Source organism: Salmo salar, chromosome 01 (genome assembly GCF_965601325.2).
Source record: "Salmo salar chromosome 01, fSalSal1, whole genome shotgun sequence".
Lineage (NCBI taxonomy): Eukaryota > Metazoa > Chordata > Actinopteri > Salmoniformes > Salmonidae > Salmo > Salmo salar.
Genome location: NC_138291.1, coordinates 37,871,448 through 38,159,805, shown reverse-complemented (window position 1 = coordinate 38,159,805; position 288,358 = coordinate 37,871,448). Strand labels below are relative to the sequence as shown.

Below are 288,358 nucleotides of genomic sequence, written 5' to 3'. Positions count from 1 at the left end.
CACTTCATTTTGTAATTCTTCCCCTCTAATCAGGGATTGATTTAGACCTGGGACACCAGGTGTGTGCTATTAATGATCAGGTAGAACACAAAACCAGCAGGCTCTGGACCTTGTAGGGTAAGAGTTGAATACCCCTGCTATATGTTATAGTCCTAACGACATGCAGTAGACTTTTTTACTCACACTGTACCTTCACCACTGACCTTAGTCACGATTCATATTAACAGTAAGGAAGGAAGAGGGAAAATGGAAAAGGGAGAGTATTTGTTTCGTTTTATATAAGATGGTAATTGCTCTGTCGTTAATACTTGGTTACAATGCACTGCTGGCATGAGAGGTGACTTTTTCCATTGTTACCAAGAAGGAAAACCTGAACATGCATTAGCTATCTGTACAGACTTTGAGGATTTGTAAAATGTGTGTATCCATTTTGTGCTGCAAAATCTGTTCAATTGTTGTTGATGTTGATCTGTCGTCTATGAACTTGTCGAAGTGTCACTGTCTATTTGTGTCCTTTCTGTTGTCTTGTTTTTATTTATTTTAATGCACTCACTGTAGCATATTGAGATTAAATGTTTCAATGAAAAGCACCTTACAAATCAAATGTGGACCGTCGAAGGAGGTTCCGGACTGTGGACCGTCGCAGGAGGCTCCGGACTGTGGACCGTCGCAGGAGGTTCCGGACTGGGAACCGTGGCCGGAAGCTCTGGACTGGGAACCGTCGCTGGAAGCTCTGGACTGGGAACCGTCGCCGGAAGCTCTGGACTGGGAATGCGCACTGGAGGCCTAGTGCGTGGAGCCGGTACAGGTGGCACCGGACTGGTGACACGCTCTTCAGGGCGAGGGCTGGGAGCAGGCACAGGACGTACTGGACTGGGGAGGCGCACTGGAGGCCTGATGCGTGGGGCCGGCACAGGTTGCACCAGACTGGTGACACGCTCTTCAGGGCGAGGGCTGGGAGCAGGCACAGGACGTACCGGACTGGGGAGGCTCACTGGAGGCCAGATGCGTGGAGCCAGCCCAGGTTTCACCGGATTGATGACACGCTCCTCCAAAAGCCTGCGTTGCCGCATACTCCTAGCCAACTCCATTCTCCGGTATCCCTCCTCACACTGTTCTATCGACTCCCAGGCGGGCTCTGGTACTCTCCTTGAGTCGACCGACCACTTCTCTATCTCCTCCCAGGTGGTCTCTGGCTCTTCCCTCTGCCCAGACGCCAGCTCCATGTGCCCCCCCCAAAAAATAATTATTGGGGTTTCTGTGGCCGCGGTCCCCGGCGTCGTCACTGTCCTTCCTGCGTCCTCTGCGACTCCTGCCAAGGAAGGGTCTCGTGTCCTCCCATGATCTCCTCCCAGGTCCAACTTATTTTTCCCATCGTTGCACGCTGCTTGGTCCTTGTTTGGTGGGATATTCTGTCACGGTCGTGTGGAGAGACGGACCAAGGCCCAGCGTGATTGGAGTTCCACATCTTTATTTTAGTGAAACTTAAAACAAACCACGACACAAACAACGACCGTTGCAGTACTGGTGCTACATGCACTCACTCAAAAACAATATCCCACAAAGCAGGTGGGAAAGGGAATCTTTAAGTATGATCCCCAATTAGAGACAACGATAATCAGCTGCCTCTAATTGGGAACCATACTCAATCCCAAAACATAGAAACAAAATGACTAGAACACCCCCCTAGTCACGCTCTGACCTAAACATCATGGAGAACCAAAGGCTCTCCATGGTCAGGTCGTGACATTTACTGGGAGCTAGTTAGCTTATTTCCTGAAGGACTGACTTTCTGAGTGTAGAAAAACCTTGGAGAGGTACCATGATGGAATCTAACATTTAATTAGACTTTACAGTTCTCATACTCATACTCAATATATATGTACATGTTTTTTCTTTCAGTACAACAAAACAAGCAAAATTCCTACAAAGCATGACAATCTGTCTACAGCTACAGTGCCTTTGGGGGCAGGGGGAAGAAATGATTCATAAGGTCTGCCATCTTGTCTTCTTTATCCCCTTGGACAATGGCTGTTGCACCTTTCAGGGGTGATTCTAGACAGATCTTGTTACACCCAGATCTCTCTCTCTCTCCCACCCAGCCATTTGTAATGGTGAAGATCATTAGCATCTTGGGTTACTTTCCCCTCCGCTACTTTTCCGAGATATCATACTCACTTACTGACTGGCCACTTTGCAGTCTCTAAACAAATTAATAAATGTCCTCAATGTGATGACATTCCACACCATCTGCAGTGTTTATTTTCCTTAAATAGTGGGGTTAGTCAGAGGCCTGGGCCAGGCTGGGGCTCAAACACTCACGGGTGGTATTGGATTATCTTAATCGTCTAGCTAGTCTAAGTAATGACCTCTCAAAGTTTCACCTCAATAGGAAAATGAATCATTTAAAGGGTTTTGCAGGAAACCGTTGTTTATATGAAAAGGGTAACGCTTCTCGCGAGAGGGACAGAGTTGAAGATCAATTTATAACTCCCAAAGCGCGTTGCTTCTCTGTAAAACCATTAGGCAACAGCTAACTGGGAACTGATGGCTATTTTAATGTTTCTGACAAATCATATGAATGGGCATACAAGTCTCCAAGTACTTTCCCTCACTGTAGAGCAGAAATGAATGCTCTATCTCTATCTGTGCAGACATACTGTCTTCGCTTTAGTTTCAACAAAATAAATATAAACTGTCTCACAACATGTGTCAATAGAAAATAACCATATGCAGGTATTGAAGCCCTCCTTTAATAAATCCCTGTATGGTCTGAGGTCAAACGGGTGTTATGGAGACTGCTGCCAACACAGGTGCTGAAGATTAGTGTCGCCAATGTCTCTGTACCTTGAAGAGCACATACTTTAATGGCAAACAGAACAGAATTAAGACTCAGAAAGCACAAACACCTGAAAACAGTCAAATAATCTGATGGCACCAATGCTAAAGTTTCTGATACCACTTGTCCGTCACCCACACAGATGACGTTAGGGAGATTTTATGGCCGTAGGAAAACAGTGCTCAATTTGACCTAGAGTCAAGGTGCAGCCGAGATATGTTTTATGGCTTAGGATACGAGATACTGATGTCCTTTAGAGGATAGGAGTCTAATATAGAGTCTATAACTAACAGCCATTGACAGGTATCCTAATTAGGGTTGCAAAGGGAGGGTATATTATTAGAAACTTTCTAAGTTTACCAGTAAACTACCAGAATTTTGGTAACTTTTAAGGAATATATGGAATTTTATCAGATGACATCTAGTGGCCTTTTTGGGTACTTCAGAAAACCCCAGGTGTCTGTAATTATCTCTGGCCCTCTGTGTGGCCTTATCACATGTAAAATATATATTTTTAAATCAAATACGATTATAAAAAATATATATTAGAGTGACGCATCTGTAAAACATTATCCTAATTATAAACCATCAATTTAGTGAATACCATTGGTGTTTAGTATGAGGGTTTCAGCATTAAATATCCTTTATATTTTTTTACACACTTTTATTTATTTTACTATGTCAATATGTCTTTGTTGTAAATGTTTTGTGCCCAAACTGGTGGCAGTGTGAACAAAAGACAATGGTTGGAAGAGCTCTCTTGGGGTTCCCGAGTGGCGCGGCAGTCTAAGGCTGTATCACAACCGGCCGTGATTGGGAGTCCCATAGGGCGGTGCACAGTTGGCCCAGGTTTGGCCGTTGTAGGCCATCATGTAAGAGAATTTGTTCTTAACTGACTTGCCTAGTTAAATTAATTGTTTTCTTTAATTAAATTATCTTGAACCATATGGTCTATCCACTAGAAACTCATGGACAATATGGACACATATAAAATTGTATACTATATATGAATAAAGATATTTTTTTATTATTCAATTCTAAATTGCCTGTAGCTTTGCAACCCCAATCCTAATAGACACCTCTTCTAGCACAGTGATGGGTAATTAATGGCAGTTAGTGGTTGTCAGGAATATGTAGCTAGCTGCCTGCCCACCCACCTAACCCACTACCTGTACCACCTATAGCTCACAACCCCATCTCTATCTCAGTATCTCTTATACCCGCCAGTGTACACAGACGGACAGACAGGCTAGCCATCCCTCTCCATGGCTAAAACCCTCAGAAAGCAGCAGGCTACATATCAGCTGACACCCGAGGTTGCATGGTGTGTCCTTGTAGAACTTAAAGGCTGTGATTAGCTGTGATGTAGCCTGATGGAAACCATTTTGTTCCACAGATTGTGACATAGGCTCAGCGTTGTGTTTGATCAAAGTCATGGCTAAGGCTCATAAAAGTGTCTTCTAAAACCCCACACTGTACCTGAGGGAGACAGTCTGCTTGACATGAGAAATGTAGTGTCAACTTACAATAAATCCTATGACCGATTCTAGGAAACTGAACTCAATATTTAGACAATACAGGTGGGATGCATAGTAATGTAAATTCTGGTAATGGAATGCTTTAGAGAACAGACTGTTAAGGATTCTTTTCTAAGCTAATACACATCCAACAAGAGAATATTGGATTTACTCTAGGCAGTAGGCATCTATCCAAAACCACCAATATAGAACATATAACATGGAAAAGTGTAGGTGTGTTGTGAATAATAAGTAATACGTTGAGATGTCAAATACCATGAATTCAATTAGCGAAGATCTAACTGTGCACTACCTACACATTAATGTATCTAACATCACTTTGCATGACACATATTATACACACTTTTCAAAGTTGGAAAGACAGACAAGTTTTTATGTGAATTGTGGGTTTGGGTTCAGTTAGGGATGGATCGAAATTTACAGAATGGATACCTGGAGGAAAATGGGGGAGGGTCATGCTTTTTCAGTTTCAGTCAAGGGGAGGGTTTAGTATTTTTGAATCTCGTCTTGGGGATGGTCATGTAATTTCTAGCTGATGAAATGTCAACATTTCTCTATGTTTTATAATTAGTTGCTTATTAGGCTATATATCGATTTGTGCCCGATGCCACCCCTCATCTCTGATTCTCTGCTGGGTGAGCAATATCAAGTGCACCTACAGTATAGGCTACTTAGTGTGGTCTCAATCAAATGATCTACAAAGTGCATGGTCAGAGAAGTGCAGAACAGTGTTTTATTTCTAAGATCGCTGCTGGGATGGTGTAAATATATCTAGGCTGCATTACACACTGCAATGGATATTCCAACCCTGAGCCCCGGCCTGCTCTGATTTTGCTGATCCATAATGTTGTGCTGCTTAACCAATGGCTGTGCTGTGCAGGCCTACTGTGGCAGTTCAGGACGCGAGTCAAAGGCTTCTTCGTAAAATTATTTTTGATTAGGGCCTAGTTAAAATAAATCCCTATCTTGGACGGATTAGCCTATAGCCTGTGTTCGGATCAGTTTCAGGAGAGCGCGAAGATGAGTAGGACAGTTCATGGTGCTAAAAGCACACAAATTCAAGTAGGCATAATTTATTTAAACCATCTTCATTTTAATTAGACTTTACTAACAACAAGAGGGCTTTGTGTTGGGTCCTAATTCTTCCTATTTAAGAAATAAGAGGTTGGCCTACCGGTTTGAAAGACGAAATTAGGCTATAAACTGCTTTATCCATAGATTTTGTCAGTCAATTCCTCCACCCACCATGCACTATTTAAATAGCCTACCTCCATGTCAGTGAAGGGCTGTTAAGTTAAAACCAAGACTTGAATTGAGGGGGTATGAGAGGGTATGCCATAGGCCTAGCTTTCATTAAAGAAAATGGCAAAAAAAACACAGGCCTACCCATTGTTAATTTAAGATTTTGGTCCACGATGCTTTACGCTAGAAACAAGTGTTAAAATAGTGACTCCGATGCATATGGGGATATCATTGTTTTGAAAGGTAGGTGGAAAGGTAGGCCTATCTTTTAAAACTACCATGTTCAGATTCTTAATGATGTCTCAGATTTAATTATTTGCAAACAGGGACAGTTTCATCGCAAACAAGACACACTGATGTGGCATTGGAGAAATATGAATAGATGAACACATAGGCCTCTCTCTCTGTCCATTCTTAGCCTGGAAGTTTGGTCATTTGTGTGGTATTGTCACGTGTGCTCCTGATCCAGCCTCTAGGTCACCAGGCTGCTCGTTGTGGTGCACACCTGTCACCATCGTTACGCGCACCTGCGCATCCTCAGACTCACCTGGACTCCATCACCTCCCTGATTACCTTCCCTATATATGTCACTCCCTTCGGTTCCTTCCCCAGGCGTTATTGTTTCTGTTCCTGTGTCATGTCTGTGCGTTCGTGGTTTCTTGTTTTGTATTATGTTGTGTTTGTTTATTAAAACACTCACTCCCTGAACTTGCTTCCCGACTCTCATCGCACATCGTTACAGGTATTAAAAAATATTCTGCTAATATGTAAAATGATGTAGAATTACATTAAATGTTTATGAAAGTCCATTTTTTTTCTTGGATCTGCAAATATGATGATAGATTCATGCAATTATTTAACTGTAAAGGAGATCTTTCCACCCCTACTCTTGTCCACAGTGGTCTGTGAACCCACAACCTTCTGGTCCGCAGCCCTGTGCGCAATCAAAATCCCTGCATTGCTATGTAATGCTTACAGGATGAAGAACATTTACGAAAACTGCTTATTTAAGGCTCTGTACTGTCAAAGAAGTGAGGGCAAACGGTAGACATGTTCTCTGCTATCCAGTTTTTTTATATTACTATTTTGGATATAGAGGAGCGTCATTTGTTTTTTGTCTTTTTCAAGCGTTCAGTGAGGATTTAGGTCAAATATATTTTGCTGAAGGGAGGGCCATTCATTTTCATTTTAGAGGTTCCATTTTCTCCATGTAATCCTTATTATAAATAACGTTCACTCCCTTATGGATATAATTAGCCTTGATAGAAATGTGTCATTTCACCGGTCACCCACAACTGTTCTCCATATCAAAACAGCTACGCATCTACTGACCAACACATTTAAACATTTCTTGTAAACTGTAAAACAAGGTCTATACCTCTCCCTCTCTGTCTATTTCTCTCTTCTTTCTCTCACTCACTTTTTCCCCTCTTTTTAATCCCCTTCTCTTTCTCTCTTTTCCATTGAGACCAGCTCCCTCTATGTAGGAAGAGAGAGGGAGACGTGAGTGGGGACTTACATGTTTCTGCTAATGAGTGAGAGCAGGGAGAAATAAAAGAAAGGCATCTCAGATCGGGCTGTTGCCCTCGGGCCGTTTCACTCAGACCCTGGAGGAAGTGTGCTTTCATTTGAATGCATCCATCCTCAGATCACACTATCCTTTCACCTTCCCGGGTTGAGGAGGGTGGAAAGGCTGAGGCTATGGATGCTCTGTGCCCCAAACGGCTAGAGTCCCCTCTCCCCTCTCCTTCCCCCCCAAACAAAGCAGACAAAGCTCCCGGCTGCACTTCCCACCCCTCTCTGACCCAGACAATGCAGGTAGATGAAACGTCACGCATTCACAGTCCCAACCTTTACCACTTGAAGGTCAAGCCCTCCTAAGCCATTCATTCCCTGAAGTTAACAGCAATTACCTAGTAATGAACAGATTTACCAACAAAACCAATTAATCGCATAGGAAATGCCCTAACAGAGCATGAAAGGCCAGCAGTTAGGCTCACACAATCAACAGCCATTGCTGGCTTTGCACTCCGACAGAGAAAGGAATACTGGAGTCGTGGAAGAGTGTAAATTAGCTCTCTTCTTCTTTCCCCTGCTTTTCTCAAAAAGCCGATGGAACACCTTTCTAGTTTACACTACAGATAATGAGCTAGTCTATACAAGGCTCTCAAACGTAGAATAAATAGGTTTGTTTTTTAATGCCGTATGACTCGTAAAAACAACATAGAACCTTTAAATGTCAAATATATGGGTGAGTTCCCTCAAACGATAGAAAATAGGGAATGCATAAACAATTCCCTTTTACACTGAACAAAAATTGAAACACAACATGTAACGTGTTGGTCCCATGTTTCATGAGCTGACATAAAAGATCCAAGAAATGTTCCATTCGCACAAAAAGCGTATTATCTCATATTTTGTGCACAAATTTGTTTACATCCCTGTTAGAGACCATTTCTTCTTTGCCAAGATAATCCATCCACCTGGCAGGTGTAGGCCACTCTAAAATGTACAGTTTTGTCACATAACACAATGCCACAGATGTCTCATGTTTTGAGGGGGCGTGAAATTGAAATGCTGACTGCAGGTATGTCCACCAGAACTGTTGCCAGAGAATTTAATGTTAATTTCTCTACCATAAGCCGCCTCCGTTGTTTTAGAGAATTTGGCAGTACGTCCAACCGGCCTCACAACCGCAGACCATGTATATAGCGTTGTGTGTGTGAGTGGTTTGCTATTGTCAACGTTGTGAACAGAGATCCCTACAGTATGGTGGCGGTGGGGTTATGGTATAGGCAGGCATAAGCTACGGACAACGAGCACAATTGCATTTTATCCATGGCATTTTCAATGCACAGAGATACTGTGACGAGATCCTGAGGTCCATTGTCGTGCTATTCATCCGCCTGCAAACAACTCATGTTTCAGCATGATAATGCACGGCCCCATGTCGCAAGGATCTGTACACAATTCCTGGAAGCTGAAAATGTCCCAGTTCTTCCATTGCCTTTATACTCACCAGACATGCCACCACCCATTGAGCATCTTTGGGATGCTCTGGATTGACGTGTACGACAACATGTTCCAGTTCCTGCCAATATCCAGGAACTTCGCACAGCCATTGAAGAGGAGTGGGACAACATTCTACAGGCCAAAAGCCTGATGTAAAGGAGATGTGTCACGCTGCGTGAGACAAATGGTGGTCACACTAGATACTGACTGGATTTCTGATCCACACCCCTACCTTTTTTTAAAGCTATCTATGAGTAACAGATGCATATCTGTATTCCCAGTCATGTGAAATCTATAGATTAGGGCCTAATAAATGTGTTTCAATTGAATGATTTCCTTATATGAACTGTAACTCAGTAAAATCTTTGAAATTGTTGCATGTTGCGTTCATATTTTTGTTCAGTGTATGTTTCCGAGACAAAAAGGAACAGGAGAAGTTTGCAATGTCTGATCAACAGTTTGATTTGTGTTTTATATATTATGTTTCACCTTTATTTAGTCAGGGGAGTCCCATTGAGACCAAGGTATCTTTTGAGGGAGTCCTGCATTACAAGACCAAACAATTGCACAATCAAGGCAGGAGCCTAGGAAATACACAAAGAAAGATATGCAAATATATATATATATACAGTATCTCACAAAAGTGAGTACACCCCTCACATTTTTGTAAATATTTGAGTATATCTTTTCATGTGACAACACTGAAGAAATGACACTTTGCTACAATGTAAAGTAATGAGTGTACAGCTTGTATAACAAGGTAAATTTGCTGTCCCCTCAAAATAACACAACACACAGCCATTAATGTCTAAACTGCTGGCAACAAAAGTGAGTACACCCCTAAGTGAAAATATCCAAATTGGGCCCAAAGTGTCAATATTTTGTGTGGCCACCATCATTTTCCAGCACTGCCTTAACCCTCTTGGGCATGGAGTTCACCAGAGCTTCACAGGTTGCCACTGGAGTCCTCTTCCACTCCTCCATGACGACATCACAGAGCTGGTGGATGTTAGAGACCTTGCACTCCTCCACCTTCCGTTTGAGGATGCCCCACAGATGCTCAATAGGGTTTAGGTCTGGAGACATGCTTGGCCAGTCCATCACCTTTACCCTCAGCTTCTTTAGCAAGGCAGTGGTCGTCTTGGAGGTGTGTTTGGGGTCGTTATCATGTTGGAATACTGCCCTGCGGCCCAGTCTCCGAAGGGAGGGGATCATGCTCTGCTTCAGTACGTCACAGTACTACATGTTAGCATTCATGGTTCCCTCAATGAACTGTAGCTCCCCAGTGCCGGCAGCACTCATGCAGCCCCAGACCATGACACTCCCACCACCATGCTAGACTGTAGGCAAGACACACTTGTCTTTGTACTCCTCACCTGGTTGCCGCCACACACGCTTGACACCATCTGAACCAAATAAGTTTATCTTGGTCTCATCAGACCGCTGGACATGGTTCCAGTAATCCATGTCCTTAGTCTGCTTGTCTTCAGCAAACTGTTTGCGGGCTTTCTTGTGCATCATCTTTAGAAGAGGCTTCCTGGGACGACAGCCATGCAGACCAATTTGATGCAGTGTGCAGCGTATGGTCTAAGCACTGACAGGCTGACCCCCACCCCTTCAACCTCTGCAGCAATGCTGGCAGCACTCATACGTCTATTTCCCAAAGACAACCTCTGGATATGACGCTGAGCACGTGCACTCAACTTCTTTGGTCGACCATGGCGAGGCCTGTTCTGAGTGGAACCTGTCCTGTTAAACCGCTGTATGGTCTTGGCCACCGTGCTGCAGCTCAGTTTCAGGGTTTTGGCAATCTTCTTATAGCCCAGGCCATCTTTATGTAGAGCAAAAATTATTTTTTTCAGATCCTCAGCGAGTTCTTTGCCATTAGGTGCCATGTTGAACTTCCAGTGGCCAGTCAGTATGAGGGAGTGTGAGAGAGATGACACCAAATTTAACACACCTGCTCCCCATTCACACCTGAGACCTTGTAACACTAACGAGTCACATGACTCCCCTGGAGGGAAAATGGCTAATTGGGCCCAATTTGGACATTTTCACTTAGGGGTGTACTCACTTTTGTTGCCAGCGGTTTAGACATGAATGGCTGTGTGTTGAGTTATTTTGAGGGGACAGCAAATGTACACTGTTATACAAGCTGTACACTCACTACTTTACATTGTAGCAAAGTGTCATTTCTTCAGTGTTGTCACATGAAAAGATATACTCAAATATTTACAAAAATGTGAGGGGTGTCCACTATCAACATTCTGAATTACCCAAAAGCACCAATGCGTCCAACTGTAGACTATTCTAAAGATTGTTCCATAGGTGAGGGGTGAAGAAACTAAAAGCTGTTTTACCTTCAACTTTAGTGAATAGAGAAGCAATTAGGACAAGAAGGAAATAGACATACCATATAATCAAAATGATTAGAAATACTTTACACAAACCATACTTTTGAACAACAACGTAGGAGTGTTGCCAACATGGTCTTAATATGCTGTCAATCATCTTCCACCTTACAGATATTTATTTTGACGATACTTCTACTAACTGTACTTGTTCTGCTAACATGTTCCTTGTTAACTGATAGAGACAATATGATAATCTAGACATACTGACAGGTCAAACAAAGGCATGTACAGTGGCAAGAAAAAGTTCTGCATAAATTGGTCATAACATTTTATCTGATCTTCATCTAGGTCACAACAGTAGACAAACACAGTCTGCTTAAACTAATAACACACAGTTATACGTTTTCTTGTCTTTATTGAACACACCGTGTAAACATTCACAGTGCAGGGTGGAAAAAGTATGTGAACCCTTGGATTTAATAACTGGTTGACCCTCTGGCAGCAATAACCTCAACCAAATGTTTTCGGTAGTTGCGGATCAGACCTGCACAACGGTCAGGAGGAATTTTGGACCATTCCTCTTTTCAAAACTGTTTCAGTTCAGCAATATTCTTGGCATGTCTGGTGTGAACTTCTCTCTTGAGGTCCTTCCACAGCATCTCAATCGGGTTGAGGTCAGGACTCTGACTGGGCCACTCCAGAAGGTGTATTTTCTTCTGTTGAAGCCATTCTGTTGATGATTTACTTTTGTGTTTTGGGTCATTGTCCTGTTGCATCACCCAACATCTGTTGAGCTTCAATTGGCGGACAGATAGCCTAACATTCTCCTGCAAAATGTCTTGATAAACTTGGGAATTCATTTTTCTGTCGATGATAGCAAGCTGTCCAGGCCCTGAGGCAGCAAAGCAGCCCTAAACCATGATGCTCCCTCCACCATACTTTACAGTAGGGATGAGGTTTTGATGTTGGTGTGCTGTGCTGTGCCTTTTTTTCTCCACACAGTGTTGTGTGTTCCTTTCAAACAACTCAACTGTAGTTTCATCTGTCCACAGAATATTTTGCCAGTAGCGCTGTGGAACATCCAGGTGTACTTTTGCAAACTTCAGACGTGCAGCGCTGTTTTTTTTGGACAGCAGTGGCTTCTTCTGTGGTGTCCTCCCATGAACACCATTCTTGTTTAGTGTTTTACGTATCGTAGACTCGTCAACAAAGATGTTAGCATGTTCCAGAGATTTCTGTAAGTCTTTAGCTGACACTCTAGGATTCTTCTTAACCTCATTGAGCATTCTGCACTGTGCTCTTGCAGTTATCTTTGCAGGATGGCCACTCCTATGGAGAGTAGCAACAGTGCTGAACTCTCCATTTATAGACAATTTCTCTTACCGTGGACTGATGAACATCAAGGCTTTTAGAGATACTTATGTATCCCTTTCGAGCATTATGCAAGTCAACAATTCTTAATTTTAGATCTTCTGAGATCTCTTTTGTTTGAGGCATGGTTCTTGTGAATAGCAAACTCAAATTTTGTGAGCTCTAACCAATATCTCCAATATCGTCTCATTGATTGAACTCCAGGTTAGATGAATCCTGACTCCAATTAGCTTTTGGAGAAGTCATCTGCCTAGGGGTTCACTTGCTTTTTATAACCTAATAATTATATTGAAACAATCCTTGCATCGATTAAGGTTCAAAATGTTATGGAACCCCTAAACTGGGTCTGTGCCCCACCTTGGCCACCCCATTCAAAATGTTCTGGACACGCCACTGCTGTTGCTCTAGGGAACACAAGTCAGAATCCATTCAACATGGTAATAAGAACCAGTGAGAACGTTATCGAAGTAAACCAATATCCCGTCAGTGACAGGCCTACACACCTCTCTCATCCAAGATACTACAAGCCCTGCTCCAGGCTTCCTCAGTGGAGTGACCGCACCCTCTCCAGTTGGGAGCTGCAGAGGGACTAGGAGGAGCTGCTCTATGAGAGGGAAGAGTTCAGTACGGCATACTCTAGGCCCTCCCTGCCTAAGTCACCACCACTGGAGCACCGGTACCGATGCTACACTCCTGATCTCCACCACTCTAGCCCCTCCCGGCCAGATTCACTGCCGTGGGAGTACCGATACCTCCACTACTCTCCTTACCATCACAGCTCTAAGCCCCCCCTCCCCGGCTATAGACATTGTCAACAGCACAGGAACGCCACCACAGTCACCACCTCCTGAGTCAGACCAGCTACTCCCCTGAGAGGCACCTCCACGGGACCGTTGGGACTTCCAGTACATCTCCTGTTCAGCTAGGCTCTGAGTTAGCTGCTCCTCTAGTTTTGCTGTCCCTGCCGCTAGCCAGTTCGCACCCCCAAGCCGGCGTCCAGTCGCCTCTCCTAGTGCCAGCCTCAAAGTCCCCTGCTCAGCCTGGTTATCAGTCTCCTGCCATACTTAGCTCTAAGTCTCCAGCCGTAGTAGTAAATCCCCTGCCCTGTTAGGTCCTGAGTTTCCTCCCGCATGACCTGGGGGATCTATCATTCCCTGATGAGAATGGCTTGTTGTCTCCAGTTCTGGGGGGTTCCCGCCTCCTGCACTGGAAGACCCTCAGGCTCTCGCACCTGGAAAACCATCTGATCTCGTCTCTGGGTCCCAGCCGGAACCTGCCTTCAGATCCCTGATGAGCCTCGTCCAGGGGTCCCCACCTGTTCCACCATGGGAGCCATTGCCTTCAGCAGTGGTGAGAGAGTCACAAACTTCAGACGCAGTCAGTGAGCTGCCAATGACAGTTGTGGCCGGCGTGCCGTATTCCTCTGCCAATAATCGGCGAGCCATCTCCTTCAGCTGTGGCCAGCCTTCGGCATAGTAACTCAGTGCCCACGGATGGGCCCAGCAGCCCCGCACCAGTTGAGTTAGAGGACCCTCCTCCACCCTTGTGGCACCCCATGGGGTGGCCAGACACTGTTCCCGCAATGTTGTGCACCTTCCTCACAAGGCGGCCCCTAAGCCCCTTACGTGCGCCAGAGCTAGCACCATGGTCCTCTAAAGAGACACTGGCTATTAGCTGCCCTTCAAGTTCAGCCAGATGCACAGTAGGACTGGACTGGACCCCACCTAGTCTGGTCCCTTCACTGCTTTGCCCCTCTGCCCTGCCAGATAGGACTAGGCCCTTTCAGGATTAAATCCCCCATTGAGGCCTTTCATAAGATATGTGGATTTCCACAAGAAATCCAAGGGAGGCTGTAAAAATGCCCCTTCCTTTCAGCCAATCAGCGGGCTTGAACTGACTCTAGCTCCACCCACTCTAGTGCAGAGTGTTTATTGTCTTCAGTCGATGAGGACGCAAATTTTGCCTGGTAACTAAGTTTATCCAGTAGCATACCACCCTGCATCCCACTGCTGGCTAAACTCTGAAGCTAAGAAGGGTTGGTCCCTGGATGGAAGACCTGGGGACATTGCCCTGTGTAGGGTGCTGTCTTTCGGATGGGACGTTAAACGAGTGTCCTGACGCTCTGGTCACTAAAGATCCCATGGCACTTATTGTAAGAGTACGTGTGTTAACCCTGGTGTCCTGGCTAAATTCACAATCTGGCCCTCATACCTTTATGGCCACCTAATCATCCCCAGCTTTCAGTTGGCTCATTTATCTCCCCTGTAACTATTCCCCAGGTTGTTGCTGTAAATGAGAATGTGTTCTCAGTCAACTTACCCGGTAAAATAAAACAAATCTGTGTTTTTCTGGAAGTGTTGTGTGTGCATCGGTAATAACCACAAAGATCACCTTTGTGATGTCTGTGTGTTCTAATGTGTGGTGGTGACCAAGAGCTAATGAAACTCTGGACATGGACACATCTGCCTGGTTCTTGCCGGACCACCAGTAGTGGATCAGACCCAAGTAAAGTCAGCTTAAGTTAGTGGTGGTTTAGGGTATCAACAGCCAACCGCTCAGATGGCTCCAGCTAGCCGTTTTTACAATGAGGAAGAAGGGGGGAACAAATAGCCTTTGACATAACACACACACTAAATGACCAGTAGTATAGCTCCCTGGTGCAGATATAGAGCTCTCCCATTCAAATCTACAAGAGCAGCTTGTAGTTTTGTATGGAACACCGTTTGAGTCTTTGCTTGTCAAAAAAGATACACATAAAATAACACTATTTGACGCTATTTGACTCGTCAAATAAGCTTGTTGACCAATCAGGACCTGAATATGACTACACGTCACATAATAATTTGACACATTCAGAAACATTTTACGCAGTTATTACACATTGATTTGTCAAGATCACAATATCAACTTTATAAATAGGAGTGGACGTATTGATGATAGATTGACAGTATGGCTGATGCCCAGTACACATCGTGACGTATTTCATTACACCGTACGTCATCTTCACGGAGTCTTTCCCCACTACTGAACGAACAAGTGTAGTGTTTGCAAAATTGCGAAATAGGACCTTTTCATTCAAGACATACTAAATATATAGTTTCAGGTGATAATAAAGCATGTTTTGTTGGGTCTCCCGAGTAGAGCAGCGGTCTAAGGCACTGCATCGCAGTATTGCGGTGTCACTACAGCCTGGGGTTTGATCCCAGGCTGTGTCATTACCGGCCGTGACCGGGAGTCCCATCGGGCTGCGCACAATTGGCCCAGAGTCATCCGGGTTAGGGGAAAGTTTGGCAGGGGGGGGGGGCTTTACTTGGCTCATTGCGCTCTAGGGACTCCTTGTGGAGGGCCGGGAGTCTGCAGGCTGACTCCAGTTGTCAGTTGAACGGTGTTTCCACCTACACGTTGGTGCAGCCGGCTTCCGGATTAATAGAGCGGGTGTTAAGAAGCGTGATTTGGCAGGTCATGTTTCGGAGGACGCATGACTCAACCTTCGCCTCTCCCGAGCCCATTTGGGAGTTGCAGCGATGCAACGTTTTGGGCGACCCAACCAAATTCACATAGAAATGTGAGTTATAGAACTGTCTTTCTCATTGAAAGCAAGTCTAAGAAGTAGCAGATCTGTTCTATGTGGGTACATTTTTTAAATGTATTTTTGGATAAGCTTTAATATTGCAGATAGATTGTGGGTTCTAGCAATGTAATTGTCTGCATCATTTCCAATCCCCATATATGTCCATTATTTTACTACAATTGGGTGAGTGGTGGTAGGGTTAGGAGGTAATAATAAAGAATACATTTTTTTTCAGAAGTAAGCATTTCATTGTATTCTGAGCATGTGACAAATCAAATTTGATTTAATTTGATATATACAGTGCCTTCGGAAAGTATTCAGACCCCTTGACTTTTTCTACATTTTGTTACATTACAGCCTTAATCTAAAATTGAATAAATAAATAAAAATCCTCAGCTATCTATACATAATAGTCCATAATGACAAAGCGAAAACAGGGTTTTTAAAATTGTAGCAAATGTATTAAAAATGATAAACTGAAATAACTTATTTACTTAAGTATTCAGACCCTTTGCCATGAGACTCGAAATTAAGTTCAAGTGCATCCTGTTTCCATTGATCATCCTTGAGATGTTTCTACATCTTGATTGGAGTCCACCTGCGGTAAATTACTTTTTTTTTTACAATTATTATTAGTATTGTTTATGTTTTCTTTATTATTTTCCTAACCCTACCACCCCTCCCTAATTGGAGTAAAATAATGTACAACAATACTTAGGCTTATACAAACTATACACATTTTACGGACGCTGTATATTTTACATTAGTTCTCTTTTTTTATTTGTTTTTATTTGTTGTTAGTCCCACCCTTCAGCTACACATCTATATCTGAAAACCATCCCGTTTTTATTTCTAATTGCCATATATTTTTCAAATGTGCTGTAATGTTTCACAAAAGTTCTGAACCTTTCTATTCTCATAGTTTCTACAGATTGATCTATGATCTATGCTTCCTGTTCTTACGTTTCGTTTTTTGCATCTTTTACTTTTGGTTTTGTACACCAGCTTCAAACAGCTGAAAATACAATATTATTGGTTATGGAAAAAATATTTCACAGCGGTTTAGATGGTACAATGATTCTCTACACAATGACTGCTTGTTTTGTCACATTAACTGAAATGAGGTAAATTATTAGAATTTTAGCAAGCTGGCAATAGCGGAGCGTTTTCTGCATATTGCACCTTTAAATCAGAGGCAACACTCATATAATACAATTTACTTGAAGGGACACTTCGTGATTTTGAGGCCCTTTATTTACTTTCCCAAAGTCAGATGAACTCATTGAAATGCCATTTTTATGTCTCTGTGTCCAGTATGAAGGAAGTTACAGGTGGACTTCTAGTCAGGATAGACTTCTAGTCAGGATACCCAATAGACTTCTAGTCAGGATACCCATAGACTTCCAGTCATTGTGCTAACGTTAGTTAGCAATTGCGCTAGCCCTAGTTAGCAAATTCCTTCAAACTGCATCCAGAGACATGAAAATGGTGTCCACGAGTTCATCTGACCTGAAGTATTCCTTTAACAGCCAATGTGTATTATTTAACATTACTATTAAAATAGTGCTCACTTATAAGATTGGTAATTGTTTTCAAGTTGCAAGCTCTATCCCATAAAACCATCACTGAAAACCAGATATTTTCATCTTCTTCTGTGGTTTGGTATCTTTCTTCGACGGAGTCTGGCTGGATGGAAGACGACGCAAAGTTTGGAAAATGTCTAAGTATACGGGGGCCATCTCGCGACACGGCCTTCAAGGGGGCGTTGCTATTCCACTCCGTTGTGGACGTCCCCATTGAAATGCATGAAATCCGGCGCACCGTAACGGAGTGATTATGGGTAATGTGAACGAGGCTTGAGGCGGCAGAGCCCACAGTGGATCAGCACATACATTTTTATTGATTGCTACACCAAGGGATGGTAATTTCATGCTAACATCATGCTTTCATTTGTATTTGGAGCTCATTCTTCATTTTTAAGTTACAATGTTAGCAAGCTAAATATCCCTTACCTTTTATTTGTACAGTGCATTCGGAAAGTATTCAGACACCTTCGCTTTTTCCAAATCTTGTTATATTACAGCTTTATTCTACAATGGAATAAAAAAAAATCTCATCAAAACCCCATAATGACAAAGCAAAAACAGGTGTTTAGAAATTGTTACAAAAAATATTATATATACCTTTTTACATAAGTATTCAGACCCTTTGCTATGATATTCGAAATTGAGCTCAGGTGCATCCTGTTTCCATTGATCATCCTTGAGATGTTTCTACAACTTCATTAGGTCTACATGTGCTAAATTCAATTGATTGGACATGATTTGGAAAGGCACAAACCTGTCTATATAAGGTCCCACAGTTGACAGTGCATGTCAGAGCAAAAACCAAGCCATGAGGTTGAAGGAATTGTCCGCAGAGCTCCGAGATAGGATTGTGTCGAGGCACAGATCTGGGGAAGAGAATGACAACCATCTCTGCAGCACTCCACCAATAAGGCCTTTATGGTAGAGTGGCCAGACAGAAGCCACTCTTCAGTAAAAGGCACATGACAGCCCGCTTGGAGTTTGCCAAAAGGCACCTAAAGGACTCTCAGAGCATGAGAAACAAGACTCTCTAGTCTGAGGAAACTAAGATTGAACTCTTTGGCCTGAATGCCAAGCGTCACGTCTGGAGGAACCTGGCACCATCCGTACGGTGAAGCATGGTGGTGGCAGCATCATGCTGTGGGATGTTTTTCAGCGGCAGGGACTGGGAGACTAGTCAGGCTTGAATGAAAGATGAACGGAGCAAAGTACAGAGAGATCCTTGATGTAAACCTGCTCCAGAGTGCTCAGAACCTCAGACTGGGGCGAAGATTCTCCTTCCAATAGGACAACGACCCTAAGCACACAGCCAAGACAACGCAGGAGTGGCTTCGAGACAAGTCTCTGAATGAGTGGTCCAGCCAGAGCCCAGACTTGAACCCGATCTAACATTTCTGGAGAGACCTGAAAATAGCTGTGCAGCAACGCTCCCCTTCCAACCTGACAGAGCTTGAGGTTTGCCAAGCTTGTAGCGTCATACCTAAGAAGACTTGAGACGTTAATCGCTGCCAAAGGTGCTTCAACAAAGTACTGAGTAAAGGGTCTGAATACTTATGTGATATTTCAGTTTGACATTTTTTTATAACTTTGCAAACATTCTAAAAAACAGTTTTTGCTTTGTCATTATGGGCTATTGTGTGTAGATTGATGAGGGGGGAAAAACAATTTAATCAATTTTAGAATAAGGCTGTAACGTCACAAAATGTGAAAAAGGTTAAGGGGTCTGAATGCTTTCCGAATGCACTGTATACCAGAAGAGGCTGGTGGTCGGAACTATAGGAGGACAGGCTCATTGTAATGGCTGGAATGGAATAAATGGAACGGTACCAAACACATCAAACATATGGAAACCACATGTTTTACTACTTTCCATTTATTCCATTCCAGTCATTACAATGAGCCCAAACTCCTATAGTTCCTCCCACCAGCCTCCTCTGTTGTGTACATATGTGCGTATATTCCCTATGATTGCAAAGAATGCTTCTTTAATCCTTTGTATTGTAACCTACAACTTTGACAACATGCACCACTGTATAAAACAAACACTGTTAATTTTTCAATCCTCACACACAAGTCAAATTGAGTTTCAAACAGTGTTTTTACTTTTGATATTTAAGTATATTTTAGCAATTCCATTTACTTTTGACTTAAGTATATTTAAAATCAAATATTTTTAGACTTTTACTCAAGTAGTATTTTTCTAGCTGACTTTCACTTTTACTTGAGTAAGTTTCTATGAGGGTATATATACTTTTACTCAAGTATGACAATTGAGGACTTTTTCCACCACTGGTTTCAAAGCTCCTGCTTGCAATATCTACTAGAGTGGTAGGTTCTTCAGTGATTCATTGTGGTCATATATTTCCCAGGAGACAGTCTCCACAATACTTTGCTAGCATCACCGATGTTGCCAAAACACCTGTCTACAGTGCAGGACGAACAAGTGAGACAAGTGACTAATTGACGTTGTGTGGTTAAGTGACCTGAAAGACAACATGTGTTTGAGTCACTGAGAGGTAGGCTCTGTCTGTGGTCTTCAATGAAATTGAGAATGTGTTGTTACGGTTCAACTCGGTCTCAATAAGCACTCCAGTATGTGTAGTTAGAGCACATACAGTACATTTTGTCTGCCTATATAGTGTGGCTAATGATAGTATCAACAAAACATCTCCAACAGAATATTATATACCTTGTTGGTTCCCAGTCATTTTGTAGGAGGATGAGGGGCACAGTGAGGGCATGACATACTGTTAATATGCAGCGTGGCTGATCCTCAGTCGTCACACAACAGAGACAGACTGAATGAAAGTGGGCAACATCACAGCAGCAGATTATTGTTTTACTAGAGAGAGACAGAGAGACAGAGAGAGAGAGAGAGAGAAAGAGAGAGAGAGAGAGAGAGAGAGAGAGAGAGAGAGAGAGAAAGTGATCGAAAAAATTAGAGTGAGAGGAGGGATAGGGAGAAGAGGGTAAAGCACAGGGGATTGTGTGCAAAGAGAAAAATGTGTGCAAATATCAAAAATGGAAAGTACCACACACTCATATCCTCAGCTCCCACGGGGGGCTCTGTTCACCAGAGTGTCAATTTATTCAGACGTTGCTTCTGTTGCCTCAATTCATAAAGGAGATTGGTGCTGCGGAAATATAGTGAGAAAAGAAGAGGATCGCATTGAGAAGATGTCCACTTTAACCCAAACACACAACCAGAAACCAGACAGGCGACAGGAAAGAATCCTTGAATGTGGTGAACGCTCCTTTGTTGTAGCTACAATGAAGTACCATAGGCATTATCAGATTGTATTCAAACAGCAAACAGTTGTCCAGTTGAGGGAACTATTTATACGTTTTTATATGTATAATCATGATTTCATTATGATTTGAAGTTCAGTTTACTGGTTGGGGTTCAAATGTGAACTAGCTGTGAAGAGAACAACGAATCCTGATATTGCCAACCACAGAAAGTTCATGTGGATCACGGCCAAGAGGTAATGATCACACAGTAAGTACATAGGCCACACATTTAAAACTCTCACACTGACGATAACCAACAGTCTGTTGTGAAATTGGTGTCAGTATGTGGTGCGGTTTGGTTAAATAAAGAGTTTTACCATAGCTCTAATTTCAGCTTGGTTAATGAGATTGATTGAAAACACTCTGATTCTGTCGATGGATTCTGGGTTAAATTTGAGGAGAAATATGAAGTGAAATGTGATATGAAATGTGTATAAATGTAAATCGTTCACTGGGGACAGAAAGAAGCCTAAGGGAAAATAACACAAAGGTTGATGAGAACAGGTGCTAAATATATACAATATATTTTATATTGTCATACACCAGTCTGATCCTAACCTGTTATGGCAGTGTTACTGTTTAAGCAGGAACGTCATGTCCTGATGAAATGTATTCGATGATCCCCATTTCGCACATTCCAATTAGATGGAATGTTTGGAATCACTAACGTTGTGTTTAGGGAAGATACGGTATGTTCAACTACTAATAGTACTTTCATATCAAGTTGATGGCTGGCTGCATACGAATTGTGTTACGAATGACGAACTTCTGACTCTTAAAACTGCAATAACAACATCAACATTTGTCTCTTCCTGGAGAACAGATCATGAAATTGACTCCTCTCCTGGTATGGTGAACTTTCCTCCTATCATTACCTAATCTCTAACATACAAATGTTTTGTATCACACTTCACCCAGTGCAAGATTCCCTCACCATGTCCCTTACGTATCCTCCTCCTGGGGATCTCTCCCATTCATCTCTTTCTTAACACACATCTCTTACCAACATTCTGTTCCCTTCTATCAACAGCCACTTGTTCAACCAATTAGAAAGCAATATGTCACTGATTGCTCAGTGCACCCTAGCCTCCCACATCTCTTTCAACCCCTGCACTGCCACACACACACACACACACACACACACACACACACACACACACACACACACACACACACACACACACACACACACACACACACACACACACACACACACACACACACACACACACACACACACACACACACACACACACACACAGAAACCCTGGCTTGACCCAAGGTGTGCGCTGTTGGCAATATTCAACTGTGTATACATGGAAAGTTCAAGTTGAGGAGTCTAAATCTGTTGGAGCTGGGGGTTCGGTTGACGTTTGTTCGCTGGTTTAAACTCTAATGCCCAGCAGTTGTCCTCATTGAAAAGCAATTGGAATTTCAGTTTACTTCCTAAATTGACTGAACTGAAATGGAATTGACGCCAACCCTGATGCTCACCAGTGTTTGAAGTCAGGAAGACAACATTTTAAGCCGCCTTGAAAGAGATCCTGGCGAGGCGCGTGACTTCTGATCTCTCAGTCAAGACATTAGACTGACCTCTTCACCTCTACCTCGACTAAGCTTCAGGATGCACCCTGACCCAATCCTCCTCAGTGGACCACGGTAGCTCACACAAAGGCCTTTATATCTACAAGGGAGGGACACCCCTGTGTTATGGTATAGCAGTCATTTTTAGGTGACTTTACCAGAGTCACTCTCTAAGCAAACACTTACAGTACACTTAAGGGTAAAGGAAGTGAGATAAAGTAGAGAGAAATGAATGAGACATACAGTCTGTAGTGTAGCTAGCTTACGTCAGTCTGAAAGGGGATATGCCTGGCTAATGAAAAGCTATGTAAAGGTGCTGTCTTTATCCACAGCCCAGCTGGGTTTTGTCTCTCCCTCTATTAGCTCCCCCCTTGACTTCCTCCACTCTCTGCACTTCACAATAAAATAATTCCCTAGCTGCGTAACTCTTCTTCGTCTTCCGTTCATCATTTAGGTTGCTAACCCTTGAAAATGCTAAAATAGTTGTCCAGTCAACACATGATCAGTTCTGCAGCTAGCTAACTTCAAGGGTCTAGTTGTGATCTGTACATGTTTAAAGAAGGGAAGGATAGGCCCTATAGCCTTCGAGTCAGAATGAACACCAGCTGGTTAACGGCAATTTCAACACTTCACAGGGAGGTTCACAAGGGGCTTGTCATATATTTACAGACTGAAACTACATATTTACAACAATTAAACCAATTTGATTCCTTTTGGGAAAGACTGTTGATAAAATATTTTCAGATGTTTTGTGTCAGGTTCAAAGCTTCATCATACACTTTCACTGACAAGTACACTATATATACAAAAGTATGTGGACACCCCTTCAAATTAGTGGATTCGGCTATTTCAGCCACGCCTGTTGCTGATAGGTGTATAAAATCAAGAACACAGCCATGCAATCTCCATAGACAAACATTAGCAGTAGAGTGGCCGTACTGAGGAGCTCAGTGACTTTCAACGTGGCACTGTCATAGGATGCCACCTTTCCAACAAGTCAGTTCTTCAAATTTCTTCCTGCTGGAGCTGCCCCGGTCAACTGTAAGTGCTGTGATTGTGAAGTGGAAACTTCGAGGAGCAACAACGACTCAGCCGCGAAGTGGCAGGCCACACAAGCTCACAGAATGGGACCACCGAGTTCTGAAGCACATAGCGCGTAAAAATTGTCTGTCCTCAGTTGCAACACTCACTACCGAGTTCCAAACTGCCTCTGGAAGCAACGTCAGCACAAGAACTGTTCGTCGGGAGCTTCATGAAATGGGTTTCCATGGCCGAGCAGCCGCACACAAACCTAAGATCACCATGCGCAATGCCAAGCGTCGGCTGGAGTGATGTAAAGCTCGCAGCCATTGGACACTGGAGCATCGTAAATGCGTTCTCTGGAGTGATGAATCACGCTTCACCATCTGGCAGTCCGACGGACAAGTATGGGTTGGAGGGATGCCAGGAGAACGCTACCTGCCTGAATGCATAGTGCCGTTTTTCATGGTTCGGGCTATACCCCTTAGTTCCAGTGAAGGGAAATCTTAACATACAATAACATTCTAGACGATTCTATACTTCCAACTTGGTGGCAACAGCTTGGGGAAGGCCCTATCCTGTTTCTGCATGACAATGCCCCTGTGCACAAAGTGAGGTCCATACAGTTTGTTGAGATCAGTGTGGAAGAACTGGCCTGCACAGAGCCTGACCTCAACCCCATTGAACACCTATGGGATGAATTGGAACACCGACTGCAAAAAAATCTTTATCGCCCAACATCAGTGTCCAGCTCACTAATGCTCTTCTGGCTGAATGGAAGCAAGTCCCCAAAGTAATGTTCCAACATCTAGTGGAAAGCCTTCGCAGAAGAACGCTGTTATAGAAGCAAAGGGGGGACCAACTCCATATTAATGCACATGATTTTGGAATGACATCTTCGACAAGCAGGTGTCCACATACTTTTGGTCATGTAGTGTATTTCCATTATGGTGAGGGCCCTCGTGATTGGTGCCTACTCTGGATGAGAGAGGGATTTGTGAGAAGAGGAGGAGTAGGAGCAGAGTCATAGGTCAATCTCCCAGCCACCAAAGCCTCTTAGTAAAGTAAAGGCTGAGCCGCTGTAGCCGGTACAGTAACCGGATCACTGGGAATGTGGGCAAACGTGTGAATGCAGCACGAACAAATTTACACACTACAAGATTGAAATTAAGTTCCACTTACAACTAGAATATTGTCTCGTTGCATGAATGAAATTCCACTACGAACCTGCATATTTTCTAGTTCCATAGTTCCTCAGAGGGACTATATTTGTATTTTAAACATGTCGACTCCAAAGCATTTCCATGTGCTAAAATACCCTTCAACCGGTTATAAACAATCCTAAAGTACTTCAAAGAATTAGAGGGGAAAAATCTACTCAACATCCCTTGACAAAGTCCCCAGTTGTTCCGGAATTGCTATTGTCCTAATACTTACAAGCCAATTGTAGCACCCAGTTAACAATTTCACAGGATAGATAACTCCTGAAACATGATAAAATTACAGATTTTCAACAATGGCATGTAAGACATTTCTCTGCAGCAATTTCATGACAGCTGAAAGCCTAAAATGATGTTAATGTGTGCTCTACTCTGCCCTCTTCACTCACACAGAGATGTATAAAATGGAGCGTAACAATACAAAATGTCTCTAATGGCGTTCTGAAATAGCACAACATATTTATCTTTAAAAATATATTTCATGTCAGATATACTGCTCTGTTCAATCTCCACAGATGTCAAAGCCTTCAGAACGACATCAGCATTCTCCATATGGGTTACCAACTACCAGAGTCAAGTGAATTTTCAACAAATACCTAATACCCCCCAAGTAGGTGGAATGTATTATTGTGATAAAATGACATTCTGCACCTGATCAATCATGTAGTTTGTGTAGAAGTATTGCTGTTTGTTACTCTACTAAAGAATAAACCATGAAGACAAAAAGGTTATTTGGCATATTCTTTATTCCTCATCTGTCAAGAACACTACCTGTACAAGCGACCTTTTGATAGGGGTCATACAAAGTCTACAATGCACATCATAATCATGAGGAAGGATAATGATACTGTGCATGTCCCAGACTGGTACATTGGCTCCTCACTCACTTCTCAACAATAAAACAAAGTCAAACATTGTATTGAAGAAAGGAATTTTACATAAGGTCAAACGAAAGTGAAGATCATTCCTAATCTTGGTTGCTTCACAAATAGTACCCTATTCCCTATACGGAGCACTATTTCTGACCAGGGCCTTTAGGGAAAAAGGTGCCATTTGGGACACGTCTATCTGTTGAGAACATGTGTGGTGGTCTTCTCTAACACAATGACTTTTCCATGACCTCAAAGGTGGACCCTGTTGAGTTTCCCTTTAAACACAGATTAGTCTGAAAACATACACACATGGCTGGAGCTGTATATCTAATCACATCTGGTTCAGATAAAGATCCTTCCTGTTCTGTTCCCCACTCCTCTCCTTTCCTCCTTCTAGCTGTGTGAACCACTGGGAAGCCTTACCCCCAGTCAAAAGTGATAGCTCAATGCAGCCAGGAGGTTGACATATGAGAACATTCCAGGTTGCGCTGCACTGCAAGTGAAAGGAACAGATTAAGATAGTGAGATGACTATGGTGTGACTTGCTGTGCCGCAAGAGCCTCATGTTTTGAGGGGGGAAATAATTGTACCGGGGGGAGGGGGGGGGGGGGAATTATGTATTATAGTAGCACAATACGAAACCTTTTGTGTTTTTATCTTAGATCGTGACAGATAGGGAAAGGCTGCATGGTTGTCAAATAAAATCAAGGCCTTGGTGTTGATACAGGAATTAAGTTTTGACAGAGTTGGCCTGTAGTGTAGCTGAAGAGAGACATACTTTTATCACAGTATTGTGTTACTGCACAGCATGAACACACACACACACGCGCGCGCGTGTACACACACACACGCGCGCGTGTACACACACACACACACACACACACACACACACACACACACACACACACACACACACACACACACACACACACACACACACACACACACACACACACACACACACACACACACACACACACACACACACACACACAGGCCTACTGATAGACCAAAGAAATTCATGCTCTCCCTCTCCTCGCTGTATGGGATCTGAAATCAAATCACTATGGTGTTTGTCAGGGCTATTTGTACTCCAGCCAGACCAAGACAAATCATTGGGGTACTGAGTAGCCATGCGTATTGTAGAGACCTGTTTTCCCCTCTCTCTTCCCTCTCTTTTTTTACGAGTCGTCAATCACGGAAGCAGCACAACTCTGTAAGTGTGGGGCTGCCAGCTACCACAACGGGCAAGAGCAGGTTGCCATGGCAGCCACAGTTGGAGGAAGGCTGTAGATTGGCAGGAAAAGCGTGTCAACAATTGCCCTGTTGCAGCGAGAGAGAGAGAGAGAGAGAGAGAGAGAGAGAGAGAGAGAGAGAGAGAGAGAGAGAGAGAGAGAGATGAGCCTCTTTCTAACCTAGCGCTCCATGCAGCCCCATGCTGTTTAATAATATCCATTTACTGCTCACAGATTGATCTGGAGATGTGGAGTAGAAGAAAAAAAAACATTCTCCTTTCTCTTTCTCCGAGCTTCTCACAACAAACGTAACTGCTGCAATTTATGCACAAAGGCAGTCTCGTCTCAGATATAAAGGAGACTGCGGGCACCGGCATCGACGGCACTCAAAGGGTTGGTGGGAGGCTGGAGAAATGTTGCAGTGTTGAGTTTGAAAACAAATGGAGCAGCATCAAAGTAAACATCTCAACATTATGTTGGAGGCAAGGTAGTGAGAATGAATTAGAAGTATATGAGTACTGTACAGTAATACATGGGCTTCCTATTATGGGCACCGTAGAAAATGGGCCTATGTCTAAGTCTGACGCTAATAAGCCTTTATTGTCAGCAATAAAACACTAAAACTCACGACCAGAGAGAGTAAATTAAATGGAGATTAGTATGCAAGTTTAATGAATGATTAAAAAGGAATTAACATGAATATTCTAGCAACAATGCACACTTGGTCACGGCAGATTCAATATCACCGTAATCAATATATAATCAACCCATTGTCTATCCATCACATTATCCCAGCCTTTTACTAAGACAGATGGGAGATCTATAACCATTTGCGCCTTCTTTTTTGATCGAAATTTGTTTGTCAGAATATTCAGGTAATAATAATAACAGCGGCATTGTGTGACTCTAGTCCATGGTGCACAATTACATTCAAATTGCTGGCAAGAAAAGAAAACAGATCAGTGCTGAAATGTTGGAGCTAAAAAACTGAAATGTCCCTATTGGAGAATAACAACTGAAATGTCCCTATTGGAGAATAACAACTGAAATGTTCCTATTGGAGAATAACAACTGAAATGTCCCTATTGGAGAATAACAACTGAAATGTCCCTATTGGAGAATAACAACTGAAATGTCCCTATTGGAGAATAACAACTGAAATGTTCCTATTCGCAGCAATCATTCCAAATCTTTACACCTGATAAACAAAGTGGGTGGATTTTCTTTGTATGCAGACAAGTAGAGCTTATTTGCTGTACAACTCGCCTCTGTCTGGACACTCTCGCCTGAAACTGTGAATTTGCTGTCATCAGTCTAATCAGGATGCCATTGATTTTACTCTGCAGTAGTACTGCTGTGGCTGACTAATAGCTAGCTGTCTGTGCTGCTGCCTGCTGCAATTGACCATTGTCACTGTCACGGTCAGCCTACAACCATGCTTTGCTGATGCACTCAGAGCCTCTATCTCTCCAAAACAAACAAAAAAGAAAAGAGAGAATATTTATTCACAGACTAAACAAAACAGGACTTTATTTGAGCACCATTACAAACCCCAGTTTGTGGTAAGTATATCATTAAAAACTGTGATCCTGTAAATAAATACATGCATAGATTTCCCAGGTCTTCCTTCCTTCACGATGATGACACAGAGGTGATCAATGAATGAAAAGTGGTTGGTAGTTGGTGTGGAGCCCATGCGACCGGGTGAGTGGATGAGCAGGGAGAATCGTGGCTGGCGCTGGCTCTGCTTTGTGATGAGGAATTGATCTGGTGTAAAAGCCCCGTGAGAGGCTCAGAGGTCTCCCACCAGCCAGAGACCTGCCAGCGCTCAGCAGGGCTGCTGTTTGTTTGTTCAACTCCCACTATTCCAAGTAGATAATTGGTCTGTAAAATTGGTGGCAGGGGCATCCCAGGTTCCACGTTCAGCTCAGCTGGTGGGGACTACATCCCTTTTGATTTTCACAAATTTCTGAAAACTTCACAGCGAGACCACCAACCCTAAAAAAAATGTTTTCTGTTGTTGTGTTTTCAGGTGGCAGTACCTGGCAGTACCTGGCTGTACCTGGGGAGCAAGGGAGATGGGGGAGATGGAGGGGACTCCAGAAAAGCTCATTATTGACAAGAAAGTTACATTGGGAGCTGTACTGGAGGACTGGCAGACTTGACAACAGTGACAAGGTTTAATGTGTTGCACTGGGTATTGGGGAAAACAGCAAATGTCATCCCATGTGAATTTGATCATCCTCTACACAACATGTTCACCAGTTTCACAATCAGCTATTAGTTGTTGTGAGCTGCAGCTGGGGGGTCTCACCCTTAGACTATACCACCTGGCCTCATTGTATTCTGCCTTATTGATCTGATGTTGTAGTAATGCACAATTTGCATTACAGTTAAAATAATCCACAATGGGATAAATACTGAAACAAACATTACAACATGAAAGAAACATAGCACATGTATTTAGTTCAAACACGTTTGGGAATACAAACACATAATTAAATTACACCAAAAGGTGTGTTTTGATTCACCCCACTGTAAAAAAGAAAATAAAAAGAGAATTAGGCATATTAAATGTTTATTGAATCTGTTATCAGCAAGTGAAGAAAAAAAACATTTCTGTAATTTGCAACATTTAAAATGAGACAGTCCTGGCAAGGTGTCAAAAAGCACAGAGCAAGACAGATGCACCAACTCATTTTTTACTTTTAAAATACCAAAAAGTCGAGGGGATTTTTTTACCCTAAAAAATACAGACAGATCCATCTAGAACAAAGGGCTTGAACCTGAATCCGCACAAACTTCAACTCCACAGACCCACCTTGACCTTAGGAAAAGATTGTATGCAAAATGTGAACTCAAATACCAGCAACACCGTGCATAATCAAGTGTTTGTCAATGTTTATTCCCCTTAGTCCTCTGAGCATGTTTGGAAAGGTCTCAGATAGATCAAACCACTGTTCGGGGATCCCAGGGGCTGAGAGCTTTTAAGCACACAGATGAGTCTGTTTATAGCCATAGTCTCTTTTCTGTCAGCAAACTTGAGGAAAAGTTGGGGAAACACAGCTAGTAACCCAGGAGCTCCACGCAACGTCTCAGAGGGGTTGCATCATCGTCTAAAAACAATATAGTGACATCACATATGTTTGAAGCTCCGTATGCAACATGGTATCATTAGAAAATGTACAAATTCTGATAGCTAGTCATTTTATTATTGTCACAAGCTGGTGAATTGTTATTGATGTGCAATTATTTATAGAAGCTGACGTATAATGTTAATGAATGTAAAGAATAGATAGCTTCCTGAATCAAAAATGAAACAGAATAGAGAAATCATCTGTAAGGTTAAAACTAAGTCACATGAAAGGATCATGCTTTTCATTATATATCCATATTGTTCCTTTAAATATTAATATAAATGGCACCTATGAAAATACATGTTCACACTCTCACATTTGCTGAATATTAGATCAGCTTGTCTTCGGAGGCAGGAAATTCCTTTATTCTCAAACACATCTCCACTTTGTAGAACGCTTCTTTTGTTTTCGTTTTTTTGCAGACAGCAATTTAATCAAACTGTGACTTCATGCCCCACTATTTGCAAATTATATAGCACCTCTAAAACATAAAGGCAAAACATTTCACAAACAAGTTACATGGACCTTGATTACAACAGTAAACATTCTCAGCATGGGTGAGCAACACATCATGGGGCGGATGCAGTCTACTGCTGCTCCCACTGCTAGAGAGGCTGGGAGGAAGACAATAACAAACCTAAGGAGTTGTATTGGCTCTGCACTAGACTACTGTCAAAACCATAAAACATCATTTGATTGTTTTGGAAGGGGAGAGGTAAATAGAATCACAGGATGATGATGTTGATGTTGAAGTGACTTTGAATTGCAGTGTTTTGTAAAGGGCAGTACAGTAGCACATCCAGCAGCACAATGTTGGTGGACGAATGGTAATTCAAATTGGCAAGACATTATTTGATGAATTAGTTGAACGTTTATATATTTTTTTTCAACAACAAAAAGAGATTGTCATCTTTATTTTGTGGGAATCATGGCTGGAAGGACCCAACTGATAACCTAGCTCTGTTGTTATTGTTGTCAAGGTAACATTAGTGTATGTTTAGGATACCCCCAGGAGCCTCATGTGTGTAAAGTTACCAAAACTAACAGACCTGCACATCTGTGGATTTTATGTCATTTTCCCAACAGTGCAGATCTAGTTAGCGACTAGCCTGACTGACAGGGGAGAAGGTAACATTAAAACAAAGCTCAGGGGGATGCCATTGTTAGAGCACAGGGCCACTATCTGTTCAAATAGAAGAAGAAAATACCATCCATATAAGGCATTCTAACAGTATACTGATGGCATACAAACCTACTTGTCATTTGCAGAGAATGTATTAATGTTGTTAACGGACATGCATTATGGCTAGCAGCAGGAAACATTTTTACCACTAATATTGGCAAAACATGTCTCACCAGATTGGACTGTCAGAGAGATGCAGTGGATGCCAAAATATTCTTATGCCCAAGACAACATATAAGGCAGACTACAAACCGGGCATACAGACGCTCAATAGGACAGAAGCTGTACATTTGGGGATTCAGTGTACAGTCAACTTCAAAAATATTGGCACCCTTGATAAAGATGAGCAAAAAAGACTGTATAAAATAAATAATACAAATACCAAGCTATATCGTATGCAACAACAAGACATAACAATTATATCCTTTTATACTAATACAATAGCTCAGAGAAATATATTTTATTTAACAAGTACAACAGCAACAAAAAATCTGAATTATTGTGAACTCCAAAGACTTAATAAAATCAAACAAAATTATATTAGCATTAACATTCTACTTTGTAAAATGAATCTCAACTTAGGGAACTGTCTTGTGGACTTTCATGGCTTCCTGTTTCACTGGGGTATAAAAATGAGGTAACACTCATGTAAAATCCCTTTGTCATCCATCACCATGGGGAAAGGCAAAGAACTCACAAATAAAAAGACACAAATGGTTGTTGACGTTCATAAATCAGACAATGGGTTCAAAAAAACCTACTGAAAAAATAAATATGCACTTACCACTATTCAGGCAGCAATTAAGACGTTTAAAACCACTGGAACAGTGGTATTGGACGCAAGTGTATCTAGTCCCCACGCATAGCGAGGACGGTTGTTTCAGGAGGCAAAGGAAAGTCCAAGGGCCACAGTGGGAGAATTACAGAACTTGGATGTATCTTGGGGTCATCTTGGTTGCCATAAAAAAAAAGCCTTTATTGAGAGCAACAAACAAATGTAAAAGACTGGAGTTTGCTAAACGGCATTGGCAGGTTGTATTGAAACTGGGTGCTATGGTCAGATGAGACAATAATAGAGCTATTTGGCCAGGCACACCAGCGGTGGGTTCGGCCTCGAAAGAAGGATGCATATACAGAATAGAACCTCATACCTACTATGCAATATGGTGTTGGATCATTGATGTTATGGTTCTGATTTGCTTCCACTGGCCCTGCGGCCCTTGTTAAGGTCAACGGCATCATGAACTCAACCAAGTACCAGGACATTTTAGCCAAAAACCTGGTTGCCTTTGCCAGGAGGCTGAAACTTGGCCGCAAGTGGATCATCTTTAGGGGTGCCAACAAGCACACAACAAAATCCACAAAGAAATGGTTAATTGACTACAAAATCAACATTTTGCAATGGCCATCTCAGTCTCCGGACTTGAGCCCCATTGGAAACTCGTGGTTTGAATTGAAGAGGGACCATGAGCACAGATGAAGGATATCAAGGATCTGGGAGGATTCTGTATGGAGGAATGGTCTAAGATCCCTCCCAATGTGTTCTCCAACTCATGAAACATTTTGGGAAAAGGTTAAATGCAGTAATCCTAGATAGGGGCGAGTGCTGGAGCATTGAAAACAGGGTGCCAATATTGTCGTTGTTGTATTACTTGTTAAAATAAAACAAAACAATTTTCAGTTGATGTTTTTATTTCATACAGTGTTTTTTCATCCAAAACAAAAGTCCTAATAATGTTATCAAGGACATAGATGCTGTATGAAGTGACTTGTTTTGATTATAGCCTACATCCCAAATGTACAGAAAATCATACCATATTCTTTGCATAATTGCTTGTTGATTGTTTGTATAAGTGCATGTATGACTTTTATGCTTTTAATTGAAAATGAAATCCAAAATATCTCTCTCTCTCAAGCAGGCACTCAGTCAGGCAGGGAGGGATGAGTAGTGAAAACTATTCAGAGAGTCACGGGCTCGTGCACAAACTATTAGAGCGCTAGGGGCTAAGGTCAGGAAGAGGGCACCCCAAACACCCCTGTTTCCACATAACACAACTTATGCACAGCACAACAGCCCCTTACACGCACTTACACGTACACGCACACACATACACTCACACACTATAACTCTAGTAGTGCATACTACTTTATCAAGATGCAGCCATCAGTATACTTCATGCTGTGTATTGATGAGAAGATTAATTACAGTTCAAAACCACTTACAAAATAATAATTTTGTGTGTTTGGTGGAGAGGGTTTTCCCTCATTCTACGGTTAGACTTATTACCCTCACTATTGGCACTAATAGGCTACATGTGATATCCACTTTACGGATCTATAATGCTGGCTTATAGATCACCAGAGCACGCAATGACCCAACCTGTTAAAACACAGCAGCTAAATAAGTTAGCCCGCTATTACTCCGGTGTGGGAGTGCACAATGTCAGCAGGATTTGCTAGGTCTGTATAACACAAGGGTTAATTCAATCTGTCATGCAATTACAACGTTTGTCATAAGAACGCTGAAATTAAAATAGAAATCGAGATTTTTTGACTCCCCGCATCATATGGTCGTTGGGGTGGGTCTTTGAGTCCGAGCGTAATGGTGCGTAAGAGAGTGGATATTCTCATTTCAATTTATAGACGTGATTTCTGTAATGGCTTCAGGTGGGAATGCGATCTCCCAATACATTTTATGATTTAAAAAAAAAGTATAGACTCATATTTGAGACTATTGACTCACATTTATAGTCTTGGTAGGCCTATACTACCAAGAGGCATGCAGCCTCCTCATAAAAAACGCACTATCAACAGTTTTTGATCATCTTTCAATCTCTAACGGGTTGGAAACGCAATATCCTTGCTTTGTGGAGCATCACTGACTGTTGATTATTTATTTACAAAGAAAATTCAGAACAAACATACCACCACAACCCATTACACTGTCATATTGTAATTGTTTTAAAGGGGTGGTCAATGGTGAATAAAGGGATCTGCGCGCCGCTACTGGGGCTGAATAGTCATACAAGCCCCAGAGACTAATCTTGATATGTTTAACAGGCAGCTCATGGAGAAGGGTGATAAATAATAAACGACCCTTTAGTGGATCCAATTTATGAAATATTAACTGGGGGGCCATAATGGAGTAATTAGTTGTATCTCACGTTGATTGTTATTGGACACAAGTCGGCTGAATGAAAACTTTTATGCCCGGCCTGATTCGAAATACAACGAAGAGTAATTTTCTGTTCCGGTCTATGAGTGGGTGAGGCTGGCGAGAGAAAAGACGAGAGAGAGAGAGAGAGAGAGAGAGAGAGAGAGAGAGAGAGAGAGAGAGAGAGAGAGAGAGAGAGAGAGAGAGGAGAGAGAGAGAGAGAGAGAGAGAGAGAGAGAGAGGTGGTCTTGACTTTCAACCACCGGAGCTCCACGGGAGATGGGGATGTCCAGGTACAACACGGTGTTTATGTACTCCCAAAAGTGTATCAAAGCTCAGATCCATGGAAATAAAAGAAAAGTCAAACAAAACAAGCATTAGACTGCATAAAATAAAGTATGGACAAGGAAAACAGGTGAGTCTTTGTTTAGGTGGTTGAGGTAGATCGATATCTCGACTTGCAAGCCCGGAATCTTGCCCGTTTTCCTCCAGCACTCTCCAGATCAGCTTACGGCTTGTAGACAGACTGTCGCCTACACCTCACTGACAGACAACCTACCTCACCCCCAAAAGACGGGATAAAAAAAATCTTCATTCTTTTTTCAGGGGTCAAAAGAAAAGTGGGTGAGAAGCTGAGAACTGAGTCCAATGTGTGAAAAATATTTTAGAACTTAATACAGCAGCAATCTAATTATGTTTGTTTGCGGCTTTAATCCCTGCCATTACGCGCAGACTGTTTTGTCATCGGAGAATAATCCATTCCACTATCTCTCTACACGCAACAAGGGAGGAAATTAGGCAGTGCTGAACATGTGGAAGGGATATGAATAATTGTATGCAATCTAATTTCCAACTAATTAGCACAAGCGATCTGAACAAAAAAAGTGCGAACGCTAAGGCCTATATTTGAATTCCTGTAGATTCATATGACATTGTTTAAATGTCCAACAAAATCATGGAAGTGTTTAACAAATTACATCTCTTTGAACACACATACAAGAGGTAATTCAATCGAATGTATTGATTTTGCTTAAATATCGATAATGAAGAGCAAAAATCTTTTCTCACATCCTCTCTTGATATCAATTCGAACTTTATTGTAGCTCATTGAGAATGCATCAAAGCGCCAGTCACTCGAATATAGGACATGAAGTAGCCTAGTCGTTATAATGGGCCAGTGGCAATAGATATATTGGGTTTAAAAGGCATCTTGTATATATATATAACGCTGTCCTATATATATGTCAGATATATCAAACATTTTTACTTTAAAGTGCAAAGAATTGAAACACTTCAAACTTTAATGGTTTTAGTTAGCCTGTTCAGCAGTAGAGACCGACACCCGCTACCCCATTAAAGATGCCGTCAGTAGGCTATGATTTTCACACAATACCTATGTATCTAATGGTTCAAAATACCGTAATAAAAAAACGATAAATATGTTTATAAAACTATTTTACGGTATGAAATAAAATATTTGTTCAAAGTAGGCCTATAAAGCCTGCTGCAGACCTAGCCTTCAGATGCATTTTCACCAATTGGACCTCTTGTTCTCGGAAGGTGAGGAGGTTAGATCAGTAGTAGTTGTATTGTGTAAAGGTGTGGTTGTACTGAGCTCATTCCGGCATTTATAACAATGCATATATAGACAGAAATGTCAGTAAGTTGTAGGCATATCAACTATCCGGTGGTTGGGGTAGTATATGAACCGGTTTAGTTGCTTTTCGTTTCCAAATATCATCTTACAGCGCACGAGGAACCGAAACCAGACAAAACGTGCGAGTGCTTCAGTCACAACTGCTGTCAAGATACTACTACTGTATACTATTACACTACTACTGTATACTATTACACGTATAGGGCTAGTCTACTACCAGTACCACTAGGAATAGGCATACTATTACACTACTACTAGGCCTACTAAATTGTTAGTAATTTAGCAGACGCTTTTATCCAATGAATAATACTACTACTACTAGCCTACTACTAGGCCTAATAATAATAATCATCATAAACATTTTATATTATTAGATTTTTTTAAATATTAATTTAAAAAGTCTACAGAGTATAAACATGGCAAGGCAAATCATTCTCTCTCGCGGAAGGTGACAAAACGAAAATATAAAATATACATTGAACTAAAGCTAAGATATTGAAATTAAAACTACAAATTGAATTAGAAAGTGAATATATTTCATACTATCGCTATTACTCTGCCTCTAATAAATCGTCGATATCTTTTATGTTTTTTTTCTGTAGCCTACATTCTTGGAAACATCCATGTTAACCACAACGCTTTGTGGCTCTGTATAGATGGAGTTTGATACATGAAACCATCAGAGGTGTGAATCCAAGCCATCGCTTGAATATGCTACACTTCTGATGGTTAGGCTATATACCCAGGTGTCTTCAAAGGAAATGTATGTGTGACCGCGTAGCCTATTGCACGGGTTAAACCAAAATAATAGTTACATTTAGCGCGAAGAGAAATGGCCTACTATCAACATTAGTATTATATTTAGTAGTGAAGTAATAATAATACAATACTGCAAAATACAATTAAACAATAGCCTAATAGCCTAATAACAAATGTTTGATTATTTAAAAAAATATTCTGTCATTATCATTGATCATTCCAAAAGCTATATTACAATGGTGATTATTATTATTATACACAATCATCACCTGGTTGCCATCACCCAGGTGGTGCCCCCTTCTGTGACCACGTTCAACAGACAAATGTTGGTTTTAACCATGCCGTCTGTGTAGAAAGAAAACTCTTTGAAATAGTCTTTGGGCCTCTATTGAATGAACACCACTCTGCGGGATTATGTCAAAGGACCTGGCCATGTATAGCCTTATACCTCAAGCCTTGTCAAGTTGTAAAAATAATAGTTGTCCAAAATAGCTCTCACGCTTCGTAGGCTTAATTGTTCTTCAAATCTGTCCATAATTTTATTCGCTGTCAGTTGGGGACTTAGACGAGCGCAGACGTTTCAGACTATGGTTATAATTTGGTCGCACTGCTACATGTTTAGGTTTAGTTTATGTATATGCCTGGGTATAGGACAGCGTCATAAACAACAGCAACAACCCTGCAACGGACGTTAGTATAGCTTAATATATAAAAAGTTGCGACGATGCACCTCCTACACCAAATGTGAGCTAAACAATCAACTTTGAGCACCAGGTCAGCAACATGCGCTTGAGTGTGACAAGTTGCCTCAGGTGAGCGCCCGGCTTGATCAATCAAAGGACATAATAATGTCTCAATATCGAAACTCACTGTCAATAAGTACGCTTCCAACAGCCTTCAACCATGAATCAACATGAAGTAAATTCGTCTAAAGACCTACACATTTGTATTCCTTTCTTATATCTTTTTTTCCTCATTTTTCCATTTAATTTTTCTGGTTATTTTGATATTGAATAGGCTACTGCATTGTTGGGAAGGGCTCGCAAGTTAAGCATTCCACTGTACTTGTGCATGTGACAAATACAACTTGAAACTTACCATAAAATCAGGAATGTTGGTACTTTGTAGGCTTTACGAATCTGTCAAGTAGACCCTAGTCTAAACGTGAAGCTTGATCGAGGATACATATCGCCTAGCCAAAACACGGACCCTCCCATTGTTCTAATTTCCACAAGGCAGAAGTGAAGCAATCATTCATTGTTTGTGGATGAATCTGCTTGTTGACAAATTCATAAAACTGTGTTGTATGCAACGGCATTATGTTCCCCAACATGTGCATACCAATACAGGCGTGTGCACAAACATATTGGTCACAGGATACTAACCTACCGGCGGTGATCTCACACACACACGAAGTTTTGCCACTTTCTGTCACTGTCACCTATCAATATCCCTAATAATTTTTCGCCTGAAGCTAAAACGTTCATATTTGCTCGAGGCAGATAATAAGAAAAACGGCTTTTAATAATTCAAATATTAGCAATTGAGATATGCTATGCCAGCATTTCACTGGTCAATTACACAAGCAGATAATTACTTTGCAAAACCACACACACACGATCCTTTATTTAGTCAACTTTATGGAATTAGTTTCAGCGCAAGTGATGTATTTTGATGTAACCCATAACTAACTTGTAGCCTGCGGGAACAAAAGGATATCACAAGTTTTTTCATTAATTACGGCCCATTATTAAGTTAATATGCAAGATGAAGAGTTCATCCCCTTATACAAAAAAGCTATACGAAAATAAGATTTACAACAAGGTGGTTTTTTTTATGCAGAGATGCACTCTCAAAGCACACACGAATAATGGTACCCTAATGAAATGCATCATAAAATCAAATCGGGCCAGTAGCCCTTTGACTAGGCCAGCTATTTGTTTCTGTATCGATAGGTTATTGAAAAAAAGTGCTCGAGCATGAATAGGCTAAAAATAACAATAAATAGAGATCACATCGGTTTCAGAAATAGTTGTTATTTCATACGACTGGAGCACCGTGTAGGATCTGTAGTTTTACGGAAAGAATACGTCAATTGAAATGACACAATCGGATTTCGTCTGGGTACGGGGGGCTGTTTGTTTAACCCGACACCTCCGTGCTCAAAGTCGCACGCTTTACACGCTCATTAAAACGATTATTCACGATCTGTCGAATGTTTTCTACTTCGTTCACACGAACCTCTAGCCAAGCAATACAGTCAGAGACTACAACAAATATTTTATTATTGCTTGTGTGGCTAGTTGACTGATAGAAGCCTGTTGCTTCTCACAAACTGGGGACAAGTTTGCCAGACTACCGCAAAATAAGTACCTTGTTGAACCAGCATTCCGCAACATTTAATCGCTGCTGGTGTGGTGTGGGCCTTGGCGTGACATGCTTGAACAAACTAACCGCGACCTGAACACCTAACCCCCCACCCCCCACAAACAATAATACTATTACAACTAATTACTTCACCAATGTGTTGTAAATATGTTACAGGCCTACATATAATGGACAGATGTTTACTTCCTATTGTGACTTTTTACATCAACGCCTCTGACCAGCACCTTACTACTTTGTTTATTACTGGGAGGGGATAAAGAATAACTGAAAATATATTTTCCTGCACTTGCTCTTCCCTATCATAACCCTAACGCTTCTCTCCACATCACAGCACGCATTGTTAGCCATGCAGGGATAAGGTGGCTATCAAAAAAGACACCCAAAGCATGATATATCATATCTGCTCTTGCCTTCGAAAAGATTCTAGCGCCCTCAATCTGCGAGTCGTAGACCTACAATGTATTCCAGACAATGGCCAATGCGAGCTTTCTTCACACACACAGGCAATGAATGAATTAAATTAAAGTAAGTATTATTATTATTAGTGGCTGTTGTTGCTCTTGTTGTTCATGTTGATGACGTTAATGTTTGTGGTCAGAGAGTTGTCTGTTGAGGCCGGTGCGCGCTGAGCCTCAGGATTGTTCCTCTACGTGTATACTGAAGCCGGTTAGGATCAAGTATGTGAACTGCACGTGCCCTGCCATACGCTGTTAGTTGCATGCAGTAAAGCAGGATTTGGTGCATGCAGCGTCTTATTGGACAACAAATACACACGATATGCCCGCTATACCCATCAGTGCGTAAACGTGCGTAAAAATGCCCTGTCAATTGTTATCAATACGTGGCTGCGTCGACATATATTCGTAAATATGTCTGTTTGTTAAGTACCTTAAGCGGCGGGTTTCTATGTCTTGAGGTCCATGTCATTCCGTGTGATATGGCGTTATTCTAAAATCAGTGGTATCATTAATTTGAAGAAAAACATGTGTGTTTGTCGCAGGCTGTTGAGTTGATTGGGCATAGGTCTATGTGGGTTACTTCAAAATGTTTATTTTGTCTAACACGGCCTAAAGGTCGAGATTTTGGTCTAGATATGTAATCGATTTTGTCACTTCCGGTGGTAATATGCTTTGTAGTAGCCCTAGGCCTCTTCAGTAGCCGGTGGCTGGGTTGAACCATAGCCTAAATGGGGAGATTACAAGGCAGGAGGATGTCCTCAAATCGCTATGCTATCACTATGAGGTACAACCACGCCCTTCCCCAATCCCTTGAAGTTCTTCACTTTAAAAATAGCTACTATTTTGCTGACAGACAGTAACCTATAGCCTATATTTCCGCCTTGATTAGCTGTTACATCATCCACACAGTATAGCATAAAGCAACCCAGTCATAAAAGACCAACGCTTGGCACGAAATCCTTCAGTTGATGCTTTGTTCTAAATATAATACATAAATATGAGTCCTCTATGGTTCAGGTATATTGATTACTAATTGTTGTGGCTGAAAGTCAGGAGGAAGACTGAAGGCAGGGGCAAGCGAAAAACTCGCACATTGATATATAAACAAATACTGTACTCTACTGACTTGCCTAGTTAAATAAAGGTTAAATAAAAAATAATAATCATAGTGATAATCATAAGTATAATAGTCATATTAAATTTAAACCTAACAAGTATTATTTGGCCAGTTGCAATTTCTTTTATTATATTCCCTGTGGGCGTAGCCTAAATTTGAAATAAGAATATTAACAGAATTCGCTGTTTTAAATTTCTTATTAACCTACGAATACATCTAAATACTATTTTAGAAATGGGTGAGAAACGACATTTTCTGCTTCGAATGTATCCTATTATTTCTAGTAGCACGTATATATTTCCGTAGTTTAAGAAGATATATTTCTTCAAGATTTAACCCTACCTCATTCAGTCTTTGTCTTTTGAGTGGTCACCCCATTTAACATCTGAACGATAACATCTAGCGAGGAGATATTGAGTTGCACTAGTCCATTGTGAAAAGCAGTAAGGTTATTGCATTACATTCAGACTCATTTAACACGATGGTCTTTAGGAAATGAACAAATTACTGACCGCACAGTATTGAAAGTTAGACGCTTCTGTTGTGTTTCATTTGTATTAGGCCTTACTATCATTTGGAATAAAAAAATTAAAAAAAACAAAGAAACCAGGAAGTGGAAATTATTCCATAGGTCGTAGTAGGCATGTCATGCATTTCCTTATTATTTATGTAGGCTACATTAAAACACAGTGCCTTTAGGAAAACATGTAGGACCTAGTCTGCATTGCAATCAATAACACTTCACCTTTAAACAATTCATGCCCCCGAAGCTAATACATCATTACTCATTAAATAGAAGATATGAGATGGAAGAAGGAGGCCAAATACAAAACCACACAAACAACAGCGGTTAAAGCGTTCAAAACGTATCCAAAACCTTAAGCAGCCTGCACGAGACCGTGATTAGTCTCGGCATTATGTAGGCCTACTACTAGATGTGTCAACTTTAACGCATCACTTTAGAACACTATTTGTAATTTGTGGTTGTAGTTTATTTAGCATGGGTATGACTGGTTTGTTTTTAACTAACAAATACTAAGTACCAAGTGGTCTAAATAAGGGAGGCAAAGGACGCTGAAACATTTCTGTGCCAGTTGGTTGTCAAAGCCAAACGCTGAACCGAGAAGGCCTATACCCGCACAATGTTGCCTGCGCAGCCATCCAATTAACAACCACATACAACACAACAACCGAAACGTACTACTATTGTAATACGAATGGAAAAAAAGACAACGTTTTCATCAGATATGGACGTAACCTATTATTTTATTTTGTTCGATAAACAGTTTTAGCGACAAACACGGGAATAAGACCACAATATCACAACCATGAAATTTAAAGACGACATAAACAATCACTCCATATTTTTATGAGGCATTTGCTCAACACGGGTTACACGTTCGCAAAGTTAACCTATAATTACAATAGGTATATTGACATTTGACTAATTACAAAATGGATGTGACCAGGTGGTGACCACATACAGTACAATATGCACAACACAAGTTAAAAGGCATTCGTTCATTTTGTCCCCTTCTGAATCTGTTCTGGTGTTGAATAAGTGAAATTCTCGAGTATTTTTTCTAAACCCATTCTTTGGTCTATAAAGTATAATAACATTGTGAAAATATTAGCCTATATATAAATGTAATGTCAGTATAATGTAGCCTACTACTTTGTTCATTATGGGAGAGGACAAAATAACAAAGAGCCATGGGTTGGTATGGTTATTCTGCATTTTAAAAACACATTTATTTGAAAAGAAACAATTAAAATTAGTGTTGAATTGCTTTGCAACAATCATATTCCACCAGCGCACTCATGATACGTGATAATACTGCAAACATGGAGACTGGTGGTTCATGTGATGGTATTAGATCACAAGATTCTTAATATTAAAATTAGGCAAATCTGCAGACACTATTTAAATACAACATTCTAAGGTAATGCCTCTCAGTCCAAAAACGACGTTTTCTCTTCGTTTTTTTTCCCGTATCACATTGCACGTTGCTGACAGTGGAATAATAAACAACTCCCCGACACATTACATTATGTACAGAGAAATAAATGCAGAATATTAATAAAAAATACCTGGGCTTCAGTTCGGGCTGCTTTCATTTTGTTTTCTCTTTGTTTAATTTCGCTTTTCTTTATATATTTTACAATGTAAATGGGTGTAAAATGTTCACTTACAGTCTTGCTCCCGTGGGATGTTTTGTTAGTGTATAAGTGGATTTGAAGTTGACCCTTGATTATGATGTGTGAAGTAATCAGAAAGTCCTCCAGAAAGTCCAGAAGAGAAACTTGGTAGAGAAGACCTTAAGGACTCACAGGGTAGAGATGAGGGCGCCTGCGGGGAGGAGGAGGAGGAGGCAGCCCGGGCCGCCATCGAAGTGCTGCTCTGGGAGGTCATTGATGGATGGGGGACATGGGGGAAAAAGTAACTTGTCTGTCCTGCAAGGAGGTTTATGGACGAACATGGGTTTAAAGAGTAAGTCCCGGAGCAGGGCACCGATAGACCACATGGCACAGAGGCCGCCAACGCTGCCGCGGTTAGGTGATGAGTGGCATAGGGAATGTCTCCATTCACAAGTCTGTCAACACTCAGGCCATTGGAAGAAGGGAAAGAATGGTTGTTCCCCAAACTGTTTTGAGTCAACATTGTACTGTAGGACATAGGATGACTAGGGTATGGCGATGATGTCCCATTGTAGCTCAACGCGCTGCTGGCCCTCGGATGGTGAAGCGAAAGAAACGGTGACATTGGCCAATATAGAGAGCCGGCTCTATCCATAAAGGTCAACCCCGTGGAAGTAAGGCGAGCGCCTCGCTTAAAAGCCAACTTTGCCCTGGATGTGGTCGATCTCCTGCGAAGTTTGCCGGTTGTCCCACCGATAAACACATCGTCACTCGAGGGGTCAAGCATCCAGTAGTTCCCCTTACCCGGGTCATCATAGTGCCGCGGGACTTTAACAAAACATTTGTTTAGGCTAAGGTTATGCCTGATGGAATTCTGCCAACCCTGCTTGTTCTCCCGGTAATAGGGGAAATTCTTCATAATGAACTCGTAAATACCGTTCAGAGTTAGTCGTTTCTCCGGACTCTGCCGAATAGCCATCATAATTAAAGCATTATAGCTAAATGGTGGTTTCTCGTACTTGCCGTTTTTCTTTTCACCATCTTTCCCACCGCTCTCCCCCTCTTTGCTATCCTTCTTCTCTTCCTGTTTTTCCTTCTCGTCAGTGCAAGTCGTTTCATTGGACGAATTTTCGATTTTGGTGCAAATGTTCTCCGACTTTGGGTCCTGCACCAGGGTAGGTAAAGGAATCTTCTCCTCTTCCTCGTGGACGGTTCTGTGGTGGTTGTCACTTTGGACGGCTTCAGGCACCAGACTGTTTATACTGAACGATGATTTAGGAATCATTTTCACTTCTTTCCGTTCTCCCATATCCAACATCACACGCAAGGTAAAATTGACAACAAGCAGCAGCACAGTTGGGTCTCAATCTCTTACGCCTGCAACTCTGCTAATAAAAAACAACTATTTCATGTTCTTTACAGCACATCGATAGGAGACAGATAGCTACAATTAATTATGGAGCCACAGACACTAAGATGTAAACAAAAAAATGGTTGAACCTTTACAGTTGAGAGCCAACCACAGCACCATAAGTATTAACGCGTCCTCCCTCCTTCCAGCCAATCACAGAGCAGTTCTTAGCTGTTGCTGAAGTGCGCAAGGATACACATCCACCAATGCAACGCAGAATGGGCTCATCCCCATCAACAAAGGTTTTCTTTCTCGGACAAAAATCATACCAAGAAAATATACCACATATGGCTAACCTTAATCCATTTCACTGCTCTTGATATTTCCAGATTGCTGATTCAACATATCTCTGCGTCTTCAAAAGTTTGTGTGCATTCCCATGGAAATAAACACAAGAGGGACACATAAATGTAGCGACCGAGGAGAGGTACTACTTTGTCTCAAGCATAAGTAGCCTACTATTAAAATGTGGATATTAGATTACACGTTAATGAATGGACATTAATTTGTGGTTTTTATATGGAGATCTCCACAGTAGCACGGTGGTCCTTATTAAATGTTCAGGTAGCATTTAAAGATGATACTTAATTCATAATTAATGATGTGTGTTTACGATCCATCTTTCTAGAGATCAAGTAAATCCAACCCTCGGCCCACCGCTACTTGGAGCCCAAGATCTCCATCGTGCGCTCGTGCGTAATGGTTTGGAGTTACGGTTTTGAGAAGTAATCCATATATTTTATCCAATAGGCTATGCGGCGTTGCAAACATCACAAACATATCATTATTAGTAGAATTGTTCGGCTTACTATAACTCGCCTAGCAGTTGTAGTAGGCTTTCCTGCTAATAGTTGTATGCCTAGTATAGTAGCCTATAGGCCTAGTATTCATATTGGTGGTAGGCTACTACATAATACCTAGGGCTATAATAAGAATAATTATCACCATAATAGTAAATCACGATGACGGGTAACAAGGTAACGAGGGATATTACAATTTAGAGAGCAAGCGTGAGCCTTTATTACCGGGATTATAAACACAAAAACGGTTTCAACTTTTGTTAACGAAGGGTTCTCAGTCATAGTGGGAATTTATCGATAGGGGAGAACTGTACTGGTTGGTATATTTAGCCTACAAATATGTGGCCCCAGTAGTCATAACGCTCCAAGAAACAAGCTTTGCACCTTCGAGTCAATGGTCATAACCCATCCTCCATTGACTTCATCTGAAATATTACATTCAAACACAAATGTATTACTTTAGTCCAGGTGCGTAACAGCCTTGCGAGAACGAGTCGCCTAAATGTTGGACATCATAGGTTTTCACATAGCTCAGCTCAGACCAGCTCCAGGTCATTATAGTATAGCTGTCTATTTGTGTTGTTGTATTTGTGTTTAGGTAAACTCATATTGATATTTGTCAGGATGGGCGACACACACGCGCGCACACACACACACACACCCACCCACCCACCCACCCAAACACACACACACACACACACACACACACACACCACACATTCACCAAGCAGAGAGCGCACAAGCGCACAGGAGAGAAATAACTGATAGGAAGGAGAGATACAAACAGAGAGCCTCGTGAATTCCCACAAGGTGACTTTTTTTTGGCTCGACCTACTGTTGATGCACACTCATGTAAATATTAGTGGCATTCGTTAAAAATGTCAAGCCAACATCATGTGTTTTAAGAAATGTTAAAACAGTGATTACATATACGCATAGATATCCAAAAATAACCCATAGTTGTATAACAGTCATAGTTCGTTTTCCTTTAACAACACAATGAAACAAAAAACAGCATGTTATTTTGCCTATTTTGGTCATTTCATTATGTTGTTATGATATCCAATATGTCGTCTTGTGGTTAGTCACGGATGATTCAAGACAGTGCTATGACGAATGGCTACCATGGATACTTTTGGCTGCTATTATTACCACAATAATAATAACCACAACAATAGCCTACGTAATAATAATAATAATAATAACAATAGTGATGCTGTTATTGTAACGCACTTCATTTTTATCACATTTCTGGAGAGACATGTAATAGTTTGTCAATGCAGAAACACTGGCCAAAAACATGGGACAAAGCAGTTTATTTGAGTAGGCCTATTCTTCCAAATATGATCGGTAAGTTCAATTTCAACTACACCCTTGGTAAGATATATATAATTGTCAAGTGCAAACGATTTATTTAGTCCTGTAATTTCTTTTCCGGTTTGCAAAAGAAAGGTAAACTGTGTAGGCCTACAAGCACTAGCAACGCTCATATCTCATCTATGCGCAATCGGATGGTTTGTCTTGCATTCTCATGGTGGTCATGAGTCCAACTATCCCAGAGACTAGCTGTTGAACAAAGAATGTGATACTCCTGAACAGCCTTATCGCATCACTTAAAAGGAATGGACTGGTTGTCAACGCTTTCTTTCAGCGAGTTAACAAACAAGGTCATGAGCGGCTGGTATTATCTCCGCAACTTATATCCTCTATTTTGTTCTTGCAAATGAGTTTGCACTCCACCAATAAATGATTTAATAAATGTAACGAATAAATGCCATTTCTATGAGTAGAAAACTACCAGTAGTAGCCTATACTTGAAATATATTTGAAATATAGGATGAAAGACAATTATAGTCATGTGCTGTGCCCGTGGTGTGCAAGCACGTGCAAGCATCCGAAAATTCTACACTTTACAAATTAGGTGCCGAATCGTTTGTTGAGTGTATGTTTGAAGGCCATTTGTTTTAATAAACACAATCATAGGGTTTAGCACAGTTGGAGATGCTGCAGCTACTGATGATGATGATGACTTTTGGGAGTGCAACTGAAAGTGAATAATACAAGTCTGAATCATAAGGTGTATAAGTATATTACATTCTAACCTAGCATACTACAATAACCCATGCACAGGCCTGATGCACAGCAAATCTCTATTGAGGATTAATAGCCAAGAGTAGGAAAGTAGCATTTCTTGCGACTAATGCATGATAAAATACTTTTATTACTCTCTGATTTACAATGGTTGCCTACACTGTAAATCCGGATACGTTCTGGCTACACAAACATTTTGAGGAAACCGATTACCTAAAACAAATGAAGTTAAGAAACTTAAATAGCTGAAGTGAGCAGTACTAGCTTCACATGAGTAATACAAATGCATTTTACTTGTAAGGGACTCTTACATTTCCCGCCCCCACTAAGCCACGCCTCCAATAATTTCCCGGTGTGCCTTGCCTTTTCGATTCAATTGTTACCACCCATGACTGTATTTATTTGTAACAGAGACATAGTTGTTGAATTCATTTTCATTCCTGTGGCCTTCACCAAGTGAGTTCCTAAGGCAAATATTATCATTATAATTGAACCATTGCATATATCATGAGGCCTTACACAGTGGCCTGAAAGTCATAGTTTACAAGCCACATCAGGCCTACAAGTAGGGTTGCACAATTTCACAAACTTTCCTAAAAAGAAATATATATATATTAATCTACCAACCAGGATCTGTAAATCACATTATGCTGGTTTGCAAAGTGATGTGTAATTCCTATTGGATTCTAGCCAGTGTTAGGTAGTTCATCTGTTGGATAGCCTAAAACTGGAACACCCATTTCAGTAACAGGCGCAAAAATGAAATGACTGGATTAGTTTAGAATTGTTTTATCTTTGTGTAGTATAACATTTAATCAATCAATCACTAAATGTACATGCAAAAATACAGATATTAAAAACAATTCCAGAAAAATCTACCTGCAGTAGAGCATGCTGTTATATCTTTAAAAAAAGAATGTTGGTGTGACTTCTCATTTAGTTTTGAGTTTGTGGTACTAACATTTTAAGTAATAATTACTTTTCATTGACTTTGAGTACAACTTACTAGAAGTATTAGAGTTAAAAATGCCTTGGGTTTACAGTAATATAGGCCTATTTTAAATAAAACGTTATTCTTATACTATAGAAACCGTATTTCCATAAGGGAACCTACATTAAACAAATGGTAGAACTATAATAATGGTTAAGAACAAGGATGGGCAACTGACAGCGAACCTTTTTATAGGCCAGTGGATCAATTTCCAAAAACGAAAATAAATAAATAAATATATATATATATATATATATATATATCACACACATATAATTTCGAAATTGAACCTTATGTATTCTACTATTTCAACTCTCAACAGTAAGTTGAGACACCAACAGAGTTCCTAATATATATAATATACTGTATGTACTGTATTAGGAACTCAATTGGGGTCTCAAATTACTTTTGAGAGTTAGAATAGTAGAATACACAAGGTACAATTTGGTTGTGCATCAGAAGTTTTTCTCTTGTTATGTCAGGTTTCCATCCAATTGGCGGCAGATTTTCATGCAAATATTCAAAAATCTGCATAAATAAAATATTTATACACCAGAGATGTTTCCATCAAATTGACTTGTTGCGGGTCAATGTCTATGCGTGAAGACATAGTACACATAAAAATAACTTTTTCTGTTCAATTCCCATGTAGCAAAAAATAAATAAATGCCGTCGGATTTTCAACTCTACTGATGGTTTTGTCACAAAAAAGGTTGCTTTCTATAGCTTTCTATAGCGAGTGTGGTATTGGCACGTGTGCTCTAGCCACTTATTTAATCTGTAGCCTAATAAACGGTATGCTTTCCCAAATGGTAATGGGAGGACTACACAACATGTCATCGTGTGACTTCAAGTTTTACTTCAATATGAGTTATTATATCAATATTTGCGCATAAAACAGTTGACACCGCCCTTTCTTGCAGAATTCCTTTTACCTACACAAAAAGATCCCACCTTGTCTAGTATATTTAGTTTTGTCGATATTTGGAAAGTTTACCAAGAACGTATAGCCCACATGAGATTATTATTGGCAAAATAGCGAGATTATTTTTATTTGTCAAAAGGCAGCCAAGCATTTCTCATATAATTAATTTTACAGACATAAAGAGATCCTACCTTGTCTAGTTTATTTAGTATCTTTTTTTACATTTGAAAAGTTTATCGGCACAAATTTTCAATTTCCATCAGGTCTGTCCTGACGTTTTTTATCCTACATGTAGTCTACTTTACAGGCATAAAAAGGTTGCATGTAAACCTGGTTACTAACAGTCACTCAATTAGCTCATGTCCGCTAAGATTTTTTTAGATTGGTAAATTAGTCTAGCGGCCAGCTATCTAAACTTGTAATCATCAACAAAATGTGGCTTAGGGCCCCCAAAAGTCTAGGGCCGGCCCTGACTGAGTGTGTGGTTTTTTGAAGCCCCCAAAGTTGCCCATCCTTGATTTAGAACACAACTACGGCCATAAAAGTAGAATTCTATCAATAATTCCAATGTTATGTTTCACGTATAAAAAAAGATGCACACCTAAAACAAAACGCTTACAATTTAATCTCAGACTGACAACCATAATTTATTGAAAGTACTAGTTTAATCTTTATAATAAATTGAGTGTAGGCATGGATTTGTTTAAATAGAATGACAGGGCTGCTCAACACATAGGCTACTGCAAAATATTTATAAACACGCCGTTGATGTAAACACATTATTATTCACTTTAGGGCACAAATAAATTGTGTTGTGTGGAAATAAGACGATAGGCAAGCAGACATACCGCAAAAGTCCGTTATAAAACTGATGGAGACCGGCGCACATCTGTGAGAGCAGAGAGCCCCCTAGCGGTAGAGGAGAGAAGGGCTTTTGGTTTAAAAAGCAGGCGTATCCCAGAGAGGGAATCTTATTGTTTATTGGAGAAAGGAATTTTGATTCAATTGATTCAATGAAAATTCAATGTTTGATCGGGACTTTAAATAAAATTCACCTCAAACTATTGTCTGCATGTGTTTTAATGTAAAATTAAAACAATTTCACCCTGCAGTTTATACGCAACTTAGAAGCGTTTGCTAATTGAGGTATGAAGATAAAGTATCTGTACAACTGTTGTCACAGAAAACCGTCTATATTTATTTATAAACTTGATAAATGATAATGAATCATTATTCGATATTATTTGATCATACATTTGATTATCAAATTGGTCTGGTTGTGGATTCATTTTATGGACCTAACCTACCGGCAGCCTTTAAAATGCTGTTTGTCGTTTAGAGGTGCTGCTGTGTTACGGTATTGTGAATCTGTATGACTATATAACAGACAAGTCTACAGAATTTTGACTGTTATGTTCTGTAGTAATGTGTGGATATTTGAACAATACTTCAAAAGGTGAATAGAGACTATTTGCTTTTCGTTTTCCCTAAATGTACAGTCGGCTATTTTATGAACGTATTGGTTAATCAAGGAGTGGGAGCCTAATTTAACCAGGCTTAAATTGGGTATGTGTGTGTGGCATATAGTTTTATCCTGCAACAAATCTTAAAGATGAGAAGTAACGGTAAATATATAGCCAATTTTAATACACAACAGGTTTTAATTTACTATCGTGTATAGGTCTATTGAATTAATTAGAAACAAAACTAAACTGAGGACAAGAGACGTGTCCCTTTTACAATCTTGTCATTTTGGGAAATAGCCGTTTATTTGGAGTTTTAAAATTAGTTTCTCAAGAATAATGTATTTCCGATTTATTTGACTGATTTTACTGGCCGAGAACAACATTGTTACATTTTTGAGCTGTGTGGTGATTCATTAAATCAGCTGCAGCTGCTTTGGGAGGCGCGTGATCCGAATAACAACTAGGGACTGGCTTCTGATCAAATAACCTATCGAATGAAGACAATTCTATTGGCTTGGGGTTACCAACATAGTTTACAATGAAATATTTTTGCAAGCAAGCCGAATGATGTGATTTTGTAGAAGAGGAAATACAGGCACATATATTCCGTTAATATTCAATAGAATTTGTAAGGCTACATCTGGTGCTTTGACAAATAAGCCATTTTCCACCCTGTTACATGGTAGAGCATGACATTTGCTTATGAATGATTTCTAAAGAATCTATGTATAAGCCTTCTTATGCCTTGAATTGTTGAAAATGTAAAATGTGTTATTATTACTATATAATTGGGCTGTTTTTTTTCGTTTTCTTTTCAATTACAATTCAAACGCAAGGCTATCGAGTTCAAAACACGATGTCCTTTAATTAGGCCTTCTGGAAAACCTCAAACTAATGTAAATGTAATAAATAAACCTACTATAAATACTAACCACCGCACAGAAATGATCCAGAAATAAATGATCTTGCCCATAACCTCTATACATTACAATCATTGTGTTTGAGGCAATAAAAGAGCCCACATATGAAATCCCTTTATGATTTTTATTCTACCCACACGTCTAGCCTAATGACACCAAATGAGTAATCAAACGCATGACCTGAAATATCATGGCACATTACCCAAATTGTTTAACAAGTTAAATGCAACAATCACAAATAGACAAAGCTCAAGATGTTAAATCGAAGGCAACATCTCGAATTAACTTTTGAACTGCAAGGAATAGCGAGGGCTGTCTTGTTGCTTTATTGTCTCTGACGCCATCAAGCGGTAGCAAATGTTGCTGATTCAAGAAGGAATATCCGGCATAGTCCGGAAGGCCTAGGATCGAAAATGCTGAATGATCATTCATTTGTGGCATGTACTTTGCTGACACTTATTGTAGGTTTGTATGTTGTAGTCCAATTCTTTACGCATTTCTCAATTCCAGCGAAATTGAACATTTCCAACAAAGACATGTATTTTTACAGAATCCGCAAAACATACATAACCGTTTAATCAGACGATCAAAAGTGAAGGTATTTTGGCTACTGGCCTACACAAAAAAGCGTAATACATGTGGAATATCGGATGACAAAAACGGTCCCCTAATTTTATCTGAATGCAGGCTTTTATTATACTAACACATTCTCAATCTGAAATATGTCATTTTGTTGATTCTTAGTTGCAGTCTAAACCGAAAATAATTAAAATACGAATGACTTTTGCAAAATGTATAACGTAAAAGTGGTAAAAGTACACCCATCCAAATCACAAGGTCATTAAATTATGGCATGAAAATGAATTGCAAAAATTATACTAACTTTGAAAAATGTCCTCTTATTTCGTTAGACTAAAATATTTAAAGATAAGAATACACTTCATATCATGTATTACCTTCTCACCCAATGTGCAGTTAAAAATATTCTCACATTTTCAAAACAAGATTGGCAGCCTATAATCCATACAATTAAATATCGGTGACATATTTACTTAAAATACACAAGTATAATTCTAATATCGGCAAATCTGTCATTGACATAATGCATAATTAACGTGAAACTTCGTTTGAGCATGGTAAGGATGATCTATTTATACGTTTTCTACAGAAGATATATTAGTTCAATTACCAAATGTGGTGATTCGAAAATGATTGTGGTTTGAAATGTGTAAAATTAAATAGGCCAACTGAATGTACTTATTTCTATTGAATAAATAAATTCGCTTTTTATATAGGCACTGGTATAAAATCTCATGAGCATGCAGCCATCTTGAGTAGATCAACACAAGGAGAAAATTAACATATAAATTGTTGCTAACATATCATAAACCAATGCTAATGGTTAACAACAGAAAGATTGTGGCATTTGATTTGACCATTGTAAAGGTAATATTAAGATATAAATTGGTAAGATGACTCTATTCTAATAACACAGGAAATATCCCAAATCACTTTCTGAAGAGCTTCTTGAAGACACTCTTGTTCTTGGGTTTGTCTTTGGTCTCAGGGTCATCGAGGCTTTGTGGAGGTAGAGGAGGTTGGGCGGTGGGGGGCTGGCTCCTCTGTAAGGAACTCTGGCTCTGAGTTATTACAGTCCCTGGAACAAGACCGCACATTATGTTATGAGGCATCAAAGTATTTCAGAGTTTTTTTTTTTATAAGGATTTATTAATAATATTACAATGTTAACATTCCCCCCCAAAAATTGTGAAGAATTTAATTTCTTTCTGTACAAAAATGGTTGTTTGTAACCATTGTGTTGGTTATGCAGTCTCACCTGGAATTTATTTCAGTTTCAAAATGGTTGTTATTGTAATATTTCAAGTTGTGGGAAACTAATGCATGTGTAGTCTCACCTTCATCTTTGGTCCCCCCTCCTGTAGGGTAGCGGTGCTTGTTGTAATAGGTATGGGGGGGCTTTGGTGGTGGCCCTATATCGCTCTCAAAACTTTCATTGGAAACCACACTTTCTCTGGAGCCAACTCTGGAACCAACACTTTCACTGGAGCCAACTCTGAGAAACCCTTTGTTCTCAGAAGCATCATTGATGTTGACCTGTTTGGAGTACTGGTGATCTACTGTGTCCTTTGAGGAGTTCCTGAAAGAAATGGGAATTGGCAAATTTTTCAAAAAGCAAGACACTATATTTACTCAATTTTATAATGAGAACATCACTCAAAAACACCAGGATTCAAATAAATTGTTCATTTGGCAAACTATTCGGTAAAGGCACTGGTAAAAGATGTGTTATTAATTTATAATAACAACGTTTTAAGAAATGGCCCTTCTGTTTGATAGTTGTCTTACCCAGAATCCTCAGAATCAGAGGAGCTTCTAGACTTGGTGCAGTTCTGAAGTTCCTCTACCCATTTGAGCTGCTGCTCTCGGCTAAAGGCAGCGAACAGGTACTGACTTCCATCATCCAGACTAAAGGACATACACAGACAGCAGAACAGACGGTCACATACATTTAGTCAGAGGAGCAGTCTTTGTATACTTTATTACAAGTCATCAAACTTCTAACATGGCATGTTTTATACAGTACTTAGAAATAGCTTGATTTTTCCACTTTAAGCATGGATTCTCTGTCAGTAATGTGAAAGGCTCACGTTAGTTTGAAGGTATGGTCCTTTCTCCTATAGTATGGGTTTTCCTTACACACTGCTCCAACCATATTGATGGGGGGCCATAGGGAAGACCTCTGTAAAAAAAAAAGCAGTGACATACTGTACGTTCAAAAGTCATTGTTCTCTCTAAAAGCACCTGTGAATTTAACTTGAACTTTTTCTGTAGACTTGATGAATAAGCAGTACCTCTGTAGCTGCGTCTCTGTCTTTGAAAAGATTGAGTGTCTCCCTCTCCAGTAATGCATAGACAGCATCCCAGTTCTCCAAACCCTGAAAACCAATACAGTTTCACAGTTTTACTGCTTTATCTAACTGTAAATCATGAATGATTTGATCATTAAAAAAAAACACTGGAGATGACCTAGCATCAACAATTGTTTTAGGTCAGAATGTTTCGGTCCTCCACATTGAGAAAATAAAACAGGGTCTTACTTTGTTTCCGCTTTGTTTCACCTTGATCTCCAACATCCCATCCATTCTGGCAGGCACTTGACCACTGACCTGCACAGATGTAAACAACACAGTTCTCAAGATGGAAAACAGTAGACGTAGTGTAAAACGTATACAAACATGTGGTATCCACTCAGACTCAGAGTGTAGTTTGTTAATTAGTTAGTTAGTGATCTGATCTCACATCAGATGTTGAGTCTGACAGCGTAGCCATCTCCTCTGGTAGGTCCTCTAGTTTCCTGTGGTGTAGCAGTAGAGGGGAAGGGGGCAGGTCTCTGGAGGAGGGAGGGACATCTCCGGAGAGGGGAGGGAGTTTAGGGGGTGTGGTGGGTTCATTATCTGGCTGCTCAGGATTTTCAGAGAGGACAGGTGCAGATTCAGGTGAGGGTAGGGGAGATGCATGTGAGGCTGGCTCAGGTGAGGTTGGGGCTGGGGCCGACACAGGTGTTTCTGGGGCCAGCTCCTCATGCCTAGCTAACTTCTCTATGAGGGAGAGCCTTGGCTTGGGGGCGATAGATGGTCTATCTGTGGGAGGCAACTCTTCTTCCTTCACTGACAATCTATGGGGTCTGTAGCAGGAGTGGCTACTGCTCTCTGTAGTGGGAGAGGATGGAGGGGATGGAGGAGGGTTGACTGGAGGGGCGAAGCGTGGGGATCTAGAGGGGGCCACAGAGGCAGGGTTCTGGGTGGTCAGGGCCCTAGGGGCGGGGCTGGGAGGGGGGCTACTGGAGATGGAGGGCGATGAATCTGGATCAGGTGTTTTGCTGGTGCTGGTTCTGCGGACCCGGTCTGTGGGTTTTAGGGGTTTAGGGCCAGTGGGTCGGGGGGTCTTCGGGTCAGACGGTTTCCTCTTCAGGGAGGTCACCCTGGAAAGCTTCTTCCTGGAATTGTCTCCATCATCACCATGGAGGCTTTGTAATCTCTGCTCTCTCTAAAAAAGATATAATAAAACTACATGTGAGAGTAATCTACTGTATCCATGCCAAAGCCATCTTTTGGGTTGTCATTGTTCAAAGAAAACCAAAAGGAGTTGTATGGTTTAATGGAGTTAGCCAAAATTCAACAGCCATAACATCAGTTGTCAGGAAAGGTGAATAGCGTCCTCTCATCTTTCACTCACCTGTGTTTTCTTCTTCTGTAAGGTGCTAAACCTGTCACTCTGGGCTTGAATCATAGCCTCCAAGTCCTCCTGTTTCTTCATCAACTCCAGAACGTCTGACACAGAGTCCTGGGAAAGGAGACATCACTGAGCATCTTAACCAGGCTTAACCAACGTTCACTTAGTGGGTCGAAAAGGAAAATACATAGCACTAAAACCAATGACCAGTATCATCAAAAATCTTGAATTGAAGATAATATTCACTATTTCATACTATTGTCAGAAAGCATGATGACTTATATAAGTGACAAGGTTCAAACCCTGGTCTCCTGTGCCACAATCCTATGTTAACACCTAGGCTTTTAAACGGGCTGTCCACCAGTTAAAAGACTCACCCCGTACTCCTCTACCCTCAGAGTAGCTTCGTAGGTACTGAGCCAGTGCTCTGCCTGCTCCAACTCCCTCTGTAGATGTAGGATCTCCAGTTCCTCCTGGTACAACACCCTCCTCTCCTCCCAGACCTCTTGCACCCGCGTCTCCAGCTCCTGCAGCTCCAGAAGACGCTCCTCCAACTGCAATTTGGCAGCAATAGATAGCTTTATTAAATGTTCCTATAACAATATTTAACATTGTGACACAAGACATATTCATAGAAACAAGGACAATAATGCTTAAAATAATGCAGAAAATTCAATAGCAAAAGAGAAACGTAACATTTCCGGATCTTGCCATTACATTGATGTTTAGGTTTCTTTGACATCATGTCTAAATTGTTAAACACTGTGCTATTACCTCTTGGCACATGAAGTTGCCTTCCTCCACGAGGTATCTGCCCTCATCTTTCACAGCCTGTGATTTGTTGAGCTGCTTGTCAATCTGAACATGGTACTCTTCGTGTCTTTTGATTAGCTGCTCCAGGTCAGCACCCTCCCCTCCTGACCCCTCCCCTCTCACCAGGGACAGGGTCTCTTTCAGCCATGCCCTGGGCAACACAGGGAAAAATAAAATAACCTCATGATTGAAAACATAATAGCACTTCCATTTACTTTAAAAATGTTCAAATTAGATCCAGTTCACACCTCAATAATTATGCGTTCATAAAGCATACATTACACATCTATAAGCACATCATAAATGTGACATTATAGAATTGGGTCTCATCTTGGGTCTTATCTTATCAAACCTAATTACATGAAATCAAAATAAGTAGACCTACATGAGTTCTGTCCACTCTGTGAGGTATCTCTGCATAGCCTCAGCCTGCCCCAGTCTCTTCCTGCGTTGGATGGCCTTGGCATGCAGACTAGCCCAGCTAGCCTCCACTTCCTGTAGTCTCTCACCCAGACTGGCCTGCACCTGGGGGTACTTCCTGGTTAAGCCCCGCCCCTCCTCTTTGGTCCGAGACACCTCTCCCTCGATGACCGCCAAGTCTCTCTGGAAACAAACAGTTATTTGATGGGTGAGTTAGTGTAACCGGCTGTTAGCCCACCGAGGTAAAGGCATTCATTTAGGGAGCTAAAGCAAGTCATCAGGTCTTGAATGGCTAATGAAATGGTGAATCTTTGGAGTCTGCCACAATGAAACTGCTCTGCTACCATCTCAGTCAAACATGTTAAATAAACTTTGGTTGTGTACTGTACCTCCAGTCCTTCATGTTGTCTGATGAGTGCCTGGATACTGAGTAGATCATGATCGTGGTCGTCAGAGTCCAACACCACCTCCTTCTCACTCATCCAACCCTTCAGCTCGTCCACGTCATGGTCAAACTGGTGCACCTCTCGGGCAGACTTCAGGTTCTGTCACACAAAATGGCTGATAAATCACCAAGGCTCAGGTCAATTACCCACAGTAATATATAAATAATACTCAGAAGGTGAGTGCTTAACGCACATCAAGCTTGGTACAGGAGCTGGGAAAAAAAATAGGGCCAGTATAGAATTATGAGCAGATGTTGCCTTTCTTCCCTACCGTTTAATGTCCCACTTAAGTAGTGACTTATATTCTATTCTATTATTCTATTATTGATAGAAGAACTGGACTTAGAATTTTACCTCCGCTCTAATCTTCACATTCTGGTTGAGGTCGTCCCATAATTTGTGCAGCGCTGCCTCTCGTCTCGGGCCTTCAGCAGACTTCACCTCCTGTCGTAGTTGTTGAACAGTGCTGAGTTTACTCTGGCCCAGCGTGTTCACCTCAGCCACAAAGTCTTCAAACTTCTTCTGCAACATCTGGAAGAAAGTCACTTCATTAAGAAAAGCGTGGCCTGCCTCTAAACTAAAATGCATTCGATATCGATCATTACTTGTCTGATTACAGTACTTTAACAACACTGTAATCTCACAAAGATTGTTTTTCGCTACAGCAATATATAAACGATGCATACACCCAACACCTGATACAAACTGTCCAGTACTTGGCTTATCCATACTGGCACTATTCCCATCCCCCAAGACATGGGTCAAAAATTGTAAACACTTGAGCTGCACCTAATTTGCTCTGTATAATGGAACCAATGGAATAGTCCACTCTGCATCTATACCTCCACGTCCTCCAGGTCTTGTCCAAAGTCTTCTGACTCAGCCAGGGTCTTGCGGGAGCACAGCCAGTTCTGCAGCTCCCGGGCCTCTCTCTCAAACACATAAAGGTTCAGCTGGTCCTCCAGAGCTGCCCGTCGCGAGCCAGAGACACGCAGCAGACTCTCATACTCATCCAGCACGTCTGGAAGACTCTTACTCACTAAATGGCTGATGTGGTATGAGAGAAATGGCATCATGTCAATGGGCTTACAACATTTGGAATGAGAGACAAACAAAGAAATAAACTAAATGGATTTAGAAATCACTAAATGGACATATTTCAAATATGTGAATGTAGTTAAATATGTGAATATAGAATATATCTGTGAGACCACATATGTTAATTCATGACAATGATAACAGATAAAGTGAATAATGTACATACTGTAAGGTTTGTATACTGTACCTGTTGGGGTGGCCACAGTGCTCCAGTTTAGCGCCAGTCTCCTGAAGAGACTCTACTTTCAGCCGCTGGTTCTCCATGTCCAGGTCTACAGAGTCCAGCTTCCTCAGGAGGACCTCGGTAGCCTCCTCACTCTTCCCAAAATCTTTGGACTCTAACATCGGTCTCTGCTCATCCATCCACAGTTCTAGTTCTGAAACCTAAAGAGAAACGGAAGCTTATAAAAGGTTCTTCATCATATCTGTGTGGCACATAAGAGTCCCACACTGTAGAAAGTTGGGTAGAAAGATGTATTGGGAGTTTTTGTGGATTGTGGAACCTGTGTTTGTGTCCAAAGAGAATGTATATAGAGAGTATAGTCAGTGGTCACAGTTATCTACCTCAGAGAGGAAGGTCTGTATCTTCAGAGCCTCCTGTAGCAGTCGGCCCTTGTTTTCTGACTCTCTCCTCAGGCTCTCAAAAATCTTCTTGAGCTCAGCCAGCTTCTCGCTGATCTCATGCGAGGCAAAGTGTCTGCCCCTCACCAGGTTCTGCCCTGCGTTCTGGACAGCCTGCACCAGAGGGGTACGGCTCGCTATCTCTTGCACCACAGCCTGCACACACACACACACACACACACACACACACACACACACACACACACACACACACACACACACACACACACACACACACACACACACACACACACACACACACACACACACACACACACACACACACACACACACACACACACACACACACACACACACACACAGGTTCAATCAATCAACCAATCAAATCTTACATGCATAACACTTTTTACAAATACATTTCTCACAAAGTTCTTGACAGAAACCCAAGCCCAACGTTGTTGTTAGTATCTTAAATGCAAACTGGAACATTGACCATCCCTGTCTCTGACCTGATGTTTTTTGACCATAGACTGAGTACTCTGTAGGGAGGTTCCCCAGTCTTTGGCGGAGGCAGAGGGCAGTTTGTCCTGGACCCAGACCAGCTCATCCTCCATGTCACGGTAGAACTGGAACAACAGCTGCCAGGATTCTAAGGTCTCCCGTCGGTTCTGCAATGGCTCAGCCAGACTGTTATATCTACAATAACGAAAGTTGGTTAAAATCCGTCTCGAAGGACCATGAAAAAAAAAGTCCCAAAACTTACTACAGTGCAAAACCCTTACAATTCCTTTCACAAGCGCAGTCTCATAGCCATGCAGTATTGGTGTGTGTGTGCTCTATTACATAGTAATAAACGTGTGTTTTGTTAACCTCTTTTAATGTCTCGTACTCTGACTAATATTTAAATGTAGTTGGGGAGAATCAAAGACAAAATATGCTTTGCCAGTATTATTTATATATCTTTGACAAAAAACAACAACTTACCTATTGACAGTTTGGCCTACTCGTTGCTGGATCTCCCGGGCCAGGAAGTTGCCCTTGGAGCTGAAGTCCTTGGCTGTATCCACCAGGCCCTGGACCCTCTCCAGATAGCCATCCACTACCTCCTCCAGGTCCTGTAGAGCCTTCAGCAGCCTGCTGACTGATGGGAGGTCAGTGCCACAGTCCTCGTTGGTTACTTCAACTTCTACGGACCCAAGCCACTCCTCGATGTCGTCCAGAGAACGTTGGAACTGTAAAGCCTGGTGGTAGAAAAGAACAAATTCATAGAAGATTTATAGCTTAACACTTTACTTAAAGACCAAGAGCAGTCAAAATGTGTTTTTTCCTGTGTTTTATATCATTTTGGCTTGCCGCGTGACATCAGCAGCCGATATAAGTTAATATAGACCAATAACAAAGAGAGTCTAACTCAGACCACTCCCAGACAGTCCTAGCTAAATTCTTGTTTGAGAAATGTTTTCGTTAAAAAGCTATTTTTGTTTCTTTTCAACCATTTTAATGGAAAACTATAAAGGTATTTAATTGTTGCCCAGAAAGGATTTGATATTGAGATAAAAACTGCTGCATTGGGCCTTTAAAGCAGAACACTTTATTACTTTATTATTTTACCTGGAGGGGATGTTGTCTCTGCAAATACACTACATGACAAAAAGTAGGTGGACACTTGCTCGTCGAACATCTCAGTCCAAAATCATGGACATTAAATGGAGTTGGTCCCCCCTTTGCTGCTATAACAAACTCCACTTTTCTGGGAAGGCTTTCCACTAAATGTTAGAACATTGCTGCAGGAACATTGCTGCAGGGACTTGCTTCCATTCAGCCACAAGAGCATTAGTGAGGTCGGGCACTGATGTTGGGCGATTAGGCCTGGCTCGCAGTTGGTAGCGTTCACCTGGCATCCGCCAAACCCAGATTCATCCGTCGGATTGCCAGACGGTGAAGCGCGATTCATCACTCCAGCGAATGTGTGTCCACTGCTCCAGAGTCCAATGGCGGCAAACTTTACACCACTCCAGCCAACGCTTGGCATTGCGCATGGTGATCTTAGGCTTGTGCGGGGCTGCTCGGCCATGGAAACCCATTTCACGAAGCTCCCGACAAACAGTTACTGTGCTGACAATGCTTGCAGAGGCAGTGTTGCAACCCGAGGACAGACGATCTTTACGCGTTACATGCTTCAGCACTCAGTGGTCTCGTTCAGCGGTCCCGTTTTGTGAGCTCTTGTAGCCTACCACAAGCTGAGGGGTTGTTGCTCCTAGACATTTCCACTTCACAATAACAGGACTTACACTTGACAGGGGCAGCTCTAGCAGCGCAGAACTTTCACGAACTGACTTGTTGGAAAGGTGGCATCCTATGACGGTGCCACGTTAAAATTCACTGAGCTCTTCAGTAAGGCCATTCTATTGCCAATGTTTCCCTATGGAGATTGCATGGCTGTGTGCTCGATTTTATACACCTGTCAGCAACGGCAGGTGTGGCCGAAATAGCCGAATCCACATACTTTTGTATGTGTAGGCGACCAATAAAATTAGATTTTTAGTTTTCATCCATAAAAGTTACATTCTCTTTTTCACAGTATCATCTACTGTATCTATCATCAAAGATGAGTACAATACATCTGTGAGGTGCAAATACCTGGTAGGCCTGCTGCAGACGAGATTTCTTCTCTTTACAGTTGTTGAGGAGCTGGTCCCAGCCATGGTTAAGGTCCTTCAGCCACGGTTTGATCTTCCCAGGAGTGGAGTGACCCGCTGCTATCATTCTCTCCCCCTCCTGTGGGTGAACATTGACTCAATAACACTTGCCTAGACCAGTCACTGCTAACTAACTGTACTGTGGATAACATCTGCCGAGACACTGGTCTCAGAACAGAGGACCTTGCAGATTCTATGAAGGTTCGAGAGCTATGTTATTCTATCTTAAGGTGTATTGAGCTGTCATAAGCCATAGGCAAGTACTGAGATACTACTCTGTGATTAATGTGCAGTGAAAGCACTTCTTCAGAATCACACATACCTTAGTAAGAGTGTCAACTCGGTTACGGTTTGCTAAGATCTCAGCCTCAAAGCTCTGGTGTTTCAGTAGTTTGGCCTGGAGGTTGATGGGGTCTCTCCAGCTTTCATCCAGGGCCACTGCATTCCTCTCATTGAGCCACGAGCACACCTGCAGGTTTCAGTTATCACACATTACTTACAGTGCCTTCAGAAAGCATTCATACCCCTTGACTTATAACCACATTTTGTGTTACAGCCTAAATTCAAAATTGATTAGATAGATTAGTTCTCACCCATCTACACACAATACCCCATAATGACAAAGTGAAAATGAAACAGAAATATCGAATTTACATAAGTATTCACACACCCTAATGCTATGAACCTCCAAATTAAGCTCAGGAAGCATCCAATTTTCTTTGATAATCCTTGAGATGTCACTACAACTTGATTGGAGTCCACCTGTGGCCAATTCAACTGTTTGGACATGATTTAGAAAAACACACACCTGTCTATATAAGGTCCCACAGTTGACAGAACATGTCAGAGCTGAAAATATACTATGAAGTCCAATGACCTGTCAGTAGATCTCCGAGATAGAATTGTGATGAGGCATATATCTGGGGAAGGGTATAAAACAATTTCTAGAGTGTTTAAAGTTTCCAAGACCACACTGGTCTTCATCATTGGGAAATGGAAAAAATATTGAACTACCCAGACTCTGCCTAGAGCTGGTCGTCCGACCAAACTGAGCAACCGGGCAAGAAAGACCTTGGTCAAGGAGATGATCAAGAACCCAATGAACACTGACAGAACTACAGAGTTCCTTGGCTGAGATGGGAGAAACTGCCAGAAAGACAACAGTCTCTACAGCACTTCACCAATCTGGACTTTATGAGAGTGGCCAGACAGAAGCCACTCCTGAGAAAAAGGCACGACAGCCCGCCTGGAGTTTGGAAAAAGACATGTGAAAGACTGAGATGATAAGGCAAAAGGTTTAGTGGTCTGACGAGACAAAAAGTTTTGGCCTGAATGCAAAGCGCTATGTCTGGAGAACCAGGCACAGCTCATCACCCATTTAACACCATCCCTACCGTAAAGCATGGTGGTGGGAACATCATGCTATTGGGATGCTTTTCAGCGGCAGGGACTGAGAGACTTGAAAGAATAGAGGGAATAATGAAAGGAGGCAAATACAGGCAAATCCTTGATGAGAACCTACTTCAGAGTGCAAACAACCTTAGACTGGGACAAAGATTAACGTTCCAACAGGACAATGACCCCAAGCTTACAGCCAAAGCAACACCGGGATGGCTTCAGAACGAGAATGTGAAAATCCTTGAGTGGCCCAGCCAAAGCCCAGACTTGAATCCCACTGAAAATCTGTGGAAAGACTTGAAGATTGCTGTTCACTGCCACTCCCCATCTAATTTAACAGAATTTGAGAAAATCTGCAGGGAAGAATGCGAGAAAATCCCCAAATCCAGAAGTGCAAAGCTGATAGAGAAATACCCAAGACGACTCAAAGCTGTAATCGGCGCCAAAGGTGCTTCTACAAAGTATTGACTCAGGGGTATACTTATGTTTTAGTCTTGCATACCAAACTCATAGACCCACACTAACATTGAGTTGGTTAAAGCGGGCTCATCAAGCAGACCCAAGTTCTCATACCTCATAGCTGCTACCCAGGAACTTCTGGAGTTGTAGAGATTCTTCCAGAGCCTTCCGGCGAACCTTACTCATTTCCAACAGTTTTCCTTTTCTGGAGAGAGGCATAGTTTTTGAGTCAGGTATAAAAAAAGGCAGAAGAAATCATTTCATACACCAAACAATATCTTTGTATATCGGCAGTCTTTGAAAACAGGGAAATATTTGGCTCATAGTTCATTGTTGGCTTCTACCTGAGCAGCACAGACTTGCTCTTGCACTTGATATTGTCAGAGTCAAAGTGTTTCTGCTGGATCAGCTGTTGGGCGAACCGCTCCACTCCTTCCACCTGCTCCATCTGAGCATCCAGAGTGTTCTCAAACAGGGCTTGCTTTCTCTGGAGGGTCTCCACATCAGATAGAGAACTCTGCAATAATCAATCAATGTCACAATTTAAACAACACATCTGATGCAGCCTTCATAAGTCCTTTAAAAGGCCTACATAAATTCTTCACACATAATTCATGAGCAAATACATTGAGTTCCTACCCCAAGGTCTTCATTGGCTAGAAAGGCCTCCTTGTTACTCAACCAGCTCTCACTCTGCTCCATGTAGCCAAAGAATATCTGAAATGAAAACAAGATATGTAACTTTTTAAAATGTATGTTACCCTTATATTATTAGGTGCGTTGACTGCCAATAAGCATTAAATAAGCTGGAAAACATGCCTAATGTTCGATGAGCTGCATTCACAACATAAATTGTACAAATGTCTCTAAGTTAGGGTTACCTGTAGGCCTAGAGCCTGATCCAGAGTCTTCTTCCTGTTCTGCCAGGTCTGGCTCAGACCCATCTTGGCCTCTTCCAGCTTGGTCAAAGACTTACTGATCTCTGATGATGAGCTGTGTCCAGACTTTACCAGACTCAGGCCAAAGTCTCTCACAGAGTCGATACGCTCCCCCCGTGCATCAATCTCAGTCTAGAACACATTAACACATTTAATCTCTTCCGGAAACATACATTTGCAATTTAAAATGGGTCTTATGGGAGGTTGACATTTTTGGGGGATTTTTTAAAACATCACAAGGTTGAAAACCTCCTTTCGTAGTGAGACCTAGAAAGATAAACAGCAAGGAGACCTAGAAAGAGAGCCAAGATAACTTGAATATCATAATCAGTCGTCACCTTCCAGTCTTGATGTTCTACTATGAATCGCTCTGCCTCGTTCTTGCTCTTGGGCAGGCCTTTCTCTCCCATCTCAGAGCTCTGCTTCAGGGTCCAGTCCAGTAGGAGGCGCTGGTTAGCCTTGAAAAGCTGCAGCTGGTGAGCCTCCTGTAGCCTCTCCTTCCTATAACATCACTTCCTGTTAGTCTCTCTGCCACTTCCCCATACCCCATAATAATACAAGAGGAAATAGATGGTGTCCTAATAGAGCACACACATCTATACTGTCATAATGACTTGAATAATGATTCCATTGTGTCATTTTTGCAAGATCAAAGTACACTATATATACACAAAAGTATGTGTAACACCCTTTCAAATTAGTGCATTTGGCTATTTCAGCCACAAACAATGCTGACAGGTATATAAAATAAGGCACACAGCCATGCAATCTCCATAGCCAAACATTGGCAGTAGAATGGCCTTATAGAAGAGCTCATTGACTTTCAACATGGTACCGTCATAGGATGCCACCGTTCCAACAAGTCAGTTCGTGAAATTTCTGCCCTGCTAGAGCTGCCATGGTCAACTGTAAGTTGATGCCAAGCGTCGACTGGAGTGGTGTAAAGCTCGCCTCCATTGGACTCTGGAGCAATGGAAACGTGTTCTCTGGAGTGATGAATCACGCTTCACCATCTGACAGTCCCACGGACGAATCTGGGTTTGGCAGATGCCAGGAGGACGCTACCTGCCCCAATGCATAGTGCCAAATGTAAAGTTTGGTTGAGGAGGAACAATTGTCTGGGGCTGTTTTTCATGGTTCAGGCTAGGTTCCAGTGAAGGAAAATCTTAATGCAACAGCATAAAATGACATTCTAGACGATTCTGAGCTTACAACTTTGTAAGATAAATGTGGAAGAACTTCATTGGCCTGCATAGAGCCCTGACCTCAACCTCATCGAAGACCTTTGGGATGAATTGGAACGCCAACTGCGAGCCAGGCCTAATCTCCCATGTCAGTGCCCGACCTCACTAATGCTCGTGGCTGAATGAAAGCAAGTCCTCACAGCAATGTTCCAACATCTAGTGGAAAGCCTTCCCAGAAGAGTGGAGGCTGTTATAGCAGCAAAAGGGAAACCAACTCCATATTAATGCCCATGATTTTGGAATGAGATGTTCGACGAGCAGGTGTCCACATACTTTTGGTCATGTAGTGTATCACATTGGGAAAGAGTACATATTTTCAGGATATTTCAGTTATTATTTGCAACACACCTGAGTTTAACGTCCTTCTCCAGCTTCACAAGGCCGGTTTTGACCTCTTTCTGCTTTTTGCTCAGTTTGTCAGCCATCACAGACTGAGCTTTCAGGCGGTCAGCGGTGTCCTTTTCCAGTGCCTGGCAAAACAACACAAGACCAGGATGCAATTAGTTGGTCTTCAAATATTCGATTCAATTCAACTATATTTTTCTGTTTCACTGTAAAACGCATTACAGTATATCAGGCCATGTTGTGGCTTCTTCTCACCTTGCCTCTTTCCTGTATGACTCCAGCCTCGCGTTCAGTCTCCTCGTGGCGTCGTATCAGATTCTCCACACTCTCCACATCCCAGCCACAGTCCTGGCCTTGCAGTAGATGCATCTACAATAGGAATCCCAGCAGATAGGAATTAAATACAATGTGATGTGGACACACTTTCAAGACAACAAGGGTGTGTCATGACGTTGCCCTGTTGGTGAGGTTTATGACCCCCATAAATACATTTCCCCCTTTCCTCTCTCTACTCTACAGATTTGACTCTTGGAAAAGCCCTTTGTTAACATAGAGAGTCTGGTAACGTCAAAAGGGTGGGGAACAGAACCATATTTCGGTAATCCAACCAGTTGAAAATATGCGTTGGTACTTAAAGAATATGATGTCAGATCAGTTGTCGTCTGAGACATTATTACTGATAATAGGATGACATAAACTGTATCTTGGAAAGTCTACACATTCTAGTTATCAGATTCACATGGAATTGTTGTACAATTTAAATGTTTAAATATGAAACTATTTGTGGAAAGATTAAATGTAACTTTAGCTTCTAAATGAGAGAATTGTTTTCCTAAGTGAACTATGCTCAACTCAGTGGCCCCGCCCATGTGAACAGACATTGGTTGTAAACTATGAAACGCGCCCTTCTCTCCACCACTACAAAAGCCCGTTGACGAAAAGTCAACCTTGTGTTCCCAATGACGTGAGGACTGCTGCAATACGTTTAAAAAGGGCTAATATCAACTACAGAACTAAGTCAACCTCAGCATGAACTATGGTTGCGAATGGTTGAACGACTACAACCTAACGAAATGAACATTGCATTCCCGGACTAATGTCCATACGTTTAAAAGGGCAAATTTCAACGTGGAGGTGACGATCGACACGCTGGAAGGATGAATTTCGACTATACCAGCCAGAATATAGCATGAGCTTATAGTATGGCAACTTGGTAGGAACTTTGAACTCTTATTCACTAAAGAAGTGATACATCCTAGACGTCGAGTTAGCAGCAGCAGCTGTAAACGTGGGCTAGGAAAGGACGGACAATCTCTTCAGAAAGACAGGGTACAACAACTTATCCGTTCTAACACCCGACGATGGTACTACAACGTGACCGTTCCACCACAAGACATATTCTTCAAAGGACAAGAGAGATCTCTGCTGGGCAACCCAGCCTTCCATCTACGACCAATCTATCGAAGCGCAGCTCAGAGTAAATATTTCTTGCATTTTCCTTTTCCAAATGGGCGGTTATTTAGAATGCATAAGATTCTGTATTTACGATAGCATAGCTTCATAAGGTCCGATAGAGACCCAATCCTTTTGTTCCTCAGTCTTCCCGCGCTTTCATTCAAACCCAACCCCCTTTCTTTGTGTAATCAGCCGTTATTTTGGTTCCGTCCGCTAGGGACGTTTTCTTGTATGACATAATTAGTAATCAATGTATGATCCATCCTGTGTATATGTAATTCTGTGTGATTATTTAGGTATTTAGTAAATAAATAATTAAACCACATTTTTATTGCTGATTCAACTTGTTAGCCAGGGTTCGATAACCAAGAATTCTACGACGTTCAGATGAGACTGAATAAGGTGACGATTAATAATTGACTGCTAGGGCCTCCCGAGTGGCGCAGTGGTCTAAGGCACTGCATCGCAGTGCTAGCTGTGCCACTAGAGATTCTGGGTTTGAGCCCAGACCGGGAGGCCCATGGGGCGGCGCACAATTGGCCCAGCGTCATCCGGGTTAGGGAGGGTTTGGCAGGCAGGGATATCCTTGTCTCATCGCGCACTAGCAACTCCTGTGGTGGGCCGGGCGCAGTGCACACTGACACGGTCGCCAGGTGTACGGCGTTTCCTCCGACACATTGGTGCGGCTGGCTTCCAGGTTGGATGGGCATTGTGTCAAGAAGCAGTGCGGCTTGGTTGGGTTGTGTTTCGGAGGATGCATGGCTCTCGACCTTCGCCTCTCCTGAGTCCGTACGGGAGTTGCAGCGATGAGACAAGACTGTAACCTCCTACCAACTGGATACCATGAAATTGGGGAGAAAAAAGGGTGAAAAAGACATTTTAAATAATAATTGGCTGCTATTGATATAAAAGATTACCAGGTCTTTAAGAGTTTATTCGGAAGACAACAGCTCTATAAACATTCTTCCGTGGTGCCCCGACTTTCTAGTTATTTACATTTACATGATTAGTTTAATCAGGTAATATTAATTACAGAGAAATTATTTTATAAAATAGCATGTCATATCACTTTATCCGGCATAGCAAAGACACGACAGGTGTATACTCAAATACTGTTCTCTGAAACTGAGATCTGTGATATCTTCTTATGACATCTGTTACAGTAAGTCATACATAAGAGACTTAATATTAAGTAGGTTTTATAGAGAAGGGTTAAGATGAAGCCATTCCAACCTTCTCATTGGCTCTCTCCCGGACTTCATCCAGTTCTCTGATGAGAGAGTGGATCACCAGCGCTGCCTCCAGCTTCTTCTTATAGCTGCTCAGGTTGCCATGGAACTTACTCCATCTGATGGAAGGTGAGGTGAAAAGAAAAGGTGTTAGAGCAGGTTCAAAAAATATATAATTATACTACAGTATGTGTACAGTACATTACAACTTTTCTGGTTGAATAAAGGCAATGGAACCTGTGAGCTGTAGAAACAGTTTTCCTCTTGAAGGACAAACATCACCACAGTCATCATCATCATCAACTAATTTTCTCAGTAGGTTGGGTGTCACCTGTCATTAAGCTGCTGTCTGCGCTGTTTCACTGTGGCCAGTTCGTCACTGTTCTGCCGCTCCAGCCGAGCAGCCAGTTTGTTGATGGCCTTGATGTGAGCATCGTCCACTGTGACTTCCTGTAATAAAACGCACTCAATTAAATTTTCCAATTCTCCTTCTTGATAAGGGTCACTAAACTCACCCAAAGTTCCAAGACCAGAAGCGTTGGAAAGCGCTAATACTGTAAATGCCGTTTGTTCAGAAACAAACTCACCCCAGAGCCTGAACCTCTAAACTCATTCAGTTTCTTCAGCAGCTGGAGCCCATGCTCATAGTCTGTGCCAACATCCCCTATGTTTATCATCACCTCCTGAGAAATAACAGAAAACATACAACAAAGCTATGTGAAAAATAATTATTTCCATGTTTGTGTTTTATATTATCAATATGCGAGACATGCTGACAACTACTGGTATGGTGGTAGCTCCTGCATTCTTCTTGGAATCCAAAGTTTTGTGGTTGCATTCTCATGTTACCATAGTGCCTACTCTTGAAAGTTCCTTCATACATTGCTCTTCTAGGTGGTGTGCTCTGACAAAAGGTTGTTGTTGACTGAAGCTTAACACATTTAACACAAACTTGCATCTGATTCAAGTGTGCAGGGACTTCTTTTCATAGCTCTTCTAGGACTCCTTCATCGATTGTTCTAGTCCATTCTTACCTTCTGTCTGATCCAGACCTCCACCTGGTCCACCTTCTGCAGGAACTCCAGGAAGTCTCTGTTGTCTTCTAGAACCTTCCCCCTGGCGGCCACCGCCAGCTTCAGCTCCTCCCAGTGTTTCTCCAGAGCTGCAACACTACGACGAACCTCCTGGGACTTAGGGTGATGCAGAGACACCAGCTCCTCACCAGCCTAGGCCAGCACATGGGTCAGTTTGAGTCAGCTCAAAAATTGATACATGAATCTCTATGACATATTATGACTTATTATAAAGGCTCATACATGCTTATAAGAAGTTTTAAAGGATTATAAGGATGAAGTGTTACTGAACTATGTACTGTAGTTATCGCTGACAAGAAACCCTCCCCAGTGTAGTTTAATAACAGCTCATACCAGCTGCACCGAGTCAATGATTCTGCTGTGGGCGAGAATCTCTGCCTCGAAGACTTGATGTTTTTGGAGCAGCTTCATCTTGGTCTGCAGGTTGCTCAGGTCCACTTTGGAGTCCTCCTGCATCTTCTGCATACGCTCCGACACCCACTCCTCAGCCTGGGCCAAAAACAGACAACATCACAACATGGCTTCATCTACCACAGGCAGACCATGGTTCAAATAGTAATTATTTTCTATAATTATTTCTCTCTAAACACTCCATCTACACTTGATTGAGCTTTTCTGGCGCAAGGGAACTAATGGACTAGTCTCGAAGTGCAAGCCCATCTGGCACTCCAGGACAGCCAGGCTCAACGGGTGAAAGTAGTTGAAAGAAAACAAATAGTATTTGAATCATTGATGAATAAAAGAACTAGACTGCTTGCAAGATGGCCGACCGTAGTTTTCAACGTAATCTACTCACATTCGCATACACCGTTTCATGGTTGTTTACATCTTTCTTACTGCGTCTGCACACTGGACAGACAGCAGTATTGCGCGAACATGCTCTGGGAACTCTGTCAGAGCGTGCTGAGCACGTGGACAGCTAAACAAGCCAACCGACACTTCCCCTGGCTAGCTGGGCTCATGACCTCAGAGCATGAATATAAAATGTTAATATCTTTAGCTGTGAGTGATGGAAAAATGATTGGCCTCAGCTACAGTATTTAAATAATTCAATGGATAGTTTGTACTCAAAGGTGATGACTAAAGTGTCTTCTTAGGAATTTTCAAATTTGACTTTTCTATGGGGTCGTCTACGGGAATTGTCTTTCTGGCCCAGACATCAATTAAACTGCAGTACCGAAGCAAAACTGTAAGTGCAGTCAAAAGCGTGCTTCTGGCCTGGAACCCTGGCCCCTGGATTTGAACCCATGTCTGACCACAGGTGATGTGTGGTACTGTACCTCGGCAGCATTGCGGTTGAAGATGCAGAGCAGCCTGGAGATAGCCAACTCCTCTCTGCGTTTGATTGACAGTCCCTTAATCCTGCTTCGCCTCTCCAGGAGGGCCTTCAGCTTGTTGTGGATGTGGCTGGCTTTCTCACGACTGAAGTCTTCCTTCTTCAGTCTCTCAGCAAGGTCCTTCAACAATGATATCTAAAGAGCAATGACAGTGCTGTGGTTGAACAGGCTGAGACACATACACAGAACACTTGACAGTGTATGTTTTATCATAGATTCTTAAATTCCCTTGTTTGTTTATTTCAAAAACAGTTTTATCCTACTGAAATTTTAGGACTTTGTCAAGCAACTAGTTACAGACAAAAAAAATGACCATGATTTCTCTTTTGTATACTAGTGGTGTGTTGCAAACCTGAAAATGTGGACTCAATAGTAAACTATGTAAACCAAATTTGGCACAGAGGTAGATGCATGTACCCTGAAAATATATAATATAAACGTAACATGAAACATGGGACCAACACTTTACATGAGCTGAAATAAAAGATCACAGAAATATACACAAAAAGCTTATTTCTCTCAAATGTTGTGCACAAATTTGTTTACATCCCTGTTACTTAACATTTCTCCTTTGTCAAGATCATCCATCCACCTGACGGGTGTAACATATCAAGAAGCTGATTAAACAGCATGATCATTACAAAGGTGCACCTTTTGCTGGGGACAATAAAAGGCCACTCTAAAATGTACAGTTTTGTCACATTACACAATGCCACTGAGGAGTATTTCTGTCTGTAATAAAGCCCTGTTGTGCAGAAAAACTCATTCTGATTGGCTGGCTTCCCAGTCGGTGGGCCTATGCCCTTCCAGGGCCACCCATGGCTGTGCCCCTGCCCAGTCACATGAAATCCATAGATTAGGGCCCAATTCATTTATTTCAATTGACTGATTTCCTTATATGAACTGTAACTCAGTAAAATCGTTGAAATTATTGCATGCTGCGTTTATAGATATGGAGCAAACCCAGATTTGGCCCCTAGGGGGCGTAGCAGCCAATATAACACAATCTACATAACCAAGTTGTGATTATGATCTTTCAGATGCAATTGGAACAGAGTTGATAGCCCATAACGTTCCAAAGTTAGAGTTAAACGTGTGATGGCACCGGCACCCATATTGCCAATATCAGTGGCCATTTTACGTCGTACAGGCATGTCAGATTAGCTCAATCACCACCTTTTTCTGCCTCCGAGTACCACAGAAACAACACTTTGAATGAATAACAGACCAATGTTGATAACAAGTGGCCATGGATGAAATTAATCAAAATATCTGTTCTAATCATGAAAAACATACAAACATGTCTACTTTGATACATCACATTTTGACTATAAATGTGTAATAAAAAAATAAAATGCTTATTTGGGGGAATTTTAACTATTTACTAAAAATAAAGTGTTACTGCTTGACAGACAGTATATCTCTCTGAAATGACTACCAATTGTATCTCTTTGAAATCAATACTAATTATCAAAAATTATCCCAGTTGGAGCTTTTAAGCTAAAATTATGTTGGCGCTTTCAGAGTTAAGGACAATGGGATAGTGCATTCATAAAGACGGACAGCGGAGGATTGAAGGAATTCAGACCTTGTCCTCCTGAGTGCTAAGGAGTTTCTCAAAGGCTTCATGGCGTTTTATGAGTCCCTCTGTCTCATCAACTGACGTCCCCAGATCACTGTTCTTCAGAAGGATCTGGAAGGAAAAACAAGAAGTTGGGGGCATTCAAAATATGAACATGTACTGCAGCATAGGAGAACATTTGTTTTGCTTCTAAATGGATGTAATTGCACCGTCAGGGGCTTGCACTGACAATGTGAGTCTTGAAACAGAGCATATATTCTTTAATTGACCAGCTTTGACCTCTGACCTCTTGTGAGTTGGTGATCTTCTCCATGCTCTCTGTGTCCCTGTAGAAGACCTGTTCCAGGTGGGTCCCCTCCAGGCCTCTCTGTTTCCTCTCCCAGTGGCCATGAAGTGAGTTCCTCTCCTCCTGTAGACCACTTAGCTTATCCTTGACCTGGTAGGAGGAAGACATGACACATTACCAGCTTATTTAGGTACCATTTATGTAAAACCAACTCTCTCATCTTGTATGTATTCAAGCCTCAGAATTCTGGGACAGTAGAAAATATTTGCACAGAAAACAAACATTGAGACATTTATCGGAATACAGAGTGTGTATATGCTCATACAGGGTGTGTAATTCTGCTGCAACTGAATTGTGTTTCTGTGACAAAGATCTATTAAATTGAATACCTCTCTTGCGTTGTGTCTGTCCTGCTCTTGCAGCTCCTGCCCCATGGCCACTGCCTGGTTGTAGGTCTCCTCCCGGGCCACGATCTCAGCCCACAGCTGCTGGTGCTGGGCCAGGTGCAGGTCACAGGTGGCCACATCTCTAATAGACTCCTCCGCTGTCATCCCACTCAGCACCTGGGCACACCACAGAGCATAGTCCTGGACCTAGAACACCAAAATAGATTGACGTTAAAACCAACATGCAATACATACATCATGTAATATCCAAATCAAATCAGTGCAACAAGAACTAGGAAACTCTTAATTCTGATTTCCTAGACTCAAATTAAGTCTACCCCTGGACTAAAAAGCACGTTCAATGTAGAATCGCCATTGACAATGCTTATTAGTCCTGGTAAAGGCTCAGAGAGAGTTTGCAAACGGAAATGGTGTTTCTAACGGTAACTATTGAGTTAGTTACCGTGTTGAGGAAGAGGTAGCGTTGGCGTGCCCGTTTGAGGTCTCCCTCCCTCTGGTCCATGTGGAGGCGCAGCTTCTCCCAGTGCTCCACCACCTCCTGCTGTTGATCCTGCAGGAGAACCCTCATCTCTGGGGAGCACAGGTCCAGGGTGGAGTCTGCCATATCCAGCAGCTCCTGGAGCTGAGAACAACCCATATGATAGGAAGATTCATAGGAGATGGACAATGAAGACATGCAGGCAACCCCCACAACTAGCCTGGATGGTAATTTGAGCGACCTGTGCGCCACAAGATTGTGTTAGCCCGCTGGGCTAAAACCTAGACAAGTCTCAGGCAAGGTTACTTATCACACAAGCGTGGCTCACAAAACCACCTCCATTACAGTAACAGGAACCACTGAGTGGAATATCCTCAAAGAAACAGCTTAGAAAGCCCTAGCTCAATCGTTAGCTAAAGAAAATGGAAGCGTATGTGACAGTTTTATACAATTTATGGTCCCGTGTGGCTCAGTTGGTAGAGCATGGTGTTTGCAACGCCAGGGTTGTGGGTTCGATTCCCATGGGCGACCAGTACGGAGAATTTTTTTTAGGAAATGTATGCATTCATGTATGAAATGTATGTAAGTCGCTCTGGATAAGAGCGTCTGCTAAATGACTAAAATGTAAAATGTATAATATAGGGCAAACATCTAAATTCTGGGTGAACGGATTATCATTGATTGTATTGTTGTTAAAGCGAGTCAATAAAAACATTTGTTCACAAAAGTTGTGGGTAAACTATTGATGTGTTGTGTTCAGTACCTGCTGCTCGTTCCCTGCAAGCACGTGGACTAGAGCCTCGTGTTTACGAAGCTGCAACAGCACCCCTCGCAGGTCCCTAGCGATGTCATCAGGAATGCTCTTGTACCTCTCCTGTGGTGGTTGGAGAGAGAGTGAGGGGGGTGGGGTGGGGTGGGGGGGTGGATGAATGGATGGAGACAGAGAGGACACAGACAGAGCATGAATCACACAAACTCAATAATAATTTATCAGCATGCATTTGCTAAGCAGTAGTGACTTTTATTTGCATTAGACATAATTCGATTTTACCCTCACACTTAATTTACATGGTGTTCTTTCAGTGAGCATTACACAGCTGACTGGTTGTATGAGTCAGATCAGTGCCTTAAATTAAGTTGATGTCCTGACACCACATTGATAAGCAGCACAGTAAACATTGTAGGTCAAGACTGATCATTTTATATGAACTCTATATGAACTCTGAGCAACGCTGAGCCTCTCTGCAAGGCACTGAGCTATTATACACTATCGTTCAAAAGTTTGGGGTCACAGAAATGTCCTTGTTTTTGAAAGAAAAGCACATTTTTTGTCCATTAAATTGATCAGAAATACAGTGTAGACATTGTTAATGTTGTAAATTACTATTGTAGCTGGAATTGGCAGTTGTTTTATAGAATATCTACATAGGCGTACAGAGGCCCATTATCAGCAACCGTCACTCCTGTGTTGCAATGGCACGTTGTGTTAGCCTTTTAAAATGATAAACTTGGATTAGCTAAGTGATCATTAGAAAACCCTTTTGCTATTATGTTAGCACAGCTGAAAACTGTTGTTCTGATTAAAGAAGCAATAAAACTGGCCTTCTTTAGACTAGTTGAGTATCTGGAGCATCAGCATTTGCGGGTTCGATTACAGGCTCAAAATGGCCAGAAACAAATAACTTTCTTCTGAAACTCGTCAGTCTATTCTTGTTCTGAGAAACGAAGGCTATTCCATGTGAGAAATTGCCAAGAAACTGAAGATATTGTACAACGCTGCGTACTACTCCCTTCACATTATTTATAACCTTGTCAATGTCTTGACTATATTTCCTATTAATTTTGCAACTCATTTCATGTATGTTTTCATGGAAAACAAGGACATTTCTAAGTGATCCTACATTTTTGAACGGTAGTGTATTTATTTGATTTAACTAGACAAGTCAGTTAAGAACAAATTCTTATTTACAATAACGACCTACACCGGCCAAACCCAGACGATGCTAGTCCCTATGGGACTACCAATCACGGCCGGTTGTGATACAGCCTGGATTCGAACCAGGGTGTCTGTAGTGATGCCTCTAGCACTGAGATGCAATGCCTTAGACTCCCGCGCCACTCGGGAGCCCTACTTTCAAGGCAATCTCTAATTCATCCAAAATATACTTATTTATGCTTAAACTGTACCTGAATATGTCCTAAGGCATCGGTGAGATCTCTGTAAAACTTGTGACACTCCTCGGCTTTGAGTAAATGGTCTTTGCGGTCTTTGGCCAAGTCCTGCAGTTCCTCCCATGACAATCTATCAAACAGGAGGGAAACAAGACAAAAACAACCGACTCAGGTCATCAGGTAACATCTCTTTAACATGACTTTCATCCCAGTAGACATAGCTGCTTGAAATGACATCATCATTGCAACAAGTTAACAAGCATGTAATGATGTCATTTCAACCAGATTTGAGTTGTATTTCGTCATTTGAATGTGGATACATGCATTGTTCATTTGTACAGTGGACTGGTAGTGTGAGCAATAAAGAATATCGATTAGGTGCCCATACCTGAGTTGATGTTGTGTGTCCCTGATGGTGGAAGCCTGAGGATGCTTATGTTGAATGAGCCTATCAGCAAGCTCTTTGCAGCTCCGCATCCTATCAAAACCCACGTCCAAATGCTTCAGGAAGGCCTCAAATTTACCATTCAGTAGCTATCATGGGAAATCAAGAACATTTGTTTAAATTTACGTTTTCAATGACAAATGCCACATTTTGGAAGAAATAGGCATGACTCACGCTCACAATCTGGATAATATTTTCCAACTGAATATTTTGGAGATCTGTGCAAATATATATAGACAGTAGTGGTAGATGGTACTTCTCACCACTACATGTTCATAGTCATTTCCGTAGTCCTCAGAGGAGGCTATCTGTCTCTGCTGTGTGATCCAGTCGTCCAGCTCTGAAGACTCCCGTCTGAACTCATGGAGGTGGAGAGCCTCCCTCAGCTTTTGGCCCCTAAGAGAAGGTAGACAACTCCTCTGTTACACACAAGACACTCACCCATAACATATATGTCTCCTCGTGGTGCCTGTTGTTTGGGGGGGCATCAAACCATGATCTCATGGCATCTTTGTATCAAATGTCATGTGTTTGATTGCTTGAGCTCACCTGACTTGGGCTTGGTGTTGCAGCTGGCTCATCTGACTGCTGATGCGGCTGTATGGTCTGTTGACCTCGTCCAGGTTCCACTCATGGACAGCTGACTCCACGCTATCCCCCAGCTCCTCCACCTGGGCCTCCAGCACCTCCATCTGCCCCTCCACCGCCTGCAGGACACACAACAGAGACAGCAGCATTACACAATCCATGCTCCTCACCGTGCAGCTGCATTAGACACCATGCTCCTCACCGTGCAGCTGCATTAGACATCATGCTCCTCACCGTGCAGCTGCATTAGACACCATGCTCCTCACCGTGCAGCTGCATTAGACACCATGCTCCTCACCGTGCAGCTGCATTAGACACCATGCTCCTCACCGTGCAGCTGCATTAGACAGTGGTCCCTAGATCTGTAGATGCTCTAACCAACTCCTCTGATTATCATGGCATACTATGGCCATTCAGCAGATGGCTTTATCCAAAACATATATATCCAAACAACAGAACTTCTGACAGTGACGTATAGTTTGAATACGGCTAGTCAAACGCAAGACAACAGGAGAATGGGGTTGCAGTACCTGATGTTGCTTGATAAGGCTCTGGGTGGCTAGATCGTTCTTGCCATACTCATCAGTGCTGACCAAAGCTAGAGTCTCAGAGAGACGGGTTTCCAGCTCCGCACAGTCAAGCAAGATCTAGGAGCAAAGGAGTACAGTGATGAGGTATAATGATTATTGTCCTTCAGAGGTACAGTCTAAAAGAAATGTGAGATAATGTCTAGATGCTTTTGATAGTGGAGATCGTGATTATAAATTGCCTGGCTGGACTGATGAGACAGTGGATTGCACAGTCAGATGGAACAGAGTAAATAGGTATTTTAACGTCATAGATTTAGCCGGTGGTAACTTGTGAAATAGACACCAGCTGGAATGCGGTTTTAACCAATCAGCATTCAGGATTAGAACCACCTGTTGTATAATCATGAATAAAACCTCTTTGGATCCATCACAATCAGGATTGTGCTTTTCCTGTTGGCCCTACCTGTTCTCTAGTGATGGCCCTGTTCAGGTGGATGGCCCTCTTGTCACAGGCTGCCTCTAGCTCCTCCCACTCTGTGGCCAGGTGTGTATTCCTCTGCTGGACTTCCTCTCCATCATATTGGCTGGACTTCTCCAAGCTCTGCCCCTTCTCCAGGACCCGGTTCAAGTGTTTACAGTGGGTGTTCACTTCTGCCTGCAGCTCCTGATCACAGAACACACATTTGATTTTTGTCAGGGACTATGCACAACACATATATTGCACCAGCTTTAACTCATTTACATCTGTCCACCCTGGGCAGGAAACAAACTAACCAAAAAGACTGGATGAGAGTCACTCTGGATAAGAGAGGCAACAAAATGACTAGATATAAAATAAAATGTAAATCAAACTTTGTCATTATTATCTTGTTACCAGACTGATACCTTATGTTTCTGCATGAGGTTGATAGCCCCTGCCAGGGACTTGTCATAGTTGGTGGAGCCAGTGGATGGGTAGTGTTCGGTTATCCAGGAGAGTTCTATGTCTACATCATGATAGAAGCCAAACAGAGCCACGGACGCCTCCAGCTGGGCCCTGCGACGATCCAGAGGCTTCTGCAGCGACTTGAACCTGCATACAGAGATGATGTCTCAAAAATATCCACACTGATTATGAACAGGGGACAGATGTTTTTTTCTGACCATGTTACCTGAACTGGAAAAACTCTGGGCCCTAGATAGAGAACTAGGTTAGCTAATTCAATGCATAAATGAATCGATCAATCAATGGATCGATCAGTGGATTGCTTTACGCTACTAATTACAGATCATATTAATCAGTCCTTACTACTTACAGCTTCATGTACGTATCTGTCTCCTGAAGGATCCTCTGGGAGTCAAAGTGGTTAGTGGCCAGGTGCTTGGCCCGGGTCACGATGGTGTTGATCTTGTCAGCCAGTTCCTGGGCCTCGGCCTCTAGCTGCTGGTGCTCCTTCAACAGCTGGCGGCTGGAGCGAAGGTCGTGCCCTTTGGCTGCGTTCTGCAACATCCTCTGGATGGCCTCGATCTTCAGCTTGGCATCCTGGGAACAATGTGATTACAATTTACCTCGTCCTCAGGTTCAATTGCTACCTCATATAGACAGAGAGAGAGAGCTGGCTGGTGGACGAGACCAAATTATGATAGGCATCATAAGCATCATCAACACATTTCAATTTATGGTAAAGAAATAACTAGGTATATACTGAAAAATTACTTTGTAAAATAATAATAACATCCTAATAATAACCTGATTGACCTATTTGTTTTATACCAGTGGAAACAGTACTGTAAAATGAAGCATGCTACCCACATTTATCTACAGCATTCTTTCCCACAAATCGATAGCCAAACTAGATCCAGGTAGGTAGTGTTTCAGTATGATATATTGGATAAAGTAATAAAGACAGACACCAATGTCTAGTTCAATAGCCTTGTTCATGCATTGTACAAATCCCTACACGCGGAGTCCGGGGAACAGTCCGGCTAGTCGATTACCTATCAACTAGACTCCGTAACATCATCCTTTTCAATAGAAAGTGCAAACATAACAGCATAACATTAAATTCTTAACAATCAAGTCATAACAATTAAGAACGCATGACATTTTCTTTTTACTTCAGTTGTCATCTTCCTTTCTTTTTAAATTTTCTTTTTTTCTTTATTTCTTTTATTTTATTTATTTTTATTTTTTAAATGTTTATTTTTATAAACAGGAGGACAAGTTAACACAGTCTCTTGCTTACAGAGTAAGCCTGTCCGGTGGCTTGCACAGCCGACCCACCCGTGAGTAAGTATTGGCTCTGACAGGGGTAGGATTAGGGCCACGAGCTGGAGAGCTTGGTGGGGTAGAAGCCTCACCTTCAGTTGGCTCATGTCTCAATTCTGCACCTCTTACCCTTAGGCCTGGACTGTGATCCATCTCATCTAGGTGAGTGTATGGCGTGTTCTGGTTTGTCCGCTCTGCTATGCGCAGATCCACCCGATTGCGACGATAGAGGGAGCCACCAACATCCACCAGGTAAGAGCGTGGTGCAACTCTCTGTAGGCACGTGCCCAGCCTCCAAAGTCCTGTGTGGTCTCCCGGCAGCGGTTTCATCCTTATCGTTTCACCCACCTCCAGTTCTGGTAGGTCTCGAGCAGTCCGGTCGTAGAAGCACTTAGCGAGCTGCTTTCTGCGACGCAGTTTGTCCGTGACGCCAACCATGACGCAGGGCTCAAGTAGCTTGTTAGCTACGGGGATGGTAGTCTTCAGACGTCTGGACAGAAGGCGTTGTGCTGGGCTGCTGTCCATGTTTTCGGTGGGTGTGTTCCTCCACTGTAAGATCGCTTTCCATGGGTCGTTGCTGTCGCGCGCGGCCCTGCTTAACAGGTTTTTTGCAATCTTGACAGCTGACTCTGCCTTGCCATTTGCTTTTGGGTGTCTTGGAGAGGAGGTTACATGGTCAAACTCCCATTCTGAGGCGAAACGCTTGAACTGTGCAGTGAATTGTGGGCCATTGTCCGTGATTACCTTGTCAGGCTGACCTTGCCTGGCAAACTGCGCCTTGCAGCGCTTTATGACCGTCTCTGCAGACAAGTCAGGGAGCAGTTCAATTTCCCAAAAGTCAGAGTAGTGATCCACAATGAGAAGATAGTCCTTTTGTCTGTGGCTGAATAAGTCCATGCTGACGATTTGCCAGGCCCTTGTGGGCAGTTCGTGTGACATCATGGTTTCCTTTTGCTGTTCATGAGCGTACTCGTTGCACGTGGTACAGTTGCTGACAAAGTCTTTAATTTCTGCTTGCATGTTTGGCCAGTATAATGTTTCACGAGCCTGGCGGTAGCATGCGTCACCTCCAACGTGACTGGAGTGTATGCGGGTAAGCATCTCTGGACGTAGTGATTTGGGAATAATGACCTTCTGACCTCTGAACAAGACGCCATTTTGCACGCTGATCTCATCTCGAAAGGTCCAGTATTCTCTCACTGTGAAAGGTGTCTCCTCTTTCAGGTATGGCCAACCTGCGAGAGCCATGGACTTCAGTGATTGTAGGTGTTCGTCCTTGTCAGTGTGTTGCCTGATCTGGGCTAGGCGGTGATCTGTGACGTTTAAGTAGTCTGCCTGATTGATCTGTTGAACATCTTGTTGTTCCTGCTGTAGCGAACAGATGGCCTGCCGCTGATAGGCAGTGCCTCTGCCTGTACATTGTGCCGTTGCCCTGCTCAGTGTGTCGCTGATGTACATCTCTGGTCCTGGCTTGTAAATGACCTTCAGGCTGTAGTTTTGCAGAGTCAGGAGCATGCTTTGAAGCCTCTTGGGCGCGTTGAGGAGAGGTTTACTGAATATGGCAATGAGTGGTTTGTGGTCAGTTTCAGCGGTGACCAGCTCTCGACCATACAAGTAGTGATGGAATCGCTGGCAAGAGAAGACGATGCTGAGGCACTCTTTCTCAATTTGTGCATAGTTCTGTTCGGTGGGGGTGAGCGCTCTCGAGGCAAACGCAACGGGTTGGCCTTCCTGCATAAGGCAGCATCCAAGTCCCCTTTGACTGGAGTCACTCTGGATTGTGACAGGCTTCGTGACGTCGTAGTAGCGCAACACTGGCATGGATGAAGCCAGAGATTTCATCTCCTGCACCGCTGCCTCGTGCTTGGGTAGCCAGTGCCATGGTGTGTCTTTGTCCAGCAACCGGCGCAGAGGCTCACAGACTGCTGATAGGTGTGGCATGAACTTTGCAAGATAGTTTGCAAAACCGATGAGACGCTGTACTCCTTTTGCATCAGATGGGTTTGGCATGTCGAGGATCGCTCGGACCTTGTCTGGGTCCGGCTTCAGGCCTTTTGCCGAAAGAATGTGGCCATGGAAGTGGACGTCTTTCACCTTGAACTGTAGCTTCTTCAGGCCAAGACGAAGCTTAACTGTTCGACAGCGCTCCATCAGTGCCAGGAGCTTCACATCGTGGTCGCGTTCTGCTTCATCGTCTGTGTCACCACAGCCTACGATCAGGACATCATCAGCGATGGGTTCAATGCCCTTGAGCCCAGCCAGTAACTCGTGCTGCTTGCGTTGGTATACCTCAGGTGCCACTGAGACACCAAACGGGAGCTTGAGCCAGCGTTTCCGACCCCAGGGGGTCCAGAAGGTAGTCATGAAGCTGCTTTCTTCGTCCAGCTTGCATTGAAGGAATGCATCTCGGGCATCCACCAAGGTGAAAATCCTGGCCTTGGGAAGCTTGTAGAGGACATCCTCTAGTGTCGGCATGATGTAGTGGGATCGTTTCAATGCTTGGTTCAGATGCTTTGGGTCGATGCAGACCCTCAGCTTCTCTGGTTTTTTCACTATGACCATATTGCTGATCCAGTCAGTTGGTTCGGTCACAGATGTCATGTGGCCATCGGCCTCATACTTGTCCAGCTGGGCCTTCACAGCCACTTTCATTGCAATGGGCACATTGCGAGGAGCACACTGGACTGGAGTGATGCTCTCATCCACTTCAAAGTGTACCTCACCAGGCACTGATTCAACGGGCATGTTGAATACATCGTCATATCTGTTGAGTAGTTGTTCTTTGGACAGGGGTCCATGCTGGACATGATCCACAATGTGCAGGTCATTTGGTACAGTGAACTGCATCAGTCCCAGGCGTTCGCATGTAGAGCCTGAGAGGAGAGGATGTTGACTGGTTTTCACAATCTCAAACTCCAGCTTGTGTTTGCGTCCCCGAATAACACATTCGGTCTCAAAGGTGCCCATAGAGCTCATTAGCTCTCCTGAGTACAGCTTTAGTCTAGTATCGCTGGGCAATAGATGCGTGTCAGGTGCCAGATTGATTTTGTCTTTGTAGCTCATTACGTTGCATGTAGCACCGGAATCCAGTTGACATTGTTGTTGCTTGTTGTGTAATCGTAGTGTCACAAACCATTTCTTCCCTCTTGAGTGTACAGCCCCAATGGATTCATGCATGTAAATGTTACTTTCACTGTTCAGCCCTGAACATTGAGTGACATCATCAACACAGTGAATCTTGCCCTCACTCACCCTTCTTTTGCTTTTGAGACACACTTTTGCAAAGTGATTATTAGTTCCACAAGCTCTGCATGGTTTTCCATAGGCAGGGCAGTGCTCTTTGCCACGTGTGTGCGTATTCCCACAGTATATACATGCTACTGGGCTCTCTGTGTTCACCGTTCGTGGTGAATTACTCTGCCTTGATTGGTTTTGCCTGAATGTCTGCCTAGCAACAGCGTGAACAGTGTCAACGTCGGAGCGTGGGGTTTCGATTTCCATTGCTCTCATTCTCATGTCAGTGACTTCAGCAGTGCGGCACATTTCGATGGCAGTTACTAATGTTAAGCCTCTCTCTCTCAGTAGACGCCGGCGTGTATCCTCATTTGCAATTCCCAGTACTATTTTGTCACGAATCAATTCATCTTTCAATCCCCCGTATTCACAAGTGGCGGATTTTTCTCTCAAACGGGTTACAAAGTTGTGTACTGACTCACCCTCTTCCTGTTTGCAGCTTCCGAAAACGAACCGCTCGTAAATTACGTTTCTGGCGGGTTTGAAGTAATTCTCCAATGCATCCAATATAGCCTTTGCATCACACTGTTGTCGCGCTGTGAGGGTGAGATTGTGCCGGTAGATATGCCTGCATTCGCTGCCCATTAAACTCCTCAGAGTTGCCGCTTGTACCTCGTTGGGTTTCTCATGTAGACCGGTCGCCAGCGCATAGTCCTCGAATTCATCCCTGAAATTGTCCCAATTAGTATTCCAGTCCCCTGTGAGAACCATGGGATTAGGTGGCGGAATGTTCGCTGCCATAGCGATGGAATAGGAGACTTCTTTGCCTTCAGTCATCGAGGTAGGTAGTGATGCTAGCTAACCAGCTAACAACTAGTTGATCAGTGTTGTGAGTAGGAATCGGCGTGTGTTCGCATATGGAACGTAACCGCGCCTATACTGTACTTAGCTACAAAAATAACAAACGTATGGTTTTCGAGCCACTTCTGATACCATGTTTCAGTATGATATATTGGATAAAGTAATAAAGACAGACACCAATGTCTAGTTCAATAGCCTTGTTCATGCATTGTACAAATCCCTACACGCGGAGTCCGGGGAACAGTCCGGCTAGTCGATTACCTATCAACTAGACTCCGTAACAGGTAGTGTAGAGGTTGTTAGTGTGTTACCTGCAGTAGCTCCATGAGCTGCTCCTGCTGTCCAGCCTGTCTCAGCTTGTCTCCTCTCTCAGTCATCTTCCCCTGGAGCCTGACCCAGCGACTGTTAACCTGGGTCGACTTCCTCCTGATATTCTGGCTCTCGTAGTGCTCCTCCGACAGCATCTCCTCTCCCAACTGATGGAACCAGACAACAGGTTAACTTACAGTACAATATAGCAGTACAGTAACAGTAGCATTTGCTCCCCAAACGAATGGAAAGCGATTAGGCTTACCATACAATATTTAACAGTACAGTACAGTAGGAGGCCTTCATCCTAAAGCTTTGGCTCTGGTAGTGCTCATCCACAAGCATCTCCTCCCCCAACTGGTTTAGTGGTCCAGTTTTACTGAATGTTTGTCAAGTTTACCATCACGTTGGTTGAAACTTTGCGTCTGTATCACCAATAGCATTATTAAGAAGTGGGAGCAACAAACAGTGAACAGACTTTTTTTTCTTCTTTATAGTGCTTTTTTGTTGTTGTAGTTTTGCCACGATTCGAACAGATGAGAGAAGGTGTCATTATGAGCCATTAGGTATAGAAAGGATAGAATGGTGAAAGCCCTGTGATACCTTTGTGAGTCTGTCTAGCCACACTTGGTTAGCTTGCATCTCTTTCTCAGCAGCTTCATGTCTCTTCAGCTTGCGGAGGATATTGGTAGGGTCCCGGTACGACTCGTCTTCAGCTATCTTGAACTTCTCCTCCATCCACAACAGCATTTCTTCAGCATCTCTCTGGAACTCCTGATGACAAACACATAAAAAATGTTCAAGCGCTTAACTGCCATTGTAAAAGGTACACAAAATGTGGGTTTCTATATCAAGTGTACCTGATACTTATGTGAATCAAGCAGGAGGGTCCGTCTTCGTTTGCAGCTCTCTCCAAGCTTCTTATTGCGCTCTTGAATATTCTGTGACCTCTCCTGTATTCTAAAAAGTCATTAAAAAAATGATTTGGTCATTTCAATGTTTTTTTGAATCATTTGAACAATACATTGTTCACTGCTACACATTTCCTATGCATTTGGGGGAAATGTCTCCAAACTGGTCATCAACATAAGCCTTACTGTTTGGCAGCAAAGTGTCGTTTGTTGACGAGTTCCTTGCTCTTGTCTTGGAAGAGGCTGATCTGTTGGTCCAGAGAATTCAGTAGGCCCTCCAGTTCCTCCTGTCTGCCCAACAGACTGTGGACATTGTCTACAGAGTCCTGAGCACAGAGAGGGAAAGACAAACACACTGGATGAGAACAGAAGTGGTCTTACCTGAACAAACACACATACACATCCATCGCCACATACCATAAGGCTTATTATTATTATCCTTTCATTAATTGTATAACAGTGTACAGTATATTGTATCTTACCCCCAGGTCTTTGACCTTCAGCCTGGCCTCATGCCCAGACAGGGCTGCCTCGATACGGTCAGCCTCCTGATTCAGCTTCTGTAGCTCCACCCCCTGTTCCAGCCTCCTGTTCCTACTGCCCCACAGTTTGTCCAGCTTGGTCCACTCCTGGCTCAGCTTTCCCAGCGTCTGCTGGATGTCCTTCACACCTCGGTTTCCCCTTGATTGTTCCTCAAGAGACTTTCCAAGTTTCTCCATGTCTTTCACCCTTTTAGTTAGAAGAATACAAGTACATTACAGAGAGATTTACATAAAAAATGTGTTGCACACACAGTACCTTAAAAAAAAGTATTCACCCTCCCAACACTTTTACCACATTTTGCTGTCTCAGATTTCTTTACAATTGATCCAAAGCCTAGAGCACCATGTCAAATCAAAAGAAAAATTCCAAAAGCTTTCAACAATGTACTAAAAATGAAAAACAGAAATGATCAGATTAAAAAGGTATTCATACCCTTTGTAATTGCAAGTCTAAATTTGCTCAGGTGTAATATATTACCACAACAAGTCACACAATTTGTTGATGGACTCCACCTGTGTAAGAAATTAGTGGATCACCTGCTTTAAATGAATCTGTGAGGATAAATACTGCTCTCTCTGTATGGTCCCAAAGTATGGTAGAGACTTTCAAAAGAAAGAGAGACTAAAGTGGACTTTTTTGGCCTGAACGCTAAGCGGTATGTGTGGCACAAGTCAAACACTGCACACCAGCCAGGTAACACCATCCCCACCGTAAAGTATGGTGGTGGAAGCGTCATGTTACTGGCATGCTTTTCAGCAGCAGGGACTGGCAATATTGTCAGGAGTGATGGGAGGATGAATGGCGCACAATACAGAGACATACTAGATAAAAACCTGCGCCCCTCTACCACAAAAATCTAACTGCAGAAGAAGTTGGTCATTCAACATGACAATGATCCAAAACACAGTGCTCCATCACTGTGTGCAAAGTTAAGAAACTTGTGTGAGTCTGATAGCAGGGGTTATAAGAGAGAGCTTTCAATTTTGTGCAGATATGGGATATACATTTTAAAATAAATTATAAATATAGTTTATGTATTTATTGTCCTATCATGAAGGAACAGTCTCCAACCCTATACCCTAGACACCGATCTGAACGACCCTCACACTAAGGAGAAGTCCTTATCTGTTTTATGGGCTAACTGTAAGTAGCTGATAGGCGACCAAAACAGAAAGATAAATGCGATCAGAGACCTACTAAAGCAGCACCGCCCCTTCAAGATTCTGAGCCTGCCTGGCAAAGCCCCCTGATGGGTGAGCATAATATACAAGGAATTTCTCAAAGCTGCTAACAAGAACCTTGATGACCTTGTACCTAGCCGGTGGGGATTCCGGGTTTGAGAAACAGACACCTCACAAGTCCTCAACTGGCAACTTCATTAAATAGTACCCGCAAAACAACAGTCTCAACGTCAACAGTGAAAAGGCAACTCCAGGATGCTGGACTTGCAGAGTTGCAAAGAAAAAGCCATATCTCAGACTTGCCAATAAAAAGAAAAGATTAAGATGGGCAAAAGAACACAGACACTGGACAGAGGAACTCCCTTTACCATCGGTCCTATTAGCCAACATACAATCAATGGAAAATAAAATAGACGAAGTACGATCGCGTATATCCTACCAACGGGACATTAAAACTGTAATATCTTATGTTTCACCGAGTCATGGCTGAATGACGACATGAATAACATACAGCTGGTGGGTTTTAAGCTTTTTCGGCAGGATAGAACAGCGGCCTCTGGTCTATGTATATTTGTAAACAACAGCCGGTACACGAAATCTAATGAAGTCTCAAGGTTATGCTCGCCTGAGGTAGAGTGATAAGTTGTAGACCACACTATTTACCAAGAGAGTTTTCATCTATATTCTTCGTAGCTGTCTATTTACCACCACAAACCGATGCTGGCACTAAGACCGCACTTAATGAGTTGTATACGGCCATAAGCAAACAGGAAAATGTTTATCCAGAGGCGGCTCTCCTAGTGGCCGGGGACTTAAATGCAGGGAAACTTAAATCAGTTTTACTTAATTTCTACCAGCATGTTAAATGTGCAACCAGAGGGAAAAAACCTCTAGACCACCTTTACTCCACACACAGAGAAGCATATAAAGCTCTCCCTCGCCTTCCATTTGGCAAATCTGACCATAATTCTATCCTCCTGATTCCTGCTTACAAGCAAAAACTAAAGCAGAAAGAACCAGTGACTCGGTCAATAAGAAAGTGGTCAGATAGATGCTAAGCTACAGGACTATTTTTCTAGACTGGAATATGTTCTGGGATTCCTCCGATGGCATTGAGGAGTACACCACATCAGTTACTGGCTTCAACAATAAGTGCATCGATGACGTCATCCCCACAGTGACCGTACGTACATACCCTAACCTGAAGCCATGGATTACAGGCAAAATCCGCACTGAGCTAAAGGGTAGAGCTGCCACTTTCAAGGAGCAGGACTCTAACCCAGAAGCTTATAAGAAATCCCGCTATGCCCTCCGACGAACCATCAAACAGGCAAAGCGTCAATACAGGACTGAGATTGAATCGCACTACACCAGCTCCAACGCTCGTCGGATGTGGCAGGGCCTGCAAACTATTACAGACTACAAAGGGAAGCACAGCCGCGAGCTGCCCAGTGACACAAGCCTACCAGATGAGCAAAATTATTTCTATGCTAGCTTCGAGGCAAGTCACACTGAAACATGCATGAGAGCATCAGCTGTTCTGGACGACTGTGTGATCACACTCTCCGTAGCCGATGTGAGTAAGACCTTTAAACAGGTCAACATCCACAAGGCCGCAGAGCCAGATGGATTACCAGGACGTGTACTCCGAGCATGCGCTGACCAACTGGCAAGTGTCTCCACTGACATTTTCAACCTGTCCCTAACTGAATCTGTAATACCAACATGCTTCAAGCATACCACCATAGTCCCTGTGCCAAAGAACACTAAGGTAACCTGCCTAAATGACTACCGACCCGTAGCACTGACGTCTGCAGCCATGAAGTGCTTTGAAAGGCTGGTCATGGCTCACATCAACACCATTATCCCAGAAACCCTAGACCCACTCCAATTTGCATACCACCCCAACAGATCCACAGATGATGCAATCTCTATTGCACTTAACTAGACAAAAAGAAAACCTATGTGAGAATGCTATTCATTGACTACAGCTCAGCGTTGAACACCATAGTGCCCTCAAAGCTCATCACTAAGCTAAGGACCCGGGGCCTAAACACCTCCCTCTGCAACTGGATCCTGGATTTCCTGACGGGCCGCCCCCAGGAGTTAAGGGTAGGTAACAACACATCCAACACGCTGATCCTCAACTCGGGGGCCCCTCAGGGGTGCGTGCTTAGTTCCCTCCTGTACTCCCTGATCACTCATGACTGCATGGTCAGGCACGACTCCAACACCATCATCAAGTTTGCCGATGACACAACAGTGGTAGGCCTGATCACTGACAACGATGAGACTATAGGGAGGTGGTCAGAGACCTGGCCGTGTAGTGCAAGGACAACAACCTCGCCCTTAACGTGATCAAGAAAAAGAAGATGATTGTGGACTACAGGAAAAGGAGGACCGAGCACACTCCCATTCTCATCGATGAGGCTGTAGTGGAGCAGGTTGAGAGCCTCAAGTTCCTTGGTGTCCACATCACCAACAAACTATCATGGTCCAAACACACTAAGACAGTCGTGAAGAGGGCACGACAAAACCTATTGCCTCAGGAGACTGAAAAGATTTGGCATGGGTCCTCAGATCCTCAAAAGGTTTTACAGCTGCACCATCAAGAGCACAAGGCACTACAGAGGGTAGTGCTACGGCTAAACTTCCTGCCATGCAGGACCTCAGTACCAGGCGGTGTCAGAGGAAGGCCCTAAAAATTGTCAAAGACTCCAGCCACCCTAGTCATAGAGTGTTCTCTCTGCTACTGCACGGCAAGCGGTACCGGAGCACCAAGTCTAGGTCCAATTGGCTTCTTAACAGCTTCTACCTGCAGCTGTTTAATTATTTGTTACCTCTTAAAGCATTGTTGTTTAAGGGCTTGTAAGTAAACATTTCACTGTAAGGTCTACACCTGTTGTATTCGGTGCATGTGACAAATACAATTTGATTTGAAAAACCATTGAGCGCTATGATGAAACTGGTTCTCATGAGGACCACTACAGGAAAGCAAGACCTAGAGTTACCTCTGCTGCAGAGGATAAGTTCATTAGAGTTAACTGCACCTCAGATGGACACCAATAATAAGAAGAGACTTGCTTGAGCCAAGTAACACGAGCAATGTACATTAGACCGGTGGAAATCATATTAGTATAAACATAAGTCAACTTTCCAGAAAGGAAAGAACCCCAAATTCTGTTTCACCTCTCCCTTTGCGCGTCGATCTCTATCCTAAGATCCTGGTTGTCATTCAAGAGGGTCTGAGCGGAGGTCACGTCCGAGGCTGTGTCGTCCTCCAGTAGGCGGTCCTGGGCGGCCCCGGCCCACAACAGCAGGTCCCTGGTCTCCTGCTGAAACAGCTGCAGCCGCTTGGCCTCCTCCAGAAGCCTCTGTCTCTCTGATGCCTGGCCCTTCACCTGCTCCAGCAGAGCCTCCAGGCCCCGCACCTCCTCCATGATGGCTGCAGCCTCTGCTGGGCTGCAGTCCTGCTTCCTGGTTCACACACATATGTAGAACGTGAATGAATGGATGGATGAATAACTACCTGGCATTACATTCAAAACCATCAACAGTTGTTGCTTTTTGTTCTATGTTGCTCTGTATGTATGCTACGTCTTGCTTGTCCTATGTTGCTCTGCGTGTGCTCACTGGTCGATGATTGTCTATATTGTAATTGTTTTTAATAACCTGCCCAGGGACTGCGGTTGAAAATTAGCCGGCTGGCTAAAACCGTCACTTTTACTGAAACGTGGACTAGTGATGGTTTACAATTGTGCCTTACATTTTAGCCACACTCTTGAGGTATGCTATCTTCCTCTCCAGGGCCTGTATGTCTCTTTGTGCCTGAGCCTGGGCCCTCTCCTCAGTGTCCAGGGCTGTGGAGGTAGTACCCACACCGTCCACAGTGTCCAGCTGGGTGAACTGCTCCATGAGCTGGGCCCGGGCCTCCTCACAGCTCTGGAGGAAGGACTGCACATCCGCCGTGCTCAGCAGCTCATGGCCCTTCTCATCTTTCAGCTTCTGCATGCGCTCCCACCTAGCAAGAACAACAATATCATCACCAACATCAGTGACAACAACAATAACAACATGAACAGCTCTCTTCAATGATTAAACATTGTGTGTGCGTCTCAGTAAAACGCAGTGCATTCTCTGTACGTAATAAACATTTCTGTGAACAACATACAATAAAGAACTATCTAATCTGAAAAACTGTGTTTATCATGTTATTCTTAGTAGATGTCAGTAGTACTATTACAAAATAGTTTTCTGCTAGTCCACCTACCTGCGTGTGACTTGTCCTTGCTTGGCCTGTATCTCTCTGTGTTTACTGTGTCTGCTCTTCACTAGCTCCTCCCCCAGTCTGGTGATGTCATCGAGCTGGCCCTTCCCGCTTGCCAGCTCTGTCAGAAAGTTCTGGAACATGGGGAGTTCATGAGAAGGGGAGTTCCAACTCTTATATCAATGAAATAATAGCACTAGAGACAAACGCTGATGTACTGCTAATTATTGAGTTAAGTATGTGTTATGAATGTGTAATGAAGTCCTTATGTAGGTGGCCTTCAAATAAATTGTTACGGAATAATCTCAGTGATGAGGCTGGATTGTTACCTCATATTTGGCCTGCACCACTCCCACGTTGTCGGAGTTAGGAGTGAAGGTGTTAAGGATGTTCTCCTTGTCCTCCATCCAGGACTCAAACTCCTCACAGGTGTTGTAGAAGCGGTGCAACCGAACCGTCTCCTCCAGAGTTTTCCTCCTGGACTGTATGGTGGAGAAATTTGACACAAATACACTATTTGGGTGCCAGTATGTGACAACTTACACGTGTGCTACAGGATGATCCCTCTGGGTCCTATTCTCTGTACAGGGCGCTGCCACTACATCATCAAAGATGTCTTCACAAAAATGTCAAAGCATAAAACAAAATGTAGTGTTATAACTTAGATGTAGTGTAATGATTTGTATTGCTGTACTGCTTATGTGATGCAATGGGAAACCATTTTTCACCCCAAAAATGTAGAGGAGAATCTGAAACCCCAGGTCTTATTTCTCACCATAGCCAGGTTGTGCAGGCTGTTGAAGTCCCGGTCTAGACTGCTCTGGGTGCTCTCTATGGTTTCTCTCTGGTAATGTGGATCAGGAATCGAAGAGGACTGGATCTCAGCGGTCCCCCGGCGCATGGAACGTCTGCGACGCGCCCGGTTCACCCTCTTAGTGGGGCTTTCAGTAACCCCATTGGTGGATGGCGGTGGTGTAGAGGGAGTGTTCTATTTAAAATGGAAAATTATGAAGTTTAAACTGTGTAGACCAGGGGTATTCAAATCTTACCCTACAAGGTCCGGAGTACTGCTGGTGTTATGTTCTAACTGATAATTAATTTCCCACACCTGGTGTCCCAGGTCTAAATCAGTCCCTGACTAGAGGAGAATAATACAGGGGGAAAAACAGTGGAACTGGCTTTGAGGTCCAGATTTGAATTTGAGGGGTGTAGATCATTGATCCCAACCTGGGATTATGCGGGCTGGTTAATGAGTTAATGTAGGCACACAATTATACTTGCGATGACTCAAATGGGCTAAGTGCCATAAAGCTCTTTACTAGGCCATAGAGACAGCTAATAGTGAACCTTACTGTAGATGATGGGAGTTCTGTGAGGTACGTCTTTGGCACCAGCTGTTCGTTGCCTTTGCTGTCCCTCACTAAAAACATATCCTCATTGTCTCTGTTGAGGATAGTCACAGTTTCCCCACGGTCCCACACCGTCACACCTGGAAAACAGAGACTATTTACCTTAGAAACTGGACTAAGCCTATTGGTGGAAAAGTAACATTGTTTCTATAAATAATCCATATTCTATTGAAGTTGAGAATCTGTACCTCTTGTGTATTTAAACCTGATCTTGGCATTAGCCTCCTGTGTATGGGTCTGGGTAGATGTCTGAGTGATCTTTGCTCCTCTGAGGGAGGTCACTCTCCCAGGTGTGGTCAATCCCACCTCGTCACCAGAGGAATCACTGTACTGGGGCATCTTGTTCTGCTGGGCCTCAGCCTGTGGAAAAATACGAAAGTCCTCAGCAACTCTTGGAAGTCAATGGGGGTGGATTTTATAGTAAGCTACTTCTTTATTATTAAAACCCAATGTGTTTGAGGATGTATTCATGATACAATGACATTTAAAGACTGTGGTGTAGTTACAGCGTCTTCAGAAAGTATTCACACCCGTTTACTTTTTCCACATTTTGTTGTTACAGAGTGGGATTAAAATGGATTTAAATGTCGTTTTTTTGTCAATGATCTTCACAAAATACTGAAAGATTTCACAAAAAAACATTGCATTTTTTTTTAAATATAAGGGACCTTACAGATACAGTATTGTATGTGTGGAGTACAGAGACTTTGCAACTTATTATGTGACTTGTCAAGCACATTTTAAGTCCTGAATTAATTTAGTTTTGCCATAACAAAGGGGTTGAATATTTATTGACTCAAGACATTTCAGCTTTTAATTTTTAATGAATTTGTAAAAATGTCAAAACATAATTCCACTTTGACATTATGGGGTATGCCAGTGAAAGAAAATCTATATTTAATCCATTTTAAGTTCAGGCTGTAACACAACACAATTAGGAAAAAGTCAAGGGTTGTGAATACTTTCTGAAGGCACAGTGACTGATGGGGAACTTACTGTGAGCGGGGCCAGCTGGGAGGCTCCCTTGGCCTGTTCTCCCAAACGTTTCACCTCCACGACGTACGCTCCCATCTCCTTTTCCAGCCGTAGGTGGCGCTGCAGCAGGGCGCTGGTGGAGGACTCATCCTTCCCATAATCCTCGCTGATCAGGAGGGGCTTCCTGTCGCTCAGCCACGAGTTGGCCTCGGTCACATCAGCAAAGTACTGAAGAGGAAAATAACAGATAATAAATAATATAATATACTGCTCAAAAAAATAAAGGGAACACTAAAATAACACATCCTAGATCTGAATGAATGAAATAATCTTATTAAATACTTTTTTCTTTACATAGTTGAATGTGCTGACAACAAAATCACACAAAAATAATCAATGAAAATCCAATTTATCAACCCATGGAGGTCTGGATTTGGAGTCACACTCAAAATTAAAGTGGAAAACCACACCACAGGCTGATCCAACTTTGATGTAATGTCCTTAAAACAAGTGAAAATGAGGCTCAGTAGTGTGTGTGGCCTCCACGTGCCTGTATGACCTCCCTACAACGCCTGGGCATGCTCCTGATGAGGTGGCGGATGGTCTCCTGAGGGATCTCCTCCCAGACCTGGACTAAAGCATCTGCCAACTCCTGGACAGTCTGTGGTGCAACGTGACGTTGGTGGATGGAGCGAGACATGATGTCCCAGATGTGCTCAATTGGATTCAGGTCTGGGGAGCGGGCGGGCCAGTCCATAGCATCAATGCCTTCCTCTTGCAGGAACTGCTGACACACTCCAGCCACATGAGGTCTAGCATTGTCTTGCATTAGGAGGAACCCAGGGCCAACCGCACCAGCACAAGGTCTCACAAGGGGTCTGAGGATCTCATCTCGGTACCTAATGGCAGTCAGGCTACCTCTGGCGAGCACATGGAGGGCTGTGCGGCCCCCCAAAGAAATGCCACCCCACACCATGACTGACCCACCGCCAAACCGGTCATGCTGGAGGATGTTGCAGGCAGCAGAACGTTCTCCACGGCGTTTCCAGACTCTGTCAAGTCTGTCACATGTGCTCAGTGTGAACCTGCTTTCATCTGTGAAGAGCACAGGGCGCCAGTGTCGAATTTGCCAATCTTAGTGTTCTCTGGCAAATGCCAAACGTCCTGCACGGTGTTGGGCTCTAAGCACAACCCCCACCTGTGGACGTCGGGCCCTCATACCACCCTCATGGAGTCTGTTTCTGACCGTTTGAGCAGACACATGCACATTTGTGGCCTGCTGGAGGTCATTTTGCAGGGCTCTGGCAGTGCTCCGCCTGCTCCTCCTTGCACAAAGGCGGAGGTAGCGGTCCTGCTGCTGGGTTGTTGCCCTCCTACGGCCTCCTCCACATCTCCTGATGTACTGGCCTGTCTCCTGGTAGCGCCTCCATGCTCTGGACACTACGCTGACAGACACAGCAAACCTTCTTGCCACAGCTCGCATTGATGTGCCATCCTGGATGAGCTGCACTACCTGAGCCACTTGTGTGGGTTGTAGACTCCGTCTCATGCTACCACTAGAGTGAAAGCACCGCCAGCATTCAAAAGTGACCAAAACATCAGCCAGGAAGCATAGGAACTGAGAAGTGGTCTGTGGTCCCCACCTGCAGAAGCACTCCTTTATTGGGGGTGTCTTGCTAATTGCCTATAATTTCCACCTGTTGTCTATTCCATTTGCACAACAGTATGTGAAATTTATTGTCAATCAGTGTTGCTTCCTAAGTGGACAGTTTGATTTCACAGAAGTGTGATTGACTTGGAGTTACATTGTGTTGTTTAAGTGTTCCCTTTATTTTTTTGAGCAGTGTACAATTTAAACAAAACTTTCCCTGACCAAGATGTCTGTCCTGTAGTTATGTTGCCAGGATGCTAATGTCTATTCTACTGTTCTATCTAATTCTGTGGAAAGGAGAATATCACATGCCAGAGTCTGGCGTAGTGGTTAGCCCCCCAGACTCCGAAACACATATACCCCTAGTGACTGTTCTATCTAATTCTGTGGAAAGGAGAATATCACATGCCAGAGTCTGGCGTAGTGGTTAGCCCCCCAGACTCCGAAACACATATACCCCTAGTGACGTGGGTACGAATCCCGTCTCAGTCTCTCTGTCTCCCCTCTACATTCCAATTATCACGGTCTATAAAATAAATAGAGAATGTCAAGAACTAGCTATGGTACCTTTCTCCAGCCTATTACGTACATGCTCCTAAATGTAATTCCTCTGTCAAACCATCTATTTCTCTGACTTTTATTTCTGCATTGTTTTAGTAGTTGTAACCTGTTTGATAACGATGGCTGCATGCAGTCTGTTTTTGCGATTGACCACTTCATCCTTCACGTGCTCCCACTGTTTCTTCAGCGTCCGGACCGACTTCTGGATGTCCTCTTCACTGGGGTGTTTCCCTCTGCACATCTCCTGACCTCTACTCACGACCCCTGAGCACAGAGACTCATGAGACTGCACCTCGGCTTCAAGAACCTGCCAAAACAGCGACGGGTCAACAAACACATAAAAGTGAGGGTTTGGTTCACATTATGACATTACGTATTTTCATTTGTTTAAATGTCAGTGTATTTAGATAAGCTTATTCCAAACTATTTATCATGCCATGGGTTTAAGTTTATATTGACTGCTATGTAAGCTTAATTAAACTTGAAATTGAATAATCACTGTTTGTGTGACTGAAGAAGGCCTGACCCAAATAGCACCCTGTTCCCTATATAGTGCACTACTTGGACGAGAGCCCTGGTCAAAAGTAGTGCACTATAGGGAATAGGGTGTCATTTGTGATGTAACCAAGGTCTGACCTTGTGTTTCTGAATTGCCAGCTGGATCTGGCTGAGATCTCTGCCCAGACTGGCAGACTGAAGGGGAAGCCACCTCTCATAGATCCACGCCTCCACCTCCTCACAGTCGTGGAAAAACTCAAACAGCTTCAACTGGCCCTCCAGCATTTTCCTCCTGTTGATTCATTAAGACAATAACCAACATAATAAACTGGGTGGTTTGAGCCTTAAATGCTGATTGGCTGACAGCCATGGTATATCAGACCGTATACCACAGGTAAGACCAAACATCTATTTGTAATGCTCTAATTATGTTGGTAACCAGTTTATAATGCCAATAAGGCACCTCGGGGGTTTGTGGTGTATGGCCAATATACGGTTAACAGGCTGACTACATCGCTCGTGTTGCATGCGCGAGCGTTGCAAAATAAATTTAAAAATCTATATTATTAAATTATTGCACCCACACTGCTCACGCGCGCCAACAAGAGTCTGCGTTGCCAAGGGCTAAAATAGAAGTCAGTTCTAATTCTGACGCAGATCGCGCTGCAAGTCCTGCCTCTCCCATCTCGACGAACGAGGCCAGTGGCAGTAATGCACCTAATTTATGAAAGTTGCCAATCGCAATATAGTCAAGAGAAGAAAAAGCCTGGGAGGAGGTGAGATGACTAGAAACGATTCGGTTGACCGTTTTATTTGTGGATTAATTGGCGGAGTAGAGGTCCTTGTGCATTTCAGGTAAAATAACAACTCAATGTTTATATCCCAGGACAAATTATCTAGCAACAACAAGCAAGCTAAATAGGACAAATTAGCTAGCAAGTGCAAACTATCTAGCTAAATTGCCATAAATGTTTAATGCTTTTCGACCTGTCCCCAAATTAATATAATTGGTTCAGAGTTGTTTTCATATTTTAACCTGCATGTGTAGATCGCGTTTGGTGTGGGGGGACAAAATACATTTATGCACGATAGAGCGGCCCTTAAGCCGTTGTATATATGCCATATACCACACCCTCTCAGGCCTTATTGCTTAATTATACAACGGGTGGGTCTAATCCTGAATGCTGATTGGTTAGAAGCGCATTCCAGCCTATTCCACAAGTTACCACTGGCTAAATCTATGAAGTTAAAATGCCTATTTACTCTGTTCCACCTGACTGCGTAATCCACTGTCTCATCAGCCCAGGCAGGGAAGTTATAAACTTGATCCCCACTATAAAAAGCATCTAGACATTATCTCACATTTCTTTTAGACTAACATTTAGTTTTCAACAGCGAAGACTTGTATAAACCTTGCTATCTGTCTCGCCGACATTCGCAACATTGTTTCAATATTCAAATTCGATCTCCAACAAGAGTGCCTCTTTAGCTCATTGTTATGCATGTATCCAAATAAATGTCACTAGAAAACAGTTTAAACAAATGCAGCTACTGTTGTTATTCTGTCTGCACTGTTTGATGTGACTGTAAGTTAGCCGTGGTTGGCTAGCTAGCAAGCAAGGGATAAGAACGTTGATTTTATCAATGGAACATTTAGAACAAACGACTAGGTCGCGTCCATAGATACAGAATAAAAAGACTGAAAGACCGAGTCGCGTCTCTGGCAACCGAACCAACGAATAGCTGGCTTGGGTAGCAACCCTAGATTTGTTTAGGGACGATCTTGTGGAAGGATTAAATAATATGAATAAATTCATCAAAATAACGTTTTAATGAAAATATGTCAATCATTATTTGAATATGTTGGTAACCCGTTGTGTAAAAATTATAATGCCCTCGAAACCAATGTTTGGCGGATATATTGACACGGTTTGCCGGTGTTGTGCCGAAAATCTCCCCGTCAGAATCAGTGGCGGTTCTAGACCATTTCAACTGGGGGGGGCCAAGCTGGGGCCAGTTGTACTGTTAGAGGGGCCAGTTACATTAGACATTATTGTTGTCATATCGTTTTCTTCACTGCATTGCAGGCATTAGCAGGCAAAAGACCATGTTCATAATCATCATCGTTGCCACTGTCTAATAACGGATGTAAAAAAAGAACGATAGCAAAAATTTGTTATGTAAAAATGATTTCATACTCCACATTTAGGGGGGCCACAAGGGGGTCCAAAATTGTTGTCACAGGGGCATTGGCCCCCCTGCCCCCAGAACCGCTCGTGGTCAGAATCCCCCCCTTCTAATTTCCTTAATTTTGTGTCAAGAGTCAAATACTTTCTGTGACACACATCAGAGTCAGATACTTTCTATAGAACAAACTTCACATCAGGATAGGCAACCGAAATTAATAATTCATGTATGTGTGTTATATTAAACATAGAGGAGGGAGTAAAATCTCAACTAACCGGTACCCTGTATATATTGTTATTTTTTACTGCTGCGCTTTAATTATGTGATACTTTTATCTCTTATTCTTATCCGTATTTTTTGAAACAGCACTGTTGGTTAGGAGCTCTTAAGGAAGCATTTCACTGTAAAGGTCTACACCTGTTGTATTTGGCGCATGTGACTAATAAAATTTGATTTGAAAAATAAATAAAAACGTTGGCAAGCAATAAACATTTCAGAACAACTATGGCTGAATTATTATTCTTACACTTTCAAAAAATACTAGTTGAATAAGACACAAATTTTGGCAAAGAGATATATTTATAGACTAATACAAAATCAGTAGCGGATTTAGGTATGTGCGACATGGGCAGCCGCCCAGGGCGTCATCTTGCCGGGGGCGGGCGCTGAAGGGGGGGGTTCGCCCAGGGCGTCATCTTGGCGGGGGCGGGCGCTGAAGGGGGGGTTCGCCCAGGGCGTCATCTTGGCGGGGGCGGGCGCTGAAGGGGGGGTTCGCCCAGGGCGTCATCTTGGCGGGGGCGGGCGCTGAAGGGGGGGGTTCGCCCAGGGCGTCATCTTGGCGGGGCGGGCGCTGAAGGGGGGGGTTCGCCCAGGGCGTCATCTTGGCGGGGGCGGGCGCTGAAGGGGGGGGTTCGCCCAGGCCGTCATCTTGGCGGGGGCGGGCGCTGAAGGGGGGGTTCGCCCAGGGCGTCATCTTGGCGGGGGCGGGCGCTGAAGGGGGGGTTCGCCCAGGGCGTCATCTTGGCGGGGGCGGGCGCTGAAGGGGGGGGTTCGCCCAGGGCGTCATCTTGGCGGGGGCGGGCGCTGAAGGGGGGGTTCGCCCAGGGCGTCATCTTGGCGGGGGCGGGCGCTGAAGGGGGGGGTTCGCCCAGGGCGTCATCTTGGCGGGGGCGGGCGCTGAAGGGGGGGTTCGCCCAGAGCGTCATCTTGCCGGGGGCGGGCGCTGAAGGGGGGGTTCGCCCAGGGCGTCATCTTGCCGGGGGCGGGCGCTGAAGGGGGGGTTCGCCCAGGGCGTCATCTTGCCGGGGGCGGGCGCTGAAGGGGGGGGTTCGCCCAGGGCGTCATCTTGCCGGGGGCGGGCGCTGAAGGGGGGGGGGTTCGCCCAGGGTGCCATACAAGCTACAACCACCACATACACTTGAAACAATTTGCCAAACCGAAAAATGCTTTCTGCTACTTAGATCAGTGAAATGTAGGCTAAATTGACAACGGAGTGAAGAGCAGAAATCTCAACTCGCAAGCAAGTCGCAGCAATGAAGAACGCGAAGAGGGTGGGGGAATTCTGGCAGGGGGGAGATTTTCAGCACAACACCGGCACTCGACGAACACCCGTGCCAATATATCCTCCAAAACACCAGCTTCTCGGGCATTATCACTTAAATAGACCCACATCAATCAACGGTTACCATTCCTGTGGATGTAGATTTTACAAGGCACTACACTACTAATAGGTCTCAATTATCAGTAAGTTCCAACTAAGAACCAATTCAATCAATTGCAGATAGTGTTTAAACCACTCTGTAACAAACACACCATGAAATCCGTTTCTCACACAAATATTGTCATTACTAAGCTACAACCACACTTATACTTAAAATAGTTGTATAAATTAACCTGGGGTTTGCCGTTATCTACAATGTATTAAATGTGGGCCTAAGTTGTCCTGTGTGTGCTCACCTGTTCTTACTAAGGGCCACCAGAGAGTTGTACTGAGCGTTGAGTGATTTGACCCTGGTCTGGATCTGCTGTGCAACTCGGTGTGTCCCCTTTAAGGCATTGTTACTGATGGCACTCAGAGTCTCTCCATGAGCAGAGATCTGGGTTTCCAGCAGGTCCTGTTTCTGAAGCAGGGCCTCCACCTCCGGGAGCTGCTTCCCAATGTCAGAGGACCCTGCTAAAACCTACATTAAGTATGAAAATTGAAGGATGAAGCATTGAGCGTAATACTGTTATACATTATACTGTGTTGTTTGCTGCCCATTAGTTGTGTACCTGTAGATCTCGGAGTTCCTGGGCAACCAGTTCGATGTCCCTGAGGACACTCAGTGTGTTCACAATGTCCCCCAGCTGCTCTCTCTTCTGCTGCAACTGAACCAGGATGTCTTTCCAGCGCTTTGTGATGCTCACCTCTCTGAAACAACGGACGGAAAACACCAGTGCAGATATGCTTCCTACATGCTCTCTGTTCCTATTCAATCATGTAGGCTTTATTTCAGTTTTGATTAATTATTTGGACCAATGGGAAACAAACATACTGATTGTTGGTGTATTTACTAAGTATTTACATTCACTGTCTTACAGCACTGAATCTTACTGTACCTCCGGATGACTTGAGTCTTGCTGTAGTCATTTAGTTCTAAGCCTTACCTCCAGGTGACTTTGATTTGATTTATTAGGATCCCCATTAGCCAACGCCAGCTGCTTGTCTACAGGTGACTTGGGCCTTACCGTGGTAATTTAGTTATAAGCCTTACCTCCGGATGACTTGGGCCTTGCTGTGGTAGTTCCCCTTCTCAATGACAGCTGCCATGTCGCTGATGGCTCTGAAGCGAGGCTCCCTAGCCAGGGTGTCTGTCCCTAGGGCCTCCAGTCTCCGGGCTGCAGCCTGGGCCTCCTCCAGGCTGTTTAACCCCCTCAGGTCCTGTCTGCTGATCAGCTGGGCTGTGTCCTCCAGATAGCCCTCCCTCAGCCCTGCCTGAATGGATGGAATTGAATTTTAGTCAGTGTCATAACCCATTATGAGTGTACTATAAGGCATTATAAAGGATGTTATAGAGCATTATATGCATGTGCTTTATAGAAAGTTTAATCAAAGACCAAGACATGCAAGCATTATTATTAAATAAAACACTTAGTTCCGAAGTGGGCCTCAATGATAAATCAAATAACACCTAATAATAAAAAATAAGTTACAAAACAAAAAACATTACCTTCCTGCCAAACTTCTGGGCCAGCTGCTCCAGTTGCTCCAGCCTTAGCAGCGCCCTCTGGAGGGCGTCCTCTCTCTCATGCTCCGCCCGCTCCAGTAAGGCCCAGTTCTTCTCGATGTCCCCCAGGGTCTTTCCTTCTGGGGGAACATAGGCCCACTGGTTGTTGGCTATGAGCTTGGTGCGCAGGCTGAAGAAGTTTTCCTCGATGGCCCCTCGCTCCTGGTACTTGGGGGGTTTCTCCACAGTGCGGTAGGTCTTGAAGGAGGCCACCAGCTGCTGCATGTCCCTCAGGGAGTTGGGAAAGGAGCGATCGTTGAGCTCCACCACTTTGGTCTTGATCCACCGCAGGAGGTCAGACACCATTCTCTCATACAGGATCTTCTGATCATCTAGCTCCTTCAGGAGACCCACGATCTGGAAGAAGAAGAAGAAGAGAGGGAGTTAAACTAACAAATCAGAAAGATACAGATGAAACATACAGTAGAACCTCCTATAGATAATGAAGACATATTGAAATAAAGTTCATATAATTTCATTCAATCTGAAGGCTAGAGGGTACTGTGCATTCTGCATAATTTAGAGTTTGTGGCTGCTTGGGAGTAATCAGTCATTCTTTATTCTCTATTCAATGATGTCAAACAATGTTTACTACATACACTGCAGTTGCAAACAGAGTTTTAAAGGGTTAAGGTTGATTGAATTTATTTGACAACAAAAAATAAAAAAAATCATACATAAGGGCGCTCGCCTGTGACGCCTCCACATACAATATAAGAAAAATCATCAAGATAACACAATAAAGCTTAAAAGCTTATTTCAATTGTGGTCCTTTTGAAGAGGGAAGGGGAAATGCAACTAAGTTAAGTGGCAACAGACAATGACAGACCAAATTGTTGTTTGATTCATAACATCAGATAATTAGTACAATTCCCTTTCCTAATAAACAACTATGGACAGGTACATCTCCCTTGTCTCACACACACCATTAATATATAAAATAATCAATCCCTAATATATTCAAGACAATCACAATATGATAAACAACAGGCACCAAAAGGCAGACCAAATGCTATCTCAGCCACATACTATAATCTTATGACACACTTTTGAGACATGCTACTATTTAATGATTCTTTTCAGTGAGAACTTGAAACTACCTATGGAGGTTATACATTTCACATTTTTCAGAAGAATATTCCAAAGAAAGGCAGCGGAGGATAAAAAAGTTTCTTTCCCCATACCACTTTCAAAGTGGGAATGGTCAAGATGCGTAACTGCTGGAAGTTTAAGAATAATCCTAATTTGTTCTGAGATGTCTGTCATTTATTTTGTATTATCTTGGGGGCACTATTGTACCAGGAAGAGCACGCATGGTCAAAGTGGCACTGAACAAGAGCCCCTGACAATGCCCCCATTGCATTCTTATCCAGATCTTTGGAGGTTCTAGCCAGGAACCTAATTTGATGGTTCACTTTGGAGATAAGGTTTTGTGCCATGCTCTCCCCTGTCAGATGGTTATCTAGCACAGATCCAAGATAATTAACAGAGTCTTTTGCTGTGACTACTATGTCACCTACTACCACCTTAAAAATCAGGGGATTTCCTCAGTTTCACTTTGGATCAGAACAAGATGGACTCTGTTTTTCCAAGGTGAAGAGACAGTTTATTGTCATATAGCCATTTACTGACATTCAGAAATTCAGCAGTGAGGGCTTTCTCAAACACATTTTTGTCTTTGTGGGAAACCGACAGTGCAGATGGCTAGATCTCTAAGCCAAACTAAGTCCAGGCATAGCTACACACCTTGCTCACTACACCAGTACATACACATTACACCGGTGGGCTACATACACACGCACTACACCTGTACATACACACTAGGCCTACATATACACTACACCAGTACACACCTTGCTCAGTTTCCCCATTTGGAGTCCAATGGTGGACCCCCTCCTGTGTTGCCATCTAAACCATTGGTTACTCAAACTGCCACCGAAGGACATGTTATGCCTGTCAGCCCCACTGCTCTTTGTAAATGATCATAGTGTCTAGTTCACACTGCCGCCTTATCCCCCACGCAACCTGCCAGTCATCATTTACTGTACTGTAATACACCTTTATGATCACACCACAGAGACTCTCGCTCTCCCCCTCAGCACTGCAGAAACACGTTGCTGTGTCTGTTTCCACGTGTTAGCATGGTGGTGGCGATGAGAGGATGATGATGTGTCACCCAGCTTGGCTCAGTCCTCAGGCTCAGTACATTCAAAACAAACAGCACTCCACTCAGTCCTGCTGCAGCTCTCCATGTGGCTCAGGTCACTCTGGCCACTGTGCTAACATAACCGACGCTAGCGTACTGTCCTTCCGACAGAGCTCCCTGTCTCTCTCTCTCTCTCTCTCTCTCTACCTCAGATCCACTACAGAGTAACTAACTGCACGGTCTCTCTCACTGACTGGGTCAGATTAAGCCCTTCCTTCCACTTTGTCAGTCCTGCTGGCTGGGCCCAATCTTGCAGGAGTTGTCAGTCAGTGAGTAGTAGGTTAAACTCAGGTTATGCCCCTAGCTTCCGGCTACAGTGCGTCTCAGTGTCTTTCTCCCCACAACGGACAGTCATTGGTCTGCATTACAGGATCGGTGTTTGTACTGATCTGATTAGCTCTAGCAGTAGCACCACCCGTCCTCCCATTGCTCCACAGCGAAATCCCCGGCCTAATCCACAGGTCAGTCAGAGGAGGCGTTGCCTTTATTTAGAAATTACAGTACATTCAAGATTAGGAGAGGTGCAGTTCAACTAATGGCCTACAGAGGGCACCTGAATCCTAGGTCTGGATATTAACATGTTAATGTGGTGTGTGTGTGCGCGTGTTGTGTGAGCGTGTTGTGTACACTGCACAGTGGCCTCGCCTATTGTTTTGTCAACATTGAAGAGAGAATGGATGTTATCTTCATCCCAACTGAGCCACCAGGCCAGGCGGGCCCATCCCTGACTAGATCTGACGTGGATATGAGACAAGGATATGCTTTCCTCACACATCTTACTATAGATAACCATAGACAGGATGGATTAGGACTATGGATGCTTCTATGTACATCACCAAGAGAAATTCCTAGTAACAACGTTTTTGGATTCTGATTCTACTGACCTTGGCCAGTCTCTTCTGGATGGTCTGTCCCTGCTTCATCTTAGAGAAGTAGTGGTAGTAGAGAGAGACGTAGGTCATGACAGACTTCTCATCTGGGTGTTTAACATCGATGTCCTCCACATCCAGCAGCTGGAGGATGCCAAACTCATTCTCGGCCAGAGAGAAGGCATGGCCCAGGTTCCTCTTAGGGTCCTCCTCACGCAGACGATTATAATCAAACAGGTCAGGTCTGCGACAAAATGTTTTTCCATTAAAAAAATATGATGGGTACAGTAAATTCATTAACAAAAACTATACATCTGTAAACTCCTAGGGGGGGGGGGTTCTCAGACCCAGATTAAGCAAATGTACTTCTGGATGATTACAAATCACTTAAAATGGAGATTCTCCATTAAAATAGGCTTAATCTGAATCTAAGAAACTGCCCCTCGGGAACTATCCTGCCATTTTCCCCTTGCTGCTCTGTACCGGTGGGCATGAATGAGGGCGTTGAATGCCAGCCCATTCCTCCAGCTTCCTGAGAAGTCCTGCACATTGACGTTGGAGTATCCTGCTGTCTTACGCTGGCACCAGATCAGAAGAGCTTCCCTGGCAGAACGACGGGCGTTGCTGGCACCACCACTTGCCTGAAACCGGTAGACCAGACATAGTATGCAGTCTGCACTTCTGGCACTTACTTTAAAGAAAACTATCTGTATTACTTCTTGTTTTTTAATCCAAGAGGTTATGCTTGACCTTTGGCACTTACTTGATGAGAACAATATACACTGTATCCAATTTGTAAGTCGCTCTGGATAAGAGCGTCTGCTAAATGACTTAAATGTAAATGTATCACATCTTGTAATTTTAATTAACATTTTCACATTTCTTTGAGCCACATGAAGTTCAGATTTAAAATATAGTATGACATATAATACAGTATACACTGAGTGTACAAAACATTAAGGACACCTTCCTAATATTGAGTTGTACTTTTGCCCCCTTTTGCCCTCTGAACAACCTCAATTCGTTGGGGCATGGACTCTACAAGGTGTCGAAAGCGTTCCACAGGGATGCTGGCCCATGTTGACTACGATGCTTCCCACAGTTGTGTCAAGTTGGCTGGATGTCCTTTGGGTGGTGGACCATTCTTGATACACACAGGAAACTGTTGAGCATGAAAAACCCAGCAGCGTTGAAGTTCTTGAAACAAACTACTGCAACTGGCACCTACTACCATACCCCGTTCAAAGAGGCACTTAAATCTTCTGTCTTGTCCATTCACCCTCTGAATGGCACATACACAATCCATGTCTCAATTGTCTCAAGGCTTAAAAAGAATTGTTTAACTTATCCCCTCCCCTTCATCTACACGGATTGAAGTGGTTTTAACAAGTGACATCAATAAGGGATCATAGCTTTCACCTGGATTTGCCTAAATTCATCTGGTCAGTCTATGTCATGGAAAGATCAGGTGTCCTTAATGTTCTGTACATTCAGTGTATAATCTCTATTCATTCAGGTCCCGTGTGGCTCAGTTGGTAGAGCATGGTGTTTGCAACGCCAGGGTTGTGGGTTCGATTCCCACGGGGGACCAGTATGGGGAAAGAAAAAAAAAATGTATGAAATGTATGCATTCACTACTGTAAGTCGCTCTGGATAAGAGCGTCTGCTAAATGACTAAAATGTAAATTCAGTGAGGTGTATTCCAGGTCACGCCCAGAACAGAGGAAATACACTATATATACAAAAGTATGTGGACACCCATTCAAATAGTGGATTTGGCTATTTCAGCCACACCCGTTGCCGACAGGTGTATAAAATATAGGACACAGACATGCAATCTCCATAGACAAATATTGGCAGTAGAATGGCCTTACTGAAGAGCTCAGTGACTTTCAACATGGCACCGTGATAGGATGCCACCTTTCCAACAAGTCAGTTTGTCAAATGTCTGCCCTGCCAGAGCTGCCCCAGTCAACTGTAAGTGCTGTTATTGTGGTAGGCCAAATAAGGTCACAGACAGACTGCAAAGTGCTCGTCTGTCCTCGGTTGCAACACTCACTACCGAGTTCCAAACTGCCTCTGGAAGCAACGTCAGCATAATAACTGTTCGCTTAGAGCTTCATGAAATGGGTTTCCATGGCCGAGCAGCCCAACACAAGTCTTACAGTGGGGGAAAAAAGTATTTGATCCCCTGCTGATTTTGTACGTTTTCCCACTGACAAAGAAATGATCCGTCTATACTTTTAATGGTAGGTTTATTTGAACAGTGAGAGACAGAATAACAACAAAAGAATCCAGAAAAACATGTCAAAAATGTTATAAAATTATTTGCATTTTAATGAGGGAAATAAATATTTGACCCTTCTGCAAAACATGACTTAGTACTTGGTGGCAAAACCCTTGTTGGCAATCAGAGGTCAGACGTTTCTTGTAGTTGGCCACCAGGTTTGCACACATCTCAGGAGGGATTTTGTCTCACTCCTCTTTGCAGATCTTCTCCAAGTCATTAAGGTTTCGAGGCTGACGTTTGGCAACTCGAACCTTCAGCTCCCTCCACAGATTTTCTATGGGATTAAGGTCTGGAGACTGGCTAGGCCACTCCAGGACCTTAATGTGCTTCTTCTTGAGCCACTCCTTTGTTGCCTTGGCCGTGTGTTTTGGGTCATTGTCATGCTGGAATACCCATCCATGACCCATTTTCATTGCCCTGGCTGAGGGAAGGAGGTTCTCACCCAAGATTTGACGGCACATGGCCCCGTCCATCGTCCCTTTGATGCGGTGAAGTTGTCCTGTTCCCTTAGCAGAAAAACACCCCCAAAGCATAATGTTTCTACCTCCAAGTTTGACGGTGGAGATGGTGTTCTTGGGGTCATAGGCAGCATTCCTCCTCCTCCAAACACGGCGAGTTGAGTTGATGCCAAAGAGCTCCATTTTGGTCTTATCTGACATTTTTACATTTTAGTCATTTTAGCAGACGCTCTTATCCAGAGCGACTTACAGTAGTGAATGCATACATTTCATAAACATTTTTTTCCCGTACTGGTCCCCCGTGGGAATCGAAGCCACAACCCTGGCGTTGCAAACACCACGCTCTACCAACTGAGCCACACGGGACCGTACAATACCAACTGACCACAACACTTTCACCAGTTGTCCTCTGAGTCATTCAGATGTTCATTGGCAAACTTCAGACTGGCATGTATATGTATTCTTGAGCAGGGGGACCTTGCGGGCGCTGCAGGATTTCAGTCATGATTTGGAATGAGATGTTCGACGAGCAGGTATCCACATACTTTCGGTCATCAAGTGTATTTTAGAATTATAACTATTCTGGCCTGAGGTTCCAAGCCTGTTCTACTCTTTAAAATGATATGGGAAATACCTCATCGAGATTGATGGCTCCGATCTGGAAGCGTAGGATTATGATCCACAGCAGGCCCAAGATCAGGGTCCGATCTCCATCCACAACGTTCTCAGGGCCAATCAGATCCACACGAATCTGAAAGGTCAGCAGGTACTGGTTGATAACTACTCAGGAGAAATCCAAAACGTACAATCGTAAAAGGGGTACAAGAGTACATCAAATAAATATGGCTAGCGACTAGTCTAGAAGAAATATTCCAATTTTAGTTTCTGATATTGCAAAACAAAAGTAAGCATACTTGTTCATGTGAACTACTGTCAGAGGCAAAACAATACCCCCAACAACTCAGAAACAACCCCAGAACTGTAAAACCAAAAAAAATCTTACCCCATGACACCTCACATGAAACGTAGGCCTGTTTCCCTAAAAATGAACCTCAAAGATCCTTGCAGAATTAGTTATCATGCGAAGTGTCCTGGTGTAAGATATTTTTGGGGATTTCTAAATCCTTCAGTTCCCTAAACTCTGTATTGTGAATGTACCTTAGTCTTGAGGAAGTTGATAGCGATGCTGTTGTTCTCCAGGCAGTGGACCCGTAGGGTGCGTCGGCTGGGGTTGGGCAGCTTCTCCCTGGAGATTAACTCTAACAGACGGACAAGGGGGACCCCTGTCTTCAGCTCTGTGTACACATCACTAAGGGACAGCTTCTCCTGGAGAGGGACAGACAACATGTGTGTGTAAATGGGGGGGGGGGGGGGTTGTCAAACTGATGAAGGTCTATTAAAAAAAGGACATTGGTGTGAGGTCCATTAAGTTGTTGTATACTGTATGTACAGTACCAGTCAAAAGTTTGGACACAAATCAAATCTTATTTGTCACATGCGCCGAATACAACAGGTGTAGGTAGACCTTACAGTGAAATGTTTACTTACAAGCCCTTAACCAACAATGCAGTTAAGAAAAATACGTAAAAAATTTTATAATTAAAGAGCCGCAGTAAAATAACAATAGCAAGACTACTGTATATACAGGGGGTACCGGTACAGAGTCAATGTGCAGGGGCACCGGTTAGTCGAGGTAATTGAGGTAATATGTACATGTAGGTAGAGTTATTAGAGTGACTATGCATAGATAATGACAGAGGAGCAGCAGCGTAAAGCAGCAGCGTACATTTTTAGGGCCTTCCTCTGACACCTACTCATTCAAGGGCTTTTCTATTTTAACTTTTATTTTTACTATTTTCCACTTATTATTTTCTACATTGTAGAATAACAGTGACGACATCAACACTATGAAATAACACATATGGAATAATTTAACAACCAAAAAATATTGGTTGCTAAACCAACAAATATTCAGCATATGTGGGAACTCCTTCAAGGCTGTTGGAAAAGCATTCCAGGTGAAGCTGGTTGAGAGAATGCCAAGCGTGTGCAAAGCGCTCCTCAAGGTAAAGGGTGGCTATTTGAAGAATCTCAAATATAAATATATTTTGATTTGTTAACACATTTTGGTTACTACATGATTCCATATGTGTCATTTCATAGTTTTGATGTCTTCACTATTATTCTACAATGTAGAAAATAGTAAAAATAAAGAAAAACCCTTGAATGAGTAGGTGTGTTAAAACATTTGACTGGTACTGTATGTGGAGCATCCATGATCCCCAGAGTGCTGGAGGTTCTTCCTTTTTCGTTATTTGTTTTCTGCATGCACTTGGAAACATGATATGTGTGCATAGTTTCTCCAATTCAGTCACATGTTCCAGCCAAGCAATTCCATACTATTAGTTTTAGTTGACAGCACAGAATGGCTATACTGGACTGTTGAATATATGATTCATGCTTAGTCCTGCCAGCCAATTTCCTGCTATTGTAGTAGTAGTTTCAGTTGGAAGCATAGCACGATAGAAGATTTGTAACATGATTTGTAACATGATAGAAGATGTACTGACATAGGTGATGAACAATCACTTCCTGTTTATCAGAACACCTTTATGACCCGTGTTACGAAACTTGTCATGAGACTGCACCTCTGTGACGTCACCTGATCACCCAGCTCTAGTTAGAGTAAAGCTCTAAACCTGCTCATCTCTTTCTTAGAAATATGATTAGTGGATGTGATGAAACATTTTATTCACAGATTGTGCAAGTCAGGAAGGAAACTATGATCAAATCGTCATCACCTTCACTTCTGCAAAAATCCAATTCACTTTCTCATACATACTGGGGTGTCTATTTTCACTGACTTGTGTAAATTTAAGACATTGGGTTAGGAGGTGCAGGAAATGTTAGCTTGGCTCCAGCCCAGTCAGCCAGCTGCAGCCAGGGCTATGAGGCTCTGCTCTGACATTGGGGCCTGTTAGTTAGGCCTGCTGCCACTGTGCTCCATTAAAGTGTGACTCAGAGAAGCACCCTTCCCCTCCCTCCCCCCGACCTCTCGTCTCCTTCCCGCCCTTTCCTGCACCTATCCTCTTGGACCAGTGTGACAGCCACTCCCTAATCCAGACGCCAGGGAAATCATATGTCTCAGAACAGATTGCTTTACCTCCTGACAGCCACACCTGGGTTCAAATACTATTCTAATTCATTTCAAATACTTTCTGTGATTGATTGAGCTTGCCTGGCTTAATGGACCAATACATTAGTCCCAAAACCTCAAAACCCACCACTCCAGGCAGGCAAGAACAATTGCTCAAAGTATTTGAAAGATTTCAAATAGTATTTGAAAGATTTCAAATAGTATTTGAAAGATTTCAAATAGTATTTGAACTCAGGTCTGCTGACTGCCTCTCCTCGAGGGGTAATTATCGGAGCGCCTAAGTAGGCCTGGTCTGCCCTGGTCTTTCTGGATCCAAGGTGGTGAGAGGCTGTAATGATATAATGGATGAGCCCTGGCCTGGTACCCCTGTACCAGGCCAGGGCTCATCCATTATATCATTACACTGGTTATTATACATCACTGTTACAGTATGCACGCCTGCTGGCTCAGGTCTTTGTCGATTTTTACAGTACAGCATAGAGCACTTTAGCCTGTTCCCAGATCTGTTGGTGCTTTATAGCCAACTCCTCTTTTTTTTAATTTAAGAAACAATGTGTTGAAAATCCCAAATTGTTTGCATAGTTAACTTACACACAGCTCTGACACACACACTTATCCCACCACTACTGTACATGCCACCAGGAGTCTTTTCATTGTCCCCAAATCCAGAACAAATTCAAGAAAATGTACAGTATTATATAGAGCCCTTATTGCATGGAACTTCCTTCCATCTCATATTGCTCAAATAAACAGCAAACCTGGTTTCAAAAAACAGATAAAGCAACACCTCACGGCACAACGCCTCTCCCCTATTTGACCTATTAGATAGTTTGTTACTGCATTGATATGTCGCTCTTGCTGCTGGTGAGTCTCTGATCCACCTCTACGCAGACGACACCATTCTGTACACTTCCGGCCCTTCTTTGGACACTGTGTTAACTAACCTCCAGATGAGCTTCAATGCCATACAACTCTCCTTCCGTGGCCTCCAACTGCTCTTAAATACAAGTAAAACTAAATGCATGCTCTTCAACCGATCGCTGCCCGCACCTGCCCACCCGTCCAGCATCACTACTCTGGACGGTTCTGACTTAGAATATGTGGACTACTACAACTACAAATACCTAGGTGTCTGGTTAGACTGTAAACTCTCCTTCCAGACTCACAAAAAACATCTCCAATCCAAAGTTAAATCTAGAATTGGCTTCCTATTTCGCAACAAAGCATCTTTCACTCATGCTGCCAAACATGCCCTCATAAAACTGACCATCCTACCGATCCTCGACTTCGGCAATGTCATTTACAAAATAGCCTCCAATACCCTATTCAATAAATTGGATGCAGTCTATCACAGTGCCATCCGTTTTGTCACTAAAGCCCCATATACTACCCACCACTGCGACCTGTACGCTCTCGTTGGCTGGCCCTCGCGTCATACTCGTCACCAAACCCACTGGCTCCAGGTCATCTACAAGACCCTGCTAGGTAAAGTTCCCCCTTATCTCAGCTCACTGGTCACCATAGCAGCACCCACTCGTAGCACGCGCTCCAGCAGGTATATCTCTCTGGTCACCCCCAAAGCCAATTCCTCCTTCGGCCGCCTCTCCTTCCAGTTCTCTGCTGCCAATGACTGGAACGAACTACAAAAATCTCTAAAACTGGAAACACTTATCTCCCTCACTAGCTTTAAGCACCAGCTGTCAGAGCAGCTCACAGATTACTGCACCTGTACATAGCCCATCTATAATTTAGCCCAAACAACTACCTCTTCCCCTACTGTATTTATTTTGCTCCTTTGCACCCCATTATTTCTACTTTCTTCCACTGCAAATCTACCATTCCAGTGTTTTACTTGCAATATTGTATTTACCTCACCACCATGGCCTTTTTTTCCTTTACCTCCCTTATCTCACCTCATTTGCTCACTTTGTATATAGACTTACTTTTCTACTATATTATTGACTGTATGTTTGTTTTACTCCATGTGTAACTCTTTGTTGTTGAATGTGTCAAACTGCTTTGCTTTATCTTGGCCAGGTTGCAATTGTAAATGAGAACTTGTTCTCAACTTGCCTACCTGGTTAAATAAAGGTGAAATAAAATACAAATAAAATGTAGGCTACGTGTGCCTTTTAAAAAATGTATGTAGTTCTGTCCTTGTCTATTAATGTTCTGTATTATGATTAGTGTTTTGTGTGGACCCCAGGAAGAGTAGCTGCTGCTTTTGCAACAGCTAATGGGGATCCTAATGAAATACCAAAAATACCTATGGCCATGTCATGACAATGACCATAGTAGTTGGCAATGCATGATGCTGTAGTGTAAATACAGATTCAGGTTGGCTTATCTATAGGCCTCTGCCTGCCATGCAACATTTCCACTACCGTGATATGCAAGGCAAATGTTGCTTATGGGTTGATTTCGACAGAACAACACTCAGGGGGAGAGAGAAAGAGAGAGGAGGAGGAAAGGGAAGAGGAAGCATTTCAAATACATGTGGTGAACCATGCATCTGTGTGAACCATGCATCTGTGTGGGTGTGAACAACCTTTATATGCCTTGTTCCCATGTAGGAAAAAGAGGGACATAAAAGAAAGAACAGTGCCCATATTCTGACCAATTATGTTACCTTCAGTTCCTCGAAGAGATCTGACTTGATGGGATCTGAATAACAATGTTATCTTACCCTAGAAATGGAACATTAAACAAAGCTAATGCTATAAAAAGAGTCTCTTTCCTTCCTGTGTGTCTGGCTGGTGCAATATTTATGCCAGATCTTGGATTCTCTCTGTCTCTCCCCATCCCTCCCTCCCTCCCCCCTCCCTGCCATAGATGATAAAGTGAGGTTACATATTAACCAAGCATCAGCACTGTTACCTTTCTGGAGTCCATAAAGCATGACGGTCCCCTCAGCTAGTTCAATCCTCAGTTTTGGCGATAAGAAGCCATAGCCCTACCCATCTAAATTGCCCCTGAGGGGATGAATAAAGGTGTATTGAATTGAATAACTTGAGTTTCTTGCCAATTACATTCAGTTTTGCACCATCAGGCTCACATTGAGTACATCTCAGAGGAATGGATAGAATGTAATGTAGCGAATTGGAACAAATTTCACAGTTAAATCTCAATCAAATTTTGGATTAATCAAATATTGCTGGCACTGATCTACCACAGATCTATTTCCTTATTACATTGCTATTAGTCAATATTACCTCTGAGCCAACAGCTGATTAGTGTCTGTGAGATAATTATGATTTTGTTAAGCTTCAACATGTTGTTACAGCTTTCACAGATAGTGGCTAATCAGACACTTTGAGGTCTCCTTTATGAAAGAAGATTGCAGACAGAGTGCAGAATACCTGCAGTATGCTGCAAATACTGCATCCAAAATGACACTTTTTTTACTGCAGTAATTTTGCAGTTTAACTGCAGTTACAGTGCAGTTCAACTTCACTACACTTAGGTTATTCTGCAATTACTGCCTTTAAAATACCAGAGTCGATTGCAGTTAGTGCACTTTTACTGCAGTTTAAAAACTAATATTTTTTTGTAAGGGCTGACTCGGAGGTCAGCCAGCTGCTAAGGAGAGGTTATCAGGCACACTTGTGAAGTGTGGTCTTTGGTAAGTTGAACCTTTTGACCAGCACCAAGAGTATGTGATTAGTGTACAACATTACTTTTAGACACTTGATAAGCACGGTACTTAAAAGGCATGACAGTTAAAAAGCTGATACGCATGAAGAACAATGACTGAGCAAAATATTTACCCCAAAACAATTACAAAAGGCGTTTTCCACAAAAGCAGCAGGACTAGGCAGTGAGCCAGGCCGTTGTTTAAACCCTAAACAGTTGAGGGAGAAGCAGTGGGTGTTGACACCCACTATAGTCTCAGAGGGCCATTTGCTTTCATCCATTCCTCTTACCCCGTTCTTGGTGAAGACACTGTTCATCCATTTGGTGTAGGTCTTCTTCTGGACAGCCATACGCTGCTCCTGAAGAACCTGAATACGGCCTGTCTCGAACTCCTCCCCGTCCATCCTGACGGTTATATATATCTATTCACACATATATATTCACCTGTAGGGAGAGAGCAATATCAACCTCACTACCATTCCTTGTCAAATCAGCCTACAGTACACTGCTCAATACAAAGTTTTGAGTATTCGTTTCAATCTCCATATTTTGTGTCACTTCAAAACAAACTATTTGTTGGTTGGAACACTAAACAGTACTCGCAATTGCTGTAAGGTAGTCCGTTTGTAAATCAGCCTGAATAGCAACGTCTATGTCCGGTGGCTGAACAAGATTTTCCCGATTCCCATGGTTTGAGTCCAGAGTGAAATAGTTCTGTCTTTGGACTGTGTCAATACGGTGAATCTGAAGAGATTATCACAGTTAGTCCAACCTAACCCTGCTGATCATATAGTTTTATACCGCCTCATTTCTTTTACTGGCCCATTCAACAGGACTGTAAAAATTCTTGGCTTTATAGATAATATCATCCGGATCATGGCATGCTCTTTGTATCCACAGGGCAATGCCAGCTCATATTCTGGACTGGGAACTGTGTTTGAAGTCTGCTATTGCCAACATATTTACAGTTGAAGTCGTACATTTACATACACTTAGGTTGGAGTCATAAAAACTTGTTTTTCAACCACTCCACAAATTTCTTGTTAACAAACTATAGTTTTGACAAGACGTTTAGGACATCAACTTTGTGCATGACAAGTAATTTTTCCAACAATTGATGACAGACAGATTATTTCACTTGGAGGTGTACCCGTGGATGTATTTCAAGGCCTACCTTCCAACTCAGTGCCTCTTTGCTTGACATCATGGGAAAATCAAAAGAAATCAGCCAAGACCTCAGAAAAAAATTGTCTGGTTCATCATTGGGAGCAATTTCCAAACGCCTGAAGGTACCACGTTCATCTGTACAAATCATAGTACGCAAGCATAAACACAATGGGACCACGCAGCCGTCATACCGCTCAGGAAGGAGACACGTTCTGTCTCCTAGAGATGAACGTACTATGGTGCAAAAAGTGAAAATCAATTGCAGAACAACAGCAAAGGATCCAAAAGTATCTATATCCACAGTGAAACGAGTCCTATATCGACATAACCTGAAAGGCCGCTAAGCAAGGAAGAAGCCACTGCTCCAAAACCGCCATAAAAAAGCCAGACTACGGTTTGCAACTGCATATGGGGACAAAGATCATACTTTTTGGAGAAATGTCCTCTGGTCTGATGAAACAAAAATAGAACTGCTTGGACATAATGACCATCGTTATGTTTGGAGGAAGGCTTGCAGGCCGAAGAACACCATCCCGGCCGTGAAGCACGGGGGTGGCAGCATCATGTTGTGGGGGTGCTTTACTGCAGGAGGGACTGGTGCACTTCACAAAATAGTTGGCATCATGAGGAAAGAAAATTATGTGGATATATTGAAGCAACATCTCAAGACATCAGTCAGGAAGTTAAAGCTTGGTTGCAAATGGGTCTTCCAAATGGACAATGACCCCAAGCATACTTCCAAAGTTGTGGCAAAATGGCTTAAGGACAACAAAGTCAAGGTATTGGAGTAGCCATCACAAAGCCCTGACCTCAATCCCATAGAAAATGTGTGGGCAGAACTGAAAAGCGTGTGCGAGCAAGGAGGCCTACAAACCTGACTCAGTTACACCAGCTCTGTCAGGAGGAATGGGCCAAAATTCACCTAACTTATTGTGGGAACGTTGTGGAAGGCTACCCAGAACATTTTACCCAAATTAAACAATTTATAGGCAATCCTACCAAATACTAATTGAGTGTATGTAAACTTCTGACCCCCTGGGAATGTGATGAAAGAAATAAATCACTATTATTATTCTGACATTTCACATTCTTAAAATAAAGTGGTGATCCTAACTGATCTAAGACAGGGAATTTTTACTAGGATTAAATGTCAGGAATTGTGAAAAATAGAGTTTAAATGTATTTGGCTAAGGTGTATGTAAACTTCCGACTTTAACTGTACTTTTTGGACTAAGATAAACTAAATCCATCATTTTATGTAGTAGGTTTTAGCTGGTGCTTACTTATACTTTACAGTAACAATACAGGCTTTTATTCCCACATACATTCAAACTGGACACTATACCGGACAAACCTTTCCTTCTCTCCGTCCGCTGAGAAGAATACATTTCAGTGTTAAAACTGTCTCAACTCAACATTGGAATCCTTCATCTGAGCCAAGTCATGTGACAGCCGTTATAATGAAAAAAAGAAACCTTACTCAGTAACTAGCTAAGACACTGGTGTCTGGTCATACTAACTGACTATAGTTACAACAATGAGCAGTATCTCATAATATATATATATTGAACATGCAACAAAGTTAAAAACAATATACATACTGTGAAGTACACGGGACGTACTAAATACTGGCATGATAAGACTTTAGGTATCACACAGTATCAGTAATGTAGCAGTATTATGTGGCCTCGTTTTGGAAAAGAAAGCTTTTGTAAGGTAAACAACAGTGTTTATCATGAAGCTGTTGTCAACACATACAGTAGATTGAGTATAATAAGCATTATCTCTTGAATAATGTAAATAAATCACGGAAGACAAATCTGGAGTTATACAGTTAACATGAGAGAATCGTAAGCCCATAGGAAAAAAGATATGGTTTCTTGGCTTACCTTCCTTCTAAAGTATCCTTATCAATTGAGATTTTGATGCACAATGTGAATAAATCTCAGAGACTCTCCTCTACCCATCTCGCAGATTTTAGGGGGGGGGGATCCTTCTCCTGTCCAGTAATGCAGAAGTGAACTTTGAAACCATTGGAGTAAGGAATTTACAGCATGAACACTTGACTCACCTGACTGCATGGGAGGCAAAGGGCTAGCGTTATAGGGCAATTTGGCAGACAGAGTAATATGCTGAATAGGCAACTTACATTGCAGAAAGGGGGCGTGAGAAGGAAGTGGATTCTGATTTGATCTAAAGCACAGTCGGGGCAGGATTACCAACCGCGCTTTTGTAGGATTTTAGGATCGTGGCCCCCCCAGATAGCATATGAACATGTAATAATCCATGGCAAAATTTGGAGAATTGCAGGAAATTAGCTTTGAAACTGCAACCTTTTGTCTCAAACTCATGGCAAAATGTGTAGAATAACAGGAAGTTTAGCAGGTTTCCCAAAAATAATAATTCTGGGTGGGGGGCCCCTGGTAGTTGGGACCACATGTCCCGGATTGTGCGGGACAATCCCGCATTTTGACCCTTGTCCCAGAACCAAACAATCAGGTCCTGCATTGTAACAACAAATTCAAACGCCACTAATTTAGAAAAAAAGTAGATTTGTCTCGTATTTCAGTCAGACATTTGAACCAGTCTCTCCAATCGTTGTTGAGATCTTATATCTGCACAGTGGAAGACGAGACGTAGGCCAATGTCATAGGCCTATCGGTCAAACAATCATATTTCTCAAATCCTTTCTGGCTAAGTTCCAGCTAAACTTGGAGAGGACAGTTAGGCCAAACAACTTACAAAAACGTGCTTCTGATGAAGAGCTTCAAAAATAAATAGCTGTATTAGACTGAACGATAAGGTCATTTCAACAAATTTGTGAGGCTCTCCATGCTCATTCCACATATTTGCTCCAACTTCACCCAACCCCTGTTTTAGAAGTCTCCTTTCCTAATGGTTTCACATTCCCTGAGACCAACAAGAAATGTTTCCTTGGCCAAATATTCACAGATTCTCATAAAAACAGCCACACATGGGCTCTCTCGTTTCTGGATTATCAAATTTTACTGCTACACCAAAAACACCACCTCATTCCTTAAGATTTTTGGATTGGTTAACTGAAAATTCCCCCCCAAAAAATGAATGCAGCCAAAACTCAACACGTACCACTAGGCAGAATGTGCTTTGATTGAAACAAAATGCAGGAAGGCTGTATATACACTGTACACTGAATAAAAATATAAATGTAACATGCAAAAAATTTAATGATTTTACTGAGTTACAGTTCCTATAAGGAAATCAGTCAAATGAAATAAATTCATTAGGCCTTAATAATCTATGGATTTCACATGACTGGGATACCTTAAAAAAAAGTATGAGATGTGGATCAGAAAACCAGTCAGAATATTGTATGACCTCCATTTGCCTCATGCAGCGCGACATCTCCTTTGCATAGAGTTTCAGGCTGATGATTGTGGCCTGTGGAATGTGGTCCCAGTCCTTTTCAATGGCTGTGCGAAGTTAATGTATATTGGCGGAAAATGGAACACTGCAGTCGTACACGTTGATCCAGAGCATCCCTAACATGCTCAACGGGTGAAATGTCTGGTGAGAATGCAGGCCAGGGAAGAACTGGGATATGCTCAGCTTCCAGGAATTGTGTACAGATCCTTGCGACATGGGGCCGTGCATTATCATGCTGAAACATGAGGTGATGGCGGCGGATAAATGGCACGACAATGGGCCTCAGGATCTCATCACGGTATCGCTGTGCATAAAAATGTCCATCGATAAAAAAGCAAATGTGTTAGTTGTCCATAGCTTATGCCTGCCCATACCAGAACCCCACCGCCACCATGGGGCACTTTGTTCACAACGTTGACATCAGCAAACTGCTCGCCAACACAACGCCATACACGTGGTCTGCCGTTGTGAGGCTGGTTGGACGTACTGCCAAATTCTCAAAAACAACACTGGAGGTGGCTTATGGTAGAGAAATGAACATTCAATTCTCTGGTAACAGCTCTGGTGAACATTCCTGCAGTCAGCATGCCAATTGCACATGCTCTCAAAAACTTGGGACATCTGTGGCATAGTGTTGAGTGACAAAACTCCACATTTTAGAGTGGCCTTTTATTGTCCCCAGCACAAGGTGCACCTGTGTTATGATCATGCTGTTTAATCAGCTTCTTGATATGCCAAACTTTGTCAGGTGGTTGGATTATCTTGACAAAGGAGAACTCTAAATGTTTCAGATGGGTTTCAGTGCATCACATGTGGTTTGACAGAAAGCCATATGACAGAGTTTCCTGTATATTCATAACTGACCTCCCTTTCCAGCTAATTTGCAAATTTTTTTGTGAGCCAAAAACAAATCATTAGAATTAGTAAATCACTAGAATGCGCAACATATTTTTACAACAAATGCAAACAGAGCCTCCACCTCCCAAGAGAGGAAATTATACAATATCTCTGTCTACAGTTTTTTTCACTGTAGACTCAATGTTGACAGGCAGGAATTTACACTCAAGCACATCTCCCAAGAGCCACAGACAGTGTTGTATGCATGAGATCTTAGTTTGCAGAGCGGTGCAAAATAGTAAACCTATGTTCTGAAAACATGAATCCTGCCTCAGGACAGGTCTGTTTTGTGTGGTGTACAATGAACACATAGGTTAGTGGCTGAATAATACAGAAATCTCTCTGATCATAAATACCTGGATAAAGTGAAATAAAACAGGATTTGCATAGAAGTTTTAAAGGGACAGCGAAACATTTTTTCTACTTACAGAAAGAAGGAAGTTGAAGGTAGCGAGCAAGCTGTTCCTGTAGACTTACAGTCATAGCACTAACACTAGTTAGCAATGGCTCCAGAAACTACCTTCAACTTCCTTCAAACTGCACACAGAGACATACAAATTGTATCCATAAGATCATCGGACTCTGGGTAAGTAGAAAAAAAGGGCTTAAATGTCAAAGCAATAGTCTAAGGCTGAAGAGATGAACATGCATATCACTTACACTATTCAAATAACAATGTTACAAAAACACATTTTAACTTTTTATTACATTTAAAATGTTTGAGTTTCTCTATATGCCGTCTACAAGCTGGCCAGGTAAGAAGACAGTGCACCATTTTTAACTTAACTATACAGACAAGAACTTATAGGAAAGGCACAATCATAAGCTTGTTGTGAGTATCAATGATGTGTCCTCAAGGAATCCACTCCTGTCATCAGCACACAAACATGGGACAAAATGTATTTTGTTACCCAAACTTTTTATTTTGCTGCAAAAAGATCGCCACTGCCTCAATGCTTGATTTTTCAAAACCAGACTGTGCTCTCTGAAAATAGAAATCTCTTTCCGGTAGGTAAAATGGCCAAGCCACTTAAAACAAGAGGAGATGCACTCTAACCTTTGTTCAGTCTATCACATCAACCTCTCCATGTGAAAACTTCCTCTGTATCTCACCCAGACAGCTTCCCAGGATGTATTTGTTCAAGAAAACAATTCCGCATATTTTCTTCCTCTACATTCTGACTACAGACTAAACATACTTAAGACAATTGTGAAATTGTGTGGCAGAATGGTACTGTAGGCACTGTATGGTAAGCACTGTTCCTGGATACTGATACAACTAACCTTCACTAATGTTAACTCAAGTGCAGTGTCAATCTTTTAAATAAATCCTTCATTGATGAAAATAAAAGCTTTGGGTCAGAAAAATACCTTTTTAATTCCAACTTTAGTAAGGTCACTGCTTGTTTTTGAGTCATATTTTTCCCCGCTTTGTTTCCTGTTAAGACTGGCTCACTGCCTATTTCCCAATATTCACACTACTTAGTATGCATGGCCAAAACATCACGTCATATTACATAATGCATGAGTTTGGGCATTGGGACACAACAGAGTTGGAGTGTCCTCCACTGGTGTTTCTTTGGCTCGTCCTTAGTCCGCGTCGTGGTTGTAGAGGATGTCAGCGACCTCGTTCTTCCTGTGAGCGGGAGGCACCAGGTGCTGAGGTAGCTCGGTGGGCAGCTCGTACCCCTCCAGCTTCACCTTGATCAGGTGCTGTGCCAGGGCAAACTCCTCGTCATCCAGCATGCCGTCTTTATCACAGTCCGCCAGCTTCCAGATCTTCCCCAGGACTGTGTTGGGCAGACGGGAGCTCATCATCTCCTTCTTGGCGTTGACTCCACTAATTTTCCCGTTGATGGGATTCAAGGAGTAGAAGATCTCGTCGTACTTGTGCTTGTCATGGCTCACGATCCAGTCGTCACAGTCAGACCCGGCGCTGATGCCCTCTCCGTAGCCCTGGCCGAAGGGCCCATCCTGGGAGCCCTCAAAGGCCCCGCCGCTCACCAGGGCTGGTGGCGCCTTGCTCTCCTCGTCGCGGATCATGGTCATCAGGCCGGAGATCTTGTTGGCCAGCATCTTGTCCACAGACTCGATCAGCTTCATCTTCAGGGAGGGGAACTTGCTGAAGTCATAGTGCTGGAGCTGCTCCTGTAAAAACAAAAAGACACAAAGAACGTTCAGAGATCAATGTAATTTGTTGCGGCACAAAATCACACATTACAGGCTTCCTACATACAACCAATAAGTAGGGTGCAGGTAAGATCTTAAACCATACAAAGACTCTTGGCAATAGATATATTGACCCAGAGAGACTTGGGCAAAAGACCTGATCGGTCAAAAGACCAATTAGTGGAAAATGATGGGGAATTTGGCTGCCTGTGTCTAATGGACCCTAAAATCATATCAGGGTTAAGGTTACGGTGGGATGACCAAAGGGTATGTTACGGTTACATTTCATTGTTTGACTGTTTCTGATTGACAGGTCTCTGAGGTGCTGTGTAGAACATTTTGTTAAGTAAATCTCCCATGACTAAAATGCAGAGGAATTTGAGACTACGGCGGGTGGTCCCTCTCCTCAACACACAATAACAGGACCGGGCATAACACTGCTCCTCTGGGACCCATACATACCAGAACATGCTCAATGTGGAGCATTCTCTCTAGACAATGTCTCATGACCAGCTGCAATGCTCTCACGTCCAAGTGTTGTGATGATTCTCTAGGTTCAACGAGTTGAGCTACTCCCTTCCAAATCCAAAGGCAGGCTCAGTCTACCTCTAAGGCCTAGCTCTCTATCTTCTGTGTAGCTGACAGAAAACAGCTGCATTCACAAAGAGCTGGGGAGGTGCTAGGGGTGTGGCCGTCTCTCGCTTTCAACTGGATGGCAATGATGACATTCTGATTCATTGTTGATGATCTGCCACTTTACTTGAATCGACACGTACTGTCTCACAACTCCCTTGAGGTGTTCAAGATAACTAAACTGATTAGGGGTAAATATTTGACAATACTCTGCATTTTCAGATGAGCCATAGGTTATCATCTAGGTGCAACTCAATGATGCGTCCCAAATGGCACGCTATTCCCTTCATAGTGCACTACTTTTGACTAAGGCACAGATAGAGCTGGTCAAAAGTAGTGCACTATATAGGAAATAAGGTGCCATTTGGGACACACCCGCATTCATTACTCTCAGGAGCCATGGTATAACCCAGCTGACCTGCATCTTGACGACGTTGGGGAAGTCTCCAGCGGATATGTGGTGCTCTCTCTGCAGTATGGTGTAGATCTCAGGAAGTCGCAGGATCAGTTCCTCCTTCTTCTTCTCCTTCCCAAACAACGACGGCATCTCTTTCTTCAGGTAGCTGATGATGTAAGCATGCACCTATGAGAGAGAGAGAGGTAAAGTATTAGTAGGTTTTAGCATGAACCACTTGTCTTTTGAATTCATTTGCAGATTTCAGCTTTCCACATATTCAAATAAGTTCCTATTACACTGTAGGTATGGGGTCATGCTGCTGTCGAGCAAACTTTGTCTACATGTGTGGTTCCCTTCCTCCATGCTTGATATTTTCATCTGATTTCATAATGAGACTTGCACAGTATGTGTGAACTGAAATTGTATGAGGGGAAATGACAAGGTGGGTTAAAACTAGAACACTTCGGAAAGAAGCTGATTGCATTCATTCAGCAGGGTCCTTCAACCTCTCCAAGCATTGTTGGACCAGCAGGGTTATCAATGTGTTCGCAAGTGCGACTCCACCTTTTAAGATGTCCTTGCCAGGAGAACATTCACACCAGTGTTTACACTAACATGTCCTCAATAAAGGGAAGGAAGTTCGCTCCAGGGGACAAGGTAAGGTTTTGCCTTTAGTTCCCATATGATGTTTATTCCTCTTGGAAGCAGTCAGGCATTGTGGGATGGACAAACAGATGGACAAAGACAGACAAGTTTGGCGTAAACATGGCAGACAGACTGGCAGGGACAGGGTGGGAGAGGTTGAGAGGGTGTGTAAGCAGGGTCTTAGTTTTTGGTTAGGACATCATACATTCCCCACTGACCAGGGAAAGGGGCAACCGAAAATGACAGGGCCAACCTGGGGGTACAGAGTGCTTTACTACATCACATGGTCTCACACACTCTCAGCATAGAAGGAAGGAATACAGAGAGCTGCCGGATTCCTGTTTTTGTTTATTTGTTTATTTAGATCCTTGTTAGCTTTTGCAGAAGCAGCTGATTAGGCAGGGCAGAAAGCACAGGATTTGGCAGGGCAGAAAGCACAGGGTTTGGCAGGGCAGAGTGGGGAGAACAGTAAGCGTTACCATAGCAGCTTATTACCTTAGCAAGTCGAGCCCGTTTGATGAGGTCATTGAGTTTGCGTAAGGCAGCATTCCGAGGCAGGCCCTGAATGTCCTTGAAGAGGTCTTGCGTCTCTGCCTCAAAGAGCCTACGGTTTTCTGTGTTCCGCAGGGGTTTGGCCCAGAACGAGCCCAGGTAGACCCTCACCACCTCGGGTGTGTTGATCACCTTCCCCAGGGACCACATCAGAGCTCCGTAGACCCTCATCAGCTGCTGGCTGTCTACCTGGTCAGCCTTGTTCAGCACCACGCGGATCTTGTCGTCCTGGCCACGGAAGGCCTTGATGGCCTCAGAGAACTCGTCTGATATGTCCAGTTTGTGGGCGTCAAAGAGGAGGATGATGCGGTCCACACGCTCCCCGAACCATCGCAGCACCTCTGAGAAATCATAGCCTGTTGAGTGAAAAAAATGATTTAAAAAAAAAAAAAAATACAATCATGATGCTCAGCCAACATTGAAGAAGTATCACTCTCGATAAACATCAATTATAACTGATATAGCTGTACTGCTATTGTTTATAGTCTTTTGTCTGCAGAACACCTGATTTACAATCTATTGGAATGTGACGATTTCCTGCACTTGAAAACATAGATGGAACAAACAAATAACCAAACACAAATCCAACACCTAGTCCGATTTTTATACATCCTCTAACTAAGATCTCTACAGTGGCCCAAGGGTGAAAGCACCATCTTAAAAGGGATAGTGCGAGATTTTGTCAATTAAGCTCTTTTTCTACTTCTATGAGTCAGATGAACTCATAGATACCAATTGTATGTCTCCACTACCATTTTTATGTCTCTGCAGCTATGCTAGCTGTTCCGGTAGACTTCCAGTCATTGGGCTAAATGCTAGTTAGCACTTGCTCGCGAAACTACCTTCAACTTCTTTCATACCGGACACTGAGCCATACAAATAGTATCCACGAGTTAATCTGACTGGGTAAGTAGAAAAAGAGCGCACCGTCTCTTGAAAGTCAACACTAATGTTTATACAACAGCCAACAGCCAACCAGTGACTACACTCTGGGCCTCCTGAAATAGAATGAGGGTTGACATATGAATGACAGATATATCCTTTATGTTTCTGTAGACAAAATACACCCTATCGAGGTTCAAACACTAGCCTACAGGTACAGCTAAAAAAAAAAAAAAGGTGCAGGTGGCAGCTGTGGCACTCCGTTCCTAAATGAACCATGTCAGGTTGTAATGAAAACAGGTCCACAAAGACAGACACCTAGATCGTCTGGTAGATTTCAGGAGGCGTATCATGTGTTGGCCCATTGACAAGTATTGTAGACGGTCGCCAGTAAAAAAAAAAAAAAAAAAAAAAAAAAAAAGTGTGCATACATGCATGTGCAAAGGACATTACAATCAAATGATTGCCTGGAAGACGAGGCATATTGTGATTTTCTTGAATGAGCAATAATCCTCAAATAAATTGTGCTTCAATTTCAAAAGGAAAATGTAAAGTTGCCTTCGAGCAGCAATTCAATTTCCCTTTAATGGTGTGTTGCTAACACAAACAAATGGCATGGATTACAAGGCTATAAAAAAATGAGAGCAGCCTAAAAAAAGGGCCAAGCCATTTAGGAGGAGTTCTGAGAGAGGATAGTGTGAGAACTGTCAATGCTGTAATGATGTGAGAGAGTACTCCGAGGACATCGGTATAGACAGACATTCATGAAACAAACTTAAATCTGTATGACTAATTTGAATCAATTGGAACTTGGAAATATATCAATAGCACTTCTTATTCTGATAACTACTCCGAGTTCACCAAGTCCAGTAATCATGAATGACTTCATTTGGCCATGATGTCTTTGTCATATTCAAAAACGCCCACTCTGATTTTGAGGAGTGGGCCTTTAAAAATGTACAATATAATTCAACATGAAAACTACCGATGTCGTGATGCAATGATGAGTCATTGAAAGAATGTTTACATGGCTAGAGCTTGAGGAATGCAACCTCAGCTGTACACAGAGAGCAACCAACAACAGATGTAAAAGAACGCCCATATCTCCATGGTATTTGTCCCAAATGGCACCCTGTTTGCTACATAGTGCTATTGACCAAAGCACTATGGACCCTGGTCAAAAGTAGTGCACTACATACAGTTGAAGTCAGAAGATAACATACACCTTAGCCAAATGCATTTAAACTCCGTTTTTCACAATTCCAAACATTTAATCCTAGTAAAAATTCCCTATCTTAGGTCAGTTAGGATCACCACTTTATTTTAAGAATGTGAAATGTCAGAATAGAGAGAATTATTTATTTCAGCTTTTATTTCTTTCATCACATTCCCAGAAGTTTACATACACTCAATTAGTATTTGGTAGCATTGCCTTTAAATTGTTTAACTTGGGTCAAACGTTTTGGGTAGCCTTCCACAAGCTTCCCACAATGAGTTGGTTGAATTTTGGCCCATTCCTCCTGACAAAGCTGGAGTAACTGAGTCAGGTTTGCAGGCCTCCTTGCTCGCACACGCCTTTTCAGTTCTGCCCACACATTTTCTATAGGATTGAGGTCAGGGCTTTGTGATGGCCACTCCAATAGCTTGACTTTGTTGTCCTTAAGCCATTTTGCCACAATTTTGGAAGTATGCTTGGGGTCATTGTCCATTTGTTAGACCCATTTGCTACCAAGCTTTAACTTCCGGACTGATGTCTTGAGATGTTGCTTCAATATATCCACATAATTTTCTTTCCTCATGATGCCATCTATCAGGCCTTCATGGTTGAAATGCTGCAAAGAAACCACTACTAAAGGACACCAATAAGAAGAAGAGACTTGCTTGTAGAATGTAGAAATACTAACCTTTGACTGGTAATGTTTTTCGTCAAAAATAATATCCCAGTATATAACTGTAGTGATCCCCCATCACTATTATGCATTGTAAGTATCGTTTTTCTTTTAAGCTTTTTAAATCTGAAACCTTGTGCTTTTTCAAAGAGGAAAAGAAAGCGAGAACTGTGGGCAGAACACAAATCACCCTAATATCTAAAACAGGGTTGAGGTTACTATCGTTCCTTCAAGACAGAGGAAACTGGAGCTGGGCTGCTAATACCTGACACTTTCAGCTCCTCTATAAGTGTCACATTTCTTTGCCATCAGCATTGTGTCAATGTGATGTTTCTACCTGCTACACAAAGTGCATAGTTTTGAGAGCGGAGAGGAGCAGACTCTTGCAAGTACTCATTAAATAGTGGTTTTACTAAATGATCCTCTAGTTACACAAGTTGCTTTTGTTTACATTGTGAACCTAGATAGTCAATGTAGCTAGCTAGCGTCTTGACTTCAAAAATAACTAGTGATGTATAGTCGAGGACATGTGCTATTTCCTCTATAAACAAATTTACAACAGACTTTCAGCATGCTTATTGAGAAGGGTACTCAACATGTACTACACTGACACAAATGACTGATGATTGGTTGAAATAAATTGATAATAAGATTGTGAGAGCTGTATTGCTATATTTCAGTGCAGCCTTTGATATTATTGACCATAACCGGATGTTGATAAAACATTTATGGCTTTTCAACCTCAGACAGCTCTGAATCCACAATATGGCAATCTAAAAGAACTCAAGAGGGTTTTCTTTAATGGAAGCCTCTAATGTCAAACATGTAGGGTGTGGTGTACTGCAGGGCAGCTCTCTAGGCCCTCTATTTTTACCAATGACCTGCCACTGGCTTTAAACAAAGCCTGTGTGTCCATGTATATATTTGAATCGCAGCATACGTGTCAGCAACCACAGCTAATGAAGTCACTGAAACCCTTAACAAATAGTTGCAGTCTGTTTTGGAATGGGTGGCCAGTAATAAACTGGACCTGAACATCTCTAAAACTAAGAGCATTGAATTTGGTACAAATCATTCCCTAAGCTCTAGACCTCACCTGAATCTGGTAATGAATGGTGTGGCTGTTAAACAAGTTGAAGAGACTAAATGACTTGGTGTTACCCTAGATTGTAAACTATCACAGTAAAAACACAGATTCAAAGGTTGTAAAGATGGGGAGAAGTCTGTCCATAGTAAAGAGATGGTCTTCTTTTTTGACACCACAGTCCAAAAAGAAAGTCCTGTGGGCTCTAGTTTGTCTTATCTTGATTATTGTCCAGTCATGTGGTCAAGTGGTGCAAAGAAATAACTAGTTAAGCTGCAGCTGGCCCAGAATTGTAATCAAAGGGCTGATATAAATACTATGCATGCCAGTCTCTCTTGGCTAAGAGTTGAGGAGAGACTGACTGAATTACTTCTTTTATAAGGAACAATGTTTTGAAAATTCCAAATCGTTTGCCTAGTCAACTTACACACAGCTCTGACACACACACATCCCCCACTAGACATGCCACATGGGGTCTTTTCATGATCCCCAAATCCAGAACAAATTCAAGAAAGCATACAGAATTACATAGAGCCATTACTGCATGGAAACCCCATTTCATATTGCTCAAGGGGTGGCAGGTAGCGTAGTGGTTAGAGCGTTGGACTAGTAACCGAAAGGTTGCAAGATCGAATCTCCAAGCTAACAAGGTTAAATTCTGTCATTCTGCCCCTGAACAAGGCAGTTAACCCACTGTTCCTAGGCCGTCATTGACAAAAGGAATTGGTTCTTAACTGCTTGCCTAGATAAATCAAGGTAAAAAAAAAAGATCAAACCTGCTTTAAAAAAACAGATAAAGCAACTAGGGCTGACCCCATTTAGCCCACTGGTCGATTGTTTGGACGACCAACATTTCTTTAGTCAAGCAGTCACACACACATGGTTAAACAAATAAATGGTGCAAAACTAATAAATCTAATATTAAAACAAAATGTGCATTCTTTCATGTTGATATTGTCGCTGTCCACGGATCTGAAGCAATCTTCAGTGTGCCATAGAATTGGTGCCTTTCCCTATGTTGCTGTGTGCATAATAGCAAAGTTAACCAGCATATTGGGATTGAGAACAATGCGACGGAGGCAGCTGCAGCAGAGACAAGGAAACAGCCCTTGCCTTAGCCTAATTGTCTGAGAAAATTGAGGTGAGAGGAAACCAACTTAATTACAGCTGAAGTCGGAAGTTTACATACACCTTAGCCCAATACATTTAAACTCACAATTCCTGACATTCAACACTAGTAAAAATTCCCTGTTTTAGGTCAGTTAGGATCACCACTTTATTTTAAGAATGTGAAATGTCAGAATAATAGTAGAGAGTGATTTCAGCTTTTATTTCTTTCATCACATTCCCAGTGGGTCAGAAGTTTACATACACTCAATTAGTATTTGGTAGCATTGCCTTTAAGTTGTTTAACTTGGGTCAAACGTTTTGGGTAGCCTTCCACAAGCTTCCCACAATAAGTTGGGGGAATTTTGGCCCATTCCTCCTGACAGAGCTGGTGTAACTGAGTCAGGTTTGTAGGCCTCCTTGCTCGCACACGCTTTTCAGTTCTGCCCACACATTTTATATAGGTTTGAGGTCAGGGCTTTGTGATGGACACTCCAATACCTTGACTTTGGTTGTCCTTAAGCCATTTGGCCAGAATTTTGGAAGTATGCTTGGGGTCATTGTCCATTTGGAAGACCCATTTGCAACCAAGCTTTAACTTCCTGACTGATGTCTTCAGATGTTGCTTAAATATATCCACATCATTTTCTTTCCTCATGATGCCATCTATTTTGTGAAGTGCACAAGTCCCTCGTGCAGCAAAGGACCCCCACAACATGATGATGCTGCCACCCCCGTGCTTCACGGTTGGGATGGTGTTCTTCAGCTTGCAAGCCTACCCCTTTATCTTCCAAACATAACGGTTCTATTTTTGTTTCATCAGACCAAAGGACATTTCTCCAAAAAGTACAATATTCGTCCCCATGTGCAGTTTCAAACTGTAGTATGGCTTTTTTATGGCGGTTTTGGAGCAGTGGCTTCTTCCTTGCTGAGCGGCCTTTCAGGTTATGTCGATATAGGACTCGTTTTACTGTGGATATAGATACTTTTGTACCTGTTTCCTCCAGCATCTTCACAAGGTCCTTTGCTGTTGTTCTGGGATTGATTTGCACTTTTCGCACCAAAGTACATTCATCTCTAGGAGACAGAATGCGTCTCCTTCCTGAGTGGTATGCAGGCTGCGTGGTCCCATGGTGTTCATACTTGCGTACTATTGTTTGTACAGATGAAGGCAGGCCTTGAAATACATCCACAGGTACACCACCAATTGACTCTTATAGTGCCTATAAGAACATCCAATAGTCAAAGGAATATGAAATACAAAATGGTATAGAGAGAAATAGTCCTATAATAACTACAAACTAAAACTTCTTAACTGGGAATATTGAAGACTCATGTTAAGAAACCACCAGCTTTCATATGTTCTCATGTTCTGAGCAAGGAACTTAAAATGTTAGCTTTTTTTACATGGCACATATTGCACTTTTAGTTTCTTCTCCAACACTGTGTTTTTGCATTATTTAAACCAAATTGAACATGTTTCATTATTTATTTGAGACTAAATAGATTTTTATTTATGTATTATATTAAGTTAAAATAAGTGTTCATTTAGTATTGTTGTAATTGTCATTATTACAAATATATATATATATATATATATATATATATATAAAAAAAAAATCGGCATCGGATTCTTTGGTCCTCCAATAAATCGGTATCGGCGTTGAAAAATCATAAAATCGGTCGACCTCTAATCTATTCTATGAGAACATTTCTGAATGGTACTCTGAAATATCCATTTTAACTACCAAATACTTTGATCTTCGGGGAAACGCAACTAGAGAGACTCTGATGAACGCTCCAGCAGATGGACCGGATTCCAACAGAGAAGACAACAATGACATTCGGGCGTAAATATATACTTGCAATTATTCTCGAATGAGCAGCCATTCATGTGCGAAGGATAAGCATTTCAATGTATATAATTATCGACTGTGTGTAATGAATCCATTTGTCTTTCTCGCTCTCTCTCAGTCCCACCCCTTTCCCTTTGTCCACCAAGCCGTCATATCGGCTTAGCCCACTAGGGACTCTTTCCCATCATTGTTAGTAACCAATATCTACGGTTTGCGTATGTATTTCTGTGATTTATTTATTGACTAACTAAACATTGAGACAATTGGTGTATGGATGATTCATAATAGAGGCTGGGTTTGTGCAGATAACCAACAATTTACAATATTCAGATGAGACTGATGAAGGTAATAATAACAATAATTCATTAATAGAAGACTAATTGATCAGATATTAAAATACCTGAAGAGTTATATTCGGAAAATTATACCTTTGTAATCTGAACATTTTCCGTGGTGCCCCGACATCCTAGTTAATTCAATTTACATGATTAGTTTAATCACAGAATAATAGAGAATTTATTTCATAAAATAACAGTCTTCACATTTAATGATACTATGATACTCAACAACCGCATCCATTTTGCTTTAACCAATCTATTGATGTGATTATGATAGGCCATAGGGCAAGACTATTGGTCACATGCATGCGATGCTTACATGTTTCACGTAAAGAGAGCAAGGGTTGAGGAAATAGGGAATGTCTTTCTTAAACAAAGTGATTTCGGTAACAGAACTTTTCAGTCACAAACAAGAAAGATACTAAAATGGCTGTAATTATGTTACAGCTTCAGCACGGACAGTGTGATAAAAACTTGCTGTGCTGTGGTGCCTTTTCACCGCAGCAGGGAGGAGAGCCACAACTTGCGCCAGTCACACAGGCACTCGCTGTCATTTCTTTTAACACAGTGTGACCATCGGGCTCTTTTTTGAGTAATTTACATGTCTTCATTATTTAAAACAGTGTGCTTAAAGCATCACACAAGCGCAGTGGATATGCAGTTGATTTTATTTTGTCTATATATGGAAAAATAAGTAAAAACATTTCCACCAATCGATTGGTTGAAACAGGACGAATCTAAGTCGACCAAGATTTAATTTAGTCGGGGACAGCCCTAAAAGCAACACCTCACAGCAGAACAGCTCTCCCCTACCTGACCTAGATATTTTGTGTCTGTATTAATATGTAGGCTGTGTGTGTGTCATTTTTACAGTTATGTACTTCTGTCCTTGAGCTGTTCTTGTCTATTAATGTTCTGTATTGTCATGTTTCCTGTTTTGTGTGGACCCCAGGAAGAGTAGCTGCTGCTTTCGCAACAGCTAATGGATATCCTAATAAAATAAGCAGTCAAAATCAAGTTTTTTTCACAATTTCAATTCACAAGATAGAACGAATGCAGGCATCAAGAACTGAACCTCTGCGATTCTTGAGCTTGGATGCTGTAATTGGATGCGACGCAACACGAGCGCAACATGAGCAGTAGAGCAACTTTCATAGATTTTTTAAAGGAAGCATTCCCTCAACGGCTGATGTCTGACTGCAACACCAGTTGCCCAATGGTTGCAGTGTAGCAGGGTCGTAAGACTTACTTCAGTATGACTTCATATCTCAGGGTCTCCAGTGGAGGCTTGGAAAGCCAATGTTGGATTCTAATTATGGAGAAAACATAACTATGGCACTGGAGGCATTGCATCATGTTGTGATATTATCAGATGTAATATTGGTACAATTAGGACAAACAGCTGGCATAGAGTGACCTATCCGTTGACAACAACTACACAACACACTTAACACAGCTCTGACACTTTAAAATCACACTTGATAGCTACCCATTTACCATTAGTTTATCAAATTAGTGCACTTTAGAATACAAAGCCAGTATGTGAAATATCTACACCTGTGAAATGTATTCAAACAAGCATAGACTTGTTAAATTGATTCATCATAAACAAAATAACTATTATTTCTTAAAGCAAAGTACTACCAAGTTGGGTAGTTTGATTGATAAAGGCCTTCCTCTTGTATCAAGCAATGTCACATCTCAGCTCGATAGCTAGCTACTGACCTCGGCTAATGCGTTGCTTCTCTCCAGACAGGATTCCTGGTGTGTCAATAATACTAATACCCCGGAGGACCTGGTTAGGGATCTGGGAACAGATTAACCTACAGGAGAAGAGAAAACACAATACATGTTACAGACATGAATTGAAGAGCAGCTCCAGAAAAAAACCCTGCTAAACTCATGTTGTCAAAACATACTCAGGATGTTTTCTTCCTCTTTTTTTTACCCCATCTTTTCCCATTTCTAAGCTGGTATGTTTCTGCTTTGGAAGGGCAGTGATTCAGCCATTCAGATCAGATCACGTGTGATGGTAACAGAGATAGCATTAGTGATAGCCGTAAATCTGGCTTGTTGGCAGATTCAGGCCAACACTGGTGATGTGAAGCCCCGCCTTATCTCAGCTCACTGGTCACCATAGCAGCACCCACTCGTAGCACGCGCTCCAGCAGGTATATCTCACTGGTCACTCCCAAAGCCAATTCCTCCTTTGGTCGTCTTTCCTTCCAGTTCTCTGCTGCCAATGACTGGAACGAACTGCAAAAATCTCTGAAGCTGGAGACTCATATCTCCCCCACTAGCTTTAAGCACCAGCTGTCAGAGCAGCTCACAGATCACTGCACCTGTACATAGCCCATCTGTAAACAGCCCATCCATCTACCTACCTCATCACCATACTGTATTTATCTTGCTCCTTTGCACCCCAGTATCTCTACTTGCACATCTACCATTCCAGTATTTAATTGCTATATTGTAATTACTTCGCCACCATGGCCTATTTATTATCTTATCTTACCTCATTTGCACTCAGTGTATATAGACTTTTTGTTTTCTATTGTTCTACTGTATTATTGACTGTATGTTTTGTTTATTCCATGTGTAACTCTGTGTTGTTGTATGTGTCGAATTGCTATGCTTCATCTTGGCCAGGTCGCAGTTGTAAATGAGAACTTGTTCTCAACTAGCCTACCTGGTTAAATAAATAAAAAAAAGTATATTATTTTTGTCTGGGCACTTGGGCAGGAAGGATTCAACTGCAAAAATAAAAACATGATGTAGGCCTAGTATGCAACCATTACGCCTTCTTAAGAGCTATAAATTCCACTATGTAAAATAACTGAGTTTGGGGGGGGGGGGGGGGGAGCATACTCCAAGTGACATCTTGTGTGACGCACATTAACGTCCACTGGAAACAATGTGCATTGTCAGAAGTTCCTCTGGAAAGGAGGAGTGTCCTCTGTCCTGTCAGGAATGTCTTTGACCTTAACTTGGCCAAATGTCATATAAGTACTTAACCATTTCCCATGGATTACAAATATCTGGAAATAGAAAACATGCTTCAGACAAGTGTCGTTTGGCTAAAATTAAAGCTAAAAGAACCTCTTGACTGAGCCAACAACAGATTTCCAAGATATTGTAGTTGTAGCACACACTAAATGAAAAGTGACAGTCACTTCCCTCTCCTAACTGTTTTCGGAAAAAAATGACAGCTATGCCAAAAGGGCTGGGCTGACAGGAAGAAATGGGACGACAATACCAAAATAAATCGCTAACTTCTGCTTTTTTAGAACATGATTACCACAGGGAGAGAAAAGCCAAATCTTTTTTTGTTTGTTTGCACTGCAGGAATGCAGGATTGGACAAATGTACTCAACAAAACATGTTTAGAATGTGAAAAAAATTACATTTCAAATATGTTTTCTCGTTGCACAAGAATGACTTATACAGGATGTTATAATGAACAGGGACCCCCATGTCACTAATGTCTGATTTATTAGGACAAAGTGAGAGAGGGAGGTAAACGTAGAGAAGATAATAGATCATGGGGCAGTGGGAGGTGGTGTCTGGTTGTAATCAATCCTCATATCAAAGAAAATGTGTTCACCTTGAGTTATCAGCTAGGGGGGCTGTTAGCAATTCCACATATCTCTGCTCAAAGCCTCTCCCAAGGCTCAGCTGCCTATTTATGTAATGGAAAGTTCCACATGCCACAGCATTTCAGTAATAATTGTCACTATGTGGAGTTGCTCTTATACCCACAGATCCTTCAAATGAAAGTAATGTAATTCTATGCTTATACCTGTGTAGTACTTGTTACAATATTGTTGTTACATAATGTAATAGCTTGTAACAGCTTTGTGAAAGCAACTTAAAAAACGGCTGCCCCTAAATCCAGCCCGCGAGACATTTTAAACAAATATTTAAAGACATTATTTTACAAATTCTTTTCTCCCCAATTAGTAGTTATAGTCTTGTCCCATCGCTGCAACTCCTGTACGGACTCGGGAGAGGCGAAGGTCGAGAGCTGTGCATCCTCTGAAACACGATCCAGCCAAGCCGCACTACTTCTTGACACAATGTCTGCTTAACCCGGAAGCCAGCTGCACCAATGTGTCGGAGGAAACACCGTACACCTGGCGACCGTGTCAGCATGCATGCGCCCGGCCCGCCCCAGGAGTCGCTAGAGCGCGATGGGACAAGGAAATCTCGGCCAGCCAAACCCTCTACTAACCCGGACGACGCTGGGCCAAATTGTGCGCCGCGTCATGGGTCTCCCAGTCACGGCCAGCTGTGACACAGCCTGGGATCGAACCCGGGTCTGTAGTGAAGCCTCATGCACTGAAATGCAGTGCCTTAGACCGCTGCGCCACTCGGGAGGCCCCCACAAATTGATTTTAACAAACAATTGGTCCCCGAAAAAATGCACCCCTCCGTTGAATTTCAAAATCCCGATGTGGCCCTCGAGCCAAAAAGTTTGCCCACCCCTGAACTAATCTCTTTGAAAAAGGCCTGTCACATCGATATGAGTCAGCAACATATATTCTAGTGTCAAAATTGTCTACAAAGTGTAAATAGGAATTTGTCGTCATAAATTCAGCCTCGTCTAAAACTGAGTTTGAAACCTGAATGCGTCACAAGTAAATGAAGGTTGGGTTTAGATTACAATGTCAATAATTCATGCCCCCTTTTGCTAAACTACACGTGCAAAATCACCCCTCCACCCACTTTGCCCCCCTTCATTAAATGGGGCTTCGTTGATTCGTCTCACCCAACGGGTTCAAAGGATCATGGCCATTGAGACTGAAAAGCCCTATATGGAATGACCATGCCTCTGGCTCGGCAATGCATGCTTCCAGCAGGATGCACAGCCAACTATGGTTTGCATGCCCTGCTGAAGGACCCTACCGTACGGAATACGTGGTTGGAGTTTGTTGGTCCCCAATGGTCACTAGTACAGCTACCTAGCTAGCTGGCTAATGTTAGCCTACCTCAATACAACTCGGAGTTGGCTTGAAAACAAGATAACCTTACAGAAGTAGGCAAATAATTAGTAGGAAAACCTTTTGTCATGATTGTGATGTCGCCAGATTGACTTAAGATGCAGTAGCTATAACTTTAGCCAGCTAACTAAGATTGAGGGGACCAGCGTATATTAGCTAGCTAACAGTAATAGCAACAGATATTTGCCTACTTGAGCAATGTCATTCCATTAGTTATTTTTACAGTCAAATAAGCCTACAATGTGCAACCCATGTCTAGGGCACAAATAAATATTGGATGCAGCTAGGGTGGTACTAGCTAACTCATGTGTTTATTTTATTTTACTAGGCAAGTCAGTTAAAAACAAATTTTTATTTACAATGACGGCTTACCGGGGAAAAGTGGGTTAACTGCCTTGTTCAGGGTCAGCTCGGGGATTCGATCCAGCAACCTTTCGGTTACTGGCCCAACGCTTTAACCACTACCTGCCGCTCCGTGTGACTACAACAGTGTTCGAACTAGCAGCAACAAACTCAAACCAACCCAGGGCCATAACAAAACATGTCACAGTTGGTTGCATACTGTAACGGCGTCACCGCCTGAATCCAATTTGGAGCCAGTCAGTCTACATCGGTAAAGCATAGAATTAGCTTCCAAACGAGATCACGTTATTTCTCTAACTATGTGCATAAGTGAGGGATGATAACGATCGTTGACCCTGTTTTTCTGTTAGACAAAGTGCAGTTGGGTGCCAGACTGATCCCCTGGTTATGAACGGATGCCAGGACCTACCAGAAGGAGCAAAGGTGGGTATATTAACATGTCCAGAAATATGATTGCAATTGTTTAGTGACCTCCAAAAATCATTTCATTCACTGTTCACTTGCTATTTTTACAGCTTGTCAGGGAAGACCTCAGAATAAATGTGCGTCATGAGACAATTACCCTTGTGACACCTCCTCCATTGTTGCCAAAATCTCCCTCGACTCTTATGAAAAGGACTCGCCATCATGAGGCCTCTGATAGTGACCAGAGTTACTGCCCTGATGACAAAGATGGCTCCATTAACAATGACAGGTAAGGTGTGTTGCGAATTGTAGTATAGAAAAATACCTGGCTTAATAAACTAGTAGGCTTATTCCCCAGCCAAGCAGTTATAACTAGTCGTCAATTTGGTCATGAAGTGCACTAGCAAAAAGCTTTGTCCTTTCTTTAGAAGAAAATGCAAATTACCACTCGGCCGTCAATTATATCACCCTGTCACAGGCCCTCCCAGTCAACACCACCTCATAAGATTGCATGCTGCAGCTGCTTTGAGAGATGTCCAGCTTGCAGCCAAACATGCAGCCTAGAGAAGACCAGCAAGGAGGCCCTCATCAGCATCATGCAGACATGCTCTCGCTTTGAGCATTCCTATGAATGGAACAGTCAGACACATGTTGGTAAGTATCCGGCCATCAACCTTCACCTGTCAGCGGCAACAGCGTTCACAGGCTCATCATTTGTACAAATACAGAAGGTAACCCACTTTATTATTTTGACACATTCGATAACTCAATTGTGAAACATAATTTATTTAAACTGATATTATTTGTTGCTTATTTTCTACTTCCTAGATCCATATAATGTCTAGGGCATAACTTAAACTGATCGCTGTATTCACTATTCCATTTCACATCATATGATATCTGAAGTGAAATAGAAAGGTGAACACAGCGGTCAGGTTGGTTGCACCAGGCTAATCATAACAACCATTGATAATGTAATCGTGTTTTTTGTGTGTGTGTGCAACCAGTATATTTGATGAGGGGCCAGGAGCTGATCTACGCTGCCATGCCCATCAATGTGGAGCTGGGAAAGACCTTACCTCCAGCCACCTCGTCTGCTCACCAACAGTTGTTGATGGGTGACCAGAATTGGGTATGTTTAGTCTGACCTGTTCAAACTTCAACATAGTATGTTTGTTTGTCAGATACCACCTATCCTAACTGCCATTGGTAATAGAACAGTGACTATGTGTTCACAGAAACATTTATGGAGCCAGCACATGGAGACTTGCAAAATGATGTGATGAAGTCCAGACTGACAGACAGACTTGATACTGATGTCTCTGAATGAAGAGACCTGGAACTCGGCATTAAAAGTTTACTAGACAAATTTTACTTGTATTGTCTTTTTTTATTATTGAATTGAATGGCTTCAGTCAATATGGGGAGGGAGAAACCCTGTGTATTCTGCACCAGGATCAGGGAACTCCTGTTGTATACGAGACACTGCACAGGAAGGTATGACCAATAAATTGTTTGCCAAGTGTACCATTACCACCAGACAAAATGCAGATAGGCACAGTATCTGTATCAGCTGGGAATGCCAATGAAAGGTGCACATTGTTAGTTATATTAGCAGAACACTGCTTCTATGGTATTATGTAAAGTTTTGTTTATTCTACATGGACCTGTTACTACATTTAAAATTTAACAAAAAAAAGTTTAGAATATCTATATAAAATCAGCAATTGCATTCTTCTCATATTAATCTGTAGGCTACTGACCTATTTAAAGATTCTTCTGGCATCTCGCATACATTTGCCTATAGTTATTGAACTCAACCTGCAGGAGGTTTGTTTGTTGTGATTGAATGGTGGGAAACAGCTGAGAGCAAGGTTCTGACGATGGGTGTGTCTTGGTGGTGGCAAGGACACACCCAAAAAACACCCACATCAAACCACACCCCCAAACCAACTCACGTTTGGCTTCAGGCATGGCCGCAAGCATTTCTCGAGCAAGCCAAAAAACGAGGCCAAATCAGCGGGTGTAGTTCCCCTTTAATGTAAAGTGTTAGCAGTAATAAACCCCCCCAAAAAAACTGTCCACTTTACCTATTGAGGAAGGAGTTACCAAAGGCGTTGAGTTTACGGAAGGGTTTCTTGGGGTCGACCACCAGAGCGTTACCAGGGACAACCCCCTCGTTCTCCCCATACATGACAGCGATGAAGCCATCCGTTGTGGGCTCTGGGCCAATCCGCATGCCCGGGAAGTCCTGCTCCAGCAGGTACCTGGAACAGAACAGAGTAAGAGTAAATCACCACTGTGGACATTTATATTTTGAGATCAGCAAAACTTTACATCAATACAACACAGGACTTGGCATGATGGTTGATGAAGTAATATAACAGCAGTAATGATCATCTGACTCCAACATGATTACAAAGCTCTCTGACTGTTGACTGAAACATCTGCACAAACACCAGGCCAATGGCTACTATTACTAGGCCTTTCTGTTTAGGCAGAACCACTAAAGAATACTTGCATATGCAGATTTATGTGAATGCCACATGAGCAAATACCACATACTATACTACTATGGGAGTGCTAGGCCATCTGCCTAAAGTCGAAATAACACAGAGACGCCGTCAACGGCATCAAAATTTGCGTGCGAGGAAACTGTCAATTCACATACACAGCACAGCGTATGCCAACTTAATTGCCATGAGAATCCATAAGAAAAGAGTTGTATTTGATATGTTCACTATGTACCCCTTGTGAATTATTGTTGTGTGTTCCTTTTAACTCACCTTACATGTACTTATTTTTTTTTAGCCCTTTTTTCTCCCCAATTTCGTGATATCCAAATTGGTAGTTACAGTCTTGTCCCGTCGCTGCAACTCTCGTACGGACTCGGGAGAGGCAAAGGTCAAGAGCCGTGCGTCCTCCGAAACACGACCCAGCCGAGCCACACTGCTTCTTGACACAATGCCCGCTTAACCCGGAAGCCAGCCGCACCAATGTTTTGGAGGAAACACCGTACACCTGGCGACCGTGTCTGCGTGCATGCACCCGGCCCGCCACAGGAGTCGCTAGAGCGCGATGGGAGAATGTCATCTCAGCCTGCCAAACCCTCTACTAACCCGGACGACTCTGGGCAAATTGTGCGCCGCCTCATGGGTCTCCCAGTCACGGCCAGTTGTGACACAACCTGGGATTGAACCCAGGTCTGTAGTGATGCCTCAAGCACTGCGATGCAGTGCCTTAGACCGCTGCACCACTCGGGAAGCCCCCGCAAATTGATTTTACCAAACAATTGGTCCCCTAAAAATGCGTCCCTCCATTGAATTTCAAAATCCCGACGTGGCCCTTGAGCCAAAAAAAGTTTGCCCAACCCTGCTCTAAGGCCAAGGGAGAGGAGTGTTGACCGGGTAGGGAGAGTAGGTGTGGAGGCCTGGAGGTCTATAGTTCCAGGGAGTAAGCTATACACTCTCAGGCCCAGGGAGAGGGCAGGCAGGCGGGCAGGGAGTGTACGGCTAGAGGACTGGAGTCAGAGGTCACTGGGGGACTGCCTGGGCCCCAGGGAGAAGGCCAAGTGAATAGGTGTGTGAGTGACACTGTTCTTCAGGGGAGCGGAGCAGGCAATTCATTGTGTAAAATTGTGTGAGATGAAGATGGACAAACAAAAGGTTGTGCTACATATAAGGCTAATCAGTGGATATACTGAAAGTAGTTATAAGTTATAAGGTCATAAGACAAAAGGTGCTATTGAAATGTAAATCTTTTACAAATTCTCATAAAATCTCATGACATGCAAATGAGCAAACAAAAGGGTGTGCAATGTCTAGGCCCACTGAGTGTATATTATGAACCTTGTTTGAGGTGTGGGTCACATGACCAGGGCGCTATTGAATTTCAAAAATCACAATAAATAAATGTAAAATACTGTGAGATGTAAACCGGCAACAACAACAAAAAATGTGCGCAATGTGCGTCTATGCCATCGGGTTAGCTAGAACCAGTTTTTAAAGTTTTAGGAGTAATGATTAAAGAGCTATTGAAATTTTAAAAATTTGATTTGTCACTATGTTGACAGTCCCTAACAGCTGTTGGTGGACATAAGGAAAACTACAGGTGAATATCCAACCTGAATCTGTCTTTACCTCGGTGAACGTGAGGAGAGTTGTAGCTAGCAAACCCGAGCAGTTTAGAAAGAATTTAGCTATTCTCGTTCGTCTACATAACAGTATTCTCTTGAAAACGGGGTTCCTCGAGTTTCCCAGCCGTAGCCTGCCTAGGCTATATGCCTATGATCGAAATCAACACAGGTAACCTGCAATTGTTTTCAAATATGTAGCCTATTTGACTGATTATATTTGACCTTTATTTAACCAGGTAGGCAAGTTGAGAACAAGTTCTCATTTACAACTGCGACCTGGCCAAGATAAAGCAAAGCAGTTCGACACATACAACAACACAGAGTTACACATGGAATAAAACAAACATACAGTCAATAATACAGTAGAAAAATAAGTCTATATACAATGTGAGCAAATGAGGTGAGATAAGGGAGGTAAAGGCAATAAAAAGGCCATGGTGGCGAAGTAAATACAATATAGCAATTAAAACACTGGAATGGTAGATTTGACAGTAGATGAGTGTGCAAAGTAGAAATACTGGGGTGCAAAGGAGCAAAATAAATAAATAAATACAGGAGGGGAAGAGGTAGTTGTTTGGGCTATTTATAGATGGGCTATGTACAGGTGCAGTGATCTGTTAGCTGCTCTGACAGCTGGTGCTTAAAGCTAGTGAGGGAGATAAGTGTTTCCAGTTTCAGAGATTTTTGTAGTTCGTTCCAGTCATTGGCAGCAGAGAACTGGAAGGAGAGGCGGCCGAAGGAGGAATTGGCTTTGGGAGTGACAAGTGAGATATACTTGCTGGAACGCGTGCTACGGGTGGGTGCAGCTATGGTGACTAGCGAGTGGTGGGTAGTATATGGGGCTTTGGTGACAAAACGGATGGCACTGTGATAGACTGCATCCAATTTGTTGAGTAGGGTGTTGGAGGCTATTTTGTAAATGACATCACCAAAGTCGAGGATCGGTAAGATGGTCAGTTTTACGAGGGTATGTTTGGCAGCATGAGTGAAGGATGCTTTGTTGCGAAATAGGAAGCCAATTCTAGATTTAACTTTGGATTGGAGATGTTTTATGTGAGTCTGGAAGGAGAGTTTACAGTCTAACCAGACACTTAGAATATGTGGACAACTACAAATACCTAAATCAGAGCCGTCCAGAATAGTGATGCTGGACGGGTGGGCAGGTGCGAGCAGCGATCGGTTGAAGAACATGCGTTTAGTTTTACTTGTATTTAAGAGCAGTTGGAGGCCACGGAAGGAGAGTTGTATGGCATTGAAGCTACATCTTTTAAAGATTTTTATTTGAAGCTACATACATTTAAAAAATACATCTTTAGTCTAGCATAGGGAAGATCATAATTCCTCGAATTCCTTTTCTACAAAACGACCCACGCAATTTATCTGCTTATTTTACCAGCATTGCTCTGCATAGACACCAGAAAAATAGACGTGTTTTCTAATTTGACGCGCTATGACGCCGTAGATGCTCGCGTCCCATCTGTTCTCTCATTCGCTCCTGTGCATTCCAAATTCAGCGTGTACAAGCGTGTTAAAAAAAAAAAAAACTTTTCGTTTGATATGGGCTTAACTGGATGGCACATTTTCAACCCCCAAGACAAGACACTTCAAAGTCCGGCGGAGTGCTTGATATATGCCCCCCAAGAAAAAAAAGAAAAAAAAAACTAACATTGCAGGAAAAACAAAGTTCTGGCCATGCTATAGGTACTCAGCCCTTCCTGTGAGAGGATGACATTGTGTCAAAGGTCTTCAAACAGAGGAACGCCAGCTTGCCTTGGCCACATCCACTCAAAGGAGAAGACATGTCTTTAGGAGGACTGTTACTGGCTTTCTACCCTAGTCTAGTCCCATATCGTTGTGTGCAGTCTTGCCAACTCCTGTGGTCATTGTTCTGCCAAACACATCACGTTCAGCTTGACAACGACCATAGGAGTTGACAAGACAGCACAAACAGATCTAGGACCAGGCAATGATCAACTCCCCTGATTCATCATTACATTCCTTAGAATTGGGTGGGATTCTGTCTGATGGTACTGAGCGCTGCAAGAATGAAATCAGCTATTGTTTAGGAGCAGTACAAACACCAAGTAATTGTGTAGTCTGCTTAGGATAAGAAACTGTTTTCACTAAAGTAGATTTTTTTGTAACTTTTTATTTTTATTTTTTTACTTGAAGGTCAAGTGATAAAGGGATTTGACTAAATTGAAACCATTTTTCTTCTTGTGTGCACATAATCTGCAATGTGAGATGATACCCCTGGGACAAAAAGGGGTGTGTTGACCTAATTCTCAGTATTGTGCATCTACTTTCAGCAGCGAGCCTACCAGAGGCTCCGTTCCTAAAGATAGTGAAGCTGCATGTCCCATCTTGATGCAGAACATGCCGTTCACAAAGCTACTAAACTGACAGTGTTCGCTCTAGGCCTGATAAGTCAAAAATAATGTGTTCAAAATTGCCATTGAAACTGAGAAGTTGGACTTTTATAATGGTTCTATTCTTTCTCACCTATTGCGGTTGGTTGTTCAGAGACCTGGAGTGCACAAAAGACTTAAGTTTCAATGGTCACCAGACATGTCATTGATATTAATGGCGGAAACTGAAAAGCAACCAATCAAGAACAGGCTGGTGGATTAACTTGTTCTCTCTAAGCAATGTTTCCCAACTCCAGTCCTTGAGTACACCCAACAGCACACATTTAATGTCACTACCTCGTGACATTTAAAAAATAAAAAAACATATCTAAGAAGCAGTTAGCGTGGCACCTCCCCTGATCTAAGGACAAAGGGAAGTCTAATTCATGTTGTATTGAGTGTGAATATGGAATATTGGTAAAAAGAAAAATGTATAAACAAACCATCTATAACCTTAACATAATGTTAGACCATTTTCTAACGCTACACATTAGGTTGTTTCCTCATTTACATTTTGACATAAATTCATCCCCACACACATTTTGACAGCTCAACTTGTCAAAGTACTTGCCTAGGGATTATTTAACAACTCAATAATTTGACATGCAGGCCCTGTAGGTAAAATACAGTTGTCACAAAAAAAAATGAGGCTGCATAACTGTTGCAGATGCCTGGATGGACTACCTTATGAACGTCGTCTTCCCTGTAGAATACTGTCCAACCAGCAGAACCATTGGCTTGCTCTGAAAATCTGCTGCCTCCAACGCCGGAGAATGGAAATCATGAAAAAGGTACGTTTCTTCCAATGGTAATATTTTTTTTGTGTAAAGTTGTTGAAGACCCTCCGTCACAGTTTGGTACATCTCGCCGTCCTTGTTTCTGCCTCCTTGTTCATTATTCACCCAACTAAACATGATGCTGCTGTTCTTCTATGTTCCCAAACCAAGAACTAACGTTTGACTTCCTTATTTCCCACAGCTTTCAAGATTTGCGCAACGATCTACTTTGCATCCGAATATCTCACTTGTTACTTTCAATAAAATATGTTCTTCTTTGGCACCTGTATTCCACGGTTGTTTCCCAACGGATTACTGGTCGCTCACAGTAGCTCCTCTGCGCGGCGCAGTGGTTCAGTGTTGACTCTGCCTTACCTGAACGGCACCGCCCTTCCTGTAAATGACATATGGGCATGACTGAGAATTCAACAGCGAAAAATACTCTAGCATAGGGCTTCACAATCCTGGTCTTGGAGGGTAAAATCATTTCTGTTTTTTTGTTTCTACCTTGTAGTTAATTTTACTCACCTGGTGTCCCAGGACTGAATTAGTCCCAGATTAGAAGGAGATGATGAACACCAGAAATGTTTCGGCCCTCCGGGAGCTGGGAACTCCCTAAAAAAAAAAATCACACTTCGGTACAGCTTCGACCGGCAGTGACTTTTTGTATCAGGTTAGGAGAGCATTTTCGCTAAACCCTAACCTTATCTAATTACCCTTTCTCCTAACTTCGCTACGGAAAAAAAGTGCCGTGTTTTCACGGAATCTCATGATCAGGATTTGGCAGCCCTGCTCTACCCTAAGCAGGGAAATGTAGTTTTCCAAGTCTTCAATGCAAACTTGTTGGACAATACAGGAGTTTTATATTGTCACATTTTTACACACACAATTTAATCGATATTCAGTGACAATGACAATCAGACCTGGGTTAAACAAATACATGTGCATTTCATTATTTGTTATTTAAATACTTATTTTCTGTTTGAGTATTTTCAAATGATGTAGGCTGAATCAACTACTTCCTTTGGATGTATTCTAAAGTATTTTCATTATTTCAAATACCAAATAGACCCCTGTATCCACAAAGCATCTCAGAGTAGGAGTACTGATCGATTAAGTTGATCAATGAGATGCTTTGTGGATTATGGGCCCTGGGTTCACATGCATGGGAGTATTTCAATATTTGTATTTGAAAATACACTTGTCTGTGTATTTGAGTATTTTCAAATACTTGCCTATACTTTCCAAGTGTATTTCCAAATACATTCCAATAGTTAACTACTTGTATTTTCAAAGAAAAAATATCCAAATCCTTACTTCCAAATGTCTTCGAAGGTAAAATACTAAATAGTATTTCAACCCAGGTCTGATGAGAATACATGTACTACATACAGTATGTAGGCATCTACATTTATGTTGCTTAGATGCAAATATCATAAAGAAGTGTGGTATCATACAATATCTTCACATACTAACATGATTTATACAGTGAGCCCCAAAAGTATTGGGACAGTGACAACGCTTTGGAATTGAAATTATACAATGACTAAGATTAAAGTGCAGACTGTCAGCTTTAATTTGAGGGTAATTTCATCCATATCAGGTGAACCGTTTAGAAGTTACAGCACTTTAAATAGTCCCCCTATTTTAGGGGACCAAAAGTATTGGGACAAACTCACTTATGTGTATCAAAGTTGTCAAAAGTTTAGTATTTGGTCACATTCCTAGGACGCAATGATTACATCAAACTTGTGTCACTACAAAGTTGTTGGATGCTTTTGCTGTTTGTTTTGGTTTTGTTTCAAGTTATTTTGTGCCCAATAGAAATGAATGCTAAATAATGTATTGTGTCATTTTGGAGTCGTTTATTGTAAATAAGAATATAATGTTTCTAAACACCTCTACATTAATGTGGATGCTACCATGATTACAGATCATCCTGAATGAATTGTGAATAATGAGTGAGAAAGTTAGAGGCATAAATATCATACCCCCCCAAAAAATGCTAACCTCCCGTTATTGTAATGGTGAGGGGTTAGCATGTCTTGGGGGTTTGAAATGTGTCTGACTTTCTCACTCATCATTATTCACGATTCATTCAGGAATAGCCGCAATCATGGTAGCATAGCACAGTCTGCACATTAAACTTAGTCATTGGATCATTTCAAAGTGCTGGAGTACAGAGACAAAACAACAAAAATTGTGTCACTGTCCCAATACTTTCGGAGCTCACTGTATGTATACACTGAATAACATGACCAGACAGCGGCTAATGCCAGGGGTTTAATATCCAGGTGGGTGCAACTTAACAGAAATGGCTCCCGAGTGGCGCAGCGGTCTAAGACAATGCAACTCAGTGCTTGAGACACGTCACTACAGACACCCTGGTTCGAATCATGGGTGTATCACAACCGGCCGTGATTGCGTCGTCCGGGTTTGGCCAGTGTAGGCCATCATTGTAAATAAAACATTGTTCTTAACTGACTTGCCTAGTTAAATTAAGGTTACATAATACATGACCTGAATGTACTCTATCAGACCGGTCATGTGGAATTGTGTCTACATGACACATTTCTACCTGCAACTATCCAAACACTACAGTTCACTGAGGGTGTCTGGTCTTGTAACTGCATTGTCAGGTTTTCTTGAAAAGTCACGTGGAGGTTGTCGCCTACCCTTGGTGGAAAATATACAGTAGTAGACCTATGCTTCTGTACTATCCTGACATCTAGCGGAAGGAGAAGATACTTTTTTTCCTATGAAGCAGTGCTCACCATATCCTGGAGCGCTAGCTACAGTCTGCACAGACCTTTTCCCCGCCCATCACTAAACATATCACCAAGACATCAATTAACCAACGTCACTGTAGTTTTCTTGATTCAAAAGAGGCAAGTGTGGCAGACCAGTGTCAGTCATATAATAAAATTAGACAAAGTAGGTATTACACAGTGGGCTAAGGCACTGTACCACAGTGCTAGAGGCGTCAATACAGACCTTGGTTCAATCCCGGGCTGTATCACAACCGGCCGTGATTGGGAGTCTCATAGGGCGGCGCACAATTGGCCCAGGGTCGTCAGTCATTGTAAATAAGAATTTGTTCTTAACTGACTTGACTAGTTAAATAAAGGTTACATTAAAAAAAGAGAAAAAAAACACTAATATAGAGAGATATATATATATATATATAGTGATTAGAACTTTAAGCAGTCATTCCATCTACACATCCACATTTTAGCTCCCATTGCCTATGCCTTTACAACTCACTCGGGATCATCTCCCACCCCAACTCTTTAAGCCATTGACGACACCTCTCCAACACACTTTGTCCTGGGCTGTCTTGTCAATCTCGTTCCATCCCGTGCCTGATCTTTTGGGGTCTGCTTCAAGCTTCCACCACAAGGTGTTTCTCTGGTGCCCACTTTTCAGTTTCCAGTGTGGGTTCCAGGATAGAGCTTGCCTGGTGATGTTGGAGGAGGCTTTCAGAGTGTGTGGCCAATCCATCTCCTCCTCTACAGGAACCAAACATCACAGCCAAGAGACAAATTCAAGTTCTTTTTAACAATTTTAATATTACACATTCAAAACATAACTTGTGCAAATAACATTCTCCACCAACCATCACAAAAACAAGTCCACTTTGTCACTTTATGTCTCAGCTCAATCAACATGGTTGGAGTTTGAGGCATTTTGCTTTCCCAACTGTTAAAAAATAATAATTAGCATGATGCACAGCATCCGTTTTGAACATTACAAAAACAATGTGTAAGGTATTGGTACAAAAAGCGGTATAGAAGTAATTTACAGATCTATATAGATCTTCAGAAATGAAAGGCTATTCCTGTTAACTCCACGAAGCAGTGGCATTTCTATACCAGTGTGTATCCATTCCTTTGTGCCATATTTGTGTCTGAAATAGCACCTGAATCCCTATGTAGTGCACTACTTTTGTCCAGCTCTGGCCAAAAGTAGTGCACTATATAGGGAATAGGGTGCCGTTTCAGATGCAGACTTTTCACACTGCCTAAGTACCAGGTCCACTAAAACCAAATCTGAAATAAGAGCCCGCACACAAAACACTACTACTCACACAACGCCTGTTAATAAAAGCTTGTCGATCAACAACGTTCTCCAACACCATCACAACACTGGAAACACGTTACATTCTGTACTTTAACAATGCAATAATATGACCAAACTTCACCAGCAATGCAAACACAACAACGTAAAGTATTGTATCTCCTTATCCAACATGTCACGTGGGATTGTCTCTTCCGGCTTTAATTTAGAAATGTTTCATCAAACAAAGTCAAGTCGGAGTTCTCCTCGGTGATATTTGATGTCTCCTGTAATATTTGTCTGTACCTCGACTTGCGTTGGATGATGCGCTGTCCCACTCATGTTCTTCAAGGCAGAAATGATTAATGTCGAAGTAAATTTATTCACTATCTCCATTGTATATGATCTTTAGTTTTGGTTGATTGCCATACATACATACATACATACATACATACATACATACATACATACATACATACATACATACATACATACATACATACATACATACATACATACATACATACATACATACATACTTGGGTCCATGTAGTTTGATGATGGATACATCCTGATAACTTGGCTTAGAATGATCCACTCTCCATGCCATTTATACCTATCCCTGCTCTGAGTAATATAGACATTCTTTAGACTTATACAACGGGTGGGTCTAATCCTGGACACTGATTGGTTAAAACCACATTCAAGCCAGTGTCTATCCCACAAGTTACCACTGGCTAAAACTGTGATGTTAAAATGCCTATTTACTCAGTTCCATCTCACTGCGCCATCCACTGTCTCATCAGCCCAGCCAGACAATTTATTAACTTGTTCTCCACTGTAAAAAGCATCTAGACATTATCTCCCATTTCCTTTAGACTAGCAAATGGTTTTCAATAGCAGAGATTTGTATAAACCTTGCTGTCTGTCTCTCTGACATTTGCAACATTGTTTCAATATTGAAATTCGATCTCCAGCTGTCCCATAGCAATGAACATGTAGGGTCGGGATGAGACAAACAGGCAGACAGCTGTTATCAGCAAGCCGAAATCATGAACCACCATATTTTCTATGGATATATACAAAGAAATGTCAATAGAAAACAGGTCAAACAAAAGGCTGCTAGTTCAGTCTTTCCAGTTTGAAGTGACTGGGTTAGTTGTGTTGTTGGCTAGCTCCTCTGAACAAGTGCCCTGACGAGATAGCACATTTTCTATGCCAGTTGAAATTGAGCATCATTAGCTCATTGTTATGGATGTATCCAAATAACGTCACTAGAAAACAGCTTAAACAAATGCAAATGCAGCTACATTGATGTTATTCTAGCTGCACTGTTTGACATGACTGTGTTAGCTAAAGTTGGCTAGCTAGCAAGGGATAAGAAAGTTGCCAGCCATCAACGAAATCCATATATTTAGAACAAAAAGACTTAATTGGGTCGTGCCTCTGGCAACCGAACCAATAGAACGAAGGACCAGCTGGCTTGGGTAGCAACCCTAGATTTCTGTCGGGACTATATCTCGTGGAAGGAGGAAACAATATGAATAAATTAATCAAAATAACGTTTTTAATGAAAATATGTCAATCATTATTTGAATATGTTGGTAACCCGTTGTATAAAAGTGATAAGGCCCTCGAAGACGGTGTTTGGAGGACATATTGGTACGGTTTGCCTAACAACACCCATGCAAATATATCTTCCAAACACCGGCTTCGAGGGTATTAGCACTTAATTAAACCACCGTGCCCACTGCTCTATTTAACGTTCAGCCTGGCTGCCACTGGTGACCAGGGTTGGGGAGTAATGGATTACATGCAATCTGTTACATGTAAGGGATTAGCAAAAAAAACTAACTGTAATCCATTACCAGCAAAAATATTGTAATCAGATTACAGATACTTTTGAAAAACGCTATGATTATTTCGAGGATTACTTACAAATTCAGAAAGGATGTTTGCGAAAACAAATCTTTGACACTTATTTTTTCAATGCTGATTTGAATGTCATTGAGTTAACAGGTGCACGTTTAAGTTTGTTCCACCTGAGCGAGTCTGACCACAAGTCAGAGACCACTATGATGACACACCAAATGTGTTTGATGGATCGCGGGAAAAGAACAGGAAAGGGTTTTTGTAGGCTACAGTCCAAGCTATGTCTTCCAATGGTGCAACTGCTGTAGGCATCCAAAGATTATCCAACTTTAATAAAAGCTTGGAAGTAAGGATGACAGCAGTGGTGTAGTCTACGAAGATACAGATATCACTTATTATTGATATCTACATAGCGCATTGATGTGAATCACACTGCTGCTCTCTCATTTAGCTATTTGCGACTTACGGATTGTGGATGGCTGTTCACAAATATAAATGGGTATTTGAACCCAATAATGGTTGAATTCAAAAAGTTTAAGCTGCATATCAATCATTGCTTTTGAAACCAGTGGACAGCCAGTGAAAAATGCACTCTTGCAACAGCTGCTTAGTGCGGATCCCAGCCTATGGAATAAAAGTGGGTCTTTTATTGCTCAATCTAATTCATGCTGATAAAAAAAATATCCATTGATTCTTGAGGAATATAACTTATAAATGCCTCAAATGTAAACAAACACTGTATAGCCTCATAACATGGTTAAAACAATTTTCATATCATGGATGGTCAGTCCTTGCATCCATAGCTAGTCTATTAATCTGAGAGTGGTTACATTTCACCAGGCCCATCCCTCAGCTTTTTACCAAAACAGAGGCGGGGTGGCCGTTTTGTTATTGTTTCATCTGTGGATGTGCCCTTTAAAACAGCTGCATATTATCAAGATATTAAAGTGTCACCAACAAAAAGGTAAACAATTGGCCTATAGCAAACGGCATTCATTTTTCACATGTAAATAGCACTTTTCAGTAGTGCTCAAAGCATGCCATTCCATGAGTGCAGCATTTATTTTTGAACTCGAATCAATGAGCCCAATAACAAAATCAAACAACAGAGTAGGGCTGGCTAATAAGTCCTTAGTTTTGGGTTTATGCTCAGGGAAAAACTATTTGGCTAATCTATAATTCCATATTTCCAAGTCCTATTCTTGAAGATCAAGGGGTATAACATTTATTGGAATGACTAGAAATCTGACAGAGTTAGGTTTTTAATGTAAAGATATAATTTAAATCGTATTATATGTAGTAGAAAGCGATGGGTTAGAAGAAGCCTACATAACCAACCCATTAAGTAAAATTTAACATCCATATATGGCCAGCTATGTAAACTTTAACATTGACTTATCCTGCAATAGATGTTGTTCAGTTGGTAACATTTTTGTCTTCTTCTAATGCCTCTTAAGGGGAAAGTAATCTAAAAGTAACTGAATGTAATCAGATTACGTTACTGAGTTTGGGCAATCCAAAAGTTACGTTACTGATTACAATTTTGGATAGGCAACTAGTAACTGTAACGGATAATATTTAGAAAGTAACCTACCCAACCCTGCTTGTGACATATCTCCCTTGTTGAAAAATAATCCTCTCACCTCTCTGGTGAGCAACACAGGGACCAAAGGCTACTGCTGTGAGGTCCACTCAGCTCTTTCTGCAGGCTTAGGCTACACACTGAGATCTGCAAAGAAACCTTATTCTGCTAATTTTCTTGTTCTGTTCTTTTCTCGTTCTGCTTCCTTCTTTTTTACTCCATTTCATCTTGCAATCTCTCTCACATAAGGGAACCTCTCCCTCTGATAGATAAAACTGATCTGGATACATCTGCTGTTCTCTACAGACCATAGGTCAGGGGTCAGGGAGGTCAGACGTATCTACTGTGACCTTAATGAAGATGGTATCGTCCTTGATGTAAGTACCGTTCTCCAGCACTGTCTGGGCCACGAACAGCGGGCAGCCCGAGGCTATGTTCATCTCTGCCGTGGGCCGTCTGAAGCTGCTGCTATTGGGGTCTGGTTTAAAGGCATCCCCTAAGTGCTTCCTGGCTGGGCCCTGATCCATCAGCATCAAGGTCACCTTCTGCTTAAAGGGCCAGGGCAGCAGGGCGTCGTACTCGCCACGCATCACCACGAAGAACAGAGACAGGTGGGTTCCTTTCCCCATGCCGTCACCGTTCAGGTAGACCCGGGCACACATCTTGTAGCCAAAGTAGCCAGTGTAGAAAGGCTGGCTGTAGAGAGACAGGGTCTTTGACGCCACGGCTTCTTGTTTCCGCCGCTTGTAGTCACAGATCTTCCAGATGAGCATCCCATTGAAGGAGGCCGTCTCTAGGACCTGGAAGCGCAGGTCCATGTCTGCTAGGCGGATCTCATGGACGCTCAGCATGTCGTCGTGACGGGAGAGCTGCGTCTCTAAATAACATGCAGAGAAACAAAAGCAAGCCAATGAAATAAGAGCCCTGTATTGTCTGCACCACTCTGGACTTCTCTCTACTCTTGACTAAAAAGCTATTTCAGTGGAGATCAAGTTTTTTCAATCATTACTTTGCTCATAATGTCGTTTCAGACTTTGATCATATCAGATTGGTCCAATGTCACTTTACACTTTGAGAAACTCCTAAAAGAGTTATACAGGATTGCAGGTTTTAGTGGCAGTGAAGTGGTAAAAAATAAGAGCATTCACAAGACAAGTGTTGCGAGAGAATTCAAGGTAACTCACCTAGTGTGTGTGTGGCTGGGTTGGCCCCGCCCCGTCCTCCTTCTAGAGTGGCAACTCTGGAGCGGATGCTCTCCACAGTTCCTCGGAGGGTCTCTACCTCCTCTCGGACAGACCTCAGAGACCTCAGCTCCAGCTCCATCTCCAGAAGCTTCTCAGAGTGGGAACTCATCAACTCCTACATGGAGGAACAATCACACACACATGCAGTTACACACACTTCCATATAGGGGTGCACGATCAATCAAATTTTAATCATAACCGCGATGTTGACATGTGCAATATCCATATCGCATGAGGCTTCGATATTTAGAAAGCGCCACATAGCCGTCCGTAAAGCCAATTTAAAAAAACAAACAGATTTCTCTCGCAGTCTCTCCTCTTTGGTCCGCTTCCCAATCCCACACACACACCAAGCCCCGCCCCCTGTCACTCAAGCAGGCAGAGTTCCTCAAGCTCGAGATGCACTCTGCTAGAGATATTAGAAAAGGAGATAAGAATCACTGCGGGAAATGAATGGACAAACATAACGCTCCACCCAGCAGACTGTCGACCAATAACGTTCACTTTGTCATGCTGTGTCACGCAATTGCTAAATCTACAGAGGAAGGATAACTTGACTTTCAAGTGCAAGTGGGAGGGATTATGGAGATGCAGACGTGGCTCTGATTGGGCAATTATGACCCTGTAATAATTAGATCAACTTAAGGATATATTTCAACCTAGGTCCACTACGTCTTGATCCCCCCAACAGTGAATTCTATACTAAAAATGTATACAGCAATACAATATTTCTGAGAATAAAGGAGCTTGAACTCCTGCTAGAACAAGAGAGAGGGAAGAGGCAAATTACGTTTCTAATGAGGAAGAGGATAAACACGATGGAAGACAAATATGTTGCTTAATATACACTGTGTACAAAACATTAGGAACACCTTCCTAATATTAAGTTGCGCCCTCAGAACAGTCTCAATTCGTCGGGACATGGACTCTACAAGGTGTCAAAAGCTTTCCACAGCAATGCTGGCCCATGTTGACTCCAATGCTTCACACAGTTGTGTCAAGTTGGCTGGATGTCCTTTGGGTGGTGGACCATTCTTGATACACATGGGAAACTGTTGAGCGGGAAAAACCCAGCAGCGTTGCAGTTCTTGACACAAACCGGTACGCCTGGTACCTACTACCATACCCCGTTCAAAACACACTTAAAATATTTTGTCTTGCCCATTCACTCTCTGAATGGCACACACACAACCCATGTGTCAATTGTCTCAAGGCTTTAAAAAATCCCCTCCCCTTCATCTACACTGACTGAAGTGAATTTAACAAGTGACATCAATAAGGGATCATAGCTTTCACCTGGTCAGTCTGTCATGGAAAGAACAGGTGTCCTTAATTTTTTGTACACTCAGTACTATTAGGTGTAGCCTATAGACCTACTTTCAGAAACTGAACTGAGTGATATATGATTTAATATATTACTTCTTTCAAGGATGCAGAAGTTGAAGGAGTCTATTAAAGAGGCAGGAATGCGGGACTCCTTCGAACAGTTGAGCCCTGAGGCAAAGGCGTTCTGCAGGACTCAAGTGAGACATGCATTGCTCAAAAACAAGAGGGAGAAGATTCACAAAAGAGATAAAGGAGTTTTCCCTGCAATTACTACACCACAGCCCAAAGTGCTACAAAGAGCTGAGGAAGACATTCTCCCTAGCAACACCAAAGACTAAACAAAGACCTGGAGAAGTTATTTTGAAGTGTGTCAAGTGCAAATGTTTCAGACAGACTTTTCAGTGCTTATATGCATAGTCTAGGCCGGCTATTAGGAATTGTATTATTATTTTGTGTTTGTGTCCTCAGCCAAATGAAGAGGAGCACATGGCATGACCACTGAAAAAAAGAATGTGCATACTTGTCTTTGATGAGATAACAGTTAAAGATCATCTTGACTACAACAAGAGTTGATGGTGTCTGTTAAGACAAAAAGCCTGCCAGACAGGCTAGTGTTCAAAGATCAGAAGCCTAACGGAAAAATGGAAACAGGTAGGCCTATATCATGTCTTCTTTACTTATCTATCATCAATACAAAATCTACCATGCCCAGTGACTGTATAGTCTCCTTATAGGAGAAGGCAGTTCATCACCTTGATGAAGTTGGACTGACTGGAAGGAACACTTGCTCTATAGCCTAAAGCTCTTGTTTGATCCTCTGTTTTTGACACTTGTTAATCACACCTTAATGAATATTCAGGAATAATTTCAGTGAAAGCAGTAACTTGTGATCAGGGGTCCAACAATGTGAAGGCCATGAAGGATCTTGGTGCTTCCCTAGAACACAAGGACAGCTGTCACACAGCCCACTGCATAAACATTGGTCGACTCATCCCCATCATCTTTGATGTACCTCATCTCTTTAAATATGCCAGAAAAACTTTAAAAAGCATGGACTAGAAGTAAATACAGCTTAGTTCACATAATAGATGATTGCAAATTACGAAATACTAATTATATTATCGCTTATTGAGATTCAATTGTTCAATACGGCTAATCACTATTCTTCTGTCCCTATATTTCTGTCTCAATAGGAGTCTGGTCATCAGATTTTGTAGCGGCACATCAGAATGTTTTAACATTGATAAAACAAACAGCTTGAAGCTAGCTCCTAAGCTAACAGACCGACACATCCACCTGCCAACATGAGGGTTCGGACTGGCAACTCAAATCTTCAGCCATTCTGTTACTGCAGGTCGGCCTTCACATATCTCTTTTATCAAACAATGCCAATGCACACTGTCAATGTAATGCATAATGTTGCTGACTGGATCATCTGTATAACCTACCAATCTACACTGAACTAAAATATAAATGCAGCATTTTCAAACATTTTGCTGAGTTTCAGTCACATATATCATTAGGCCCTAATCTATGGATTTCACTTGACTGGGAATACAGATATGGATCTGTTGGTCTTAGATAACTTTTAAAAAAAGGGGGCGTGGATCAGAAAACCAGTCAGTATCTGGTGTGACCGCCATTTGCCTCATGCTGCGCGACACATCTCCTTCGCATAGAGTTGATCAGGCTGTTGATTGTGGCCTGTGGAATGTTGTCCCACTCCTCTTCAATGGAAGTGTGTGAAGTTGCTGGATATTGGGGGGAACTGGAACACGCTGTTGTACACGTCAATCCAGAGCATCCCAAACATGCTCAATGGGTGACATGTCTGGTAAGTATGCAGAACTGGGACATTTTCAGCTTCTATGAATTATGTACAGACCCTTGTGACATGAGGCCGTGCATTATCATGCTGAAACATGAGGTGACGACGGCGGATGAATGACACGACAACGGGCATCAGGATCACATCATCTCTGTGCATTCAAATGGCCATCAATAAAATGCAGTTGTGTTTGTTGTCTATAGCTTATGCCTGCCCATATCATAACTCTACCGCGACCATGGGGCACTCCGTTCACAACGTTGACATCATCAAAACACTCTCCCACACGATGACATCTGACCGGATCAGTTGAAACCGGGATGAATCCGTGAAGAGCACACTTCTCCAGCGTGCTAGTTGCCATTGAAGGTGAGCATTTGCCCATGAAGTTGGTTACGATGCCGATCTGTAGTCAGGTCAAGACCCTGGTGAGGACAATGAGCATGCAGATGAGCTTCACAGACAGTTTGTGCAGAAATTCTTCGGTTGTGCAAACCCACAGTTTCATCAGCTCTCCGGGTGACTGGTCTCAGATGATCCCGCAGGTGAAGAACCCGGACGTGGAGGTCCTGGGCTGGCATGGTTACATGTGGTTTGCGGTTGTGAGGCCGGTTGGACGTACTGCCATTTTCTCTAAAACAACATTGGAAAGGGGGATAACTACTCAGTTGTACAACTGAATGCATTCAACCGAAATGTGTCTTCCGCATTTAACCCAACCCCTCTGAATCAGAGAGATGCGGGGGGCTGCCTTAAATCGACATGAGGCGGTTTATGGTAGTGAAATTAAAATGATATTCTCTGGCAACAGGTCTGGTGGACATTCTTGCAGTCAGCATGCCAATTCTACACTCCCTCAAAACTTTAAACATCTGTGACCTACAACCCATACTGTCCCCCCATCGACCCCTTGACACCACCACTTGAACAGGTGTGTAAGAGTAGTTTATAGCACAGGAGATACACAATTAATTTCACTCTGTGTTAAACAAAGTACCATACTCTTAAAACATCTCATTTAGTGACATAGTTGATAACGAGAAACACAATGATTGACCAAATTTTGTTGTGTAATGTTGTACTCATATGACTATGAATAATTATATATGAATAACTACATAAATCTAAGTCAAATAAAAAAAAGTGATTAATTCAGAGAATATGATCCTTTATCCCCACAATATACCAAAGCAATTGAGAAAAATGAATGTTACGAATATGGTTGATGTCACTCTTCTAAAAGGAAGAGATCAGTGACAGCGTCGAGGCAGAGATGCAAGCGTATGTGGCTGGTTGGGCGGCCCGGAAGCTGTCCCTGGATCGAGACCTAGGGAATTGTGACAGGCGTGGTGACCTAGTCTCCTATGCAGCCCAGCAAGGAGCACATCCATACAGCACAAACGATTCACAGACACAGCAAACCTAAAAATCAGGCTTTCAGATATGTTATTGGGCACTATAAATAAAATTGAAAATCCCTTCAAGTCAATCACACACATTTGGCAGAGAAAAACATAAAATAATAAAAAGCACACTTACAAAATCACACAGACTCATTCACTGCACAACACACAGACCAGCCAAAGCATGCCATCCTGCTTTCAGAGCAGTAGTACGCCATGTGTCGAATCAGTGCAGAGCTGCGCAGACAACCCGAAACAATTCATAGGACAAGAGGCAGCCAAGAAAAACTAAAACTGAAATGTTTAACAGTGTAGCTTAAAAGCTAGAAACATTGATGAACTTACAACCTTGCTGCCTAGTACGGATCTGGATTTAGACAGGGACATCGTACCATATCAGCTGCATCACTCATATTGTATGTTCTCTTGATAAGCATTGTTATTACATAGACTATCCTTTATATTTTGGTGTTGTTGTATTTCTCATGCTCCTGCCTTGTTTGTTGTAGCTAGAGTCACTGGTTCCTTATCATGCACGGTACTTTGTATCTGCAGCAGCAGCACTATTGCTGATGTCATTGGTCTCAAAGAGACTTTGGGCTCAACATATTACAGGTTACCTATTATAAGAACAACGTAATGTCTCCTCACCCACACCAACCTATCACCTGGTCTCCTATCATAGTTCTGCAGTTTTCTTTAAATGTAGTGCTACATTGGTACTTACTATGTTTAGATAGTTGTGTCCACTGAGAAAGAACGTGATGATTTGCTGGTGATTTAGCTACTGCTAAGCAGGTGCGGTTCCTTAATCCTTCCACTGCATACCTCATCCTTCTAATATTACCCAACCATGTTGGCTTTGCCAGACCAAGAACAATGACACCTGAATAACTAAAAAAATGATGTTACATGATCTTCCTCACGTCTATTTTATTTACATTTCCAGCTAGCTAACTCATTTCGATACGAACGCACAACTAACACAATTGACTGCTTTTGCGAAATAGCAGATGACAAACTTCAACATCTCTCCTTTTTTGAATCAAATTACGACTCAGAAACTCATCATTGTTCAAATTAACAACATATTTCTACAATTTGATTGCTATGTTTCTGTTGATCAGACGGTCTGGTCTCTATGTCGGTCAACACTCAACCAAAAAACGAATCTTTGCGATTGCGCGAATATAGCGCTGATGATTGGTCGTGAGCCTGCTGGGCGAAGCGTTATACGTCTCTCCATTCATTTTCCGCCAGGATTCTTATCTCCTCCTTTCTCTAAAATCTCTGGCTAAATCCACTGAGATAGGGCAAATATTGATAGCAAATATTGATAGCAAACTTTTGCTAATATACAGGCCGGTACCAGTGTTGGACTATATCAGCATTGTTTGTGCAATAGCTTGTTCTTAAAATCAGAGAAGAAAATGCAAAGAATATTCTAAAATATTTGTCTGAATGTAGCCATCTATTTAAATCGAATTAGGGTCCCCTGGGAAACACTGACCAACACTTTGGTTCCTACTGTCACAACTATCTCCTCCCTTACTTCCGTTGTCATGCCAAACAAAACTGCATTCCATGTGCCCACTGTATTCCAACCATAGCAGTAGAATGATCATTCTAATTTTACGTTTCCAACAATTCACCCAAGTGTTTTCATCAAGAATCGCAAGTAAAATCGCAATTGCAATAGTTGGTACAAAAATCGCAATTAATGTTATGCATATATCGTGCAGCCCTACATGACAGGACTTTACCTCCAACTGAGAAATCAGTAAATGGGACTGAAGGACAGTGCATTATGTCATGATGCATGTCAAAGACAAGTATTATTATGTATGCCAAAGGCGAGTATTACGTCTTTATTATAAGGTTAGATAATGACACAGAATTGGACCTTTACCTGCATGGTATTGAGCTTCTGGTCCAGCTGTCTATTCTTCTCCCTCATCTCCTCGTACTGAGACAATGTTTCAGACAGACGGCTGCTCAGGCCTGGCAGAACCTTGTACCGCTCCAGAAGCTCTCCTTTAACATCCTCCACCTAGACGGACGATAAACAATATCTGTTGTTGTTATTACTGCTTTGTTACCCTGAACTACAGTAACCATTCAGCCCTAGGGTTAGTTGTTTTTATGACGTTAGCTGTGTGGTTAATTTAGTTTCAATTCTCCCAACTGATTTCTTTCAGGTACTTCCCAAAATATATTTGGTTGTTAGTGTGTTACATATAAATGTGTGAATCAACATTTTCATTATGCTGATTCTATCAAATGTTTCCTCTAAATTGTACACAGGGCAAATTGTTATAAAAAATGAAATTAATTGCAGTACCTTGGCCTCCAGTGTAGTGTTCCTGGTTGCCATCAACCGCAGGTGTTCAGAGGCAAAGCTAGATTCATGGTCCCTCATGTCTTGGTTGAGACCCTACAGAGTAACAGGGAATATCATATCAGTAACATACCAGCTTAAAACTACTGTATGCTCTCCTAAATGTGGCTGAGTTGGTGTTCAGTGGGACAGTAGCACCACTTTCTTATGATAACAATAGCAAGACAAAGGAGCAGGAGAGCCATCACGAGGAGTTCATAGTGGCCATGTTATTCCAACTTATATTAAACATATCATTATTAATAACATTTAACAGTCATAGTAACATGAAGACTGACCTTGAAATTGCATCCAAAGCGGATAAAGGAGCAGGTGACCTGAGCCTTTGGACAGTCATGTTGATGACTTGTCAGCTGAGAGTAGAAACACACATTTAGGTTCAATCATTTCCTTCTATATCAAGCATTTGCAGTACAACGTGGTCTCAATGAAATGAGCAACCATTGTATCACAAAATCTAAAACTATGTTTATCCATCTGATGATAAGTGGAAAGATGACCAATCTTCTTTTGCATTAATACAATTTATATTACGAACATTAAAATAAACTCCTTACTTTGCTCCGTAAGATGGAGGGGAAAGTACAATGATTGGGGCAGGCCACCGGAAATGAAGGACAAACGGTGTCTTTGTGTTTCTGAAAAAGTTATAAGGTAAAGAGAAATTGACACTATGGAAAGCAAATACACCTAGTAAATATTCACACAAAAAACATTGAACACAAACACTGAACTGGCTCTACAACATCAATCAATGATATTGTTTAGGGAAGTAACAGCGTTGTTATAGTCAGTGATTAAGGTGGACTTAAATACATGCCAGTACCAGAACGACAGTGAGAAGGTCACTTCTGGTGACTTTTTAAAAATACATTCTACTCCAAAATTCATGAAAATGTAAATGACGTTGACATCTGAAATATAACTGATGTGCGCCGCTGCACTGTAGGAAGATGAGGAGCAAGTAGTGGCTGTGCGCTCATGGCTCTCATTCACGCCACTGTTTGCTTGAAATATACCTTGTAACGTGATCTTAAAGGGACAGTGCAAGATTTGGCAATTAAGCCCCTTTTCTACTTACCCAGAGTCCGATGAACTCATGGATACCATGTGTATGTCTCTGCGTGCAGTTTGAGCGGAGGTAGTTTCACTAGCATGCTAGCTGTTCCCATAGACTTCCAGTCATTGCGCTAATGCTAGTTAGTAATTGCGCAAACGCTAGTCAGCAACTTCTTTCAAACTGCAGTCATATTTTTGGGCTGCCTCTGCTAAATGAATATAGGGGAAACGCTGCAGTATTCATTTTGGGTGCCGGTCCTCTTTATATCCTTTTATACAGTATGTTGTCGTCTTAGGTCTCTCTTTATGTAGTGTTGTGTTCTCTCTCTTGTCGTGATGTGTGTTTTGGCCTATATTTATATGCTATTTCTTTTTTAATCCCAGCCCCCGTCCCCGCAGAAGGTCTTTTGCCTTTTGGTAGGCCGTCATTGAAAATAAGAACTTGTACTTAACTGACTTGCCTTGTTAAATAAAAATACAATTAGGTGCCAGTACTCATTCTATTTAAAGAGTGAAAGAAAAATATTAATTTATGCAGTACTGCCACTCAGGTAAAAAAAAAAATAATCATGTTCATCTTGTAAATGACAATGTGTTGTAAATGTTCATATGTGCGCAGTGCTCAGCTGTAGGCCTCAAATTTATGCTGGTGCTGTTATGTGCAGACCATCCTGCTGGGGTCTCTGTCCTCATCCTTCAGCCTTAGTCGATATACATTTATGTAATTTAGAATACGCTTATCCAGAGCGACTTAGGCCAACAATAGGTAAGACAACCACATATCAGTCGCATATTGCTGAAATTATTTTCAATACTTCCTAAACCAACACAATAGCCTATATTTCTGTGCACAAAAATTAGCAGGAGTGATTTTTAATCGGGAAGGGACAAGAAAGTTGCCGAGGTTATAGAACTGTTGCGAGAATGAATTTTCACTCCCGTGTCAACCTCTAGCCTGTGGTAAACACAGGCTTAGAAGATCTTATATGGTTTGTTCAAGGAGATAAACTTCATCAGCTAACGCCACCTTTTGTGAATTTTGAATAATTTATGTAATCACATAAAGGCTTCATAATTGATAAAGGTCATGTTAACGGACTGCTATCACCTCATATAACAAAATGTATAAGATCTCCAAAGCCTGTGTTAACCTCAGACCTCATTTTCGGCGATTATTCCAAAACCCTATTCTTTCGCCATTCATATTTCCCATAGGGATGGCTGAACAAACCAGAGGTAACTCATTTCCCGGGTTTCAGGACTACAATCTGATGAGCTCTATTATAAACAGATCACATTGTGATGTCATGATGTGGGCCAAAAGTTCCATACCACCTGAACAGCCTTAAATTCCAGGTATTATTTTTTATTTTTTTACACAGAAAGGGCATTATCATTATTCAATCATTTTCACAATGTCAGGGTGTTATTTCGACCTCGTGGTATGTAAATATCATTTTTTTTTTAAACAGGAAACTCACGTTTAAACTGCCCCTTTAAAGAGAAAATATTCTATAGGAGGTGCAGGTTTGGTGAGCACCGGCCCAACTCAAGTAGTGGTTCTAGTTACCTGTAATTCAGTCATGGCCATCTTCTGCATGCAGAATTCACAGGTGGTCTCCCTGTGTTTACATTTCCAACTCAAATGTTCAGGAATGTCTTTGCGCATCATCTTCTCTTTGCACTTTCCCAAAGGGCATGGCACCTCAAAATACGGACACACATTTAAATGATCCTGGTAAAAAAAAAAAAAAAATACATTTAAGGAAAAGGAATCATGAGTGTAAAGAAAATGTTACGTATTATTATAGTAATTCATAACAGTTGATGGGAAATGTTCAACCAATGTGACTAACATCAAGGAGAATTGTAGAAAACACTTTTCTAAAACGGTCATTCAAAATGGGTGGATCTTTTGCAGTTCAGAGTTTGATTACCGACGGTGTGCACTGTGCAACAATGGGACTTTTTATTTTCCCCAGTCAGACACTTACCATGACCTGCTGTAAACTTATCTGCTCCTTACAGCCGTTCTTTTCACTCCTGCAGTACACTCTCAGAGCCATGATCTCTCTATTGCAGCATACGTCACGGAAGACCTGACAAAACACCCACAACACTATTGTCACTGATTAAGTTCAAGGCCATTTGGAATGGGTATATAGCAGGGATGGGCAACTTTGATGGGGATGGAGGCCACCAAAAATCTGAACTCATCATGAGGGGCCTCAGTGGCTCACGGGTCTGCGTAGCCACATCCATACCCACACATGCAGTCAGATGATGTTTTAAATGTTATTTAGTGCAATTCTACACATTCTGCTATGGAGCATAGAGAAAATGTTGCTGTTTTAAAGCAATTTTACCATGGGCGTAGAGAAGATCTTGCAATTTTATAACTCATTTCATGCAATTCTATAAACTGAATGGGTTTAGATCGCTCGCTAAACTAACTTATCAATCTAAAAAACGTTAGCTGATATGGGTTAATTGAGTGCACAACCAAATTTTGAAATGTACCTTGTGTATTCTACTATTTTAACTCTCAACAGTTAGTTGAGACCCTGACTGAGTTAAAAAATATTTATTTTTTTATTTTTATTTTTTATCCTTGGGGCTGGTATATAGGGATGATGATAGTGATGCAAATCATTTTCATAGTCTTACCTTGTCTTTGAACAGAGGTTCCTTATCTTCTGGACATACTGGATTCGGTTTGCTGTAAAGTAGATTTAACTAATAATTTACGTCCATCAAGGATCCTATTAACAACTAGTGGCCAATGACTTCATTATTCCTCAATCATCATCACATGATCATCACATGATCATTGAATGACAAACCAATCTTACCAGAAAGACAGCTGACATATCAAACACACTGACAAGAATTTCTGTAATTTCTCAACTGTAATTTCCTAAACATACCCATTAATTCTCACACTCAGGATGAATATCAAATCTCTTCTCCTCACCTTAGCTGCTCAGAGATACAGGTTTCACAGAACCTGTGTCCGCATTCTGTCTGCCTGGGGTTGCAAAGCACCAGCTTGCAGGACTCACAGCAGTACTTGGGTTCCGGGGTGGCTACGAAGTGGTCCCTGAAGCCCCCGTGCTGGGGTAGGAAGCCTGCCACGTGGTCGCTGGGCCAGGGGCGCTGGGCCAGGGAGAGAGCGGCCAGGGAGAGAGCGCATTGCTGGAGGGGGATCTGCAGCTCCCGCCCGTCCGCATTCCGCCCTGCTGACATGACCTGGGGAGGGCACACACACAGACAGACATGAGGTCAGAGATGTTTAATAAAATGTACAGTTGCAACATACAGGACAAACACAACATTGTGTTTCAGCTGAGGCATTGCCACATCAACAGCTCACGACTGGCAGGCCAAGTCTTGGGAAACCCCTTTATAACAGGCATAGCTAACTGGGGCTAATTTTATCTCCGCTCTGACTCGGAGCAGAGTGGAGTGCACAAGCAGGAAGGCCTGGGACTGGAATAAAACATATCCAAAATTAGATAGAGGACAAAACTTAATCTAGACTGACCCAAGCCTTTATTATTGACTTGCCAAAACATGATTTACTTTCGGAGTGCAAGCCATAGGAGGCCAAGCAATCTAGGCTAGAACATCCTTCAATTGACTCAAATCCCATGTAAATATAGCATACACATGAAAAACATGAACTTCTACTAGTAGGTTCTAGTTAAAATGGAGACTTGAGAAAGGTTCCCAAGAAGCTAGAGATCAACTCTGACCTAATGACTGAACCATCAGCTCTACATCCTGTTACACATGGTTCAACTGGCTCATTCATATAGTACAACTGAACCCATTCAGACTGACACTGGTTAGGATATCAAGACTGGCCACTTCTACAACTCTGCCCTCAACGTTGAAAGTCCATCCAACCATCATCACTGGATGAGCAAATGGACTTGGCCTAGGCTATTCGCTGACCAGTTCATGTGGCTCGCAAGGGACTTCCTGGGATATTCAAGGGGCTTTTCCACATGCCTGTCCCTGTCTATCACCACTGACTGACTACACACACACACACACACACACACACACACAACTTAGTAGTCACACACACACACAAGTGTAAGCCTACACAAACTCCAGAACCAGCTGGATAGAAGCTGTCAGCAAAAGTTAGAAATGTAGATTGGTTAGGCTAGATTGATATCTTCGTTATCTCCTACTTACACTAGTAAATTTGAGATTGTTTCGGGTACATTTGGGCCAGGGACGAGATTAGTCAGGTCTATCTTCCTTGACAGGAAATCTGTTTCTGATGAAACGCTGAGCATTATGTAAAATTGGGTATTTCCCCTGTTAAATACACTCACTGATAGGTTTACATGGAGAATGTCCAACATCTTTTGAGAAAGAGGCCCAATAGTATTTAACAGTAGTATTTACAGTAGTATTTACAGTATTTAAACCTGGTCATAATGCTCGATGCTGAAAGGACACATTGTGTCTAACAGTGAGTGGATGAAGAAAAGAGGAGGGAAATCAGTCACACGTCATAGGATCTCGCCTGAGAAGCTCTCATACGGCCATGAAATGCACCAGCTATCTATTCTACTCAGACAACATCGGTACAGAGGGCAGTCTCTCCACTCCCATTATACAGATGTAGCCAAGTATTTTTATGCTGGTTGAGTAACATGACATCACAAAACAAAAACGAAACAAGTAGGGGAATTCTCTGAGTGACCTTTCATTGCACTTAGGTTTGGCACAATTACCATAACCATGTAACTACTGGTATGGATAAAGACCATCATGAAAATAAAATAACAGTCATCATGACCATATATATATATATTTGTTTTAATTGTGTGGAATGAACAGCTGACTGAAGACGGGATGGCCGGGCATTCAGGCAGTTGAGTCTTTCTGCTATAACATGGACTACACAACATGATTAAACATTGTTGCTCTTTGCTGAAACAAGCAAAGTGTTGTAGCAAATGAGTCTTCAGTTGTCTAAGCAATGCCTCCCTCCCAGCAGCAACACATGCAGTCAGGAGCGGAGGATGAGAGAAAATGTGCGTCTAACTGTTATAACAGTAACAGCGATCACTTGGCTGACCAATTACCGTCATCCAAAATTCCATGACCGTCACAGCTCTAATTGCTCTAAATCAGATCAAAGTGTATTGGTCACATACACAGATTTGCAGATGTTATCGTAGGTGCAGCGAAATGCTCGTGTTTCTAGCTACATGGAACACTATAACCTGAAAGCAAGAGAACTTGGAAACAGGTGAATCTTCCCAGAACAGATTCATGTTTTTCTGATCAGTGATCTCAGACCTGGCCAATCAGTAATGTGATTCTGTTAAAAGAATGTTTTCAATGTTTCATATGCATACAGGCATACCGTTTGGCATGTCTCGAAGGCATTATTGACATATGATAAGCATATATTTCAATACAAATATATTTGTGCTCCCAATATTTACTATTACCAGACTGTTCACCATGTCTGATAATAGAAACCACACTCCAAAATAGAAATTCATGCAAATGACTTGAGGTAGATTTTTGGACAACCAATTTGTCATAACTGCAATTAATGTATTGCACATGCATTGGTGTAAAACTGAAGATCTTATAATATAATCTCATGTCAACGTAAAATGACATGACAAGGTGATCATGTGGAATAATACATTTTTAGAATATGCCATTATTGGTCTATTTTCACCATGGTTTAGATGGCTGAGTGTAGGCAATTCAGTGCACCACAATGGATGTTTTAAATTACATCATACCCCGATTTGAAGCCTCCCTAGCTCCACACATGTTTTGGCTCACAACTGCATGGCTACTCAACATGTTGCAATCTAGACAGACATAGCTACATAAAAGTCAAATTCACTATATTATAATTAGCTTTCCCGTCTAGCAACAATACTTACATGAATCAGATATAACGTTGGCCAACGCAACGCCGTTTTCCAGGAGCTACAATGTTACAAATGGAGCTTCGATGAATGGCACGTTCATGAACGTGAACACCACAACGTAACCGCTTACAATGAAAACGACCAAACACTGCCGGTTTTAAAACAGGCAGCTAGAGGCTTTTGATCGGTAGCTGACATTTTAAAAACAGAATGGTAAAAGGAAATGTACTAAAATCCATACGGGAATATAGCAGAAAAAGCAGCCGCTGCTGACTTGCTCTTGTCTTGATGTCTAGTGGTTGGAAAGCCCCCTTTGCTTTGGCCTTACTTCCTCAGGAAATCCCCGTCAAGAAGAAAAAAATTGTAGTCAGCCAGTGGTAGGCCATGATGTGTTGTATGGTATTTCCGCTAGATGGCAGTGTCATCATCACCATCAAGTGTGAAGTGTACTACGGGAATTGCTGTCAGATATACAAACGTGGGACATTTTACTGTTTGTAATGGTCTGTACCCATCACTTACTGCACATGAGTCATATCCTCCTATTCAGTAAAATATTTATTTTCTCCTCCAGTCCTGAAACAATACTCGATCCTTCTTCAGAAAAGGCATTTATTTAAAAAGAACCATTATTTAACCAAGTCAGTTAAGCACAAATTCTTATTTACGATGACGACCTACCCCGGCCAAACCCTAACTATGCTGTGCCAATCGTGCGCCACCCTATGGGACTCCCAATCACAGCCTGGAATCAAACCAGGGTTACACCTCTAACACTGAGATGCAGTGCCTTACACCGCTGCACCACTGGGGAGCCCCATTCCTTGAACTGTAAATCACAAAATCAACAAGGTTTTCACTGTTGGTCTTTTATAGTATGGTGCATAACCCCACATCAGGCACAATATTGAAACAGCTTAAACCACACAATTGAAATATTTATGACAAAATGTGTGCTGAAAGACAGAACAAGAGTGCCTGTCTGTTTGTGCTATTATGCCAAACTGAATGTTGGACTTGACAATGAGCAATAGAGTTGGCAAGAGCACAAAACAGTTCTGGAAACAGGCGAAAAATAAATAGCAGGAAAAGACAAATGAGCATCCAGTAAATGTCCCTATAAATCCTTCAAATTTATTGTCTAGTTAATTGATGCGCAAATTGAATACACAATGGTAAATGACAGCAATACACACAACCTCATTAAAACCCCACCTCAGGCATTCACAATTTCTTCATAAATATATAAAAAGATTTCAAAACAGTATGCTAAATCATGGTACCAGTACAGTAAAAACGGTAGAATAGCATAGGCCAGTTGTTGTGAAAGGGACAGGGTTTGAAATGACAAATAAAAACACTTCAGAACTCAAAAAGGTTTAAATTAAAATGTAAAAATTGTTCCCCAAGATGAAAAATCAGAGAAGGGACTGTGGCTCTCTCTCAGTCTGTCCGTTAGTCACACGCAATATCTCGGACAGCACTGGTCCGATTTTGACGAAACTTGGGCGAATGATGAGTCTTGCCATAGATACCTGGCATTTACAAAATTACACTGATCGACCCAAGGCGGGAGCTATAGTAATTAACTGAAATTTGTTAGTAACAGCAATCTCATTTGGCCCGGGGGGAGACATGTTTACTCTAGCCTTGTTCCCTATTCATCAACTTAAGGAACTTCTCACTCAACTCTCCTTCCAACTGAAAAGCATTCTTAACATGATTGTGTTGACCCTATTGTGTGTCCTGAGGTTACTAGTAAACTGAAAATGGACATCCCTCAATGATGAACAGCTCCTATTTAAAGTTTTACATTATTTGTACACGTCTCTTTAACCTGTCATCCGAACAACTAATGCATTATTTATAAATATGCACCAGAACATGTTAACTTTAGTTTAAATTGAGTAATATTGAACACTGAACACCAAAAGTGCACTACCGTTTAAAATTCAACACCTAGTTTATTTCTTCAATGGAAGCGCCTGTTGGGATTCTAAGTTCTACACTTACTATATGTAATGTCAGTTTTTGATAAGTCTGTACAGTCTTTTCAGTACGGTGGGGGGTGGGGGACAACATTCATCATGCCATGGATATGGCAAATTCAAGATCCCAGAATCCTACTTGCACTTTGCTGGAGGCACATCCATTCCGTAAGAGCAACCTTTTATGACAAACATTGCGTGTATATCAGTAGGGGAGGGCTGAGGTTCAGCCGTAAGTAACGCAAAGAAGCAGAGGGAAGGGAGATTGTAGTGTTTACTTTGTACCCAACGGTGATTGGAGTTTGTAGAATACTGCAAGGCAATTTCTGCATTCTGATTTCCTATTTCACTCCCACACTGTGCACCCGTCTCACTAACTCCCTCTCCTGGATTTAAAGCCTTCATACACCAGTCTGTTCCTTGTAAATCCATGGGGGGGACAAGTGCCCGTTAGGGGATGAAGTTAGTTAGGGGGTAAAGGGTAAAGACAAGAGTTTTGGAAGGAAGAATATAAATCGTTTTGGTTGTGTAGTATTAACTTGCATTGGGTCTCAGTATGAAATGGCCCTGTGGAAATGCTATCATCTTGTTCTGCACTGTGTGTGTATCAGGGGGCAAATCACCCGACTCACCTTTTCTCCATCTCCAACACGGCAATGGTATTTCCTTGGGTTGTTTTTCTTTATATTTTCTAAATAATTGTAGTCCACAGGGTCAGTTCATACCTGAGACCTACTGCGATTAAATACTACACAACAAAAACCAGTCTTTACAAAGTAAAGAGGGTTGCAGAAGGATAAAACGACAAACGGATATTGTGGGCTGGGTAACAGGGATCATCTGTAATGTTGAGAGTGACCGAGGCAGGGTAAGAGACGCCAGATGCATAAACAAGTTACATTTGATACAGAAGATTTTTCTGGGATGGGATAAAGTGCAGTCAGATAATTCTGGTTACTTTGACTGTCAGTCCGGCTGAAGACTGGTGCTGTAAGTTAATTGGTGGGCAGCTGCAAAACATCCTTGAACCGGGGATGAGGTAACAGGAATGACCTTCTTGAACAGGCCCGCAAAGACAGGGAGTAACCTGTGCAGATTCATCATCGCCTCTTCAGAACAGACGTACAATCTCAGAGGGAGGAGTTCTGCCAACAGAATTATCCAAAATGGCTGGCCACTCAGGATGCTAGAGGTTGTTGTGCTTCCACTAGTGAGGATTCCTGTAGAGACAACATTGGGGAGTATTTGCACTTAATACATCTGCAAAAAAACTCAAATTAAAAGACTGGAATCCTTAATTGCTTATAGACTTAATGATATTGAACCACTGATTCATAAAGATTATAAATTGGTGGTTCGAGCCCTGAAAGCTGATTGGCTGACAGCCGTAGCATATCAGGCCGTATACCACAGGTATGACAAAACCTAAAACATTTTTACTGCTCTAATTACATTGGTAAGCAGTTTATAATAGCAATAAGGCACCTTGGGGGTTTGTTGTATATGGCCACTATACTGTACCACAGCTAAGGGCTGTACCAGGCACTCGGCGTTGTGTTGCTAAGAACAGCCCTTAGCCGTGGTATATTGGCAATATACCACACCCCCTCAGGCCTTATTGCTTAAATATAACTTCTAAATTCCTCATGAGCTAAGTTCAACTCACATACCCCATCAAGACCCCCAATAGAAGCTCGTTTTACTCTAACGTTTGTAAACAACGTAAATGTAAACAAACATTGTATAGCCTCAAAACACAGTTAAAACTTTCATTTTTATATCATGGATGGTCAGTCCTTGCATCCATAGCTAGTCTATGATTTTGAGAGTGGTTACATTTGTCAAGGCCCACCCCTCAGCTTTTTACCAAAACACAGGCAGGGTGACCGCCTTGCTATTGTTTCTATTAAGGATCTTTAAAGCAGGGTTTCTTAAAAACTATGGGTCCGAACCTGGGCATGTGAGAGGTGGGTCTCGAGTTATTAGAATACATCTGTAATTACACACTCTTTCTTCTTAATATGTGTCGTTGGAGGACGATTTGCAATACAAAGAGTGGACAGTCACATACCTCTTTTTGGTCCTCTGGCGGCACAGGGTTGGTGGCTCCATCCTCAGTGGGAGATGGTGATGTGTCCATTTTCTCCTCTCCTCCCTTGGCTGCTCCCTCCATCCCGTGCTCGGCCTCCCATTCCTGCAGCACCTCATCCAAGTTGAAGCGTCGGCGGTAGTTTACAAAGAAGTTCTTCACCTGCACCACAGACTTGTTGCCAATCACATCCGAGATAGCCTGGAAGTCCCGTCCATATTTTCTGATGGCTGGAAGAGGTTACAATGGAGTGAAAATACATTTTGAACAAATTGAGATTGTTATGTGCCAGGCCCCCCCCAGTGAAACAGAACTCAAGATATTTTTTTATCATCTGACTTGTCACATGGGCCCCACTTCAGTTGGTTCCATTTTCTACCCTTTCTCAAATCCCAACCCATCTGTTGCACTTGCAATCTATTACCTTGTACAGCAAGCAGTTGCTCCTCTGTTGTCCAGCGAGTGTTAAACTTCTGGTTCACCTGAGACATAAAATGGTCAAACATACAAGCAACATGACAGGTCAAAATGTATTACAAGACTAGTGATGTTACGTTTGACACCAGAGCATGCATTGAAACCGCAAAGCAGTTTACGTCAAAGCAGTGTGCCGATATCCATATCACTTTATCCGAAGCATGTCATCAACGACATCCGAAACATTGTTTTGTCGCAAACCGCCTGATTGGTTTGGCATTGGTTGAAGACAAAAGGAAGCGAAACCCCTTTCATTTCGAGGGTTGGTTGCCGAAAGTTGTGTGTAGGTGGATTTTGAGAGCCGCTAGCGTCTATTGAGCTGGGAAATGGGACCCAATTTCAAACATAATGAATAATGTAGATTTAAAATACATAGTATTTGAAAACATTACAACTGCTAGACATCTCAGCGCTGTCTCTGCGCTACGGCATGTGTGATGTAATTTATAATCATTTGGCAGCACTAAATTCTTTTGACCAGCAGATGCCACTAGGGTGATCAACGCTTTGCGCAGTAAACCTATTTTTCGACAATTGGCTGGAAAGCGTCCATGCTTCAGAAAGATTTGTTTTCCCCATCACTATACAAAACAATAGTAACATTTAAGCTGCAATATGTACATTTTTGGGCGATCTCATTGAAAGCAAGTCTAAGAAGTAGTAGATATGTTTCTATGTGCATGCACTATTTCTATGCTTCCCGTTCTTATTTTCCGTTATTGCGCCTTTTATTTGCGGTTTTGCACACTAGCTTCAAACAGCTAAAAATACAATATTTTTGGTTCTGAAAAATATATTTCACAGCAGTTTAGATGGTACAATGGTTCTCCACACTATACTTGCTTGTTTTGTCACAAACTGAAATTAGGATAACTGTTACGAGCCATTTCTACATAATGCACCTTTAATTCTATGGCGACAGTAAAATGAGATGCTCAGAACTTTAGGTCAGCAATAGCATTACCTCAGGTACTCTGAAGTTGTCTACTCCCACATCAAGCTTCTCTTTCAGGGCACTGTTATTCTGTTTGATGCTCTGGATCTAGAAGGGGATAAAACTCATTAAGGAAAAATGTCCAGGTTAACTCGTCACCCTAAAGACACTCTAGGTACACAGGCTTAGTTCTTCATTTCCACACAAATCTCCCATTGACATCAATACATGATTGACACAAAATTGACTCATCAATGGATAGGAAATGCTGTCACTGGAGATTCATGTATTAATGTTAAGACAGTCCACTAACCTGGCGTTTGATGCCAACCAGCTCCATGTCCATTTGCCGCAGCACACCGACTGCAGCGGGGGTGCTGGTGGACATTGCAGCTACGTCTCCCTGGCTCAGATGCATTCCTTTAGGAGGCTTCTTCTTAGCACGGTGCAGGTTTTTCCCTGGAGGACCCTGTGGTTCTTTTTTGACGTGGGTCAGTTTCTCTGCCACGCCAGTAGTCGGCTAGACGTGAAGGAATAGATTTAGGTTAAAATGTCGAACCACCAAAAAGTAGTGTCCATTTAATATGAATGTTGTAGGTTTCTATTGAAATGGTAATGAAAATATTTGGAATTGGAAAGCTACCTTCTGTACCACTGCTAGTGGTTTTGGCTCCTGTTTCTCAGGTGCTGCGCCCAGCTAACACACAAAAGGACCATGTTAGTTGGCTTCAATAAACGACATTTATTAAAACTGATAAGAGCCACTGAACAGACCCACCTCTTTCTTCTCCTCCTTATTTGGGTCGTACTCTACATCGCTTGGAGCATTTCCATTGGTCTCCTCAGCCTCATCCTCACTGAAACATAAAGCAAAAACTTACTACATATAAAAAAATATATGGTATTCTTGGCCTGACTTTCCAATAATACATTTTTTTTGTCTAATTTGGAATGGTTGAAACCAACCAGGACTAGTTTTTTCAAAATGGAGTGAAAGTTGAGAATGTGGTTCATGCATTTTAAACAAAAGCACACACTTCATACCTCTGCTCTCGTTCTCTCTTCTGCTTGCGTGCGTGGCGATCCATGACACTGGTTTTGCTCCGTGTCTTCTTCCATGAATAGTAGAATCTAACCAAGCTAGCAATGGACTTGTCTGGTAGCTAGCACAAGAACAAGAAGAACTTGTAAATAACAAACGAAAGCACAGTCTTGTGCATTGTTTGTGGTTTAGAGACGTCACACAATGAACACCCCAAATTAGAATTGTGTCTCAATTCATCGTGTGTTCCATGTTTGGCAATGGAGTAGTCTGCTGTTAATGGACAAAAATGATACAATTCGGAGGCGTTAGTCTCACCATCTGCTGTATACGGTGGAACGTTTTTCCATGGAAGCTGAAGCCCTGTTCAAACAGGACCTTGTCCTCCACTGTCCACTCATCTGGGAAAGGTGTGAAGTTGGGCAAATCTGCCAGGGACTTCTCAATGTTGTGTTTGTGCCAGAAGAGCATCCCCAGTGCCTGCTCCATGTTGTACCCATGCTTCTCTTTGGCAATGGCAATGTATTCATCCACTGTACAAAAATATATTTACACACACACACACACACACACACAGCATTCAGACCTGTTCCATGTTTTGTTACAGCCTTATTATAAAATTGATTAAATAAAATATTTTTCATAAATCTACACACAATACCCCATGACAAAAGAAAAATTTGGTGAAGAAATTTGGCTAATATATTAAAAATAAATACATAAATACCTTATTTACATACAGTACCAGTCAAATGTTTGGACACACCTACTCATTCAAGGGTTTTTCTTTATTTCTACATTGTAGAATAATAGGGAAGACATCAACACCATGAAATAACACATATGGAATAATGTAGTAACAAAAATGCATTTCAATTAACAGGTGTGCCTTGTTAAAAGTTAATTTGTGGAATTTCTTTCCTTCTTAACGCGTTTGAGCCAATCAGTTGTGTTGTAACAAGGTAGAGGTGGTATACAGAAGATAACCCTATTTGGTAAAAGACCAAGTCCATATTATGACAAGAACAGCTCAAATAAGCAAAGAGAAACGACAGTCCATCATTACATCATTAACGACAGTCCATCATACGGAACATTAAGAACTTTGAAAGTTTCTTCCAAGTGCAGTCGCAAAAACCATCAAGCGCTATGATGAAACTGGCTCTCATGAGGACCGCTACAGGAAAGACCCAAAGTTACCTCTGCTGCAGAGGATAAGTTCATTAGAGTTACCAGCCTCAAATTGCAGCCCAAATAAATGCTTCACAGAGTTCAAGTAACAGACACATCTCAACATCAACTGTTCAGAGGAGACTGCGTGAATCAGGCCTTCATGGTCGAATTGCTCCAAAGAAACCACTACCAAAGGACACCAACAAGAAGAAGCCACTTGCTTGGGCCAAGAAACACAAGCAATGAACATTAGACCGGTGGAAATCTGTCCTTTGGTCGGATGAGTCCAAATTTTAGATTTTTGGTTCCAACCGCCGTGTCTTTGTGAGACGCAGAGTATGTGAACGGATGATCTCTGCATGTGTGGTTCCCACAGTGAAGCATGGAGGTGGTGGCGTAATGGTGCTTTGCTGATGACACCGTACGATTTATTTAGAATTCAAGGTACACTTAACCAGCATGGCTACTACAGCATTCTGCAGCAATACGCCATCCCATCTGGTTTGCACTTAGTGGGACTATCATGTTTTTCAACAGGACAATGACCCAAGACACTTCCAGGCTGTGTAAGGGCTATTTGACCAAGAAGGAGAGTGATGGAGTGCTGCATCAGATGACCTGGCCTCGACAATCAGCCCATCTCAACGCAATTGACATGGTTTGGGATTAAATGGACTGCAGGGTGAAAGAAAAGCAGCCGACAGCTCAACATATGTGGGAACTCCTTCAAGACGGTTGAAAAAGTATTCCTCATGAAGCTGGTCGAGAGAATGCCATGAGTGTGCAAAGCTGTCATCAATCTATTTCAAAATAATGCTTTAACGTAACAATGTGGAAAAAGTCAAGGGGTCTGAATACTTTCCAAATGCATTGTATCTAAATATACAGTACCAGTCTCAAGTTTGGACAAGGGTTTCTTTATTTTTACATTGTAGAATAATAGTGAAGACCTCAAATATGAAACACATGAAATCAAGTAGTAACCAAAAGTGTTAAATCAAAATATATTTTATATTTGAGATTATTCAAAGTAGCCACCCTTTGCCTTGATGACAGCTTTGCACACGCTTGGCATTCTCTCAACCAGCTTCACCTGGAATGCTGTTCCAACAATCTTGAAGGAGTTCCCAAATATGCTGAGCACTTGTTGGCTGCTTTTCCTTCAATCTGCGGTCCAACTCATCTCAATTGGGTTGAGGTCGGGTGATTGTGGAGGACAGGTCATCTGATTCAGCACTCCATGACTCTCCTCCTTGGTCAAATAACCCTTACACAGCCTGGAGGTGTGTTGGGTCATTGTCCTGTTGAAAAACATATAATAGTCCCACTAAGCGCAAATCAGATGGGATGGCATATTGCTGCATAATGCCGTGGTAGCCATGCTGGTTAAGTGTGCCTTGAATTGTAAATAAATCACTGACAGTGTCACCAGCAAAGCACCACCACACCTCCTCCACACTTCACGGTGGGAACCACACATGCAGAGATCATCCGTTCACCTTCTCTGCACAAAGACACTGCGGTTGGAACCAAAAATCTCACATTTGGACTCATCCAACCAAAGGACAGATTTCCACCGGTCTAATGCCATTGCTTATGTTTCTTGGCCCAAGCAAGTCTCTTCTTATGTCCTTTAGTAGGGGTTTCTTTGCATGAATCAGGTCGAATTCATGGTCAAATTGCTGCAGTCTCCTCTGAACAGTTGATGTTGAGATGTGTCTGTTACTTGAACTCTAAAGCATTTATTTGGGCTGCAATTTCTGAGGCTGGTAACTAATGAACTTACCCTCTGCAGAGGTATATCTGGGTCTTCCTTTCCTGTGGCGGTCCTCATGAAATTTTCCTGATTGACTGACCTTCATGTCTTAAAGTAATGATTGACTGTTGTTTCCCTTTCTTTATTTGAGCTTTCTTTATATCTTGCCATAATATGGGACTTGTTATTTTCTGTATACCACCCCTACCTTGTCACAACACAACTGATTGGTTCAAACGCATTAGGAAGGAAAGAAATTCCACAAATTGTTCCACAAATTAATTCCAGTAATTTTAACAAGGCACACCTGTTAATTGAAATGCATTCCAGGTGACTAACTCATGAAGATGGTTGAGATAATGCCAAGAGTGTGCCAATCTGTCATCAAAGCAAAGAGTGGCTACTTTGAAGAGTCTCAAATGTAAAATATATTTGGATTTGTTTAACACTTTTTTGGTTACTACATGATCCCATATGAGCTATTTCATAGTTTTGATGTCTTCACTATTATTCTACAATGTAGAAAATAGTAGAAAATAAAGAAAAACCCTTGAATGAGTAGGTGTGTCCAAACTTTTGACTGGTTCTGTGTGTGTGCATCTAAATATATAGATCCGAAAGACGGGCATAACACTCACTTGCACAACACTCAGCTACCCATTTCTGTTATTATTGCATAGTTATTACATGAACTAAATAATTTGCTTCAGATAAACGTAAGATTTGTAAATGTAAACTTGGCAAGTAGTTTACATTTGGAACATAATGAGGAAAATGGCTTGAATGGCTCTCACATTTAGCTTCAGCCAGGTTCGGGCTGGGGAGCCACACCAGCATGCCCAGGTTGTCTCTCTCCTCGGCCGCCTTGGCAATCTCTGTCACGGGGATAAAGGATCGAATGAGGACCAGTGACTTAATTACTCATGGCCTTTATCCTAAATGCTTTTATGTTGAAAGTGAAACTCTGGTGAAAGTGAAACCAACTTCCAACAATACAAGTTTAGCGAGAATGAAATTCCATGTTCCATTGGAAAATACAACATGTATTATTGAAACCAATAATGGAGACCATGGAGACTTGCATGGAGACCAAATTGAAAAGAAAAAAAATATGGACCATTAGAAGTCAGGACTTAATCATATAGGCTAGTGAAAGCAGCTACAATTAATACAGTTCATGTTACAAATAATACATTTCAGAATGATTCATTACTTAAAGGGAAGCAATCAAAACCATTCTCACTCCAGATAGTTAAATTAAGCGTTTATAACCATGGTCGTTCGACCAACAATTAGGGCCTAGCTATAACAGATGTAAATTACAAACTTTTTAATTGGCTCATCTCAGATGTTATATGCTAAATATGCTGAAATATATTGGATACATTGACAATAGTTCTGCAGTTCAATCGGTTCAAACATGAAACAATGTAGCCGTGGACAGGAGTCTGAATGTCAAAATAATAAAGATGTAGTTAGCGGTAGCCCGCTTAGTCAAGGCTCGTGGAATAGACGACCAGGAATTGTTCGAGGCTATCATGTCTGGTAACCTGTTCCATCTTCTTGACTGTCTGAACAGTAAAATGACTCACCTGGATCATAGTCTGGCACGAGGGCTTGATACTGAGTCCCAACTCTCATACCACCACTACCTGAACATATAACAAACACAGGATTTACATTTTTTAATCACTGTACAAGTGTATGAACTAGTTTAGAGTGACCGAGGCTACCACCGTCGTGTTGACCTACCATGCTCATCATCACTGGAGGAGCCCGAACTTCCTTCCTCCCATGAATTGTTGCTATTTCCATTCGTAGCTAAACTTTTGTTAGGATTATTAACTGTATTCCTACCCCTTCTTTTCCCTGACATTTCCGAACCACTCTTTTCCATCATTGCGGGGATTTTTTAACGGAGAAAGAGCAACAAAACTACTCGGATTTTGGCTAGCTAGCTACTATAACGTTACTGGCTGTCTGTAGTCAGCAGCACCTTGCTAGATGCCTGGCGCTAGTTTGCTAGCTAGCGAACAAAGTAACGTTAGCAGGTTGGCTAGAAAAGCTACTGTGGCTAGCTAGACGAAGCGATGACCAACTGATTAAACTGTTCAACTAGCCAGCAATCTCAATTAAGACGGCTATGTTATAAAAGTTGTTAAGATAGCTGGCTCCAAAAATATAACGGGTGGCCAAATAACTGTGTTGTATGGGTCTTTCAATATTAACCAGCCACCCCAGTTAGCTAGCAAAAATACCCCAAGTTCGCGAGGATGCTTGACTGCTAGCTCGCTGCTACTTGGATAAAAGTTGCGGTAGCAACTAGCTAGCTAGCTTGATTTATGAAATCAATTAGCATAGCTAGAGCTACGTGGCTTTAACACACGCATTTGTCGATGATATTCTACAGAGTTTGACTACTTAACTGGCTACTTTTGTCCATTACAATCGTTACTAGCTAGGTGTCGAGAATCTTGCCAGGTGGGTCGGTTGCTAGTTGACACTCCACGGGGTCTTGATAAAGTGCCTGGCTGCATCAGATGGAACTGAATGTTTCAAGGTTTGCCCTGAAGAGGCCTCCCTCAAGCTAATAATGATGAGTGGACCAACTCTCTTCTTGCCTGGAAACTAGAGGCTACAATTAATTAATTAATTAGGTAGATGGGAACTTATGCAATTAAACTAAATAAGTTGTTCTACAGCCAATTCATGGAATTAATTTACATTCAAAAAGGCAAATTAAAATAATCTAATTCAACAATGGACACATTCCTCAAATCATATGGACTGCATTTAATTTCTTTTTTCTTTATATGTCAGGGACCATGTACAAATTATACATAGGCCTATCAGAGTATCCTAAATGTGTGCCCCCATGGCCCAACCTCATGCCCGTGTTCCCCAACCTTAGAAGCCCCCAACCTTAGAAGCAGTATAAGGGAGCAGTGTCTGTCATTCGCACTGTCACAATCAAGCTACTTCTGGGCTCCTTGAAAATGAGTAGACTACAGTATATAAACTCCTCTCTGTATTTATTTGGAGTGAAGCAGAAACATTTGAATTTGTCTCTATCCTCCAGCAGTTTGGATTTTGAAATGTTTCATATGAGACGACAGTACAGAATGTCACCTTTTATTTGAGGGTATTTTCATACATATCTGTTTTAGAACAAAAGGCACTTTATGTGTCTAGTCCCCAGTGGTGTAAAGTACTTAAGTAAAAATACTTTAAAGTACTACCTATGTAGTTTTTTGGGGGTATCTGTACTTTACTTTACTATTTATATTTTTGGCAACTTTACTTTACTACATTTCTAAAGAAAAGAATGTACTTTTTACTCCATACATTTTCCCTGACACCCAAAAGTACTCATTACATTTTGACAGGAAAAGGGTCCAATTCACACACTTATCAAGAGAACATCCCTCATCAAGAGAACATCTGACTGACTCACTAAACACAAATGCTTAGTTTGTAAATTATGTCTGAGTGTTGGAGTGTGCCCCTGGCTATCCGTCAATAAAAATAAAAAAAATAGAATTGTGCCATCTGGTTTGCTTAATATAAGGAACTTGAAATTATTTATACTTTTACTTTTTAATACTTAAGTACATTTTAGCAACTCCATTTACTTTTGATACTTAAGTATATGTAAAACCAAATACTTTTAGACTTTTACTCAAGTAGTATTTTACTGGGTGACTTTCACTTTTAGTTAAGTCATTTTCTATTAAGGTATCTTTACTTTTACTCAAGTATGACAATTGAGTACTTTTTCCACCACTGCTAGTCCCCCCCATTTGGACAAATTCACTTATAAATCAAATCAAATTGTATTGGTCAAATACACATGGTTAGCAGATGTTATTGCCAGTGTAGCGAAATGCTTGTGCTACTAGTTCTGACAGTGCAGCAATATCAACACGTAATCTAACAATTCCACAACAACTACCTAATACGCACAAATCTAAGTAAAGGGATGGTATAAGAATATGTACATATAAATATATGGAAGAGCAATGACTGAGCGGCATAGGCAAGATGCAATAGATGGTATAAAAGCAGTATTTACATATGGGATGAGTAATGCAAGATATGTAAACATCATCATTAAAGTGGCATTAATAAAGTGACTAGCGATCCATTTGTTAGGGTGGCCAATGATTTCAGGTCTGTATGTAGGCAGCAGCCTCTCTGTGTTAGTGATGGCTAACAGTCTGATGGCCTTGAGATAGAAGCTGTTTTTCTTTTTCTCGGTCCCAGCTTCGATCCACCTGTACTGACCTCGCCTTCTGGATGGTAACGGGGTGAACAGGCAGCGGCTCCTGGTTGTTGTCCTTGGCGATCTTTTTGGCCTTCCTGTGACATCTGGTTCTGTAGGTGTCCAGGAGGGCAGGTAGTTTGCCCCCGGTAGACTACCCTGCGGTTGTGGGCCGTGCAGTTGCCATACCATGTGGTGATACAGCCTGACAAGATGCTCTCAATTGTGCATCTGTAAAGGTTAGTGAGGGTTTTAGGTGACAAGCCACATTTATTCAGCCTTCCGAGGTTGTATTAAAGTAGTCAAAAGTGTATTATTTGGTTCCATATGCCTAGCACAAAATGATTAAATCAAGCTTGTGACTCTACAAACTTTCTGGATGCATTTGCAGTTTGTTTTGGTTGTGTTTCTGTTTGTTTTGACCAATAGGAACTGAAGGGTGAATAATGTATTTTGTCATTTGAGTTACTTTTATTGTAAATAGGAATAGAAGATGTTTCTGAACACCTCTACATTAAATGTGGATGCTACCATGATTAGGGATAATCATGAATGAATCATGAATAATGATGAGTGAGAAGCTTACAGAGGCACAAAGATCATACCCCCAAAGAACTGCACTTGAGTTAGACTAATTTCTTGCTAAATGGGGGTCCTCCCATAGGCACTGGGAATACTTTCTATAGGCTACTATTGCCTGATGTTAATGTATCTGGTCTTTTTACTACACTGGCAAAATACATCTGGAAGGCACTGTATCTGTGCAGATACATGAATAAGATACAAAATTATTATTCCTTTTTCCATTGTCGTTCCTACAGAGATGTGGTTGTTACAGATTGTGATGGATTTCATTCTCCACTTAACATTCATTTAATCAAAAACACTCATCCATCATGCTTCTTTTGAACTGTAAAGTGGCCTATTTTATACAGTATAGTCCCACCCTACCTATCTAGCTGCAGCAGGCATGCTCATGTCATGTTGATATACACTAAATCTAAATATTATCTTTTGTGATCATCAATTTCTCATGACATAGGCTACACAGATTACCCAGGCCATAATGCAGGGTTAGGGTTGGGGTTTATGATTGTGAAACATCACTGTGTCTGTTTGCATCATAGTCACTGGGACATGAGAGTGCCACCTGCAGCTGGATCATGCTTCTCTCAATTGCTATTACTCACAACCATGCTCAATGAGGATATGTATAAGCCCATGCAACTCCATACCAGGATGTCACTTTCCCCAAAATGTTTTATTGATACCAGTCCTTTTTTTCCTAACTAGACATTTTTAATTAGCAGATTCCTAACCATTTTACATTGAACTCCCACTTCTATACCCATTTCACACTGCATTTCCACTTCTTCATGGCTCATAAGAAATCATTTCAATACATCAGGTTTGATCATGATGTGGGGACATACGGTTTGCTGTAAGTTTGAAAATGAGTGGAGAAGATGAAGATAGGCTACTTTGTCAATTCAAGGTTATGCATGACATGTAATGACACATATTCACCAAACAGATGGCGTGGTCCACTATCTAAAAGCCGCCTTTGGTCTGCCCTATACTGAAGCTACTAAAACCAATAGCCTACATTTGACTTTGCATGAACTCACAAGCTGTTTCATAATTTGAGGTTAATTTTAATGTTAAAGTTAGGCTGTGACATATGCATTGCAAAAACACTTTCAAATGCCTATAGTTGCCTGACCATTGTAATGTGGTGTAAATATACGTTTTTATTCTATCCTTAAAATAGATTTTACACTTGATAGGCTTAGTCTAATCCTGATGAGACATCACGACCCAAACGAGAAACAGTTATAACGCGTAAAACAGATATGTCTGTCAGAATTTAGCAGTGGGGAGTGTTGGTAGCAGCACGTTGCACCAGACGCGCAATTATATAACATGCACTGGCGACCCACAACCCAACATACATCCTCTACACCGGACTGTTCTGAATGTACTGTATGCAGTGGTGACACTCGATAGGGGGGCGATAGCGCGTCTCCCAAACAAATCGCTCACATGGCACACAACAAATATGGAAAAGTTAGGGCACTTTGAAATGACGTCACATTTAATCTCACCTTGAAGTCGTCATCAGCCAATGGGGATATTTGTTGACGCAGTCAGCGACCAACGAGGGCAGTCGTGAAGGGAGTTCCACTATCGTTCGCCACCAGCAAGGATATATAAACTGCCGATGGAGTTCGAAAAGGGGTTTGAAGCAAATCACGAATAGCGGTACTGAACAGACTCAGGCAGGGTCCTTGCTACTGAACACAGACTCAGAGATCAGCGAGACCGAAGAGCTCTAAACGGTTTCGATTGCTATCGGCTTTTATTTATTATTTTGAAACACATTTTCCAGTGTGTCATGCAACTTTCTAAATTCAGCTATTGATTATTTTTATCTTCTAAAAAAATCACTTCTGTTGACTTCCTGTCTTGATGTAAACAGACCTGGCACAGAGGTGCTTATACCTTGCAAAAAAAGGGTATATTCCGAAATTAAACTGCAGAACAAAGTGACCATGCCTTACGATCTAGCGGGTGTGTTTGACAACCGGGCGGATTATAAATCCGAGAAACAGTGCCAAAGAACCTCCTTTGCCTTCTACCAAGCAGTGCGGGACCTGCTACCAGTATGGGTACTCGAGGACATGCGGACAATGGAGGTGTTTCACTGGGAAGATGACGGGCGGGCGTGCGCTTTTACTCCATCCGAGGCTTTTCTGTATGCACTTGTGCACGATCATCAACAATACGCCAGATACCTGCTCAACAGATACTCTGTCGGCGCACTGGAGATGCCCAGTCGAAGCTTCTGCTGCTGCCAAGCATCTGCAACACCGCATCTCACAGTAGCTGTCCGCTATAACCGTATTACTATCCTGAAAATGATTCTGGACTCTCTGAAAGACTTCTCCGATAGCGAGCGCGTGAGCTACTTTAACAGTCGTGGATGTTTTCACATGGAGGGAGGCAAAGGCGCATTGCATCTGGCGTGCGAACTGGTTCGCCCTGAGTGTTTGATCCTGTTACTAGGACACGGTGCATGTCCTTATGTCACAGATCGAGATGGGAACACCCCCTTGGACTGCCTCTTAAATCAGATACGCCAGGGTGAGCCTGACATGCGCCGGAAGCACGTCTGCCTTGGTTATCTCATTCTCTTCATGCCAAAATTGCATTTTCAAATGAAGGGAAAGTTGGAGAAGAATCCAGGGCTGTGGCAGGGTCTTATTGGAGAGCAGGCGTTCCAGTGGCTATCAGGACTATCTCCCCCCTCTCTCTTTGTTCAGGCTATGCAGAAGATGACCCAGTCCATACCTGTTGAACAGCTGGACCCTCTGCCAGACTTTCTGAAACCACTGGACTTCAGGCTACACCAGTATGCCAGTTGAACACTCTCTCAGACCTCTCAGATAAAACTACTGTACTGACTTCTGGAATCAAATATTTATTTTTGGCTATGGTGTGAACACTTTGACAACAGTGTCAATAAAAGTGAATTAAATGCAGCATGTGGCTTTGTAAATAGCAACTCAAAATGTTCTTTACATTTTGATGTTTAAAAACAATGCACTTTAGAATAAATGTCGACTTGTCATATTTGACACTAAAGAGTGAATTTAATGGTGTTAATGTTGCAATGTGTAAATAAAATACTATTATTGTCTATCAAATATATTAACCTGTTGTTTTAAAAAAAATCTATAATGTGCTTCACCTATAGGGCCATTATCTGGAGGTTGTGGGTTGAAGGGGTGCAGAGAACATGTTAATACAATGTTACTACTACAGTAATTACCCAGTTACTACACAGGCAATGGAACAACAATGTAGTTACAGAACAACAGAATAAACTATAGAATAGGTCCAAAACTATATGACAGCATGAACATGTGTTTTACATCATGGTATCACCCACCCATAAAATGGCACAATGGTTTGAATGAGCTCTTTACACACATTCATGGTTTTGTTTTCTCTGACAAATGCTTGGCTCGTGGTCCGAAGGAGAACATTCTCAACTCCAGTCCAGGGCTCCCACATTTTTGTTCCAGCTCAGCAAAAATGTGCAGTCCTATAGAGTTGAGAAACGCTGCTTTATGGTGGTCATACAGTATCATCACATAGAGTCACTAACTGTAAACATCTTTATTAAGGAAGTCATACTGAGGAGAGGCATGGATTCATACAGTGGACTTACAGTACTGTGCATCCCATGAAAGACACACAGAGGGGCTACAGTACTTCAACTTGTCCAGGATATTCCAAAACATTGGTCATTTGATGACCCATCAGATTTTCTTTACATTTCAAATGGCACCCTATTCCCCTACAAAGTGCACTACTTCTGACCAGGGTGCAGGCTCTGGTCAAAAGGTATTTACTACTTTTTATTAAGGATCCCCCACTGTTGAAACAAAGTAGTGCACTACATAGGGAATAATAGGTTGCCATTTGGGATGCATCCTTTGTCAAAGTGAATTGAACTGGCAAGCCCCTAATGACTAAGTAGCACTGATGTAGAGTACAGTATTCAGAAGCAGCATTATGATACCATGTAGTGTGCCTAATGTCAATGTGTAACCCTGGTTTCTATATGTTAATATAATAGCTAGATAATTCAGCATTGTACTACAGTACTAGTTAAGCCACACTAATAGCTTTTCACAAACACAACCAACTTATTCACAAAGCTATGAGATGTACTAGTCAGTGATTGAGTTATATTTCCAAAGCTGTTTAGCTGTTGTTAATATGTTTGATTAAAGTATCTGTCAACCATTAAATGCATGATTCCCATATTTATACAGTAGCTGTATTAAGACTGGATAAGTTAATTGGTTAGTTTCCCTTTCTGGTAGTTATACAAAATACACGTTAGAAATTTCCCAGCTCAAAATCCTGCAAAGTAATATCCCTTCCTTAGTGAGCACACAGCATTCCACAGTAAAAAAGGAAGCATCAATCAATCTGTGCACAGTAAGCACCTACAGAGATGAACTTATGGTACCCTTGCAAGGTGACTAACGTAATCAATTTCTCCATTCAAGTACTTACATTCACATGTTACACCTGTGTTATTATATACAGTAAAAATAACAATAAATAATGGATCTCCTTCCTACTACCATCGTAGTTCCCTTTAAAACAATATACAAACATAATTTCACAGACCATGGCCCTATCTAACTCCTGTGGCATTGAGTTGGGTGACAACGGTTAAACTGGACTAAAGGTCTAACAGTTTGAAGTCTTTAATCGAAGGTACCCTATTGGAAGGCTCTTGAGTGTGCTGTGGTAAATACAGTATTCAACGGAATTGATCAATGTGTAAAAAACAACACCAGAGCTACAGTAAGTTCCTTTGGGAGAGGGTGTTTCCTAAGAAAACAAAAATAAACTGTCTCAGGGCAGCAAGTCTAGACTAGTGCTGTGTACTTTTGTGGGGTTACCTTCTCACTTACAATTAAAGTGCAAACTAACTCAAATGAAAAAATATAACAAAATCGCCTTCCTACAATGTCATCAGATAAAAAATAAATAATAAAATAACTAATATATCAATAAATTAGTCCACTGAAATTCAATAGGGATTGGTTGGGTTAGGTTAAACGTAAACACTGGTTGGACACTTAATTACGCTTGAACACAGCATAAGGAGGGCTGGGCGACACACCCCATTCCCTTGGTAACACAAAATCATCCCGTCCCGTCTGTCTCCAGAGCCATTGTGCACTCAGTTCTGATTCATAACCATATAGCAGTTGCCATAAAATCTTAGATATTATGTACATAGGAGGTTAACATAAAAAATACACAGTAAGTAAAGGACAGACTAATAAATGAAATGCAGCCCATTTCAGTAGTGAAAGAGAATAATAATAGTGGTTGTTTCGGTTGGGAAGAGACATGGCAAATGGCACCCTATTCCCTACATAGCGCACTACTTTTGACCAGAGCCCTATGTGCCCTGTAGTTCCTAGTCAAAAGTAGTGCACTATATAGAGAATAGAATGCAAATTCTGTCTTCTTTAGATGACCTCCCACTCTTCCTCCAGGTCCTCTCCGCTCAGGGAGCCTGTGTTGACGTGGCACTTGACAACGGTGTGCACCATGGTCTTGGTGAGCCGGTGACTCAGACCTCCAGACAAACTCACAGCCCACAGTTCGTCCATGGGTGTCACTGTGGGACAATCAGCGGGTTGGAGGGATCAGATTGAGCAAAGCAAGGCGCAGAATCGCTAATCTTGATCACTTATTGAGGACTTATTTGGGACGCAAGGTGATTTGTAGATCAGTGATTCTGGCTGTGGAGTCGATCTCAAACATGCACAAAGGAACAGCAAGCCAAACATTAACAATGCCTGAGAGTGTATTAACTCTAAGCTACAGTAAGCCCCTGACCTGTGTATAAAACATGCTTGAATTGTGGGCCAAGATATGTGGGAATGAGCGGAAGCCAACACTTTGGTGTTGCTATCGTACTAGAACACAGTTGTGTTCTTACTGTATCATGTTCTTCTTATTTTCTATTTGTATATCTTGTTCTACCTTGTTATTGATTACTGTATTGTTGGGGTTAGAAAGGCATTTCACTGTACTTGTGCATTTGACATTAAAACTTGAAACGTGTTGTTCCACAACTGGAACACCCTCTCTCTCTTAGTCTCCATCTCATCACTCACCTGTCAGCCAGTTGAGCAGGCCTGGTATCTTCTTCCAGTAGTCCCCTGCTGGGTTCTTGTCAGTGATACCGTAGCGCCTCGCCACCTCCCCGTTGGGGCAACGCACCCAAACTGTCTTCACACTCAGCACCAGCTGACTGGCCTGAAGGCCTGGGAACACATTGGATATAGAACACTGAAGTTGATTGTCTCGTCTTTGGACGAAGGTTTTATGAATGGGTGTCTGATCTTCCGCTTATGGAAACGTGGTTGTCTAACTTAAACAAAGAGACAATGATGCACTGGGTAAAAATTGAAAATGGATGACAGGTGTAGGGATAGGGACCAAAAGGTGTTATATCATTGGGTGTCTGACTGACGGTCAATCATCAGGTCATTTACCTGGAATGTGTTCCCAGTCTGTGCCGACAGGCATCTCGTCTGTGATTCCTGTGCGGACATGTACATTCCCTCTGTTGTCCATGGCCCACAGCATGCGGTCGTTGGGACTGGTGTGGATCCTTATCAAGTGCACTCCTACTGGCTGATGGAGCAGGAAACCATGACGATGTGAACAACACAGCACAACTGGAAATATAATGTGCTGAACAAGGGCCCCAGGACCAGCGGAGGCAAAATAGCCCCATAACTGAGATCCACCACCATATTTTACAGTAGGTATGTTTTTTTCCCCCTCATACATTCTCATTTTGACACCAAACCCACCACTGGTGTGCGTGGCCAAAGAGCTTTATTTTATGTCATCCAACAAATGTGAACGTCTGAAGTTTGCTAAACGGCATTGGCACTTGGATTCGAACCAGTGCTATGGTCAGATGACATGTTAATAGAGCTGTTTGGTCACACACACCAGTGGTGTGTTTGGTGTCGAAATGAGAATACATAAGCAGAAAAGAGCCCCATGCCTACTGTAAAATATGGGGGTGGATCTTTGATGTTATGGGGCTATTTTGCTTCCACTGGTCCTGGGGCCCTAGTTAAGGTCAACGGCATCATGAGCTTTACCCAGTACCAGGACATTTTAGCCAAAAACCTGGTTGCCTCTGCGAGGAGGCTGAAACTTGGCTGCAAGTGGATCTTCCAGCAAGACAATAACCCCAAGCACACATCAAAATCCACAAAGAAATGGTTAAATGGTCACAAAACCAACATTTTGCAATGTCCATCTCAGTCTCCGGAAATGAAACCCATTGAAAACCTGTGGTTTGAATTGCAGAGGGCAGTCCATAAGTGCAGACGAAGGATATTAAGGATCTGGAAAGATTCTGTATGGAGGAATGGTCTAAGATCCCTCCCAAAGTGTTCTCCAACTTATAAAACCTTTTAGAAAAGGCTCAGTTCCGTTATCCTCGCAAGGTGAGTTATTGAAAACAGGGGTGTCTAATAATTATAACCCCTACCGTTGAGAAAAAAAGTATTACTTGTCAAAAATATATATATATATATCTTTCTCTTAGCAATTGTATTAGTATAAAATAATATAATTTCCCAATTTTTTGGAGCATACAATATAGCTCTGTATTTTAATTCCTTATTTTATAGTCATTTTTGCTCATCTTTATCAAGGGTGTCAATAATTTCGGACTCCACCGTATAAGCAACTATCACTGTATCAATCAAATGGTATTCATAATCTAAGCAGATGCACTGTGTGGATTTACCTGCTCTGGTGGTTCAATGCAGATCCAGGCAGGAAGCATCATGCTGGGGTTGAGGGGTTGCGTGCCCACGCGGAAATAGACCATCCCATAGCCATCACACGCCCACACATTCTGACTGCCACATGATATGCTGATCAGCCTTACCTGACCTGCAAGACAAAGCAAACCAAACCAATGTCAGTTCTTCAGCTCCTGTGAAGTCTTTCTTCATGACACTGAAGAAACGATTGTGCAGGAACATTGGTTCAGACATATAGGCCTAATAATAGCAGAGATTGTTTACATAATATTGTAACAGACTTTGATAATAGGCTAATTTTAACTGGGAGTATATGTATGTACGACTTTCTCTTACCATTGTTTAGTAAGAAAAACTGAAACCACAGCCATGGATATTGCTTTGTGCGGCACAATATAACACAGCACACTAGAGGCCCATGTGACAAAACACTATTATGTCACAGTAATCTCACACATTATATAATCTGACTATTGGGCTGGCTGACCTCTAAACAAACAATGACCTCCAAATAAAGCAATCCCATTCGCCCGCAATATTCTTGACTTTATGTTAATGACTTTGTATTATTTGTATATCTGTCACCTGTTTCTTGTGCTGTTGTGTTTATTATCTAATCCAAATAACACAATCGCAAGTTCGCTCAGGGAAAAATTAAGTCAATCTATTCTATTCTAATAAAGACTGCATACATATACGTCCACTTCAAATGTTCAGTGAGTGACGTATGCATGGTCTCGTGCGTGCGTAAAAAACTGACACTGTAGAAGCTTGGTATGTTATACCTTTCCCAAACTAAACCATAGGGCATGTGATATCAGGACAGAGAATACGGATGGACAACGACCACCGGGAGAGGATAAGTTTAAATGCCTGGATGTCCTCACAGACACATCAGGGCAAGGTGTTGATAAAGTGAACTGGTTTGTCCTGCTAACCTTGATGCTCCTCTATCCCATGATTGCATTGATGTGATGACAGTCCCTTTAATCGAAGCCAGATATGGAAAAGCACATTGCCCAGAACAGGAGATGGCATGTTTAAATAAAAGGTTAAATTAAAATAAAATAAAAATGTTGATGATGCAAAAGGTTCTCTGAGCTTCTGTTTAACAAATTAATGAAGGCAAAGGGGTTGTAAGCCAATAAGGCAAAAAAGACAAGTTATTATTTCATGTGAAACATTACAACACTTACTGTGTTTTCAAAGGCTTCATCACTTAAAAACAAATACTTATTTCAGTCTTTAGAAGAGGTTTCCGACTGAATGACGTGAATACTTTTATGAAATATGAGGACCGACACACCAAAACATAACGTATTACTTAGTATTTTCTTGTCAAAGGGTTAAAGATGCAGTCTGGGATCTTAAGTACTTACAATTTCGTAACAGATTGTACAAATTTTATGTTTTTTTGTTGCAGGGTGTAACATATTATACGAAATGGATGGCGTAGTACACAATTGTGCAACATTTTCAAGGAACTGTTTTTTTGCTCGTGAGCACTACTTTTAATACTGGCTGAAATTATACAAAAGCTTGGGAGCGTCCCTTTAATGGTCAACCCTTCCAGAATCACTGCTCTCTTTATTCATCACATTATCACTATTAGATTAAGCTATTGATATTCTGTAACAAACTTTGTGTGGGGAGAGACAGGGTCAGGGAAACCTCCCGACTGTTGATAAGGTGGCTGTCATTGTAGCCTGGCGGGTAGGAGCACTGTGCCAGTCACTGAAAGGTTGCTGGATTGAATTCCCAAGCTGACAAGGTAAAAATCTGGAACATAGCTACTTGAGGAATTCCACCTATCCCTAAAAAATGAAAACCCGGACCTCTATATGAATAACCTATAATCTATAGGGATCGCTAAAGGGATTGGTTGCAATTCAAGATTACTCCTGGAGTTTCTGGGCAAGATACATTCTAAGAAAAGATTAGCCTAGTCCTAAATGTTGCCAGAGACTTGGATGTGGAGCCCATTGACGCCATAGGGGTCTACAGCCATGTCTAGCCTAAACAAGTATTTGTATTTATTTTTCTGAATAGCGTATATGGTACTACAGACAACATGCATTGGTGTTCAGAGACATTGGATATACTGTATTTGAAGCTTCAAAGCTCATGTTTTAACCCTTTGACATCACCCTTTCACCTCTGACCTCACTGGGGAATCCTCTGGTGGTAAACGTGACTAGCAACTATCACGTGACGTCATGCCCCCTTCAAAGTAGCCACCCTTTGCCTTAATGACAGCTTTCCACACTCTTGGCATTCTCTCAACCAGCTTCATGAGGAATACTTTTCCGACAGCCTTGAAGGACTTCCCACATATGCTGAGCACTTGTTGGCTGCTTTTCCTTCATTCTGCGGTCTAACTCATCCCAAACCATCTCAATTTAGTTGAGGCCGGGTGATTGTCGAGGCCAGGTCATCTGATGCAGCACTCCATCACTCTCCTTCTTGGTCAAAAAGCCCTTATACAGCCTGGAGGTGTGTTGGATCATTGTCCTGTTGAAAAACAAATAATAGTCCCACTAAGTGCAAACAGAATGCTGTGGTAGCCATGCTGGTTAATTGTGCCTTGAATTCTAAATAAATCCCAGACAGTGTCACCAGCAAAGCACCCCCATACACCATCACACCTCCTCCTTCATGGTGGTAATCACACATGCAGAGATCATCCGTTCACCTACTCTGCATCTCACAAAGACACGGCGGTTGGAACAAAAAAACTCAAATTTGGACTCATCAGACCAAAAGGTCAGATTTCCACTGGTCTAATGTCCATTGCTCGTGTTTCAAGCAAGTCTCTTCTTCTTATTGGTGTCCTTTGGTAGTAGTTTCTTTGCAGCAATTTGACCATGAAGGCCTGATTCACGCAGTCTCCTCTGAACAGCTGATGTTGATATGTGTCTGCATTTATTTGAGCTGCAATTTCTGAGGCTGGTAACTCTAATGAACTTATCCTCTGCAGCAGAGGTAACTCTGGGTCTTCCTTTCTTGTGGTGGTCCTCATGAGAGCCAGTTTCATCATAACGCTTGATGGTTTTTGCGACTGCACTTGAAGAAACGTTCAAAGTTATTGACATTTTCTGGATTGTCTGACCTTCATGTTTTAAAGTAATGATGGACTGTCGTTTCTCTTTGCTTATTTGAGCTGTTCTTGCCATAATATGGACTTGGTCTTTTACCAAATAGGGCTATCTTCTGTATACCACCCCTACCTTGTCACAACACAACTGATTGGCTCAAACGCATTAAGAAGGAAAGAAATTCCACAAATTAACTTTCAACAAGGCACACCTGTTAATTGAAATGCATTCCAGGTGACTAGCTCATGAAAATGGTTGAGAGAATGCCAAGAGTGTGCAAAGCTGTCATCAAGGCAAACGGTGGCTACTTTGAAGAATCTCAAATCTAAAATATATTTTGATTTAATTAACACTTTTTTTGGTTACTACATCATTCCATATGTGTTATATCATAGTTTTGATGTCTTCACTATTATTTTACGATGTAGAAAATAGTAAAAATAAAGAAAAACCCTTGAACGTTGATAATAGGCTAATACAGTACCAGTCAAAAGTTTGGACACGGGTGATCTATGAGCCAAACAATTTTCCTGGCAAGGTCACCAGGCCAGGACAAATACACTAAAAGCCCTATTTAGGGCTACTCTAGGACCAAAGATGGTCACACGGCAAGCAGTAAGACACGAGCACACATTACTAGTGTACTATGCCTTCAAGCAGCAACTGATGCTCACATGAAAGTGGAGAAAATATGTGTTCATACAGACAATTGACATTGATGTGATTATGTAAGCCAAACACTTATCATCGAAACAGAAGGCCTACCTTACTTTTAAAACTCACCTCACTGTGATGATCAATTTGAAGAAAGAACTTCAACTGCAGGTTGAAACAGTGTAGTTAGTCTTTGTTTCAAAGACTAACACGACATTTACGTGACATCGCTTTCTAAGGTGATGATTAATTCAAAACTCCCATAAGCATATTAAAGCTTATGCATATGCATAAGCTTATGAGCCCAGGCCCGGAACAAAAAACCTGAATTAAAATTATGATTGTGCAGTAATACAATACATAGCCTACGGCATATAACGCATGGTAGAAAAACATTATATAAAACTGATATGTCTTCGGTACATAATTGGTCTAGCCTATACTCCAAAATTAAACAAATGTGAGTAACGGCCTTTGAGTGTAGACAGTATTATAATGCATACAGAATGGACTGGTTACCTTATGCTACGCTCCAAAATGTCTATCCATGAGTCTGGGAGAGAACGTATAGCCCTAGCTGATGCTGTTGGTTCATTGATTGTGCAGGGTGGCTTACAGTTAGCTTACAATCAGTGCATTTGTATTTGAATAGCCTAGTAATTGGGATTGTTTTATATTTTCACAATTAATTGGGTTACACATTACATTTAGCTATACAGAATATCTCACCACCATGCGTTTCCATCTCCTCTCTCTCCTTTATTCCTTTTTCGAACGCGCAGACGGGCTGTCAACAGTTTAGTGAAATATTATTTGTTTTGCGAAAACATGTCACTATCGATGTTCCGGAACAGATTTCACTTGGTTTCCCAAATTAAGCACTAGGTTGCTGGGACAGCCCAAGGCATACAGAGTTTGGGCGGAATATTACCTACAGGGCAGCAAGAGCGTGCTCATCAAGCAGTGGTTGATGCTTGGAGTGAAATAAGTGTTCTTATATTTCTCAGCAGCTCATATTAAGCACATGCTCCGATATAAACCCGAAGTAGCCTACAAAACTGACACGTGGAAAAGCGCGAGGCCTCCATTCGCTATTTGAGTGCATACAGATGACATGTCTTTTTTTCCCCCTGTTCCTGCCTATTTTCATATTAGTCAACACAATATTAAATTGAATGTAGTGTGATGGGTGAAAATATGATCACTTGATGAGAGAACAGCTGTGCAGCCTGAGGCAAGGAACAGAGCACAAGCTTTTTTTGCTACTTTCTCAAATCATCAATAGCCTATAGTCGCATCCTGCAGCCCATATATGTCTTGATTTCTAAGACATTCTAAGGTTTATATCATTCACAACTAAAGTTCCCAAATAACTCCAAATCTAGTGTATCTGACCTGTTTCAAAATGTTCACTTTTACACTCAACATAGCTGAGTAAAATAGAAAGGATATGAAGTGGCTAAGTCCAATTATATTATTTTTACTATAAGATCATATAAAATAATACCACAGGACTATATGGTATTATTTTGTCAGCTAAATAAACAAGCCTACAGCCCATGGCATGGCGCATAGCCAGATAACATCGGCCTACAGTAGGCCAATTCATATTCTGTTCTTCTGAAATACATTTTCTTCATATAATAATGTTTCTTTAGACCCGACTAAAAATAAATAATGGGTTTATTGTGATGGTGTACATTAAATTGATTTATTATACTTTTTTAAATGTCGATGTTCCAAAGTGGCGCATCAGCGACTTGTATGTGTGGAGGCCTGGAGATGCGAAACATATTGATGTTAATTAACTTTCAATTACTATGAGCCTGGAAGTCTTTTGCATGACAACAACTGGCTGACAACATTTCATGACCACCACAGCCCTAAGCTTACTAGTAGTTTTATCAGGGACAAGATGCCAATTGAGAAACAAATGATAAAACATTGTTAAATGTTTCTTTATGTCAAACATGGAGAACCCACACAAGGCAGACCAATGCTTTGTGATTTATTTCCCCAGTCTTGATTATTTCCCCTCCAAAAATATCATTTTATTATATAGTAAATCAATCTTTTATAACAAATAACCTAAATGTTCGACACCAAATGAACGTCTTACATGAAATAAGTTTCGCTTACAAATGTCTTTTCATTATGCGATAACTAACAAAACTTACTTCATGAACTATAATGAACTGTGAAAGGTGTCAAACACTCTGTCCCTGTCCTGATTCATGTGCAGTGTTCTAGCACGGAGACTTAGTGTCAATGACCACATGATCTAACAGAACACGGCTAAAAATGTGTGTACTCTCAGCCCCCTCCCCTCTCATGTTACATTGTGATGCACACACAGCCCAATACGGCCTGGCTACAGCTGTCTGCTGTCGTCACATGGCTGTCTATTTGCATCCAGCCACTTTCCAGCAGCAGAACATATACAACTTGAACCTCTTCAATAAACAAACACTGAAGCTTCTATCAAGACCCTGGTGCAGCTATCGAAGGGTTGAAATTGATTTGCTGTTAGATAACTTACTTTCCATGAATTGTAAATGACACCAACCTCTTGGAATGGAGGGTAGGGACTCATTGCCAAATGACGGTAATACATAGGTCTATTATCTCTTTAGAATCATGTGTTTTCTGCAGACATGTCAGCTTACTGCTTGAGACGTGGTACATCCCAAAAAAGTCTAAAAGGCAATGTAAACATTTCACCCCAAAAAATACAAGGATTTCTTTAGTAAACTTATCAGACACTCCTTCAGCATGGAGTATTGAAAGGTCTTGACTTGTAGTAGGAGGAACTGCTCTGATAATTACCCTGCCTGGCATGAACTTTGACACCTTGTTCAAGGAGGACCTTATTACAAAAAAGTCTTATGTAAGTACCACCTGCCTATACATAAGTAAAAAACTCCCTAGTAAAACTGGGGAAGCGAGTGACGTCTGAGACTCCCAGCAGCCCCTGCCTACTGAATCTGTGTCAGCAGCCAACTCAAGACAATGCCTCTAGATCCAGATCCTCTGTTTCAGGACTGCTAGTTTATTGCTCTCCCTGTATTCCTGAGGGGCGTAACTAGGACTAGAGAGACAACCTCATATAGAGACGTGAACTAGGTCAGAGTCAGACTGCAGTTTGGAGGTGCGGGTACCATTGCCGACCACTGGGACACGAAATGTAAGCTGGTGGGGACACTACGATGGGCGTGTGAAAGTATGCAGCTATACGGAACTGACACCAAAAGACAGGCTGACATTTGACAGACTAGACATACAGCATGTGCTAGATATGTATGTCACACTGGGAATAAATGTTCAGCTCTGAAATGGCCATTTAATTTTTAAGAACGCTTATTGCTTATATATAAAATGTTCCTTTAATATCTGCAAACAAAATGGCTTAGTTACTACTGTATAATGAAATGTGGAAAACATTTACACTGAACAAAAATATATATGCATAATGCAACAATTTCAGACAGTTACAGTTCATATAAGGAAATCAGTCAGTTGAAATAACTTAATTAGGCCCTAATCTATGGATTTCACATGAATGGAATACAGATTTGCATCTGTTCGTCACAGATATCTTTTTTTTTTTTAAACTGTCGGAAAAACAAGTCAGTATCTGGTGTGACCACCATTTGCATCATGCAGCGCGACACATCTCCTTTGCATAGAGTTGATCAGGCTGTTGATTGTGGCCTCTGGAATGTTGTCCCACTCCTTTTCAATGGCTGTGTGAAGTTGCTGGATATTGGTGGGAAGTGGAAAACGCTGTCATAAACGTTGATCCAGAGCATCCCAAACATGCCCAATGGGTGTGTCTGGTGTGTATACAGGCCATGCAAGAGCTGGGACATTTTTGGCTTCCAGGAATTGTGTACAGATCCTTTGCAACATGGGATGGTACATTATCATGCTGAAACATGAGGTGATGGCGGTGGATGAATGGCACGACAATGGCCTCTTGATCTCTGTGCATTAACATTGCCATCGATAAAATGCAATTGTGTTTGTTGTCTGTAGCTTATGTCTGCCCATACCATAACCCCACCATGGGGCACTCTGTTCACAAAGCTGACATCAGCAAACGCTAGCCCACAAGACATCATACACCAGTACAGTTGAAACCGTGATTCATCCGTGAATACCAAACTTTTTCAGCATGCTAGTGGCCATTGAAGGTGAACATTAACCCACTGATGTCGGTTACGATGCCGAACTGCAATCAGGTCAAGACCCTAGTGAGGACGATGAGCATGCAGATGAGCTTCTCTGCGACGGTTTCTGACAGTTTGTACAGAAATTCTTTGGTTGTACAGACCCACAGTTTCATCACCTGTATGGGTGGCTGGTCTCAGATGATCCCGCAGGTGAAGAAGCCGGATGTGGAGGTCCTGGCTGGCGTGGTTACACGTGATCTGCGATTATGAGGCCGGTTGGACGTACTGCCAAAATTCTCTAAAACTACGTTTGAGGTGGCTTATAGTAGACTAATTAAATCAAATCAAATTGTATTTGTCACATGCGCGGAATACAACATGTGTAAATCTTACAGTGAAACGCTTACTAACAAGCCCTTAACAAACAATGCAGATAAGAAAATATCCCTCCAAAAAGTGAGAGATAAGAATAACAAATGATTAAAGAGCAGCAGTAAATAACAATAGCGGGGTAATATAAAGGGTGTACCGGTACAGAATCAATGTGCAGGGGGGACAATGCAAATAGTCTGGGTAGCCATTTGATTAGATGTTCAGGAGTCTTATGGCTTGGGGGTAGAAGCTATTTAGGAGCCTCTTGGACCTAGACTTAGCGCTCCGGTACCGCTTGCAATGCAGTAGCAGAGAGAACAGTCTATGACTAGGGTGGCTGGAGTCTTTGACAATTTTTAGGGCCTTCCTCTGACACCGCCTGGTATAGAGGTCCTGGATGGCAGGAAGCTTGGTCCCGGAGATGTACTGGGCCGTACGCACTACCCTCTGTAGTGCCTTGCGGTTGAAGGCCGAGCAGTTGCCATACCAGGCAGTGATGCAACCCGTCAGGATACTCTCGAAGGTGCAGCTGTAAAACCTTTTGAGGATCTGCCATGCCAAATCTGTTCAATCTCCTGAGGGGGAATAGGTTTTCTCGTGCCCTCTTCACGACTGTCTTGGTGTGCTTGGACCATGTTAGTTTGTTGGTGATGTGGACGCCAAGGAACTTGAAGCTCTCAAACTGCTCCACTATAGCCCCATCAATGAGAATGGGGGTGTGCCCGGTCCTCCTTTTCCTGTAGTCAACAATCCTCTCCTTAGTCTTGATCACGTTGAGGGAGAGGTTGTTATCCTTGCACCACACGGTCAGGTCTCTGACCTCCCTATAGGCTGTCTCATTGTTGTTGGTGATCAGGCCTACCATTGTTCTGTCATCAGCAAACTTAATGATGGTGTTGGTGTCGTGCCTGAGCACGCAGTCATAAGTGAACAGGGAGTACAGGAGGGGACTGAGCACGCACCCCTGAGGGGCCCCCGTGTTGAAGATCAGCGTGGCGGATGTTTTGTTACCTACGTTACCACCTGGGGGCGGCCCTTCAGGAAGTCCAGGATCCAGTTGCAGACGGAGGTGTTTAGTCCCAGGGTTCTTAGCTTAGTGATGAGCTTTGAGGGCACTATGGTGTTGAACGCTGAGCTGTAGTCAATGAATAGCATTCTCACATAGGTGTTCCTTTTGTCCAGGTGTGAAAGGGCAGTGTGGAGCGCAATAGAGATTGCATCATCTGTGGATCTGTTAGTGCGGTACGCAAATTGGAGTGGTTCTAGGGTTTCTGGGATAATGGTGTGGATGTGAGCCATGACCAGCCTTTCAAAGCACTTCATGGCTACAGACGCAGAGTGCTACGGGTCGGTAGTCATTTAGGCAGGTTACCTTAGTGTTCTTAGGCACAGGTACTATGGTGGTCTGCTTGAAACATGTTGGTATTACAGACTCAGACAGGGAGAGGTTGAAAATGTCAGTGAAGATACTTGCCAGTTGGTCAGTGCATGCTCGGAGTACACGTCCTGGTAATCCATCTGGCCCTGCAGCCTTGTGAATATTGACCTGTTTAAAGGTCTTACTCACATCGGCTGCGGAGAGTGTGATCACACAGTCGTCCGGAACAGCTGATGCTCTCATGCATGTTTTAGTGTTACTTGCCTCGAAGCGAGCATAGAAGTTATTTAGCTCATCTGGTAGGCTCGTGTCACTGGGCAGCTCTCGGCTGTGCTTCCCTTTGTAGTCTGTAATAGTTTGCGGGACCTGCCACATCCGACGAGCGTCGGAGCAGATGTAGTACGATTCAATCTTAGTCCTGTATTGACGCTTTGCCTGTTTGATGGTTTGTCTGAGGGCATAGCGGGATTTCTTATAAGCTTTTGGGTTAAGAGTCCCACTCCTTGAAAGTGGCAGCTCTAGCCTATAGCTCAGTGAAAATATTGCCTGTAATTTCTGGCTTTTGGTTGGGGTATGTATGTACAGTCACTGTGGGGACGACGTCCTCGATGCACTTATTGATAAAGCCAGTGACTGATGTGGTGTACTCCTCAATGCCGTCGGAAGAATCCCTGAACATAGTCCAGTCTGTGCTAGCAAAACAGTCCTGTAGTTTAGCATCTGCTTCATCTGACCACTTTTTTTAATAGACCCGAGTCACTGGTGCTTCCTGCTTTAATTTTTGCTTGTAAGCAGGAATCTGGAGGATAGAATTATGGTCATATTTGCCAAATGGAGGGCGAGGCAGAGCTTTGTACGCGTCTTGGTGTGTGGAGTAAAGGTGGTCTAGAATTTTTTCCCCTCTGGTTGCACATTTAACATGCTGATAGAAATTAGTTCAAACTGATTTAAGTTTTTGCTCCATTAAAGTCCCCGGTCACTAGGAGCGCCGCCTCTGGATGAACATTCAAATCTCTGGCAAGAGCTCTGGTGGACAGTCCTGCAGAGAGCATACCAATTGCATGCTCCCTCAAAACTTGAGGCATCTGTAGCATTGTGTTGTGTGACAAAATTGCACATTTTAGAGTGGCCTTTTATTGTCCACAGCACAAGGTGCACCTGTGTAATGATCATGCCGTTTAATCAGCTTCTTGATATGCCACACCTGTCAGGTGGATGGATTATCTTGGCAAAGGAGAAATGCTCACGAACAGGGATGTAAACAAATTTGTGCACAACATTTGAGAGAAATACACTTTTTGTGCATATGGAAAATTTCAGGGATCTTTTATTTAAGCTCATGAAACATGGGACCAACACTTTACATGTTGCGTTTATATTTTTGTTCAGTATAGTTTTCATACAAAACAGAGAGAAAATACCACAAAACTACTGCAATCAATCTCCCCATGAGGCCACTAAATCACCAATTTAGCAAACAAAATCACTGTTATTTTTACATTTAGCATCTAGCCTAAACTTAGCTACCCTAGCTTGTGATCTGTCTGATGAGGCAACCAATGTTATTTCTATGTGTGAACAGTATGGTCTTACCGAGCTGGCTGAGGTCCAGCAGATTCCAGTGCATGCCAGTGGGGCAGCTGGTGGAGAGGGTGCGGATGTGGACACGGCCGTGGTGGTCCAGTCCCCACAGGGCATCGCGGCAGGCAGTGAGCTGCACCATCTCTATGTCCTGGGGCAGCTGGACCGTGGTGGGGTGCATCTGACCATCCTGGTCCCAAACACAGAACAGGTCTTTCCTGCTCTGGCCCAGCCACAGGAAGCTCCCTGCAGAGACAGAGAGATACAAACACAGTCACATGTTGGTGATGTAATACACAGAGCGACACAGATAACATGTAATGTAAATGTAATGTCAAAGGAGTGGGCTTCTTTATTTCTGTACATTTATTTGAGATGGGTTGTTGCCATAAGGTGGAGAGTGGTAGTAATAATGTTATGTGTTTACAAAGAGTGGTCACCAATCTACCTTCTTTACTGAGTAAAGCCGAGGAGTAGACGAAGGCCCACTTCGTGGCAGAGACGGTTCCTCTGGGTACAACACCCTGCCAGAACGTGCCTGTGGGGTCACAAAACATCACTGTCACACTAAACACCCTGCAGTATTATCACAAAAGTCACTGTCCATCACACTGCCTTAACACACTTTGACCTTTGAGAAGGTGTCAGTAAAGAAATGCAAATAGTTTTTGCCTTAAAGCCCGTTCAGATAGAACAGCCGACATAAGGAGAGAAAAGACAACATTTGTGTTGTATAACAGCTGACCAAAGACGGGGCATTCAGATCAAAAATATAGGATGCACGGTTGAGACCGTTTCCACGGTAAAGGTGCCTCTTTACAAGGATGTGATGAAAGTTTGAGAAAAAGTTGCCGCTTGTTGTAGCAAATGAATTTGTTCTTAACTGACTTGCCTAGTTAAATAAAGGTTAAATAGAACATGTATTTAAAAAACAGTGTTGAAGAAAATGGTGCTGTTGGAACGGTGCTGTAGAAAACGAGTACTATGAAATACATGCACCAGAAACCGGGCACACTTTGCAACTTGTCAGAGAAATATCAGCAAGCTAGGGTATCTAACTGCAGCAAAATAGCTAGCTAGCCTGCTTGGCTAAACACAGAACATCAGCCCACTGTACATATATTTATATGTACATATTCTTATTCATTCCTTTACACTTGTGTGTATAAGGTAGTTGTTGTGAAATTGTTAGATTACTTGTTAGATATTACTGCACGGTCGGAACTAGAAACACAAGCATTTCGCTACACTCGCATTAACATCTGCTAACCATGTGTATGTGACCAATAACATTTGATTGAGTTCTTATTTAAACGGACCCGTCTCGTTTCAAGTCTTTTGCTAAGATTTGACATGTTGAATATTGAAAACTCCAGCAGCCAACATGAGACATTCTAAAACTACACCACTCAGATAAAAAAAAAAAGAAGTTGTTCTAAAACTGCTTAAAACCATCTAGTCTCATCTTGACTGGCTGTTGTATCTGAACTGGGCTGAAGGCTTAGCTGATGAAGTTCTGTGTTTCTATGGGAAGTGGTTATGTCATCAAGGGCACTCCATAAATGGCTTTCCAATGCAGAAAACAACAATTAAAATGGCTCCTGACTGAACATCTGTGTTAACTCACCAAGCTTAAGCCTAGGCATTAGCTTGGTGAGCTAACAAAAAAGTATTGAGGTCTAATAACATACCGCTAAGGCTGCCCTTGGCGACATGGAAGTCGTTCCTGCCAGATGCAATCCAGACGCCAGTGGTGTTGGAAGAGACCAGGCTGGGCTGGCACTGGGACTGCTGGGAGAGGAAGGCCACGCGGAGGCACTCTGCCACCCGCTCCACCGGGGCCTTGGTGGCCGTGGCCACGTTTTGAGTGGCCTGGATCAGAGTCTGGAACAGACTGCCCTGGTCAAACACCACATAGTCTGTGATGCTCACCTGAGGGAGGGAACAAAAGGCCAGAAATATATAAGCATTAGAAGGTGTGCCAGTCATCTCAGGGTGAAGTCTGTAATGCAAACCCTTTGACTTAAAAAATAGACATTCTTAAAAAACGATCAAAGTGAAAAATAGAAGATTGATGGAAATTATGGGTGTGAGTAGGGCTGTTGCGGTGACTGTATTACCGCCACACCGGCGGTCACAAGTCATGAAGGGAGTCAAATTCCCCATGACCATTTAGTCGCGCAATTAGGCTTCTCCAAGCTCTGATGCTGCTGCTGGTCATTAGTAGCCTACCAAAGTTGCTAACTGCCTGGTACTCAGCACTTTATTGTCCCTCTAATCACTCTGACATCAATGCAAGTGCCTTTGATAATCTAACCAAACACACTTCATAAGAGCCCTTGAGCTCATTTCAATAGGTTATGCAACTGTGCAAGAAAACAGGATGATGGCCTCTACTAAAAATAGCAGGATCAGCTTTCTATAGGCTAGGCCTCCAATATTTATTTCTCAACTTTCCTAATATAAAGCACATTGCTTATATTTACAACAGGTGAATAGCCTACCTGGGTGGCATGAAAATAAACCATGGGGAAAAGCATCCTCCATTCTCTATTTAAGTACATACATTTTTTCCCGCTGCCCTTGTTTCGAGACAGGTATATGATAATGGTCCATTCTAAATCAAAACAAATGTCACACATACAGTTGAAGTCGGATGTTTATATACACCTTAGCCAAAAACATTTAAACTCAGTTTTTCACAATTCCTGACATTTAATCCTAGTAAACATTCCCTGTCTTAGGTCAGTTAGGATCACCACTGTATTTTCAGAATGTGAAATGTCAGAATAATAGTAGAGAGAATTAATTATTTCAGCTTTTATTTCTTTCCCACATTCCCAGTTTACTTACACTCAATTAGTATTTGGTAGCTTTGCCTTTAAATTGTTTAACTTGGGATAAACGTTTCGGGTAGCCTTCCACAACCTTCCCACAATAAGTTGGTTGAATTTTGGCCCATTCCTCTTGACAGAGCTGGTGTAACTGAGTCAGGTTTATAGGCCTCCTTGCTGGCACACGCTTTTTCAGTTCTGCCCACAGATTTTCTATAAGATTGAGTTCAGGGCTTTGTGATGGCCACTCCAATACCTTGACTTAGTTGTCCTTAAGCCATTTTGCCACAACTTTGGAAGTAGGCTTGGGGTCATTGTCCATTTGGAAGACCCATTTGCAACCAAGCTTTAACTTCCTGACTGATGTCTTGAGATGTTGCTTCAATATATCCACATAATTTTCTTCCCCCATGATGCCATCTATTTTGTGAAGTGCACCAGTCCCTCCTGCAGCAAAGCACCCCCACAACATGATGCTGCCACCCCCGTGCTTCACGGTTGGGATGGTGTACTTAGGCTTGGAAGCCTCCCCCTTTTTCCTCCAAACATAACAATGGTCATTATGGCCAAACGGTTCTATTTTTGTTTCATCAGACCAGAGGACATTTCTCCAAAAAGTATGATCTTTGTCCCCATGTGTAGTTGCAAACCATAGTCTGGCTTTTTTATGGCAGTTTTGGAGCAGTGGCTTCTTCCTTGCTGAGTGGCCTTTCAAGTTATGTCGATATAGGACTAATTTTACTGTGGATATAGATACTTTTGTACCCGTTTCCTCCAGCATCTTCACAAGGTCCTTTGCGTTTGTTCTGGGATTGATTTACACTTTTCGCACCAAAGTACGTTAATCTCTAGGAGACAGAACGCGTCTCCTTCCTGAGCAGTATGATGGCTGTGTGGTCCCATGGTGTTTATACTTGCATACTATTGTTTGTACAGATTAATGTGGTAACTTCAGGCATTTGGAAATTGCTCCCAAGGATGAACCAGACTTGTGGAGGTCTACAATTTTTTTTCTGAGGTCTTGGCTGATTTCTTTTGATTTTCCCATGATGTCAAGCAAAGAGGCACTGAGTTTGAAGATAGGCCTTGAAATACATCTACAGGTACACCTCCAATTGACTCGAATTATGTCAATTAGCCTATCAGAAGCTTCTCAAGCCATTACATAATTTTCTGGAATTTTCCAAGCTGTTTAAAGGCACAGTCAACTTCGTGTATGCAAACTTCTGACCCACTGGAATAGTGATACAGTGAATTATACGTGAAATAATCTGTCTGTAAACAATGGTTGGAAAAATTACTTTGTGTCATGCACAAAGTTGATGTCCTAACCGACTTGCCAAAATTATAGTTTGTTAACAAGAAATGTGTGGAGTGGTTGAAAAACGAGTTTTAATGACTCCAACCTAAGTGTATGTAAACTTCCGACTTCAACTGTATATTATTTAGTATATGTAAAGACAAGATTAAATCAATAATAGTCTGATGGGTGACAATATTAGCCTACCACTTGTGAATTATATATTATCACTTGTGAATGATGCCCAGCATAGAAACAATGCTTTTTTTTGCGACTTGTTTGAATCATAGTAGCACACCTCATGTAGCCTAGCCCATAGGCCTATATGTTTTAAAAGGTTTGTATCACAACTAAAGTGGCCAATTAAGCACATTCATCCGCTTTACAAGGGGTGTAGACCCTAACTGGCATATATAAGCAGCGCGTGAGTTTCAAGATTGGGGAAGATCATTTTCACCATAAAAATGCAGTTTTATAATAAAAGCATTATAGCCTACCACCATGTGCGCATTGCTGTGCTTATAATGTGAAGAAATAGCCTAACATGCGTTGCAAAATAAATGTACAAATACATGTTATTCAATTATTGCGCACACACACTGCTCGCGAGTGTCTGCATAGCCAGGCGCTAAAATATAACTTTTTGTGATGCTTAACGTGCTGCAAGTCCCACCTCTCCCATCTCCTCATTGGTTTTTAGGAGCATATACCCACGTGCCATCTCCTCATTGGTTTTTAGGAGCATATACCCACGTGTGTGATTGAAAGATGAACTGAGGTCCACACTCCCGGCCAGTCGGTAGTGGTAACACATCTTAAAGTTGGTTGCCAACCGCCATATAAAGTCCAAAGAAGAAGCTTGAAGAAGGAGAGATAACTACAAAACAAACTTTTACCCTTTTATCCGTGGACTAATTGTCAGAGTAGAGGACCTTGTGCATTTCAGGTAAAATAACAACCCAATGTTTGTATCCATGGACAAATTAGCTAGCAACAGAAAGCTAGCTAGCTAAATTGCCATAAATATGTAATGCTTTTCGACCTGTAACCAAATTAATATGGTTGGTTCAGAGTTTGTTTTGATATTTCAACCTGCATGTCCTGATCGCGTCTGGTGTGGGGGGGACAAAAATCAACATGCGTGCGGTGGCGTAGCATGTAATAGTTTGTCAACATTTTAAGCTAAACATTCTGATCTGTTGCGTCAGCCACATTGCATAAAAAATATATTTTTGATGCTAGTGGCTGTATTCATTTGGGATCTATCGCATCCCACAACTGTCCCAGACTATGTTTGGAATATTTATTTCTCGCACAGAATAGGTTGACTTTTGTACTATGGGGGACTGTAGATTGACATAGGCTAGTGCTTTTGCTGTTCGTTAGGCCTACTCATCTTGTTGGCTGACAAAAAGTAAATGTGGACAGTTCTTCCATTATCTTCAATATGCACCTCGGAATTGGATAAGGACGCGAGCAGTTGCGTCCCCGATGTGTGTCTTCACTTGTAGCCTGTGAGAAAGACCCAATCACGTGACGGCGAGCCATGTGAGAGGCGCTTCCGATTGCGCAGCACACTCAGGGAGAACGGCACAACACAGCACTCCCGGCCGCAAAAGGCATGGAATTTTTTATTTAGGGTGCATTACGGTCACAAAGGGGATGCCGCTGTGAAATTCGAGGCATTATCAAGTGCTTGTCAAATGGTGAATGAAAGACTTTTGGAGTGTGTACAGCCTGTGCAAAAAAACAAAGCAGAGCTCATGCCTTTCAAGCAACTTTTTTCAAATCATCATTAGAGTCTCATCACGCAGCCTTAGAATGTATTAAAAATCAAAACATATTGCCCAACATTTGTAGGTCAACTAAAGTTACATTAATAACTCTAAAGTAAGCATATTTCTTTGTTAATCGCTCAACACAGAATAGCCGCATGTGCGCACTCTCTCAAATCGTTTGGGGAAAATATTTATATTTTATTCAGCTTTGTTCAATTGAATTCTTCATACTATAAAACAATGTCACGGAATTATAAGCAAATCTTGTCTGCTAAATAAACTAGCGAAGTCCACAGCCATTTGGCACAGCCACATCATAAGGAAAACTCAGAGTATGCTATTCTTTTCTTCTGAAATAGACTATATTTTCTTCATATCATGCTTCTTTAGACCTGTCTACAATAAATAATGGATTTATTGTGAAGGTATAGGCTATATTACATGGATTTATTAGACGTTTTTTAAATGGCTTGTAGGCTATGTGTGAAGCCAGGAGATGCTAAATGTGTTTATGTTAACTAACGGTCAATTACCGTGAGACCGACAGTTATTTGCTTGACAATCACCGGCTGACGGAATTTTGTGACCGCCACAGCCCTAGCACCGTGTGAGTAACATTGAACACAAATCCAATAGGATACCAACCTGCCACCAGTGGTCATCGTCCCCCTGGGGCTTTTTGGCAGTGACTCCAGTCCTGAACCACAGACTTCCACCGGTGTCCAGAGCCCAGGCCGTGTTGTTCTCTCCCAGGGCTATACAGATGGGCTCCAGACCTTGACTCTCACTTTGGAAGGAGGAAAAACACACACACAAATATGTGATGATTAGCAAAGAAAGCATAACCAACATTGCCTGAGTGAGTCCTGAAGATGTGCATTATAGCTCCCTTTAGCTCAGCAGGCTAACACAGTCTTGTGGTGTGCAGGAGTGCTGGATTTTAACCCAGGTTGGTCATACTAACTCAACTTTCACTGTTACTAGGCCTGTATGACACACATCTTCCTTCCTCTTTTCAAAACAGGTGAAAGAGTCATTGTTGGATTTAAATTCAATAGAACAAACACATGACAACCCGTAGGAGTTTCACGAGAAGCAAGCATTGCTAACTAACTATCACTGTTACTGGGGTCTATGACACACAGAAAATGTTCTACCTGATTTTGTCGTACTTCCACATTTCCCCCTCAGAGCAGTAGCTGCTGAGGCCTTCTCTGTAGAAGACGGCCCTGTGTTCACTGAGGGCCCACACCACCCCGCCCCGTGCTGCGATCTGGGTCATTGGGCACGGGCAGTCCACCTTCACAGCCCGCGCACACGGACGGTCCACACTCAACCCTGCAGGACGGGACCACGACCACAGTCAGGGATTAGTCTGAGTTTCTTGTGTTTTTGTGCATTTCTTGTGTTTTTGTGAGTGAGTGAGTGAGTGAGTGAGTGAGTGAGTGAGTGAGTGAGTGAGTGAGTGAGTGAGTGAGTGAGTGAGTGAGTGAGTGAGTGAGTGAGTGAGTGAGTGAGTGAGTGAGTGCATGTCTGTATGTAAACAGAATGGTAATCATGCCAAGTCTAGACTATTATTTATATTTGTTATTTTATTTAACCTTTATTTAACTAGGCAAGTCAGGTAAGAACAAATTCTTATTTACAATGACAAAAGGCCTCCTGCGGGGAGAGGTGCTGGGATTAAAAATAAATATATATAAATATAGGACAAAACACACATCACGACAACACAACACTACATAAAGAGAGACCTAAGACAACAACATAGCAAGGCAGCAACACAAGATAACACAGGATGGTAGCAACACAACATGGCAGCAGCACAAAACATGGTACAAACAATATTGGGCACAGACAACAGCACAAAGGGCAAGAAGGTTGAGACAACAATACATCACATGAAGCAGCCACAACTGTCAGTAAGAGAAGTCCATGATTGAGTCTTTGAATGAAGAAATTGAGATCAAACTGTCCAGTTTGAGTGTTTGTTGCAGCTCATTCCAGTTGCTAGCTGCAGCGAACTGAAAAGACGAGCGACCCAGGGATGTGTGCGCTTTGGGGACCTTTAACCGAATGTGACTGGCAAAACGGGTGTTGTATGTAGAGGATGAGGGCTGCAGTAGATCTCAGATAAGGGGGAGTGAGGCCTAAGAGGGTTTTATAAATAAGCATCAACCAGTGGGTCTTGCAACAGGTATACAGAGGTGACCAGTTTACAGAGGAGTATAGAGTGCAGTGATGTGTTCTATAAGGAGCATTGGTGGCAAATCTGATGGCCGAATAGTAAAGAACATCTAGCCATACTAGCAGTATAGCAGTCTCCCATTAGTTTCTTAGTTTATCATATCAAATTGAAATTAAATGTGCCACTAGAAATTACAAGCCTGCAGCAACACTATGCCCACCAATCCCTAATCTTCAATTTCTTTGATGTCGGTCTCCAAAGTGTATATTTATCTCATTGCCACCACCCAATTTCTGTGACAAATCCTGCCAATTTCAGAGGGTTTCTCTGAGGCTAGACAGAGGCAGACATACACAGCATGTCATTTCATGAACACGCCTCTGTGTCTGTTGGCTCTGGATGTGTCAGAACAGCTGCTAGAGTCATGCTTCATATACAACTGACATCTTTACACAACCAGGGAATTCATATTACTCGTCTTGACCAGCAGGGTTAGTGGTGTTGTTCACAAGCCATCATAATACAAGGGACAGATATTATTTTGGAATGTTTGGGATTTATTCATCTTCATTATTCTCATCCCAAATATGGCATCCATACAGAACTATGATTACCTCGAAACAAATTCACTGGTGACTGATGATACTATTTATTATGGAGCCTGAACAGCTCCATCTAATGGCCGATTGGTTAATTTCAGGAACTTATTTGCCGGCTTGAGACTGCCAATAAACAGGGTCATGACTTAATATTCTTAATGCCCTGAGGCCACCTGCTGCTGAAACCCTGAAGTCTTGTTTCAAATGGAGGAGTGAATTGAATAGTCCAAATAGCTTACATGAACAAATCTTACATTTAAAATAAAGTAAAATGGTTTGTCACAAAAACCATATTATAGAAACTTCCTGTGAGCACCTTTTCTATGCAACGAATTTGCTAAATGTAGTGGCAGATCTCTTCATCCCTACTCCATAGTGGAATGAGCAAGGGGGTGTCAGGTAGCCTAGCGGTTAGAGAGGCAACACAGCAAGTGGAGGATTGCAAGTTCGAATCCCGGTTTCGATTGGAAAAGTCTGTCGGGAGGTGAGCTGGCAACTGAAGGGTTTCTGGTATCAAACCCTAAATGCCATTGTCTGCCATTTTAACCCCCCCTGGCGCCCAGCGTGGTAGCTCCCCGCACCTCTCCAAGAACATGTATGTGTGTCTTTCGGAGGGGCTGGGTTAAAAGAGGAAGTCAAATTTCAGTTGAACCCTGTAATGTGGTTTGACCAATAAAGTGATCTAATTCTTAAAGCAGATAGTAAAGAAGAACAAGCCTCATGAGAATAGTCACAAACTACTTCCCTGTACCTGTCTGCAGGTAGAGGTCTCCACTGGTATGGATGATCCAGGCTGTGTCTTCACTAAGCGCCACAAAGGCAGAATCCTCCAGGGCTTTGTACCAGTGCCTCTTGCCTTTGATGGTGACTTTACCACATGCATACGCCGTCATGGTCTTCTGTTCCACCTTCCATAGCAGGGACCCTGAAATGAAATCAGACTTCAATGTAACAGCCAGGACAAACCACTAGTATTTACATCCAAAGGAGAAATCTTGGGTAATGAACTTACCAACTCCCAAAAGTACCAACACATTGAATGCTCCTCTCAAATAGAGGCAACAACGATGTAGACCAGGTACCACAGTACCTTCTATCTATAACGCATAATAGACAGAGTGACTGTGAATAAAAGCGTCTGGCGCTAAATTATCATATTTTAGACATCCTCACCTGAAGGTGACAATGCCACCTGCTGCACGTTCTCCTCAAACTTCTGCCAGCTCAGCCCCCCATCTGGGAGAGCACTGCAGTACAGGCCTCCTTTAAAGTCCAGGCACCAGATGTATCGGTCAGTCACCACCAGGTTCAGGATGCCACAGCCTGGCCCTGTGTAGCCCATCCAGCTCTCTGCCAACTACAGAGGAGATGAGAGGAGAGAGGGTTCAACCAGGGACAGAACTGTTGGTACTGGTGATGAATAACATTCTATGGTGAAAACTATCCAACCGTGTAACAACAATCAAATGAGTCAATGCTTCTATTTTGATGTGACACTACTAGTCATATAGTGTCAGAACGAAACTGAATGCAATGTACTGTAGCAGCACACACACTGAGGAAGGAAGCCGAAACATCACACAACATGTTGTGTGTTCTATTACTGTCTTGTCTTGGTCCTGCTGGCCGATGTTGGAGCCCTGGAGGTTGAGGGCGTTGAGGCCGTCTCCAAGGCTGACACTGGAGGCTGAGTACGGGACTCCCTGGGCAGCGTAGATGTCCTCCTCGTCACTGGAGGGGCACTGCTCAGGCTCCCGGGAATAACACATCTGATCAGCACAGCTAGGAGGCTCCAGATGGTACGGGTCGTCCAGGTCCTCAGAGTCATCCGGTCCAATGAGGGGGCTCAGGAAGTCATCCTCCTGCTCCTCAATAGGGTCCTGGTCCTCTGAGGTCTGCATGTAGGCAAAGGTGCACTCCAGTAGAAGGTCTACGTCTGGGGTAGGGGCCTCTCCCTGTTTGTTCGTGGCCAAAGGGCCGTTGCCGTTCTCTGGGTAGGACTGACACTCCATGTCCTGGAAAGGCAGGGACGTGGGGCAGGAGGGAGGCTGAGTCCCAGGGGTTTGAGTCTGAGGGTCCTGTCCCTGGCCACCACCCTGGCTCTGAGCTCCAGAGTTATTTAGTTCTGGGGAACCTCCACTGATGGATTCCTCCTGGTCTGGGGATCCACTGCTCCTGCTCTGTAGGTCCAGACTGCTGCACATGAGACTGGTGTGGTCGGAGGCGGATGGAGGCTCACTCATAGGGGTGCTGGCCCCCCCGTCACTGCCCCCTCCTCCATCCTGACTGCAAATGCTCTCAGACCAGCTGTTGTGCTGCTCACAGATGCGGTTTCCACTTTCTGTAGAGAGAAAAAGAGAGAGAGAACATAGCAGCAATTAAGTTTCAACATTAATGTATTGAATCAAGACTCATATGGGAAAGGTGAGACATATAAGACAAGCAATTCACTTTTTTAAAGCTATTAAAATGCTACTTGGAGCCGTTTTGGAACATTTTGTGATCAACCAGAGCAAAGAACACTAGACCTCAAAGTTTTCTTGGTTGAAAATCAGAGCCTTACCAAATTGGTCAGTACTGCCACTCACCTTGTCTCCTCCTCTTGGCCTTCTTCTTGACTTTGATGGCCTTGACCACCAGCTCCTGCTGGAAGTCCTCCTGGTTGATGGCACTGTAGCGGCTGGAGGAGAGGTCCGACTGCTCCATGGTGGTGGGGGTGGAGAGCATCGTGCCCTGAACGCTATCCCAGGACGTGATGGAGCTGCTGCGGCTACGAGACTCACTGGTGCCCCCTACACTGGCCCCTCTCTGGTGGCTCAGTCGCTCCCCCACCTCAGGCCTCTCCACCAGGGCTATGGCCTCCCCCGCCTCTGGGTTGTCACTCAGCTGGTCCTGCTCTAGCACTTCCTCTACCTCTTCCACCTCCTCCTCATCCACCAGCTTCTCCCCATGCTCTGTGATGATGGCCATGGTCCTGATAGGCTGGGCTGTCTCCACGGAGCCGGTGGGCGGGAGCAAGATGGTGGGAGTGGTCAGGGGAGAGGTCAGACGGAGGGACAACTCAGAAACTGGACGGGAAGAAGGTTAAGAGAAGACTTTTCAGGGAATGACTATAGAGAGAGAAGAAATTAAAGGACTATAGAAAGTTATCTGTAGATCGTGATTGTCTCTCTTTCCACCATCTGGTTGGTTTGAACTGTAGTCCAAAGTGGTTTCAATGTATTCAAGCAAACAAAATACAATATGACATCTTACTGTTGGAAGCCAGGCCCTCGGGAGTATTGGAGATGCGAACGATGTCTCGATCTCCTTTCAAGATGAAGATCTCATTTTCAGTGCATGATACAGAGACAATGTCCCCGCAGCTTTCCAGTGCACCGATGATCACCTTGAAAGTCAAAGACAAAATAACATTGACAGATCGACTTCCTGTAAGGGCTCGAACACACCAATAGCGTTTGCCTGCCGAGAGTACTTGCGAACCGAGTGAAAAACGATTTTAAATGTAGAATCGCACGAAAATGTCAGCAGTCAGATGTCAACGGGAGATCCACATTCGGTGCGATGTGTGCGACGTTTAAGATAGCACTCTGACAGGACACAAAGATGGCTTCAATTACCGGTACCTGTATTCTCTCAGCTGATTCACTTACCTGACTATCTTTCATTATTCTCCATCAAAATATAATTTGTAACACATGCAATTCACACTTGATTACCTTGTGGTTGAGGAAATCTAATTTAAAATGGCTTAAATTACTACATTCTTTGCAGTCTCAACTGATCCACTTCTAACCACCTCTCGCTATTACTCTAACAAAACATTGTAACAAGTGCTAAATAAAATCCATGTATTATTAGTTTAGTATCCATTCCTGCCTGAGGACATCTTTACCTGGTTGAGGCAGTCCAACACGTAGACACTGTATTCGTTCCAGCTGAGGACCCAGCCCTCTCTGAGGAAGCAGCTCACCAGGCCCAGCTGCCTCTCCTGGGGCCGGTAACCCCCTGTGGGGGCTGGCCTGGGGAACAGCTCAAACTGGGGCACCTGCTGGTTGAACAGAGGCTTCAGGACCCGCGTGTCCTCCACCAGTCCTCGCACGTCCGTCCGCCACAACCTAAGGCCAGGCCTCGCTGCATAGACCAGCAGGCCACTCTGCTTACACAGGCCTGGCTGGAAGCACGCACCAAACTTGCCATTGCTTCGAGGAAAAGAATAATGCAAGAGACATATATAAGATATACACATAGCTTCATAGCTTAGATTGTTGCACCGTCTATTCCTCTCTGGTTTAATACATCATAAAAATATGAAGATGCTTAGCTGAGAAAATGTAAATGTCTCAATAAATTGTCTGAAGGGGACATACTTGATTTGTTGCTATAAACTCAGTGATGTAGAAGTTGTGGTACTTTTAATGAATAAGTACAACATGTAGGTTACCTCTTCCTAGGCTTGGTGCCCAGCTGCTGCAGGGCCTGCTCCTGGGTGTAGAAGAGCAAGGATCTCTGATGAGAGGAGATGAGCAGGACTTTCTGACTGTACTCCAGCTGGACTATGGCTGAGGGCTCCTCAAACAGCAGCACTGGGTTACACACACCCTAAGGATATGAGCATACAACACAGGTCAAAGCTCCAACCGCAATACTGGGTTACATACAACCTGAGTATATAAGGATACAACAAATATGTGAGAGAAGTTGGTTAGAAACCAAACAGCACATAACTGAAAGAATGAAAGTTGCTATACCTGATCCAGGTCCACAGCAGAGTACACAACCTTTCCTTTGTCATCACCAGAGAAAAGCTTCATTCCATTGGCACTCCAGGCCAAAGCAGTGACTGTGCTTTTATGCAAACCGACCACATCGAATCGCCTTAGCTACAGAAAAGAGAGAGACCTCAGTGTTTCGCTACACAAAGGGATACATTTACTAAGCAGATAATATGATAAAATATACTTTAATCCATATGAGATGGAAATTTGTCTTGTGATTTGTTTCCTCTCGAACCCCTCCAATATACACACAGACGTAGACACACACACACACTAGAGGCTGGAGCAGTGCATGTGCTAAGCTTGCACCTTTCCATTTTAAAAGGGAATAAAATACAACAACAACAAAAAAGCCCAAAACATGACACTATCCTTACTCGTATCAACAGATCATTTGATTGGTTGGTTGGCATACCTGTTTATTCCTGCCTGGAAGTTGAGACACCAGTTGAAAGAGAGCAACCCGACCAGACGCTGTGCCCACTGCCACCAAGTCATCAAAACAACTGAGCAGCTTCACTGTTGTGATAGCTTCGGATTTCCCCTGGGAAGATACAGTAACATGTTAACACAGTTACCTAGAACAGATGAAATGGACATAGATTTCATCAAGCCAACTTCTTTCTATGGTGCTACCCGTTCCAGGGTTAGGACTTGTAAACAATGTTTTCAACTTACTTACTGGGGTTGAAAAAAACGTGGTTCATAGAATCACTAATAATTGGATGTTTGTTAACAAACTTAATTTAATAAAATAAGCAATACATGAAACAGTGGCATACTCACCTCTATGTTGTACTTGTTCATCTGGCAGATCCGCCTGCAGTACAAGTAGAGCATCCCAATACTGCTCCCCACAGCAATGTAATCGCTGTTGGTGTCCAGAGCAGTCAGGTAGACCACTACGGAGCGGAAGCCTTTCTGAACCTTGGCAGGTATTGCATTGAGAAGGTAGTACAGGGGACAGAACTCCCTCAAGGCGCTCTGTGGAGGGGTTTGGGCTGCCATGGTGGACAGGCAATGTTCTGCTCTCTGTGGAATAGGAAAAGAAGGCATGGCAATCATAAACATGGGAACACATGAATGATAGACATTACTTTTTTTTCACCTTTATTTAACTAAGCAAGTCAGTTAAGAACAAATTCTTATTTTCAATGATGGCCTAGGAACAGTGGGTTAACTGCCTTGTTCAGGGGCAGAACGACAGATTTGACCTTGTCAGCTCAGGGATTTGATCTTGCAACCTTTCGGTTACTACTCCAACGCTCTAACCACTAGCTATCTGAGCATCTTACCAATCGCTGCAGCTGTACATAGCCCATCCAACTACCTACCTCATCCCGATATTGTTTTTATTTACTTTTTTGCACACCAATATTTCTACTTGCACATCATCATCTGCACATCTATCACTTCAGTGTTAATTTGCTAAATTGTAATTACTTCGCTACTATGGCCTATTTATTGCCTTAGCTCCTTACTCCATTTGCACACACTGTATATATATTTTTCTATTGTGTTATTGACTGTACTTTTGTTTATGTCATGTGTAACTCTGTGTTGTTGTTTTTTGTCGCACTGCTTTGCTTCATCTTGGCCAGGTCACAGTTGTAAATGAGAACCTGTTCTCAACTGGCCTACCTGGTTAAATAAAGGTGAAATAAATAAAATACAATCTAGGCTACCTGCCGACATGTATGGCATACAATGATTATAGAATATTTGGCTACGGTAAATACAGTGTGAGACCAGGCAAGGTAGGTACCTAGCTAGTCGCTACTGTGGGGTTATCCTCAATGGTCCAATTTTCACACCTTGCTTCTACTTCTAACTAGCACAAACACAGTTAGCGCTAACTCCACATCAACTGAAACTAACCTTACCAAATATCTCTCCATAGTGGCCCTAAATAGCTAGCTAACTATAGTAACTAGATACAGTGACATTACTTGGAGGTCCAAGACGAAATCGCATGAAACCAAAAATATTAGGTAGCTAACGATCTTGGACTAAGGCACAACCAGGCTAACAGCAGTTTCAGTAATGTTGACGTTTCGGACATGACAAGCTAGCTAGCTAACGTTAGCTAGCCTAGCTAACGTTAGCTAGCTACAAAAACAAAATACAAGACTTGTTTACACAGACTTACATTCGATTATGTCCCTATATCCTATTATCATATAGATGGCAAATACGTTACGCTAAAAGCATGTATTAAAGAGAGAGCTGACGACATTGCTATCGCACACTTCTATGAATTATCATTCGAGAACATCTCTTATCATGCAGATGTTTCCGTCTCGGGCTATGGAGTATGAACGTCAACAAACCCCACCACATCACTTCCTTGTCTCGCGGGAAAACACAATTAAGCATGACTGTTGCCTGCTGTGGCAACAGCTGTTGTTGTGTCAAAGGCACCTTTATTATTACCAATATTTGTGTATTCATGGACAGTCTGTGAACAGCATCCATATTTGTATGTGCAAGGGGAAATTGTTGAATTTCAATAGAATACATGAAGAAAAGATATGTTGGATCCATAGACTTAACGTTAGATACACATCGCCTTGTACGTTTACATACACGCTAATAATTCGATATTCAACTTATGGTAGTAGTCATGGAAACACCTTACTCCGTTTATGTTAATTGGCGTAAGGTAAAAATCGAATTAAGCATATGCTTGCTTTCGAATTTTTCGAATTATTAGGATTTGTACAGTTATAGCGGTCTTCTTCGCATGTTCTAGCACAAGCAACGCGAGCTTCTTTCTTTTGCGCGAGTGAAGTGAGTTCGGAAAAACTGAACGTATGCGTTTGAAGAAAAAAAATCACATAAAAGCGTTATATGTCCGAACTCAGAATGTTGGAAACTTTATTTTGATTTACGATTTTCAGCATTTATCAATGTCCCATCAGGTAGCCTGATTTCAGATGTGTTCATGTAAACAGGGTTATTAGGGAAATCATTTTTCTTGCAAAGCATGTAAACGTTGAAATCTAACTATTATATTAATCTGACTATTCACAAGTATCATATTATTTGTAGCTGTCCCATTATGGCGTCCGTGAGAGCATGGGCAGCGCCATTGTGCCCCATATCCATTTTTACGTGAGATTCCATAAAAACACACCACTTCTATACAGTTGTGACTTTTTCGTAACAGGTTAGGAGAATTCGGTTACGGTTAGTGAAAATTGTCTCCTATCATGCAACGAAAAGGCACTTCTATTGAAGTGACGTGTTTTTTGGGATTCCCATTTTGAAGTAGTCAATTTTCTTCTTCTACAACTTCTATGAGTTGGCAAAATAACTGTAAGGGTGCACACTGCCTGTTTGTACAGGTACAAAGCCAGTGTTTGCGATTTACTGCCACTTGCAGTTGTGGAATGTATCATCACGAAAAAAAGAAAAAAATCCTCACGAGTATAATTCATTTGATGATCCGTCCTTGTGACCTGGATGAAATTATGTGACTCTTCCTTAAACCATGTCCCACCCAGTTGACTACTTCAAAATGGTGAAAGTCCTCAATGACGCTCCCCATGCTAAAACTGGCTTTTGAGCACAAGCCTCTGGTTGCCCAGGTTTTTAGCTGTCAACTCATAATAAGTTGTTATTGAAATCTATGCCTACAGTACACCTCTAGCATTGCTGAGCATATTTCAATGCATGAAATGCACTTCTGAGTAGATTTTTGCAAACAAATACACAGAAATATCGAACGCCTTTTGGCGGGTCAAATAAGCTTGTTGACCAATCAGGACCTGAATATGACTGCACGTCACATAATAATTTAACATGTTCATACATTTTTACGTAGTTATTACAGTTTGATTACACTGTCACTCGTATTTCACATGTCACCACGATTCACCGATACTTATGCTATGATGCTGGTCAAGTTTTGTTTCCCGCACCTGCTGCTGCCAGACGACCGCAGGAACACTTCCCGAGCTCTGGACAGCTGGTCATGAACAAGCTAGCTAGCTGATGGATGCAAACAATGTTCTTCCCCAAAAGCATAGCAAAACGATATAATCTGTTTCAGTAGCTATAGTTAGCTAGCTAACTATCTAGCTGGGTGTCATCCCCTGATTTAGAAGACAGTTCTTATTTGATAAATGGTGGTCGACCCACCTATGCGAAGCTAGCCATAATAAGGATTAGCCACATTAGTGGAATTTGCGGTTCGCCTTTAAAATAAAAGTCTAACAGAAAGTGATGCAAATGAATACAAAAAGTTGAATCATGCCATAATGGAATAGATCATGCTAAACGAGGTTGGAATGTTCTTTTATAAATCCAACAAAAGACAATGTGTTAAATCTGTTGAAATCCCACTGGATGTATTAGAATTGCATTGGGGGCATACTTATTTCACTGTACAGCCTTATGGATTGTGGATCAATGACATGGTGTATCAGTCTACTCAGTGACACCCAGAGAACATTAGCATTGTAGCTCTTATTGCAGGACTCTGAAACCACTGTGAATTGAGACACATTTATTATACCAGTCAACCTACTATGTATATTGAACACTATTCCAGAGGAAAAACAATACAATGTGGATGTTTTGGAGCCTGATAACTCCTGAGAAGGACTTTGGGGAAAAAGCACTTGGGTACTTAGTAGGCTAATACCCCATTGCATTGCACTGTCAGGCTGTACAGTGGAATATGAATGTCAATACGCACAATAGGATGACTGGGGTGGTGATTTGAGTCCCACAATAAGAGCTATGACGCTAATATTTGCGTAAACTCTTCACAATTGTGTTCTGTGGGTGTCACCGAGTAGACTGATACCCCAGTTCATAGCTCCACATTCCAACACTCCAACCTTGTTTAACATTATCTAGTCTAAATATGGCATGATTCCACCAATTTACCTTCTGCATCACTTTCAAAGATGGACTTTTCTTTTGAAGGCGAAACGCAAATTCCACTATTGTGGCTCATCCTTATTATGGTTAGCTTCACAACACATAACGGTCCGGTGAAGCCATACTAGCCAGATGACACTAGCTGGCTGCTTATAACGGTAGTTTTGGGCAACACGGTGAAGTGGTTGGCTAGATAGTTATCTCAATAGGAGAACAACAAGTGGCTACCTAGCTAATACTTACATGGATTCCTAAATCATTGTTAAGAATATTGAAAATGACTGCAGTATCTACTGGTCATTGTTTTCAGACTGGTTGCATTGGTGCTAGCTAGGTACAAAGCTAGAGAGATGGCTAGCTACCCCAGAAGTTGCTAATTACATCTGTATCAAAGATATTTGCATACATTTTTGATCCTGATCTAATTTTAAATGCTCACACAGACGTTTTACTATTTGGTTCGAACAAATAATGCCTTATTACCAACAGTATTGTAATGTTACAGCTTTGACAATGATCGTAATGGTGGCGCTTGGCTTGCACGTGCAAATTCATCACACACAACATTCTATATTTTTTGTTGTTGTTTTTTTTGTAACCTTTATTTAACTAGGCAAGTCAGTTAAGAACAAATTCTTACTTACAATGACGGCCTACCAAAAGTCCTCTTGCGGGGTTGGGGGCTAGGATTAAAAATGAAGTATAATATAGGACAAAACACACATCATGACGAGACAACACGTTACATAAATAGAGACCTAAGACAACATAGCAAGGCAACAACACATGACAACACAGCATGGTAGCAACACAACATGACAACAACATGGTAGCAACACAAAACATGGTACAAACTTTATTGGGCACAGACAGCAGCACAAAGGGCAAGAAGATAGAGAAAACAATACATCACGCAAAGCAGCTACAACTATCAGTAAGAGTGTCCATGATTAAGTCATTGAATGAAGAGATTGAGATGAAACTGTCCAGTTTGAGTGTTTGTTGCAGCTTGTTCCAGTCGTTAGCTGCAGCGAACTGAAAAGACGAGCAACCCAGGGATGTGTGTTCTTTCGGGACCTTTAACAGAATGTGACTGGCAGAACAGGTGTTGTATGTGGAGGATGAGGGCTGCAGTAGATATCTCAGATAGTGGGGAGTGAGGCCTAAGAGGGTTTTATAAATAAGCATCAACCAGTGGGTCTTGCGACGGGTATACAGAGATAACAAGTTTACAGAGGAGTATAGAGTGCAGTGATGTGTCCTATAAGGAGCATTGGTGGAAAATATGATTGCCGAATGGTAAAGAACATCTAGCCGCTCGAGAGCACCATTACCTGCCGCTCTATAAATGATGTCCCCGTAATCTAGCATGGGTAGGATGGTCATCTGAATCAGGGTTAGTTTGGCAGCTCGGGTGAAAGAGGAGTTATTACGATAGAGGAAACCAAGTCTAGATTTAACTTTAGCCTGCAGCTTTGATATGTGCTGAGAGAAGGACTGTCACGTCCTGACCAGTAATAGGGGTTATTTGTTATTATAGTTTGGTCAGGACGTGGCAGGGGGTGTTTGTTTCATGTGGTTTGGGCTATGTATTTAGGTAGAGGGGTATTTGTTTTATATGGTTCGGGGTGTGTGTTTATATAGAGGGGTGTTGGATTTATGTGTTCCAGGGTTTTTGGTTTATGTTCTTGTTTTGTATTCGAGGGTTTCTATGTTGTGTATTTCTTTGTTGGCCTGGTGTGGCTCTCAATCAGGAACAGCTGTACATCGTTGTTTCTGATTGAGAGTCATACTTAGGGAGCCTGTTTTCCACCTGTCCCTTTGTGGGAGATTGTTTTTGCACTGCTGTGTATAGCCTGTGAAACTGTCGTATAGTTTTTTTGTGTTCACCTATAAAGAAAATAATGATGAGCATGCAACCCTCTGCGCCTTGGTCTTTACCCTACGACAACCGTGACAAGGACAGTGTTCCATTTAGCCATACTCCCAAGTACTTGTATGAGGTGACTACCTCATGCTCTAAAGCCGCAGAGGTAGTAATCACACCTGTGGGGAGAGGGGCCTTCTTCTTACCAAACCACATTACCTTTGTTTTGGAGGTGTTCAGAACAAGGTTAAGGGTAGAGAAAGCTAGTTGGACACTAAGAAAGCTTTGTTGTAGAGCATTTAACACAATCCGGGGAGGGGCCAGCTGAGTATAAGACTGTATCATCTGCATATAAATGGATGAGAGAGCTTCCTACTGCCTGAGCTATGTTGTTGATGTAAATTGAGAAGAGCGTGGGGCCTAGGATTGAGCTTTGGGGTACTCCCTTGGTGATAGGCAGTGGCTGAGACAGCAGATTTTCTGACTTTATACACTGCACTCTTTGAGGGAGGTAGTTAGCAAACCAGGCCAAAGACCCCTCAGAGACACCAATACTCCTTAGCCGGCCCACAAGAATGGAATGGTCTACCGTATGAAAAGCTTTGGCCAAGTCAATAAAAAATAGCAGCACATCATTGCTTAGAATCAAGGGCGATGGTGACGTCATTGAGGACCTTTAAGGTTGCAGTGACACATCCATAACCAGAGCGGAAACCAGATTGCATACCAGAGAGATTACTATAGACATCAAGAAAGCCAGTCAGTTGATTATTGACACGTTTTTCCAACACTTTTGATAAACAGGCCAAATAGTACTAGGCCTATAACAATTAGGATCAGCTTGATCTCCCCCTTTAAATAAAGGACTAACCGTGGCTGCCTTCCAAGCAATGGGAACCTCCCCGGAAAGGAGAGACAGGTTAAAAAGGTCGGAGATAGGCTTGGCGATGATAGGGGCAGCAACCTTAAAGAAGAAAGGGTCTAAATTATCTGACCCAGATGTTTTTTTGCGGTCTAGTTTCAGGAGCTCCTTTAGCACCTCGGACTCAGTGACTGCCTGCAGGGGGAAACTTTGCTTCGGGCAGGGGAAAAAGAGGGAGAAGCATCGGGGATAGTCGCATTAGAAGGGGAGGGAAATGAGGAAATGTTGGACGGCAAGGAAGCATGGCTGAGTCAAAAAGGAATCCTGACTTAATGAAGTGGTGATTAAAGAGGTCAGCCATGTGCTTCTTGTCAGTAACAACCACATCATCAACTTTAAGGGACATGGGCAGCTGTGAGGAGGAGGGTTTATTCTCCAGGTCTTTAACCATTTTCCAGAACTTCTTGGGGTTTGACCCACAGAGAGAGAACTGCTCCTTAAAGTAACCAACTTTGGCCTTCCGGATAGCCTGAGTGCACTTATTTCTAATTTGCCTGAATGAGTGCCAGTCAACCTGAGTATGCATGTGCTGAGCCTTTCGCCAAATGCAATTCTTGAGATGGAGTAACTCTGCAAGATAACGGTCGAACCAGGGGCTGGGCCTGCTTTTAATTCAAATTTTATTTTCTATAATAGAATTATGTTATTTGACGTGACAAATAAAAAACTTATTTAACGCATCAAATAGTATTATTTGATGTGTATCTTTTTTGACACGCAAAGACCCAAACGGTGTTCCATACACAAAGACCCAAACGGTGCTCCATACAGAAAAACCAAAGACAGTACAGTATGAAGATGGGCAGAAACTGCTTCTCCAGATAACGCTTGTAGACAATGTCATGGCGACGTTGGCTAGCTAAGTGCATGCGCAGAATCACTTCATCTGGTCTCACGCACTCCTTCGATATAAAGTTGTTCTTGACAAAAATTCCAACGTGTCCGTTTGTCACTTTTACGAGGTTGGAGTAATAACATTGCCTCGATTCTAGTTTGTGCTTTTAGATTTAAAGAAAATTAACAACTAAGGAAGAATTTTTCTCTTCTCTTATTGACTTTTCAAAACCCAAACCCCAGCCTGATCTGCTTGGTCTGTTTCGCATGCGTTCCCAGAAAATCTTGCGATGTTAAGCCTCTGAGTTTATAAACTTTGTGGAACGACCATAGATGGTCTCCTAAAGTAACCAGATGTAGTTATTTGCTCTAAATCATGTGCAGTGTTGATGAGTCTGCAGTCCTTTAGCTCACGTAGCAGACAAGACCAGCTGTATGATGTACTACAAACCAATGGCATGGTTAGACAAATGGGTATTCAGACAAGATTTACTTGGGTCCCAGCCCATGTGGGGGTGGAAGGGAACTAGGCAGCTGATGTACTGGCTAAACAAGCACTTAGTAGTGGGGATGTGGATGTTGTAGTTTCAATGAGCAAGGCAAATCCAAAAGCCTGATATGGACAGTGATGGTGCAGACCAGATAATTTGCATATCGCCCAATAGATCCACAGATGATGCAATCTCTATTGCACTCCACACTGCCCTTTCACACCTGGACAAAAGGAACATCTATGTGAGAATGATATTCATTGACTACTTCCGAATGGGCCGCCCCCAGGTGGTAAGGGTAGGTAACAACACATCCGCCATGCTGATCCTCAACACGGGGGCCCCTCAGAGGTGTGTGCTCAGTCCCCCACTGTACTCCCTGTTCACTCATGACTGCACGGCCAGGCACGACTCCAACCACATCATTAATAAAGGTTAAATAAAAAATGTAAAAATAAAAAGTTTGCTGATGACACAACAGTGGTAGGCCTGATCACTGACAACGATGAGACAGCTTATAGGGGGGAGGCCAGAGACCTGACCATGTGGTGCAAGGACAACAACCTCTCCCTCAATGTGATCAAGACAAAGGAGATGATTGTGGACTACAGGAAAAGGAGGACCGAGCACGCCCCTATTCTCATTGACGGGGCTGTAGTGGAGCAGGTTGAAAGCTTCAAGTTCCTTGGTGTCCACATCACCAACAAACTAACATGGTCCAAGCACACCAAGACAGTCGTGATGAGGGCACGACAAAACCTATTCCCCCTCAGGAGACTGAAAAGATTTGGCATGGGACCTCAGATCCTCCAAAGGTTTTACAGCTGCACCATCGAGAGTATCCTGACGGGTTGCATCACTGCCTGGTATGGCAACTGCTCGGCCTCCAACCGCAAGGCACTACAGAGGGTAGTGTGTACGGCCCAGTACAGCTTCCTGCCATCCAGGACCTCTATACCAGGCAGTATCAGAGGAAGGCCCTAAAAATTGTCAATGACTCCAGCCACCCTAGTCATACACTGTTCTCTCTGCTACCGCACGGCAAGCGGTATTTGAGCGCCAAGTCTAGGTCCAAGAGGCTTCTAAACAGCTTCTACCCCCAAGCCATAAGACTGCTAAACATCTAATCAAATGGCTACCCAGACTATTTGCATTGCCCCCCCCCCCCTTCTATGCTGCTGCTACTCTCTGTTATTATCTATGCATAGTCACTTGAATAACTCTACCAACATGTACATATTACCTCAATTACCTCGACACTGGTGCCCCCGCACATTGACTCTCTACCAGTACCCCCTTTATATAGCCCCGCTATTGTTATTTACTGCTGCTCTTTAATTATTAAAAAAATTATTATAATAATTATCTTACATTTTGTAGGTATTTTCTTATAACTGCATTGCTGGTTAAGGGCTTGTAAGTAAGCTTTTCATTGTAAGGTCTACACCTGTTTTTTTTCACCTGATTTGATATGGCAGCAGAAGTGGAATAGAGACACTAAAGGCAGGCATCTATTCCAAGTACATAGGAAAGTCGGGGAGAGGAGGACGGCAGGAAGAGACAGAAGAGAGGCAATTTTTACACGACTAAGAGTGGGTCACAGAAGGTTGAATAATACTTTAAATGTGATAGGAAATCATCAGACAGGAACGTGTGATTATTGCCAGGAAACAGAAACAGTGGCACATGTACTGATGCTGTGTGGGCAGTATGAGAGGGAAAGAGAGACGCTGAAATCCAGTATGAGGAAGAAGGGGATACAGGAAATGAGTTTCAAAGCATACTGAGTAGAACGTCATTAGATACAGCCTCAAATATTTTGTTATATTTTTTAAAGAGAAACGCCAACCGGCGGGTAGGATTTAGTTTGTCAGTCTCTGGCCCACACTCAACTACAGTAGGTGGCGGTAATGCACCACAACGTTGGATGCCAACTGCCGATAAACCCCACCGAAGAAGAAAATGACCGGTTCCGGAAATGACACACGCTAGAGAAAAAAAAATTCTAGCCAGCAGCCACTCTGCTCACGTCTGTCTTTGCCGTTAGCTACCTTCTGTAGCGTTTAATGATTGCATCGTTTCACAGTATCCTGAACATATATGTCTTTTTTACAATTGCAGTAACCTCTGTGTCGTTTTTATTACAAACTCATTGCGTTGTAAAAAAAAAATATTCGAAATTCAAGTTACCTAATCTATCGATTGTTTCGGGGATTGTACATGAATATCTAGCTAGCTAGCTAGCCTGCTAGCTACAACAGTCAAAATGGCGGACAACGAGGATGAGAGCGATGTGTCAAGTACAACAACAGGGGCAGATCATGGTACAATATATGAAGTTCAATGTGTTTCTGGATTGACTGGAAATGAAACCTCTACAGAATTGGAAAACCAGAACCAAGTCGGCGAGAAATGTATTGAAGCGCAGGGCTTGACAGATTTCCTGCAAAGCTGCACAAAAGAGGAGACATTCGTTGCAAAGGACTCCCAAGTGGTTGTCAGCCAAACTGATGGAAATGAACAACAACCTGAAGAAAACATAACGTCTATTGTTGAGACTTCAGGTATTGCAAATGGTGCAGAGTATTCTACAGTCAGTGCTGACTTTGTAAACGCTCTCGCACCTGGAACCACCATTATTTATGTGCAACCGGATGGTAGTTTTGTTGAGGGATCAGGTCTGACTGCAGAGGAGCAGCAACAGCTAGTGGAGCAGTTGGCCAAACAGCAGCTTGTCACAGTGACAGAGAGTGAGGCTGTTCGCCTGTTTGAACAAAATCAAGTCATCAAAACACTCCCTACTACTTCATCACAGACACAGTATACTATTCCAAATACAGCACTGGCTCCCAATGAGCTGCAACAAGTGCTAGAGCAAGTGATCAAATCTCAGCAATCCATGGCCCAGACACCCAAGGAATCGGAGCAGGTTGTGACCACTCTGGACCCCACAACTGGCTTGTTCACGACTGTTGCAGCTTCAGAGATTACAGTAGGAAGCCCACATCCACTGGTCACAATGCAGAATGCATCACAGCAGCTGAAGAAGGTTGCGAAACAAGTGGCACTTCAGTCCCACAATGGTACGCGCCTGGTCCCGAAAAAGGTAACTCGTTTTTGGATTAGTTTATTCTATTAAATGATTGCACATGCGACTTACACTTTCTGTTTAAAAAGCTAACATTTGATCATAGCACTTTAATCAGATGCTATGAAATCTATCCAGACGTTAGTATTGTTTATATTTTACCAGCAGGAAACCATCAGAATCCAAGTCCAGATGCCCTCTGGAAAGCCGGAGGTGAAAGGACCTACGCAGGCTACCATTTCAATCCCCCAACAGAAGAACTTGGCTTTGACGAGTCAAGGCCAGCAGGTCAAAGTGTCTACAAACGGCAGTGTGAGCAGCAGCCCCCAGATCATCCACATCACACCAATGGTTGGACAGCAACAGTACTTCCTACAGCAGAACCCTGGAGACCCTCCCATTCAGCTGCTTCTGCAGAGTTCAACCCCTGTGGTTGGCAGCCTGGTACCCATTGTGCATAAACTGCCCATACCTGTTCAGACCCCAGTCCAGCAGCCTTCTGGTAAGGCCCCGGTCAATGGCACAGCAGTTAAACCTGCAACTGCTGCTGCCACCACGTCTGTCTCTGTCCCAGCCTCCACAGTGGAAAAAGTTAAAAGGGTCAAAGCCAGAGTGAAGAAGGCACCGAATATCAAAACGCGTTCCGGGAGGGTGTCCAGGCCGCCCAAGTACAAGGTGAAGGACTATAAGTTCATCAAGACAGAGGATTTGGCCGAGGGCCATCAGTCAGATTCTGATGATTACTCTGAGATCAGTGTGGAGGAAGACGAGGATGGCGAGGATAGTAAAAAGGGAGCAGCATCTATGAGTTACAGTCACAAGCGGAAGGCCTTTCAATGTGAAACGTGCGATAAAGCTTACATAGGCCACGGAGGTCTGTCCAGACACTACAGGCTGAATCCCTCTCACGGTGAACTGAAGTCCCCTCCTGAAGGGACCCCTAAAACGGACAGCCCTGGTAAGAGAGCAGGCGCTGGGGCCGAACATAAGAAGCCGACTGAAGAGAGTAATGCCCACAGTGTTAAAAATACATCAGGTCCTGAGAAAAGTGATGCCACAGAGAAAACAGCTGCTGCAACGTCAACCACTCAACAAAAAGTAAGTCGCTAGAAAGTTACCTTGTGTATAATCAAATGTTAACAAACGAATACCATTGGAATGTTGACAACCTGCAGCTAATTTAGCCGAAAGCTAACATTACGGTGATGTCTGTCTGTTATAGTGCTGGTTTTCCGGACACAGATTAAACCTTGTCCAGGACAAAAAAATCAAGCACAATGGAGAATCTCCATTGAACTGTCTTTTTAGCTCATGACTTGGCTTAATCTGTGTCTGGGAAACCAGTCCAGAATGTTTTTACGGATTGTACCTTCACAGGTGGATACCACGGCAGCCCAAGGAGTAGCAGCTTCTACCAGACAGGCAGTGGGCCAGGTAGTGGTCCAGGCTCGGGGACCAGGGAGGCCCAGAGGACGGGGCAGACCACCTACCAAAGGCCTGCCGACGGTGGCAGCACACCCAGCAGTGAGACGGGGGCGACGGGGCCGACCCCCAAAGCTAGGAGGGGGAGTAGCCAGTGTGGAGCAGCAGGCCCAGAGAAGGAAAGCACGGCTGAAAGAGGTACATCAAATTAGGAGTCAGAACACTTTCAACAAACGGTTGCTGCTAGGAATGTTTCTACATGAAGTTAAAAACAAGTGTTAAATATACAAACAAAATGTAGTTGTTATAATGCAGAACACATGAGTATTTAGCAATGCTGTGAGTATAACATGAATCTCTGAACACCATAAGTTGTTTGACTGTTTATGTCACTTGTTCCCTTGCTAGGTGACACACGAGTGTGATAATGAAGAACTGATGGAGACTGTGCTCCCTCGTCTGGCCAAGGTCATGACTGTCTGGGAGTTCCTCTTGATGAAGGTAAGGTCACCACGCTAACCAACTGAACAAACAGTTGCACGCCAATAAAACAATTTACACAATACATTGTTTTTGCTACATAATGTTTGAATGCACTTTAACATACATTTTTAGCAACAGGCAAATATAGAATAAGACACAGTTGTAGTTTGTTGTTTACTGAATAATTGTATTCCATTCACCCTCAGGTGGAGAAGGGGCGTCAACCCAAAGCCCAGTTCTCGGATGTCTACCGGGAGTTTGAGCAGCTCCACAGCCAGGTGAAGAAGATGGCCCAGGACTATATCAGTAACCCTCAGCAGGGTGTCCACACGGCCTTGGAGGTCCACAATGTAGATGTAAGAAGTACAGCTATATTATTCAATAAAACTATACATTTGGGGGGAATTAATAACGTCATAGCCAGATTCCGACTAAAGAACCTCCATGCATAAAATACTATACAGACATCTCGTTATTAGTATCACTACACTGGGAGTTGAAATGTATTCAAATGCATTGAACACATTTATTCTGTCTCGGAAACAAAATGTGCGGAGTAAAATTGTTCATAATGTACATCCTGTTGCTTAGGTTGCCAAATCTCTTGGCATCGTCGATGAGGTGAACCGGTTGAAAGTCCTCAACCCTCCAACGCAGCAGAATGTCACCAACATGGCAACCAAGAATGTCCGCTACATGGAGGTAAGCACCATTTAATTTAGACTGTACACTTTAACTCTACTCTTGCTGTTATGGAATTATATATTTTTTTCATAGTAATGAATTGTTATGAGATGCAAAAATGTAAAGGTAATTCTTAGGTTGATGAAAGTCTTATTTTTTTTATATATATATATTTTCTTTTACCCAGAATTCTAAAATGTTACCTCCAACGAAGAGATTTAAAATGGAAAACCGGGTTGGTGTTCAAATCCATCAGAACGGCATTGAGACTTCCAAAATAGGTATGTTGTATATTTTACCTACTAACAACCTGTGGATAGATATTTGCTATATGTCCTAACTAAAACATGGAAGAACTCATGGAAGATCACACACTTTGTTTCTGCTTTCATTTCCCTGTATACTCTCAGAATCCAGTGAGGCCAAAGTAGAGAACACCGCATCAACAAGCATGAAGGACAATTCACCACAAACTCAGGCACCCACCAAGAGCCCCGCGGGCCCTCAAGCCACTCAGACTGCTATTGTCAAACCACAGGTTGTCTCATCTAACCCAGAGACGAACGTAACACCCATGGAACTGATCCAGGATCACTTATCCAACAGCATGACAGAGTCGATTGACTCAGCAGGAGGAGAGGAGACCATGGAGACAGGTCAGGGTGCGTCTGGTACGGAACCAACCGCGGTCCTGAGCATCAGTGACATGGGCCCTCAAGCCACTCAGACTGCTATTGTCAAACCACAGGTTGTCTCATCTAACCCAGAGACGAACGTAACACCCATGGAACTGATCCAGGATCACTTATCCAACAGCATGACAGAGACTGTTGACTCAGCGGGAGGAGAGGCCATGGAGACTTGTCAGGGTGCGTCTGGTACGGAACCAACCGAGGTCCTGAGCACCACTGACATAGCAGATCAGATGAAAGAGTTAGAGAAGGCCTTGGCCACAGACCCAGTTCCAGTAGATCAGCAGCCCAGGAGTAGTAGCACTCAGCCTCATCAGCCCAACCGTACCCTGGTCCAGCAGAGTGGCCTGACCCAGGCTGCCTCCACCTCCAGTGGAGGCCAGGTAGTGGTTCAGGAGACCCAGGAAGGCCAGGAGATCTACATCCAGACCGAGGGGCTCACCATGCACCTAGCAGAGGGCCAGGAGGGCGACATGGCCTCTGAGCGCATCGTCATCGTCAACGGGCCTGACGGCACCACCATGCACATCCGCGCCCCTGAAGGAGTCCCTCTGGAAGCAGTCCATGCCCTGCTTGGTATTGAGGCTGAGGGGAAAACACAGCAGTGATTTATTGTTTCTCCATATACGACCCCCCTCAACTTCACCCATATTGATTTCTTACTTCTGGTGGATTTTATTGTATTCCAAGTGTTCTTTATGAATTTGTAAACATTATTTTCGATGTGGTGTTTTCATATTTAGACAAATTAATAGCCCTTCCTTAAAAGTGTTTAGTTGTTTGTGATATGTTTATATGTAGATAAATATCAAAAGCAGTTTAAAAAAAGTTGCACTATTTTATTACTTTTTATATATTTGGGTGTAACATTTTCCAAACATAAAATAGGTTTGTAATACCATGGGACATTTATTCAATGGAGGGGAAACTTTAAAAGAAATCGTAAAAGTTGTGGTTTTATTCATTTCCATGTTTCATTTGTGATTCATTGTTGCAGTACAACCATTTCATATACTGTACAGTTTAGCTCATTTTCCTCTTAATAAAGGATGTGAGAACAAATCATTTTATTTAATGGAGAGTTGAAACCAGCAGCATTGCTGTGCTTCATTCAGTGCATGGGAGTTCCTTTGTAACATCCATACAGTAGTTGTATGGCTACTGGACTTACAAGTCCATACACAGAATATAATCCCATTCAAATATGAAAAAAATGTTCCAATTTATGTTTGTTAGATAGGGCATAGACCAATCTCTAAAAGAAGACCCTCTAACAGTAGCTTTGCACTGTTCTCTATGTACGACTGATACAGCCTGCAGGAGAGGTGCACCATTGAGAGGTCTGTGTTTGTTGTGTGAGCTAGTTCCTGAAGAATGGCCTGCTTCAGAGTCCGGTCACGCTTGTAAGCTTCGTAGAGCTTGGAGGAGACCTCAGCTGCAATGAAAATGGTGACATTTCACAAAACCTACTTGTCATGGAACATGCAGTGCCTTCAGAAAGTATTCATATCCCTTGACTTATTCCACATTTTGTTGTGTTACAGCCTGAATTCAAAATAGATTAAAGTCAAGGGGTATGAAGGCACTACATGATTTATAATAAAAACACCTCAGGGATCGGTTTCCCAGAAAAAACGTAAGCCTACACCTGAACTAAAAAGCAATTCATAATGTTTTTTAGTCCAGAATTATGTGTATTCTGGGTCGTACATGTATTTTCAAAGCACACGGTATCTTAAACTGATGGAAAGTCTCACCAAACTGATGTAGGCCAGGTCTGAAACAAAGGAGTTTGTCTTCTTCCTGTTCCATATTGGAATTTCTCCAGGTCGATGATCCCCTTCTCAGATTAAACTAACTTCATTTTGTATACAATACGTGTCTAATGGAAAGAGAAAATGGTCAGTAATGACACTGACAGCACAATTGTATACTGGTATCAGATCTGTTTTTGTTGGCAAGACAGTACAAACAGATCTGGAATCGAACTACAATTGTTAGTGTTGCCAGAGAGAAAGGTGGAACAATCCTTAATCAAGATTTGGCTGATTGTTCTGTTCAATTATGGCACAAATGATGGACTCACCCTTTTGTCCATGACACTTACCAACTCCTCTTGTAGTTCACTACTGTTTCCAAATACATTCTCTGAATTAGAGGTGGCAGAGGTGTCCTGATCCTCCATCATGACTTCCATCTCTTTATGTAAACAGATCTTTTTTAAGTGATGAGGAAGATTGCCGCTTAACATTAGCATGACTTTCCTCCCAATTCCATTTATTGTCAAGCAAGACATCGCAAAACATGGATTTTTACTCTTTATTCAACCTTAGATTGACAATTTTATTTGCAATGGTGGATCCTTCATCATTCAGTCAGTCCCATTTCAGAATCAGATTGTGCCAGTCAGCTACATTGTCTTAAACTTTTCTTGCACTTCCAGTCACTGTAGACTGAGACTTTTTGCCAGGAGTGGTCATCTCAGATCCTTGTACTGGGGAAAATACATTTATGTTTGGCCAAAGAGTGTGCCTGCCTACTAGTATGCGTCTGGTGTGGCCAAATATATGGGAAGTGGTAGTTTATTAACAACCAGGTAATGGATAGTAGATTAGTATTTTATATTAAGATAGATAAAGGATGCAATAAAACATAGCAAATGATTATCCAGCTGACATAGGACGGCTTTTTTACTAGCTATCATTTTGGTTCTATTGATGTATAGCCAGAGCCATATATTTAGAAATATATGGCTCTGGATGTAGCTAGCGACCTCTAGTCAATGATGTCATTTGAAGCTGGACCAGAGCTAGTAGCTAGTTTGCTAGCTCATCAGTAGCCTCGTTGAGAACCAAGCTTTCCTAAACGGGAAGTCAATGGCACAAAATCTGCTAAAAAGGGGGTAAGAACCCAGTGTAAATCAGTGACGACTCGCAACACGTCAAACCAATCAAATGCCTTGCTTGGGCGGACTCACTAGATTAGTGTTGTAGGTGCAACAGTGCGTGAGGATGGCTGTGAAACCACTGATTAAAACCCCATCAAAATATGTTCATGTATGCTGTGTTTGTGGTGAACCGTACGACTAACAGGGACAAACAACCTTCTACAAGGTAAATCGTCTTCATTGCGATTGGACTACACACTGGCTTTAGAAGAAATAACGGGACCTGTCACGCTGAGTGATGGGTTTTCAAATATAAAAGAAGTGCCAATGACGTGGAAAGAATTGTCTGTTTTGTGAGGGAAAGAGCAAATTCTAGAGTTAGAATGGGAAGATGTGCCAAAAGAGTGTCTGTTCAGGAAAGCACTGAGAGTCTGGCGAGACGAGGCCTATTCAGGGAGCCAGCCCCAGCGACAGATGACCAGCCGCCAGATATAGGAATTCAACTGCTACAAGCACCGGTTTATGGTGCATTTCTGGTGCTCACTATCGCGTGCCGATGCTGCTGGAGTCGGCATTGGCTGCCTGAGCCGGGGAGAGGGTTTCCCCAGCATCGCTAAACGGTAGTGAGCCTATGTTGCTGATCAGACCCTGTTCCTCACCGTCACCAGATCAGCACCAGCTAAAGCTACTTGGTGAGCTGTCGCCAGCGACCCTGCCTACCTCCGACTCCCTGCCTGCCCCTGCACTGGGGGACCCTCCAGCAGCACCGGACCTGTCTGCTGCTACCTCCGATGACCGGTGCAGCCCTGACATGGGCCCATGAATCCCTGGAAACTTCAGACTGTCTCACTCGTACAGGACATTTCTGATCCCCAGCTATATGGCCACCCCCACAAATGAAACACTTATTCCACTGAAACTACACACTCCTTTGTCCCATACCCTCTTCTCACATGTTGGAATCTCCCTCCTACATACTGGTGCAAAATGACCATGAACTTGCCACCTGAAACTTGGCCCACAACTGCGTGGCCATGCATGACTCCAACACCCTCATTAGGTTTGCTGATGACACGATGTGGGAGGTCTGATCACCGATGACGATGAGACAGCCTATAGGTATGAGGTCAGTGACCTGGCAGTGTGGTGCCATGACAACAACCTTTCCCTCAATGTCAGCTATACAAAGGAGCTGATCCTGGACTACAGGTACGAAGGGCCGAGCACGCCCCCATCCACATCGACGTGGATTTAGCGGAGTGGGTCGAGAGCTTCAAGTTCCTCAGTGTCCACATCACTAAGGAATTAACATGGTCCACACACATCTGCACAGTTGTAAAGAAGGCACGATAATGCCTTTTCCACCTCAAGAGGCTGAAAATATTTGCATTGGCCCTCAGATCCTCAAAAGGTTCTACAGCTGCACCATTGAGAGCATCTTGTTTGGCTGCATCACCGATTTCAGAGCACTCGTCTGACTGCCAGAGGCAGAATAAGTGATGAATTTACGAACGCTCAACACCCGTTGAATGTGGCCAGTATCAGTAAACGTCAGCAGAAAAGTGTAATTAAATTGTTGACAGCAACACAGTTACAGTCACCAACACTCTGGATAACATGAAAACTGCCTAACCAGCTCTGCTAGGGTGGGTAAAATGGTCAGAGTGAGGTGTTCTCTTATTTGTGACTGGAAGTAACTAGCAAGTTAGTAGCCAGTTAGCTTAGGTGCTTGACTGCAGTTGTGAGGTCAGAACGCTTGGATCAACCCTACTCCTCAGCCAGAGAATCCAGTGTGCGCTCTGAGAGCGAAACGCACTGGCACTCCAGATTGAATTTAGCAACACACCCAAAGTCTAGCTAGTAATTTGTTATGCTAACAAGCTAGCTAGAGGTTGCATTGCAACAGCAACAACTTCAGTTTTTTTTACCATCAACTTCCGGTAGACAGGTGAAGCGCTAGTACGCTCAACTGAAAGGATACCGTTCGTTTAATAAAATGAACTAACAGTATATAGTATGGGTATTTTAACACAGGTCAAAATACATTTAGAAATCTATGTTATTCAATTATTGCACCCACACTGCTCACACGTGTAAAATAGATATCAGTTCTATTTCTGACGCAGATCGCGCTGCTAGTCATGCCTCTCCCATCTCCCATTATAGAAGGAGGTACCCACGTGCCATCATCATTGGTTAAACCCACATACCCACGTGGGTGACTGAAAGACGAATGAGGTCAGTGGCGGTAATGCACCTAATTTATGAAAGTTGCCAATCGCAATATAGTCAAGAGAAGAAAAAGCCTGGGAGGAGGTGAGATGACTAGAAACGATTCGGTTGACCGTTTTATGTGTGGATTAATTGACGGAGTAGAGGATCTTGTGCATTTCAGGTAAAATAACAACTCAATGTTTATATCCCAAGACAAATTAGCTAGCAACAGCAAGCTAGCTAAATAGGACAAATTAGCTAGCAAGTGCAAGCTAACTATAATTGGTTCAGAGTTTGTTTTGATATTTTAACCTGCGTGTCGTGATCGCGTTTGGTGTGGGGGCGGACAAAATACATTTACGCACGATGGCGCACGCGCGCAGCCGGTTTTGGTTCCGTGTTACATGATTTCTAAATTTATTTTGCAACGCACGTGACAAGTGTTGTGGTCAGCCTGTATCAATTTCTGAAAGTTCACTGTCCATCGACTCCTGAGGATTGTTAGAAGAGGAATATCTAATTATCTGTGTGATATTGTGCGATATTAGGTGCTTCTTGTGTAAATATTTTCTGTCTGGATTTTAATGATTTCTATGTACAAATCATTAAAAATCATGTACAAATCATTAAAATCCCATTTCAAATTCGACACAAACTTTCAAATAGGTATGTAATGACACATTATATAAACTCTTTATAGTGTTTTATTTACATTTTAGAGGCGATAAGCTGATAAGTTGGACAGATCGGGTGAAAAAAGCCGTTTCCTCACATGACATCTCTCCTTCTCACTATCAAGCAATAGGTTTAGCTTCCCCACCCGCCATTTTTAGAAAGACCCGCGAGCTCATTGCCTTCTTGAATCATGCAGAGATGGGCATCATGAAGGTCTCGTCATTGATTTTGTTGGAAAGGGGAGAAATTGTGCTTTACATTGGTATTGATATTACAGTTGATCTGGAAGTTTAAAGTTTTTTGGGGCGCTAAAATAAGGTCAATTGTACGCGATGTGCAAAAGTGAGTGAGTTTACGTTAACCTGTTAGGGCTAGGGGGCAGTATTGACACAGCCGGATAAAAAACGTACCCGATTTAATCTGGTTACTACTCCTGCCCAGTAACTAGAATATGCATATAATTATTGGCTTTGGATAGAAAACACCCTAAAGTTTCTAAAACTGTTTGAATGGTGTCTGTGAGTATAACAGTACTCATATGGCAGGCCAAAACCTGAGAAGATTCCATGCAGGAAGTGGCCTGTCTGAGAAGTTGTGTTTCATCTTGGCTCTTTTTATTGAAGACTGAGGATCTTTGCAATAACGTGACACTTCCTACGGCTCCCATAGGCTCTCAGAGCCCGGGAAAAAGCTGAACGATATCGAGGCAGGCTCTGGCTGAAACACTTTATCGCTTTTGGCAAGTGGCCGCTCAGAGTACTATGGGCTAAGGCGCGTGCCCGAGTCGACCGAATGCTTTCTTTTCTTTTGTCTGTTTACCTAAACGCAGATTCTCGGTTGGAATATTATCGCTTTTTTATGAGAAAAATGGCATAAAAATGTATTTTAAACAGTGGTTGACATGCTTCGAAGTACGGTAATGGAATATTTAGAATTTTTTTGTCACGAATTGCGCCATGCTCGTCACCCTTATTTACCCTTTCGGATAGTGTCTTGAACGCACGAACAAAACGCCGCTGTTTGGATATAACGATGGATTATTTTGGACCAAACCAACATTTGTTATTGAAGTAGAAGTCCTGGGAGTGCATTCTGACGAAGACAGCAAAGGTAATAACATTTTTCTTATAGTAAATCTGACTTTGATGAGTGCTAAACTTGCTGGGTGTCTAAATAGCTAGCCCTGTGATGCCGGGCTATCTACTGGGAATATTGCAAAATGTGCTTTCACCGAAAAGCTATTTTAAAATCGGACATATCGAGTGCATAGAGGAGTTCTGTATCTATAATTCTTAAAATAATTGTTATGCTTTTTGTGAACGTTTATCGTGAGTAATTTAGTAAATTCACCGGCAGTGTTCGGTGGGAATGCTAGTCACATGCTAGTCACATGCTAATATAAAAAGCTGGTTTTTGATATAAATATGAACTTGATTGAACAAAACATGCATGTATTGTATAACATAATGTCCTAGGGTTGTCATCTGATGAAGATCATCAAAGGTTAGTGCTACATTTAGCTGTGGTTTGGGTTTATGTGACATTATATGCTAGCTTGAAAAATGGGTGTCTGATTATTTCTGGCTGGGTACTCTGCTGACATAATCTAATGTTTTGCTTTCGTTGTAAAGCCTTTTTGAAATCGGACAGTGTGGTTAGATTAACGAGAGTCTTATCTTTAAAATGGTGTAAAATAGTCATATGTTTGAAAAATTGAAGGTTTTGCATTTCTAAGGTATTTGAATAACGCGCCACGGGATTACACTGGCTGTTGAGTAGGTGGGAAGAAAGCGTCCCACCTAGCCCATAGAGGTTAATTGTTCAACAGATGGCAAAAGGAGGACCACGAAATAAGAGGATGTATGAAATAGCTATCTGTAACGTAGACGTTGGGAGTCAAGAAGCAGGTGGTAAATTTAATATAACAAATAATGATACAACATAGGAGTAGCGTCTAGACATGAACAACAGAAACAATGCTGCCTGGGGAAGGAACCTAAGGGAGTGCCAGATAAGGGGCGGTAATGAGTGAGGTAATGGAGGCCAGGTGTGTTTAATGATGAAGCCCAGGTGCGTGTAATGATGAAAGCCAGGTGCCATAATGATAGAGGAGCGGAAGTAGACGTGACACTATCAATGTACCCTTGATAAAGTTGAGCAAAAAAGACTGTATAAAATAAACCTGAAACAAATACTGAGCTATATTGCATGCAGAAAAATGAAATTATATGTCTTCATACTAATACAATTGCTCAGAGAAAGATTTTGTTTAACAAGTTTTTAAAAAATCCCCCAAAAAGATAGAGCTCAAAATTATTAGCACCCGTTTTCCCCTTCCGAGGACAACGACACAGCCCTTTTCTAGATGTTTTATGAGATTGGAGAACATATTGGGAGGGATTGTAGACCATTCCTCCATATAGAATCTTTCCAGATCCTTGATATCCTAGGTATGTTTTTTTTCTGCATATGTATCCTTCCTTCGATTATAAACCCACCACTTGTGCGAGGCCAAAGAGCTCTATTTTCATGTCACCTGACCATAGCACTGGTTTCAATCCAAGTGACATTGCCATTTAGAAAACTCCAGGCATTTACATTTGTTAGATGACATGAAAATAAAGCTCTTTGGCCAGGCACACCAGTGGTAGGTTTGGCTTGGAACGAAGGATGCATATACAGAAAAGAACCCCCATACCTACTGTAAAATATGGTGGTGGATCTTATGGGGATATTTAGCTTCCACTGGTCCTGGACCCCTTGTTAAGGTCAACCCAGTACCAGGAAATTTGAGCCAAAAGCCTGGTTGCCTCTGCAAGTATTCATATCAGCATTCTCTGCACCTTCACAGCACCATCGGAGCCCACCCAGGCTCTGATGGGAGCCCAGGTGGCAGGCAAGCCTGGAGGAGTGGGCCCACTCCAGGACCGAGGAGCAGATGGCATCAGGCACAAACATACGGTTATCTGCCCCCCCTCCCCCCCTAGGGTTCGGTTGGGAACACTGCGCCTCACGGACCTGCTTCCCTATTCCCCAGCTGAGAGCCTTCGCCAGACACGAGGTGGAAAGGATGGTCTTGGGGTCTGAGGGTGTAGCCACGGGGCTATAGCGGCGTGACAGCGCATCTGGCTTGATATTCTTGGATCCTGGTCGGTAGGAGAGGGAGAAGTTAAACCGGGTGAAAAGCAGGTCCCACTTAGCTTGCCTGGAATTGAGACGCTTGGCCCTGTCCTGCCTGTTTGGCCCTGTCCGGGGGTATCATCGGATGGGGCCACAGTGTCTTCTGATCCCTCCTGTCTCAGCCTCCAGTATTTATGCTGCAGTAGTTTATGTGTCGGGGGGCTAGGGTCAGTCTGTTACATCTGGAGTATTTCTCTTGTCTTATCCGGTGTCCTGTGTGAATTTAAATATGCTCTCTCTAATTCTCTCTTTCTGTCTTTCTCTCGGAGGACCTGAGCCCTAGGACCATGCCTCAGGACTACCTGGCATGATGACTCCTTGCTGTCCCCAGTCCACCTGGCCGTGCTGCTGCTCCAGTTTCAACTGTTCTGCCTGCGGCTACGGAACCCTGACCTGTTCACCGGACGTGCTTGTTGCACCCTCGACAACTACTATGATTATTTTTATTTGACCATGCTGGTCATTTATGAACATTTTAACATCTTGACCATGTTCTGTTATAATATCCACCCTGCACAGCCAGAAGAGGACTGGCCACCCCTCATAGCCTGGTTCCTCTCTAGGTTTCTTCCTAGGTTTTTGGCCTTTCTAGGGAGTTTTTCCTAGGGAGTTTTTCCTAGCCACCGTGCTTCTTTCACATGCATTGCTTGCTGTTTGGGGTTTTAGGCTGGGTTTCTGTACAGCACTTTGAGATATCAGCTGATGTACGAAGGCCTATATAAATAAATTTGATTTGATTTGATTTGCGGAGATATTCCAGGTTCTTGTGGTCTGTCCACACAATAAACGGATGTTCCGCCCCCTCCAACCAGTGTCTCCACTCCTCCAATTCATCTTCACCACGAGAAGCTCACGATTCCCCACATCGTAGTTCCTCTCCGTGGCGTTGAGGTGATGGGAGAAGAAGGCACAGGGATGTAACTTGAGGTCCAGGGCAGAACGCTGGGACAGGACATCCCCCACTCTGACCTTCTGAAGCATCAGCCTCCACTACGAACTGACTGAACGGGTCAGGATGAACCATTATGGGAGCAGTGGTGAAACAGTGCTTGATGTCCCGGAACGCCCGGTCAGCAGCTGGGGACCATGTAAACGGAATCTTGGGAGAGGTGAGTGCAGACGGGGGAAGCCAGGGTGCTGTAACCCCGGATAAAGCGGCGATAGCAGTTGACAAATCCCAGAAAACATTGCAGCTGCACTCTGGATGTAGGCTGGAGCCAATCCACCACCACTCTCACCTTCCTGCGATCCATCTGTACATTCCTGCAGCGATGATGTAACCAAGGAAGGGGATGATGGAGTGATGGAATTCTCCCCGCTTTCACAAAAAGCAGGTTCTCCAGGAGGCGGTGGAGGACCTGTCGGATGTGGAGCATGTGTTCTTGGGCTGAGTGGGAGAAAACGAGGATGTCATCGAGGTAGACGAAAATGAACCAGTTCAACATGTTGCGAAGAATGTCATTAACCAGGGCCTGGAACACAGCAGGGGCATTGGTAAATCCAAATGGCATGACCAGGTATTCGTAATGGCCGCATTGAAGGCAGTCTTCCACTCGTCCCCTTCCTGTATCAGCACCAGATGGTAGGCGTTCTACAGATCCAACTTGGAAAAAACGGTGGCCCCCTGGAGCGGATAGCGGTTCTTCACCGTGAAGTCATTGAGGTCCTGGTAGTCAATGCATGGGCGTAGGGTTTTGTCCTTCTTCTCCACAAAGAAGAACACTGCGCCGGTGGGGGAGGCAGAAGAACGGATACACCCGGCAGCTAGGGAGTCCTCGATATAGGTCTCCATGGCCTTGGTCTCTGGACCCAACAGAGAGTACAGTCGTCCCCGGGGTGGTGTGGTGCCTGGGAGAAGGTCGATCCCGCAGTCATAGGGTCGGTGCAGAGAAAGTGAAGTGACCTGGGCCTTACTGAAAACCTCCCGGAGGTCCTGGAACTCCGCGGGAATGGCAGAGAGGTCCGGGGCAACTTCCGAGCCCAGGCTGCGCTGACTTCAGACAATGGGCGGGGCTCCAGCCCATAATGGCACCAGCAGTCCAGTCTATGAGGGGATTGTGTCGCTGGAGCCAAGATAATCCCAATACCACGGGAATCTGAGACTTAATCAGCAAAAATTTGATTGCCTCGCTGTGGTTCCCTGAAACTCGTAGGTTGATGGGGGTGGTATTGTAAGTGACCCGGCCTATAGAGCAGGGGCGAGGTTGGAATCGAGGGTGAACGAGGGCGACAGGGCACAGATTCCCTCTCCCTCCGACGTTCTCGAAGCTGCCAATAGATCCGGATGGTCAAGTCTATGAGGGAGTCAAGGTCCATGGGCAGCTCTCGGGCTGCTAGCTCATCTTTGATCACCTCCAATAATCCATGAAGGAACATGTCGAACAATGCTTCCGGGTTCCAGGCACTCTCGCTGCCAACATGCGAAAATCCACCGCGTAGTCTGCCACACTACGGGATTCTTGAGTTAGCTGGAGCAGCTTACGAGCAGCCTCTCTCCTGGACAACGGAGAATCAAACAGCATTGTGGAGCTGGTCTGAGTCTGCTGGGTCAGTCATGGCCAGTTCGTACTATCAGAACTCAGGATAAGACCCAGATGCAGACAGCTAGAGTCACAGATGTTTATTGACCCCAACAGGGGGCAGGTAAAAGATAGGTCAAAGGCAGGCAGAGTTCCGTAATCCAGGGCAGAGTCAATAAGGTACAGAACAGCAGGCAAGCTCAGTTCAGGACAGGCAGAGGTTTGTAAACGAGTCGGAGTCAGGCAGGTACAGAACGGCAGGCAAGCTAAGGGTCAGGGGAGGCAGAATGGTCAGAACCGGGGAAACTAGGAAACAGAACTTGAGAAAGCAGAGAGACGGGAAAACACGCTGGTAAGACCTGACAAGACGAACTGGCAACAGACAAACAGAGAACACGGGTATAAATACACTGGGGATAATGAGGAAGATGGCCGACACCTGGAGGAGGGTGGAGACAAACACAAAGACAGGTGATACAGATCAGGGTGTGACAGTAAGTACTTACACTCTGGCGTCACTGTGAGCAGCATCTTCTCCTTCCACCTCCTCCATCTATAACATGAGTTTGTTAATAAACATGTGGCAGTTCCAAAGCCCCTGTAAGCACAGGTGGACCGTGAGGGCCTGGAGTACTGCTCCATTGTAACACAGAGAACAAGAGTGGGTCAGCGTCGCACCAAGTCTGGAGCACTGGGAGCAGAAAGAAAGGGAGAGAAAGACAAAGGATATACGGAAGTACAGCTGTACTTATTGAGCCGCTAACCTCATTGCACCACCATTCCCAAATGTGCCACGACCGCTGAACTGAGCCAGCCCTGGCTGGAAGATCATTCAAGTATGGAGATGCAAGCTTCCTCAACACCTGGATTACACCTGCTCCGTACCCCTGCCCTGCAGAATGGCTGTATTACTTTGCAAACCTGCAGAGAAAAGCAATATTGTTTTTAAATATAATTTATAGATGCTTAATAGGTGCGTATGAACAGTACTGAAACTGTAATGCAGACAGACCCCTGTCTACTTTACCTGCTTGCCATGTCTTGCTCGTCGAACCCTGCCCTGGTCAGCAGAGACTGGACCAAACAGCTTGTCATGGCAGTGTCATCACGTACTGTAAAATACCTGAGGGGAAACACACAACGACGATATGATGACGACATGAGAATATGTGGTGATGGGTGTGTGATATTGGGCTTAGGGGCACATTCACAGAAGACAGCTATAAATGTGTAGCCTTTTTCTATTTAATAAATTGCTTAATGTTGCTCTGAGCAATGCACATATTTGATAGGGCTTAGGGGAGGTAGATGCATGGTGATAAATGTGAGTATTTGTACTGTAGACCTACACATTAGGGGGCTTTCACACCAATTGGTTTGGAGTGTTTTTTTTACAAACTCTGGTGCGTTTTCCCACTTAGTTCGATTAGTTTGGACTGGTGTGAAGGCTGCTGGCTCGAAAACCCTACGCGACAATGTGAAAAATCTGTCGATAAGCCCTTAGCAAGGCACTTAACCCTAATTTGCTCCAGGGGCACTGTACTGCTATGCCTGACAATGTAAAACAACACATTTTACCACACCTATCCGGTGTGTAACAATAAAACATAATATAGGCTACTGAATGTAGCCTATTCACGTCGCAGGAAGATATGTTATTGTGCTGTATCCTCGTGCATGTTGTTGGAAGAACAAATAAGTGAAAGTAATATGAAGATTGGGACACACTGTGATGCTTTGTGATAATCATAGATTTAATGTGAGCATTTTTTTTTTCAATAAACAAATGACTTGCATGGAACATGGCACATTGAAATTATCTGCCAACGCAGTCTCCCAGCACCGCAGCAACCAGTGCACCGCTGAACCAGGACAAAGAGGCTGGTCCTCCAGCTCCCACTGACCGCACCGCCATCACGGCCATGTTGTGCAGCTCTTTTCAGACAACCAGCGTAATATGGCCAAGTAGCCTTCCACACCGAGTATACAATGCCCCTCTAGTCAAAGCGGCTAATGCCTCAACATTCTAAAGATCTATTTAACAGCACAATATTAATATGTATACGCTACCGGTCAAAAGTTTTAGAACACCTACTCATATGAAATAACACATATGGAATCATGTAGTAACCAAAAAAGTGTTAAACAAATCAAAATATATTTTATATTTGAGATTCTTCGAATAGCCAGTCCTTGCCTTCATGACAGCTTTACACACTCTTGGCATTTTCTCAACCAGCTGCATAAGGTAGTCACCTGGAATGTATTTCAATTAACAGGTGTGAAACAACCGACGCTGGAGATGAGAAGCAGGTAACAGGACAGGAACAGCGTCAGAACACGGGGTAAACAAAGACAAACAACAATTAATGCAGCAAATATAGGGAAGTAATAAACAGGTGATTGAGTTCAGGTGAGTCCAATAATACGCTGATGCGCATGACTGGGAAAGGCAGGTGTGCGTACTTATGGTGGCAGGAGTGAGTAATACTGGGGAGCCTGGCGCCTTCGAGCGCCAGGTAGGGGGAGCGGGGGCAGGTGTGACAGTACCCCGTAGGGGCTCCACCCGGCGTCCCACCTCGGCGAGCCTGACGGCCGGCCGAGGCACGGGTGTTGGACAAACCGGCTGGGCACAAAATCCCGACGAACCGGCAGGGGTGTGGGAGCCTGGCGAACCGGCTGAGGCGTGGGAGCCTGACGACCCGGGTGATGCGCGAAAGCCTGTCGATCCCACTGAGGCATGGGAGACCGATGATCCAGCAGAGGCATAGCAGCCTGGTGAACCGACTGGGCGTAAAACCCTGATGATCCAGCTGAGGCCGGATGTGGGATGGGCACGTTCCGAACCAACCGAGACAGAAACCTCTCGAGCCAGCTAGGGCGTGACAGCCCGACGAGTTGGCTTAGGCACCCCAGTTCCATCGGTGTCGGCCCTGGACCCGAGTCACCACCAACCGGAACGTCAGTACTCCCCGATGCTTTGCATGATGGCTGCTGCATTCTGTAACGACCGACACTGGAGATGAGAAGCAGGTACGGGGAGTTGAACATTGAACGCGGAAGAGACAGGTAACAAGATAGGAACAGCGTCAGCACACAGGTAAACAAAGACAAATTACAATTAATGCAGCAGCGGGGAACAGAGATGGGGAACTGACAAATATAAGGGAGGTAATAAACAGGTGATTGAGTCCAGGTGAGTCCAATAATACGCTGATGAGCGTGATGGGGAAAGGCAGGTGTGTGTACTGATGGTGGCAGGAGTGCGTAATGCTGGGGAACCTGGCGCTCGAGGGGAGTGGGAGCAGGCGTGACAAGGTGTGCCTTCTTAATTTGTGGAATTTCTTGCCTTCTTAATGCATTCGAGCCAGTCAGTTGTATTGTGACAAGGTACGGGGGGTATACAAAAGATAGCCCTATTTGGTTAAATACCAAGTCCATATTATGGCAAGAACAGCTCAAATAAGCAAAGAGAATCGACAGTCCATCATTACCTTAAGACATGAAGGTCAGTCAATATGGAACATTTCAAGAACTTTAAAAGTTTCTTCAAGTGCAGCCGCAAAACCCATCAAGCGCTACGATGAAACTGGCTCTCATGAGGACCGCCACTGTAACGTCTGCTTCCAACTTACACTCTCAAACGCGTAGATCCCCTGAACGCAGCTCACTTTCCAGCTCACGCTCTCAAACACACAGATCCCCTGAATGCAACTCACTCTCCAGATTCCAATCACCTGAATTCTGATCACCTGTTCACACACCTGTATGTCATTATTACATCCTATTTAGTTCAGTTCTTTGCACCCCATCATTGTGAGGTATTGTTTGTTTTGTGACACACTTCTATTCGGAGCACTGTTGTTCCTGTAATTTAATCCACCCGTGTATGATAGTTTTTGTGTGCCTCACTAATGATGCATTTTGCCTATTCCCTGCCTGTACTTTAGCCTATCGGATTTCCTGTTATCTACCTATTGCCTGATCTCCCGGATAAAGTTACTAGCCCTTTCCCTGCCTGTAGTGTTGCCTTTTTGGACCCCCTGTGTATGACCTTGTGCCTGCCCCTGGACCCAGCTACCAGCCTCCTCCTGTGGTCCTTTACATTTAAACACCTGCTCTTGAAACCAGCTCTCTGTCTCCCGTCGTGTTCATTACAGCCACAGGAACGGAAGACCCAGAGTTACCTCTGCTGCAGAGGATAAGTTCATTAGAGTTACCAGCCTCAGAAATTGCAGGCCCAAAAAATTATTCACAGAGTTCAAGTAACTACTACTGTGACATTAAAAATGTTTATGGTATTTTTCATCAGTTTTATTTGAAATGTAATTTCCACCACACTCTGTCATTACCACAACGCTAAGTTATTACCATCATGGTACATATTTTTGAGGCAGAGGTGTATTAAATTACAATTGATATTGATGATTTTAGCCAAATATGAACCTTATATACTGGTTCTTAAGGTAATTTCTAAAGTAATGTAAAATATTAAGATTTTGGTGTGGTAAATACATGTCTCGTGAACAGCATGATCATTACACAGGTGCATCATTACACAGCACGATCACTACAAGGACATTCACGTAAATCCACACACAATCAAATGGATTGTGAACTACCTGACCAATATACCACAGTAAGACTGAACCAGGCAGTATCAGATCGGATATATAAAAACACGGCACCGCAGGGGACGGTCCTGACACCTTTTCTGTTTACACAAATGACTTCACACACAAGAATGAACTGAGCCACTTACACAAATATGTTTTTAATCCCATTTCTATTAATTGTGCAGAGATTGGCCCTGTTGACTCTAAGTACTTGTGTTTCGCGGAGCGAACACAAGGGAACCCAAGAGCGGACTCAGATGCAGGGATGAATGAACCAAAATGTTTATTGTACACAGAGAGATGTGGAGTGCAGAACCGGGGTAACTCAGTTAAGTTGCAGGAAACCCAGAAGTGTAGAGTGAGGTTGGAGTTCACTGAGTTGAACAGGGTAAACAGGTCCGGAGGGGAATCCAAGGCAGTGGTGGTGAGTGAAGTCCAGAGCAAGGTGGTTGGGTGGTGAGATGTGGTACAAGAGCCAGCGGAAATGAGCAGAGATTACGATCTGGCAGAGTGGAAGTGGCAGGAATGAGTATTTGTAGAGGTCTTGATTTATGGGACGATTTGCAGCTGGTAGGGATCTGCTCTGACTCCAGCACACCTGTCTCCAACCACACAAACACAGAGACAGAGAGAGGGAGAGAGAGAGAGCGTACAGGGGGAGAACTGCAGGTTAAGATGACACCGGATGAACACCAGAGGGTGTAGTGAGAGCAGATGTGACAACTTGGGTGTAATAGTGGACAACAAACTGAACTGAAAGGATAATTCTCTACAAAAAAGCCCAATCCAGACTGTACTTTTTAAGGAAGCTTAGATCTTTTAGTGTATGTGACAAAATGCTTCGTATATTCTATAGCAGTGTAGTGGCGAGTGTAGTGACCTATGCCATTGTGTGCTGAAAAGGAATTTTAGCTAAGGAAGACTTAAACAAGCTTGACAAAATCATTAATAAAGCCAGTGCTACAATTGGCTGCAGCCTGGAATCAATACAGGACATGTTCATAAAAAGGCTGCAAGTAAAAACACACGATCATGGACAATGACACACACACACACACACACACACACACACACACACACACACACACACACACACACACACACACACACACACACACACACACACACACACACACACACACACACACACACACACACACACACACACACACACACACACACACACACACTCCACAGCACTCTAATGCAACACAAGAGCAGCTTCAGCAGCAGGTTCATCCTGCCCAGATGTTCCACAGAGAGGTTTAGACGGTCATTTTTACCCACCGCCATGAGGCTTTTTAATGAGTGTAATTAATTAACTGTGTTATAAGGTCATTCTATTGGAAAATGTTGTTGCCTGTTTTCCCAAGAGTAGAATAGAAAACAGCACTTGAATAAGACTATTATTTTATGGATACTATGGTTGGTGCATGTGACTTTGTCTTAATGTGTTATTTTATTTATTCATTTTTCTTATTTTTATCATGTGTTGGTCATTGTTGCGTGTTCTGTCATTGCAAGACATTGATGTTGCATGCTGTGATAAAACAATTCCCAAACTGGGATTAATAAAGTAATACTCTACTCTCACCTTGTGCTGGGGACAATAAAAGGCCAATAAAATGTGCAGTTTTGTCACACAACACAATACCACAGATGTCTAAAGTTTTGAGGGAGCGTGCAATTGGCATGTTGACTGCAGGAATGTCCATCAGAGCTGTTGCTAGATCATTTCATGTTCGTTTCTCTACCATAAGCCACCTCTAACGTCGTTTTAGAGAATATGGTAGTACGTCCAACCGGCCACACAGCAACAGACCATGTGTAACCACGCCAGCCCAGGACCTCCACTTCCGGATTCTTCACCTGCGGGATTGTCTGAGACCAGCCACCTGGATAGCTGATGAAACTGAGGAGTATTTCGGTCTGTATTAAAGCCCTTTTGTGGGTAAAAACGAATTCTTATTGGCTGGTCCTGGCTCCCCAGTGGGTGGGCCTGGCTCCCCTGTGAGTGGATGTATATGCCCTCCCAGCCCCACCCATGGCTTCACACCTGCCCAGTCATGTGAAATCCATAGATTAGGCCCTAATGAATTTATTTCAATTGAATGATTTCCTTCTATGAATTGTAACTCAGTAAAATCGTTGAAATGGTTACATGTTTTGTTTATATTTTTGTTCAGTATATTTGTATGTTTTATGTGGACCCCAGGAAGAGTAGATGCTGCATGTGCAGTAGGTAAGAACTCACCAGCTTGTAGTCATAAAACCAGGAAATAAATTATCTCTGATTCGTTCAGCCGTCCCTATGGGAAAAATGAATGGGGAAAGAATACAATTTTGGAATAAACGCAGAAAATAAAATCTGATCATTTCACAGGCTTAGATCTTATACGGTTTGTTCTGTGAGATAATAGCAGTCAGTTAACACGACTTTATGAAATATGAAGCCTTTATTTGATTTGTTTTTTATTATTACATATATTTTTCAAAATTCACAAAAAGTTACATTGGCCAACATTCTGCTAATTTTCTCATCGATTAAACAGTTAATATTAATACAGTTTTTTGTTCACAAAACTATGTTACGAACAGAGTGAACTAAGTTTTGTAGGCTTTATCCTTTGCTAAAGTTAAAAAAAAAAGTGCATTGTGCAGGAGTGCAAAGGCGAATTGAGTTATTGCACACGCGCACTTCACAGAGTAGGCGTTCCCTAACAGAAATATTCAAATGTATGCTGCAATGCGCCAACAGGATCTCGCTAGCTCATGCTTGGCTCTGTCCTCCTTCTTGCTTGTTCTGCCACTATGACTTAATTTGTTCCCATTTGAAACGACAGGCTGTGGTCTACATTGGTTTAGTTATAAAAATCTTTGGTACCACAGTATGAATAATACCCATAAAACCCAGCGGTAAAACAGTGAAATGGTTCCAATCGTTTTTTCCATCATTCAATTTCCCCAATAGCGGATTTGAGAAACACTTCAAATAAGGTCTGTGTTTCGTGTAGGCTTACCCTGGCGTGACTTTGCGATAACCCTGTAAATCTCTAGGACAAGGTGACTTATTGGATGCAGTCTATCACAGTGCCATCCGTTTTGTCACCAAAGCCCCATATACTACCCACCACTGCGACCTGTACACTCTCGCCAAACCCACTGGCTCCAGGTCATCTACAAGTCATTGCTAGGTAAAGCCCCGCCTTATCTCAGCTCACTGGTCACCATAGCAGCACCCACCCGTAGCACGTGCTCCAGCAGGTATATCTCACTGGTCACCCCCAAAGCCAATTCTTCCTTTGGCCGCCTCTCCTTCCAGTTCTCTGCTGCCAATGGCTGGAACGAACTGCAAAAATCACTAAAGCTGGAGACTCTTACCTCCCTCACGAGCTTTAAGCACCAGCTGTCAGAGCAGCTAACAGATCACTGCACCTGTACATAGCTCATCCGTAAATTACCCATCCAATCTACCTCATCCCCATACTGTATTTATTTATCTTGCTCCTTTGCACCCCAGTATCTCAACTTGCACATTCATCTTCTGCACATTCTACCATTTCAGTGTTTAATTGCTATATTGTAATTACTTCGCCACCATGGCCTATTTATTGCCTTACCTCTCTCATCCTACCTCATTTGCACATGCTGTATATAGATATTTCTACTGTACTATTGATTGTATGTTTGTTTATTCCATGTGTAACTCTGTGCTGTTGTATGTGTCAAACTGCTTTGCTTTATCTTGGCCAGGTCCCAGTTGCAAATGAGAACTTGTTCTCAACTAGCCTACCTGGTTAAATAAAGGTGAAATAAAAGTAAAATAAATTATTAATATAGTTATGAACGTTCTCGGCGGCGCCATACTAGTGGTGATAAACCCAGTCATTCTGGTCAGAGGCTAACTACTTTTTAGTCTAAATTACACTATATTGCCTGGAAATACGATTACATTGCTAAAGTAGTCAAATATTTAGTACGAAACAACTTTGCCAGCATTATCATGTCATCAAAGTTACTTTAGACAGATGGCTGTCACGACTTCAGCCGAAGTCGGTCTCTCTCCTTGTTCGGGCGGCGTTCGGCGGTCGACGTCACCGGCCTTCTAGCCATCGCTGATCCACTTTTCATTTTCCATTTGTTTTGTTTTTGTTTTACACACCTGGTTTCAATTCCTCAATTACATGTTCATTATTTAACCCTCTGTTTTCCCCATGGTTTTTGTGCGTGAATGTTTTATGTATGTTCGGTCCGTTATTGTGGGTTCGGTATTACGACATGTTATTGGAATATTTGAGTAAAGTTACTTGTGTTACTCATCTCTGCTGTCCTGCGCCTGACTCCAGCTACACCCAGACCACTACAATGGCAATGTTGTCATTAGCTAGAAAGTTCATCAAAAATAGCTAGCAATGCTAACGTTATCTAGCTAAAGTCCGGTGGCCTCCCCTCAATTTTAGCTAGGTAACGTATAATGCATCTAAAGTCAATGTGGCAACATCAAAATGATGACAAAAGATCTTCCTACTAGTTATTTGCCTCCTTTTGAATATCATTGTATTTCCAAGCCACTTTAAAACACAAATGTCGCTCTACAAATAACACTTTCCATAATTTAAACATTGATGGTGTTATTACAGATGACCAAAAATGAATCGCTAACTACTGTAGCAATTTTTACAGGAAATTGTATAGATCTACCTACTCTCAGGAAACGACAGATATGTTTTTTGACTCACTGAATAATGTTCACTCTATCAGTGATATAGAATCTAAACAGTGTGATGAACCCATCATAGTTGAAGAGATTTTTGTGTCTATCAAACATCTAAAGAACAATAAATCACCAGGTGTCTAGTTAAATAAAGGTAAAAAAAATGTAAAGTATTGATGGAATTACGGCAGAATTGTACAAGTTATTTTCTTAAAAAGTAACTCCATTCCTACTTGAAGTATTTTTAGAGAGTATTAAAAACAATGTTCTCCCTCTTACAATGAGTCGGGGTTAATAACATTGATACCTAAGCCTAAAAAAGAGGTGCTGCTCATCGATAACTGGTGTCCAATGCGTCTTCTTAATAATGACTATAAGATATTACTTACTACTTGCAAAAATAAATAAAGAAGTCCTGGACGCAATCATTGATGAAACACAGTCTGGCTTTATGAGGAACAGACATATTTCTAACAATATCAGACTAGTATTAGACATACTTGACTACTCAGACCTAATAACCGTGGATAGCTTCATATTATTTTTTTATTTTTATAAAGCATTTGACACAGTGGAACATCAGTTCCTCTTCCACTCCTTTGATATATTTGGCTTTGGGGATTTTTCTGTAAGGCTATTAAGACTATACGAATGGTAACAGCTCTATCAAACTGAAACATGGCACCTCACCTAGATTTGAGTTGAAGAGAGGAATTAGGCAAGGTTGTCCTATCTCACCGTATCTATTTTTATTTATCACCCAATTTCTTACAAATTATTTAAATAATAGTCCTGTACAAGGTATTTCCATAGCTGGTAAAGAAATTATTATAAGCCAGCTGGCTGACGATACTATACTTTTTCTGAAAGACGCTAATCAGATTCCCATATCGATCAATGTGATAGAATCCTTTTCCAAAGCATCTGGTCAATGTCTTAACATTAATAAATGTGAACTCATGGCTGTCAACGATTGTGTGACACCCTCATATTATGATTTTCCAGTGAAAGAAGAACGTACATATTTATGCATAACCATTACTAAGGATCAGAAGTCTAGAGGCTTACTAAATTTTAACCCTCATATTAAAAAAACCCAGAAGAAGCTAAATCAATGGCTACAGAGGGACTTATCTTTATAAGGAAGAATCCTAGTAACCAAGGCTGAAGGTATCTCTAGACTAACATATGCCGCTCTATCTTTATATCTTGACGGTAAAATAAGCAAAGAGATAGACCAGGTGCTTTTCAACTTTCTGTGGAGAAACCGTACCCATTACATTAGGAAAACTGTTGTAATGAACACTTATGAGTATGGTGGGCTGAATTTTCTGGACTTTACTACCTTAAATAATACTTTTAAGATCAATTGGATAAAACAATTGTTAAGAAGACACACTTCTATGTGGAACTTTATTCCTCATCATGTCTTCTCTACTTTTGGTGGCCTTAACTTCATGTTGGTTTGCAATTATAATATTGCTAATTGTGAGGCTTATTTGATCTAATATATATTTCGTAACTGTTAGGTTGTTACAAATGTAGTGATATAAGTGGACACGTGCAATTTCGTCAACTTTACAAAAAACGACTTTATATCGGAGTTGTGCCTGTTGTGATAGAGATAGACAGAGCACTCATCATGGATATACCCTGTTTTAGCATGGAAAGGGAGGGAATACCTAGTCAGTTGTCAAATTGAATGTATTCAACTGAAATGTGTCTTCCGCATTTAACCCAACCCCTCTGAATCAGAGGTGCGGAGACTGCCTTAATCGACATCCACGTCTTCAGCGCCCGGGGAACAGTGGGTTAACTGCCTTGCTCAGAGGCAGAACGACAGATTTTTACCTTGTCAGCTCCGGGATTCAATCCACCCCCAATCCAAAGCTCTTATGGACGTGGCCATTGGGGGCTTCCCCATTTTAAAATAGTCACTGGGTGGGGCAATCAGCCGATGAAGAAGGAGAAAATGTACTACTTTAAAATGGAGATGCGCCACAATGACGCTGCCCATGCTGCCACAGACGGTATAATGCACAGATACAAAGTTGAGTCCTCTATATATCTCTATGCCTGTTGGTCACGCCCCTATCTGCCATCTCATTGGCTAGAATGGTCCCACCTGATCTCTCCTCCTCCTTCCTACGTTCCATATTTGATGACATGTTTTTCCATTGTTAGAGCATTAGCTCAAATATATTGTTAATATCATAGAAAATCTTTGACAATGTCGAGTCTCCTTTCCGGATTCTTCTTGACTATTTGATCCTTGTCATTTGACCTGTATGAAACGTTGAACGATGCAGCTAGAAATAAACAACATACTTCAACTGACACGCATAAACCCCGGCCCCAGTGATGGATCGTTCGCGAACGAACGGCTCTTTTTGCACGTATATTTTTGGTGAACATTGGGAACCGAATCGCATCGGCGAAAGAGCCGTTCATTTGTCTCCCTGATTTGCATAGTGCTTCTACTGCTTTTTGAGGTTAAAGTTTTTCTGCAAATAAATGACAAAATCATTCTCTTAAGAGGGCGAATCCTCACTGCAGAAACAATAAACATTGAGGACAGCACGTCAATCTGGTCCACAATTATTTCACAATCTGACATAATGGCAGCCTCTCTTTTGGGTTTTACACTGGATATTAGAAAAATGTTCATGGTTTTATGTCGATTTTTAAGCATTTTCAACGAAGAGCCATTTGAGAGCCAAATGAGCCGGCTCTATTACGTCAACGGAGCCAAATGAGCCGGCTCACCGAAAATACTCGGATGCCCATCACAACCCAGACCCACTGGGTTTGCCAATCTACTGTACATTTCTATCTGCAACGTTCAAGCTAGAAGGGTACCGAACTAATCCAAATATGTGCGAGAGATTAGAATTGATTTTAACTGGGAAAACGTAATGAGGTGTCAACATTGGGTATCTACCTGTAGAAAAGAGAACGAATTCAGATAATATGTACAATGTGTATATTATGATTTGTTACATTTAATGTATTGCGTTACTGAATCAAATTACCCACGAACACAGACAGAGAATGCGCCTATCTATGGAACTTTACGGTACAGCCATACCAGCAGAAAGGGATAGTTCGATGTGCATGCAATTTCCCATTGAAAAGCTAGCAGCTACTTAAACACAAATTAGAATGCCCCCTCAATGACAATTATTTCATACACATTCTGCAAATCATATATTTTCATGCACATCGTGAAGTCGCTTTTGCACTGTCTTTAACAATAACATTGTGTGCAGTGCATCCTAGCTAGTTATCTAGCTAGCTAACGTTAGTTGCAAAAGAAACCCCCCCCCCCCCCCCTTCCGAGAAGAACAGCGCGCGACCAAAACATGGCGGAGTCAGAGGAGGCTAAACAAAAATCTCAGGTGAAAATATGTTTGCAAATAATGAAGGCATTATTATCTTATTAACTAGCTACCCATCTGTTTCTGCTCAGCCTTGTTGCAGCTAGCTTCCTGGCTATCTTGCTAGATTTTTCTCAAGTGCATGACTATGTAGCTTAACGTTACAGTAGTTAGAGCTAGCAAGCCATGTAGCTAGGTTAGCTATTTTAAGCTAGCTAGTAGTGTTCGTAGAATAATCAACCCTCATATTATTTTCACTGGAGCCCCTTATTGATATATCACAGTTCTGTCAAAAGTATTATGAGTTTGCATCCCTGTGTGAGTGTAACGGCTTATGTCATGAGGTCCGAAACGGTATGGCAGGCCAGGGTCGCTGGTTCAACCAAGGCCCATTGCGGCTGTTTGTGTAGCTACTACAGCACTGTCCAGAGGTCTGGGCCCTCATGTCACAGGCTGAAGTGTGCTTACTCTGTGTGAAATATGGTTTCTTGTTCAAAACCCAACCAGATGATTCCCCCTCTATTGCTGCACTAGTACGAATAATGTCATAGCTTTCTACGCTGGTTAAAATGTAATTATTAACTGGGTGGTTCGAGACTTAAATGCTGATTGACTAACAGCCGTGGTATATCAGACCGTATACCACGGGTATGACAAAACATTTCTGTTTAGTGTTATAATTACGTTGGTAACCAATGTATAATAGCAATAAGGAACCTCGAGGGGTTGTGGAATATGGCCAATATACCACGGCTAAGGGCTGTATCCAGGCACTCTGCGTTCAGTCGTGCGTAAGAACAGCCATTAGCTGTAGTATATTGGCCATATACCACACCCCCTTGGGCCATATTGCTTGAATATATGCTATTTAGCAGAAGCTTTTATCCAAAGTGACTGTCATGCATGCATCATTTTTTCCCTTATGGCTGGTCCCAGGAATCGAACATGCTATCCTGGCGTTGCAAGCGCCATGCTCTACCAACTGGGCTAGAGAAGACCACACTTTTTTAATTTGTATTTTTTTATACTCTATTTTCTCACCAATTTCGTGGTATCCAATTGGTAGTTAGTCTTGTCCCATCGCTGCAACTCCCGTACGGACTCGGGAGAGGCGAAGGTCGAGAGCCGTGCGTCCTCCAAAACATATCCCAGCTAAGCCGCACTGCTTCTTGACACAACGCCCCTTAACCCGCAAGCCGGCCGCACCAATGTGTCGGAGGAAACACAGTACACCTGGCGAGCGTGCATTGCGCCAGGCCCGCCACGGGAGTCGCTATTGCGCGATGGGACAAGAACATCCCTGCTGGCCAAACCCTCCCCTAACACCGGGCGACGATAGGCCAATTGTGCGCCACCCCATGAGTCTCCTGGTCGCGGCCGGCTACATCAGAGCCTGGACTCGAACCAGGATCTCTAATGGCACAGCTGCACTGCCTTAGACCACTGTGGCTCTCGGGAGGCCCCAAGACCACACTTTTTAACCAGTTGTCTCCTCCCACAGCATGAACTCCGGCTGTCCAAGGCTTTTGATGAGGCGGTAAAGCTCTCAGCCCCCACGGCTGGTGAGTCCCAGCGACAACACACTCCCCTGTCAACAAGATCTCTTTGGAGCAGCATCTCAACCGGACCAGTCTTTGGAGCACCAGAACCAGACGGACGGCCTGACGTCGACCATGATTTTAGCAGTGACGATGAGGGGAATGTATTCCCTCACATCTCTCATCCTACCAGTACCACCTTCTCCCTGGCTGGTCTGGGGGTGGGCCAGCCAGAGGATGAGTTGGATGGGGTTCCTGTGTTTGGGGCAGATGAGGAGGAGGAGTGGGACATAGCCCTGCCCAAGGTGGCACTGGGGGATGTGGAGTCTGACAGAGAGTCAGGCGGACGGCCGGCTGGATCGCCTGACACACGACGTGCAGAGACTCAGGATGATCAAAATTCCACTGACAGATTCCTTGATGCAGTCTCACTTTCCAATATTAGAACAGGTTAGAATGAAAACATCATGCCTAGTCTGAGTTGGCCTGTGACGTTACTCCTCATGCATTTATTACTTCTCATCACCAATATAACTTTTCTTTCTTATATTTCTTACTACTTAAAGGAAAATTCCACTCAAAAACGTGGTATTTGTTTCATTAGTCCACTGTTGATACGTTCCAAAATGTTTTATGCAAACTGGATCAACAGTGGACTAATGAAATAAATAACAAAAATATAGGTTTTTTTTTGTGGCATTTTCCTTGAACTTAGGCCTACTTCTTGTGCATTGCTTAACAACAGTCATTCTTTTGGCAGCTTCTGAGGTGGCTAGTCAAATGCAAGGAGAAAGCCATCTTTCAACTAACCTATCTCAGTCCCCTTCACCAGATAACAGCTTGGGTAAGACTGCGAGCAAACTTGCCCTGCTAGTTATAACTATAGTTTCAATAAAGAACATGATTTAGGACATTTTTACACTTCATGCACATGGTATGCACATTATGAGAGCTGTGATGATTCCATTAAATGTCCTTTTCTCCATTTCTGTCAGATGGACTAAGACAGAATCGGTCTATTGCTGGGGGATCCAGCCGTCAAGAGGTCTGTATAGTGTATGACTTTAGTATACCGGTAGTGTAAGTGGAGAGGGGCAGCAAGAAAGAACTGGCAGAGCGTGAGAGATTTCAGGATAATTCCCTTTTGCGGAATGCTGTTATGAACATTATTTATTTTTTGTGTCGCCTTCATTCATCTATTTCGTCCCTTTGCCCTGACCTTCAGAGGTCAGAGAGTGTGTTCCAGAACCCAGTGGTAGGGGACAGAGAAGAGCCACCCATCTCTCCCATCATGAACATCAAGGATGAGCCCATAGATGAAGGATATGACTGCGCCCTTCTACCCTCAACACGGAGTATCAAGGAGGAGCTGGACAACACAGCTCCTGAGGTCAGCAAAGGCTCCCATGCCCTGCCTTAGATGTCCCCTTTTACAACATATGGATATGATGATTCTGTTATGCTATATTATTTCTGCTATGTTATTATTATCATTATTAATTCTTTGTTCTTATTTGTTGTATGTTACAGGAGGTGCTGAGGATCAGTTCTGTCTTTTCTGTTGGTGGAGGAAATGCGTATGGCTCGCCCACTGCTGCTCCCCAGACCCCCACCTCCATATTTGGACCAGGAAGAAGTCTAGTTCCACAGGGGCCAACGATGACCCTCAGGAGCCTGGCTCCAGTGCCCCAGCCACCCCCTCCCCCTCCCCAGCCCCAGCCCCCTAGTGGCTCCAACCCAGCCAACGCAGTGCGTGTGTCCTGCTCAGGCTGCTCTAAGATCCTGCTGCGCGGTCAGACTGCCTTCCAACGGAAAGGGTCCACCCAGCTCTTCTGCTCCACTGTCTGCCTCACTGGGTTCACCCTGCCTCCCATCAAACTGAGAACCTGCTACCAGTGCCTAAAGTGAGTCACTCGGCTACTGACTCACCTCAACTCCAACTTTCAATCGTTCTGCTATCATCCGATTCCCGGAGTTACTGTGGGGGTGCACCAAATAACTTCCCCCGTTGCTCATAGCTGTATTGCTGTTTATAACTATTATATCTGTCTATAACTCGTTTATAACTTTTAACTTCTTCAGGGAGATCGAGGACCCCAAGGATGTAATCAGTGTGATTACAGACAATAACCTGAAGGATTTCTGTAGCCAGTTCTGCCTCTCTGTGTTCAACCGCAAGAGGAAACCAGGGACTATTTCCATGCCTTCTTTCCAAGAGCCCACCGCCCCGACGTGCAGTATGTGCAAGAAGAGCGACACGGTAAGGGACAAAACAGACAACCACTGGTTTGACTAGTTCACTCTCATTTCTAAGTCAACTTCAGGTGAGGTTACATGAGGAAATGTTTGATTTGACTTGATCATCTTGCCTGATTTGATAACTCCCCCCCCCCCCCCCCCGCCATCTCAGATTCAGCACGAAGTGACTCACCAGGGCTCCTTGCACAAACTGTGTAGCGATGAGTGTTTCATGCGCTTCCGCTCCTCCCACAACCTGGTCATAAATGTGTGTGAGAGCTGTGGCGAGTACTGCGCCAGTACTGACAGGAACTGTCGGTCGCTCCGAGTAGAGGGCGTCACCATGAAGTTCTGCAGTCGAACCTGCATTAGCTCTTTTAAACGGGTAAGTACGCACATGCAGGTAGTACACACAGACAGTCCTCCATAGAAACTGGAGTCCACTTTTAAAAACGGTCTGGCCTTGATGGTCATATGTACTCTTAACTTCAATCGGGTATATTCAGTGGAGGATGGGCCTCCCTTCCGAGTCTGGTTTCCCTCAATGAGTCTCTATGAATACATTATTGATATTAAACACATTTGTCTCACTGAGTCCCACTGCCGCCATCATCAAATCTCTTCTTATCAACTCTTTCCCATTGTTCCTGTATGACAGACGACCACCAAGGTGATGCCGTGCGGTCACTGTCGTGATCTGAGACTCATGTCTGACATGGTGGAGAGCACCGATACGGATGGCAAGGTGGAGCTCTTCTGCAATTCCATCTGTGTCAATAACAGCTGGCCGCAGAACGACCTGTCAGGTAGCATTGACTTTACCATTGTATAAGCGGAAGTCTACAAATGTGTTTTCATTTATCAATATTGTAGGCCATATGTTGTCTGAAATAGTCTGAAATCTGTTTTTGACTGGTATCATTTTTTCTGGGATGCATCTGCATGTCGATTTAGTCCAGTAATTATTACTCAGAGAGTGGAAAAAACCCTGCAGTGGATTCGGTCAGGATGTATTTTCCGCTAGCCAGCAAACAATTTTGTGTTTCAACCAATATTTTGCCATGAAATTGGTTTTACATTTTATTTGCAGTGGTATTAAAAAAGTTGTCACACACAGGAACGGCATTCCCTTGTACCTACTGCAAAGTGAAGGCTGTCTCTCAGTACCACCTGGCCATGGTAGACGGCAGCATCCGCAACTTCTGCTCTTACACCTGCGTCAAGACTTTCCGGGTATTCGTTGATTAATTGGCTAAATGGATCAAAACAGACTATGTTACATATGATCTGTGCTTTCTGTGTGTTCATATTAGAGACTGTTCAGTCTGTTAGGTAGATTTGAGAGGGATTTTATGTGTTTTTCAGCCTGCATTTAGGTTCAGGTTTATTTGACAATTGTACCAAACATAAAACGCAATGCATACAATACAGGTCAAATTGAAAAGATACCAATCAGCCTATATATAATGGATTGTACAGAATACATCATGTTTTTGAATGTGTTCTCCTTTGATGTAATGTGGTAGGAGGCTGAAGGCAGCCAGCTTCCCCCCCAACTGGGCCAGATGAACGGCTCCTCATCCACTGCTCCTCCTCCTCCCATGGTGTCTCCGTACCTCCAGACCCCTCCAGCACCAGCCCAGGGCTACTCCCATCCTTACCCCCCGTCCTGGGTCCCCACCACTGGCCGCCCATACGCCCCAACCCAGACCTCTGCTCCACCTCTACCCTATCGAGCCGCCCCAGGCCTGGCTAGGGCCTACGGGGTGGGGCAGCATCAACCAGGGCCGCCCATGGCCCCCTCCTCCTCCTCCTCCTCTACCTCCGCCCCCAGTGGACCTGTGAAACTCTCCTGCCATCAGTGTCCTCAGCAGTTCCGCTGGAAACCTGAGCTCTATGAGTACAATGTAAGTACCTCTCTCTTGATCCTGTACCTTGTTTATTACATTTGAAGTGTTATGGGAATGGTCGTTTTGTGATAGGTATTGTAGTTTTGTCTAATAATGCTTTTGCGATGGGGGTTGTAGTTTTATCTCTAATGCTCTTTGTCCTCCTGGGCTTGTGTTGTGTTCCTTCAGGGTCGCACCATGCAGTTCTGTTGCAAACTGTGCTGTGTTGAGTTTAAGAAACGGAGTAATATCAAAGTGAGGTGTGAATACTGCAAACTGGAGAAGGTGGTCAAAGAAGTCATCAGATATGACCTCATCGACCGGCCCTTCTGCAGTGAGAGTGAGTACCAAAGACCCTTTCTCTTTCTCTCCTAGTCCTTTTTGACAATTTATGCCATAAATATAACAATGATGTAATAATTTGTTTTTGAGTATAATATTGTACATTAACCTGTCTGTGTGTGGGTGTTGTAACAGGCTGTAAGCTGCTCTTCAAGCACGACATGAAGGGGCCATGGCGGACATGTGCCTATTGTGCCGACATCAGCCCCAAGATGATCCACAACCACTTTGGTGGCAGGATGCAAGAGTTCTGCAGGGACGCGTGCATGTCCAACTACACTGTTCTCTTCTATGAGGTCAGAGCCAGAATAATCTTAATGCATGTTGACCTCTGGGGCTGTGTGTAGCATGCATCTCAGAGTAGGAGTGCTGATTTGGGATCAGTTTTGCCTTAAGACGACAATGAATAAGACTGCAGGGACCCGATTCCAGATTAGGACTCTTACTCTTAGTCGCTTTATGAATACATGCCCTGATCTCTCACTCTCTTGATTTGATTACCTTACAACCACTTCCTGGGACATATCTATGTAGTCCACAAATGGCCCTTTGAATTGCTGAACTGTTTGTTGTCCTTCCCCTACCCAGATGGCTAAGTGTGAGTGCTGCAGACGTCAAGGGAAGATGAGAGAGCAACTGAAGTGTTTTGGGGCAATTAGGCACTTCTGTAACCTGGAGTGTGTTATTCAGTACTGCTATCAGACCTTCCAGCTGCACCCTCGGACTAGCAACGGCACCACTACTACACAGGGTACTACTAAATTATATACACGTTTTCTTGAAAATAACTACCTGTTTGGATGACCTATCGCTGCATCTCAGTTTAATGACGGCCTTAGGCCTACTACTCAACATGTCTCCCCTCTTTCCTTCCCTTCTTTCTCCCCCTGTAGGTCCGTCCCAACCTCTGTTCTCCCTCTCCAAGCCGGCTCCTGTCATTGCTGATGTTGTCTCGTTGGCCACCTCTCCTGCTGGCCAGCCCCATGCTACGGCTGCCACTGCCCTGACTGGTAGCTAGTACACTCATCGAGAACACTGGCTAACACCGAGCATGGTTAAGACATTTGTGAAGAAGTGGTCGACTAATATAAGCTTTTGTAGTTCAGACTATTTTTTTTTTTTTTGCTTGTAGGAGCTCTTCCAACGTCTAACTCTCACGGCAAGAGCCTTGGCGATGCCAGCACCCAGACGGACGCCATGAGGATCTCAGCCCGCCGTCGGATCATGAAGAACAAGGCCATCATCTGTAAACCCCTCATGCTGGACCAGGAAACCAGCTGCCCGATTCAGATGCAGACAGCAGAGAAACCAATGGCACCCATGGGTAAAACAACAAACTAACATCCAAAACATCAGAAATGCTAACCTAGTCGCTGATGCCTACTCTAAGACTTTTATATCTTAATTCTTTAAATTATTTTAATATTTTTGGAACAAACTAGCTACTTTTTAAGATGTCCCGTCCATAAAGGTATTGGCCCCACCCTTCCACTGAATTTGTAAATCAGACCTTCCACTACATGTTCATAGTATGACCACTTGGTTTAAAGGGTTAGTAAGGGTCTCTGATTGTAGGCCGTCATTGTAAATAAGAATTTGTTCTTAACTGACTTTTAAAAAAGGTTAAATAAGTCTCTCTCTCTCTCTCGTTGTTGTAGGGTTCACAGAGACTGGGTTCACGTACACAGAGAACGGGGAGAAAGTGCGGGTGGTTGTGATGCCCGTTCCAGTGCCAGTCTTCATCCCAGTGCCCATGAACCTGTACACCCAGTACACTCCTGTGCCCATGGGTATCCCCGTGCCTGTACGTTTGCTCTGCGTCCTTTTCTCATGCCTACATCCACTTTCTCTTTATGTGCCTTTAATATATACTTTATTTTCCACTTTTCAAAGGGAATTACCAGGAAGTACCCATCCCTGGTGGCCTAAAAACTCACATGCCCCCCCCCACACACCCTCGTGTCTTGGATTGTTATTCTTCTGAGGACCCTACTAATACCCCCACCATGTTTCATTGTGTGTTCTTTTAATGGTTGGTTAACTTGGCTGGTTAAACCATGTTCTGTTCTCTGTGCCCTCTGTCCAGGTGCCAGTGCCCATGGTAATACCCTCCTCATTAAGCCGTTCAGAGCTCAAGGACAGGAAAGATGGTGTCGCATCTCAAACCATGGCCGAGCAGGAGGAAGAGGAGAAAGACAAACCTGTCTCCCATGGAGGTGAAGAGAAAAGTTTGTACTCTGAGCTGCGGCTGTGTATATATGACAACGTTACTGTCTAACTTTGTTGCTTGGCACATCAGCTGGCTGCTGCTTTCTTGAACAGATCACTCTTGCATTTATCTCAATATTTAGACTAACCTGTATTAATAGATTAACACTGTTAGAAAAGCAACCTTTTTAAATGAAAATCACTCTGGTGGAGGGTTAGGGTTATCTTACTGAAGGGTTCGATAACATGGTGTCTGTCTGTGTGGTGTTTATCCACAGACCAAGGAAGCGCCTACAGTGGAGACCTGGAGTCTGAGGCTGTGTCCACCCCCCACAGCTGGGGTGGAGAGGATGAGTCCACATCCAACCCCCAGAGAGTGGCAGAGGGTCCTGTCGAACCCCCCAGCACAACATCCTCCCCCAGCATGTTGGACCTGGAGGCTGACTACCCCCCTGGTGAGAAAGGCTCTGAGAATAACAACATAGCTACATTTATGTTCCAATGTTATTTATCCAACCTTTATTTATCCAGTTAAGAATAAATCATATTTGCATTAGCTAGGTTTCCATCCAAAAACTGCTTATAGAAAATATGCCCATTTTCCCACCAGTTGTATGTTTCTACCAAGTTGACTTGTTGTGGAAACAATTAGTGCGTGACGATGTAGTGCACACAAAATGTATTTTTCGCTTAAGTTTTCATGTACCGAATAAAAATCAAATGGTTTTTTTTTTTCATCCCATTTTCAACTCTACCGATAGTTTTGTCACAAATTGTTGCGTTAAATTGCAAATGTGTCTACTCTGGTCTTGGCACCTGCTCTCTAGCCAATATCTCTCAGATACAGTGCGGGTAGGCTGTGCAGGTTGTCTAGTCTACATGAGATTATTATGGATAAACTGCAGTCAAGCATCGATCATCATGTCACCAGAATAAAACCCTCAATATTTATTGGAAAGCAGCGTCAAGCTCATCACCGTGTACGTTCACCACCCTGTGAAGTTCACAACTTATTTCATCTGTAGCCTAACTGCATGGTTTCCCGAGTCGTAGTGGGAGGACCCCACACCATATCATGGCGTGACTCCAAGTTTACTTCGATATGATGGTTATTATATCAATATTTGTGCATAATGGCGTTTCCACCAACATTCCCAGTCAATTAATATAACAGACAGAAAAAGATCACACCATGTCGAACGAACAAATTGTCGGCATTTCTAAAATTACATCGGCACTTCCTGTTTCCGTCACAGCTGTCGTGATTTATTTTTATACGATACTCGCATAAAAACTGTAGATGGAAACGTGGTTAATGATGAACTTGCCAATTCCCACAGATCACATTTGTATCCCCTGTGTAACTGTGTATTCAATGCTGTTTCAGAGTCGTTTGATCATGCGGCAGTGAAGGGACAGAGGCTGACTGTACAGGCCACAAGACACAAGAGACCCAAAGATGGCTTCCCTCCCAGAAAACGGGTATGTCTATACTGTAGTCTGCGTCCCAAACGGTACCCTATTTATTTTATAGTGGGGTCACTGGTCTAACGCTATAGGTAACATAACTAGTTAGGTCACATCAGCACCATTATTACTATTGACTGCAATAGGGTTTCATTATTAGATAATGATATCAGAGATATTATACAGTTAAAGCAAGTCATTTCTCCTCCTACTACGTTGTTGGTCCAAACCTTTTTCCCTTTCTGTATTGCAGAGTCGTAAGCAAAGTGGGACTATGGACATGGTGGCGCAAACTGTTTCACTCCCTCCTGCCAGATCAAAACTCCACCACGAGTACGGGGTGAAAGCCTGGAAGAATTGGGTCCTGCAGAGGAACAAGCGGTTTGACTGTGAATTTGCCAAAGATCCCTGTGAGTCAATCCTAACTGCATACGCAATTGTTTAGGTCTTTGCTTGTCATGTAGATTAATTGATTTGTTAATTGAAGTGCCTTGCAACATCTCAGATGCCATGCCCAGATTAGTTTAAAATATGCTAGCGGTATTCATGTGGTGTTCAGTGGCCATCTTTCTCACTATGGCAGCTAAATCCATGGTTCTCTGATCTGGTTTTCTGTGCCCTTGTCTCTCCTACGGCAGCTAAGTCCATGGTTTTGAAGGAGGACGTGTTGCAGTGTAACTCCTCTGAGCTTAGTTATGGCCTCTGTCGCTTCATCAGTGAGGTCCGTCGCCCCAACGGTCAGGCCTACCCTGCTGACAGCATCTTCTACCTCTGTCTGGGCATACAGCAGGTATTGCACCTCCATGTTTATCTTATTCCGTACTATGTTATTCACTGTGGTACCACCTTTTCTGTCTGTCAGTGCCCATACTTAAAATACGGTTCAGTCTAAAGCCCCAGTTATACTGATGTGATGGCAGCTAATACTGTTTGCAGACTATTACCATCAATATTATCTGGACTTTTCCTATAGCAACTTCCCCAGGGGCAGCAACATCAATTGTACTTGCCCCTCTGCCAAATATGATATACAGTGCCTAATGCCTCTCTCCCTCACCATCTCTCATTTGGTTCACCAGTATCTATTTGAGAATGGAAGGATAGAGAATATCTTCACTGACGTGCTCTATCACAAGTTCACCATGGAGATTACTATGATGCTACATTTCTGGAGACCTACCCTGCTGCCCAGCGGTAAGAATATTTCTAGTCTTCTATAAGTTTCTTCTTCCCTTTAAAACGTCTTAGGAATAAGCGTCCCGTCAACGGGGCAGTTGTAAATTATGCAGCGCCATGTGTCACGATCGCAGATTTTAGAGAAACACCAAATGTCGGTACATATAAGTCTTATATCGGCTGAAAGCTTAAATTCTTGTTAATATAACTGCACTGTCCAATTTACAGTAGCTATTACTGCGAAAAAATGCCATTCTATTGTTTGAGGAGAGCTCCTAACAGCTAAACACTTTTCACTGCGAAAGGTTTGATAAATTCAACTGACGGTGAAATGTGTACTTACATTCTGAAATATTGCTCTGATTTATCATCCAAAGGGTCCCAGAGATAACATGAAGTCTTGTTTTGTTAGATAAAATCCTTTTTCATATCCTAAAAAGGTCCATATAGCATGCACGATCGATTTTGTATTTCCACTCGTTCAATTTGCAAAGAAAGGAATCTGTGAAAATCTAACCCTAAACGTTGTTTCAACCAGTCAAATCACGTTCGTATTTATTCCTCAGAGATCCTAGAACGTAACCAGACTTCACTATATTATTAGGAGTGTAGTATATCCTATAGGACACCAGATTTGGTCAGAGAGTGACGCCTTCATGGTGCGCCGATGACGTGGGCGGTCTTCACTTGATTGACTGTAACTTTGTCAAACAAAGCTAGCTAGATAGCCAATGAGCTGGGCTTTACATGAGTATGCGGAAACCCTGTATCTGTCGCAAAATGTTGCTGCTAACCTTGTGCGACAGCAAGCCTTTTCCTTTTGGACAAAAATTACAAGAATATGGAGTGTTATGAAAACTGAGTTTTGCAAATGTTGGACTTATAATATGGCTACTAATACTAGAAAAGCTAAATCAAAGTCCAAGTATACAGATTTGACGATATTCTTGAAGAAAAATGTAATGTAAATGTCTCCTTCACGATTTGCCCAAATGTACCTGGGTGACTTCACACTAAATGTCATGTAGTTTGCTCATACTTCAAGTTATCCGTCTGAAACTTTGCACATACACTGCTGCTATCTTGTGGACACCATCGGAATTACAACCAGTGATGGCTAGATTTGGGACCTTTCTGTTGCATTTCAAAGATGGTGGTAGAAAAATAAAAAAATAAGTTTGTTTTTCTTTGTATTTTCTTCTACCAGATCTATTATGTTATATTCCCCTACATTCAATTCACATTTCCACAAACTTCAAAGTGTTTCCTTTCAAATGGTACCAAGAATATTCATATCCTTGCTTCAGGGCCTGAGCTACAGGCAGTTAGATTTGGGTATGTCATTTTGGGCGAAAATTGAAAGAAAAAAAGGGCCGTCCCAACGTGTCTTCTTATACGCCTGTCGTATCCCTTTAATATCACTGGGACATTTGAAACGCATAAAAAATGGTGACCCATACCTCTGACCCTCCCTCCACTGTCTGTCTCTAGGCTACCTGCATTCCCGTGTGGAGGAGGAATACCTGTGGGACTGTAAGCAGCTGGGGGCCCACTCCCCCTTTGTGCTGCTCAACACCTTGCTCTTCTTTGGAACCAAGCTGTTCCAGTTCAAGACCCAGAGCCAACACAGACGTTTGTCCTTCGTCAACTTCACCCACTGTACCAGGGTCACTAAGAACGGCAAGAGCGCCTTCCTGAGGTTTAGGCCTTGTCAGGACACCACCGGTGAGTTCCGACCTCAATGGTGTTGAAGGCTATCACATTATATTATACTTTATTTATCCCATTAGTAGCAATTAAGAAATGCATTGCCATATCCCAAGCAATAACATCCTCCACAAGCTCCATAATGCGCTAGGTTGTAGGTTGATTTGTGTGTGTGTGTATCCAGAGCTGCTAGCTTTGCCTGCCAAGAGGAAGCTGGATGAACAGGAGGGTGACATGGAGATGCCTGAGAACACTGAGAACCCACTACGCTGCCCTGTCAGACTCTACGAGTTCTACATCTCCAAATGGTGAGATTACATAAATGTTTATTCCTGTTATATTTCACTCTGTTACTGTACATATGACTTGTTTTAGATATTGACAACATTTTAATGCCTCAATGTTTTGCAGTCTGAAAAAGAGAAATGGAGAATATTTCTGTAATGGCTGCCTATCGATTCATTATATAATCCTCTTTTTCCTCCAGCTCAGAGTCTGTGAAGAATAGGCCGGGCCTGTTCTACTTGCAGCCAGAGCTTTCATGCCTCTCCAACAGCTCGCTGTGGTATTCTGGCCAGCAACTAGAAGGCGCTGCACTGGAGAGCATGCTAACACGCATCCTGGCTGTACGGGAGGTCCATCTGGATGAGCCTCCACTGCATCATCACTCTACTGAAGCTTCATCAGCCTCCACAGACGACAACGATGATAGCTCGTAGTGGATATAACAGACTCATGGAATGGCACCCTATCCCCTATATAGTGCAGTGCACTACTTTTGAACAGGGCCCATAGGGCTCTGGTCAAAAGTAGTGCACTATATAGGGGATAGGGTGCCATTTCAGACCAACATGGACATGTTGCAAAAACATCCACAATCATGTAAAGACACTACGATAAGATACTTCATTTAGTCTTTCATAATGTCTTTGTTTCTAGATTCTAGTTTTAGAGGATGAATGGAATCATTGTTAACAAAACATAAAAATACTGTTAATGTTACATTAGTGTCCGTTTGTTTTTCTAAGTTGTTACTATAGCTGACCATTTTATTGTTACTTTCTACTAATCTGCCTTTTATTCTAAGGGCCCACACAACTAATTCCAGTCTCGATCATCCACACTACTAACTAAACCAAGGTGATCACGTAATTATTGTACATAGTTTTGTTTGTTTTTTTGTATGGATCCATCTGTTATGGACTTGAATAAGCAACATGATTATGCAAAGGACATTTCTGTCTGCTCTGCTGTTTGTTCTCTGAAGGGATTAAAAGAACCTCTGACTCTGAGAATATAACTCAGAAACCGATTGAAAATGTTCCTTCACTGTGAAAGTCATCAGCATTTAGATTTGAATAATGATATGGTAAATTGCACCTGGTCTTGTATGCAAATCTGAGTGGAGCTGAAGAGTTGCTTTCATCTGCTTCAGTGTATGATTTACTGACTGATGGTTCAAGGTGGGGTTATGTATCTGTGTTGTGATGCTTTAGCAGTGCAGAGTCATGTTGTAGTACAGTACGTGATGTATTGATGGACAAATAGAAAAGATAGTCAGACCACGTTGTCGTTGCATGTGCGAAAGGGCATGAGTGGGAGGAAAGGGGACTGTACTGAGAGAAGTGGTACTGAGGGATTGAGTGTGTTGAGCGAAGAAGAGTTTGTGTGGGAGAGAGGAGGCAGATGGATAAAAGATCAAACTGCAGGCTGAATTTTTATCCTGCATCTCTCAGCCAAGCACATTGAAACTGGTTGTATAACAACGTGTTTTGTTTCCTATACCATTTTCTGATTTGTTTCGAATGATGTAATTTCAAGGATATTCTGTCAGTGTCACATAAGATGGAGATCGCAAAGCTGTGACTGTCCTTCTTTTCACCTCTTTAGAAACATCAGATTTTTTTTCCCCCCTGCTGATTTATGTCTGGAGAGGAAATCAAAGCCCATGGCGGTCAAACCTAAATGGAGACAATTAGGGGATGGAGAGAAAGAAAGAGGGAAAAGTTAGTCTTTAACAGCTCCAAACCTCTTAAGCCCTGAAGCAGCCTTAGAAACATGGGGGAGGGGAATCTAATTGTGTGTGTGTGAGAGATGGAGAGCGCGAGAGAGAGGAGGGGGGGCGGTTTGCGTTGGTGTTGAAATATTTGTCAAATAATCTGTGCCTGTGAGCAGACAAGGATGATTTACATGGTTTCCTAAACCTGAATTTCTTCATTTCAGAAATGCTTTATTCTGGAGCGCAAGCAAGAAAGGGGATGTATTGATCAGCTGCTATGGCAATAACAAGTGTTTGGCATCTGACTTCTTTATTGATGGGCACAATGGAAGTTGATGACAGCAGAGACAAGTATGAGGAGAAACTAATGCAGAGATAGACGATGAGAAATGCTTTGGGGGTTCTGAATGGACCAGCACAGAGAGCAGTGAGTTACCCGGAATTATGTTGTTGAAGTCATGTTATTTTTTGAAGCTGCAACTATTAAATTCCTCTGTTTTTGTGTTGTTGGCTGCAGTCAGAGGAAGTGAGCAAAATTGTTCTTTAATATTCCTGTATGTATGACTAAAAATAAATTCCCAAGCTCCTACTGTTATTATTGAGAGGAGACTGTTGACAGATTTTACAGATGGCACTCCTCAATCTGAATATTTCTCATATTTACAGATGACTATTGCATGTTCAAAAGGAATGAGCTAACGTGCATCTTAGACATTTTTAAGTTGTCTCCCTGCACCTCTCGTGTATCTAGTATATTTTACTTACAATCTCTTTTTGGACTATTAAGAAGAAAAAAAAAATTGTTTTGCTGGTAGTGGAAAGAACACTATGGGGAAGCCTCTTAGTCGACCGGGTTGCTGCAGGCAGAGCTCCTGCTGTCTGGAGAAGAGTGTAGACGGGGATGGCTATAATGAGGACGGTTACATCCCCCAGCGCTCCATCTATGACACAATGTGTATCAATGAACACATTGACCATGGCTCTGCTCAGAACACCATAACCTCCAGGGGAGGCCAGGACAACAACTTCTCCAGCAATGGCAACCTAGGGGTGGGAGCAGGTGCCTGCGTGGACATGATCACATTCGAGGCACGATCCACGACTCCCATACCTTCCGTAGGTAGAAGGCTGGATGAAAGGGTGATCTTTGACCAGCTAAAGCTGGTTGAAGCTGGCCAGAGCAGCCGGTCCCCAGGGGGGTTTGGGGGCAGGTCAGTGTCCCCCAGTGTCTCCTTGATGTCAGCCCCTGAGGGAACTTCCTCTTCCAGTGGCAAGAGACATCAACACCAGCATGATAGCGGCAAGAGAGGGGACAACTGCCGGCAGTCCTGGAAAGTCCTGACACCCCCCAAGAATCTTGAGCATCTAGAACTATCATCTGGTGATGTAATGGAGAATAATTTCTTAAATCCGCTCTACCTACAACACAGCATGACCTCCCCTCTCATCTCACCCTTCTCCGGGTCACCCCTCTCCTCAGGCTGTCACACCCCTGTGTTCTTATCCCCAGCCAAACCCCTGCCGTTTCAGCAGCATAGCTTCATCTTCGAAGAATCACCCCCCTCTCAGCCTCGTCACCCGCCTCCCAAACCCCCTCTCTCCCAGCTCTCTGTGACGGCCCTCCAATGTGTTCAAGAGGATCTCAGAAGGATAGGAGAAAGAGATCGAGAAAGAGAAAGAAAGAAAGAGAAAGGCGTAGAGATTGAGAAAAAAAGGGAGGTATCCCACTCAGTGGGCTCAATGTCTCAAGAGGAGAATGTTGGGGTTTTTGGGTTTACGCCCAGGACCAAGGCACTGGACTCAGCCATTGACAATGATTCTCCCTTCTCCCCAGAGCCAACCCGTGACACTACCCCCCTCATGCTCGATCAGATTTCCCCAGGACCTGCTCCTGCTCGTGCTGTGAGCCCCCAGCCTATGGAATCCACCTGGCCTCGCAGACTGATTGTAAGGAAGAGAACTGTTAGACAAGGCGGTGCACTCCATAACCTCCCTATCCTTCCCCCTCTGCCCTCCCTGGTGGTTCTTAGTGCCATGGAGAGAAAAAATCTTCCTCGCCTCACCCCTTTTTCTGAGCACCAGGGTAAATTGGTAGGGTTGGTAGGTAGGGTGGGTTACTCCTTGAAGGAGCAAAACCTGGAAAATTGGAGGGTCTACTCTGCAAAAAAACCTCTCCAGAAACCAGAGAAGGAAGGGGAAGAAGGAGAGGAGCCAGAATGTAAAAGCAGCGATGGTGCTGAGTCAAGTGTGAAGGAGGGAGATCCAGAAAGCAAGGAGCAGGAGGGTGGAGCAGGAGGTGGTGGTGCAGAGGGGGAGGAGGTGGAAGAGTGGGACGTAGTGCTCGGTATGGTGAACACACTGTGGGATGAAGGCTGGGGGGACACAGAGTCTTACACTGGCTCTCTGAGGCACTGGCCTCTGCTCAAACCCCCTTCTGGGTTTGGAGGATCTCACCCACCCTCTAGTGCTGCTTCTGAACTCTCTCTCCTGGAGCTGGAGAGAAGGGCCAAAGAAGTAGAGAGTGAACTTGTGGCACAACAATGTCTGACAGATTCTCTGAGAAAGAAAGTTTCACAGCTCACAGCAGAGCAATCTGTTGTTTCTGTAAGGGTCTCTGAACCTAAGCAGATCAGTACCCAACCCAGCCTGGAACTCCTTGCCATGGGGTGTTCAACAGGGACGACAAAGAATCTCAAGGAAGACGGTTCACCTGATTCCAACCTGACCTTGGAGTCAGACTCAAGTGGAGTCTTCATGTCGAACCCCAGTCAGACCAGCCAGGAAGACAACGCCTCAGATGGTAGTGACAGACCCTTGACTGAGTCAGACTTGGGGAGCAACACGTCTTTGGACCAGGATAAAGACGAGGTGGCATTTAAAGACTGGGGGAGGGAGGAGAGCACAGAGCTCCAGTGGTGCTACCCATCACTCTTAAAGAGCTCCTCTCACTGTGAGGGGCATGGGTTTGAGGAAGAATCACCTTTGATGAAAAAACCCGCAATGGGTGAGCTGCAGTCCACCAGCAATGAAGGGCCTGATAATCCAGATCTATATGATAGTTCCACCCCTGTCAACCAGGCAGAATTGAAACCAAGGAACAAGAGTGTTCAAATCATTTCTGGCATTGACTCCCCACTCCCCTTATCCCCCTCCAGACATGAGATACCACAGAATAAATCAGGCCTGGACAGCAGTGACCTGGATCCGTTCGTTACTACAGATAGTTTTGTATACCTGGCTGTGTCTGTGCCCCCTGCTGTCTCATCAGCACAGGAGGAGCACCCCTCTCTCCCTTCTCTGACTGAGTCTACACCCCCAACCTCCCTCTCCAAACACCTCTGCCCCAACGTTGAGGAAAGTGACTTCCTCTCAACAGATAGTTTTGTTTACCTAGCAGGTCCTGAGTGTCACCGGCTCGCAACAGAAGGCCACTCTTCTTTCCTTGGTAGTTCCAAGGAGTCTGACTCCTCTGATGACAGCGGGTCCGGAGTGGACTTTGTACTTGGCTCCATGGTTGGAGACAGTGACTGGGATTCTGATGAGTCCGAGTCTGGTCCTAAGGCTAAATCTAAACCAATCAAACAACCAACATGGGATCTGTGGAAGGAGCTAGAGCAGGAGGTGTTGTCTTATCTATTCTGTGAGGAAGTGAAGCCAGTGACCGAGCCAGTGACAGAGGAAGTTCCAGTCCCTGTAACCGAGCAACCGAGGAAGGTTACCTGGCAGTTCAGGGCCGCTGAAGGTTCCACTCGTCAGACGAGTAAAAAAGACACGTTATCCTCTTCATCTTCCTCTTCATCCTCTTCACACTCCTCAACCCACACAGAGGTGTGAGAGGAGAGACACTGTCTGCATCTCAAATGGCGCCCTATTCCCCATATAGTGCACTACTTTAGACCAGGGCCCATAGGGAATAGGGTGCCATTTGGGATAGAACCAGAGGGAGTCTGCTTCATAGTTGTTGATCTCACATTGATTATGACAGCCTTTGTTTTGATTAAATTACAAATGAGTTTAGGTTAACACAATTACCAATTTCTGTCATATACTATAGTATCCATGCTTAATTTCAGTAAAGATAGTCCCAGTAAATGCTACCTTAATAACAGCTTAATTCATCAATTTATATTACCATATGAGCAAAATGTAAGGATTCTCCTTCTACAGTTTCTTTATTTAATGTATTTTTTTGCTGCATCAAATAAGTTACATATATATACTTTGTCAAGTTGATTGATATGGAAATTCTGTTGGATTTTCATCTACAGTATCTGTTTCTTTTGATTGTTAGAATGAAAGGTTCCGAATTTAAGCGACACATTTGTTATATATTTAATTTATGAAAAGTGTTGATTGGTTGTTGTATGAAAATGAGTGAAAGTGGTATATTTGATCTTTGCCAAATATATAATAACGTGCTCTGAAATTAATTTTGCATTGTAAAGCTATGAAATCCTGAAGATGTCTTGATGAAATTAACTATTGATCTACAGTAGCCTACCTTGCTTGGTTTTTGATGGTGAATAATACTAAGTGATGCGTATGGAGGGATCTATTGTAAAGCTTTTGTGTGCAATTATGAGAACTTGTTGTTGAAATGCATAAATGTGAAAATAAATATTTTAACTTGGTGATTCTGTGTCACCTGCATTTTGTCTATTGGGAAAAGTAAGCCCCACAATATTATTTTCCAACCTTTTTATTTTACTGCTGTAAGTGTTGGCCATCATCCCCTTACAGTAGATTTTCAGCATTTTGTCTGTTTCAATTTTTACTTGTGCTCTTCATCTGTCTCATATTTTTATTTTCCTATAAAATAGAAACTGTGACTTCTGTGTATTACATCGTAGATACATCCAAGGCCGAACTGTTTTTTTTTGCAGAAATGTAGGGCTCAGTCTATTTCTGTCCAAATTAATTAGATCATTGTGAACAAGGCCAGAGAGGTGGCAGTAGGTGTGTGTGTGGTGGGGGGCTGTCGTAATTGTCAGCTATATTTCACATGAGAATCAATACACACATTATCTGAGGAGGCTGACAGACGAACTGTTGTGTTTGTCTGAGCATGATAGCACAAACCGACTAGTACCCAGGTTAGTAGTACATCAGTGGTCTTTCTTCATCATCACCACAGTGTGTCTGGGTGACTAATCTCCCAATACCATTACTGTGTCACTCACTATATGTGGCACTTTTTTTGTTGTTGTTGTTGTTGCAGAAAGAAACATTTTTCGCTGCTTACCCTAACCCAAGTAAGTGTTACAGTTGATATTGAGCTCTGGAGCATTGAATGACACAGATGACATCTACCTTTTGCTTTAGCGGCTGGTTCATGCTATGACGATCTCTCAGAGGCATGTACATTGTTTCTTCGGGGTACTTCAAACACACCAGACGAGGTTATTGCATAATTGATTGATTCCGCTGAAGATTATTATTGTGAATATTAATTATATATTAGCCTGGTCCCAGATCTGTTTGTGCTCTTGCCAACTCCATTGCCCCCACAAGGGTGCACACTCAGCCCTATCCTGTACTCCCTGTTCACCCATGACTGCATGGCCACGCACATCTCCAACTCAATCATCAAGTTTGCCCGCCCTCCAGGACATCTACAGAACCCGGTGTCACAGGAAGGCCAAGACGATCATCAAGGACCTCAGCCACCCGAGCCATGGTCTGTTCATCCGCTACCATCTAGAAGATCATCAAGGAACTCAGCCACCCGAGCCACGTCCTGTTCACCCCGCTACCATCTAGAAGATCATCAAGGACCTCAGCCACCCGAGCCACGTCCTGTTCACCCCGCTACCATCTAGAAGATCATCAAGGACCTCAGCCACCCGAGCCACGTCCTGTTCACCCCGCTACCATCTAGAAGATCATCAAGGACCTCAGCCACCCGAGCCACGGCCTGTTCACCCCGCTACCATCTAGAAGGCGGAAATCGTACAGGTGCATCAAAGCCTGGATAGAGAGACCGATAAACAGCTTCTATCGCCAGGCCATCAGACTGTGAAACAGTCACCACTAGCTGGCTTTCGCCCAGTACCCTGCCCTGAACTTAGTCACTGTTACTAGTCGGCTACCACCCGGTACTCTACCCTGCTGCCCTATGTACGTAGTCATTGAACACTTTGATATGTTTCCATTCTGTTTTACCCACTTCATATGTATACAATGCATTCGGAAAGTATTCAGACCCCCTTGACTTTTTCACATGTTGTTACATTAGCCTTATTCTAAAATAGATTAAATTGTTGACAAAGCAAAAACTTGTTTTTTTGCAAATGTATAAAAAAAAATTAAATACTTAAATTAATACTTTGTTGAAGCACCTTTGGCAGCGGTTACAGCCTCGAGTCTTGGGTATGACGCTACAAATTTGTCACACCTGTATTTGGGAAGTTTCTCACATTCTTCTCTGCAGATCCTCTCAAGCTCTGTCACGTTGGATGGGAAGAAAGTTGCTGCACAGCTATTTTCAGGTTTCTCCAGAGATGTTAGATCGGGTTCAAGTCCGGGCCACGGCTGGGCCACTCGAGGACATTCAGAGACTTGTCCCGAAGCCACTCCTGTGTTGTCTTGGCTGTGTGCTTAGCATCGTCTTGTTGGAAGGTGAACCTTAGCCCCAGTCTGAGGCCCATAGCACTCTGGAGCAGGTTTTTTTTATCAAGGATCTCTCTGTATTTGCTCCATTCATCTTTCCGTCGATCCTGACTAGTCTCCCAGTCCCTCCCGCTGAAAAAGAGAGTCTTTAAGTGTCTTTTGGCAAACTCCAAGCGGGCTGTCATGTGCCAGTCACTGAGGAGTGGCTTTCGTCTGGCCACACTACTTGAAAGGCCTGATTGGTGGAGTGCTGCAGAGATGGTTGTCTTTCTGGAAGGTTCTCCCATCTCCACAGAGGAACTCTAGAGCTCTGTCAGAGTGACCATCGGGTTTTTGGTCACCTCCCTGACCAAGGCCCTTCTCCCCCGATTGCTCAGTTTGGCCGGACGGCCAGCTCAAGGAAGAGTTTTGGTGGTTCCAAACTTCTTTCATTTAAGATTGATGGAGGCCACTGTGTTATTAGAGAACTTCAATGCTGCAGACATTTTTTGGTACCTTTCCCCAGATCTGTGCCTTGACACAATCCTGTCTCGGAGCTCTACGGACAATTCCTTCAACCTCATGGCTTGGTTTTTGCTCTGACATGCACTGTCAACTATGGGACCTTATATAGACAGGTGTGTCTGAATACTTATGTAAATAAGGTATTTCTGTTCTGTTTTTGCTTTGTCATTGTGGGGTATTGTGTGTAGATTGCTGAGGAAAAAAATACATGTTATCCATTGCTGAGCGGCCTTTCAGGTTATGTCGATATAGGACTCGTTTTACTGTGGATATAGATACTTTTGTACCAGTTTCCTCCAACGTCTTCACAAGGTCCTTTGCTGTTGTTCTGGGATCGATTTGCACTTTTTGCACCAAAGTACGTTCATCTCTAGGAGACAGAACACATCTCCTTCCTGAGCGGTATGATGGCTGCGTGGTCCCATGGTGTTTATACTTGCATACTATTGTTTGCACAGATGAACGTGGTACCTTCAGGCGTTTGGAAATTGCTCCCAAGGATGAACCAGACTTGTGGAGGTCTACAATTTTTTTTCTGAGGTCTTGGCTGATTTCTTTTGATTGTCCCATGATGTCAAGCAAAGAGGCACTGAGTTTGAAGGTAGGCCTTGAAATACATCCACAGGTACACCTCCAATTGACTCAAATGATGTCAATTAACCTATCAGAAGCTTATAAAGCCATGACATCATTTCCTGGAATTTTCCAAGCTGTTTAAAGGCACAGTCAACTTAGTGTATGTAAACTTCTGACCCACTGGAATTGTAATACAGTGAGTTATAAGTGAAATAATCAGTCTGTAACAATTGTTAGAAAAATTACTTGTGTCATGCACATAGTAGATGTCCTAACCTACTTGCCAAAACTATAGTTCGTTAACAAGAAATTTGTGGAGTGGTTGAAAAACGAGTTTTAATGACTTCAACCTAAGTGTATTTAAACTTCCGACTTCAACTGTATAGTGTATACTGCACTGTTGGAGCTACAAACATAAGCATTTCACTGCACCTGCGATTACATCTGTAAAATATGTGTACGCGACCAATACAATTTGATTTGCTGTCATTGTCAAGCCAAACATGTTTGGCATGACAGTGATTGACAGGGAGTTGGCATTTTAGCACAAACAAACTGACACTCCTATGTATCATCATCGTTATTATCATTGGAGAATACAGATATGAACATATTTCAGACTGAACATATTTATCTTTTCTGTAGATTTTGGATTCAAAGAAATATGTGGCCCTGCATTGTTTGACAGGGGAGTGTGTGGGAGTGCATGCTGTCTGTGTTCTTGATTGTACTGTATGTATGTGTGAAATGTAGCCAGCTAGGACGCTGCATGCGTGGGTGTAGCTGAGTGGGTGAATCATGCAGCAGAATATCTGCCATTGCTAGCTGGTCAGATTGACTGAGATGAAAAGCAAAAAACACTGATATTATGCTGCATCTGACATCCTCGCTCTTACTTATCAGCTGCTGTCAACTGATGTTTGAATAATAGAAAGATTCCACGATAAATTAATGAGGGACAATAAGCTGTGTAAGTCATGGCAACGAGAAAGCACAAGAGGAAAAGTGTTATTGTGGTTAGATGACAAAGGGAAGAATAGAACTCGAGAGTGAGGTAGAGGGTCTGAGGATAATGGATAGATAGAATGGTAGGAGGGAAGTACAAGTAAAAGTTCAAGAGGTGTCGCTTATGTAACGTTATGTAAATGCTAAGGTTCTGGGCAGGCGGGCACTGTGGATGGAGTGTGCTATTTTAAAAAGGTAGAGATAGAGAGAGAGGAGAGAGAGAGAGAGAGAGAGAGAGAGAGAGAGAGAGAGAGAGAGAGAGAGAGAGAGAGAGAGAGAGAGAGAGAGAGAGAGAGAGAGAGAGAGAGAGAGAGAGAGAGAGAGAGAGAGAGAGAGAGAGAGAGAGAGAGAGAGAGAGAGAGAGAGAGAGAGAGAGAGAGAGAGGCTTCAGAACACAGACGGGGGATAGAACCTGCGAGAGAGAGTAAAAAGACGGTTTCAGAAAAAGTAGAGCTTTTGAATTTATATTTCTAATGATTGTTGTTGTAACCTTTGAATCGTGTAAAAAATGTGGTAGCTTTGTGAATTGTATAAAGGTTGTTGTCTTTGAATCATGTACGCATGCAGTAGGAAAAGTAGTATTGAGTTGTTTGTGGTGGCAATGCAAATACTGTTTGGTTGAAGAGTTAGAAGTGATTTAAATAGTCTTCTGAGTGAGTGAGGTGAGCGTTGCCCATTTCAGAGTGACAGAGTAGGAGTCGTTGCTTTTGTTATGGCCATCGGACTCTGAGTCATGAGCATAATAAATATTCAATTGAATATTAATATTCTGATATTCTATACTGTGATTTTCATTGGGGACTAGACCTGACCTAGCCTACTACTAATGCCTTGTCCCAAAACTAATCCTAGCCCTCTACATAGAGGTTCTGGATAGTGCCTTAATATATTGAAAATATAGATTTTCAATCTTTAGAAATACAGTAATTTATTTCACGTATACAGACTTTTACTTGCCGAAATACAAGATCTATAAGTGATCTGTAAAGAATTTAAAGAAAAGACAAAAATTCACACGGTTCTTGAATATTAAACATTTATAAAACATTACTGTGCAAAAAGTCTGTATTTGTTTTTGCCATTTTACTATAAACCCTTAAATCTCTGGATGTTAAATATTGGGAAAGCTATTTAAAATGTACATTGATGTTCTGTAATATAATTCTATCTTGACTAGGTTGGGGATTTGAAATACTCTTCAAGTCAATGAAATGGCTAAAACAAAAAATATGAATATGACATAATTGTCACGTCCTGACCAGTAAAGGAGTTATTTGTTCTTATAGTTTGGTCAGGACGTGGCAGGGGGTATTTGTTTTATGTGGTTCAGGCTGTGTTTGTGTATGTGTTCATGTAGAGGGGGTATTTGGTTTATATGGTTCGGGGTGGTTGTTTATGTAGAGGGGTATTTGATTTATTAGTCCAGGGTTTTGGTTATTGTTCTATGTTAGTTTAGTTCTATGTTCAGTCTAGTCGTTTGTATTTCTATGTTTAGTTAATTGGTGTTGGGGCCTTCAGTTGGAGGCAGCTGTCTATCGTTGCCTCTGATTGAAGGTCCTATAAATAGGTATGTGTTTTGTCATGGGATTTTGTGGGAGATTATTGCTGTGTATAGCTTTGTGCTTTACCGGGCCAATTCTTTGTCGCCGTGGTTTTTTTGTATACGTTTTGGTTTTTTCCTTCTTTGTCCTTCAATAAAAGATGAGTATACATTTTCCCGCGGGGTCTTGGTCTAAACCCTACGACACCCGTGACAATAATATCATATAAGTACTACATAATAAGTGCTAGAGAGCTGAAACATAAAAAACAGATGAACAATTGTAAGCTATGTAAACAAACGGCAACAGAAGTTAACAAACCAAAGTAAACAGAAAACACAACGAACCACAAGCAGACACACACCACAGTTATCTGTACATGTAGGAGTCCATTTATAAAGCTTCTTATTCCTGTGTAAGGTCCTTCTGTTCTTCATGATTCTTGCATAGTCCCAATATGCACCAAAATCATATAGATCAGGGCTACAGGCCTGTGGCAGCAGCCTCCTCTGCCTTCTTCTGTCTGTTGATGTTCTGCTGGCTCCCAATAGTTGGATCTACCCTGATGTACGATGACCTCGGCAGAGCAATGTTGGTGACCTTATGGCGCTCAGCAAAGAGCAGTCTCTTGTTGGCCTGCCATACTTTGAGCACCTTCTGTAAGCGCATGCCCACCAGATAGAACATCTCCAGTATGCACATGAAGACGCAGAGGGCTGAGGAGACCACCATGAGGATGGTGAAGATCTTCTTCTCCATGGGCCTGGAGATGTAGCAGTCCACTGTGTTGGGGCAAGGCTCCAGGGCACACTTGGAGAGCCGTGGCATGTCATACCCGTGGTAGATATAGTAGAGAATGTAGAGGAAGGCTACATCAAACCCGGCCTTGAAGATCAGGCTGACCAGGTAGGTCCACCACAGGCCTCCACGTTTCTTCCCTGGGTTGGCGTACATGTGAGAGCCCTGGTGTTGGGCAGTATACTTTGAATCCTTCCCCTCGCGGTACTTGACGTGCGCCACCACCATGAGAGAGGGACAGGTGACGAAAATGAGCTGTAGGGCCCACAGGCGGATGTGTGAGATGGGGAAGATGCTGTCGTAGCAGACGTTGGTGCAGCCGGGCTGCCTGGTGTTGCACACAAAGTCCTTGGTCTCGTCTCCCCACACGGGCTGGGCGGCCACCACGAACACCATGACACGAAACACAAATACCATGGACAGCCACACACGGCCGAACATTGTGGAGTACTTGTTGACCCCGCTAAGGAGGCTCTCTAGTGCTGACCAGTTCATCCCTGCGGACTGTCAACACAGGCACCATGAACACAGAGAGAGTCAGAAGTCAGTCACAAGGCAAAATGGTCACACACAAGGTTACAATCAGTCTGTCATCAATTAAATAAATAGACTTAACCTGGCTACAAAGACACCAACACAGCCAATCGTCCTTCCTTTTCAGTGCTGTAAAATAGACTATGATGGCATTGGTGATGGCATTAGCTCTCGCTTGCTACTTTGTGAGTCTTCCACAAAGCAGTCTAGGAAACGAGGTTACTAAATGAAGAAACCACACCCCATTTACAATACTGGAAGTATATGTATTCTAAAACTCTTGATGAAAAGAAATGAGAGAATTGTATTCTTGACTCGTCATTTCCTCCATCATGAATTGGAAGCCTAAATAAAACTAGATCTAAATGGGATACGGTATGTGTATCAGTTTTTGTGTTACATCATATATAATTAGTCCATGGAGATTAAACTAATCTACCTTCTGATAGGATTTATCAGCTCTAAATGCTTTTAGCGCTCCGAAGCACAGCAATCAATTTTGAAACTGTAGGCCTTAGAGAAATGTAAAATAGAACGCCTACTTTTCCATAATGTCAGTAATGATGTAAAACTATATCACTGTATTGCATGCCTCCAACATCCACTCAGACTATTAACTGTTAGAGAGTATTTGACAAGTATTCAGCATTCCAGATCATGATTATATTTGATTGAATGATTTATTATTACTGAAGTCTTTGCAACAACAGTACTCGCCAGTAAATTGTCATTTAAATGTGTACAGAGATATTGCTATGTTTGTAGAGAGCAAAAATATGTTATCTCTACATTCACAACACATCATCGGGCTCTAATCAACATTAGTCTAAACAAGCAACATTCACTGAACAGACGGTGTAAAGATGTTTTGAAATAAAAGTATGACCAACCAGTTAATCTCATTGAAAAAAGCCAATTGAGATGTACACATTTGATAGGAGTAACAATAGAAGAAATGTCAAATCTTATTACAAAGTGTTCAAGTTAACGCTCCGACCATAGTTATTGTAGCATCTTTACTCTTGTAAGACATGCATTAGTCAGACATTCTGTCCCTCATCCGTTTTAAACAGGTTCTAAAACAATACTTTTGTGACGGTAAGTGTTAACGAGTGTAAAACCGTATTACTTTAAATTACACCATTGATTGATGCATTTGATTTTATGTACTGCTAAAGGATGGTATCCTTGAGTGTCCTGAAAGGCGTCTGTCAAATAAAATGTATTATTATTATTATTAAAGACATGTTAAGCCCCTTGAGTATAGAACACTTAATGTGTAGAGATTATAAACATATTTGAGAGACAGGTATGGAAACAGGAGTGGTTATATTGTACAGAGCGTATACTGTGGTAGGCCTACCTCCAGTTTTCTGAATTTTAAAGTTTATTTACCCCCATTTCCCTAAGATAATATAGTTAAGGCATGTGTTTCTTAAAGTAGACTCAAAATGACCTTACCTGGAATATTATGAAATATTACAGCAGAACAACACAGCTGGAAGCTTCTATCAAGTAGCTTCCCGTTCCACTTCAGAAATCCTGTCAAACCTGAACAAGGGTTTAGCCTGTTGTCACCTGGAAAACTACAGAGTGCAAACAGCCTAGCCTACCTGCCCCAGGTGTGTGAGGAGTGAGTGATGAGGAGTGTATAATATTGCCAGTGGTGTAGTTTTTCTACCTGTTGATCAGAGGGTGTGGGTGTGTGTTTATCTATTCATGAGGAAACCACACAAGACCAGACATGTTGTTACAAGCCCACCCAACCTCAATGAGAGAGTATGGCTGTGGGCTGTAGGCTTACTGTAAGAAGAAGCGTAATAGTAGCATTTCACACCTGTGGTATCCATGTTAATGAAACTGCAATTACTTTATGTAAGCCTAACATATAACACTGAATGAGGACTGAATAACCTATATGGCAATTAATACGTCTACTAGGTTTCTTGTCAAGGCAAAATGTTTTTTTGTTTTTTTTAATGGGTGTCTGCCGTCAGAATTTGGCAAACATTCAATATCATGTTTCATCACCAATGTCCATCATTGAAATAACATGAAATAATAAAAAAACTATGTATTTTCGCCCAAAATCAATGTTACTAAACTGTGGGTCAAGGACTCCCTCTGGTGTTGAGAATATGAATAAAAATGCTCACTGTATTGTTTTTCCAGCGCAAACATTGACGTCACGTCAGTCACGTGGTATACACCAAGCCGCTAGAAGCTAAAACTTGTTTAGCACTGCTGTCAACAAACGGATACGTTGCTTTTGTCAACCTGTCTTTCACCGAATTGTCATTGAATACTTTATTTAACAGCTTTTTGTAAGTAACTAGCTAGTTAACTACACATACATTTACGAGCTAGATTTGCTGCGTTTCTAACGTGTTAGCTTGACTCCCAAATACTGTATGGCAAATGCTAGTTTATAGCTAGATAATCACGGTGATTAAATGCAAGTTAATCTGCAATAGTTAGTTACGTATATCAATATTATTGCATGAACTGTATTGTACTATTTATGCTATGTTTGTACAGACGGAGAGACTTCATGGAGAGACAAAGAGTGGGTATAATTTGTGGAACGTTCCAACAGGAATCTGTTCCAAAAACTTCGTAAATAACAAGGTTGCCAACAAACAACGCATACAAAGTTGTATAGCGGCAGAATAAGATACTGGGTAAGGAGTGGGCTTTTTCAATATTATTTTTCACTCACCACGTTTATTCCTAAAAATGTGTGTCCTCACTCTGGTAGCCTATGGACAGACATTAAGAATAAGCTACGTGGTGAGTTGATGCCTTTTCTGCAGCTAGTTAGCTAGGTGAGATGATCGTGCTACTTGTATACGTTTGTTGGCAACGTTGTACTTTACGAAGTTTTTTAAACAGATTCCTGTTGGAACGTTCCACAAATTGTACCCACCCAGAGACAGACTGATAGAGTGATAAAGAGCTGTAATGTTTGTACACTGAACTGAAATGTAAACACATGTAAAGTGTTGGTTTCGTGAGCTGTAATAAAAGGTACCAGAAATGTTCCATATGCACAGAAAGCTTTTCTCTCATGTTTTGTGCACACATTCATTTTCATCCCTGTTACTGAGCATTTCTCTTTTGCCCAGATAAACAATCCACCTGACAGGTGTGGCATATCAAGAAACTGATTAAACCACATGATCATTACACAGGTGCGCCTTGTGCTGGGAACAATAAAGGGCCACTCTAAAATGTGCAGTTTTGTCACACAACACAATGCCACAGATGTCTCAAGTTTTGAGGGAGTGTGCAATTGGCATGTTGACTGCAGGAATGTCCACCAGAGCTGGTGCCAGAGAATTGCATGTCCATAAGCCGCCTCCAATGTCATTTTAGAGAACTTGGGTAGTACGTCCAACCGGCCTAACAACCGCAGACCACGTGTAACCACGACATCCGGCTTCTTCACCTACAGGATCATCTGAGACCAGCCACCCGGACAGCTGATGAAACTGGGTTTGCACAATCGAAGAATTTCTGCATAAATTGTCAAAAACCATCTCAGGGAAGCTCATCTGAGTGCTCGTCATCGTCACCAGGGTCTTGATCTGACTGCAGTGTGGCATCGTAACTGACTTAAGTGGGAAATGTTCGATGGCCACTGGCACGCTGGAGAAGTGTGCTCTTCACGGATTAATTCTGGTTTCAACTGTACCTGGCAGATGGCAGACAGTGTGTATGGTGTTGTGTGGGTGAGCGGTTTGCTGATGTCAACGTTGTGAACAGAGTGCCCCATGGTGGCGGTGGGGTTATGGTTTAGGCAGGCAAAACCTACGGACAATGAACACAATTGCATTTTATCGATGGAAATTTGAATGAGCAGAGATACCGTGATGAGATTCTGAGACCCATTGTCGTGCCATTTTTTTCGCCGCCAGCACCTCATGTTTCAGCATGATAATTCACGGCACATGTCGCAAGGATCTATACACAATTCCTGGAAGCTAAAAATATCCCAGTTCTTTCATGGCCTGCATACTCACCAGACATATCAGCCATTGAGCACGTTTGGGATGCTCTGGAACGACGTGTACGACAGCATGTACCAGTTCCCGTCAATATCCAGAAACTTCACACTTCCATTGAAGAGGAGTGGGACAACATTCCACAACCCACAGTCAACAGCCTGATCAACTCTATGCGAAGGAGATGTGTTGTGCTGCATGAGGGAAATGGTGGTCACATCAGATACTGTTTTTCTGATCCACGCCCCTACCTTCTTTTTAAGGTGTCTGTGACCAAGAGATGCGTATCTGTATTCCCAGTCATGTGAAATCCGTAGATTAGGGCCGAATGAATTTATTTCAATTGACTATTTTTGTTGCATGTTGCGTTTTTTATTCTTCAGTGTAAATAAATTGTATTGTACCTCTTCTATGAGCTGAATGAAACATTCATGGAATGTAAAATGTATTATATTCTTACTAGGCTAACGTTACACAGCATTTTTCCTTAATTGGGCTTTTTTAAGCTATGTTTTAGCCACGTCAGGAGCCCTTTGTGAGCAGCAGGAGCCCTAGGCTGAGCCACCGTAGAGAGAAGAATCAATGTGTGCAGCTGTCACACTGCCTTGTGCACACTGGATGAACTCAACGTTACTCAGCACACAACGGTTTGTTTCACTCATAGATTTTCTCATTGTTTTTTTTTTTAACATGTAGGCCTATTTTATTATTGCAAATCAATGTTACATGACACATGTAATACAACGTGACACACACGACCTCTGTTGGACTTATATAGCCTGAATTGCTTGTGCTGTATTCTATCTGATTTAGTTCTACAGCTAGTCTATATGTTTTACTTGGGCTGTGTTGCTGCTAAAGCCATGTCTCCCTGTGACTGTTATCTTCCTGTGATCAATGTGTTTTCGAGGCTGCACATTTATGGCGTTTGTGAGGGTGAGGAACTGTGGCGACTTCTGCCAGGCACAGCACCAGCACCTGGTCATTGTGGACAAGTAAGCAGCCTTTAGCCAAACATGAAGAAATACCCCACCTGAAGTTGACCAGTACTCCTGGAGAGAGAGAGGCTGATATTTCTCCCAAGTATATGGCTTCGATTGAGTTAATCCAGCCGTTTAGCAACTATAAACCATTCCTGAATGTTTTGTTTCCTTTTCATATTCCACTTTTTATTTACTTTCACCCCGTTTTCTATAGCCTATATCTTTCAATAACCACCTTTATACCCAATCACTCACCCATTTTGTAGTATTTTTCTCTACTGCTGGACTGTTCAAACTCTCCTGGAAGACTGCCTTCTCCAACTGTCTGTCAAGATGAATCGCCAGGCCCCTGTTGAGTTCACCTATGAGTGTATAAAGTGTCTGATCACCCACAACCCCACCAACTCCCAGCTGGTGAAATTTATAGAGGTACAGTATTAACTCCTATAATACATATCCCCATATGCTTGCGTTTTTTGAGTTTATTCTTTTGTCAAGCAAGATTGGAATGTACTGAAAAACAGTGTCTTGATTACTAACCTAAAACACTTCATTTGTAATCAAGACCTCAAGGCTTTTGGTGTGCAGACACTAGTCAGAGTGTGTAATGCCCCTTACGACAAAACCCCTGTGGAGCAGGAAGGCATCACTGTTGTGGTAAAACTACTTTTTTTTCTCTTCTGCCATGATGTTAACCCATCAGAGACCTTCAGATTTGGTTGGAGCTTCAAGCATTCTGGTTCCAATTGTTCACTGTATCTACATGACATCTAGGTCTATCTTTTTCGTAATGATGGAGGTTGAATGAAAGCGTTAGGCCTATCAATTACGCTACCTAATAAATTCATCCATTAATGGAGCCTAATACCAACCATATGTTTTCCTCAAACAGGATTGGCCATTTGACGATGGTTCTTCACCCCCTGAACATGTCGTTGATGACTGGCTCAACCTCCTCAAGTGTAAATTCCGAGACGAACCCGGTTGTTGCATAGCAGTGCATTGTGTGGCGGGTTTGGGTCGGTGAGTTATCTGCGTACATGTTCAATCTATTTGCCTATTGTATCTTCATCTTCCTTCAAATGTCTGCTAGCCACCAACTCATAGCAAAAGCAGTGTGTAGTGAATAGGTTATGAATAATGACCATTTAATTCTCAAATTTGTTGTTTATATTACACATCAACTTTCTCATCTCTACAGTACACTTGATATAATTTATATAATTTCTCTCCAGAGCCCCAGTCCTGGTAGCGTTGGCGTTGATTGAGTGTGGGATGGAATATGAAGATGCTGTTCACTTTATAAGACAGTAAGTTCTCTCCATTGATCATATTGTGACATTTCAACCATTGCCATCACTACTTTAGATCAAATATTCTTGCCAGTGTGATTAAAAATGAAGATAATATAAGTTATGATGAGCTGATTCCGGAATACGTCTTTCAATATGACATTCAAAGTGCCATCAGAAAGCCAAATCATTAAAATACATAATGATTGCCATCAAAATGCCATCCTTTTTTCTTCTCTCAGAAAGAGACGTGGGGCCTTCAACTCAAAACAACTAATGTACTTTGAAAACTACAAACCCAAGATGTGTCTCAGCTTCAAAGATGCTAATAGCAAAACTGCTGCATTCAGTAAGAAGATAAGTGTTATTGTCAAGGTTTACTCAAAGGAAACTGATTAGTATAAGAACAGTTATTGATTATACTCAAAGCAAAAAAAGAATACTCAAGAAAACTAGTCTAAATAGTAAAATTGAATTTGATTAAAGTAAATATTCTGAAAAGAGTTGTTAGCACTGATATTTTCCTCAACTACTGTAGTTGTTAATCATTAAAGAAATATTTTTAATTGTTACTAGTTGTTGGTGGTAGGGTCATCTGCAAGTTAGGGAAAGGCTAAAATAAGTGTATTTAATAAGTATAACAGCCTTTATTGTTATTCAAAACATTATCATGAAGGCATGAGCACAAATCTGCACAAATACTGTATTTACCACATACGTTCAATGAAATCGTGTATTCTATTTTCTGGTAAATATTTCAAAAAGTCAATTATCTCAACATATTTGGGTAACTGCCTGGTACCAAATGGTGCCTAGTCGGGATTATTTGAATGAATCTTGAATCAAATGTAATTTAGCCTATAGTTATTATCATGATATTACCATTTTACTATGTCATTTCAGAGTAAATACTGTAACGACCCTTGGTTTATGAGCTTGGATATTGACTCTGCCATATGAGCATGCTTTTGTGGCATAGTCGATGGCGCGCAGGGCTTACGGGCTAGAAGGTTGAGGACTTGAGCGCACTCCCTGCCTGTTTCATTACATTGTAGTAGACCAGCCAACCTGGAAAAAGTACTTGCTTATTATGTTTTTTTTGCTTGTTGAAGGCTGTCATCCATGCTAGATCAAACAATGATGGGATGTTACATTTTAATTTTTAAGGCAATTTAAGGGTTAAAGGTCAAATCTGGTGAAAAAGGGCATAATGAAAATAGTAATTTTTATTGTACACAGTGAGTCCATGCAACTTATTTGACTTGTTATGTACATTTTTTACTCCTGAACATATTTAGGCATGCCATAACAAAGGGATCTTGTTTCTCATGGTCTGAGAGTCTAGGTGCCTTTTGGCAAACTCCAAGCGGGCTGTCATGTGCCTTTTACTGAGGAGGTGCTTCCGTCTGGCCACTCTACCATAAATGCCTGATTGGTGTAGTACTGCAGAGATGATAGAACCTTCCAGAAGGACAACCATCTCCACAGAGGAACTCTGGAGCTCTGTCATTATGGGATATTGTTTGTAGATTGCTGAGAATTTAAAAAAAAATGTAATCCATTTTTAGAAAAGGCTGTAACGTAACAATGTGGAAAAAGTTAAGGGGTCTGAATAATTTCTGATGGCACTGTATATATCATTTCATAGAAGCTTTTAAAATTGTCAATTGCTTTGTTGATTCTAATGACCTCTTTTGTATCTTTAACTTTTTAAATTATAACTGGCAGTAGCATGTATTCGTTTTGTGAGTGCTGTGAGATATTTAACAGGTTTATTTGCCATTAAGTAGTGTACTTTATTTGAGTTTAATCTGTAGTTTTTGGTTCTCTTCAAAAGTAAAAGATTGTATTCCTGCTTAAGTTTCTTTATCTTGTAGAGATTGTTGTGGAAATTACCACCAGGGACACCTGAAGTAAATCTTAAATTAATCATTCTTTATTAACAGCAATCTGAAGTGGTCACAGTCAAACTTAGATGCATAAAGTACAGGTATGAAGTGAGCTCCCCCGGGGCATTCCTGTTAGTTGTCTTATATACTGTTTACACAGACAAGTCACATTTGCATGATTTAGCTTATTCATAATGAATTCATCACTAACATTTGGTTCATGCATGAGACCGACCAATGCCTCACGAAGCTTCTTCTCTCCAAGCTAAGACCTTGAAGCTGAGATATCCCTTTCCGTTCTCAAAACAATGTTCTGGGTGTACTGCCAAATTGAAGATACTGATCATGAGGATCCCTCCCTGGCACGATCAATCAGTCATTTGCATGAACCCATTCAAATTGTTTATTAGAAAAGCAAAAACAAAATGTTCCTTCACATTCCCTCTTATCACTTCTGTGATAATAATCGTAACATTTTAAGGTAAGCATTAGATTATAGCTTCTATCAAAACGTT

The 288,358-nt window shown here is 42.6% G+C and overlaps 10 protein-coding genes and 1 pseudogene across 16 annotated transcripts; 3 read left to right on the top strand and 8 right to left on the bottom strand.

Moving 5' to 3' along the window:
* Positions 1-41,834: 41,834 nt before the first annotated feature.
* foxg1a (forkhead box G1a) lies at positions 41,835-44,215 on the bottom strand. The gene has a single exon (XM_014192712.3). It carries the CDS (start codon positions 44,043-44,045, stop codon positions 42,807-42,809), a length of 1,239 nt encoding a protein of 412 aa, XP_014048187.1. The 5' UTR covers positions 44,046-44,215; the 3' UTR covers positions 41,835-42,806.
* Positions 44,216-51,441: 7,226 nt separating this feature from the next.
* Positions 51,442-117,618, bottom strand: sptbn5 (spectrin, beta, non-erythrocytic 5). 3 transcript variants are annotated; one of them, XM_014192723.3, is made up of 71 exons: positions 117,401-117,618; positions 114,635-114,788; positions 108,713-108,880; positions 108,189-108,305; positions 105,290-105,447; positions 104,822-105,050; positions 101,675-102,088; positions 101,219-101,439; positions 100,737-100,875; positions 100,422-100,645; positions 96,417-96,570; positions 95,887-96,087; positions 93,590-93,796; positions 92,782-92,953; positions 92,537-92,673; positions 91,960-92,172; positions 91,514-91,666; positions 91,188-91,318; positions 90,684-90,938; positions 90,107-90,394; positions 85,676-85,922; positions 85,380-85,519; positions 85,143-85,242; positions 84,886-85,056; positions 84,285-84,449; positions 78,926-79,152; positions 78,516-78,702; positions 78,094-78,294; positions 77,631-77,747; positions 77,062-77,219; positions 76,776-76,908; positions 76,456-76,601; positions 76,083-76,197; positions 74,659-74,769; positions 73,860-74,039; positions 73,400-73,603; positions 73,011-73,160; positions 72,731-72,835; positions 71,086-71,277; positions 70,139-70,294; positions 69,746-69,937; positions 69,299-69,394; positions 69,043-69,161; positions 68,716-68,830; positions 66,283-66,396; positions 66,031-66,152; positions 64,777-64,939; positions 64,382-64,570; positions 64,140-64,217; positions 63,845-64,017; positions 63,615-63,705; positions 61,966-62,112; positions 61,585-61,722; positions 59,929-60,185; positions 59,454-59,640; positions 58,927-59,139; positions 58,550-58,746; positions 58,107-58,311; positions 57,619-57,795; positions 57,208-57,363; positions 56,784-57,001; positions 56,360-56,549; positions 55,963-56,139; positions 55,589-55,696; positions 54,653-55,399; positions 54,451-54,519; positions 54,205-54,288; positions 54,001-54,092; positions 53,699-53,818; positions 53,248-53,489; positions 51,442-52,988 (listed from the first exon to the last, which is right to left on the bottom strand). In XM_014192723.3, the coding sequence occupies exons 2-71, from the start codon at positions 114,746-114,748 to the stop codon at positions 52,840-52,842; spliced, it is 12,225 nt and encodes a 4,074-aa protein (XP_014048198.3). In that variant the 5' UTR covers positions 114,749-114,788; positions 117,401-117,618; the 3' UTR covers positions 51,442-52,839. The 3 variants fall into 3 exon arrangements, with proteins under 3 accessions (XP_014048198.3, XP_014048207.3, XP_045573440.2); XM_014192732.3 differs by lacking the exon at positions 117,401-117,618 and adding an exon at positions 114,944-114,962; XM_045717484.2 differs by lacking the exon at positions 117,401-117,618 and having other exon boundaries at positions 114,635-115,084.
* Positions 117,619-120,500: 2,882 nt separating this feature from the next.
* On the bottom strand, positions 120,501-145,252 carry ehd4 (EH-domain containing 4). The gene is made up of 7 exons (XM_014192753.3): positions 144,981-145,252; positions 144,361-144,846; positions 139,224-139,400; positions 133,091-133,188; positions 124,153-124,565; positions 123,034-123,198; positions 120,501-121,961 (listed from the first exon to the last, which is right to left on the bottom strand). Exons 2-7 carry the CDS (start codon positions 144,588-144,590, stop codon positions 121,404-121,406), a joined length of 1,641 nt encoding a protein of 546 aa, XP_014048228.1. The 5' UTR covers positions 144,591-144,846; positions 144,981-145,252; the 3' UTR covers positions 120,501-121,403.
* Positions 145,253-148,001: 2,749 nt separating this feature from the next.
* traf3 (TNF receptor-associated factor 3) lies at positions 148,002-167,481 on the bottom strand. The gene is made up of 11 exons (XM_014192787.3): positions 167,154-167,481; positions 164,195-164,469; positions 163,888-163,939; positions 163,215-163,319; positions 162,791-162,955; positions 160,719-160,799; positions 160,440-160,514; positions 160,105-160,197; positions 159,673-159,813; positions 153,147-153,321; positions 148,002-152,839 (listed from the first exon to the last, which is right to left on the bottom strand). The coding sequence occupies exons 2-11, from the start codon at positions 164,464-164,466 to the stop codon at positions 152,277-152,279; spliced, it is 1,722 nt and encodes a 573-aa protein (XP_014048262.1). The 5' UTR covers positions 164,467-164,469; positions 167,154-167,481; the 3' UTR covers positions 148,002-152,276.
* Positions 167,482-168,249: 768 nt separating this feature from the next.
* On the bottom strand, positions 168,250-179,199 carry rcor1 (REST corepressor 1). Its single transcript, XM_014192793.3, has 12 exons — positions 178,353-179,199; positions 178,193-178,252; positions 177,395-177,475; positions 173,990-174,204; positions 173,674-173,792; positions 173,408-173,486; positions 173,273-173,326; positions 172,943-173,149; positions 172,660-172,737; positions 171,643-171,700; positions 171,201-171,448; positions 168,250-170,349 (listed from the first exon to the last, which is right to left on the bottom strand). The coding sequence occupies exons 1-12, from the start codon at positions 178,498-178,500 to the stop codon at positions 170,308-170,310; spliced, it is 1,389 nt and encodes a 462-aa protein (XP_014048268.1). The 5' UTR covers positions 178,501-179,199; the 3' UTR covers positions 168,250-170,307.
* A 3,839-nt stretch (positions 179,200-183,038) lies between these two features.
* Positions 183,039-184,576, top strand: ankrd9 (ankyrin repeat domain 9). The gene has a single exon (XM_014192834.3). It carries the CDS (start codon positions 183,414-183,416, stop codon positions 184,284-184,286), a length of 873 nt encoding a protein of 290 aa, XP_014048309.1. The 5' UTR covers positions 183,039-183,413; the 3' UTR covers positions 184,287-184,576.
* A 452-nt stretch (positions 184,577-185,028) lies between these two features.
* Positions 185,029-218,145, bottom strand: tecpr2 (tectonin beta-propeller repeat containing 2). 3 transcript variants are annotated; one of them, XM_014192813.3, is made up of 20 exons: positions 217,913-218,145; positions 214,776-215,021; positions 214,405-214,533; positions 213,963-214,094; positions 213,656-213,813; positions 213,107-213,413; positions 212,467-212,599; positions 211,800-212,279; positions 210,816-211,552; positions 210,385-210,568; positions 209,963-210,136; positions 207,582-207,762; positions 207,070-207,211; positions 202,204-202,444; positions 200,961-201,050; positions 200,525-200,758; positions 189,242-189,390; positions 187,962-188,103; positions 187,581-187,730; positions 185,029-187,078 (listed from the first exon to the last, which is right to left on the bottom strand). In XM_014192813.3, the coding sequence occupies exons 2-20, from the start codon at positions 214,995-214,997 to the stop codon at positions 186,927-186,929; spliced, it is 4,137 nt and encodes a 1,378-aa protein (XP_014048288.1). In that variant the 5' UTR covers positions 214,998-215,021; positions 217,913-218,145; the 3' UTR covers positions 185,029-186,926. The 3 variants fall into 3 exon arrangements, with proteins under 3 accessions (XP_014048288.1, XP_014048279.1, XP_014048297.1); XM_014192804.3 differs by lacking the exon at positions 217,913-218,145 and adding an exon at positions 216,139-216,333; XM_014192822.3 differs by lacking the exons at positions 185,029-187,078; positions 187,581-187,730; positions 187,962-188,103; positions 189,242-189,390; positions 217,913-218,145 and adding exons at positions 189,397-191,771; positions 216,139-216,333.
* A 6,850-nt stretch (positions 218,146-224,995) lies between these two features.
* Positions 224,996-230,424, top strand: LOC106601004 (uncharacterized). 2 transcript variants are annotated; one of them, XM_014192855.3, is made up of 8 exons: positions 224,996-226,099; positions 226,250-227,179; positions 227,459-227,701; positions 227,912-228,004; positions 228,193-228,342; positions 228,578-228,688; positions 228,858-228,951; positions 229,081-230,424. In XM_014192855.3, the coding sequence occupies exons 1-8, from the start codon at positions 225,260-225,262 to the stop codon at positions 229,968-229,970; spliced, it is 3,351 nt and encodes a 1,116-aa protein (XP_014048330.3). In that variant the 5' UTR covers positions 224,996-225,259; the 3' UTR covers positions 229,971-230,424. The 2 variants fall into 2 exon arrangements, with proteins under 2 accessions (XP_014048330.3, XP_014048321.3); XM_014192846.3 differs by having other exon boundaries at positions 226,247-227,179.
* A 10,279-nt stretch (positions 230,425-240,703) lies between these two features.
* On the bottom strand, positions 240,704-242,192 carry LOC145858609 (ADP-ribosylhydrolase ARH3-like; annotated as a pseudogene).
* An 11,050-nt stretch (positions 242,193-253,242) lies between these two features.
* On the top strand, positions 253,243-268,703 carry LOC106601017 (zinc finger MYM-type protein 4). 2 transcript variants are annotated; one of them, XM_014192876.3, is made up of 26 exons: positions 253,243-253,565; positions 255,046-255,532; positions 255,843-255,926; positions 256,078-256,127; positions 256,308-256,472; positions 256,613-256,986; positions 257,165-257,342; positions 257,493-257,705; positions 257,979-258,126; positions 258,438-258,553; positions 258,847-259,227; positions 259,399-259,549; positions 259,687-259,847; positions 260,140-260,302; positions 260,445-260,561; positions 260,684-260,875; positions 261,210-261,355; positions 261,638-261,767; positions 262,038-262,214; positions 263,147-263,241; positions 263,480-263,636; positions 263,865-264,016; positions 264,306-264,420; positions 265,894-266,127; positions 266,294-266,417; positions 266,597-268,703. In XM_014192876.3, exons 1-26 carry the CDS (start codon positions 253,530-253,532, stop codon positions 266,826-266,828), a joined length of 4,578 nt encoding a protein of 1,525 aa, XP_014048351.3. In that variant the 5' UTR covers positions 253,243-253,529; the 3' UTR covers positions 266,829-268,703. The 2 variants fall into 2 exon arrangements, with proteins under 2 accessions (XP_014048351.3, XP_082830141.1); XM_082974015.1 differs by having other exon boundaries at positions 261,638-261,779.
* Positions 268,704-277,821: 9,118 nt separating this feature from the next.
* Positions 277,822-281,296, bottom strand: LOC106601641 (gap junction beta-4 protein-like). The gene is made up of 2 exons (XM_014193984.3): positions 281,137-281,296; positions 277,822-279,645 (listed from the first exon to the last, which is right to left on the bottom strand). The coding sequence occupies exon 2, from the start codon at positions 279,634-279,636 to the stop codon at positions 278,827-278,829; it is 810 nt and encodes a 269-aa protein (XP_014049459.1). The 5' UTR covers positions 279,637-279,645; positions 281,137-281,296; the 3' UTR covers positions 277,822-278,826.
* Positions 281,297-288,358: the final 7,062 nt, after the last annotated feature.

What these genes read in the sequence shown, in the direction of transcription:
- foxg1a (XM_014192712.3), bottom strand. Translation starts at nt 44,045, where the DNA reads ATGTTGGATATGGGAGAACGGAAAGAAGTGAAAATGATTCCTAAATCA.
- sptbn5 (XM_014192723.3), bottom strand. Translation starts at nt 114,748, where the DNA reads ATGGACGGGGAGGAGTTCGAGACAGGCCGTATTCAGGTTCTTCAGGAG. An exon ending in AAGGCCCAAGTCATCCGGAG is followed by an intron (nt 100,876 to 101,218) that starts GTAAGGCTTATA and finishes CCGTTGTTTCAG; the next exon opens with AGAGGTGAGCATCACAAAGC. An exon ending in AGGTCTGGATCAGACAGAAG is followed by an intron (nt 69,395 to 69,745) that starts GTAAGAATGGAC and finishes GTTATTTCTCAG; the next exon opens with GAGGTGATGATAAACATAGG.
- ehd4 (XM_014192753.3), bottom strand. Translation starts at nt 144,590, where the DNA reads ATGTTTAGTTGGGTGAATAATGAACAAGGAGGCAGAAACAAGGACGGC. An exon ending in GAAGCAACGCATTAGCCGAG is followed by an intron (nt 124,566 to 133,090) that starts GTCAGTAGCTAG and finishes TTCACTCAACAG; the next exon opens with GCTATGATTTCTCAGAGGTG. An exon ending in CCAACGTCGTCAAGATGCAG is followed by an intron (nt 121,962 to 123,033) that starts GTCAGCTGGGTT and finishes TTGTTTTTACAG; the next exon opens with GAGCAGCTCCAGCACTATGA.
- traf3 (XM_014192787.3), bottom strand. Translation starts at nt 164,466, where the DNA reads ATGTCAGCAGGGCGGAATGCGGACGGGCGGGAGCTGCAGATCCCCCTC. An exon ending in TGTATCTCTGAGCAGCTAAG is followed by an intron (nt 163,940 to 164,194) that starts GTGAGGAGAAGA and finishes TCTACTTTACAG; the next exon opens with CAAACCGAATCCAGTATGTC. An exon ending in CCCAGCCACACACACACTAG is followed by an intron (nt 152,840 to 153,146) that starts GTGAGTTACCTT and finishes CATGTTATTTAG; the next exon opens with AGACGCAGCTCTCCCGTCAC.
- rcor1 (XM_014192793.3), bottom strand. Translation starts at nt 178,500, where the DNA reads ATGATGGAAAAGAGTGGTTCGGAAATGTCAGGGAAAAGAAGGGGTAGG. An exon ending in GAACCTGGCTGAAGCTAAAT is followed by an intron (nt 174,205 to 177,394) that starts GTGAGAGCCATT and finishes ATTTTTGTACAG; the next exon opens with TGGATGAATACATTGCCATT. An exon ending in AAGAGAGAACGAGAGCAGAG is followed by an intron (nt 173,487 to 173,673) that starts GTATGAAGTGTG and finishes TTTATGTTTCAG; the next exon opens with TGAGGATGAGGCTGAGGAGA.
- ankrd9 (XM_014192834.3), top strand. Translation starts at nt 183,414, where the DNA reads ATGCCTTACGATCTAGCGGGTGTGTTTGACAACCGGGCGGATTATAAA.
- tecpr2 (XM_014192813.3), bottom strand. Translation starts at nt 214,997, where the DNA reads ATGGCAGCCCAAACCCCTCCACAGAGCGCCTTGAGGGAGTTCTGTCCC. An exon ending in GGCCAAGAGGAGGAGACAAG is followed by an intron (nt 211,553 to 211,799) that starts GTGAGTGGCAGT and finishes TTCTCTCTACAG; the next exon opens with AAAGTGGAAACCGCATCTGT. An exon ending in TGGAAGTACGACAAAATCAG is followed by an intron (nt 207,212 to 207,581) that starts GTAGAACATTTT and finishes CTCCTTCCAAAG; the next exon opens with TGAGAGTCAAGGTCTGGAGC.
- LOC106601004 (XM_014192846.3), top strand. Translation starts at nt 225,260, where the DNA reads ATGGCGGACAACGAGGATGAGAGCGATGTGTCAAGTACAACAACAGGG. An exon ending in CGCGCCTGGTCCCGAAAAAG is followed by an intron (nt 226,100 to 226,246) that starts GTAACTCGTTTT and finishes ATATTTTACCAG; the next exon opens with CAGGAAACCATCAGAATCCA. An exon ending in CATTGAGACTTCCAAAATAG is followed by an intron (nt 228,952 to 229,080) that starts GTATGTTGTATA and finishes GTATACTCTCAG; the next exon opens with AATCCAGTGAGGCCAAAGTA.
- LOC106601017 (XM_082974015.1), top strand. Translation starts at nt 253,530, where the DNA reads ATGGCGGAGTCAGAGGAGGCTAAACAAAAATCTCAG. An exon ending in TTCACCAGATAACAGCTTGG is followed by an intron (nt 255,927 to 256,077) that starts GTAAGACTGCGA and finishes CATTTCTGTCAG; the next exon opens with ATGGACTAAGACAGAATCGG. An exon ending in GGAGGCTGACTACCCCCCTG is followed by an intron (nt 262,215 to 263,146) that starts GTGAGAAAGGCT and finishes ATGCTGTTTCAG; the next exon opens with AGTCGTTTGATCATGCGGCA.
- LOC106601641 (XM_014193984.3), bottom strand. Translation starts at nt 279,636, where the DNA reads ATGAACTGGTCAGCACTAGAGAGCCTCCTTAGCGGGGTCAACAAGTAC.